Here is a 278,003-nt window from a genome sequence, read left to right on the forward strand (position 1 = left end):
ATTAACTTTGATAGGCGCTACACACGCGAACCACTAGTTTGAACTTAATTCGAACTAAAGGAGCACTTAATTCGAACTAGGTAAACCTCATTCTACGAGGACTAACGCCTAGCTTGAATTAACTAGTTTGAATTAAGGGCTGTGTAGCCACTTAATTCGAACTAGTGGGAGGCTAGCCCTCCCCAGCTTTCCCTGGTGGCCACTCTGGGCACCACCAGGGAAACTCTTCTGCCCCCCTCCCGGCCCCAGAGCCCTTAAAGAGGCACGGTCTGGCTACGGTGCCCATGCCAGGTGCAAGCCTGCCAGCACCCAGCCAGCAGACCCTGCACCTGGCACGGCTCGAACCAGCCACCCACTGCCACCCAGCCCTCCGCCTCTTCCCGGGACCAGGCTGGCGGCTCCTGGGAGCCTGCCCGGGTCCGCAAGAGGCGGGCACCCGCCTGGTCTAGTGCGGAGATCGTGGACCTCATCAACGACCTCTGCACTAGGCACAGGAAAGTGGCCGTCTAGGGCAGGATAGCTGCCAGCCTGGCCACCCAGGAGCAGGTTGGCATGAAAATCAAGGTGGTCCACTGAGCCCCCCGACCCTGAGCCCTGAGCTTAGAATGGCCGTCCTGGGTCAGACCAAAGGTCCATCTAGCCCAGTAGCCTGTCTGCCGACAGCGGCCAACACTAGGGACCCTGGAGGGGATGGACCGAAGACAATGACCACGCCATTTGTCTCGTGCCATCCATCTCCAGCCTTCTACAAACAGAGGTCAGGGACACCATTTCTACCCCCTGGCTAATACCACTCCCTGGACCCAACCTCCATGACTTTATCTAACTTCTCTTTAAACTCTGTTCTAGTTCTAGCTTTCACATCCTCCTGCAGCAAGGAGTTCCACAGGTTGACTCTTTGCTTTGTGAAGAACAACTTTCTGTTGTTAGTTTGAAGCCTGCTATCCATTCATTTCATTTGATGTCCTCTAGTCCTTCTATTCTGGGAACTAAAGAAGAACTTTTCTTTATGCACCCTCTCCACACCACTCATGCTTTTATAGACCTCTATCATATCCCCCCTCAGTCTCGTCTTTTGTAAGCTGAAAAGTCCCAGTCTCTTTAGCCTCTCTTCATATGGGACCTGTTCCAAACCCCTGATCATTTTAGTTGCCCTCCCCTCTCCCACCTCCTTTTCCCAGTCTCCCCAAGTTTTGTTCAATAAAGAGAGTTTCTATTTTTGAACACAATTGTCCTTTATTTTGTACATCAGGAAGGGGGGCAAGGGAGGGATAAGTGGAAGGAGGTGAGGGAGGAATGGGGTACGAGCCCCCGATGAGGAGGACTGGGCTGGCTCTGCGGGTTCCTCGGGGTGGAAGCTCTCCTGCAGCCCCCCGATTGACCTGCCCCCCGGATGGCAGCCTGCGGCAAATGCAGCCGGACTGATGGCCGAGTGCAGTGATGTGCCGAGTGTGGGCACTCAGGGCACTCCAAGCCAGGACTGCTTTGCAAGCTGGGAACCCCTGAGAACTGTCTGTCCGAGGTGGGGGTCGGGACCCTTTAAGCACAGCCCTCAGCTAGCCTGAGCAGCAGCTCCACGCTCTAAGTTCTAATCTGATGCCCTGCCGGCACTGCTTCCGGCCATCCTTAACCTCGGTTCAGGGTCCACTCAATGTGGACATGCTAGTTCGAATTAGCAAAATGCTAATTCGAACTAGTTTTTAGGTCTAGATGCGCTAGTTCGAATTAGCTTAGTACGAATTCCCACACGCCACATGCTGGGGAAGAGACCAGCAGTGGGGGGGCAGGGGGCTCTCTGTACTCCAGTGGGAGACAAAAGGGGAAGGGGGGAAATGGGGCCTCAGGCAGACGAGGAGGGTGGGACTAAGGGTTGGGATCTCCCCTAACTGCTGGTCCACCTGCCATCCATGGTTCTGTGCATTCCAGTTGGCAGGGCCTTATGAAATTCATCCTAGGGTACTTGAGGAACTAGCTGAGGCGATCTCGGAACAGGTAACAATTATTTTTGAGAAATCTTGGTGGATGAGCGAGGTTCCAAGAGAGTGGAGAAGGCCAAATATAGAACCTGCCTCTAAAAAGGGATCAGAGAGGAGCTGGGGAATTATGGACTGAGCGGTCTAATGTCAATACCTGGAAAGATACTGGAACAAATTATTAAACAATCACATTGTAAGCATCTGGAGGACAGTAAGGCACAGTCTCTTATGAGGTTCTCATAAGAAAACCAGAGAAATGTGGTCTAGATGAAATTACTATCAGGTGAGTGCACACCTACTTGAAAGACTGTACCCAAAAAGTCATTATCTCAAACTGGGAGAGTATATTTAGTCCTGCAGGGGTCAGTCCTGAGGTCTGTACTAGTCAATATTTTCATAAATGACTTGGACAATTGAGTGGAGCGTGTGATTATAAAATTGGCAGATGACACTGAGCTGGCAGGGTCCAAGCCCTTTGGAAAACATAAGAACGGCCATGCTGGGTTGGACCAATGGTCCATCTAGCCCAGTATCCTGTCTGCTGACAGTGGCCAATGCCAGAACACCCCAGAGGGAAGCAATACAACAGGTAATACCAAGCTGGCAGGGGTTGCGACTAATCTGGAGGATAGGGTCATAATTCAAAATGATCTGGACAAATTGGAGAAATGGTCTGAGGTAAACAGGATGAAGTTTAATAAAGAGAAATACAAAGTGCTCCACTTAGGAAGGAACAATCAGTTCCGCACATACAGAATGAGAAGTGACTGTCTAGGAAGGAGTACGGCAGAAAGGGATCTAGGGGTTATAGTGGACCACAAGCTGAATATGAGTCAGCAGTGTGATGCTGTTGCAAAAAAAAGCAAACATGATTCTGGGCTGCATTAATGGGTGTGTTGTGAGCAAGACACGAGAAGTCATTCTTCTGCTCTACTCTTCACTGGTTAGGCCTCAGTTGGATTATTGTGTTCATTTCTGGGCACTGCATTTCAAGAAGGATGTGGAGAAATTGGAGAGGGTCCAGAGAAGAGCAACAAGAATTATTAAAGGTCTAGAGAACATGAGCTATGAGGGAAGGCTGAAAGAATTGGGTTTGTTTAGTTTAGAAAAGAGAAGATTGAGAGGGGACATGATAGCAGTTTGCAGGTATCTAAAAGGGTGTCATAAGGAGGAGGAAAAGAACTTGTTCATCTTGGCCTCTGAGGATAGAACAAGAAGCAATGAGCTTAAACTGCAGCAAGGGAGGTTTAGGCTGGACATTAGGAAAAAGTTCCTAACTGTCAGGGTGGTCAAACACTGGAATAAATTGCCCAGGGAGGTTGTGGAATCTCCATCTCTGGAGATATTTAAGAGTATGTTAGATAAATGTCTATCAGGGATAGTTTAGACAGTACTGGGTCCTGCCATGAGGGCAGGGGACTGGACTCGATGACCTCTCGAGGTCCCTTCCAGTCCTAGTATTCTATGGTTCTATGAATCCTCATGTGATCTCTCCCCTGTCACCCACCTCCGGAGAAACAGAAGCTAAGGACAACATTCCTACCCATCCTGGCTAATAACCATTGATGGACCTAACCTCCATGAATCTATCTAGCTCTTTTTTGAACCCTGTTAAAGTCCTGGCCTTCACCACATCCTCTGGCAAGGAGTTCCACAGTTCCACTGTGCACTCAGTGAAGGAAAACTTCCTTTTATTTGTTTGAAACCTGCTGCCTATTAATTTCATTTGGTCTAGATTAATTTCATTTGGTCATTTGACCCCTAGTTCTTATTTTGTGGGAGTAAGTAAATAACTTTTCCTTATTCACTTTTGCCACACCAGTCGTGATTTTATAGACCACTATCATATCCCCCCTTAGTCTCCACTTTTCTAAGCTGAAAAGTCCAGCTCTTTTTAATCTCTCTTCATATGGAGGTCAGAATAAGAATTCAAAGCGACCTGGATAAATTGAAGAATTCGTCTGAAATCAACAACATGAAAATCCATAAAAACAAGTACAAAATAATTCAGGCAGGCAGGAAAAATCAAGTGTACAACTACAACATGGGAAATAACTGGTTAGGTAACAAAGGCTAGGTGGCTAGGTGGTTCAAAAGGTTGTAGCAGATCAAAAATTGAATGAGTCAACAATGACCAAGCTGTGAACAATTAATATTAGCTGTCTAGAGTGCACTAACAGCAACGTCATATGTAAGACACCAGAGGTAACTGTCTCCTCCTACTCAGCAGTGGTGAAGCCTCAACTGGAGAACTGTGTCCAGTTCTAGGGGCCACATTTTAAGGATGTGGATAAACTGGAGAGAATTGAGAGAAGAATAACAAAAATGATAAAAGGTTTAGAAAAGGTGATCTATGAGGAAAAGTTGAAAAAACTGGGCATGTCTAGTCTTAAGAAAAGAAGGCTGGCGGGGAAACCTCATGGCATTCTTCCAATATGTTAGGGGCTGTTAGAAAGAAGATGGCGATCAACATTCTCCATGTTCTCTAAAGGTCAGACAAGAAATATTCAGCTTAATGTGCAGCAAGGGAGATTTGGGCTAGGTATTAGGGAAAGATTTCTAACAATGAAAGCGGTTAAGCTCTGGACTAGCATGCAAGGGAGGCTGTGGAATCCCCGTCATTGGAGTTTTTTAAGAACAGGTTGGATAAACATCTGTTGTGAAAGGTCCCTTCCTGCTCTGCAGTACGTTTCTATGGCTAATCAGAAACATGGATCTCAACCTGTCTTGTGGCCGGTGAATTTACAAAATTCAGGGTCCCCGTCAAAGAGCAAGGCCTGTAAATCGATTGGCTCCTGCTTTAATCTGCCACCTGTGTTATTTGGACAGGGGAGTATCCTTGTGCATTAAGTTCCCTGGTGTAGGTTAATAAATGGACTGCAATGCTGCCACATTTTACTTTATTTCAGACAGCACTCTTTGCTTCCTCGTCACATCCAAATGACAGAGGCTGTTTTTACATTAGCTCTGATAGTAGTAGAAGGAGACTGCATTTGCTGCCCACCTCTTTGCAAATATTGTGGTTTGCCTTTGCATCCCAGAGCTGAACTTTGAGCAGGAGTGATAGCTTGGTGCTTTGAGCATTAGGCTGCTAAATCCAGAGTTATGAGTTCAGCCCTTGAGAAGGTCATTTAGGGATCTAGAGCAAATCTGTCAGGTATGATACTTGCTCTGTGAGGGCAGGGGACTGGTACTTGATGACCTCTCAGGTTCCTTCTAGTTCTATGTCACCCCAATGCCCAAGCACCTTAGAGTTAACTGCTTCATAAGTGAGAACATCTTAGCTAGTTCCCTACTGTCATGGACCTTGGTTGTAGCTCAGCTTTAGCTACATTGACTTCCTGATTTACTCCATCTGAGGATCTGGCCTATGTAATTTTCAAAATATTGGTAAAAGATTTGCTCATGATGAAACTCAGTTATTCTCTTGTAGCCATGAGCAAAATGGGCCAAGCCACAAAAATGTAGCTCAGCTCATGTGTAGCTAGGAAATTGCTCAGTACATTTAACTGGTAAATCTAAGAGAGATTTTGTGTTGGATCAATAGATATATAAGAAGGTTAAAAAAATCATTCCTTTTCAGCAATGATGGGACACTGTCACAAGACCGAGAATTGTCATATGAACAAAGTAGGAGTTGTCTCACCCAGTCCTTGCTGACAGCTGTTCTGCCTTTTATCATTGCTTTGCAACTGCAAAATAGGACCAAGATGATTCATTTTATTCAGCACAGTATTTCTGCTGAATGTTCACACCCTGAGACTTGCTGTCCCACTTCCTCTCTCTCTTGCACTAAAGATCAGTAATCCAGCGGAGCATGCAATGATGCACTCACTGCAGGCACACACCAGAAGACTCCTCAGTTCATTTATACTATTAAAAAAGGAGAAGAGTCCATCGCGCTGTCTGGCACAGAGAACATTTGAGAACACTTGAGATGTTTCTATGGGGAGGCAGGCCCCCAGCCCCACCTACAGCCCTGCCCCCTCCACTGAGGCCCTGCCCCAACTACGGGGAAAGGTGGTGGAGGAACAGCGTGCTGTGCACTTGCACGCCCCTCCCCACCACGGGAAGGGGAAGAACACACACGCCCCAGCAGATCCAGAGCAGTGGGGAAGGAGGAGGATGCTCTTTCACAAAAAGGCTTCTTCCTCATAGAATGAGGATTACCAATGCCGGACAAACCCCTCTGTTCTTTCGATTTTCTTACGGAAGAACGCAATTGCAGTGTGGACGTTTCTCAAATTTTGTCAGAAAAACGGTCGTTTCTCCGACAAAACTCTGTCAGGTAGATATACCCCAAATGAAATTAATAGGCAGCAGGTTTAAAACAAACAAACAAAAGAAAGTTTTTCTTCACTCAGCACACAGTCAACCTGTGGAACTCCTTGCCAGAGGATGCGGTGAAGGCTAGAACTTTAACAGGGTTCAAAAAAGAGCTAGATAGATTCATGGAGATTAGGTCTTTCAATGACTATTAGCCAGGATGGGTAGGAATGGTGTCCCTAGCCTCTGTTTGTCCAGAAATGGGTGACAGGGGAGAGATCACATGAGGAATACCTGATGTGTTCCCTCCCTCTGGGGCATCTGGTATTGGCCACTCTCGGCAGACAGGACACTGGGCTAGATGGACCGTCGATCTGACCTAGTACAGCTGCTCTTATGTTCTTATGATTTCTGGGGTAGGTCCCATGTAGATGTTGTGTAAAGCAAAATGGTAGAGACTTCCGCTGCTGGGAGAATGGTAGAAAGCAGAGCGCTATTCTGAATACATAGAACATAATCCCTGGCAAGTGTAAATGTGGACAGCTCATGTGTTGGTTTCAGCTGAATTGGGCACATTTAAGGTTTGCTACTGGGGATTTGGCCCTATATGTTTTGCAGACCCATCCCCGTCTTTTCTGAATATGACACCATTCTATAGTTGGCATGTCCTAGGCTTGCCAGGGATAAACGGAAAAAACCTAAAAAAAACCAACAAATAGACTGGTAGCACCTTAAAAACTAACAAAACATGAAGATAGTAACATGAGCTTTTGTGGGCACAGCCCACTTCTTCAGATGACTGGAGTGTTGGAAGTCCAGAACCAAGAATAAATAAGGGAAGGAGGGGAGGAAGGAAAAAAATGGAAGAAGGGGGAAAGAGGGCATAGGGTTGATAAGTTTCAAAGGGATAGCCGAGCCAGTCTGTAACAGGAAAAACTTAAAAAACAATAAATAGTCTATTTGCACCTTAAAAACTAAATAGTTAAAAGAGGCTGATAAGAACCATTAGTTTGCACTAGGAAAGGACGAGTACTAACACCAGATGCTACACAGACATCAAGAACCATTGGCACCTTCGTTGTTTGGTTGGTTGATTATGTGCGAGCCATCTGATATTGCCCGATTTAGACCATTTGCATGAGAGTTAAACTTGAGAATGAAGTGGAGTTCCAATCCTTCTCTGTGTATTTGGCTTGTGGAATTGTGCCAATTTGTTTGTGAAACAAAACAGCAATTTGGAGATCCCTTAATGAGTGTCCAGGGAGCTTAAAGTATTCCTCACCAGGTTTTTGTGTTGCTTTTGCAGATATCTGATTTGTGTCCATTAATTCTTTCCCATAGGGACTGTCCAGTTTGTCCAACATATATCGCAGTGGGGCGTTGCTGGCATAGATCACATTACTGGATGTGTAGTTAAATGAGCCTCGGATTTGGTGGCTGATGTGGTTGGATTCAGTGATGAAATTCCTTGTATAGATGTGTGAGTAGAATTGGCACCACAGTTGATTGCAGGGGTGGTTTCCTGGATGCTTATGATGTAGCTGTCTAATGTGGTTACCGGAAAGGATTTGTTTCAGATTAGAGGATTGTCTGCAAGTGAGAATAGGCCTTTCCCCCAAGGCCTCTGAGAGTGAGGGGTCATTTTCCAAGATAGGTTGCAGAATGTGGATAATGTGTTGGAGGGGTTTAAGTTGTGGATTGTAGGTAATGACAAGTGGAATTCTGTTGTTTTCTCTTTTGGGTCTGTCTTGAAGTAGTTCATGTCTGGGTACTTTTTTTGGCTCTGTCAATCTGTTTTTTCACTTCTCCAGGTGGGTATTTCAGTTTTAGGAATGCTCTATATAGATCCTGTAGGTGTTTGTCTCTGTCTGGGGGATTGGAGCAAATCCGGTTGTATCTTAGGTCGTGGCTGTATACAAAAGATTGAGAAATGTGTCTGGGATGGAAGCTAGAGGCATGAGGATAAGTGTCAAGGAAGTGGATTTCTTGTGTGGAGTGATCCAGGTTGATGGTGGAATGGAAGTTGTTAAAATCCTTGTGAAATTCTTCAAGGGTCTCTTTCCCGTGGGTCCATATGATGAAGATGTCATTGATGTAGCATAAATAAAGTAAGGGTGTTAGGGGGCAAGAGCTGAGGAAACGTTGTTCAAGGTCAGCCATAAAGATGTTGGCATATTGTGGTGCCATGTGGGTGCCCATGGCTTGAAGATTCAAATTGTCTCCAAATCAGAAGTAGTTGAGGGTGAGGACAAAGTTGCGGAGCTCTGTAACCAGGTGTACAGTGCTGTCTTTGGGGATGGTATTTCTGATGGCCTGTAATCCGTCTTCATGTGAAATGTTGGTATAAAGGGCTTCTACGTCCATAGTGGCCAGGATGGTATTTTCAGGTAGATTACTGATGTTTTGTAGTTTCCTCAGGAAGCCAGTGGTGTTGTGGAGGTAGCTTGGAGTGCTGGTAGCATACGATCTAAGGAGAGAGTCAATTTAGCCAGATAATCCTGTTGTAAGTGTGCCAATGCTTGAGATGATGAGTCATCCAGGATTTCCAGGTTTGTATATCTTGGGTAGCAGATAGAAAACTCCTGATCGGATATTGGGGGGGGTGTTCGTGTAAATTTGGTCCTGAGCAGTATCTGGGAGCTTCATGAGCAGTTGTTTCAGGTTTTTTTGGTATTCTTTAGGATCACAGGAAAGAGGCTTGTAGAATCTGGTATTGGTGAGTTGTCTGGTTGCCTCCTGTTATGTGCACACACGGCTAAATACTAATGGCCTTATCCAGCTTTTACTCAGTTTTTATGTAAGCCAAGCTCTCCCTGAAGAAAGACTTTCAATATCAGGCCCATTGTTTGTACTTAGGGCCTATCACAGTTTTTGGGAGGAAAAAAATCAAAAGAAATGTAAAGGTTTTTGTTTGTTTTGTTTTTCTCATTGGGGAAAAAATAAGAGAAAGTGTTTCCCCCCCCCCCCCCCCCCCCCCCCCCCCTCGCTTTCACTTTTTCCTTTTTCCAGTGGAAGAAGGAGAGAGGAGGGGAATGTTAAAAAAACAAGAGAAAGACTTTTTTTCCCAAGCAAACCAAACATATTTTAAAAATTGAAATTTTGCTTCTCCGGTTTTTGTGTTTAGAACTTTTAAAGCAAGGGGAAAGCTATTAATGGAAAATGTTGTCATGATTGATGAGGCAGAAATGTCATAACCAGCTCTATCTGTATTGCTGCAAAACACATGGGAACTTGCATATCGCCTAAACTGAACTTGATAACAAATTATATTCGGGAAGAAGAGCAATGGGAATTCTGATCTGACAAGCTCTTATTGCTCAAATGTAATGCAGAGGGATTTGGGGGCTGAGTCTGACCTCACACTGGTGTAAATCAGGCTAAAAAGCTGGCTGCTTCAGCAACAGCTAGTGCCACTGTGAGCTCACTAGTGAATACACAGCCTGGGTTTCCCTCAGTGCTCAGGATCTGAATATATCTGCTTTGACAAACAGGCTCTCATTTCCCATGAGAAACAGCAGAGGCTGGTTAAACATGTGAGAATTGTTAGCACAGAGAATTTTAAAAGGTTATTAAGGAGTGTGACTATGAGGTGTCTGATTTGTCTGTGCTGAAGATCACAGCCCTGTTCCTCTGATCCAGGGTCTGTCACCTGTGGTTTGCCCCAGTGTTTTATAATCCCCTTCTCTTCCCTACATAAAGGCTACGTCTACACTGCAGCCTTTCTCAGCAGAGACAATGCAAATGAAGTGCTCATTTGCATTTCTCGTGTTCTCATTTGCATAGTCTTGTCTAATCCCTTTTGCGGGAGAGGTTTTTGTGAAAAAAACCCACAGTGTAGATGGGGGGAAAAACGCTTTTGCGCAAGATCCTTTTTTGAGGAATAAGGGTTCTTGTGCAAAAGGGTTGTTTTTTTTGCGCAAAATGGCTCCGTTTACACTGCATTTTTTGAGCAAAAACCTCTTCCGCAAAACGGATCGGACTAGACTATGCAAATGAGAGTGTGAGAAATGCTAATGAGCGCTCCATTTGCATTGTCTCTGCTGACAAAAGCTGCAGTGTAGACGTAGCCTTTAAAGAGGAGTTCTGGATAAGGCAAACCAAGACAGAGTGTATTAGAGAATGATGCAAAATCAGGGGTTTGGGGATAGAGAGATAACATAGAAGCAAGTAAAATGACAAATAAAATAGTGATTCAGTGATTTGTTTAGTGGGCTTGAAGCCCAGCCCCAGCTTGGTAAATCCTGGCCACGTCAGGTAAGTCAAGGTAAGGAGACCCCTCTGCAAAGACCTGATCTAGTGACTGGTGGTGACTACTGCTTGAAAGGGGCTCAGGACCGTCAACCTGTGGGCTCCACAGAGCCTTTGGGGAGGACAGCTGAGGAGTCCCTCGCTGTTATTCGGGGAGAGAAGAGAGTTGCAGGCGGTTCAGGGATGCAGGTGAGTGTATGGTGCTTGGTGATGACTAAAGGACAGGATGTCTTTTCCTTTTCTCCTCACAGGCACTGATGAGAAGACCCATGCTCTTGCTGCCTCTGGGGCGGACAGCAGTGACTGGCGTCACTCACAGGCTTATATGGGCTTTGTGGCAGGAAACCTGAGGGGAGCGGAACTCTCAGAAAGGCGGGAAAATCTGGTTAGAACCAGTTCCCCAACGGTCTCTGAATGTTCCAGAGGGAGAGGGCAAAGCCCAAAATGGATCCCAGGGGTCAGAGGTGACCAACTCCATTTTGTTTTACATAAAAGCATTGCTTTAACATTAAAATCATTAACATATAGTGATACACATTCAACACATTTATATATATTCCACATTAACTACTAACAGAATGTGCAGGCCAGGAGACCTCTGAAGCCATTTTCACATATAGCCAAAGGATCTCAGCCAATCAGCTAACCTAGCACATTCCTGGAGTATCAGGGACCATTTGTTCAGACTATTGGGGTATGTCTACACTACAGCACTTATTCAAACTAACTTAATTCGAATTAGTTAATTCGAACTAAGCTAATTCGAACTAGTGCATCTAGACCTAAAAACTAGTTCGAATTAGCATTTTGCTAATTCGAACTAGCATGTCCACATTGAGTGGACCCTGAACCGAGGTTGAGGATGGCCGGAAGCAGTGCCGGCAGGGCATCAGGTTAGGACTTAGAGCGTGGAGCTGCTGTCTCAGGCTAGCCGAGGGCTGTGCTTAAAGGGACCCGACCCCCACCCTGGACAGATAGTTCTCAGGGTTCCCCGCTCGCTTGTCTAACTCGATGAGGAACAGCAAAGCAGTCCTGGCTTGGACTGCCCTGAGTGCCCACTTGGCACATCACAGCACTCGGCCATCAGCCCGGCTGCACTTGCCGCAGGCTGCCATCTGGGAGGGTCAATCGGGGGGCTGCAGGAGAGTTTCCACCCCGAGGAGCCCGCAGAGCCACCCCAGTCCTCCTCATCGGGGGCTCATACCCCATTCCTCCCTCACATCCTTCCACTTACCCCTCCCTAGCTCCCCTTCCTGATGTACAAAATAAAGGACACGTGTGGTCAAAAGTAGAAACTCTCTTTATTGAACAAAACTCGGGGAGACTGGGAAAAGGAGGTGGGAGAGGGGAAGAGAGAGGGTGGGAGAGGGGAGGGCAACTAAAATGATCAGAGGTTTGGAACAGGTCCCATATGAAGAGAGGCTAAAGAGACTGGGACTTTTCAGCTTAGAAAAGAGAAGACTGAGGGGGATATGATAGAGGTCTATAAAAGCAGGAGTGCTGTGGAGAGGGCGCATGAAGAAAAGTTCTTCATTAGTTCCCATAATAAAAGGACTAGAGGACACCAAATGAAATGAATGGGTAGCCGGCTTCAAAGAAATAACAGAAAGTTCTTCTTCACAAAGCAAATGATCAACCTGTGGAACTCCTTGCTGCAGGAGGCTGTGAAGGCTAGAACTAGAACAGACTTTAAAGAGAAGTGAGATAAAGTCATGGAGGTTGGGTCCATGGAGTGGTATTAGCCAGGGGGTACAAATGGTGTCCCTGGCCTCTGTTTGTGGAAGGCTGGAGATGGATGGCACGAGACAAATCGCTTGGTCATTGTCTTCGGTCCATCCCCTCCAGAGTCCCTAGTGTTGGCCACTGTCCGCAGACAGGCTACTCAGCTAGATGGACCTTTGATCTGACACAGTACGGCCATTCTAAGCTCAGGGCTCAGGGTCGGGGGTCTCACTGGACCACCTTGATTTTCATGCAAACCTGCTCCTGGATGGCCAGGCTGGCAGCTATCCTGCCCTAGACGGCCACTTTCCTGTGCCTAGTGCGGAGGTCGTGGACATTGGAAGCTTCCCCCCAAACCTCGATGAGGTCCACGATCTCCGCACTAGACCAGACGGGCGTCCGCCTCTTGTGGCCCCAGACAGGCTCCTGGGAGCCGCCAGCCTGGTCCCGAGAACAGGCGGAGGGCTGGGTGGCAGCAGGTGGCTGGTTTGTGCCGTGCTAGGTGCAGGGTCTGCTGGCTGGGTGCTGGCAGGCTTGCACCTGGCACGGGCACCGTAGCGAGACCGTGCCCCTTTAAGGGCTCCGGGGCTGGGAGGGAGGCAGAAGAGTTTCCCTGGTGGTGCCCAGAGTGGCCACCAGGGAAAGCTGGGGAGGGCTAGCCTCCCACTAGTTCGAATTAAGTGGATACACAGCCCTTAATTTGAACTACTTAATTCGAACTAGGCGTTAGTCCTTGTAGAATGAGGTTTACCTAGTTCGAATTAAGCGCTCCGCTAGTTTGAATTAAGTTCGAACTAGTGGTTTGTATGTGTAGCGCCTATCAAAGTTAATTTGAACTAACGTCTGTTAGTTCGAATTAACTTTGTAGTGTAGACATACCCTTGAGGACTAGGGGGAAACCTTGTCCTTTAGATTTCTGAATGGAATGTTTTTGTCAGTGTGGCGTGGTCTACTCTACTGTCTTTTGTCGGAAAAAGCTACGCAAATTGCATTCCACAATTTGCGTAGCTTTTTCCAATCGCTTTTCTGGAAGAGGCTTTTCCACCATTTGGCCCAGTCTAGATGGAGCCAAATGGCAGGAAAGCCTCCTCTTTTGGCGGAGCCCTTATCCCTCATAGAACAAGGTATACAGGGCTCCTCGAAACAGTGCATTTGCTCTTATGCAAAAAAAAAAAAAAAAAGTGGAAAAGCAAATGCATTAAGAGGAGCATTGCCAGCAGATCCAGAGATGTCATTATTCCCCTTTATTCAGCTTTGGTGAGGCCACATCTGGAGTATTGTGTCCAGTTCTGGGCCCCCCACTACAAAAAGGATGTGGACGCATTGGAGATGGTCCAGCAGAGGGCAACCAAAATGATTAGGGTGCTGGAGCATATGACTTATGAGGAGAGGCTGAGGGACTTGGGTCTGTTTAGTCTGCAAAAGCAAAGAGTGAGGGGGGATTTGATAGCAGCCTTCAACTTCCTGAAGGGAGGTTCCAAAGAGGATGGAGAGAGGCTGTTCTCAGTACTGACGGATGGCAGAACAAGGAGCAATGGTCTCAAGTTGTGGTAGGAGAGGTCCAGGTTGGATATTAGGAAAAACTATTTCATTAGGAGGGTGGTGAAGCACTGGAATGGGTTACCTAGGGAAGTAGTGGAGTCTCCATCCCTAGAGGTGTTTAAGTCTCGGCTTGACAAAGCCCTGGCCGGGTTGATTTAGTTGGGATTGGTCCTGCCTAGAGCAGGGGGCTGGACTTGATGACCTTCTGAGGTCTCTCCTAGTTCTATGGTTCTATGATTCTATGATTCTACTTTGACGTGGCAGAGAATTTTCTGGGATACCAGAGCTATCCTGGAAAACCCCCGCAGTGTAGACATAGCCTGTGAGTTCACAGACAGTTTATAGCCAGGCAAGCTATGCAGCCAGTGATTTTACAGCTAAAGGAAAATCTTTCTCACTTTAAGTATACTTCAGAGGTTACCTGGGGACATCATGGAGTGCCTGTCACTGGAGGTTTGTAAGAACGGATTAGACAAACCTCCACTGCGGAAGGCGTAGGTTTATTTAATCCTGCCTCAGCCCAGGCTTGGGTGATGGGGGCTGAACTAGCTGACCTCTTGAGGTCCCTTCCAGCCCTCCATTTCTAGGACTCTGTGATTCTAACCCTGTCCACCCCATTTTTTCTTTAGGGCTATTTCAAGATTCAGCTTGAGCTTCTGAATCACGCCAGATCCAGGGGAGGACAGCATCCGTGAATGGTCAGCTGGGGTCTTTACTCTTTAGCTGACCTTCGCAGAAAACCCATTTCCTGACGGGTAAATAAAATCACGTCTGTTTTTTCCTTGTCACCAACACAGGCAAAGGAAAGCGATTCCCCCTGTGCGCTTGAGCAGACATCCCTTGACAAGGCTGCCCTGTCCTCATCCCCCCTTTGTATTGCTAAAGCCAAGTTTGTGGAATAGCCCCGGCGCCCTCTGCTGTGCAGATGTGCAATAGCAGGACAACACATCTGCCTCCATGACTCCCATTTTAGCATCCTGGTGCTCATGGGCACCTGCTACTCCGCCATCCCTGGGATGAGCATTGTAAAGCTCCACTTTCCCCAGCCAACATGCAATGAAACCTGTTGGGATCAGCAGTGGGAATTAGCAGGGGCAGGGGAGAATTGCTACTCTCTTTGTAAGAGGGAGAGATCAATCTCATTTTCATTCTCTCTCCCCCCCAGCCCATTCCAGCCCCCTGCCTTCCAAGAAGCCCACTGCCAAGAAGGATGAGAGGGCACTACAGCACGGGAGCACCTGGCTAGAGGTGCTGGTGTCCATCCCTCTCCAAGTGCTGTGCTTCGGACCCAGAGCTGTCTGGCTATGCTTGACTGGGCAGGTGCTATGCCGGTAGGAGTGGGTGGGTGAGTGGAGGAGAGAGTCCTGCATTTGTAGTGACAAAGGGCAGCCCCTTGGAAGGAAATCAATGCCCAATGCTGCTCTGCTTAGCATGCCCCAGCCTGGGTGCTAAGCACTGCTCCTGCTACAAGATCCACAGCTGTGACATAATCTGAATGGAATTCAAGGGTTTGCTCTCTGTCTCATCAGCTGTTTCTCTCTCCTTTGTCCCTCCCCCCTCTCTTCCCTTTTTTTGGCAGTTTCCAGCATTGTTCTTCTCTCCGCTCCCCGTTCAATTCTTTACACATTCCCCTTCTCGTCGCTGCCCTCTTCCCAGCTTCCATCACCACCCCTTGGTGCTGTTCCCATCACCCCATCCCCAAAGTCCAGAAGGGAGGCCTCCGGAGTGGCAGACCTTACAGCAGTGTTTCTTAGGGTATGTCTAGACTACATGGCTCTGTCACCAGAGCCATGTAGATTAGTGTACTAGACATATCCAAATGAAGCAGTGATTTAAATAATCGCCGCTTCATTTAAATTAAAATGGCTGCCGCGCTGTGCCGATCAGCTGTTTGGCGGCACAGCGCTGTAGTCTGGATGCGCGGGTGTCGACATCAAAGGCATTTGTCGACCTCCCCGGTATACCTCGTGGGATGAGGTTTACTTGGGTGGTCGACAAATGCCTTTGATGTCGACACCCGCGCATCCAGACTACAGCGCTGTGCCGCCAAACAGCTGATCGGCACAGCGCGGCAGCCATTTTAATTTAAATAAAGCGGCGATTATTTAAATCGCTGCTTCATTTGGGTATGACTAGTAAACTAATCTACATGGCTCTGGCGACAGAGCCATGGGGTATGTCTAGACTACAGAGTTTTGTCGACAGAATTTTTGTCAACAGATACTGTCGACAAAGCTTCTGTCGACAAAGAGCATCTAGACTACATCCAGGTCTGTCGACAAAGCAAGCCACTTTCTCGACATAACAGTGTGGACGCAAAGGACAGTGTAGATGCAATAATGCCTTCTATCGACAGAACTCTGTCGACAAAAGGCGTTAATCCTCGTAGAATGAGGTTTACATACGTTGACAAAACTGCTGAGTTTTGTTGACGTTATGTCGACATAACTCAAAGGCAGTGTGGACGCAGGTATAGTTTTGTCAACAAAAGTCCACTTTTGTCGACAAAACCCTGTAGTCTAGACACACCCATGTAGTCTAGACATACCCTTAGATGTTCCGTGGAACAGTTGTGTTCCATGACCAACTCGCAGGTGTGCCGTGACTTCTTTGTTTTTGTTACTTTTTTGCTTTTGTGTGTGACAACAATTTTGTTTTTTGAAGAAAATTTTCATAGGTGTTCCACAAAAAGATATTATTGTTTGGTGTTCCGTGGTCTCAAAAAGTTTAAGAAACACAGCCTTGCAGCTGCAGCCCTGGGTGCAAAACAGGTCGAGAGACCACTTCCGCTGTTCTTTCCTTTCTCCATAAACACTGTGGTTTTAGAGGGCTGGTAACTAGCCCCAGCTGGAAACTGTCAGTGAAACCTCCTTGGAGGAATACTGCCAATTTATCAGAACCGAAATGGCCCACAGGCAAGGGTGAGTGTAGATGAATTGCCCAACTCCCTCCCCCCATAAAACTGTGTAATTGTCAAAATGCCCCATTCTGACATATCTGAAATGGGAAGTTTCATTTTTCAACCACAAATAATTTTTGTTTTAAGATTAAATTCCCACTGGAAACAAAAGGCTCAAGAAGAGTCCAAAATGAAATGCAACTGTCCCAGCTGGGGACAGTAAATCTTTTGAAAGCTTGAAAGTTCTCCCATGACAGCAAAATGGTTCCCACCCAGCCTTCCTTGTGTCTGGTGGGCTCTACCAAAAGAGCAGTGAGCGCATGAGCCCAGAAGAGTGATGCATCACAGAAGATCACTGCGGTCCCCGCACAGGTGTGTGGAGGAGAGCCCAACAGCTCTCCCCTGTTCCTTCACTGAGCCAGGGCCAGGGTTGCCAACCCACAGAAATTTCATTTACGGACAAAATGGGAAAGATTTACGGACAGACAAATTTTTTTACGGACATAATTTTTATACTATATTAAGATGACATAAATGAACAAAAATGAAAAGTAATCATTGTCATTCATATATCACAAGAACAATATGCTATTTAACTTCCTTTCATTTAGTTCGTCATGGTTCTGGAAGTTTTCCATTTTGTGATCGCACATCCAAACACTGACACTGTTAACCATAGCTGAAGTAATTGTCTCAGATCCATTTCTGACAGTTATTCATCCTTCAAGCATAGGAGTGGAGAGTTTATTTCTTATATTTGTTTTGATGAGATTAACAGCTGAGAAAATGCATTCCACTTCTGCAGTTCCATGTGGAAGTGCTAAGATTGTTTTTGCAAATCTTGTCAGACATGGAAATCAAGGTTGCTTGTCATGCCTAGTAATTTTACTAATTCAATGCCAATATTCATCATATACGTCTTGAATTACGGTCATAATATTGCTCAAATCTGCAACTTGGTAATCAATAAACTCATTTTCTAAGTGATCAGAATCTGTTGCAAGTACAATTTGTGGAAAACACTGAGCCAATTTACGGACACCTAAATTTTTTTACAGACTTTATGGACATGTCCAATTTCGGCTAATTTTTTTACAGACTGTTGGTAAATTTACTGATGGTTGGCAACGTTGGCCAGGGCACAACCGCAGTTTCCGAATTCAGGGGGTGGCTCCCTTCCTTCCTCCCAGGTGTGATACTATCTAGACACAGTCAGGTCTTTTTCCTCCCCTGACCGCAAGCTGTGGCAGTAGAAAGCATATTTGTCAGTAGTTTCTGACAAAGTTCCTCACCAAAGGCTCTTGTGTAAATTAGGTTGTCATGGGATAAGAGGGAAGATCCTTTCATGGATTGAGAACTGGTTAAAAGACAGGAAACAAAGGGTAAGAATAATTGGTAAATTTTCAGAATGGAGAGGTGTAACTAGTGGTGTCCCCCAAGGGTCAGTCCTAGGACCAATCCTATTCAACTTATTCATAAATGATCTAGAGAAAGGGGTGAGCAGGGAGGTGGCAAAGTTTGCAAACGATACTAAACTGTTCAAGATAATCAAGACCAAAGCAGACTGTGAAGAACTTCAAAAATATCTCACCAAACTGAGTGATTGGGCAACAAAATGGCAAATGAAATTTAATGTGGATGAGTGTAAAGCACATGGTACAGAGCTCCAGCAGAGATTTAAAGGGTCTCCAGCCTCCGCTGTTGCCATAGTAGCAGTGGTGGTGGCTGGAGTCCTGGGCCGCTTTGAATCGCTGGATCCCAGGGCAATTGCACCCTTTCCTCCCCACTTTCGGCAGGCCTGGCCGAGTCTGCATCCATGCTGCAGAATACAGGAATGGAGCGGGATCCCTTTCAGTAGCTGGTGAGCTCTCTAGTGGTGCTTTGTGTTCTGGTTGCTGGAAGCCAGGCAGATCAGCTGTGTGTATACGTAGCTAAACCTTGTGTGCTATTTGGATCCCACTGTGTCTGTTGGTTTCATAGATTGCAAGGCCAGGGGGACCACGGTCTAGGCTTATCTTCTGTAGAGCACCGGCCAGAGACATGCCCCAAATGCTGCCATGAGCAGATCCTTTAGATGAACGCCCAGTCTTGATTTGCAAATGGTGTGTAATGGAGAATTCCCTCTGGGTAGATTGCTCCAGTAGATGAGTGCTCTGGCTGGTAAAAACGTGCACCTGACTTCCAGTCTGAGTGTGTCTAGCTTCAGCTTCGAGTGGCTGGCTCGTGTTCCACCTTTCTCGGCTAGATTGGAGAGAGGTGTTGCCCTCAAGTTACCCATAGCCTGAGACTGAATTACCCCTCACCTGCCCTTTGTTAAGATACCTGGATGTTGCTCCTGGAGTTGTCAGTTATGGGCATGCTTTCTGAGCCTTTGGTCTCTCCCTTCCCCGAGCTCTCCCCCACTTATCAACATGCGTCGAGGACAGTGGACACCAGAACTGGACCCTGTTTCCAGCAGGGATCGCGGTACTAAGGGTGCAATGAGGTGGGGCACGAGTCTGCAGCTGGTCAGGTGTCTGGGCTAGAATGGGACCGGACAGCAGCAGCAGGGACATCAGAGCACACTGGGAGTTGCCAGTGGATAGAAGGGTTGGTTCTGCTCTGCACCGCCCCTGCCGACCCCAGGCTCCGCATGGCATGCAGCTTAGCATGGAGCCCGGGTCAGCAGGGGCTCCCCAGGCTCCCTGGCTTTGAAACGCACAAGAGCCTCTGCTGGGGATTCTTGTGCATTTCAAAGCAGGCACCCGCGTGCAGCCCGGAGTCAGCGGGACTTCCCCCTGCCCCCAGGCTGTATGCGGTGATCCTCATTCCTCCTTTGAAAGGAGCCCCAGTGGGGGCTCTTGTACATTTCAAAGGAGGAATGCGGAAGCAGCGGCAGATTTACGGCAGGGCGAGCAGGGCGGCTGCCCCCGGCCCCACGCTTCCCGAGGCCCCGCGCATGCACCTTGGCACCACGGTGCATGCACTGTGTCAAAGGGGGGGGGCCCCGCAAAATTTTGCTGCCCGGGGCCCCGTGGCACTCTCACCCGCCCCTGTGCGGAAGTGCCTCTCGATGGAAATTCCACTGACTAGCCGACTAGTCAGTTAACCGCATTTTAACATCCCTAGTTTGAACTGGGTAATGTTTGTGTTGCAGAGCCTAGACCAAGCCCTGTACACCCAGGGGAGTCGCAGCTCTGGGATCCCTGTGTATTCCACCCTGAAGCTGTCCCCAGAAATGTGAAAAAGGCCACAAAACCAGGGCAGCCACGATCTCCCCTAGCAAGGACAATGAGCGTTCAGTCAGCCTCGCGTTCCCACGGCTGGAGCGGGAGGGTGAAAGTTCTGAAACACAAGAAGATAAATTAGAGACATCAAGCGGATTTTGGCTTCTGCATTCCTCCATCTCTCCCTCGCGCCTTCCTTAAATAGACAGCTGGCTAGTGCCGAGCGCTTGGGTCTCCTTTAGTCTGATGCCCGGACAATCGCTCTAGGATGCCAGTGGGTGGGGCGGGGCCCACGCTGCTCTACATTTAAAAGCTGTTTTGCTGGAGTCTCTCTGCCCACGCTGTCAGGAGTTGCTGACAGGTTCCCAAAATCTCAGCTGTCTCTTGCCGAGGTCTGGCCAAGCAGCCTTTGTGTGAGGATCCACTGGTACTTGGAGACAGGGTTGGAATCGGGGTACAAAAGCACAGGGCCCCAGTGCATGAGGACTGCACGTTTGCATCATAGCACTAGTGGGTAGCTGGGCGTCTTTTGGAGCGTGAATCTTGGCACGAGGGCATTGGTGTGTACGTCCTGTCGGGCTTGGATGCTGAGAGGGAATCTTGGTGCACCTAGGGACTGGCCGTGTGAATTCTGACAGGACTAAAACTACAATCATACTCTCTATGTCATCATCTAAATTGCTGATGAAGGTCTTGAACAGAACCGGTTCCAAAACAGACCCCTGCAGAACCCCACTTGTTATGCCCTTCCAGCATGACTGTGAACTATTGGTAACTACTCTCTGAGAACAGTTATCCTCGGCGACCGCCCAGCTCGCCCACCCCTAAGACCGGCTCTGCTGAGGTGTGAGGCTACGGAGTCAAACAAGGCCTAGGAGGGCCCAGCTGGAGCTGCTTCAACTGCCCTATGGATGGGTCCCCAGGGGTTATGAGGCCTGGTGTGAGTCAGCAGCAGGGGTCGACCCTCCCCCCCCCCCACTCACCATGGTGGCGGGATCTAGAGTGGCCTGGCTACGCTCCACTTCTTTGCGGCAGCAGGAATTTGAGCGTTCCAGCCCTAGCACGCTCTGCTTCCAGGCACAGTGGAGAAGTGGGGTGCAGTGGGCTGGAGGATGGTGCGATGGGGCGGAACAGGCTGCTGAGGTCACTTTGCTTCCCCACTACCATGGTGAGTACAGGGAAGGGGTGACCTCTGGTGTGATGTCCCACGCCAGGCTCTGTAATCCCTCAGGCTACATTGCTCAGGAGGAGAGACAAGAGGGCAGAGTAGGCCCAGGGCATGGGCAGAGCAGGGGTGGGACTTGGAGGAAGGGGTGGAGTGGGGTGGGATGGGGTGGAGCAGAGATGGGGCAGGAGTGGGGCCATAGCAAGGAAGTGGCCCCAGGCCCCGTTTCCTCCTAGAGATGGCTCTGCCAGCTGGACCAGATAAAATGAACTGCAGACCAAGTCCAGAGCAGCAGTCAGTGGCTTCCTGGAGCTGGAGGAGAAAGGACAGTTGGGGTTGGTCCTGCCTTGGGCAGTGGGCTGGACTTGATGACCTCCTGAGGTCTCGTCCAGCCCTAGGATCTATGACAGTGTGGGCAGGGACACTGGGAGAAAAATAGGAGCCCAGGTTGGCTTCTGGATTGAGTAAGGATTAAGCCTGTGAAGAGCTGCAAGGAGAGTGCCTCCACGAAGTCCTGGGGGCATGGACCCATACCAGGCCTGGGACAAATTCAAGACAAATTACAGCCCAGAAGGGATTTGCTCCGTTCCACATATAGACGCTGGGTAAGTCAGCTGGATGGTTGAGTCACTGAAAAACTGCCCGAGAGATCACTGATAGGTCACCATAAACTGAGACTGCAGACACACCTGACCAGGAGCGGGTGCTTGCAAGAGGTGGGAACCAAGCCGCAGCACAGAGAGCATGCTTGGTGGGTAGGGTGGGGTGGCCTTAAGTGGAACCTATAGTGAAACAGGACATGATCTTGGTAGATTGAGTCAGTAGGGAGCATGTCCCCTTGAACCAACGGTCCTATATGTGGTGAAGGAGATGACACCTGATGAGACAGAAAACCAGGGTCCTGGCCATGGGAAATCCCATGCTAGAGCATAGATGTATTTGTACTGATGGTGTGGCCAAACTTCCACTCATGCAAACACCCAGGCTGTCCAACATCTGAATAAAGATCCAGATCTGAATTTGGCAAGTGTCCCAATTGAGATCTCTTGATGAAAAGCATTAGGCCAGAGCTAGGTGGCACTATTATTATTTATTTCGGGACCAAACCCGAACCCGGTGAGATGCACAGAAAAACTCGGGAGTGTTCAGCACGTGAACATTTGCCACAAACCACTCTGGGGCTTGCAGTTTTACAGGGGTGGGGTTTTGTGAATTCTTGGCCTCGTTCAGTTCTGTTGTACTGTGTTGTCTGGTTTCTGGGGGAATTGCTGCTACCCTCGGCCTGTTTTCAGTAGTATCTTGCTCAGCCACGAGCTGTCTGCCGATGCTGAGGTTAGGCTGCATACTAGGCGCTATGAGGGAGGTGACTGACCTGTCTCACAGAGCAAACCTGCCCGACGTGGCTGGGTCTTTGTGGCCCCCATTCCCGTGCTTTGATGCTCACGGGTGTCTGGCACGCCGTGCTGCCAGCGCTAATAGGATGCAGTGCCAAGCCCAGCACAGATTCCCCCCCCCCCCCCCCGAGCCCCCTGCAGTGAGCAGAGGCTGAGAAGCTGATCCAAGCTTTGTGCACATATTTCCATTCTTCTGCAGGACTGTTTTCCAAGTTAAGATCCCTCCCTTCCTAACGCTCCCAGCTCTCCGCCCCTGCTTGCCCTGGGGGACTGCTCATCCCTCCAACACCAGCCGGGCATGGGTGTGTAACTTGGGCCATTCCACGGCCCCTCTCTGACTGGGCTGTGCCAATCTTTTCCCACTTCCCCTCCCCCTCCCTCCCAGCCCTGTAACCAGCTGGGAGGAGGAAAAGGAGGGGACTAAGTTCTCTTATGCCTCTCCACTAGGTCACCACCGACAGCAATCGGATCTGTTTGGGCTGGCTGTGCAGACCCTGGTTTGTGTATGTTTGGCTTCCCCGCCAGCTCGGTCCCACTGCAAAGGAGGGTGAGCCAGACTCTCTGAAAGGAGGTGAGTGATGCATGGACCCAGAGGGAGTATTGGGGGGCTTCTTGGGACCCCCTCGCCTCTCTGGGACAGGGACAGTTGCTTCCTGTTGGCGGGCACCGTATTCGGGTAACAGCCTCGAATCCTGGCCGGGCCTTTGGGTGCTACAGCGCGACAAGCAACACTAAAGCCGGAACAACGTGTCTAGTGGGTGGGGGGGGGGGGGGGGGGGGCTGAGAGCCTTTGAACCGAACTGTAAACCCTGCCTATGGTGGAAACCGCTGCAAGGCGGGGGCCGCAGCCCCTCCTGCCAGCACCTCTGCCCGGCAGGCAGGGCCGGGGCCCTGGAAGGTCCCCCGGCGGGCACGTGGGGCAGGCTGGGGGGCAGAGCGGGCGCCCTTCCCGGCTGCAGAGTTCCCGCTGAACTTCGCCTGGTGCAGGCAGCAGAGTGCGGGGGGGGGCGGCCTGACGCGCCTGCAGCCGCGGGGCCCGCAGCCAGCTGGGGGCGACCCAGTTGCGTGGGGGCGGGGGCTGCGGTTCCCCCCGCGCGCGGGCCCGGGCCAGGGGCAGCGCGGAGGAATTCGAAGCGCTCCCAGCGGGACTTCACGCAGTCACCATGGTGAGCTGAGGATTGGCGAGCCCGGCTGGCCAATGGGGCAAGGGGAGGGGAGCGAACGCCACGCCGGCCAATGCGAGCGGGGCAGAGGCGGGGCTCCGGGGAGCTGACCAATCGGATCGCTGGCTGCTTTGTCCGGCTCCCATTCAAGCCAGTGGCGAGAAACTCATTCACTGCGAAGGGCGCGAGGCCGTGGCTTCCTGCATCAGGGCTGCGGGGGCGGGGCGAGGCGCTGCCTTGTCTCACGCTCACTCCACAACCTCCCCTCCCCCCGCTCTTCCCTGCGCGTGGGCCCTTTGCCAGCTGATCCACAGCTGGGCGGGCTGCGTCAGGGCAGGGCGTGGCGCTCTGGTGCCAGCCAGGGCAGCGTGTGGGGTCCCGGGGCGCCAGGCCAGGGGAGCGAGCGGATCCTGCTGGTCTCAGCCCCTAGGGCTGCCTGGCAGAGCCGCCCCCCACGCCGCCCCCTCAAAACGGAGCAACTGATTTGAATAAATAAATCAACTCAAGGGAACGCCCGGCTGTAGATCCTGCAAACTCCCCTAGACAGATCCACGGTTGCGTTTGCTTATACTCAGAGTTGATACTTTAATGCTGAGGAATCCCCACCTCTCTGTCCCTCCAGCCCTGCAGTCTCTCACACCATAGAAAAAAGAGAGCGGGCTTCCCTTGTCCCATCTGTAACATGAGGCTAATGAAACTGACCTGAGTAAAGCACTCTGGTAGGAATAGACAGCGGGGATATTCTGGGAATAGCTATTCCACATGGGTCTTTGAAGCAAGCCCGTTATTTCAAAATATAACAATGTCCCTTGTAAACGCTGTTCCACAAGGAGTAAGGGATGTTTTGGAATAGTGGTTTATTGTTAAAGCTGTGTAGAAATTGACTAGAAATAAGCTACGCAATTTGTGTAGCTCAAATTGCACCGCTTATTTCAGGCTAAGGGTGCAATGTAGAGGCACCTTCAGAGGTCTGTGGCTGAAAAGCACTGGGATAAGGAGCTAGGCACGATGAGGATCAATAGATAAAAAAGTATATTAAGCATATAAGAACATATTGTAGGTGAAAAAGGTAACACTGCCCATAGTTAAGGTTGCCTGCATGCTCCATTATAGTACCCTGTTTCCAATAGTCCTCAGCTTTCACCAGTCAGGCCACAATTTTCCATACTAGGTATCTGCCTGAGGCTGATTTTTTTTTTGAAAGTTTCAGCTTTTTCTTGGAAGGAGATTAGAGAAAAATGTACTGATAGCAAAACAATTATTGCTACTTTTTCTCTGAAAAGCTCTATACTTTCCCCAGGAAAACTGGCCCAAGTTATATGCCTCTGAAAAATCTCAGTTCACAATATACCCCATAGAGACTTGCTAGTTTGGCAGCTAAATTCACTGAGAATTCCATGTGCATTGAGTGGGTTCCAGCTCAGCGCTGGTGGGGGTAAACAGTTAATGGCAACTTTGTGCACACTCAAAACTCCCATTGCTAGCACCCAGGCAGTGGGGAGGTGAAAGAAGAAGCTGCCTGGCTGGAATGCAGAGGGATGAGGCACAAAGAGATTAAGGCGGGGTGGAGGGGGAGGCATGCTGTGGTGGGGAAGAAGGGAGCTGAGATGGCTGGGAGGTATATGCAATAGGGAGGGATAGGAATGCCGGGATAGGAAAACAGGGTCTATATAACCACAGAGCACATATTCCTCCAGAACCTGGAATTGAACCCTGGATTCCTGAGGCTTGCCATTCCTCTTCTGTCAGCAAACAGCTGTGACACCTGGCAGCAAAAGGTGTGGCTGATCCCGCTCTAGTGGTTCCTCCACTTAGGCTATGTCAACACACCAGCGTTATTTCAGAATAACTGAAGTTATTCTGAAATAACATAGTCCACATCTATGCACAAGCAGTTATTTTGGCATCATGTTGAAATAATGTTGAGCTGGAGGACTGCTTACTCCAACTCCCGTAACCCTCATTGTACGAGGAGTAAAGGGAGTCTGGGGAAGAGTCTCTGTCTCAAAATAACTACTGTTATGTAGACAGCGCCAAAAGTCAAAATAAGCTATTTCCACTTAAGCTGTGCAATTATAGGGTTGCCAGGTGTCTGGTTTTGAACTGGACAGTCTGGTTTTTGAGCTTTCTGTCCGGGAAACAAATTGAGAAAATACTGGATATATAAATGTCAGGTATTTTCTAATTAAATACGTTTTATTATTTTATTATCATGAGTATCAATACGTAGTTACGTACTTCCTGGCTGGTAGACGTGCTCACACTGCATGAGCGTGTCTACCAGCCAGGCAGTACACAACTACGCAGTGAGGGGCAGGGCATGACGGAATCCCCGGGGCCAGACTCGCCCGTGCTCTCCGCTGGGACTGTGCGCGAAACAGGCAGCACCCTGGGATCTGTGTGCACCCGGGCCAGCCCCGCTTTGGCCGGTTCCCCCGCCCTTCTCCCTGGCCAGCCCTGCTGCCCCTGACCTCCTCTCAGCCAACCCTGCTCCTCCCGACCCCCTCCTGGGCAGCCCTGTTCCCTGCCGACTGGTTCCCTCCCCTCCCATCTCCCCCGGCCAGCCCCGCTCCCCCTGATCCCCTCCCAACCGGCCCTGCTCCCCACTGGCCAGTTCCCCCCCATCTTCCACACCAGCCCCGCTCCTCCTGACCCCCTCCCAACCAGCCCCACTCCCCCCATGGCCGGTTCCTCCCCCCACCCCATCTGAGATCAAGTGTGTCCAGTATTTTTGTCAAAACCATCTGGCAACCCCTATGCAATTAGCGTAGCTCGAGTTGCACACCTTATTTTTAGTTTAGCCCTGCTGCATAGACGGGCCCTTGAAGAATAAAATCTGCTGGTTCTACTAGCACTGCTGCATTGGTTCAAGCAGTAGCAGGCCATACTGGGTCGTAAGCTGTGACTCCTGCTGATAGTTCCAGTGAGGGGATTTCTGCTTTTCTTTAGTTTTTTAGTAAACCTAGGAAATTACATGCACAAAACTACATTAAAAGAATGTTAGTGTTGTATCAGCAAGCTAATTAATCATTAAGAAATTAATAATTCTGTCTTGAGAGCAGGGTTTGGATGGGATGCACTGAACTGGTCTTGGGGCCACATTTTGAGTTAGGATGATGGAAAGAGATACTGACTAGCTACTAGGGATGACGAACCCCATTTACAATGTTAAAGGATTAAACGAGATGGTTAACTGGACCGTGGCATTGCACAGTGGGACCTGCGGGGCTGAAGCAGCCCCCCGCCCATCGCACAGCACAGGTAGGGAGATGTTCGGACCAAGACCGGGGAGGTCCACTGTACCACACTAGGCGCACAGGTCTGTCTACTCCAGCCCTACTGGGCACCGGTTAACCGGTTACTGGTAAGCATCACACAATAATGGTGATGCTTACTGGCCGGTTACCTGTTTACATCCCTAATAGTTACCCATACAATGAGCATCATCCACCCAGACCACTAAATGGGGAAGGGATCCTGTGGAAAAAGGAGTTTGGGATCTCGTAAAAGTTGTATCAAAATGCATGCGCACAGGGCTCTGGGCTTTGCATCACTAATATTCTTTCCATGTTGGGTTTGGTAGGTACTAACTAGACATAGGGATTAAATAAACTTAAAAAACAATGAGTGGTCCTGTAGCAAATTAGGGTGCATCTATACTGCGGGTTAAGATACACAACTTACCTTAATTGCAAAGCTGAAGTGGAAGTAACTTAACTCGGCGTTTGGCGCTGTCCGCACAGCAGGAAGTCAAAGGAAGAGCACTCTTCCTCCAACTTCCCCTACTCCTCATGAAACGTTACAGAAGTCGGGTTTCAGAAGTCGGAGTTAGAAGCCCGTTATTTTGAAATCATTTTGAAATAAAGGGCTTGTTATGTAGACATGCACTCAAGCATGCAGTGTAGACATAGCCCTAGGGACGAACAAAAATATATATGGTATCATGAGCTTTCGAAGGCACAACCCACTTAGTTATGCCTACACTACCGAGTTCTTTTGACATAAGTTATTGTGAAATAATAACTCCCGAAGTAACTATTTCAAAACTAATAAGCCCCTTATTTCGAAATAACAGGCTTGGCAGTGTGGATGCTCACCGTATTATTTCAAGGTAGTTGTGTGGACGTGCCCTTTGATAGTTGAGTGAGAAAGAACATGTTTCTCATGAAATATTTCCACTCTACTCTGCACTGATTAGACATCAGTTGGAGTACTATGTCCAGTTCTGGGCACCACATTTCAAGAAAGATGTGGAGAAATTGGAGAAGGTCCAGAGAAGAGCAACAAGAATGATTAAAGGTCTAGAGAACATGACCTATGAAGGAAGATTGAAAGAATTGGGCTTGTTTAGTTTAGAAAAGAGAAGATCGAGAAGGGACATGATAGCGGTTTTCAGGTATCTAAAAGGGTGTCATGAGGAAGAGGGAGAAAACTTGTTCATCTTGGCCTCTGAGGATAGAACAAGAAGCAATGAGCTTAAACTGCAGCAAGGGAGGTTTAGGTTGGACATTATGGAAAAAGTTCCTAACTGTCAGGGTAGTCAAACACTGGAATAAATTGCCCAGGGAGGTTGTGGAATCCCCATCTCTGGGAATATTTAAGAGTAGGTTAGATAAATGTCTATCAGGGATGGTCTAGACAGTATTTGGTCCTGCCATGAGGGCAGGGGACTGGACTCGATGACCTCTCGAGGTCCCTTCCAGTCCTACTATTCTATGATTCTATGATATGGGAGAAAGTCTGTGCTGCTCTCTGAGGGGTGTAGCAAAGAACTGATGGCGCAATGGGAGGGGGGTTAATGTAGTGATAACCCACCTGTGCACCCTCCTGATTCCAGGCTACTTCGGAGGTTAAAGGGGGCCTCTCAATTAACTTCCCCTGGAATCTCTGCCCATGCCCTTCACAGTTTGACGGGTGCCTTCCACCGTGGGAGAAGCCTCCCCTGGTGTTTTCAGCGCCCTCTTGCCCTTCCTCAGCCCTTTCCTGCGGCAGACAGAGTTCCTCGCGAGGCTGAGCGTCCGTCCCAGCTGTGGCACACTAGTCTGTCGGTCTGCATATTTCTCTTGCCAGGTTAAATTCATCTCATCTGGTTTTAGAGATGAGCGCAAACCTGAAGCCCATAACACACCTCCTGAACATTTGCAAAATGTGGGTGTGACGGTTCTAGTTCTGGGCGTGAGCCCGTGCCCCCTTTCTCGGGGTCACGGCCCAGCGAACCCTCCGTCCGTCCCTCTAGTTTACAGTGTTTTAATGGGTGCGAGCTCCCGCTGGCCCCTCCCTCCTAGGGGGGGCGAGGCGGGGCCCTGTGAGCCCGGTGTTCCTGGTCCCCTCTCCCGGGGGCCTCAGTCTGACCTCCCGGGCTGTGGGGTAGGGCTGTCTCTCGTCTCCATCACGCGCCTTCAACACCCGTTGGGGTTGTAATACGGAGTGAGCCAGCGGGGTTAGGGGGACCCGGGCCCACCCTCTCCACCGGGTCCCAGCCCGGGACCCTAAGGGTTTGGGTGCTGATCCCTCACCCGGCTGACGGGGTTCCAACCCGCAGGGCGTCAGCCCATGGGCGCCAAAAGGGCCCTGTCCCGGGCTGCTTCCTAGCCAGCCCTATGGCTGCAGCCCCCGCAGCCGAGCCGCCCGTTCTCACCTCCTCGTCCGTCGTACCGGGGCTCTGGTCCTGCGTCCCTCCGGAGTTCCGTCCGTCCGGTTCCACCGGGAGGGGAGGGATCGTCTCCTGGGCATCCCTCCTCTGGCCTTGGCTTGCGGCCTCCTTTTAAACCTCCCGCTGGAGGTCGCGTCGGCGTCCCCGCCCTCGCCCCCGCTGTCGCGGGTGTCCGTGCGTCGGGATGCAGGGGGCGGGGTTGCATCCCGGTGTCCTCCACCGGTACCCCGCACGCCCCGCCCGACCTGCCGGCAGCCCCGACTCCCCGCAGCCGCAGAGCTCCACTCCCTGTGGCATTCAGCGAGCGGGTCCTCCCGGCGATGCGCTGGCGAGGCCGCCCCTCCCAGGCGTTCTGCCGGGGCCGCTGCCCGCCCCGCTCTAGTGCAGGCCGCCGCCGGCCCATCACAGTGGGTCTTACCTCTGAAAATCAGCCCCTAGATCTGGGGTGGGCAATAATTTTGGCCGAGGGGCCACTTAAAAAATTTTGAAGTAGCCCCAGCCCACCCTGGAAGGGGTGGGGCTACCCCACCTGCAGACCATGATTGGTCTGGGGTTGGGGGAACCCCTTTGCCCTCCCTTCCCACTAAGCACCCATGCCCTGGAAGAGGCTTGGCACACTCCCCCATCCCCAGGCCAATTAGGGCCTGGGAATGGGGGGCACAGGAAGCCTCCTCCTGCCCTGCAAGGAACACATGGCACTTTGAAGTGCCCGCTGGGCTGGGGCAGGGCGAGGGAAGCTTCATGCAGCTCCTCTGCCCGTAGCCCCTAATTGGCCTGGGGGTAGAGGAGCTCCTGAAACCTCCTCCGCTCTTCCCGCCCCCCCCCCTCCCCACAGCCCTGCGAGCAGCCCTTTGGCCCGCCCCTGCCCTAGATAATTCCCTCTTTGGGTCTTGTGCCACATCTTCCTCTTGTCTTGGAAAGCACCCAGCAAATTGTGCGCTTAACACTGCAGTCTGTGTGATAAAAGCCCATGTTAGCAATGTCTAGTGCGGAAAAACCTCTAAGCTAAGAAAGAAAGAAAGAAAGAAAGAAAGGGTACGTCTACACTACAGTGCTAGTTCGAACTAACTTAGTTCGAATTAGTTAATTCGAACTAAGCTAGTTCGAACTAACGCGTCTAGAACTAAAAACTAGTTCGAACTAGCGTTTTGCTAGTTCGAACTAGTAAGTCCACATTGAGTGGACTCTGAACAGGGCTTAAGGATGGCCGGAAGCAGTGCCGGCAGGGCATAAAAGGAGGACTTAGAGCATGGAGATGCTGTCTCAGGCTAGCCGAGGGCTGCGCTTAAAGGGTCCCGACCCCCACCCCGGACACACAGTTCTAAGGGGTGCCCCGCTTCCAAAGAAGTTCTGGCTTGGAGTGCCCTGAGTGCCCACACTGGGCACATCACACCACTCGGCCATCAGCCCGGCTGCACTTGCCGCAGGCTGCCATCTGGGGAGAGGGAGTAATTGGGGGGCTGCAGGAGAGCTTCCACCCCCAGAAGCCCGCAGAGCCAGCCCAGTCCTCCCCATCGGGGGCTCGTACCCCATTCCTCCCTCACCTCCTTCCACTTACCCTTCCCTAGCCCCTCTTCTTATTGATGTACAAAATAAAGATAACGTTTCTTCCAACATTGACTCTGTCTTTATTGAACAAAACTGGGGGAGACTGGGAAAAGGAGGTGGGAGAGGGGAAGAGAAAGGCTGGGAGAGGGGAGGGCAACTAACATGATCAGGGGTTGGGAACAGGTCCCAGATGAAGAAAGGCTACAGAGACTGGGACTGTCCAGCTTAGAAAAGAGGAGACGGAGGGGGGACAGGATAGAGGTCTCTAAAAGCAGGGGTTGGGTGGAGAGGGTGCATTCAGAAAAGTTCTTCCTGAGTTCCCATAAAGAAGGACTAGAGGACACCAAAGGAAAGGAATGGGTAGCAGGCTTGAAACTAGTAAGAGAAAGTTGTTCGTCTTGACAAAGCAAATAGTTAACCTGCGGAACTCCTTGCTGCAGGAGGCTGTGAAGGCTACAACTAGAACAGAGTTGAAAGGGAAGTGAGATCAAGTCATGGAGGTTGGGTCCATGGAGTGGTATTAGCCAGGGGGTAGGAGTGGTGTCCCTGCCCAAAGTTTGTGGAAGGCTGGAGAGGGATGGCACGAGACAAATGGCTTGGTCACTGTCTTCGGTCCATCCCCTCCAGGGTCCCTAGGGTTGGCCGCTGTCGGCAGACAGGCTACTGGGCTAGATGGACCTTTGGTCTGACCCAGGACGGCCATTGTAAGCTCAGGGCTCAGGGTCGGGGGTCTCAGTGGACCCCCTTGATTTTCATGCACACCTGGTCCTGGGTGGCCAGGCTGGCAGCTCTCCTGCCCTAGACGGTCACTTTCCTGTGCCTAGTGCGGAGATCGTGGACGAGGTCCACGATGTCCGCACTAGCCCAGGAAGGTGCCCGCCTCTTGCGGTCCAGGGCAAGCTCCCGGGAGCCGCCAGCCTGGTCCCGGCAAGAGGGGGTGGGCTGGGGGGCATCGGGTGGGTGGCTCTGTGCCGTGCCAGGTGCAGGGTCTGCTGGCTGGGTGCTGGCAGGCTTGCACCTGGCACGGGCACCGTAGCCAGCCCGTGCCCCTTTAAGGGGTCCGGGGCCGGGAGGGGGGCATAGAGTTTCCCTGGTGTTGGCCAGAGTGGCCACCAGGGAAACCTGGGGAGGGCTAGCCTCCCACTAGTTCGAACTAAAGGGCTACACAGCCCTTAGTTCGAACTAGCTAGTTCGAACTAGGCGTTAGTCCTCGTAAAATGAGGTTTACCTAGTTCGAACTAAGCGCTCCGCTAGTTCGATTCAAATTCGAACTAGCGGAGCGCTAGTGTAGCACCTATTAAAGTTAGTTCGAACTAACGTCCGTTAGTTCGAACTAACTTTGTAGTGTAGACATACCCAAAGAAAGAAAGAAAGAAAGAAAGAAAGAAAGAAAGAAAGAAAGAAAGAAAGAAAGAAAGAAAGAAAGAACTGGAAACATGCCATGTTTATAACATCCAAATGGGCAGAAGCAGGAAGTCAGAACCAAGACTGGGCTCCATTTGGCAATGAATTGTATGGTATGCAGCAGTGCTGTGGAGCCGGGGAGGTTGCTTGGAGCAACTCCAAGCTAGCCCTACGGGTGGGCCAGGCGTGTGTCCTGCTCTGCACTCTGTGCAAATCTCCACGTGCTGTAACATGCTGAGTAAGCCTGTAAAATGCACTTTCTGGGGACCTGGGAGCTAGCCCAAGACCTGTCCGCTGCTAAGTGGAGGGAGTGGTGTTAAACTTGAGAGCCAGGTGGCTCTGTCTGCTCTTTTCTGTTCAGAAACTACAGAGATTGATATTTTCATAGAATCCTAGAACTGGAAGGAAACTCCAGGCCCCCTCACTCACGGCAGGACCAGCCACCATCTAGACCGTCCCTGACAGGCGTTTGTCGAACTTGCTCTTACGATGGAGATTCCACAACTTTCCTAGGCAATTTATTCCAGTGTTTAACCACCCTGACAGGTAGGAAGTTTTTCCTAATGTCCAGACTAAACCTCCCTTGCTGCAATTTAAGCCCATTGCTTCTTGTCTGACTCTCAGGCTGTGTCTACATTGGCACCCTTTTCCGGAAATGCTTAAAACAGAACAGTTTTCCGTTATAAGTATTTCCGGAAAAAGCGCGTCTACATTGGCAGGATGCTTTTCCGGAAAAGCACTTTTTCCGGAAAAGCGTCCGTGGCCAATGTAGACGTGCTTTTCCGGAAAAAAGCCCCGATTGTCATTTTCGCGATCGGGGCTTTTTTGCGGAAAAGACTACTGTGCTGTCTACACTGACCCTTTTCCGGAATAGTTTTTCCGGAAAAGGACTTTTGCCCGAACGGGAGCAGCATAGTTTTTCCGGAAAAACACTGACAATTTTACAGTAGATTGTCATTGCTTTTCCGGAAAAGCAAGCGGTCAGTGTAGACAGCTGGCAAGTTATTCCGGAAAAGCGGCTGCTTTTCCGGAATAAGTGGCCCAGTGTAGACACAGCCTCAGAGATTAACAAGAATAATTTTTCTCCCTCCTCCTTATAACAATCTTTTAGATACATGAAAGCTGGTACGTCCCTCCCAGTTCTTTTACTTTTCCCTCATAGCTCATGTTTTCTAGACATGTCATCATTTTTATCACTCTTCTCTGGACCGTCTCCAATTTCTCCACATTGTTCCTAAAATTTGGCACCCAGAAATGGACACCAAGAGTTGGCTCCAGTTGAGACTTAATCAGCGCAGAACGAGCGGAAGAATGACTTCTTGTATCTTGCTCACAACACTCCTCTTAATGCCTCCCAGAATGATGTTACCTTTTTTCTTTTTTGCAAGAGTGCCAGACTCTTGACTCATATTTTGCTCGTGGCCCGTTATGACCCCTAGATCCCTTTCAGCAGTGCTCCTTCCTAGACAGTTGCTTCCCGTTATGTGTGTTTGAAACTGATTGTTCCTCCCTAAGTGGACTTTGCATTTGTCCTGGTTGAATTTCATTCTGTTTACTTCAGACTATTTCTCCAGGTTGTCCAGAGCATTTTGAATTACCGTCCTGCCCTCCAAAGCACTTGCAACCCCTCCCAACTTGGTATCATCTGCAAACTTTTTCTGTCCATTAGCTGCAGAGAGTGGGAAAGGCTTGTCTCTGAGTTTGCGTTTCCAGCCCCCGTTTGTCTAGCAGGCGGGTTGCTAGTAGAATTTGGTGCTTGGCATCACGCTGGCCGGAATGACACATACTGTAGGAAGGTGGACAGGGAGCTTCTAGGCACCGCCCTCAGTGCGCCTCAGCTGATCTACAGCACGTGCTGAATCCTGGTCTGAATCCTGTTCAGTTCTGCCAATGCACCTGAATCCAGACCCTCGATCCCACCCACCTCAGCCAAAGCTCCTCGGCTCGGATCTGCTTTTGCCAGTTGTTGCTTCCCCTACTGTTCTGCCCCCAGATTGCAGGCCCCCTCTTTGCCCAGCACCCCACTATTCCAGTCCTAGAGCCCCTCACAACTCTTCCAGTGCATGTCCGCACTGGTCTGCAGCACCCCTCTCACACGGCTCAGTCCGTGCACCCGGCCCAGTTTGTCCAGTCACAGTCCTGCCAATTATCCGGCACTGACCCACAGCACTTCCTCCTGTTCCACTCCAGGACCCGCCTCACATGAGCCTGTATGGTGTCCTTAGAGAACACGTAGCTCTTTGAAGCCCTGTGCAGACAGTACCCAGTTATCATGGAAGCTCTGGGAAACCTTCCCCCCAAGTCACAAGTGAGGTGCCTGGAGGCAAAGTGACTTGCCAAAGGCGACACAGGGCATGATGCCAGAGCTGGATTTCGAGTTATCTCATGGCTCCTTGCTGGAAGGACTTATTCCCATCCACCTCTCATTTCCCCCCTGCTCGGAGTGATAGAGGGGTTGTGATGTGAATGGATGGGGGTAAGGTGAGCCTAACAAATTCATTTCATTTGTATCTCTTGACCCTGAGCGTCCATGGGTGTTGGATCTTGGATCTAGTCCTTTGTGGGATCTCCCATCCATTCGACCGGGTCCTTTCATTTCATGTTCATGTCCCGGGCCGGAGAGTCCTGAAGGAAGGAAAATTTCCTCCTGGGTTCAGCAGTGCACAATTGCTTGGGTGTGTTAAGATGTGGGATGTTTTCTCAGCTTCCTAACTAGCCCTCGTTCCAGATCCTGCTGGAGGCAGGGTGCCAGGCGGTCTGGACCAATGGTCTGACTTGGTACCGCTGGTCCTACATTGCCAGCCCTTCATTCACTCAGAGCTGTGGATGAAATCTGGGAGCAATCTCCCGTCTCCTCACTGACCACACATGGACCAGAGACTCCGTACCAATCCTGATTTCTCTCCTGCAGGGGTGGGGTTGTTGGAGGATGATGTGTTGACTTGTCTTAAGGGGAATGGGGGGGAGAGTGTTTCCTTTTTCATCTTCTGCCTCTACAGGCACACGGATTCAGGAAACAAAGGGCTAAGGACTTGACACCAACACAATTGAGGCTGCAAATAGTGTTGGATGCTGACGATCCTTGCTCGCATGCACAGGGCTAGACTGATCACCGGGGGCGAGATGCTGGTACCCTGACATGCTGAAGAACCAGCAGGACCAGTGCTCACACTGTGAGTCAGGGCTCCACACACTGGCCCCCTGTCAGCCGACGGTCAGGGCAGTGTGTGTGTGTATGCTTCTGAGAAAAGGTTTAACGTCCGTGTCTTTACTGCTAGGACCGGGGTCCCGTCGCAGAGGGTGGCCAGCAGGCCAACAGACGCCCCGTTATATAGAAAGAGCTTATTACACCTTAGATTTTAACTGCTAGAACACAGGGGTTCCTTCGCAGCGGGCAGCCTGGGAAAGGCTGGAAAGGTGCCCCAACGGATCTTGTCACCTGGGAGTGACACAGATCCAAACGCCCAAGCTCTCTCTATGTCTGTCCCTTTTATGACCGGCTGAAGTTCTTTTAAATTGTGCTTGGTTCTGTTACAGCAACTGAAGGAGTCAGGTTAAAGCTTAAACAGTTACAGGTTTATTAAAAGACTTATAAAAGCATATGGTTACAATGGCTATTGCTCTATTTCTTAAATGCTAACAAATACAGATTTTAAAAATGGTTACAAAGAAAATAAAGATAGAAAATAGAAATAATGGTACCAAGTGACAGCTTAATCTTTAAAGAGCTCTAAGTCTATGTATATATATACTTAAGCAAAGGACCACATCCAGGTACAATTTTTACCCCTTTCTGTGCCTCTCGACTCCAGCGTGTCAGGCCAGGGCCGGTCTCTCAATTCCTAGGAAAGACGAATACGAGGTGGGCGTCCCCTTGGAACCTCGGGAGATCAAACACCAAACCCGACCAGCAGATAGATGGTAGATTGACACTCAGAGAAAATGCGCTGCTGGACCTATCTTTATACCCTTGGGGGCCCGTATTCTCTTTCTTATCTAAGATGCCGAATTCTACTGGTCCGTTTTGTGGCGCCAGTTCTTACAAGCAAGTTTCAAGTTAATTTACACTTGCAAGAGAGATAACTAAATTGTGAGCACTAGACATTTTTTTACTGGGCGAGAGATTCCTCCCCCCGCGGATGGATGTGTGTTCGTATCAATATGGGTTTGAGTCAAGGGCACTCCTTGGCAGCCTCTTGGTCAGCAATTGGCGTATCTCTGTTTACAGCCATTCACGGTCACACAGCCTGGGCCTTCTGCTCTGTGTGCCCTGTATGCTCCAGGCAAGCAAAAATGGATGTTACAAGGGGGTTCCTGTCTGGCTACATTCCACCCCCTGATACGACACACCACATCCCAGGATACAAGATGGCGGTGATACCAGCACCTCTTGCCCACCTTGGGGGAATCTAGAAGTGCCCGATGGCCGGAATAGAAGGTTCAGGATCTAGGAATTGGCTAGGGTCCTTTCCTAGTGCTGTATATCGAATGTGCACAAAAAAGGTAGCTGCTTTAACTAGGCATTGCACAATACATAGAGCTATGCAGAAAATGATTACAAAAATTACAGTGGTTAGAGCAGTGGTTATAACAGAGTGTAAAAAAAAGGAGTTAGGGAAAATCTCAGCTGTTGGGCTAACCAATTTAGCCATGAGATGTTTACATTCTTAGTTACAGCATGTCTTACCCCATACCATCCATTGCCACTTCCTTTGCCTCCCCCCAAAGTTATTTTGAGGATTGCGGTGGTCGCTGTTATCGAACCATACCGGTCTCCATTGGAAGATGTCACTCTTGTTCCATCAGTTGTTTTGGGCTGAGAGGGACAAACTCGATTCTCAGTCCAGTAGAGGAGTTAAGTAAGGTGTTCTGGTACAGCAGTAGCAGTTGGGATGAGGAAGAAGACCATGGCGAGTTGGAGTACCATGTCTTGCTTCAGCTTAGGTTTCTTTTTCTATAGTTCAGTCTATAACAACAGCGATTGCAAGCACTGCAACAGCAAGCGGTATATATACAAAAAGTTCATGATGGTTTCCCGGATCCACACCAGCGCTGGGAGGGATACATCCCACTGGAGCACTGTTCAGGGCCATTGCCTCAGTTTCCTGTAATAAAACAAAAAAGTTCGCTGGTCTTGGATACAATCCAAGCCTCAGTAATGGTTATTGGTGTTAGCCCAGCGTCTGCAGTGGTCTAGACTCCTTTTCCTTTGTAGGAGTGCAGTACGTAGGTTTGCATTCTTAAACTGGGGTGTTTGATTACTACAGTGTCTTCAGGTGCATATTTAGAATCTTTGAGTGGCACAGTGTGGCTAGGAGAGGTTCTCCCTGTAGGGAAGAAATCTCTTACTGATCGGACTGCCTGTAGGGGTCTGCCGATTGTTTAATCTTTGCACCACAGTATCTAATCTGTTTTCCTATTTGCCATCTGTGGGCCTTTGGGTCCTCATGGATTCTTTACTTCCCCACTCCCATGGGTAGGCACGGGGGAGATGGGGACTCACCACCATAAGGGCTGGGTGGTCAAAGCTATCCTATTCTTCAATACTGGCTTCCTAATTTAATTTAGTTCCATTAATTAACAATCTAATCAGTCTCTGGTCTAAATATCTGGTTAGATCTAGTGAAGTGGACACAGAGCTGGACAGATCCTTCAAACTATCTAGGATCACTTGGTTGGCTTGGCTGGTGTGTAGGCCTTTACAGGCACTGGATATTACTGCATCTACCAGCCTGTATTCTATACAAACTTTAACTCAGAGGACTGTGTATTTGTTCTATGTATGTGACTTGAAGGAGGTTACGTTGACTAGAGTCACTGTTTCTTTTAAAGGACCAAGCATGGTTCACAGATATTTAATTGTTAACCCATGCAATTCTATAATTCTTGAGGCCTTTTAAGGCATCAGGCACCAGTAAGTAGCAGGGCAAGTAGCTGTTATTGCAATGGTGAGGTTACTAGTTTCCTCATTGTTGTGGGCATCTTTACTTAAATATGCTGATGTCCTACTTGCCTGTGTTGTTTCTTATAGATTTCTTATTATCTCTGGCACTTTAGAGCTATTAAAGCAAAACTAATCTGGTGGGGGAGAGGGCTGGTACCTCACTCCCAGTTTTTCTGTTCACGTGATGCACTCCTTGCTTCTTTCCAGTTTCTTCTTTATTCACCTGTGGAGACATTGTTAACATTCTCCTAGCCTAAACAATTACTAAACTATCATCCTTTCACTAAAGTTTAAAGTTGCCAATTGACTAAGTTTACAGTTGCCAATTGATTGGGCCCAATTATTAATTTTGTTGGTTTAAATTCATGCTTCTGCTTTACTCAGAGTATCCTTTCATTAAAACAATATCTTACACACAACAATATTTTTAATTCGTGTTACAATTAAGACACACAAGACAAACTTGGACAGAACACAAACTTATTGTGTCATGACACAGAACCATGGTTTTTTGTCGTTGTTGTTTGTTGTTTTTCTTCAGCTGGCACCAGCGCTTTCTGATGATCTGAAAGACAAGAAAACATTTCTACCCCCGTCGGGGTGGTCTATTATAACTTAAAATACTGCCTAAGATCTGCTAGGGGAATCGGTTACAGCTAGTTCCTTACCACTTCCATGGGCGAGTGAGCTATAACTTTACGAGAACAAGGGCGCTTCATCGGTACTCGTGACCTTCCACTCCCTCGAATTACCTCTAGAGTTGCTAGCCTTCCCCAACAGTGGCATGCCTCAGTTTCCCTCTTGTACCACAGATCAGGCTTAATGTGTAAAGCTATAGTGCTTTTCCTTAGCACAAGGTGTTGGTTGGCCAGTTACTGTTCCTGCAAGCAAAAAGCTTTTATTTTCCTGAAAAGAATCATATGTACAATGTTACAGGCTTACTTATGAGGGACAGTTGGTTTCAAACCTCTTCAGAACAGACAGGCAGTCTGCACCCACTTACAACCTTGGATCTGAGAGCAAGCTAAAAGTGTTATCAACTCAGCCTTGAACATAGACACAATGAAGTTTCAGAGTTTGAATTTCTTAAAACAATAACTTGGTTTTCTTAGAGAGCAAATTTAACCTTAAAAGTTGAATGCCTAACAGAAGCACTAACCAATTTGTGCATTGTCTGTTTGCAATTTTAAGCAAGAGGACATAATCCAAAACAAAATAAAACTAGTTCATTTGAAACCTACAAAATAAAGTGACAGTATATAGAGCTCATTCTTTGGACAGTCATTTTCCTTTGGGCTATTCCCGGTGGCAACTCCTTTCCTTCCAATATGGGCTTAATGATTGGGAGAGGAGTGTGAAGTGTTATGGCTTGAGCTTGGGTTAGCTCCTCTGTTTCCCTTAGTGCTGTGTAGGCTGTCAAAAGCACTTTTCATAAAGCGTGTAATTTAACTGTGACCTCTGCCATAACTTCGAGCCAAACTGTATGGGGCGGCGGGGTACAGTTTCTCCTTCTTGCCATAAGGCATAGGACATCTCTGTGTTTCCCACAGTAAGGTACAAATGAAATGGGGCATTCAGGTGAATCGGACCCATAGACTGATAAGTGCGTATCTCATTATCAGCTGTCTCTCAGAGCTTCCTCATGGGGGGGGGGGACTCATTTCCAGCGAGCATGCTTCCTGAGCAAATTATACGGGGAGTAGGTACAAATTAAGATTCCCCGTTTTTTCAGATCTTTAATTAGTTCACAGACCGGAGCCATAGCTTCGGCTGGAATGCTGTACTGTTTTATCTTGGTTACAGTGGAAGGCGGGAGAGCGGGGGTTTGAGCCAGCAAAGTTTTAAAGCCAGCTCCAAAAGCTCATTTTTCTCCATTAATTACTTTCTCCTTCCCCTCTCTAGCCTCAGGAGGAGCCGTTCCTGAAGGTGCTCTATGTCCTTATTTAGGGTTCACACCTGGGTATCCAGGTTCTGGCATTGCTCCTAGAGTTTGTATCTCTCTCTCTGCACCTTTATCAGCTCTGTTTCTAAGTTCCAGTAGCTAGAGCAGGCTGCTTGCCACACACCCTTTAACAGCCAGATGCAAGCGCCTTTCCTTAACATCTCTTTATCCCACTTAGGGTTGCCCCATCCCTCTCGGGCAAACTCTTTTTCTATACAGTTAAAATCCATGTCAATCGTGACTGGCTTCATGCTGCTGTATTTGAACCAATAGCACAATCCTGCCGACTACGCCAATTCTGTCAGCCGACGGTCAGGGCAGTGTGTGTGTGTATGCTTCTGAGAAAAGGTTTAACGTCCGTGTCTTTACTGCTAGGACCGGGGTCCCGTCGCAGAGGGTGGCCAGCAGGCCAACAGACGCCCCGTTATATAGAAAGAGCTTATTACACCTTAGATTTTAACTGCTAGAACACAGGGGTTCCTTCGCAGCGGGCAGCCTGGGAAAGGCTGGAAAGGTGCCCCAACGGATCTTGTCACCTGGGAGTGACACAGATCCAAACGCCCAAGCTCTCTCTATGTCTGTCCCTTTTATGACCGGCTGAAGTTCTTTTAAATTGTGCTTGGTTCTGTTACAGCAACTGAAGGAGTCAGGTTAAAGCTTAAACAGTTACAGGTTTATTAAAAGACTTATAAAAGCATATGGTTACAATGGCTATTGCTCTATTTCTTAAATGCTAACAAATACAGATTTTAAAAATGGTTACAAAGAAAATAAAGATAGAAAATAGAAATAATGGTACCAAGTGACAGCTTAATCTTTAAAGAGCTCTAAGTCTATGTATATATATACTTAAGCAAAGGACCACATCCAGGTACAATTTTTACCCCTTTCTGTGCCTCTCGACTCCAGCGTGTCAGGCCAGGGCCGGTCTCTCAATTCCTAGGAAAGACGAATACGAGGTGGGCGTCCCCTTGGAACCTCGGGAGATCAAACACCAAACCCGACCAGCAGATAGATGGTAGATTGACACTCAGAGAAAATGCGCTGCTGGACCTATCTTTATACCCTTGGGGGCCCGTATTCTCTTTCTTATCTAAGATGCCGAATTCTACTGGTCCGTTTTGTGGCGCCAGTTCTTACAAGCAAGTTTCAAGTTAATTTACACTTGCAAGAGAGATAACTAAATTGTGAGCACTAGACATTTTTTTACTGGGCGAGAGATTCCTCCCCCCGCGGATGGATGTGTGTTCGTATCAATATGGGTTTGAGTCAAGGGCACTCCTTGGCAGCCTCTTGGTCAGCAATTGGCGTATCTCTGTTTACAGCCATTCACGGTCACACAGCCTGGGCCTTCTGCTCTGTGTGCCCTGTATGCTCCAGGCAAGCAAAAATGGATGTTACAAGGGGGTTCCTGTCTGGCTACACCCCCAGTATGCAGCCAGGAGGGAATTCTGCCCTCCAGCCCCTCCGTGGGGTGTGTGGCAGAGCCCTTATTGAAGAGACTGGCTGCGGGTAGAGAAGGGCTGCTGGGCAGGGTGGACCCGTGCTCTCTGGTACAGAGAATCCTCTCTCACATGCCTGGTTAATCTCAGGGAAATTTTTTTTCTAGCTTAGATTGGCAGGTCCCAGGTGTGAGGAGGGTCACCTGCATTAGCAGGGTGGGGCATGATTCTCCTGCTAGGATCATCTGTGCATATCCAGCCTAATGAATCCCCTGCCAGTGCAGGCTCTCGGGCATTGCTGGTACCTTGGTTCTCGGCCTGAACTTCACAACAGCTTGGTCTGCCGAGGACTGAAATGCTGTTGTCTAACTGACGTCCTCGGGCTCAGCGTAGGGGCATCTGGGTGAATTGCGATGGCAGGAGGTCAGACTCGGTGATCGTACTCTCTGCGCAACACTGTCTTCTCCTGCAGGGTGGAGCAGGGCCCTGCGTCAGGTGCAGGCTGGTGTAAAGTGGGGGATGAGCATAGCTAGGTCTCCGTGCCCCATCCCCGCCCCTGGGGTTAGTACAGGAGGTCTGAGGCCTGCAACTGGCCGCTGTGTCCATCTGCTCTTGGGCTGCCCAGCGCAGTTAAGCAGCTTTCAGCGATTAGGCCTGTAACCACTGTGGGCTGACTGTCCTCTGGACCCTGTACTTATCCAGTTAAGACTCTCCAGCACCCTCCCATTGGGGTTTCCTGGAGCGGTTTCCTAGTTTGGCAGAGCCACCAGCCTCCTTCTTGGACTGAGAAATCAGCTCAGCTCCGAGGGCAGCTGGCATCCATCCGGAGCTGTTTCTGTCCAGCTCTGGGCCAGGCCTTGGCAGAGCAGGGCAGAGGCCGCAGAACAGGCACAGATGGGAGGGAGGCATCAAAGGGGTCGGAGCGCTGGGAGAGGCGCATGGCAGGTGACTTGTCTCCCGGCTCAGCTCTGTGATTAACTCTGTGTTAATATTTTGGTATTCTTCCACCTGTGCTGCAAAAATAGTCCCTCAAACTGGGGAAAATCCCATTGTGCTCAAGGGCTTTCTTTCCTTTGCCCTTGTGCTTTTGGGTCAGTCACAGGAACCACAATCGCAAACCCTGTCCATGATCCCAGAGTCGCTGGATGTGTCTGCTGGGTGTCAGGGAGATAGTTCAGATCTGTGTTTCTCACTCAGTGGTATGAGCGCCCTTAGGGATACTCGGGAGAAGTCCGGGGGGTACGTCAACCCAACTGAAATTTGGAGACAACAGAATTTTTAGGTTTTGCAGAGTTTTAGTATTTTTGTACTTTTTACACCCAAAAGTTTCATCGCCCGCCCGGCTGCGATTAAGTTGTTTAAACAAATGTGTTGCAATGGTAGGAAAAAAATGGGTGTGTCTGAAATCTGTAGGTACTGGGGGTACTTCTAATTTTTTTTAAAGGGGTACTTTATGAAAAAAGGTTGAGAAACACTGGTTTGGACGACTGATGGTTTGGTTGTGCTGGGTAGGTTTCAGGTCCACGTCACTGCGACAGTCCCACCTCTGGGAGCTGTTGTTTTGTGCGGCTTGTCCGCAGACTCAGGTGCATGGTCAGGCCACAGTGGGAAGGTTTCCTTGGTGTCCATAATGGCTGGGAATGTGACACCGAACCTGCCAGCTGGGCAGAAACCGGGGGGCCAGCAGGGCCGTGCTGGTGGGAGCTAAGCCCTGCGTGCCAGCTCCGTCTCCCTGTCTCCGCTCCGTTCGGAAGAACGCTCTCACACGCCGCCCTCCCAGCTGCTTTATGGGAGGGAGAGGAAGAGGAATGCGATCTCCCTCTTTCTGCTGTTTGCACAGGGGCGGGAGGAGGATCAGGCCAGGGGATGCGGCCTCCCTCTCATACCAACACTGGAGTGGAAGGAGAGGGACCCGGCGAGGAGAAGCCGTTTCCTGCGGGGGCGGCGGTGCTGGCTGGCTACAGGAGGCCTCGCTTGAGGAAGACAGGCCAGACAAAAGAATCTGTTCTTCGTGTCCGCTGGGCCTGGAGCTTCCTCACCGCCCCCTCCGATCAGCTTCTCAGCTAGTGCGGCGCTTTTCCAGTCCGCTCCGCCGGAGCACTGTGCTCTCGTCCGGCGCATAGGCCAGGGCCAGCGTCCCAGCCTGCAGCTCGGCTCTGCCAGGGAGCTGTGCTGTGCAGAAGAGGCTGGATAGCAGGCAGGCAGGAGCGAGCGAGGCCAGGCCTGTTCTCTCCCCTTCGCGCCCCTCCGGCAGGGCGTGGCAGGCAGCTTGTGTTGTGGCGTTTGGCTGCAGCAAAGTGGAAATGTCGGAACAGCCCAGTGGAAAATTGGCGCAACCCCCTTTCCCTTCCAAGCCAGCGCCCCCTCCCCCGTGTCTGCGTGCTGTCTGGCTGCTCGCGGCAGCCACCTTTCATGTGGGCAACGCGGCTTGGAAACGGGCAGGCCTGCAGCTCGTTAGCGAGAGCGGCGGGCCGCCTGCTTCCCCCTCCTCATCGGAGTGGGGCCCGGAGCCAGGAGGAAGAGCCAGAGCACGACCCGGCCTCCCTCTCCCAGCCCCGCGATGGGGCAGCTGCTCTCGTGGAAGCGCTGGGAGGGCGCCCGCTGCCCCAAGTCGCGTCTCAGGGAGGGAATGATTTTGCGGGTTGGACTTTCATCCATGGCAGAACCATCCCGGAGACGCTTCCAATAGGCTTCCCCGCTCTGCGCACATGCATGCCCCCTCCTCCCCACATCGGCCTCTGTCCCCTCGCTCCTCGCTCGCAGGTTGGCACAGCCATGCCCGGGGTGCCCGGCTCATTCCTTGCTGGTTCTTGCTGGGGCAGTGGGGAGGGAGCGGGCGTCGTTCCTGCTGGGGAGGAGCCAGGAAGCAAAGGCTGGAAGTTCGGGGCCAGTTCCCTCCTCCCCTGAAGGCGGTGGGGCTGCTCCAGGCGTCGCTTTGGCCCCGGTGGCTGCGTGCGAGTGTGGTTTTCTGCAGACTTGCGTCGTGGCGCGTGGGCCAAGGACTCTCCAGTTTCGTGCTTTTCAGAGTCGCTCTCTTGCTCTGCGCGGAGTCTTCCGAGGCCGGGGAGGGCAGAGGGGGAGATGGTTTTGACTAAGAATCCTGGGGAGCAGCTGCTCTGACCCCTAATTCATGGGTACCCCGGCCCGTTGGCCCCGGCAGCTTAAAGCAGCCTGAGGGGGCTGCCCTGACTTTACATCCCGGGGGCCCAAAGCAGCTGGGTGTAGTAGTCCTGGCGGTGGGAAAGAACCACGTGCAGCGGGGGACGTAGCCTCACCTCTGGGGGAGCACGTTCTGATCTGGGGCTGAGGGCTGGGAGCCTGACCCCATGGGGCCTATGTGTTGCGGACCCTGTGCAGTACAGGTCATGGCCAACTGCAACCCCCCCGCAGAATTCCTGAGGGTGGCCCCAAGCTCATGAGACTGGCTTTGAAAGCAGGAGATTGGTAAGTAACGTGTGGAGTGTGGGGGGGGGGACTGGTCCAGCTTGCTTCTGCAAGCACCAGGGTGAGAAACTTCCTCTCTTTTATAAATAGAAATCAGAGATTCCCACAGACTACAGGAGCCGGGGCTTCAAAACGAGCTCCCCGGGAGTTGTCATCACTGTCACTGTGTCCTGCCGGGGGTGCTGTCCGTTATTGCTGTTTCTTGTGGCTGTGCCAGCTGGCCTCAGGCAAGGATCCAGGCCCCACTGAACTAGGCACCTCCCTGGCATATAATGAAGAGACAACCCCTGCCCCAAAGAGCTTCCAATCAGAATATCCAGTAGGTGCCTGCCGTGGGTGTTAATTTCCAGCCGTGAAGTACATCTGTGGTGGGAATTCCGGCTCCGCTGATGTTCCTGCTAACTTTTGCTGTAACCTCTCTGTGGTAGCTGCAGCGTATCCCAGCATGCCCCTCTCTTTTCCTCGCCATCGAGCCAAAAAGTGGGTCTCCACCTGGCACTGGCAGATTGCCCAGAGAGCGTCACTTTCTGCCCGCACTGCACAAGGGGCTGTGGTAGAATAAAGAAGATTGTGTTGGGGAGATGCACGAATGGAAGCAGGGGCCTAATTCCCATTGGACTTTCAATCAGAGGGAGGCGCCTAACTTCCTTTGGCCTAAAGCGCCGCTGGCTCCAGTCTCGGCTTCACCATGAACTTCTACCTTGGACCTGCGCGGCTCCCTCCAGCACTGCTCACCTACCCTCCGCAAAGCATGTGTCTGTGCATGCCCTCATGAGACATGCTGTGTTATCAGGGCTGGGGCAGGGGATATGTCTATGGCCCAAGTTCAGGGCACCTAGGCTCTCTTCCTGACCCTGCCACTCTGTGCCTCAGTTTCCCCTGCCGTGCAATTAGGATAATGTGCCATAAGCACATGCATGTTTCTCCTGCACCCTCCATTGCCTGAGCACAACCATTACGCTGGAGACAGCGCCCCGGGGGTGGTGCATCTTGGGTCGTTATCATCTGTGACGGGCTTTGAGCCTCAGCGGGATGGGACTTTACATCTTTCCAGGGTCATTATTTCCTGTTCCATGATCACTCACAGAGCAGGGCCCCAGGAGACCCAACTTCTGGCTTCTTCTCCTAGCTTGGGGGAAGCGTGTGGCTCTTGGCCTTCCTCGTGCGAGGTGCTGCAGTGACAGGTGCCACGTGAAACTATGTGACATAGCTCCCGGCCCTTCCACTCACCCGCCGCGTCGTCTGGGGCAGATCCCCTCCTGCTCTGCTTCCCCAGCTGGAGAACCCGGGGACTGACGCAGCGGCAGCGCCAAGGGTGGCAGGCAAACCGGCGTGCAGATCATCTCCCTAGACCCAGGGTCTGCTGTCCTGAGCTGCCCCACAGGGCTGTGCAAAGCCTTTGATAGGCTTAGGTGCAAAGGCTAAAGCCAGGCAAGGTCGCCGTTATAAATAGGGAAAACCCTTACGCGTGTTCCCTGCCTTTGGGCTCCCGTCTCCCAGCAAACGCCCAGTTCCCAGTGGGAGCGGGAGTCCTGGGAGAAGCTGAGCAGAGAGCTGCCCGCGCTGTGCAGGAGACGGGCAGAGCGGTGGTAAGGGGCGGGTTGCTGTGGGCGTGGCCAGCTGCCCAGGTTTAATGGGGTGGGGAGAGCCGGGGTCAGAGGCTGGGAGAGTTTCTGGGGGTTTGCTCTCGGACAGTGCTGGGACCGGAGCTGGGGAGAGGGAGGAGTTGATGAATTAGTCACTGCCGGGAGCTGTGGCGTTTGGAGTGGCTGAGAAGGGGAGAGGGGCAGGATGTGGCCCAGCTCCTGCAGGTGCGGCGGTGCAGGGCCCTGTGGGTCCTCTGGGTGGCATCTTGCCCCTCAGACAGCTCTGCCTGGGCCCAGCCGGATGCTCAGCAGGTGCTCGGTGCACATGGCTGCTGGGCTGGGAGGCCCCTCGGGCCGGCAGGGAGCGAACACCTGCTCCGAGTGCCGCTGCGGAGCACCTCAGTGCCAGGAGGCTGGTTTGTAAATGTGGGGTGAGCACTCCGGCCACGGGAGCAGCAGTCTCCAGTGGCAGAGAGCAGGTGTGTCCGTCCCCTGGGCCACGAGGGCTGGGAGCGCCGCGCAGACGTGCCTGCTCAGCTGAGCCCTCTGGACCCGCTCAGAGCCTGGATCACAGGCCCCGCGTCCGAGCGCAAAGGTGCCACCTTGCCAGAAGTTGCTCTCCCGGCCTCTGAGCCCCTGGGCTAGTGCGCCCGGCCTGGCTCCCCTCTGAGCCCCTGGGCTAGTGCGCCTGGCCTGGCTCCCCTCTGAGCCCCTGGGCTAGTGCACCCGGCCTGGCTCCCCTCTGAGCCCCTGGGCTAGTGCACCCGGCCTGGCTCCCCTGTGAGCCCCTGGGCTAGTGCGCCCGGCCTGGCTCCCCTCTGAGCCACTGGGCTAGTGCGCCCAGCCTGGCTCCCCTGTGAGCCCCTGGGCTAGTGCGCCCGGCCTGGCTTCCCTTTGAACCCCTGGGCTAGTGCGCCCGGCCTGGCTTCCCTTTGAACCCCTGGGCTAGTGCGCCCGGTCTGACTCCCCTGTAAGCCCCTGGGCTAGTGCGCCCTGCCTGGCTTCCCTCTGAGCCCCTGGGCTGGTGCGCCCAGCCTGGCTTCCCTCTGAGCCCCTGGGCTAGTGCGCCCGGCCTGGCTCCCCTCTGAGCCCCTGGGCTAGTGCGCCTGGCCTGGCTCCCCTCTGAGCCCCTGGGCTAGTGCACCCGGCCTGGCTCCCCTGTGAGCCCCTGGGCTAGTGCACCCGGCCTGGCTCCCCTGTGAGCCCCTGGGCTAGTGCGCCCGGCCTGGCTTCCCTTTGAACCCCTGAGCTAGTGCGCCCGGCCTGGCTCCCCTCTGAGCCCCTGGGCTAGTGCGCCCGGCCTGGCTCCCCTGTGAGCCCCTGGGCTAGTGCGCCCGGCCTGGCTCCCCTGTGAGCCCCTGGGCTAGTGCGCCCGGCCTGGCTCCCCTGTGAGCCCCTGGGCTAGTGCGCCCGGCCTGGCTCCCCTGTGAGCCCTTTTCCAGCCCGGCCTGGCTCCCCTCAGCATTCGCTGCTCTTGGCCTTTGAGGTCTCCGGGCACATTCTGGTCAGCGAGAACGTTGCTGCATTTTCTGGTGGGTCCACGGCCATCTGCTGCTGCTGCCACACTCTGACGAGGCCTGTTCACCCTCCGGCTCCCCTTTCTGTTACCGCCCGTGATTTATGCCCCCAGACTGATCCCGCACCCCCTTCCCTCCCAGCCCTTCCCGTGGCGTTGTGGGGCGGGGAGTGAGCTGGGGCGGGGTGGACGCGCATCCGAGAGCCGAGCGGTGTAAAGACCTTTCTGGCCCAGGCGTGAGTAAAGTAGAAGGGGGCAGGGAAGAGGCTCCCACGCCAGGGTGGGGGGTGAGGGGGCCGTATGCAGAACAGCTGGAGGGCGAGAGCGAGGAGCACAGGGAGGGCTACTTAGAGTCTGGAGCCATCAGTGGATGCTGCAGGCAGGGGAGCACAGACCCTCCCTGGTGCGACTGTACTGACTTTGCTTCCCTCCGTAGACTTCCCCGGGGCCAAGCCAATGAACAGCAGCTCCGGCTCTGGCCCGGTATTGCTGGCCAGCCTGGCCGTGGAGCACGGGGGAAGGAGACGCCAGGAGCAGCAAGGAGCAGGCGCGGCGGGGGCGTAGGGAGCGGGCACGTACAAAGGGGGACAGAGCCGGCGCCCCGAAGCCTTTCCAAGGGGCAGAGCTGGACCTGCGTGAGGAGGAGGAGGGGAAGCCACGCTGGGGTCTGCTGAGGCAGGGCTTGGACAGATGGCCTGGAGCCAGGGATCCTTGTGCCAGAGGCGGGGAATTGCCGGGGCACGAAGACGAGTTGTGGAGGTGGGGCTGGAAAAGGAGCGAGCTAGGAAAGAGGAAAAAGCCGGGCAGCCCATTGCGGCCAATAGCAGGGTTCCCACTGGGTCAGCTGGGAGCAGGATTGAGGCCAGAGGGGCTGTAGGACAAGCTGGGCTCTGAGCTCCTGCGGCGATGGCCGGCCAGCGAGAGGGAGGCCGAGGAGCCAGGGTCCGGCAGAACTCCAACGGGCCGGGATGTGCTGGGGAGGCCGGGCTCCCGAGGGCAGCAGGATGCAGCTGTGGTTTCCCCAGCCCAGGGAAGTGGCCTCGAGCGCCGGGAGCTGCAGCCAAGTTGAATTGCGATGGGCGGGCTGGCGGAAGCGTTCCTTGTTTCCAGGTCTCTCCCCGGGGCTCCGGTCGGGTGCACGGCCTGGGGAGGGGGGCGGCTTGACGCCCACAAGGGGGTGAAGCTGCCCTAGGGGGCTGAGAGAGCCACATAAATCCTGTGTCAGGCACAGGACTTGGTGCCCAGCTCTCGTCAGCCAGGCAGAGGGGCAGTTAAGGGAAGGCCAGGGAGAGCGTGTCTCGGGGCCCCTGTGGACTCTGCTCCCCATAGAGGGTGAGCGGGGTGGGGTGGAGCGCTCCGGCCGCAGGGCACTGTGGTGGGGCAGTGCTTGGCAGTGGTTAGGGCTGCCCTCCAGGCTCCCCATCACAGCAGGGCACCCCGACAGGACGGGGAGGAGCAGATGCTGCAGGATCTCAGGCTCCTCACCTCTTTCTCCCGGCCGAGGAGGGACCCCGTGCACCAGCAGGGCAGAGGCAGACAGCTGGCCCCGGCCCCTGCCTGCGTCTTCCAGATCCCTGGCCCAGCGCAACCCTGGGGAGCCCTGCCAAGGCCGGGGGTGCAGCCCGAGCCACAGGGACGCTGTCGGGTTTCAGTCACTTTCGTCATGCAGCACGTGGAGAAAACGCTCTCGTCTGAGCCCAGCCCGGTCCAGGAGCCAAGCTGCCAAAGGGCAGTGGTTGCCCTCGGCCCGGCTGGGTGCAAGCGCTGTCGCTGCCCCACTGTGCCCCTGGCACGGCACATCCGTCTGGGGCATCTTACAGCGCCAGCCCCCAGGAAAAGGGGCAGCTTTCATCGGTTGCCTGGCTCGAGTGCAACGCAGCAGGCGCCGGCAGGGCTGGGCTTCTGGTGGTGCCTGGAGAGGGAGGAAGGCAAGAGGGCTCCTGATCAAAGCACGCCCTGAACCCCACCGCCCTGGCCTGCCTCCGTCAGGCGCGCTGCCCCGCGGCTTCCGCATGCGGCCGGGGAGTTCCCAGCATCTGGCTGGAGTGACGCTGCCAGGCTGGATCTTGAATCCAACCGCCCCACAACCTGTTCCAGAGCCCCTCAATTGTCAGGCACTCGCATCCGTGTTTAGCCTGACCCCTCCCCCCCACGTGCGTGTGCGTACACACACACACACACACACACACACACACACACACACACACACACACACACACACACACACACACCAGTCCTGGGGTCCAGCCACATTGAGGACCCCTTTGGTTTTGGTTGCTTCAGGTCAAATGTAGCGTGTGTGAAATGTGTGTGTGTGTGAAATGTGTGTGTGTGTGTGTGTGTGTGTGTGTGTGTGTGTGTGTGAAATGTGTGTGTGAAATGTGTGTGTGTGTGTGTGTGTGAAATGTAGTGTTTGCGTGTGTGTGTGTGTGTGTGAAATGTGTGTGTGTGTGTGTGTGTGTGTGTGAAATGTGTGTGTGTGTGTGTGTGTGTGTGAAATGTAGTGTTTGCGTGCGTGTGTGTGTGTGAAATGTTGTGTGGCTGTGTGTGTGTGAAATGTAGCATGTATCTCTGTGTGTCTGTGTGAGAAATGTAGTGTGTGTATCTGAAATGTGTGAGTGTGAAGTGTGTGTCTGTGTGTGTGTGTGTACGCACACGCACGTGGTGTGAAACGTAGTGTGTGTGTATGTCTCTGAGTGTGAAGTGTGTGTGTGTGTGAGAAATGTAGTATGTGCAATGTCCGTATTTTCTGTTTTTCCGGCTGGGTGCCGGATGGAAGCCTGTGGGGGGCTGTGGGTGGGGGCTGGGAGGCGGGCCGTAATCAGCACTGGGAGCCTGTGGTTGGGTGCAGAAGCTTGGCGGGACGGGGTGGGGGGTGGCTGGGAGGCGGGGCGCGATCGACGCTGGGAGCCTGTGGTTGGGTACAGAAGCTTGGCGGGACGGAGTGGGGGGTGGCTGTGAGGCGGGGCGCGATCGACGCTGGGAGCCTGTGGTTGGGTACAGAAGCTTGGCGGGACGGGGTGGGGGGTGGCTGTGAGGCGGGGCGCGATCGACGCTGGGAGCCTGTGGTTGGGTACAGAAGCTTGGCGGGACGGAGTGGGGGGGTGGCTGGGAGGTGGGGCGCGATCGACGCTGGGAGCCTGTGGTTGGGTGCAGAAGCTTGGCGGGACGGGGTGGGGGGTGGCTGGGAGGCGGGGCGCGATCGGCGCTGGGAGCCTGTGGTTGGGTGCAGAAGCTTGGCGGGACGGGGTGGGGGGGTGGCTGGGAGGCGGGGCGCGATCGGCGCTGGGAGCCTGTGGTTGGGTGCAGAAGCTTGGCGGGACGGGGTGGGGGGTGGCTGGGAGGCGGGGCGCGATCGGCGCTGGGAGCCTGTGGTTGGGTGCAGAAGCTTGGCGGGACGGGGTGGGGGGGGTGGCTGGGAGGCGGGGCGCGATCGACGCTGGGAGCCTGTGGTTGGGTGCAGAAGCTTGGCGGGACGGGGTGGGGGGTGGCCGGGAGGCGGCGCTGGGAGCCCTCAGCTGGTTGCGTGTGAGGAGGAGTGACGCCGTGGGGAGGAGGGGAAGCCCCGTCCCTGCCCCGAGCGCTGGTCACGCGCGTTGCGGCGCCGTCGTCCAGAAGAGACGCCCGCAGGCGCTTTGTGGTTGCGTTTAGGCGCCTCCCTTGGGCGCTCAGCCAAAACCGACTGGGGTGGAATTTCTGCCTCTTCCCACTGGGTCACCAAAGACCAGGCTGTGGGGGAGTCACCTTCCCACCCATGGTCCCCCCCCACCCCGCCCTGCCATTGTGTTGCCCGGGGTCTGCCTCTCTCCTTGGGGTAGCAGGCTCTGCTGCCTCCCCCTCTGTTCCCAGCTTGGTGGCTCTTGGCGGCAGCCGCAGGATGTGTGTTCGGTGCGGGTGGGTTTTTTTTTTTTGCTCGACAAATTTTTAGCCCGTGTGTTCGGTATTTTTTGGGAGACCATCTGGCAACCCTAGTAGCAATCACTCTCCAGAATGTGAGCTGGGGCTGAAGCCGGCCAGGCTGCCCGGCCCTCCAGAGTGCGTCCCAGCCGGCCAGCTGCTGCCACCTTGCCTCAGTGCCGGCTCTCTGGCCCTGCCTCACCCCTGCCAACAGAGAAGCTGGGTGGCTGCCTCTCATGATAGGCCCCTGGCTGGTTCCCCAGCCCCAAACTGCACCTTGGCACTGCCAGCTCCTCCCAGGTGCGTACGTCCCTCGCCTGCTCCGTGTCTCTCCCTCCGCACCTGACAACCTGCTTGTGGCGCGCGCTTCCTGTTCCCGTGCCGAGAATTCCCCGCGAGCGTTGCTTCCCCCCCCGGGGCGCTATCCAGCTCCCGGCCTGGGCCCCCTCGGCCTGGCGGCACCATGGAACCGGCACGGCCCCTCTGGAGCACTTGCCCCTGCCACATCTGCGAAGGTGTTTCCAAGGACCACTTGCTGCGAGCTGAGTGCAGCCTGGGAGGTCCTGGCGAGGGCCAGGGAAGGGGCTGTGCAGTGAAGACAAGTCCTTAGGTGGCAGCTTAGCAAAACAAAGGCCCAGAGGCAACTTGATGCTGGTCTATCGAATCTGTGTCCGGCGGGAGCTCTTTCATCTCGCGGATATGGGCAAAATAAGAGCCAGCGGCTGGAAGAGGGACAGATTTGAGCTGGAAAGGAGAGGCGATGGAATGAGCCACGGGGAGAGCTTGCCCAGGGATGGGGTGGATGCTCGGTCGCTTGACTTGTTCAATCAAGATGGGATGGGATGCTGTTTGACCCGACGCTTACGCACAAGTCACTGAAGAGAAGAAGAATTCCCTCCTCGTAGGAAGGGTGTGGGGGGGAATTCTCTGGCCTTCGGGGTGCAGGAAGTCGGCCTAGACCCATGGCAGTGGCCTCTCCCCACTTTGAAACCTGCACTGCAGTTTACCCTGCACCGCCTCGCCCGGCCGGCACAGCTGTGGGAAGGTGAGTTGGGTTCCGTTCCGGTTTGCACAGCAGTAGGGTTGCAGGCTCCGTTTGGACTGGAAGCTCTTCTCCGTGGATGGCGTAAGACAGGAGTTGTTCTTACCCCTCCCCTCCCCCCATGCTATAAAACCTCCATGGCTCACCTGGGCCACAATACCGGGTTTTCTGCATATAACAGCCAGGGCTGGCATTAGGGGTTAGCAAGCAGAGCAGTTCGCCCTGGGGCCACCGTGGGCCCCACAAAGTTCAGTTGCTCAAACCTGGGTGGCGGGGCGGGAGTCCCGGGCTTCAGCTTTCTGTCCCGTGCCTCAGTGAGTCTAATGCTGGCCTGTTTGGCAGACCCCCTGAAACCTGCTCATGGCCCCTAGATGGGCAAGGACGCTGGGTGGTAAGGGGGAGAAAGGACGTCGCTGATTTCTAGAGTCCGGACAGAGTGGGCAGGGCTGGCACATTTGAGCTTGTGCTCTGGAAATTCTTGAGAGGAAATGTTGATACATTGTCCTATATGGACTCATAGGCTACGTCTAGTCTATGGAGGTTTTCCAGGTTACCAGAGGTATCCCGGAAAAACTCTACCACGTCCAGGGAATGCGTCTGCGCTTCCGACATTTTTTGCGGAAGAGCAAACGTGCTCTTTCAGAAGCACAGTCTTCCTCGTGCCACAAGAAAGAAGGGCTCTTCTGAACGGAAGTTTTTCCAAAATTTGGCCCCGTGTAGACAGGACAAAACTATCGGAAAAAGGTACGCAAATTGTGGCACATAATTTGCGTACCTTTTTCCAATAAAAAGCGGCAGTGTAGACATAGCCATAGCGACGCTGGGCTGGAAGAGCCCTCGAGCGGTCAGCCCGCAGTGCGGAGGCAAGATACAATTTACCGGGACTCATGGTAAAATCTTTGTGGAAATCACCACAGGAGACTCAGTGTGAACAGTGAGACAAAGCCCAATTCCAGTCCATAACGTTGGCACCCAGGAGAGTTTGGATCAACCCGTTTTGGGTGCCCCTCTTGGGTGTCCAGCTGGAGACGCCGGGGGCTGATTGTTAGAGGCGCTGAGTTCCCACAACTCCCGCTGGCTTCCACCGACTTGTGGTTGCTCTGCGCCTCCTCACAGGGACGCCCTCAGTGTCATTTGGGGCGTCCAAATTTCGTGGCTGCTTGAAAACGTGACCAAGATTTTCCAACGTGTCCTGAAAGGGGCGTGATTTCAGGACGGGCCAAGCTGCTGCCCTCTGGAAACCCACTCCCTTCGCTGTGCCCCAAATTAGGCCTCCAAAATCTGCAGCAACCAGAATCCCTGGGGCCTTGCGGAACAGCCCGGCGGGATCAGAACAAAAGCAGCAGCCAGTTCCTGTCAGGAGCTGCAGCATTTCCCAGTGGTTCTCCACCGCGCGTCTCTTCCTGGTTGTCCTCTCTCCCATGATGTCTGCGGAGGGGTTAGGAGGCCTCTTGCCCCGGGCGGTGGGATGTCGCTACTGGACCCTGAGGCGGGAGAGAGAAGTGCAGACTTCCGGGCTGGCTTGAGGGACAAGCGGTGGTTTGTACAGCTCATCTTTCTCCTCCTTTCAGGGCTCCAGGATCATCTGCCCACGGGAGAAACCAGCCCGGTGGGAGAACGCAGGAAAGCAAGAACATGACAGGCCACAGCCTCCAGCTGTCTCCCAGTGAGGAGGTACCGGGGTGTGTCCCTTCCACTGGGGTGCCATCCGCGGTGCCCCTCAGGGGCTAGGCCACGGAAGACGGACCATGTCTGCCCTTCTTTGTCTCAGGCACCTTCTGGAGAGGGTCTGGCTGCTGAGCCCATCATGCCTGGCCTGTTTCTGACCTGGGATAGACGGGGCTCCTCTTGATCTCACCCTGTAACTGTCCGTGCAGGGCGAGTCTGGGTCCGGCGTTCCCTACCCTTCCCCGTGGCAGTAGACAAGAAAGAACTTGTGTCCCCAAATCTGAGCGTGGCCTTGTCCCGGAGCCGCCATGAGTCATAGCCCCAGCTCCCGCCTGGCCGACTCACCTCAGCTCTCCAAGACCAGCCTCCTCCACATCCTGGGTAGCCCCCAGCCCGAGGCGATGAGCCTGCCCGACTCCATGCCCCCCACCCCGCAGAGCGGGACCCCCTCGCCAGGCCCGCCCCAGCTCCCGCTGCTGGGCGCCGTGTGCCTGGACGGCGACTGGGAGAGCCGGGAGGAGCTCCGGCTGCGGGAGCTGGAGGAGGCCCGGGCCCGGGCGGCCCAGATGGAGAAGACCATGCGCTGGTGGTCGGACTGCACCGCCAACTGGCGGGAGAAGTGGAGCAAGGTGCGGGCGGAGCGCAACAAGGCCCGGGAGGAGGTGCGCCAGCTGCGGCAGAAGCTGGAGACCCTGACCAAGGAGCTGACCAGCCTGAAGCGGGAGCGGCAGGAGGTGCTGAGCGAGAAGGAGCAGCTGGGCCAGGAGGTGGCGCGGCTGAAAGGGGAGGACGAGGAGGAGAAGGAGAAGGAGAAGGAGCTGGACAACAGGCTGGCCTCGGAGAAGGAGGCCGAGGGCTCCCAGGAGCACGAACCCGTTCGGGATGTGGGCTCCGACAAGCTGAGCAAAACCAAGGTGAGATGGGAGTGGCCGGGGCTCGGGGGGTGGAAGGACATTCCAATACCCCCGCGCAGGCAGGGTGCACAAATGCATGTGCCTGCAGGTGGACATGGCATGGTCCCGTGAACACGGCCCTGGGCTGGGAACCAGCCAGCTGGCTGAGTAAGTCCCAGCCCTGCTCTGTGCCTCAGTTTCCCCATCCGTGATTTAGGAGGGTTCCGATGAACTTGGGGGCAAAGCAGGGTTTTACAGGCTGTAACATTTCCAGTCAAGGAGCAAATGTATTTGCCCCATGGTGGCTAGTGAATTGCCCTGTCCCTGCTAGAGGAGCCGGTGCAGTTTGGGGGCTGTGCCCCCAGTCCATGCGAAAGCTAGCTCCCAAAGACGCAGCTCAGATCCTCCTCTGCACCCAGATGATCAGAGAGACCAAAGTCAGAATCCTCGCTGGCTGGGGATTATCCCAAGTCCACTCACATGCGGCACACAGACTATACTGGGATAGTCTCCTGGTGGTTATGCCCAGAGCCCTGCACGGATACAAAATTTGTATCCATATCTGCATCCATAGCTACAGCTGTGCACGCAGATACCCACGGACATAAAGCGGATATCCGCGGATTTACAGGGCTGGAATTATACCCGGAGCCTGCTCCAGGTTCGTCTGCACCGAGGCAGGGGTAGCATTTTCCTAGCGCCAGGCAGTGTGATGTGTCAACCCTAAAACCAAAAGCCCACTCCGGATGGGGGGAAGAAATAAAGCTGTCGTGGAAGCAACACCGAGTCTCTAAGGGTATGTCTACACTACCCCGCTAGTTCGAACTAGCGGGGTAATGTAGGCATACCGCACTTGCAAATGAAGCCCGGGATTTGAATTTCCCGGGCTTCATTTGCATAAGCCAGGCGCCGCCATTTTTAAATCCCGGCTGGTTCGAACCCCGTGCCGCACGGTTACATGCGGCACGAACTAGGTAGTTCGAACTAGGCTTCCTATTCCGAACTACCGTTACTCCTCATTCCACGAGGAGTAATGGTAGTTCGAACTAGGAGGGTAGTGTAGACATAACCTGAGAGAGCTTCACTCCACTCCACTCCGGGTTCTCCTCCTTCCAGGTGCTGCATCCTGAGCCCGTTCCCAGGGTGCACAGACACCCATTGCAGACTATCCCCTTCACCCATGCAACCCACTAACTGTAAGGCCTCTCCCAGCTGTGGGGGGCTGGCTAACTCCCCCGGTGTCTGAGATCTGGAAGGGCAGCCAGAGGAGAAACCTCAGACTGGAGTTTTGTGACCCCTTGATCCTTCCTCCTCCAGGGTGCGTCTATACTTACTGGAAGATCGACCATCTGGAGGTGGATCTTCTGGCATTCCATTGAGGGGGTCTAGTATCGACCCGTCAATCGAACGCCGAGGGCCGCTCCTGCCGGTGTCCAATACTCCTCCTTTCGCAAGGAGTAAGGGAAGCTGACTCCAGCTGTGCATTTTGCCTAGCTGGTGTTGTGTGCCTTACGCCGACCTTCCTGGTCTAGTGTCGATCAGGCCCTAGAGACAAGGGAGCGACCTACAAACAAGCATCAGGTCAGCTGGCCAGCTGTGTCCTGCTTGTCAAATTGCTGCTTGCTAGAGGTGTGCTGATGTCTGGCGGTGAAACTCCGTCGCTGTCCACGGACGTGTGTTTGCCAGGCTTTGTTTGCCGACGTTTGGAAGTTACACGTAGTGGGAAAGGCATGGGGGGGGACACACAAAGTCATTACCACGCCCTGAAAGGCACACCATTGGGACTGTTTCCTGACGGAGCAGGGTGAACAATAATAGATACAATGGATTGGGATTGTGCCTCTTCAGAGGGCCGAGGGGCTGTACCGAAAGAAACTTGCGTGGTGCTGTGAATTAGAAGCAAAGGCCGGTCTGAATGGATCGGGGGCTGATGACGCACAGGCGCCAAAACCAGAACACTCAACGACAGTTCCCACAGGGACTGGGACTGGCCGTGTCGTTCCCCACCAATTCTGCCTGGCACGAGTTTCTGCGTGGCGCGTGCAGAGTGTCTGAGTGGTGTGTGGAGAGGGGCGGGGGCCATAACGAACCACCCGACACCCGGGGCTCTAAAAGCTCAGCCATGACATGGCGGTCACATAGGTTTTTGTATGTCATGTCCTTGTGCTCCTTAGTCAAACAGCACAGATGCCGTTTCAGGCAATGTGGCCTAGTGGCTAGAGCATTGGGCCTGGGTTCAGGACACCAGCGTTCTACCCTTGGCTTGGCCGCTTTGGGCAAGCACTTCCTGGTCCTCGGTTTTCCCATCTGTAAAATGGGGGTAAGGAAATTGCCCTCCTTAGTAAAGTGCTGGAAGCTCTACTGACAAAAGTTGGGGATTAGGCAGAGGCAGTGTTAATAAATAAATGTCCACGTTTGGGCACTTCCCATTCAGGTTTCCCGGGTGCAGGCCTGCGAGCGCAAAGAGCAGTGGTGCTGGGTAGGGGCGACAGTTCCTTGCCCCGTCTGTAGACCAGGGATGGGATTTCCCTGGCCAGGGTGGTTGGGAGGCTCCATGTGCTTGGAAGACAGCGGGTCAGACCCCCAGTGGGTGGGAAGTGGTGGAAGACCACTCCAAAGCACTATTTTACTCCCCTGCTAGTATAGGATCGGTGAAGCCCAGCTGTGACCTACCCAGAGCCCGCACCTCCCTCTGCAGCCTGGTGCCCAGCTGCCTTCGGCCTTGGGTTCCCTGCACTGCGGAAGCCCAGGGCCATTGAGCAAGGACTGCGGTGGGCTAGTTGTCTCAGAAGAGGGGCTGGCTGTGGCCGGGCGGTGCCCGAGGAGACAGACGGGCCGGCAGGTGGGAGGGAAGAGACGGGGACAACTGAAGAACCGAGTGGCTTGAGAGCGGGGCAGCGCTGAACGAGCCCCCTTCCTCCGTCTCACGCCAGGAGCTGGAGCTGATGGAAACCATCCTGAAGAGCAAACCGGAAGGGCCCGAGAGCTGGGACCAGCGGAGCTCCGTCAGCGTCCGGGCGTCCTTCGCCCGCACCGAGAGGAACCGGCTGCTCTGGGAGGACGTGAGCGTCATCGAGGAAGATGCCACCAAAGTGACCGCGCTGAAGCTGAGGCTGGATGAGTCCCAGAAGGTGTTGCTCAAGGAGCGGGAGTAAGTGCTTCCTGATATATCACTTCCTGCCCACGCGCGACACCCAGGGCAGGGCAGGGGCTCAGCGCTGGACTTGGACCCTGCCTCAGTTTCCCTGAGTCCAGCTTCAGCCCCTCCCCATGTGGCCTGGCCCAGGGCCGAGCCTGAAATCAGGGGAGGCTTGGTGCGTTCCAGGAGCTTGTGTAGCCGGTGCACCCACAACTGCGAGCGTGATTCTACCCGGCTCAACCCAAAGGGACGGTTTCTGCCAGCCAAACCCAGCCTGGCGGCAGGTCGCTGGGAAAGACATGAGACTGCAGTGCACTCGGTATCGGGGTGGAAAATCCCTAAAAGTGGGAGCGCTGGAACCATGGCCCTGCCTGCCGCCCCTTCCCCTAAGCCCTGTCCCCCCCTTTCCCCTCCCCTCCAGTCCCCACCCCCTGCTCACTCCTCTCTACCCCCTCCCACTGTCACTCCTCCTCCTGGCTCTCCCGCTTTTAAATGGGATGCTGGCCCGGTTTTGATAGTGGGGGTGCTGGGATCCCTGGAATCAAACTGTAAACCCTGTATAGGACAGGAGCCACTTCAAGCCAGTGGGTGCTGCAGCCCCCTCCTGCACCGCCTGCCCCCCTAAATCCAGAGCCTATGGAGGGCCTGGCCCCCCGTTCCGACAGGCCTGCTCAGTTTCAGGAGTGAGCCCTCAGCTGCTGGGAAGCAGCCTTGTTCCACTGCAGTCAATGGAGTTCAGCGGGTTTAGCCAGCTGGGGCGCTTACCGGAATGCTTTACTTGGCCCGTGTGGCTGGAGCCCACCCTAGGGAGCTCTGTGGCACCCACCCCCGCCCATCCTCCCAGACACAGAGCAGTGCTGGCTACGAGAGCCCGGAGGTGGGGGGTGCAGATGGCCTCCGAATGGTGCCTCCCCTCCTCCCCCTGTCTCCTGCCATGGCTGGAGTCCTCCCTGCCTCCACCCTGCCACACCCTGACCCCCGTGGTCTCTTCCAGGGACAAGCTTTCGCTCAGCAGGAGCATCGAGAAGCTGGAGGGCGAGCTCAGCCAGTGGAAGATCAAGTACGAGGAGCTGAGCAAAACCAAGCAGGAGGTGCTGAAGCAGGTGAGGAGCGGCGGGGCCGGACGGGGGCTCGTGAGCCACGATCCCGCTTGCACACCCCGAGGCCTGACGAGGGGAGGTAGAGGGGGGGGGGCTCTTTCCCTCCTGCTCTGCCTTCTGGCTTGCGGGCCCTGAGACTATTAGCGCGTAACCGCCACCGGGGGGCGCCCTGCTCCAGGAAACCCTCCCGGAGTGGTGCTGTTCCGCCCAGGGAAGTCTCAGCACCCGGTGGCCAGGTCTGTAGCTGCGAGGCTTGGAGGGCCGGGCAGGCCTGTGCAGGAGCCGTTCCCTGCTGCCATATGCAGTGACTGCAGCCTGCTCTGGGGTGCCCGGGGCCCGGCCCAGCATGCACGTTGTGCAGGGCCATAGCGCACCTGGCAGGTCCAGCTGAGAAGCAGATTTGAAGGCTCCTGGTTACATCAAACCCTCTGCCCCCTTCCGGGTCCAAATCAGTCCCCGGCTGCTTCCTGTTTCCAGTCCGGGGCCTGGTGCCCCACATGGGGGCTGCAGCGACCGGTCTCCGTCTCTGTCTCCTCCCAGCTGAACATCCTGAAGGAGCTGCACCAGGACGAGCTTGGGCGGATCTCGGAGGACCTGGAGGACGAGCTGGGGGCTCGCTCCAGCATGGACAAGAAGCTGGCGGAGCTGCGCACAGAGGTGAGAGGCAGCGGGGGGGGGGGGGGGGGCATCTCCTGCGTCTGGCTGAGATTTCACAGCCCACGGACAGAGTTCACAGGAAGGCTGATGAGCACCGGGCACTGTGGCTCGGCAAACCCCCTTGAGAGAGTCAAATGCCGCCCGGCTGATTAGCTGCGTGCCCGTAGCCAGCAGCATGTGCTCGTATTGGTGGTGCGTTCTGCACATCCCTTAGTGCACTGAACAAAATTTATTGCACACGGGTTGAAAAAATGAGCGGGAACATTGCCATGGCTCCCATCTGAGAGCTTTGCACAGGGCGCTCAGAGCTCATGCCTCAGGCAGATGCACAGGTCTGTTTCTACCCATACGCCCTAGGCAGCTGCATGCTGCATATGGGCTCCTGCGGCCAGCCCCAGCCCCCGACTAGGCCTTCCACATGGGCTCAGTGCCGGCTCCAGCAACCCCCAGTCTCCTTCCCCGGCTGGCCCGCCGGCTCTGCGCTGGCTCCGGCAGCTCCCAGCCCCACCCCCTGGCTGCCCCCTGCAGAATGTCCTCCCCCCCCCCCCCAGCCACGGTGAGCGACGGAGGTGCGGGCCGGAGGACTCAGGAGGAGCAGGGCGCGGATGGAGAGAAGAAGCAGTTTCCTCTCCAAAGCATTGCTTCTCTCCAGCTGGCAGCGTGGTCGGTCGCCTACGGCTCCTCCCAAGTCCCCCAGTCTCCCCTTGCCACCACCCTCCCCTTCCGCCTGCGGCTCCCTGCCCCGCTCCGGGGCTGCCTTCTCTCCCGGACCGGCTGGACCGGATGCCATCTGCTGGGGCTGTCATGGTATTTACAGTGTCGTCCAGCTCCTCTACCCCTTTCCAAAGGGGGGAGACAAGGTGTCTTTTCCCAGAGAACTCCCTTTTGCCAAGCCCTCCTCGCCGTGCCCTCTCGCCTGCTTCTCCACCCCTTGCGCTTCCTGCCGGGGCTCTTTTCATCCCGTCTGCTCGCTAGTGGGCTAATTAGCTCGCGAGCTACCCATTTGTTTGCGGCCCACGGTGCGGTTTGGTTTTCCACAGGGCTCAACACATGGCTGGCAAGTGGGAGCCAGAACAAAAAAGTAGTCAGTAGAATGGTCTTCTGCTGAGGTGCGTTAGGAGTTCAATTCCTGGACTGTCATTGCTCGTGAAAAGTGCTGTCCTGAGGGTGTAAATCAGGTCAATGTTGCATTTATTTGTATCAGCAGAGCTGACTTAAATGGGGCCTGCGTGTGGGGTAGTCTTGCCTTAATCTTTGTCGTCATGCCTGTCAGTGTGAGAGAAGCTATTTGCATATATTTGCATGTACCTGCAACCACACTTAAGCTGCGGCCCTGGGCATGTGCTGTATCGTTGTGGCCCCCGGGGCTTCCAAAGTGGAGTAGCTTTCGTCTAGACGGTGCTTGGCCCTGCCGTGAGGGCAGGGGGCCGGACTCGAGGACTCTCGAGGTCCCTTCGGGTCCTAGTGCGCTGTGATTCTACGGCGCCCGTGAACGGCGAGACAAGGGCGAGCCGCTCGGAGCGGAGTCTGGGCTTGAACACTGATGGTCCCTTCGAAGAGCCGGCGGGTGCTTCGCCTGCGGCAGGAAGGCTTCCGGCGTTTGAGGAGCGCGGAGAAAGGGAGGGAGACACACGGGGCAAGGAGGCTCAGAGCTTGGCTGAATTAGGGAACAAAAGGGGGTGTGGGAGGAGGGGAGGCCGCATCCCACCCTACTCTGCACATCACGAGGCCACTGAATAGAAACTTGGCCGTACGGAGGCAGAGCACGGGGCCAGCAGGGGGCGCTGCAGGCCAGGGCTGAGCTGCATTGGGTGGGTCCAGGCAGGCCAGGGCTCAGAGAAACGTGAGGGCCCCAGAGTGGAACAGCAGGGGGCGCTGCAGGCCAGGACGGGACCCATGGGCAGGGCTGTGGAGGGCCATTGGCAGAGGACTGGTCAGAAGTGGGGATCCCTGGCCCCAGGGGGGGGGGGCAGCCCTGGGGAGCAGGGGACTTGGCTTTGGTGTGGGTTCTCATGGCGACTGCCCGGGAGGAGCAGGGAGTATGGAACAGCTGTGTCCAAACCGGGATGCCTCGCGTCCCGCCTCCGGTTACAGACCCCAGTGTGCTGCAGACCCACAGCCAGACGGGCCCCCTCTCTCTTGTCCTGATACCCAATTCCGTGGGTCCTCAGTGAGCCTCCCCCAGGCCAACTCCCCCCGGGATCTGCTACTCCAGGTGGGATGCTACTGTAGCCCTGGCTAAGGTGGGATCCGGGCTCCCTCCACTGGCTGGCTCACCGGGAAGAGTCTACTACTGCTGCCGGCCCAGGGAGCGTGCTGCAGGCTCTGGTGGCCCAAGGCAGCAGGGAGGGACATACCTCTCAGGAGGGGGTCGCCACCGATTGGCAGCTCACAGGGGACACCCGCCCGGCTTGACACGGTGTGTGTCCCCTTCCCGCCACGCCCAGATGGAGCGGCTGCAGGCGGAGAACGCGGCCGAGTGGGGCCGCCGTGAGCGCCTGGAGACCGAGAAGCTGAACCTGGAGCGGGAGAACAAGAAGCTGCGGGCGCAGATTGAGGACCTGGAGGAGGTGCTGGCCCGGAAGCGCCGCCAGACGGCCAGCGCGCTGGACACCGACCTCAAAACCATCCAGGCTGAGCTCTTTGAGAGGAACAAGGTGAGGCTGCGGGGCACAGCGCACACCCAGCCTGGCCATGAGGATGGGAAGCCTTTGCTGGCAGCCTGGGGGGGTCCTGCTGGGAAAACCCCCAGGGATCAGGAACCGTCCCAGCTGGCTGTAGGCTCCTAAGTCCCCAAACCCATCTCCCTTCCCCCACCTCAGTGTCCTCCTTCAAGGCCTCAGGGTGGGGAGCCAGGGTCTGGCAAGAGCTCCACATGCCGAGTCATGCCTATGGGCTCCTCCACCCCCTTGGGATCTCACCCAGAGAGCAGTGGGGCTGGGGGAAAGGGGCTCGCTCTCCTAGGAGTTGGTGGGGAAGGACCACGATGCCCCCGGTCAGGCTAGCTGTCAACCCCGCATCCCTGGGACCATGGGCCGTTTTGCACCTTGGGGCAGCCTGGCACTCAGGCCCCCAACCCTGCCCTCCCCAGGTAAATACCCCTGTCCACTCAAGGGGCCACCCCGCCTCCTGAAGGTCCCTTCTGCTGTGCTTGCTGTCTGGTTGCTCCCAGGATGGGACGTGAACCCACCACCCTGTGCTCCCCATCAAATGCCCTAGCCCTTAAGCCACTCCAGAACCCAGTGTCATGGCAGGGGGAGGAGGAAAAGAGGCTGCTGCCTTGGACATAAAACCCACGTGGTTTGGGGGATGGGCAGAGCTAGACGCAATTCAACAACCCCCCACCCGGCGTTTGTCCTGCTGCGAGGGGTGACAGCTCCGATAACCCTTCCCCGGCTAGTGCCCATGTTCCAGGAGTCTCCGCCCAGCCTGGGCCCGGTCGCCTCCGGAGAGGCTCTGCTGAAACACAAGACGGTCCTGTCCTGAGGTCTCCAGCCAGGGCCACAGATACGCTCTGGATGCCCCTGTCGGGCTGCGCCTCGGAAGCAAAATCCCCTCGGGTGAGGGTCACCCGGCCTTTGGTGCGCCAGCCCCTGGCGAGTCAGTGATATTGCCGGAGCCTGGGGTCCCCGAGGAGTCGGCCCGATCCCGGCCCACGAGGCCGGTCGCTGACGAGGGAGGGGTGTGTGCCGGGCGGGTGGCGGGGCAAAGATGCCATGGGGGGGCCGGCTGCTCCGCTGTCCATCAGAGCAGCCCTTGCTGTGCCAGCACGCGGACAGAAGGATCCTGCCCCCCCGCCCCCTTTCCGCACGAGACTGGTGTGTGCCGGCAGGCAGGGGGCAGTGACGTGTTGCCTCTGCTGTCCGGCGTGCTCCCCCTCTCCCTGCTGTGCCCCTTCGCCCGCCCCAGCCCCACTGCTCCTCCGTGTCCCCCCGCCGGGGGACACCCCACTCCCAGCCCTGGGGGGAGAACCAGCGCCTGGTCGGAGCCCTCGGCTCACCTGGCTCGGGCTCCTTCCTGCCCTCGCTGCCTCTGGCTGGGCCAGCGCCCCAGGGAAAGCCCAGAGCCTCTGGCCCAGGGGGCTGGCCAGGAGGAGCCGAGCCCTGCCAGCGCCGTGGGGAGAAGAGCTGAGCTCTGGAAAGCCACAGGCCAGGCCCCCCTCCCCTGCTGCGTCCCCGTGGCTGGAAGCAGCTCCTGCCCCTTCGCTCTTGCACAGGGTCGCGAGCTGCTGCTGGCCACATTCGGGGGTGGGCCCGCGCAGAAATCGGGGGGTGTCCCCACGTGGCGCCCCCCTTGCGTGCTGCCTCAGCAGGATGTAGCGCCAGGTACCAGGAGAGGCGGGACCTGGGGGCCCAGCCCCAGACATGGAGGGCGGAGAGCCGGGGGCAGGCAGGTCGGTCTGTGACCCCTGCAGCTCCCTGGGAGAGAAGCATATAGAAGAGTGTCTCGTGTGTGAATGGGGGCAAGGCGGGGTCACCCTCCCCTGTGAGTGGGGGTCACCCTCCCTGGGAGTGGGGGCATGGGGGGGGTCACCCTCCCCATGAGTGGAGGTATGGGGGGTCACCCTCCCTGGGAGTGGGGGCATGTGGGGGTCACCCTCCCCTGTGAGTGGGAGCATGGGGGGTCACCCTCCCCATGAGTGGAGGTATGGGGGGTCACCCTCCCTGGGAGTGGGGGCATGTGGGGGTCACCCTCCCCTGTGAGTGGGAGCATGGGGGGTCACCCTCCCCATGAGTGGAGGTATGGGGGGTCACCCTCCCTGGGAGTGGGGGCATGGGGAGTGGGGGTCACCCCTAGAGCCTTAGCGACGGGAGGGCGGGCCGGAGAAGGCCGCTGCGCAGTCTTGCTTTCCACCGCTCGGGGGTGCTGTGATGTGCGGTGCCGTGTTCTCGTTGCCTGCTGCTGAACTTGCTTCAGTACCACAGACTGGACCAGGAGTCCCAGCTTCAGCGTAGGGAACTGTGGCTGCCCCGTCCCTAGTGCGTGTGACCCCCGGGAACTGACAGCCCCCCACTGAGGAAGTCTGGAGGAGGGGGCATGGCTTGGAGAGGGGCTGAGAGTCAGGCTATGAGGAAAAGCGATTTCCCTAGGCGGGTGGGAAGCGCAGGGACGGGGTCCCTGGGGAGGGGGTGGACTCTCCATCCCTAGAGGTGTTTAAGTCCCGGCTGGACACAGCCCTGGCTGGGCTGATGGAGCTGGGTTGGTCCTGCCTTGGGCAGGTGGCTGGACTCGGTGACTCTCGAGTCTCTCCCAGCCCTGGGGTTCTGTGAGCCTTGGCTAGAGGAGGGCAGAGTATTAATACCGGGGCTGCCCTGCCCATCCCAAGCGACCTGCCCCCTGGCACTGCCCGCCCCCTCACCACCCTGCCCCGCCAGGAGCTGGCCGACCTGAAGCACATCCACAGCAAGCTGAAGAAGCAGCACCAGGAGAAGACAGCCGAGCTGGCGCACGCCAACCGCCGGGTGGAGCAGCACGAGGGGGAGGTGAAGAAGCTGCGTCTGCGGGTGGAGGAGCTGAAGAAGGAGCTGGCCCAGGCGGAGGACGAGGTGAGTCGGGGGCCCGTGGCTCCGTGGCATAGGGGCGGGGAGGGTTTGCAGCCCCTCACTCGCTTGCCCACTGCAATGTCGCCATGGGCCAGCAGGCCCCAGGCGTGGCCGATGGCTCCTTGCTCCGAGCAGAAGGCAGGGAGGTGCCGTGGCGAGGCCGTGGCTGGAGCGTGGCCACTCACTCGTGCCAGCACCTGCAGCTAAACATCCGGAGCCACGCGACGGCCCCGACCAGGGTCTCAGCTGGGGCATCGCTTCCTAGAGGGCTGGGCCTGGAAGGACCCTACGGTCCGACCGCCTGCGAGTCAGGGGCCGTTAGGTTCCATTTCATCGCCCCTGTGCTGAGCCCACTGACTTGAGCCTGGCTACGCTGCCTCTTCCAGCACAGCAGCCAGTCTGGGTGGGGAGATGAGGGGCGGCCGCTTCCTCGGGGGCTGCTCCGGTGGAGATCTGGGCTCCTGGGTCACCTTGAGCATGTCCCTTCATTTCTTCCATCCCCCGCCCCGAGGCGACTGAGCGTCACAGCACAGAGGGGCTGGGCGAGGCTCAGCTGCCGCTGCAAGATGAGACCGTGGCTAGAAGAATCCCTAGTGCTTGACAAGGGAGGTGTCAGGATCCTTGTGCCCATATAACAGATAGGGAAATCAAGGCCCAGACAGGTGCCAGGGCCAGACCTGTGAATAGGATCCCAGGTCTCCTGAATCCCAATCTGGTGTTTTATCCATTAGGCCACACTGCCTCCCACCTAGCAAACTAGGGAAGCCCAATAACAAGAGCTTCGTGAGTGAGCAGCGTGGCCTTTTCCCAGCGAGATGGCCCCTGTACCATTTAACAGCAGCGCCCGGGCACGTAAGATATGGGGCACCTATGCTCACTGCAGGGGGGCCTGGGTTGTGGAGGAGGCCTCGCCCCCTGGCAGAGTTTCACTGGTGCTCAGGGGAAACCAGCAAAGGGGGGTTAGGTAGGAAGGCGATGGCGTGACGGGCTCAGGAGACAGGCTAACGAGCCTTTCCTGCCTCGGGTGCCAGCTCATCTCCTGCCGGCCCGACAGTACCTGCGCGGTGACAGCCCGTGCAAAAGGGGCTGGCTAGCGCTCAGCCCGGTTCCTGGGGATTCGCTGCCTGCCTCTGTCGCTCAGCAAAGGGCCGCGCGCTGGGCCTGTCCCTGAACCTCCGTGCTGGCCCGATGCGGCCACTGCAAGGCAACCAAAATGATTAGGGGTCTGGAGCATATGACCTACGAGGAGAGGCTGAGGGACTTGGGTCTGTTTAGTCTGCAGAAGCGAAGAGTGAGGGGGGACTTGATAGCAGCCTTCAACTTCCTGAAGGGAGGTTCCAAAGAGGATGGAGAGAGGCTGTTCTCAGTAGTGACAGATGGCAGAACAAGGAGCAATGGTCTCAAGTTGTGGTGGGAGAGGTCCAGGTTGGATATTAGGAAAAACTATTTTACTAGGAGGGTAGTGAAGCATTGGAATGAGTTACCTAGGGAAGTAGTGGAGTCTCCATCCCTAGAGGTGTTTAAGTCTCGGCTTGACAAAGCCCTGGCCGGGTTGATTTAGATGGGATTGGTCCTGCCTAGAGCGGAGGGCTGGACTTGACGACCTTCTGAGGTCTCTTCCAGTTCTGATTCTATGATAAGGGGATGGTTGGATGAAATAACATGATCTTGGTAACTAATTGACCATTCATTACCAGTTGGAAATAGGTCAATGGAGGGATGATAGGAGTTGCTATAGGGAACTTTCTGGGTGTCTGGCTGGTGAGTCTTGCCCCCATGCTCAGGGTTTAGCTGATCGCCATATTTGGGGTCAGGAAGGAATTTTCCTCCAGGGTAGATTGGCAGAGGCCTGGAGGTTTTTCGCCTTCCTCTGTAGCATTGGGCACAGATCACAGCTGAAGGACTCTCTGCATGTTGGGGCCTTCAAAGTATTTGAAGGCTTCAATATCTGAGATATAGGTGAGAGGATTATTCTAGGAGGGGTGGGCGAGAATCTGTGGCCTGCACTGTGCAGGGGGTCAGACTAGATGATCTAATGGTCCCTTCTGACCTTAAAGTCTATGAGTCTATGAGTCTATGAGGCTGTGTGGTTAGCTCGGGCACCTGCTGACTCGGGCAACGGCTGCTCTGCCGGCTGATCTGTCGGCGTCAGTCCAGGTCCTGGCAGCCATAGAGTCACGGCTTCAGGCCAGGGTCAGGCCTTGAGACAGTCTCTGTCCACGGCCGGTCTCGGCGCCGTGCCACTGTTACAGAGGGGAGAAAAGGAACGCCGGAATCCAGGACCTCCCATCCCATCCTAGATCCTCCCCTCTCGTCTCAGAGCGCTGGGCTGCCCGCGAGCCGTGTGTCTGGCAAGCGGCGGGGACGGTGGGTGAGAAGGACACGCCTGCCCGGGGCTGTGGCTGGCGGTGGCCCTCGGCCAATCCAGCCGTGTTTCTGTCCACCTTGCAGCTCGATGAAGCCCACAACCAGGCACGGAAACTGCAGAGGTCCCTGGATGAGCAGACAGAACAAAGCGAGAACCTCCAGGTGCAGGTGGAGCATCTGCAGTCCAGGTGAGGAGAGGCAGGGCCAGCGGGGGTGCTGAGCAGACCAGGGGCGGGACAGAGAAGAACAGAAGTGAACCAAAGGCGGAGTATGGAGGACGGGGTGGAGTGGGTGTGAGGCAGGGGCACAGCGCGGTGGGAAGAGGTGGGGCGTGGGCAGGGCAGGGGCTTGCTCTGAGCCCCACGTCCCTCTAGGAATGACCCTGCTTGTACCTGGTCTGCCAGCGTCACAGACATGAAGTGGGTGGCCAACTGGAAGGGCAGAACACAAGGCGCGAGAAGGGAGGAGGGGTCAGATACCCGGCTACAGAGAGGGAGCAGGAGTTATGTCTAAACGGCCGATTCAGGGCTGGCCTACACACAGACGTGCACCGGTTTTGTTAGGGCTCTGTTTACATACAGATGTGCCCCCAGGTTAGTGAAATCTCTCTGTGGACACTCTTATTTCAGTTCAAGAAGGGCTTATTTGGTCGAGCATAACCCTGTCCCCTTCATACAACCCTAGAACACTAGAACTGGAAGGGACCTCGAGAGCTCATCAGGTCCAGTCCCCTGCCGTCACGGCAGGACCAAGCACATAGATCATCCCTGGCAGGCGTCTGTCCAACCTGCTCTTAAATATCTCCAGAGATGGAGACTCCACAACCTCCCTGGGCAATTAATTCCAGTGTTTGACCACCCTGACAGGAAGTTTTTCCTAATATCCAACCTAAACCTCCCTTGCTGCAATTTAAGTCCATTGCTTCTTGTCCTATCCTCAGAGGCCATGGAGAACAAACAGTCTTTCTCCCTCCTCCTCCTGGTAACACCCTTTTAGATACTTGAAAACGGCTATCATGTCCCCTCTCAGTCTTCTCTTTTCTAAACTAAGCAAGCCCAGTTCCTTCAGCCTTCCCTCATAGCTCATGTACTCTAGATCTTTCATCATTTTTGTTGCTCTTCTCTGGACCTTCTCCAATTTCTCCACATCTTCCTTGGAAAGTAGTGCCCAGACCTGGACACAATATTCCAACTGAGGCCTGATCAGCACAGCGTAGAGCGGAAGAATGACTTCTCGTGTCTTGCTCACAACACTCCTGTTAATACATCCCAGAATCATGTTTGCTTTTTTTGCAACAGCATCACACTGCTGACTCATATTTAGCTTGTGGTCTACTATGACCCCTAGATCTCTTCCTGCCGTACTCCTTCCTAGACAGTCGCTTCCCATTCTGTGTGTGTGACATGGATTGTTCTTTCCCAAGTGGAGCACTTTGCATTTGTCCTTATTAAATTTCATCCTGTTTACCTCAGACCATTTCTCCAGTTTGTCCAGATCCTTTTGAATGTTGACCCTGCCCTCCAAAGCACTTGCAACCCCTCCCAGCTTGGTATCATCTGCAAACTTAATAAGCATCTTCTCTACGCCATCATCGAAATCTCTGATGAAGATTGAAATCAGTTGATGTAAATCAAACTGAAATAAGAGCGTCCATACAGCCTTTTGCACCAGTTTAAACTGTATTAAAGCCACTGCTCTAGTTACATTGGCAAAGCTGCTGAGCTTTGGGTTGGGTTTCCGATCACGCCACAGTCACTGTCTGTGATCCTGTACCTGCACCTAGGCCAGCAAGGTGCAGGATAAAAAGTGTGAAAAATGAGGCCATTGCTTTTTTTCAGAGGGGTGGGCCTAGTCGTGTACATAAGACAAAGCCCCGAATCGCAGGACACTCCTGATGCTAGCCCGTCATCTGGTCACCTGCTTGTACCCTCAGAAATGTCAAACTGGGCACCACGGCGGCTTATCCAGCTAAAATGTGTCATGCATGGGGAATGGGTCCTGAGCAGCAGCTGCCAAGCCAGGGCTTCTGCCTCTGTTTCCGGAGCGTTCCAGGGCTTCTGCCTCTGTTTCCGGAGCGTTCCAGGGCTTCTGCCTCTGTTTCCGGAGCTTTCTGGAGCTTCTGCCTCTGTTTCCGGAGCGTTCCGGAGCTTCTGCCTCTGTTTCCGGAGCTTTCTGGAGCTTCTGCCTCTGTTTCCGGAGCGTTCCGGAGCTTCTGCCTCTGTTTCCAGAGCTTTCTGGAGCTTCTGCCTCTGTTTCCGGAGCGTTCCAGAGCTTCTGCCTCTGTTTCCGGAGCATTGACTCCACCTGCCTCACGTTCAGGGCTGGCCCGAGCCATTCGCACGCCCTGGGCCCCGGCAGCGCGGTGCCGCCCCTGGGAGTGGGACACATGCGCAGCCCCTCCCCCTGGCGCCCGGCGCATGCGTGGCACCACCCCAGGTGCGTGGAGCATGTGTGGTGCTTCCCTCGCCCAGCCCGGCAGCCCCGCGCGGCGCCCCCTACAATGGGGAGCCCTGGGCAGTAGCCCGGCTGGCCCATACCTTGGGCCGGCTCTGCTCACGTTCCCCACAGTCACGTAGGGGAGCCTCTAGACCACAAAGGGCACAGACACCATAACCTAGTGCTGCTAAAGGAGGGTCTTTTGGGACCCTGGGCAAACTCCTGAGGGAGCGGTTCCCATCTCCCTGGGCTCACCTGAGGGCGAGCCCTTCTGCTGGACTGGAGGGAGGGAGGAGGAGGAGGGGAGGGGGTCGGGGGGGGGGGGCGGTGAATTATTTATCATGTGGAGCGGGAGAAGACTCTCCTGCCAGTGATGAATTACGGCCGAGCAGCAAGAGGACTTTCCAAAGTGGGCTAATCCATTCAGCCTCCCCCCAGGGGCTGCCTGTCAGCGCCTGACGGGAGGAGAGGGGAGGGCCACGGAGGGACTGCAGGGCCCGCAGCCCTCGCTCCATCTTGCTGTCACTTTCGTGCGAGGAAGGCCTGGAAGCGCAAGGCCGGGGAAGCCAAAGGCACCTTCCCGCTTCCGCCCTGGCCGTGTCGGCCGCTGCGGGGCTGGAGGACCCCTCCAGGGAAGTCTCATGGGGCGGGCGGCTCTGCTTGCATGTCCAAGGGACGCTGCTCCGGTCAGGGGCTGGCTCTCTAGGAGGCAGGCAGAGGGCAGCTGGGGTCAGAGCCCCGTGTCTCATTATGATCCTGGCCCCCCAAGATTTGCCGCCGCCCCGGGTGCAGAGTGAGGCGTGAGGCCTCACTTCTTCTGCTGGAGAAACAAGCCGGGGGAAGCAAGTTGAGGCTGACGGCGCCTCACAAGGAAGCCGAGCCTGCTGGCGGGTTTGGTTTTGCTCCGCCGTTCCCCGTTAAGCACGGCAGCAGGGCCGGAGCGGGCTCTCGTCCCCACCACAGACCGGGGGACACACCCCAGCCGCTGTCCCTTGCCGAGCTGTGCAGGACCGTGTCCGGCAGGCGAGGATCTGCCCCCAAGGAGATCAGGTGGCACCGTGTCACACTGCACGTGGACTGGCCTTGTGCATAGACCATCCACCTCTGTCGCCCAATGCCAGGTTATAGCGGCCAGGCAGGTGTAGGGACGTTCTCGGGAGTGCCCACGCTAGGGAAGGCCCTTGCTCACTGGCTTCAGGATTCCTCTAGCTGCAGCCACAGGAGACAGGTTGGCGGGATGAAAACACAGGAGCCCTGCCGCTGTATTGGGGGGGGTCAAGTCCCCCTCTGGCTTCCCCCCGCCTCAGTGGCTTGGCACCATCAAGAGCAGCATGGGAGCAGGAGTTGGGGCCAGCGAGGTGGACGTGACCCTCCCACGCGTCGGGCTGCCGGTTCGTGGCCCAGCCCCTCGCCACGCAGGCTGGGCCGTGGTGCTTCTGGGCGCCTCGGGCCCACCAGAGACAGAGCAAAGGAGCCTGATGGCCAGAAAGCGCTGAGCTCCTGCCTGCTGGGCACCCGGCTCCGTTCTCTCATGCCCGGGCAGGCCTGGTGCACCAGCATGGCGCTGGCTCCGAGAAGGCCCATCTAGCCCAGGATCCTGTCTGCCACCAGCCGGGCAGTAGGGTTGCCAGGTGTCTGATATTGACCCAGACAGTCTGGTATTTTCACCTCCTGGCTGTCTGGCCCGGAGCAGGAAAACAAGATGGCAGCTGGCCGCCGGCCGCAAAAAGTTTCAAAAGCATTTCTTAAAGGGGCCACGCTGGGGTTTTTGTTTGTTTTGTTCAACAACTTTGGTCTCTCCCCTTTTTTTTCCTCGACAGAATTTTTTCTCTTGTGTTTTTTTTTTTTTTTTTTTTTTGGCAGGGGGGCCATCTGGCAACCCTACCGAGCAGCCAGCCCCCAGCTTCTGGGACCCTTCACCCCGCCCCCATCCAAAGCTTTGGAGCTGCCCCCCGGCTCTGCACCAGGGAGAGGGTTCCACCCTTGGGCATGGAGCAGCCTGCTGAAAACAAACACGTCCAGAGAGGAGGGCGATGGGGGGCGAGAGAAGAGCAGTGTGTGTGGCGAGGCTGGGAGGAGAGGGAGGCAGAGCTGGAGAAATGCTCTGTCCTCAAGACGCTCTGGCTTTATTGCTCTTAAAACATGTGTTGCTGTTTGGTGCGCTCCTCCGGCTATAAAACGCTGCGACGGGCGCAGGGCAGATCGATTCCGCACCCGCCAAAGTGCCTCTCGCAGGCAGCCGGGCTTTTTTGAGCTGATTCGATGTTACTGGGACAGCGCCATTAAATCATCCCGGGATAATGGAGGCTGCATCTCCTCCCGCCTCGCCAGCCCCTCCGTGAATAATTCATGCTTTCCAGGAAATGCAGCGAAGCCGCGCTTTGCGCCCGGGCACGGCGGGGCTCCCGTCACGCTCCCAGGGCTGGGCTTTGCAGCCGGGCTCAGGGATGGAGCTGGCGAATTCTCATGCACCGCAGAGTGAGAAGCCTCAGCTACCCCGAGCCCTCCAATGCAAAGGCCCAATGCAAAGGCCCCCGAAGCCAACGGGCAGCCTGCCCTTGACCTCCGTGGCCATTGACGCCCCCCGTGAGGAGCAAGCCTGTCTCCTGGAGAGAGGCACCAGGGAGAGCAACCCTCTTCCGCTACCCGACTGATGTAGGGGGCCTGCCCGCTGCCGGAGTGGGGGAGGAGGGGCAATCCCAAGGGCTGTTCATCAGGAGAGCTCAAAGGTGGTCGGCAGCCTTATTCCCAGATGGGGAAACTGAGGCACGGAGCGGCACTATAATCACAGAGCTGCTGTGGAGTGCAGATTCCCCGGCCAGCGCCCTGCCCCCTGGGCCATGCGGTGCGAGGTCACACAGTGAGACTTGCCTGTGTGCAGTCAGCTGTGGGCCTGTGTCCTATCGCTCCAGGAACAAACCGTGGCCCTCACCCACCCTCTGCGCTGCCTCAGCCTCCCTGTGGAGGGACCGCAGTGGTGCCACGCGCTTCCCTGAAGCCTCTCCCGGTAGAGCCTGTTTATTTCCACGCCCCAGACCAGGCCGTTCAGGTTAAAGCCACAGAACCCTGGTTCTTGTCCACCTCTGGCTTCGTTGGGACACTGGGTGGGGCTGCTGGGACTCCCTCCGCTCCCCTCCCGCCTCTGACCCCCTGTGCCAGCACGCCTGCCCTGCCGCGCCCACCCAGACTCCCATTGCCCCGCCCCGCCCGCACACAGACCCTCCCCCCACGCTCGGGGCGCTTTTAGCCCCGGCTCACAGGCCCCAGAAGGAGCCCGGGGGCCACAGTCCCACAGGGCCTCCCACGACCCTTCTGTGTGTGCCAGAGAGAGTCCATCCCCCACCGTCCACCGGGGGAGACCCAGGCAGCTCCGCACTCAGACCCCAGGAAGCCCCGAGGGGGACCGTGGGCTGCTGCCGAGGGGGCTTGGGACAGTTCCTGCTGGCAGTGGCGGGGGCTGGGCTGGGACCAGCTGGCCTCACTGCCTGGCTTGGAGGGACGACTCCTCCCCTCCTCTTTGGTTAATGGTCCTGGGCCACGGTCGCTGCTCAGGCAGCTCAGAGGCGTGGAAAGCACCCAGTTCTCCCCAGCCAGCGATCCATCGCCCAGGCCTGGGAGAGCACAGTGGGATGGAGAGCCTGTTTAGATCCCTTCCCCTTCCAGCAGGGGACGAGGGAGGAGCCGGGGAGGCAGTCCCCAGCCAGCTGGGGGCAGTAGGCAGCTGCTAGAGCGTCTATCCGCCCGGAGCTGCTCCCCTCCAGTGGTGGCCACCTGGAGCCCCTGGGGTCCGGGGTGCGGCCTGCCAGCGCGTCCGTTACCCTCGCCCGCGCACAGGGTGGCCGGGTCCCGCTGCTGCCCGGCGGCGTGGTTTGCTCCTCGTGTTCCCCTCGTGCCAGGGCTTGTGACGCTCGGGGCAGGCCGCCGGCACACGGCACAGTCTGGGAGAGCCGGGCGCTCCTGCTGCAGCCCATCCCGGCACTGCTGCGGTTCCGTCGGCACCCTGCAGATCCCGGGTTCCCCGGCGCAGTAGCCTGGAGGGACCGGCTGGCTTGCCTGTGGCCCACGCAGAGGAAGGAGGGTCGCCCAGCGCTGCTCCGCTCCGGGCTGGCGCCTGCCTCGAACCGGCCCCAGAAGCCGGAGGCGGCTGAGAAGTGGGCCCTTGTGACCAGGGGGCCGGGGGAGGGGTTGGTTAATTTTAAAGAGAAACAACAATCCCAGAAAACAGCCGGACTGTGGGTGCGCCTGTAACGCTCAGCGCTGCCCAGCCAGTGTCAGGGAGCCAGGCCCCCCAGGAACGAGGCCCTAGAGATGGGCCCTGGACTTGTGGGGCTGGCAGCTGGATCTGAGCTCCCCCAAGGGTTGGGGGGCAGGGATCCGGAACAGCGCCTCCTAGCTGATCAGGGAAGCACAGGGCGACCCCTCTTCCCAGCCATGGGGGCTCCCCTTCCAGCTGTGACACCCCCCCCCCCCCGTGCTGCCCGGCTGGGGGATGCTGGTCTATCGTGGAGACAGGCGAAGGTCACGGCCACCTGGAGCTGGAGCTGAACCCGCTCTCTCCCCTCCCCTCCACCCGCCTGCTAAATGGCTCCAGCCGATAATGTGCGGCTGTTAAGTACCCGGCTCTGGAAGAGGCTTTGAGTGAACTCAGTTGCTTTAATCAAAAGTCCATTAAGTGTCGCTTGGAGCCGGTGAGGGACAGGCTGTTCCGATTTGGCTTTCTCAGCGGGTAACGCCCACTTAGCGCCGAGCGAAGGCAGCTGTCTGCTTCTGCCAGGCACAGCCTCCCTGGGAAGGGTCGGATCCCGGCTATGGCAGCCCGGCCAGCTGCAGATCCTCCCCCCTGTCAGCTGCAGGGGCAGGGTCAAGGTGCCAGGTCTTCCCCCAGGGGCTGTGCCTTGTGATCCATTCCGGATGGGCATCAACCTCCAAGGCCCTTGATTTTTCCGATTCCTAGTGCCCTGACTGCCGGGGAACGGGTTCACACGGGCGGCAGAAGGTTGCCTCTGGCAGGCCTTTGAGCCCAGGGGGACTTGCCTGTCCAGGGCCCCTCCTGCCCCCCTCTGCAGGGGAGACTGAAAGGCCGGCGGGACCCTAGTGTCACGCTCGTGGCGGGTGCAGTGCCAGAGGGGCAGGGTGTGGCGGTGGAGAGCTGTGCCCGTCGGGGGCTGGGTCGACACAGCGGGCAGCCGAGCTCGTGGGTGTGTCCCTGGCCCCTCTCCAACGCGGGCGCCTTCGCTCTGGTTTTTCTCGGCCCAGGCTGCGCCGGCAGCAGAACCCGCCGCTCTTCGGGAAGATCCGCAGCTCCCGCTTTGGCCCCGAGGACCCCGGGGACGGGACCAGCGACCTCGACGAAGATGAAGATCTACAGCTCCAGGTGGCTTAGTGCCTGCGCAGGGCCAGCGAGACGGTGGCTGGAGGAGAGCGCGGGACGTGCCTGGCAGGCTGGATCCTCAGGGAGGCTAATCCCTGCAGGAGCCGCTTCAGGGGCGGCTCAGCCCCCCGGGGCAGTCAAACCAGGAGCCAGCAGAGAGCGTGTCCAGATACAGCCTCAGGTCCTGCTGGCCTGGGCCAGCCCCAGTCTGGGGGGCCTGGAGAGGAGCCCCCCGCTGAAACGCCCATGCCAGGGGCGGGGTCTCTTCTACCCGAGGGGGCTTTGCATACGCAGGGGGATGAAGGTTATAACAAAATAAGCAGGAGGAGCCGGGAGGAGCCAGGCTGTCAGGCATGAATTAGCGACCCTGGCTGGACACCGGCATCGGTGCCACTATATAAACAATGCCAGCAGCGGTCTGTGCATTGGGTGGTGCACAGCGCAGCCTCCCCCCTTTCGGCCCCACCTCGCCATCCCTGCCTGGAACCCCCTCGGCAAATCTAGCCTCATGCCTCTGCCCTGCCTCCTAGCACCGGGCTTCCACCACCCAGGCCCCCAGCCACCGCCTTGGTTCCAGCCTCGCTTGGGAACAATGTGCCTCTCAGCATCCCATGACCTCCCTTTTACCGCTAGGGAAACTGAGGTACAGGGCGGGGCACCAGATCATGGCTCTCCAAGGCCTGCACCTCGGGCGCTAGGCCCGCCTTCCGCTCCGTGTGCCCTCCCTGTCGACGGCCTCTCCCACCTCACGTGCCCCTTGCCGCAGAAACAGGCCCTGCAGGGAGCGCGGGGAGTCCGAGGCTGAGCTCACCCGCCTGAGCCCGGCCCCTGGAGCACAGCGCACAAGCCGAGGCCATAGGAGCTGCCCCTGCTCTTCGCTGCCTGGATGTCACAGAGCTGGAGGGACGTGGGTACGTTTGATACAGAGCGACCTGGGCCCGGGCCAGCCGCTGGGCGGCACGGTGCAGCACGACCCCCCCCCCCCAGCTAGCCCCCTTCACCTGAGGGCTCTGCTCCGTTCCGCTCCGGGCCACCCCGGAAAGGGGGCAGGTGGCTCCTTGCGCAGGGAATGTTCAGACAGTCTGACCGCTGGTGGGGGGGGGGGGTAATAAATTACATTTCTGACAAACCCAAGTGTGTGGCTAGTTGTGTTGTCTGCCGGGGGAGCCCGATCCCCAGCCGGGGAGCCCAACCCTGGTCGATGGGGACCAGAGAGGCTACTGGCCCCATTCCGGAGCAGGCCCGGGGGGGCGGGCAGGCGGGTGCTTTCTACAAAGGAAGGGGATCAGGGCAGCTGGGGGTGCAGATCCTGAGCAGGCTGGGAGGAGGCAGGAGCTGGCCCCAGCCAGAAGAGGAAGCGGCAGCGCCCGGTGTCACTCCCCAGCTGGCTCCCAGGGAGGGGTGAGCAGAGACTGGCACCTCAGACCCCTGGGGGCTGGAGCAAGGGGCTGGCTTTGGGGGGGCAGGTGGGGGGAAGGTGCCTGGCCTAGAAGTGAGATGCTGGGTGGAGGAGTGGGGGGGGCCTGGAGGGATGCGTTGGGGGGCTGAGCCCCCCGCCCCCATGGCTGACTGCGCGGCGGCGAGGGTCAGCACAGCCCCTGTGGCGGGTGACCACAGCCGAGCCCTGGGTGTCTCTGGCGTGCGGGGGGACGGGGTTATTCCTCCACCCCAGAGCTGGCTCCTTCCAGGAATCCCGGGGGGCTGCTCCCAGTAGGGGGTGCTCTGCCGGGGTGCAGCAGCTCTGGCTGGGGGGCTCCTAGAAACGCTGCCCGCCCCGGTTTTCCGACAGGTCGCGCTGCCCTGCCCTGTTTTCCCTCACCTGCTGGGCGTGCCAAGCCCAGAGGATCCCGTCGCGTGTCCGCCGGGATTCATCCTCAAAGCCCCCCCGGACCGGCCATGGGCAGACGTCCAGCGCCACAGGGCATTTCGCTCCAGACTCCTTGGCACCTCGGCCAAGATAGCGTCTGGCAGGCGGGGGATCGCAGCGCCGCCCGCCCTGTCTGCGAAGGGCCAGCTCAGCCCTCAGGAATCCCCCGCTCCTCCCCTGGAGATGGGAGAGCAGAGCGGGGGAAGGGAGGCCAGAGGTGGAGGTCAGGGGGGCTGACTGAACCCACGGCCCTTCCAAGGAAACCACCCCGAGCTGAAGGGGCGGCCGAGGTCGGGCTGAGACTCCGTTGCCCTTTGAGGCCATGGCCAGAGCCAGGTGTCACTCCCCATTCCTGACCGGGGGTCCTAGCAACCTGCAGTGAGGGCCCCCTCTTGCGACCCCGTTCCGGGGCGAGCTCTGACAGGAAGCGGCGCCGATCCTGGCCTAGCGTTCCCGGGCGGCAGGTTCGGTCCCTGCCTCGCCAGCCTACTTCTGGAGGACATGGCACCCCACGGGCCCCTCTGTAACCTATGGGTGCCTCCGTGCACCTAAGGGTCCGACATTAACCTTAACTCTGCCCCCTCCCAAGCACTCCTCCCCTCGGGGGGGGGCGGGCCGGGGGAAACCCCCATGGGGTGCATCTGCCCCCTGGTCTTTGGCTGGGTGAGGGCAGCTTCAGAGGGGGCTGGTATTTGTGCCGCGCTGGGAGGGCCCCTGGTTTAGTCAGGGTCTGCACGCAGCGCAAACCGGGCCCTGCGGCGGGTCAGTGAGCAGGATGGAGAACGAACCGCCAGGCTCCAGGGCCACGTCGTCCCTCCCACCCCAGGCCCTGCTGGACGTGGCGTAGCCGTGACACACCCCCCCAGCCTGGCAGCACCCCGCCCTAGCTGCCTACAGCGCCTCCTGCTGGGAGAGGCTGGGGACGGAGAGGGAGGAGCTGCCCTTCCCGCAGGGCCCCTGAGCGGTCCCACTCGCTGCTGTGGTGGCCAGGGCCTGGCGCAGGAGACCCCACGGGAAGAAAGCCAGGGGCCTCTTTCTGCCCCCATGCTGTGGGGCAGGAACAGCTGGCTGGTGCCCCGCCAGCCGGAGGCACTGTGTATTTCTCAGACCACCTGGGCCATGGGGCCACCAGGTCACCCCCGAGGCAGGGAGGGAGCCAGGCCTGCTGCAGGGTTCGTTTCAGATGTCCCAGAGGGAGGGCAAGTTTGGTGGGGGTGGGAAGCCATGAAAAGCCTCTGCCTCCGCCGGCTCGGGCGCTGGGCTGGTGGGTGATCGCAGGATTGCTCAGGCCTGGCTTTCCTGCCCCAGCCCCCCGGGAAGTCACCCTCCCCACAGGACTGGCCCAGCCCCCCTGCCTGCCCACCAGAGGCCCAGCTTCCAGACCACTCGGCCCGTCTCCCCCAGAGCTTAGAGAGGGGCCAGACCCAGAACTGTGTTTCTGAGGCCCCATTAGCCCGGGCAGTGGGCCCACGGGGGATGGGGAGGCAGTTCCTACATGGCACTGCCCTGAGACATGTGACCCTGCAGCCGTGGGGACCAAATTGTTTTTCCACTCTCCAATTTGTGCTGCCAGGCTGATTTGCCCATGTGACTCTGTGAGCCCGAACCTGGCATTATATTCCCCTCGGGCCAATGAGGAAGGGGCCCGCTTGCATGGAGCCCACCCCTCACTCACAAGTACTTGACTTGTGTTCTTTCTTGCCCGATCGTTCCCGTGCATGTAAAATCCAAGTCACTCCAATATGTTTTCCGTGCGGCCACTTTCAATCTGCCACCACCTTTCCACACGGCACCAGCGTTCGCTGCTTCTTAACGCCGCGGGGGGCAGAGAGGATGCTCAGAAGATCTTTATGTCAGAAGGGAAGGGTGAGGACGGCTGAGGCCTGGCACGCCAGAGGAAAATGTTCACAACATTCTGAAAAAAAAAAGTTCTTTTTTGTGTGTCCGTGTGAATATTGTGCGGCCGTTGACAAGCAGGAGTTGTGCTGAGCCGGCAGAGCTCCCTGACCTCCTGTATATCACAAGGCAAAGAATCCAGCCTGACCATGGCCTGAGCCCAGTGATTTGTGTCTGGCTGCCACGTATCTTCCAGAGAGGCAGCCAGGCTGGATTTGAAGACCTCCGGAGATAGCGAGTGCACCCGTTCTCCTGGTGGTTTGTTCCTATGGTTCGCCAGCCCCCCTATGGGGGCCACGGTGATGCCAGTCCCAGCTGGACCCTGGCTGCACCTGGCATCAGAGTTCCGGGCCAGCTGGCCTGTGTCGCAGGGCACATATGCAGGCAGAGCATGGCAGAGCCGAGACGGGGAAGTTTAGAGGGACTCCGAGATGCAGTGTTATTAAAAATTGATATTTCAATGAGCTAATTCCTCTCTCTCCGGCTTTTAATTGATTGCCTAAAAAGCATTAGCTCCCCCCTTTTTTTATTTGCGGGGAACATTCTTTTTTTTTATGGCCAAACAAATCAGCGCAGCATGCAGAGATACCCACACAGCACTTTCAGCAGCCAGAAACAACCGGGCAAGCTGCAGCCCACCAGGGCAAGGTCGTGGGCTGGCAGAGCCGGGAGGGTCAGCACAAGGTCGGATTCTTTCTGGCCGGCTGGCCCGGCAGGGCGTCTGAGATCGGGGACTCGGTGCTCCATGCTGACTTCCGAAGGGACCCGCCTGGCTTTGACAGTGCGAGAAAGGCTGGTGGGATGCAAAAGGGTCCAGTCCTGCTAGGTGCTGAGTGCTGAGGCCTGGGCATTGCAGGCGAAAAGCAGCCTGAACATAGCCCTTTCAAGGTCGTCGTGCAGCTCTGCTGCGGTAACAGCAGTGTCACCTAGTAGTTGGAGGACTCTGGGCCAGTCACATTTGTGCCGGAGTTTTCCCATCTGTGAAATGGGTACAAAGCTGCCGGCCTCCTCGCAAAGTGCTTTACACTCTCCAGACGAGCCGTGCTCTATAGTCACCTGGGGCCGTGACAAAGCCACTGAGCTGTAGTGGGGGGCAGTTAGATCAGGGCAAGCAATGGGGTGTCCCAGGACTTCATGACCCCCTGTTGGAGGCTCTTTCGCTCGCCTCTGTGCCAGGCAACAGTGGCCTGAGACGGAGAGAGCAGCCAGTTTGGAAATGGGCGAGATGCGCCCCACAGGAGGGGCTGGAAACCAAGAAACGGCCTGTCGAGGCCCTGCAGGCACACAGCTCGGGCCACCCCCCATGGCCAGTCACCAGCTTTTCTCCATCATCTTCCCCCGGGGCAGGCTGGGAGAGGAGGGCCCGGCCTGTTTTCAGGGGTGGGCGCCGAGGTCCGTCTTCATGGCCACACGGGGGCAAACCTCCTTTGGTTCACCGCTCCGGGCAGCCCTCCCTCTGCGGGCCTGGGGCCGGGCGCTCAGAGGAGCATCTGCTCAGACCACCCCCCCCCCCAGGCCAAAGTGAAGCCAGAGCCCCTCGTAGTGGGTTAACGTACAGCCCCCCCCCACCCAGTTGGGGGCTGGAGCTCTCCCTGCCCTGGACCCCACACAGGAAGGCCAGAGTCCTCTCCTCCCGAGGCACGATGGGAGCTGGACTGATGGCGCGGACGCAGGGCCTGGCTGTGTTCCCCCCCAGGAGGAGCCGGATTCTCCTGCCCCCCAGAGGCACGGCCTGGAGACCTCCCTGGCCTCGGGAGGCAGAGCCCGGGGGCCTGGCCTGGCGGCTGGGCTGCAGCACACGCAGGGTTAAGGAGAGGAATGCGAGGCAGGGCTCTGGGCCCCACTGTCAGGCTGCCCAGGGAAAGAGCCAGGGGCTGCTTCTTTTCTCTCCGCCGCCTCATCCATCTCTATTAAAGTGACAGGGGGAACCGGGCTCCTGCGGGGGCTGACACGGCACCTCCCAGGCGGGCGAGAGGGAGCCCAGGCAGCCTGCTGCACTCTGCGTAACCCCCACTCAGCCCCCGGGCGTCTCCGCCCTCCCTTCCCCTGCCTCGCGGAGGGACCGGCAGCAGGGGAGGCCGGGCCGCGCGGCTCCCAGGTGCCAGCAGGGCGGCTGAGCCTGTGCCCGAGGCCTGGGCTGGGCCGGGCTGGACTCAGGGAGTTGGACAACCAAGCGCGCTGGACAACCCGCGGGCCGCCCGCCGCGTTTACCTGGTCCCACAGCTCCCATTTGCCGCGCACGGGAGCCAATGGGAGCTGCAGGCAGCAGTACCTGCGGGCACAAGGCAACCGATGCGTCTGGCGGCCCCGGACGGCTTTTCCTAATGAGCCGCATGCGGCCTGTGGGCCGGAGGTTGTCACCACGGCTCTCCGGTGAGGGGCTGTCCCGCTTCACCCCGCCCGCATGCCAGGCTGGGGCCTGATCCTGGGTCCTGCCTGGACGGGTGCCCAGCTGGGAACTGATCCTCAGTGCTGGTTGTACACCCGGCTAGGGACCGATCCTGGGCCCTGGTTACTCTCCTAGTCCCCAGGGGCCCTTCCAGTCCTACAGTTCTATGACTACCTGGCTGTCCCTCCATTTCCCACTGACCTTGCCCAGCCCAGAGAAGCCGGAAACGGCAGGAGCAGGAGGCTGTTGCGGGAGAGGCTGAGTAACCGGGGTGTCCGGCAGAGCAGCGGAGGGGTGGCCCCCGGTGCCGGCTGACGGGCCAGGGGCCGGGGGCAACTGAGGGCTGAGCGCTCGCCGGGTGTGGCGGCGTGGGGAGACTGGGACAGCCGAGCGCCAGACCCAGGGAGCCAGGAGCCAGCGTGTGGAGGAGCCCTGAGCGAAATGGAAACTGAGGCAGACGTGTGCATAGCCTGGCTCAACTAGCAGGGGCACCCCGGGGCCAGCATAGCCTCTGGCAGGCTGGCCCTGCGCGGCGGGCAGGAGGGTGGCCAGGGACGGGGCGTTCCAGTCAGCGCCTGGCGTATCCTGAGGGCGCCGGTGAGGCCTTTCGGAGCGGAGGGGCGAGGAGAGGCCTAGCTAGTCCCATCAGTGGCAAGGAGGCCAAAGGGGCAGCTGGCAGTCGCCAAGGGAGCCCAGCCGAGGAACAGGGTGCCGGGGGTGCTGCTGTCACAGACCCAGGGCGGGGCGACGGCATTGCTCCCTGCTCAGAGGTACCAGAACCAGCCTGCCGGCAGGGGAGGCAGCTGCCACTGCAGGGCATGGGGAGGCGTGAGGGGGTGGCAGCTCAGGGTGGGGGGGCTGCCCATGGTGCTGGCGGAGCTGTGCCAGCAGCGGGATGCTGCGTTCCAAGGGCTACAGGTGCCTGACTCTGTGTGAGGGGGAGGGGTGGGTTTGGGACCAGGGGCGGCCGGGGCGGGTGGGGAACCCGTCTCCGAGGGGGGTTACAGTGCCGGACGTTCCCCGGCGCGGGCGCAGAACGGAGGCGCCGGCTCTCCCACGCCCGGCTGCCCGGGGGATGAGTCAGAGGGAAGCGGCCGTGCTCTTGAGTCATTTCAGCCCCCAGGGCCAAGTTCAGTCCCGGTGGAAGAAGGCAGCGCAGCCGGAAACGTTCCTGCAGGTGGAGGGTTGTGCCTGGAATTTGGCCCCACCGCGGCAGGTTGTTATTTGTGCCACAGCTGGGACTCTGACAAGCCAGGCCCTGTGCAAACCGAGCGGGAGGGAGGGCCCTGTCGCAAGGGCTCCACTCCTCCAGAGGGGGGGGCGTGGCGGGAGAGGTGATTTGTCAAACGTCCGGGCCCCGCTGGGTGCAAACCCCAGCTCTCCTGAGTCCCGGCCCAGCGCGGCACTCGCTCCCCCGCCACCGGCAGCCCGCCGAGCTGCCCTTTAAGGCAAAACTAAAAGCACTTGACTTCAGGGGTTAGATTAACAGGAGGCCTTTTATTTCCCCATGTGACGTGGGGTTTCTGCGTGTGCCGCAGCGGTTCCCCTAGTAACATCAAACCATCAGTCCGTCGCTAACACAAAGACAAGTCTCTGGCGGATTATAGATTTGAAGGAGACACTCCCCCCTGCTGCTACATTACGTACCACTGGCCAGACCCGCTGATGCAAATCGGTGGAACTCTACAGAAGCCGAGGGAATGGGGGGAATAGATTTGCGCCGACTGTCCATTGTTCAGGCAAACAAAATAGGCAGCAGGTTTAAAACAAACAAAAGGAAGGTTTTTTTTATGTACACCTGTGGAACTCCTTGCCAGGGGATGTTGTGAAGAACAGGATTCAAAAAAGAGCTAGATAAATTCATGGAGGTTAGGTCCTTCGATGGCTGTTAGCCAGGATGGGCAGGAATCGGGCCCCTAGCTTCTGTTTGTCAGAGGCTGGGAATGGGCGACAGGGGAGGGATCACGTGAGGTTTCCCTGTTCTGTCACTCCCTCTGGGGCACCTGGCATTGGCCACTGTCGGCAGACAGGACTCTGGGCTAAATGGACCTTTGGTCGGACCTAGTCTGGCCGCTCTTATGTTCCTATGAAACAGGCTGAGAGTGTGAAACACAAATGCATCATCCCCCCCCCCCCCGTCTGCCCCCCGTCCGCCATTGCCTTCTCTCTCCTCCCCCAACAAACTAATTTCACATGTTTCATCTCTGGAGTATTTCTACATCCCCAGGAACGCCAGCGACGTTATTCACTATGGCTGCATCTAGACTGGCATGATTTTCCGGAAATGCTTTTAATGGAAAAGTTTTCCGTTAAAAGCATTTTCAGAACAGAGCGTCTAGATTGGCACGGATAATTTTCCGCAAAAGCACTTTTTGTGGAAAAGCGTCCGTGCCAATCTAGACGCGCTTTTCCACAAAAAAGCCCCAATCGCCATTTTCGCCATCGGGGCTTTTTTTGCGGAAAACAAATCTGAGCTGTCTAAGGGACTTTTGCCCGAACGGGAGCAGCGTAGTATTTCCGCAAGAAGCACTGATTTCTGACAGTAGGAAGTCAGTGCTTTTGCAGAAATTCAAGCGGCCAGTGTAGACAGCTGGCAAGTTTTTCCGGAAAAGCAGCTGATTTTCCGGAAAAACTGGCCAGTCTGGACACAGCCTATGTGTGCAGGAGAGACCACGTGTCATGAAACAGAGGCCCCTGCAAGCTGAGTTCCAACCTGGCTGTGGGGTTGATGGTTGTAGCTGCAATATGACCACTTACTAAAACAGCGACCACATGCTCAGCTGGTGGAAATCAGCAGAGTCCCACAGGCCAATGGGATTATGTGGCTGTCTGGGCCACAGTCGGTCAAGTCAGTGTGGACAAAGTCCCAGTGAGAGGAAGGACATTCCAGCATTTTCAGAGCTAGTCTAGGACTATGGAAACCCACAGGCTTGGCTCTGCCACAGATTTCCTGTGCGACCTTGGGTATACCACTTAATCTGTATCTCCATGCCCCCCGGATCTGTCAAATGACAATCGCACTGGGCTACATTGGAGGAAGGAGAGGTTAGATCTATTACATAGCAGCAGCAGGCACAGATAATGGGTGGCCTGAAAGGGATAGACACGGCAGTTTCCCTACTGGAGCAGACTTCCATCTCATGAGCTTCCCTGTGTGACAGGGCTAATGCAGGTATAAACCTACCTGGCCCTGCAAGCTAGGAAGCACTTTTCACCCTAGGCATGACAGCTGCTTGAGCTGGTGAATCAATCCACAGACGCTCTTCTAACTCCTGCCGATCTCTCCTCGGGGTCCGAGGAGTGAGCTAAATTGACGCTCGTCTCCTTCTGCAATCCCCTTCTTCCAGGGCCCAGTTTAACCAAAGGCTGTGGAACTATTTGCAATCTGCCTTCTCGTTTAATACTATGGGATGGGCTGAAGAGGAGTCATTGGAAGTGCCTGACACTTACTATAATCACTGCGCACAGTGGTCCCTGTATGCTGAGCACTTGCGCGGACTCCCAGGGGAGATTCAAATGCTGCCCCGCTGATTAGCAGAGCCCCCACATGTTTGTACGGGTGGTGCACACGCCTCGGTGCATGTAACAAAATGTACGCCCCACATGGATGCACAAGCGTAGCGGGAACATTGATTATAAATATCTTTCCTGTCTGACATGAGGAGCTCAAAATGTTTAACACCAGCTGCCTAAGCCGCACCGCACTGCTCTTACAGATGGGGAAACTGAGGCATGGAGCACCGAAAGGGCCTCAAGGAAAGTCACTCAGTGAAACAGTTCTTAGGTGCCCACAAGTCCTGGTGTCCAGAGGGAGCCACTCCTGATTCAGGGGCAAGGAGGGAAGTCACCTCACGAGGGGAGGGGTGGGATGGAGAGAACAGACACGTGGGAGGCTACGGCGCTAGGGCAGGACTCAGGAGTTTCACTGAAAACTCATCACAGCGGCCAGACTGAGTCAGACCAAAGGTCCATGGAGCCCAGGGTCCCGCCTGCCGACAGCGGATGATGCAGACCAGCCGACAGCGATTCCAGGCCCAGGGGCAGGTCAGCCAATGGGACCCCAGGCACGTACAAGCTGTGCCCGCGTGGATGTGTCCCCCCGCATCTGGGCGGTGCCGCACCTGTGGGCAGGGGTCTGCTGAGCTGCTGGCCACAAACTTCTAGCATGGCCAGGACTTCCGCATGCCCCCTCGGAGGCTGCCGACTGTCTAACGGCGCAACCCCCAACTCCTTCCTTGTCTGCCCCTTCCCTGCGGCCCTGCCCCCGGCCCACCCCTTCCCTGCGGCCCTGCCCCCGGCCCACCCCTACCCTGCTCACTCCATCCCCTCTCCTTCTCCCTCTCTTGCTCACTCTCCTCCACCCTGGCTCACTTGCATGAGGCTGGGGCAGGAGTTTGGGAGTGGGGGAGGGTACCGTGTGCGGGCTCTGGGTGGGAGGTTGGGTGCAGGAGGGGGTGCAGGGTTCAGGCACTGGGGAGGAGTTTGGTTGCAGGATGCAGGCTTGGGGGGAGGGAGTTTTGGTGCAGTAGCAGGTGTAGGGTGCAGGCTCTGGGTGGGAGTTTGGGTGCAGGCTCGGTGGGGAGTTTGGGTGCAACAGGGGGCACAGGGTGTGGGCTCTGGGGGGGAGTCTGGGTGCAGGTTCGGGGAGAGTTTGGATGCAGGAGGGGGTGCAGGGCACAGGCTCGGGGGGGAGTCTGGGTGCAGGTTCGGGGGGAGTTTGGATGCAGGAGGGGGTGCAGGGCACAGGCTCTGGGGGGGAGTCTGGGTGCAGGGTGAGGGCTGTGGGGGGGACTCTGGGTTGGGGTAGGTGAGGGGGGTCAGTGCTTACCTCAGGTGTTTCCTTAAAGTGACCCGCACACCTCTGGTGCAGTGGCTTGTAGGTGGTGGCAGATGAGGAGTCCCCTGCAGTCCCCATTGGCCACAGTTCCCAGCCAATAGGAGATGCAGAGTTGGTGCTTGGGGTGGGGACTGCGCGCAGAGACCCTTCACCCCCAGGAGCCCCAAGGATGTGCCATGCTGCCAGCTGCCTGCCTACCTACCTTAGCCGCATTGTGCTGCCAGCAGCCGCAGGGACTGGGGGGGGGGGCGGCGCTGGGCAATTACCCACTTTGCTCCTCCCTGTTGGCAGGTCTGGAGTAGAGAAATTATCGCTGCCCATCCTGGCAAATGGCCATTGACAGACAGATCCTCCGTGCACTTATCTAGCTCTTTTTGGAACCCTGTTAAAGTCCTAGTCTTCACAACATCCTCTGGCGAGGAGTTCCACAGGTGGACTGCGCTGTGAGAAATACTTCCTTTTGTTTGTTGTAAACGTGTTGCCTGTTAATTGCATTGTGTGCCCCCTAGTTCTGGTGTGCACCGCACCCCCAGCAGGGGGGCTATTAGCAGGAGTGTGTGTGTGCCCAGAGAGGGAGGGTGGTGACCCCAGGTGGGTGCCAGCCTGATCTCCAGGGGGCTCTCTGGGAATCATAATCAATGATCCGCATTCCCTTCCTGCCCCTGGGGGGGACTCGCTTAACCGCTCGGTGCCTCAGTTTCCCCTCTGGAGCAGGGGGACCAGGACTCCTGCTTTCTGGGAGAGCAGTGAGGCCAGGGACTGTCTAGTGGCCAGTGCCCGCAGCCCAGGGGCCTGTGATCTCCAGCCTAACGTGCCCCCGCGGAGGCAGCTCCCCAGGCGGGGGGAGCAGGAAGGGGAGGGCCCAGGGTGGAGCCGGGGAAGTGGCTGCCCCTCTCCTCGGAGGAATACGGCGGCGGAGGGGCCGGGCCGGGCTGGGCTGGGTCGCGCCCCGGACCCGGCGGAGCCAGCAGGGAAGCCGCGGCCGGAGCGCTCGGCGCGCAGCGGGGCCAGGGAGCCGGGCCGGGCAGGTAAGAGCCGCCGGGCTGGGGGCGCCTGAATCGGGGCACCCGGGGACACCCCCCCCCCGGGCACCCACCTGGGGTCACCCCGCCCCCCGGGCACCCACCCCGGGGTCACCCCGCCCCCCCGGGCACCCACCTGGGGTCACCCCGCCCCCCGGGCACCCACCTGGGGTCACCCCCCCCGGGCACCCACCGGGGGTCACCCCGCCCCCCGGGCACCCACCTGGGGTCACCCCCCCCCCCCCCGGGGACACCCCCCCCCCGGGCACCCACCTGGGGTCACCCCCCCCCCCACCCGGGCACCCCCCCCCCGGGCACCCACCTGGGGTCACCCCGCCCCCCCCCCCCGGCACCCACCTGGGGTCACCCCGCCCCCGGGCACCCACCTGGGGTCACCCCCCCCCCCCCGGGCACCCACCTGGGGTCACCCCGCCCCCCGGGCACCCACCTGGGGTCACCCCGCCCCCCCGGCACCCACCTGGGGTCACCCCGCCCCCGGGCACCCACCTGGGGTCACCCCGGCCCCCGGGCATCCACCTGCGGTCACCTCGCCCCCCCAGGCACCCGCCTGGGCTAACCTCGCCCCTCCCTCATACCACCCATGTGTAGGGAACCTGGGCCATGATACATGGTCACTGCCCCTACCCCTGCTATAGAGGGCCTGGGTCAGGACACCTCTCTGGGGTTAGCACCACGCTTGCCCTGCTATGGGACAAATGGCTCAGGGCACCCGCCTGCGATAGCCACGGCCCCAGCTCTGGGGGACCCAGCTCTGCGTACTCCTCTGGAGCAGTGTCCTGTCCCCTTCTCAGCAACCGGATTCTCTTGTGCACCCCGTGTGTCGCCTCCCTGCTTGCCGACAGCGTCCGACGCAGCCCCCCGGAAGTGTCCCAGCGCCGGGCTACGAGCAGGTGCTTTCTCCTGCTTGCCCGAGACACCTCTTGGCACAGAGCTGTGGTACTCACCCGTCCGTCCGCCCATGTGTAGCACGGACAGGCACTGTCAAACGGGAGCCTGCCCTGACCTAGAACACGGGAACAGCCAGCCTGGGATGGGCCAACGTCCCCTCTGGCCCAGGGCCTCCGACAGCCACTGCTGCCAGGGGGTTCCAAACTCCCTGGCGCTTCTGATGTAGCCTGTTGTGAAGCCTGGAGGAGTTGATGTGCCGCCCTCTGGGGTCACCACGACCCTGCCCCGGCTGTAGCCAGGGGACCGGGGCCAGGGTGTTCTTTTCCATCTCAGCCGCAGGGTGTTCTTTTCCATCTCAGCCACAGGGTAGAGAGGGGCTGGTATTAGAGGAGCCCAGAGCTGGATGGGCCCGGCTGAGAAAGGGTTGGGCTCCTGAACTGCCCTTGTGATGGCCCCAGACCTGAGGCTCTCTCCTCCATAGGGGTCTCCTTGCTCTAAAGCACCCCAGGAAAAAGACCTGCCTCTGGGGAGTTCTGGCCTTCACCCCTGGCCAAGGGTTCCCCAGCTTGGAGCAGCCCGTCCAGCCCAGCTGTGGGTGAAGCAGATGGGCCTGTGCTTGTGTGACCCGTCGGTGCCCGCGTGACCCTCGCCGCCCCGTGTTTCCTACTTCCCTTGGCCTCATTCACGCCTGTTTCGGGTGCTGACTCAGCCTTGTGCCAGGCCCGCTCTTGTGCTGGGAACCTGCATCTCCGCCCCTCGCCTGGTCAAAGCTCAGCTCCCGGCAGCCAGCCAGGGAGGGACAGGGCAGGGCAGGGCAGGAGCAGTCATTCTCTGCGTCTCCAGAGCAGCAGCCATGCGAGGATCTCAAAGCCCTCTGGACTCGGGAGGGTGAAGACTCCCAGCACATCTGGGTGGCATTATCCCCCTTGTGCAGGGAAACCGAGGCACAGAGCGGTTCCCGGTTTACCCAAGTGTTTGAGGCAGAGAGGGCCGGACATTAGGGTTGCCAGACACACTTGACATGACGTTCCAATCTACTTGCATCGTATTTAGAACATACTGGACAGTTCTATTTCCTCAGTTTGTTTCCTGACCAGAAAGCTGGACTGTCCCGTTCAAAACTGGACACCTGGCAACCCCACAGGGCATAACCAGCTGCCAGATTTGGCCTGCACTTTGCCCTGAGGCAGGGACACCCCCCACCACCCTCCCTTCAGCAGGTCCCTTATCCTGCCTTCCTGCCGCAGGAGCCAGCTCCATTCCCGGGGCAGCCTGCGTAGCCACTGCCTGGGTGGGTGGGTGGGACTATAACCCACCACCCTGTTCTCCCCAGGCAAATGCCCTGTCCCAGTCCAGAACCCAGCCTATCTCCAGCAGATGCTTTATCCTGCCTTCCTAATACGGGAGCCAGCTCCATCCCTGGGCAGCCTGTGTTGGCTGTCTGGCCTCTCCCAGGGTGGGTGGGACTTGAACCCACCACGCTGTGTGCCCCTGGCAAATGCCCAAATGCCTTGTCCACTCCACAGCCAATCCCACCCTTTATCCTGTGTTGGCTGGCTGGTCATTCCCAGGCTGGGGGGGAGGGGGGGGACTTGGGCTGCTGCGGAGCAGGGGGGAGATTGGAGCTCACTGCCCTGTGCTCCCCCAGGCGAATGCCCTGTCCCCATAGCCACTCCGGACACCATCCCACCTCCAGAGGGTCCCTTATCCTGCCTTCCTAATACGGGAGCCAGCTCCATCTCTGGGGCAGCTGGGGGTGGCTGCCCAGCCGCTGCGTGCGTGGTGGAGGCGGGTGGGATGGAGCCCACCACCCTGTGCTGCAGAGGCTGCCCTGTGCCCGCTGGAGATTCCGGGGACGAAGGCGGGTTCGTGGGCTGATGCGCAGCCCGGGACCCAGGGAAGTCGGCATTGCGGCTGTGAGCTGGGCCCCACCTGGGGGGGTCGCCTCTGGCCAGCTTGAGAGATTGGCCCCCCCCATGCACATGTAATTCCTGTATTCCCCTCCCCCTTGTTTCACACCCTAAGCTCCCATCCCCGCTGGAGGTCCCTGGTGGGCCCCTGGACCAGCTGAGCAGACAGCAGGGTGGGTGGCTTTTACTTTCCTGGGGCAGGAGAAAGGCTGATAAGATCCCTGTGCTGGGGGTGGGGGCCTCTCAGCAGAGACAGCCGGAGCCCTGCCCAGGCCTTTGCAAAGGTCTCTGATAAGATAAGATCATCCTGCTGCCGCCTCTTTTGTCTCCTGGGGTTATTTGTTAACCTGCAGAATTCCTTGGCAATAGCGTGGGGGTAGAAAGCCCCCAGGGAGAGGCGGGTCTCTGGGGTCAGACAGGAGTCGGGCAGGTCCAGCCTGGTAGCAGGGCGCTGACCAGTCTGGTGGCCCGGCCTGGAGTTCCAGCACCTGGAGTTCCTTTTGGTTCGCGGCCCGCCTTGCTCAGTGCAGAACTTTCCGCAGACCCGCCACGCGTGAGGACAAAATGGATGGTGGTGGTGGGGGGGGGCATCTAGGAGGGAGGGAGGGTGCAGGAGCGGGCGGGGAGTGGAGCGCCAGCACAGGCTCCTGGCTGCAGGAGTGGGGCAAGCCGTGGGGCCGTGGGCCACGTGCAGGATGGTCGCGGCCCACGGACCACACTTTGAGAACCAGTGCTCTGGCGAGAGCGCTTGACATCCTGCGGCAGTGTGGGCCGACCCATCCCCGCAGGGCAGGGGTTCCAGGTGGAGGCCTGGAAGAGACTAACCCTGTGGGACATAGATGTTAGAGACCGGAGTGGCCGGTCCAGTTCTCCAGGTCTGGATTATTCTCTGTGGACCAGACTCTGGAATTCCAGCAGGCAGAATGTTCTCTCGGAAATTCGTGAGCTCCTCGCCGAGCCGTTTCTGGAGAGCCCGGGTAGCTTCCTCCCCACTGAATCCAGCCGGGGCTTTCAGTGGGCGCTTGTGAGTTCATCCTCTGAGCCCGACTCATCCGCTGGGGCGTCACAACCGGTCTGAGAAGTTGACTCTGGAGTCCTACAACCAGATCGTCCCACGAGACCTTCTTTACATCACAGGCCACCAACACCCCCCATCAAACCCAGCAGCCAGCAAACTAGCCAGCCTCTGGCCCAGCCAGCCAGACTTGTCTTGTGCTTTGGAGACCCTCCTGCCTAATAGTTACAGCCAGCCCCCCCCCAGCCCCTCTTGCTCCATGAACACGCTGTAGGGGGAAATACCCTCTGCCATGGGCGCTCTGGGGCTGACGCACCTCTTGGAGTCAGTGGGTTAGAGCCTTCGTGAGGCAGCACCAACCCGCCCTCCCCCAGCTCAGGCCCTGCTCCAGCTTCCTGCATGGAGAGCTGAGGCCAGGGCAGAGCTTGTGGGGCGGCTTCCCTGGTTCCCCTCCCTGCAGAGCAGCAGCCTGGTGCCGAGGCCTTGGGAAGGAAGGGTGGCAAGCGAGTGACTTCAGACAGGCGGCTTCCTTCTGCCTCCCAGCACCCCTGCTGTCCCGAGGGCCTGGGCTTGTGTGGGAAGCTATTGCCCTCCTGTTCCTGGGGTGTGAGCGTTCTGGGTTTCTGAGCTGCGCTCGTTGCTGGGGGCTGCCAGAGGAGACGCTAGCGGCCCCGATGCACAGCCTAGCTGCTGGATAATGCCGGGGCCCTAGGGCAGAGGTGAGGAATCTTTTTTGGGTCAGGGGCCACTGACCCACAGACGCATCAGTTGGGGGAGAAGGAGAAAGATGCTCCCCACGTTCCGCTCCACTCCAGAGCCTGGGGGGGGGGGAAGGGAGGCTAGTGGATTTTGTGTGCTCCAGCCCTGGGGATGCGTGGCAGGGTTCGTGTGCAGCTGCCATGTGTCCTATTTGTGTGTAGCTACCATGCATCCGTGTGCATGCATCCTGGGAAAATCCCTGCTGTTTTAGGACTGCCGAGAATGGCTCAAAGACGTGCAAATGTGGCACCAGTGGCATGGGGGCTGTGCGCTGTGGGATGTTCCGCCACTTCATACCTTCCTGGGGTATTGGCAAGCTTCCATATTTGAGCACAGTTAGAGCCATTTTACAGTGTTGGGCATCTAGAGTTTTCTATGTGAGTGGCTTCCCTAGTGGCTAGAGCTCTGGATCTGTGCTCGGGGGGCGGGGAGAGAACCTATGTTCTATTTTTGTCTCTGCCACTGGCCTGCTGGGTGATCTTGGCCAAGTCACACTAGAGCTCTGTGCCTCAGTTTCCCAACATGTAAAAGGGGATTGATGCTGCCCTCTAGAAAAGCTTGATACGAATACCCAGTGTCATTTTGCATTACAGGTCATCCTCGCTATAAGTCCAAGATACATTCTAAAAAACTTGACTTACAGCGAAACAACTGAAAGTGGGGAATTTTTTTCCCGTGGCTGATTTCCATTTGCGCAATTGTTGGGTGTTTTTTTGGCGTGACTTAAGAGCGGGGAGTGGGAGGACTTACAGCGCATCAGTTCCTACAAGTGTCAACGATTGTAGTGCGGAACGGGGTGACTTATAGTGGGGAAGCCCTGTATAGATATTGTGCTGAACCCATTGACTGGAACCATGGGCCAGATGGGGGCCAGCCATGAAAACAGGTTGTTACCTACCATGGCTTTGAACTTATCATGACACCGAACCACACATACCACTGGCTGGTGATGTTCCTTTTTCCATCCATTCGTGGATTTTTTCCCACCCATGTGCGGAATAATTGATGTGCACCAAGGCACGTGTGAATGTGCACTACCAGTAGTAACACAAAAGTTAGCCGTGGGCGCTCTGCTAATCAGCTGGGCAGCCTTTGAATCTCCCCGGAACGGCTGCCCAAGTGCACAGCTCACAGGAAGCTCTGGGGCCGGCCATATGCTCTTTTCCCAGGTACACAACCAGGGTCTAGGTCTTTCCATCTTTGGTCCAGGGCGGCAATGGGATTCGCTTGCCTCGCACTCTGGCACGGAGGCGCGCACCACTACACCACTGCACCTCTCGCACGTAACACGTTTGGCTTCTGAGCAATTCTGGTGGTTTTTATTCTAGCTTTGAATTGCATGAATTATTTAACTCACAGCTCTGTGACTTACTGCGGGCGGCTCCAGCGGGGCTGGCGCAGTGGGGTGCTGCGGGCGGGAGACGCCAGTTGCCTTTAGGAAGAACGTGAGACGCTTGCTGCTGCCTTATGGCTACGGCCGTAGGCAGGCGGGCGGCAGGTCAGGGAGCCCAGCGTTGGGCACAGAGTGCAGTCCGGGAGAGACAGGCAGGCGAGGGAGTGTCTTTACCTGGACGGACTCCAGCTGGGAGCTACAGGGCAGGCCCAGCAGGAACTGGCCCAAGGAAAGTTGTTATCTCCTGCACCTTATCTCTCTAATAGTCGGGATCATCCTGGCTACAGCAACACTGCGTATAGTCCATAAGAGAGACTGTGTGGGGGGGCTAGTGCAGGCCTGGGTCAGGACCAGCTGCCAGGCGCTGCTCACACACAGGGGCTAGGGCCTAGGAGTGCCAGGCCTGGGTCAGGCTGCCAGGCGCTGCTCACACACAGGGGCTAGGGCCTAGGAATGCCAGGCCTGGGTCAGGCTGCCAGGCGCTGCTCACACACAGGGGCTAGGGCCTAGGAGTGCCAGGCCTGGGTCAGGCTGCCAGGCGCTGCTCACACACAGGGGCTAGGGCCTAGGAGTGCCAGGCCTGGGTCAGGCTGCCAGGCGCTGCTCACACACAGGGGCTAGGGCCTAGGAGTGCCAGGCCTAGGTCAGGCTGCCAGGCGCTGCTCACACACAGGGGCTAGGGCCTAGGAGTGCCAGGCCTGGGTCAGGCTGCCAGGCGCTGCTCACACACAGGGGCTAGGGCCTAGGAGTGCCAGGCCTGGGTCAGGCTGCCAGGCGCTGCTCACACACAGGGGCTAGGGCCTAGGAGTGCCAGGCCTGGGTCAGGCTGCCAGGCGCTGCTCACACACAGGGGCTAGGGCCTAGGAGTGCCAGGCCTGGGTCAGGCTGCCAGGCGCTGCTCACACACAGGGGCTAGGGCCTAGGAGTGCCAGGCCTGGGTCAGGCTGCCAGGCGCTGCTCACACACAGGCTGCATAGAGGCTCCATGGACTGGTGTGTTGTTGTAGGGACAGAGTTATTGTGTTCAGTGGGTTGCTGCAGTTTGCCTGTGTCAGAAAATAGTCATTAGAGCCTTTGGCCTGGGGATATAAAGCAGCTAGGGCGTTACAAGGGGGTAAAGAAAAAGGGAAATGGCTCCTACCCTTCCCTGCCTCCTTTGACCCTGCCCCTGAAAAAACAAAACAAACAAAAGCCACCCGCCCACCCATGCCTTTTATGTGTTCAATGCCACAGAAAGGCAGGTAAAACACGGTGTTCCACGAGGTAGCACAGCCTCTCTGGATTGGGCTGACGAGGACTCCTCCATCTCAAACTGCTCCTCTTGCCAAAGAGTGTACAGGTTCTGGTCAGATAGGTGAACTTCTCAGCGGTTCTGCAGATTTCCTTTTGAGATATTTCGAGACCCCAGAGTTTAGATCTGGATCTCAGCACTCCTGAAGTCTGACAGTTTTAGACCCAGTGTGGGATTGGGTAGCTGCTTGCTTCCTGTCTGAAATGGTTTCCTTTGTTTGATTGAGGAACAGCAGGGCAAAGAGAGAACAAAAGTAAAGTCTCCCTCGGAAAGACACTGGGAACCTCCCCAGGCTTCAGCAGCAACTCTGAGAGCGATGTGTCTTATTTGGGAGGATAACATCCGTCCCCCTTCTGGCTAAGTGGAAATCAGGTAGCACAAGAGTAGACAAATTATTTAAAATGGAATTACAGAGGTTTGGGATGAGTAATTTTGGGCTGGGCCTTGTGCTGTCCAGGCCAGTTGGCCCATCCCTACGATCGCTGGAGAACATGATGAGGTCGATGTGCAGAGATGCAGGGAGGGAGGGACAGACAGGAGGAAGATGCGCAGAGATGGAGGTAGGGACAGACGGACAGGAGGAAGATGCGCAGAGATGGAGGTAGGGACAGACGAACAGGAGGAAGGTGTGCAGAGATGGACGTAGGGACAGACGGACAGGAGGAAGATGTGCAGAGATGGAGCTAGGGACGGACGAACAGGAGGAAGATGCGCAGAGATGGAGGTAGGGACAGACGGACAGGAGGAAGATGCGCAGAGATGGAGGTAGGGACAGACGGACAGGAGGAAGGTGTGCAGAGATGGAGGTAGGGACAGACGGACAGCAGGAAGGTGTGCAGAGATGGAGCGAGGGATGGACGGACAGGAGGAAGATGCGCAGAGATGGAGGTAGGGATGGACGGACAGGAGGAAGATGTGCAGAGATGGAGGTAGGGATGGACGGACAGGAGGAAGATGCGCAGAGATGGAGCGAGGGATGGACGGACAGGAGGAAGATGCGCAGAGATGGAGCGAGGGACAGACGGACAGGAGGAAGATGCGCAGAGATGGAGCGAGGGACGGACGGACAGGAGGAAGGTGCGCAGAGATGGAGCGAGGGATGGACGGACAGGAGGAAGATGCGCAGAGATGGAGCGAGGGATGGACGGACAGGAGGAAGATGCGCAGAGATGGAGGTAGGGACGAACGGACAGGAGGAAGATGCGCAGAGATGGAGCGAGGGACAGACGGACAGGAGGAAGATGCGCAGAGATGGAGCGAGGGACAGACGGACAGGAGGAAGATGCGCAGAGATGGAGCGAGGGACAGACGGACAGGAGGAAGGTGCGCAGAGATGGAGCTAGGGATGGACGGACAGGAGGAAGATGCGCAGAGATGGAGCGAGGGATGAACGGACAAGAGGAAGATGCGCAGAGATGGAGCGAGGGACAGACGGATAGGAGGAAGATGCGCAGAGATGGAGCTAGGGATGGACGGACAGGAGGAAGATGCGCAGAGATGGAGCTAGGGATGGACGGACAGGAGGAAGGTGCGCAGAGATGGAGCTAGGGACAGACGGACAGGAGGAAGGTGCGCAGAGATGGAGCTAGGGACAGACGGACAGGAGGAAGGTGCGCAGAGATGGAGGTAGGGACGAACGGACAAGAGGAAGATGCGCAGAGATGGAGCTAGGGATGGACGGACAGGAGGAAGGTGCGCAGAGATGGAGCTAGGGATGGACAGACAGGAGGAAGGTGTGCAGAGATGGAGCTAGGGATGGACGGACAGGAGGAAGATGCGCAGAGATGGAGCTAGGGATGGACGGACAGGAGGAAGATGCGCAGAGATGGAGCTAGGGACGGACGGACAGGAGGAAGGTGTGCAGAGATGGAGCTAGGGACGGACGGACAGGAGGAAGGTGTGCAGAGATGGAGCTAGGGATGGACGGACAGGAGGAAGATGCGCAGAGATGGAGCTAGGGATGGACGGACAGGAGGAAGATGCGCAGAGATGGAGCGAGGGACAGACGGACAGGAGGAAGATGCGCAGAGATGGAGGTAGGGACGGACGGACAGGAGGAAGATGCGCAGAGATGGAGCTAGGGATGGACGGACAGGAGGAAGGTGCGCAGAGATGGAGCTAGGGACAGACGGACAGGAGGAAGGTGCGCAGAGATGGAGGTAGGGACAGACGGACAGGAGGAAGGTGTGCAGAGTTGGGGGAAGAGAGGAACGGACGGACAGATGTACAAGGTAGAAATCTGCAGAAGTGTGCTTGTACTCTTTGCATATCCACCCTCGTTGCGTGAATGTGCCGAGCAGGCCGTCCCATCTGTTCCTCATTAGGAACTCGAGGTCTCGGAGAGATTAATTAATGCGGCCCTGCTGTCGGATCTGGCAGAAGGAATCTCATGGGCCAGGCGCTGGCGTCCCCATCCCGGTTGCAGGAGCTTCCCCCCCTCCGCCCCACCTCGCTGGGCTGCCAGCCGCCTTGGTGTGAAAACCCTTTTTCTAGCTCTGCTGCTTCATGCCTGAGGCCAAGAGCTCCTCCCTCTGCTGTTCTCCAGCTCCTGGTGCTCTGGTAACCCAATTCGCATTCGCCTACGCAGTTTTGGTGCCAGGAAAACCACCCAGTTGCTGGCATGAATAACCCCGCCACCCGGGAGCTAGCCAGACCACGCTGGCGCCGGCAATGCACCCCAGGGCTAGTAACGTGAGACTGCTCTGTGCCGTTACTCCGCCCTGACCCTGGGAATGCACAGAGCGGCGTGGGGCAGGCCTGCCTGTCGGGCTCGGCTTCCCAGGGTCCCCAGCGGGAAGGAGCAGGGTGTGTCCGTGACGCCGGGAGATCTCTGCGCAGCAAACGTCCACGTCCGTCTTCCCTCCCCGACGATAGAGATCGGAATCCAAACAACCCCCCCCCCAGGGCTGCGGGACGATCATTTAGCCCCTGCTGGTGCGAGTCAGCCGAGTGCCGGGGGGCCCTGGGTGTGCACGAGATCCCCAAGGGCTGTGTGCCCTTAGCCACCCTGGCACCAGCATGGCAGCACTGGATTGAAGCGAGTCCCTCTCGGGGGGAGATCGGTTGCAGCGCCAGTAACTGTTCTGTGCCATCTGTCCATGTGTTGGTATCTCCTGGCCATGGGATTCTGGCATCGCCTGCTTGCTCCTGGGGTTGGTAATCCAGTGCTGGCGCTAGCCTCACTGGGCTTGTGCCTGTAACTCTGTCTCAGGGCAGCGTACCCTGTGTCGGTAACTCCATTAGCCTTCTGGATGGAACAGGAATGGGCGTTCCTATCGCTGGCCCCTTCTGGCCGTGAAATGCCCCATGATGCTTTTCCTAAAAGTCGAGGAGGGGGAGAGGGGAGTTAGCTCTTGTGCCCTGGCCGTATTCCAGACGGTGTAACTCAGTTGTGCTTTCCGAAGTCATCCCCCAGCACTTCCATTGTCCGCACTTCCTCTCCTTAAGTGTGGCGTGCAGCCGTTGGGTGTGCTCACACCACCCTGTCAGCCAGGTCGGTGAATCTGACTACGCCCCCCTTGTCTCCTGACATGACTCAAATAGTGTTGTGCCTAGAGGGGTAGATGGCTCCTGCTCTCCTGCAGCGCCGTGACTTGGGATCAGGTACGTTTGGGTTGGTATCTCAGAAATGCTGTCACTCGGTTTAATCCCCAAATGTTCCACATCCCCCTCTGGCTGGGAATTATTTGACAGACGTAAAGATCCATGCCCCAAGCTTCTGGAGCCTGACTGGTGCTAAAGGAAGGAAGCGCGCTGTTTGGCTTGCCTACGTGCACAGCGCTTAGGTGCCTGTCGCTTTAGGTGTTCATCAGGCAGCGTTTTCCGTCTTGGGGCCCTGGCAGACTGAGAGGCATACCTAGGGTTACCAGGTGGCTACCAGCCCGGCAGTTCGCAGCTACGTACTGATACTCCTAATAATAATAAAACTTACCTAATTAGAAAATAACGGACATTTAATATGTCTGGTATTTTCTCAATTTGTTTCCCAGACAACCCTCAAATACCGGACCATCTGGTTCAAAACTGGACACCTGGCAACCCTAGGCGTACTGTGGTCCTGGCCATGCTAGGAGGCAGCACAGTGTTGCAGGCCTGCCAAGGGGATTGCGGTGTTGTGTCGGGCAGTATAGACGGGCCTTTTGTGTACGCTGCCTGACAGCTCATGTGTGCCACCCTTGAGGGGGCTGCATTTCAACGCAAGGAGATTTGACTGGCATGCGAAACTAAACCGAGGTCAGTCAGCGAGGAGCAAGCTGTATGCTGTTTGGGGGTTGCCTGTCTCAGGAACATCACCTGGCTCCCAGAGTCAGTGCTGGGTGGATTGATTCGGGGTAGGTACAGTTGGCTTCTTTAGTTGGTGGGGTCGGAGTTCTGCGGGATCACTGCAGTAGGGATGTCAAAATCCGTTTATCAGTTAGCTGGTTAAACGTTATGGTTAACTGGTTAACCGCTTAAACAGAGGGAGGAGGGGCTGCTCCAGTCCCACTGGGCTGGAGTGTTCCTGCCCCCCAAGCAGGGGCTGATTTAGTGGGGCAGGAGTGCCCCCACCCACGGCACACTCTTCTCACCAGGCCAGGACCCCCACAGATGGGGGCTGCTGGAAAAAAAAGGGATAGAGAATAAGATGGAGAATATCTTATTGCCCTTATATAAATCCATGGTACGCCCACATCTTGAATACTGCGTACAGATGTGCTCTCCTCATCTCAAAAAAGATATACTGGCATTAGAAAAAATTCAGAAAAGGGCAACTAAAATGATTAGGGGCTTGGAACGTGTCCCATATGAAGAGAGATTAAAGAGACTAGGACTTTTCAGCTTAGAAAAGAGGAGACTAAGGGGTGATATGATAGAGGTCTATAAAATCATGAGTGGTCTGGAGACAGTGAATAAGGAAAGTTATTTACTTGTTATTTACTTGTTCCCATAGTATAAGAACTAAGGGCCACCAAATGAAATGAATGGGAAGCAGGTTTAAAACAAACCAAGGACGTTTTTCTTTGTGCGATGCACAATCAACCTGTGGAACTCCTTGCCTGAGGATGTTGTGAAGGCTAGGACTGTAACAGGGTTTAAAAAAGAGCTAGATAAATTCATAGAGGTTAAGTCCATCAATGGCTATTAGCCAGGATGGGTAAGGAATGGTGTTCCTAGCCTCCGTTTGTCAGAGGGTGGAGATGGATGGCAGGAGACAGATCGCTTGATCATTATCTGTTCTGTTCACTCCCTCTGGGCACCTGGCATTGGCCGCTGTCGGCAGACAGGCTACTGGGCTGGATGGACCTTTGGTCTGACCCACTATGACTGTTCTTATGTTTCCCATGGCGGGCTCCAGTCCCTGCCAGTTAATGGTAACAGGTTAGCATCCCCTGGTAAGGGTTAACCGTTCACATCCCTACCAGGAGATGCAAAGGGCTGTGGCTCTGTGAGCTGATGTCCTTATTTATCAGCTGGTACCTGCTGCTGCCCTATCTGCAACCCCTCTCCTGCTTCGATTTGCCTCTGTAGTGCATTAAAGCCCCAGTGATCAGAGCCTTCATCAGAGGCCTGCCCTGTTACCTCCCTGCTGTGAATTCCCATCCCCACAGCCCCATCTCGGTTCCCCTCTCGGACCCGCAGCTGATTCCCAGGCAGCACAAACGTGGTTCCTGGTGCGTCCGGGTGAAGAATCGAGGGGTTAACAACCGGACTGTTCCATTTCTCCTCTTCTGGATGGTGCACCTTGGTTTTTCCCAAATGGTTCAGTCAGAAAGGGAAGGGGGGCGGGGGGGAGGATCAAGGGGAAGATGTCACTATCTCTGATCTATCTGTCATTTTTATTTTACAGCCAGTGCCAGGGTGGCAGGCAGCATGAGGGCTGCTAGAACGGTGCTGGGGAGGCCCCCGACCTGCATCCTGGGGAGTGTCTGAGAGCAGGTGAACGCTGACGGAGGAGGGGGGAAGACAGACGGAAGGAAAGCGGGCGAGGGAAGAGCAGCGCTCCTTGGGAGTGGATCCCGGCTGCAGAGGGCTACGCCATGGCAACGAATTTTAACGACATCGTCAAACAGGGCTACGTGAAAATGAAGAGCAGGAAATTAGGGGTAAGTGGGGTGGGGCTCTTGGGGGTTCGGATGCGTGATTCGCTCTGATGAGCTTGGGAGATTTTTTTATCCTCCCTTCTCCTTCTTTTGAAACATGGGGGCAGCTGCAGAACGCAGAGAGACCTCCCTTCCGGCCCTCTTTTGTGTCGAGAGCATCCTCGCTGGAGATTCCAGCTCTGGCTTATGCCTGGGCACCCTTCCCAGCCACCGCGCCCTCCTGAGGGCTCTGAGCCCCCGTCTCCGGGGCGCGGGGCTGTGCGGAAAGGGCTGTCCCTGGTCATCCTGGGGCCAGTAAAGTTGCAGCCGTGCTGTTTCCGCCGAAAAGTCTGGGGGCTGGACGGGGTTTCATCCTTCTCATTCAGCTGCGGGAGTCTCCCGCCGAGAGCGAAGCGGCCGGGTTGGGTCGGCCCAGGAGAGAAGCGGTCGGTGTGTGCATTTTAAAACAAGGCGGCCGCAGCCCCCGGGGTTATTTCCAGGCGAAGGGGAGAGACGATGGTTTTGCACTTGTTGCTCCCTTGTAATCCGGCAGGAATTTGGCGCCCTGGTTTGTGCCGGCGCTGGCTGCGACACCGTGCGGGCCGGGGCTGATTTCAAGCCGCGATTCAGGCCTCGCAGCCCTGTGCGAGGCACCGCCAAAGCCAGCAGGATCCCTCCATCCTGGTCACCCCAGGTCCTTCCCATGCCACGGGGACGTCAGCGCAGGCCAGGGAAGAATTAAATCGCCCATTGTGCAGCTGGAGGAGTGGGGGGGGGAGGGTGCTGCACTCCCCTGTGGGGGATGGGAGGCGGGGGTGGTATCAGGTTGCTGATTTGGGGCTCAGTGCTGCAGTGTGGGGAGCACCCTCCGCTCCTCTGGATCTCAGTGGGCCTTGATGGCGTCCAAGGATTCGGTCCCTGGGGAGCGGGCCGGGGCCACTGCCCCTCTGCTTAGAAGAGTCGTGCAAGGCCCAAGGGCCCGGAGCTATGACCTGTGCTGGAGCCGGCGGTGGGCAGAGCTGCCCGACTCGGCGCAAGGATGGGGGAGGGAGGATCTGCTCCCCGAGGAGGCTCCAGTCCCACCGCCCAGGAGCAGTTGATTTTCTCACCTGCCGCCTGCCAGGTGCTGGCACGTGTCTGGGGCTCCCAGGCTGCCGGTTTGACCCATATTTTAGGCAGGGTTGCTGGAGAGCCGGCGCGCTTTGCATCTCAATGGGGAGGGCTCGGCCCGGGCGCGCTCTTAAAGGGGCCAAGCGGCAGCTGTCAGACAAAGAAGCCCCCAGCCTGGCACAGAAGAGATGCTGGGGGCTGGGGGGCGGCGCACGGGCCGCTCTCCTCTGCTTCGTGGCAAGGCCGCAGGCTGCCCCTGTGTGCTGGGATGGAGGGCCTGGGCGGCCACACCTCAGCCCTGGGGCTGGGCCCGGCTGGGCTGGGTGAGGGCAGAGCCAACACGCCTGGGCCAAGGAACAGGCTGCTGCTGGAATCCCTTGGCGCTCCTGGCCCTTTGCTGGTCTGTGGGACCCAAGGAGGGGCAGATCCAGCCAGTCCGGGATGAGGGGAGGGGTTCAGATCCAAGCAGTCTGGGATGGGGGGGCAAATCCAGCCAGTCCGGGATGGAGGGGGGGGGGCAAATCCAGCCTGTCCGGGATGAGGGGAGGGGTTCAGATCCAAGCAGTCTGGGATGGGGGGGCAAATCCAGCCAGTCCGGGATGGAGGGGGGGGGGGCAAATCCAGCCAGTCCGGGATGAGGGGAGGGGTTCAGATCCAAGCAGTCTGGGATGGGGGGGCAAATCCAGCCAGTCCGGGATGGAGGGGGGGGCAGATCCAGCCAGTCCGGGATGGAGGGGGGGGCAGATCCAGCCAGTCCGGGATGGAGGGGGGGGCAGATCCAGCCAGTCTGGGATGGAGGGGGGGGGGGCAGATCCAGCCAGTCTGGGATGGAGGGGGGGGGGCAGATCCAGCCAGTCCGGGATGGAGGGGGGGCAGATCCAGCCAGTCTGGGATGGAGGGGGGGGGCAGATCCAGCCAGTCTGGGATGGAGGGGGGGGGCAGATCCAGCCAGTCTGGGATGGAGGGGGGGGCAGATCCAGCCAGTCTGGGATGGAGGGGGGGGGCAGATCCAGCCAGTGCGGGATGGAGGGAGGGGGCACATCCAGCCAGTCTGGGATGGAGGGGGGGGGGCAGATCCAGCCAGTCTGGGATGGAGGGGGGGGGCAGATCCAGCCAGTCCGGGATGGGGGGGGGCAGATCCAGCCAGTCCGGGATGGAGGGGGGGGCAGATCCAGCCAGTCCGGGATGGAGGGGGGGCAGATCCAGCCAGTCTTTCGTGGCCAGAAGCGGGGATTCCCGGGGCTGCAGCGGTGGAGACTGGGAGCCCTTGGGCACCAGCAGCTACTTGAACGGCCCAGAGCTTCCGGTTGCCGTGGCAGCGGCCGGGAGGCCTGGGCCTTGTTCCATCCCCGGCCCCGGGGCCACGTCCCTTCTGCTCTCCCATCGTGGCGCGGTGGCGCTACTGGCCCTACCGGCCGGGCCCCGGATGGGGGAGCAAAGAGTCGTCCGTTTGTGGGCCGGTCGGGCAGCGGGTCCTCTGCGGAGCGCCGCCCCGGCCTTTGGGGCACGGCCGTCAAGCGGAGCGACTGCCGCTGGGCACCGGCCTGTCCCCGCCGTGAAGGCGTCCCTCCTGCACGCTGCCTCACGGCGTGAGGGAGGATTTCACCTCCCCACACGGTGCCCGGCGGCCGCGTGGCCTGTGGAAGTCTCCTGGGCACTTGGGGCTGATTTGCCCGGGTGAAAGGCCATGTGGGTCGTCCCCTGTGCCGGCTGGGCCCCGGGCCATTGCCAGCTGCGAGCCTCCCCTCTTGCTTTCCGGGGCCTTGCCCCGAGTGGGTGGGGCCCTCTGCCAAGCCCCCAGCAGGCCAGGTGCCCGTGGCGGAGCTGTGTGGATGTATTGGGCGTGGTAAAGTCAAGGGAGACGAGGTTTGTCGGCACAAAGAGCCCGGTTTGCTGTGTCCGTTGAGTATCTGGGCAGGAGGGGAAGCCAGGCTGCTGGCGTGGCAGGCCGAGAATCTGCCCCCACCTGCCAGTGGCTCCCTCGGGCGTGGCTCAGCGCTTCGCCCACATTCATGGCTTCGGCCTCCCAAGCTCTCCGCCGCGAGGGGCGTCTCTCGCCCCCGGTGCAGCTGGGAAATGGAGCCCAGAACTGCGAAGGCATCCGCTTGTGTCCCCCGAGGCCCCTGAAACCGAGGCACGCGTGGGAACTGACAGGGGAGGGAGAGAACCTGGCGTGCGCCTGAGGCGGCGAGACCCAGCTGCGGGGCCCGCAGGAGTCTGAGCAGGAAGGCCAAGTGTGGCTAATGTTGCTGCTGGATGGAGGGAGAGCTTACGACTGTCCTCCATGCACAGGCAGCCTCGGCCTCCTTCCCATCATCCCCTGCGCCAGGCGCCCCGTCCCTGTGTGCCAGGCTCCCCTGTGTGCCAGGGCCCCTCTGCATTCAAAGCCCTCCTTAAGTGGCATGGCTGCTGTGAAGCCAGCGAGCGTCAGCAGAGAGCTGCCTCCTGTGTAGTGTGCTAAAGCAAGTCAGGCTCCGTGGGGGAGGCCTGGGGCCAGCCTGGGAGAGGGTACAGTGTCCCTTGCCCTGTATGGTTGGCCGTGTGTGAGGCAGGGATACATGCCCTGTCCTTACACTGCCTCTTGTGCAAAGGCTGCCCTGTGCCCCGGCTGCCTCGTGTGAAGGCTGCTTTGTGCCCCGGCTGCCTCGTGCGAAGGCTGCCCTGTGCCCCGGCTGCCTCGTGCGAAGGCTGCCCTGTGCCCCGGCTGCCTCGTGCGAAGGCTGCCCTGTGCCTGTGCTGCCTCGTGCGAAGGCTGCCCTGTGCCCCTGCTGCCTCGTGCGAAGGCTGCCCTGTGCCCCTGCTGCCTCGTGCGAAGGCTGCCCTGTGCCCCTGCTGCCTCGTGCGAAGGCTGCCCTGTGCCCCTGCTGCCTCGTGCAAAGGCTGCCCTGTGCCCCGGCTGCCTCGTGCGAAGGCTGCCCTGTGCCCCGGCTGCCTCGTGCGAAGGCTGCCCTGTGCCCCTGCTGCCTCGTGCGAAGGCTGCCCTGTGCCCCTGCTGCCTCGTGCGAAGGCTGCCCTGTGCCCCTTGCTGCCCTCCACAGAAGGACTGGCAAGGGCTTGCCGGGTGGCAGAGCTGATGCGCAGAGCCGAGCCTGCGGCGCTCCCTTGCCGCATGGGGAGACACGGTGCTTCCTCCTCCGAAGGACCCTGTGGCTCTCTGGGTGGCATTATCCATCCCTTCCCATTGTGAGCTCCTCAGGCGGGGGCTGTGTCTCGTGTGGGGCTGGGGCAGCGCTTCGCCTGCTACTGCCACGTACGGACACGGGTGTTTTGGGGTTCAGCCCACTCCCGTCAGGGGGTTGTGTGCTCGCCTGCCCTGCCGTTCTCTTGTCTGCCATACAGTCAGTTCTCTCCCCGCTGCTCCACGCCGGGGGTCTCACAGCCCCGGCCCCCCAGCAAGGCTACATGCGTGCAGGTCACAAACTGGCTTCCACTGCCCCTTTACTGTTGGGAGAGCGACCGACGCCCTGGCCCCGGTCCCAGCTTTCCCCCATACGTCTGCCTGTGTGCTGGCCCATCCTCACATGCCCTGTCAGTTCATTGTCTTCAGAGCAGGGGTGGGGAACCCCCAAACCAAACCCTCACCGATGTGGCCCCACATTCCTCACTAGGAGGGCCCGGGCTAGTACATTTCGTGTGCTCCAGCCCACGGAGGGGGAGAGTTCTGAGAGGGAGGGGGAGGCTGGAGCACCAATGTGGGTTCCCGAATGCTGGGGGGGTGGGGACCCCAAGTCTTGAGGGCCAGATCCAGGCAAGCTGGGGGCTGCATCCAGCTCCCAGGCTTTAGTTTCCCCACCCCTTCTTTACGGGGTCAATACAGTGTGGCTCATTCATATACCTGGACTTTGATTGCTATCCCAGTGCTGGGCTGGATTGGATCCAATGTGAAACGAGTTTATTTACTCCAAAAGAGAAGAGTAAGTGATGCCGAGGGTGAGGAAGGATGGTGGGAGGGGTCACAAGGAACCACACGTGAAAATACCCTTCTGAGACCCAATAGAATTTCAGAAAGGTGCAGCCTTTGGTAGCCAGATTCTCACCTGCACGCTGCTCTGGAGGCTGCCGGTTTCCAGCTTCTCTTCCCTGCTTGTGGGCTTCCCATCCTCCCGCTCATTTGTATGCAAAGGAGCGTCCACTGTTTGGATTCCACACGGCTTAATTTACATTGGAGACAGGTAGGCTGCGGCCTCTCCTCCTGTCTGGGAGAAGACCGGTTTCTCCCTTTGTTTGGTCGCAGACTTTAAAGCAGAACATGAGTGGTTATCCATAAAACCTCCGGTAGCGTGAGTGCCTGCATTTTACAAGGATGTTAATCAGCAGGGAGTCACGGGCTTTTATAAAACACCTTGCTCGACACACCGCTCGCTATAACACAGTCAGTCGCTTCGGTTGCTTATCATTTCAGGTGCAACCCCTCTCCCCCGTCTTTATAACTGAGGCTGTCTCCCCTATTTGCTAGGCTGGTGGCTTTGTTCACTTTTTATGCAAATGGACTTTTGTTGCCGCTGGTCACGTTGCTTAATTTACATCAGAGATGCTTTCAGGCAGGTGGAATCGTGTTCTTTTGTCTGCAACGGGCGTGGCTTAGACCAAACACATTTTAAGGCCATCTTTGCAGTGAGTTTCTAGAAAGTCCTTTGCAGGCTCCCTGTAGGTAGATCCGGCAAGACTACTGATGATCAGCGAATTATTCGTTTCCCAGTGGTATGCTCCTGTGGGCGGGGGGGGCAGTAAACAGCCACGGGCTGGATGCAGTTCACTGGGGTTGGCCCCAGGAGGCCGCTGGACACTTGATTTACCTGCGTATCCACAGGTACGGGCCGCGTGTGGCTCCCATTGGCCGTGGATTGCTGTCCCCGGCCAATGGGAGCTGCGGGAAGCGGTGTCCCCATTTGCACTGCTTCCCATTGGCCAGGAACAGCGATTTGCAGCCATTGGGAGCAGCACGCGTCTGTACCTGCAGAGACACATGTCAATCAAGTCTCCAGGGGCCTGCCAGGCCCTGTGGAAGCCATCTGTGGTGTATGTAGCTGCAAAACTCCAGTGCTTTTCTTTTCTGAGATCTGCCCCTTTAAATTCCTCCCCGCTCTGACCACGGAGACCGCTGTGGCGTGACGCACAGACTCGGCTCTCTCTTACGGAGCCTGCACTGTACTTGGTTCCTCATTCCTCTCCCCCCCCCCTTTAAAATAAAAAGCTGGGTGGAGTGGGCTGCCCGGGGGGAGAGGCAGGACAATGTGGTTGCCTCCAGCCGAGAACAGGGAAAGTGACTGGCCTGGGACATCTAGGATCAGATCGTCGCTGGTCACTTCATCTGTGCCTTGGTTCCCCGCTGGTAAAATGGGCACAGTGCTGCAGATGCCCCCAGTTGGCACACCCACCCTGGAGGCCAGGAGCAGTCAGGCCCGGATCCTGCACGCCGGACTCTGTGCAGCAGGAGGGTGGGGGGGCGGTGGGAAGGCTGCGTTCCTTGGGCCAGTCTCCCCGGCCGACTGGAGCCCCGGGCATGGAAAGCTGCATCGGGGGCTAATTCTCCCAGACAGCTGGGTAAAGATGTTTTCTTAGGAGCAGCTGGAGATTCGCCGGAGGCGGGCCTGGGCGGCCGGGCGGGGAGGAAGTGCTACGTGCGGAACAGCCGCTGCGCTCCCCGGGGGCTTGTTATGTGTCTGCAAAGCTACAGTGCTGGCTCCCTGCGTCTGGGCTGTCCACACACCCGGCTCGTTCAGCTTTCATCCTTCCAGTGCAGGGCTGGCTCAACATGCACCCTCCCCGGGGGGGCAGAGCTAGCTGGATTCCAGGGGGCCACATGTGGGAGAGGATGTGCTCATGGCCTGCCTCTGGCTGGGCACTGCTGGGGGAAGCTCGCAGCGGGCTGGGCTCTGGCAGGGCACTGCTGGGGGAAGCTTGCAGCGGGCTGGGCTCTGGCTGGGCACTGCCGGGGGAAGCTCACTGCGGGCTGGGCTCTGGCAGGGCACTGCCGGGGGAAGCTCACTGCGGGCTGGGCTCTGGCAGGGCACTGCCGGGGGAAGCTCGCAGCGGGCTGGGCTCCGGCAGGACACTGCTGGGGGAAGCTCACGGTGGGCTGGGCTCCAGCAGGGCACTGCTGGGGGAAGCTCGCAGCGGGCTGGGCTCCGGCAGGGCACTGCTGGGGGAAGCTCGCAGCGGGCTGGGCTCCGGCAGGACACTGCTGGGGGAAGCTCGCGGCGGGCTGGGCTCTGGCAGGACACTTCTGGAGGAAGCTCGCGGCGGGCTGGGCTCTGGCAGGACACTGCTGGGGGAAGCTCGCGGCAGGCTGGGCTCCGGCAGGGCACTGCTGGGGGAAGCTCGCGGCGGGCTGGGCTCTGGCAGGACACTGCTGGGGGAAGCTCGCAGCGGGCTCGCCTGGCTCCGGCACAGCATCCGGCTCTGCCGTGGAGGGCCAGCAGTGGGTGCCGGTGCCAATCCCTGTGGTAGATGCAGCAGTGGACAGACAGAGGGACAGACTGTTTGGCTCTCTCCCCCCCCGCAGTTTCCCCATCTCTTCTCCTCCCTCTGCCAGGGAGCAAGCTGGTTAATTTCATGGGGGGGCCGAAGGGGGGGTGAAAGCCGGGAGGGAGGGAGACCAGATGAAGGGGGAGGGGGCAGAACACAACAGCGGGGAGGGAGGGAACGGGGAGGGGGGTGTTGAACTGCTGCGGGGGAGGTGCTGGGCGGGAGGGAGGAAGCCACCAAGGCGCCGGTGCTAGGGAGGGGGCAGGTGTGTGCCAGGGCCCGGGGGAGCAGGCGCAGTCAGGCAGACGTGGCCCTGCTCCCGCTGCCACTAATTAAGTGGGACTGCTCTGCAATTAACGCTGGCAGAGTGACAGGTGCGGGGCGGGGGAGGCGGCTGGAGCTCCCCAGGGGAGCGGGGGGAGGGGGCGGGGGGCAGGAGCAGCTGCAGACGGCTGCCAGGCTCCACTTCCCCCAAATCTAGCTTAGCCTGTGGGGTGAGTCCTGGGACTAGGGCAGATGCCGGTGCTGCCCATTTACCCCCCCCCCCCCCGAGAAGAACCACCCTGCCCACCCATGCTCGCTGGCGTCTGGGCTAACGGGACGTGCTGGCGCTCTGCCCTTCCTAGCGCCTTCTGCCAGGGAGCCTAGTGCTCGGCAGACAGAGTCCAGTCCTCCCCTCACCACCCCGTGGTAGTCCAATCCTCCCCCCCCCCCCCCCCGTGGTATTATCCCAGGGAAACTGAGGCACAGGAGGGCCAGGGTCTTCTGCCGTGCCCCATCGTGTGTCAGAGCAGGGGGTGCAGCTGGAGCATGGCTGGTTCCTTGGCCCCATGCCGAGATCACTGCCCCGCCGAGGGCAGGACGGGAAGTGAAGGAGGCGGGGCAGGGTCTGGCTGCCGCAGCAAGGCAAGGCGGGCTGGGCCGTCGGGGCGGGGGCTGGGAGCGGTCAGAGCAGCCCTGCCCGGTGAGAGGTGGGCCGGGGTGCGGGCAGGACAGGAGTGGAGTGGAGCAATGGCCGTGTCGAGCTGAGCTCTCCCTCCTTCCTGTGCATGGTGGCGAATGTGTCATGCCCCCCCACCCGCCTCCATGCTCTGGGGGATTCCTCTTTCCCTGGGTGGTCAGGACCCCGGGAGCTGTTCTTGACTTCTTGCGCGGCCTTCTCTACGTCTCTGCCTCGTGCCGTGACTCGGTTTCCCCTCAGGGGACGGAGGCCAGTGATGTCTGCTCGGTGGGAGGCTGGTTCGTACAGCCCGTCCGAGGCAGGGTGCCGGGGCCGCACCAGGCGCTGTTTGGCAGCAGGCCCCCTTTCTGGCTGGGAGCGACACTTTCCCAGTGGCAGCAGGTAACGAGAGCCTGGCCCAGTCCTCCCAATGAGCTGTGAATTCGCGGGGTGGCATTAGCCCTTTTGCTGCTGAGCCAGTGCCGCGGCTGGCGTGCTCCGCCCTCTCCTGTCTGCCGTTTGCCACGGGGCTTGGGGAGCGGGCGGGGCCAGTTCGGTGGCAGGGGGCGGGCGGCCCTGGCAGCCGGGGGAGGTACTTGTGGGGCGAGTTTTGTCCTGCCCGCCGGTGAGGAGATGCCCAAGCAACGGCCCTGGCATGTGTACGCACATCGGGAGCAGGCCAAAATAGCTTGGTCTCCTCACCTCAAAAAAGATATTTTGGCCTTGGAAAGGGTTCAGAAAAGGGCAACTACAATGATTAGGGGTTTGGAACAGGTCCCCTATGAGGAGAGGTTAAAACGACTGGGACTTTTCAGTTTGGAAAAGAGGAGACTGAGGGAGGATATGATAGAGGTCTATAAAATGATGAGTGGTGTGGCGAGGGTGGATAAAGAAAAGTTATTTATTAGTTCCCATAATAGAAGAACTAGAGGACACTAAATGAAATTAATGGGGAGCAGGTTTAAAACTAATAAAAGAAAGTTCTTCTTCACACAGCGCGTAGTCAACCTGTGGAACTCCTTGCCACAGGAGGCTGTGAAGGCTAGGACTATAACAGAGTTTAAAGAGAAGCTAGATAATTTCATGGAGGTTAGGTCCATAAAAGGCTATTAGCCAGGGGATAGAATTGGTGTCCTTGGCCTCTGTTTGTCAGAGGCTGGAGAGAGATGGCAGGAGACAAATCGCTTGATCATTGTCTTCGGTCCACCCTCTCTGGGGCACCTGGTGCTGGCCACTGTCGGCAGACAGGATACTGGGCTAGATGGACCTTTGGTCTGACCCAGTACGGCCGTTCTTATGTTCTTATGTTCACTGGCCGTGGCGTGGTGGGCTGGTCGGGCGCAGTGCTGCTGGTATTTTCACCCCCCTCCTGGCCCCAACCCAGATTACACTCTGGGCTAAAGCATAAGCTAAGCGCCCAGTGGGGAGATTCAACCCCTGCCCAGCGGGCACGGACTGCGCTTGCGCTGGCAGGGGGAAGGCAGCATTGACTTTCCGCTCACACGCCAGCTCTCACCCCCACGACCCCGGAGCCTAGAGAGGGTGGCCCCGTGTTCCTGACCATTCTGTGCAGGCTGGGGCAGAGCCTGGCTCGGGTAAGGCAGGTGTGGCCTCGTGCACGGGGAGGGCTGGGTTCTAGTCTGCTGCTTGGCTTCCCGTGCCTCAGTTTCCCCACCTAACGGGGCTGCTGATCCCGCCCTCCTTTGTGAGGTGCCGAGGGATTCGTCCTTCCTGTCTTTGAGAACAGGGTGAAGAGGGACGGGGCGGAGGATCTCCCTGGGGATTTTAAATTCTTTCCCCCTTCGCTCCCCATACAACATAAGCCACCGCAAGGGTGAAAAACGTGGCTCCTAGGGCTGAGTCCCACTCGGCTGGCCCAGGGGAGCCATTCCCCCAAAGGCAGGGAAGCAGCCCGACTTGGTGGCGTATTCCTGGGTGAGTCGGCACCTCTGCTTCCGCTGCGGCTGCAGATTCCTGGGCCGGGCACTCCAGGGCGAAGGCTCTCGGGGTACCAGGCAGAGAAATGCTTTGGAACGGCCCTGGCATGTGTACGCGCATCGGGAGCAGCTGTGGCCTTGCTGCTCTGGCTTCTGGGCCCCCTTCTGTGTGAGCTACCGACCCGGACTGCCGCTGGCCTCAGAGCTGCCGTGCACCCTGGCTGGGGAGCCGTTTGCACCTGGGCTGGCGGCACCGAGGGACGGGGCAGCGGAGAATCCGGCTCCTCACCCTGCTTCCCTCCCCTCCCCGTCCCGAGTGGCCTGCAGCCCAGCTCTGTGCCCCCGAACCGGCTGGTGGAAACCGCAGAGCTCCAGCTGAGCCTGGTGGACTTAGGGCCTGGTCCTGATCTTCAATTGGCCAGGGCAGTTACACTCTGGGGTGTAAATCAGGGGTAACTCCATAGGGGTCAGGGCCCGCCTGTATTGCACCCCAGTGTGGAGCACTATAGAGGCTGCAGCTTGATAATAACAGGTACAAGTTGATTAGTAAGCGACCTGATTCAGGCCTGTGGCCCCAGGCTCCCAGAGCCCCTGCTCTAACCACTTAGCCATGCTGCCTGAAGCTGGTGTTAGACTCTCAGGGTACGTCTAAACTACATGCCTCCGTTGACGGAGGCATGTAGATTAGACAGATCGGCAGAGGGAAATGAAGCTGCGATTAAAATAATCGCGGCTTCATTTAAATTTAAATGGCTGCCCCGCTCTGCCGATCAGCTGTTTGTCGGCAGATCGGGGCAGTCTGGACGCGCCGCGTCGACAAAGAAGCCTTTCTTGATCGGCACAGGTAAACCTGGTTTCACGAGGCATACCTGTGCCGATGAAGAAAGGCTTCTTTGTCGACGCGGCGCGTCCAGACTGCCCCGATCTGCCAACAAACAGCTGATCGGCAGAGCGGAGCACCCATTTAAATTTAAATGAAGCCGCGATTATTTTAATTGCAGCTTCATTTCCCTCTGCCGATCTGTCTAATCTACATGCCTCCGTCAACGGAGGCATGTAGTCTAGACACACCCTCAGTGTACAAGAGTGGCAGTTGCAGGCAGGAAAGGAGGGGGCTGGTGTTAGAGCCTAGGAGATCACCTCTGGGTGGGGGATCTAGGACCTGAAGTGTGCTCTGGATTGCAGTGGGCAGATGGCTCTTATCTCTCCTGAAAAAAGGTCTTTCACGGTGGGCTTCTGTTAGGGCCCTTCATGGCTGTAAAAAGCGGCCTCTCGGGCCGTGAAATCTGACCTCGCCTGTGAAGTCTGGCTAGTGTAGGGGAGGGGCAGGGCTGGGGCCTCTGAGCACGTGCCCCACATCAGAGGCTAGTCTCCGTTGGGCTGGGGAGGGAGCGGGCTGCTGCTTCCCCTGCGGGGACTGCTCCCACGTCTTCATCACACCTGTTTTCGGCAACTTCCCCAGGCTGCAAGGAGCTCCGTGGCTGCCGGCTGGGAGCCCAGCTCTGAAAGCGGCGCTGCTACCAGCAGCAGCTCAGAAGTGCGGGGGGGGGGCCTCTACAGTAGCCTTGCAACCCTCCCTCTCTTTTGGATCGAGACGCCCACCATTAAAGCTCTGTGAATGTGGCCGGCTTGTCTAGCTTCTGTCTCCCGCACGTTGGCCACGCTCTCCTAGCAAAGCAGCGCGCCCTGTCGAGTGACCCGAGACGCAGGGAACGCTGAGCCGGGGAACCTGCCGCTAATATTCGGCCGAGGTCGTTGCCCATTGAGACTCAGCCTGCTGGTTCCGTTGGTCCGTCTTGTCAGTGGCGCGGCGACTTTGGAAGGGTGGGGAAGGCTCCAGGCGTCAGGGGGCAGAACCCCGCGGAGTTTCGCGACTGTGCGACAGCCGGAAGAGGCTGATTTCTGTTGACGTGGGCGGGAGGCAAGTCAGGCGCAGGGCGGGCCCGGGTGCTGCTGCAGGCAGGGGAATGTGGCTGGTGCCTCCTGCTGCCGCCTGCTTCTGTCACTGGCAGCGGCTGCAGAGGTTTGCCCCGGGGGTTTGCCGTACAGGAGATTTGCTCCTGGCTCAAGTTTAGGGCTTAACCAGGCCCCAGTGCTGCCCCTTTCTTCAGGGGTGCAGCATTCCCGGGGCAGGGGCAGCAAAGGCCCAGCTGGGAGTGCGGGGGGTGACAGCGCATGCGCAGTCGGGGAGATGTGGCCGGGCGATTGCAGGGTGCTCGGTGCCCACGGCAGCCTCTGCGTTGGTGTCTCTCCGGCAGATCTATCGGCGGTGCTGGCTGGTGTTCAGGAAATCCTCCAGTAAAGGGCCCCAGCGGCTAGAGAAGTATCCGGACGAGAAGTCAGTGTGCCTGCGCGGATGCCCGAAGGTTGGGACACAGCTGAATAAACCCCCGTACCCTCCTTTCACAGCGACCCCTGCTGGGCGGGGCAGGAATGGCGGGGTGCTCCCCCAGCCAGCCAGTGCCCTCCCGTGCCCCACAGCGACCCCTGCTGGGTAGGACAGGAACAGTGGGGTGCTCCCCCAGCCAGCCAGTGCCCTCCCCTGTCCCACAGTGACCCCTGCTGGGTAGGACAGGAACAGTGGGGTGCTCCCCCAGCCAGCCAGTGCCCTCCCCTGCCCCACAGTGACCCCTGCTGGGTAGGACAGGAACAGCGAGGTGCTCCCCCAGCTAGCCAGCACCCTCCCCTGTCCCACAGCGACCCCTGCTGGGTAGGACAGGAACAGCGAGGTGCTCCCCCAGCCAGCGCCCTCCCCTGCCCCACAGCAACCCCTGCTGGGTAGGACAGGAACAGTGGGGTGCTCCCCCAGCCAGCACCCTCCCCTGCCCCACAGCAACCCCTGCTGGGCGGGACAAGAACAGCGGGGTGCTCCCCCAGCCAGCCAGCGACCTCCTCTATCCCACAGTGACCCCTGCTGGGCAGGACAGGAACAGCGGGGTCTCCCCCAGCCAGCGCCCTCCCCTGCCCCACAGCTACTCCTGCTGGGCGGGGCAGGAACGGCAGGGTGCTCCCCCAGCTAGTGCCCTATCCTGCCCTACAGCGACCCCTGCTGGGTGGGGCAGGAACAGCGGGGTGCTCCCCCAGCTAGTGCCCTTCCCTGCCCCACAGCGACCCCTGTGGGGAGGGGCTGGGAGTTGTTCCACATTCAGTGCTCCCGCCCCACTGGTTACAGCAGAACTAGGGCCTGGCCAAAGGTGTGCTGCAGTGAAGAGTTCCTTGGGCAGGGTGCCTGCTGCCCGCTGGGGAAGGCAGGGGCTGCCCCAGACTATCTCCTGCCAAGTGAGGTGGCAGAAGCCCGGAGGGAGACTCGCGGGGGCAGCGGCTCAGGAAGGCCTCTCCCCGGGCAGGTCACGGAGATCAGCAATGTGAAGTGCATCACACGGCTGCCCAAGGAGACCAAGAGGCAGGCCGTGGCCATCATCTTCACCGACGACTCGGCCAGGACTTTCACCTGCGACTCGGGTAGGAGGGCGTCTGCGGCGCCGGTCGCGAGCCACTGGGCCGGGGCAGCCTGCTTGGAGACAGGGCCTGGCAGCCCAGAGGCCTGGGTACCGCCCCGCTCTGCCCCTGGGGTCCCTCTGGCATGGTGGGCGGGCAGTTCCCTCTAGCAGGACCTGGCTGGGCGGGCGGGAGGGCGGGCGGTTCCCTCTGGCAGGGCCAGGCCGGGCGAGCGGGCGCTTCCCTCTGGCAGGGCCAGGCCGGGCGGGCGGTTCCCTCTGGCAGGGCCAGGCCGGGCGGGCGGGCGCTTCCCTCTGGCAGGGCCAGGCCGGGCGGGCGGTTCCCTCTGGCAGGGCCAGGCCGGGCGGGCGGGCGCTTCCCTCTGGCAGGGCCGGGCCGGGCGGGCGGGCGCTTCCCTCTGGCAGGGCCAGGCCGGGCGGGCGGGCGCTTCCCTCTGGCAGGGCCGGGCCGGGCGGGCGGGCGCTTCCCTTTGGCAGGGCCGGGCCGGGCGGGCGGGCGCTTCCCTCTGGCAGGGCCAGGCCAGGCGGGCGGGCGGTTCCCTCTGGCAGGGACGGGCGGGCGGGCGGGCGGGCGCTTCCCTCTGGCAGGGCCGGGCCGGGCGGGCGGGCGCTTCCCTCTGGCAGGGCCGGGCGGGCGGGCGGGCGCTTCCCTCTGGCAGGGCCGGGCGGGCGGGCGGGCGCTTCCCTCTGGCAGGGCCGGGCCGGGCGGGCGGGCGCTTCCCTCTGGCAGGGCCAGGCGGGCGGGCGGGCGGTTCCCTCTGGCAGGGCCGGGCCGGGCGGGCGGGCGGTTCCCTCTGGCAGGGCCGGGCCGGGCGGGCGGGCGGTTCCCTCTGGCAGGGCCAGGCCGGGCGGGCGGGCGCTTCCCTCTGGCAGGGCCGGGCCGGGCGGGCGGGCGGTTCCCTCTGGCAGGGCCGGGCCGGGCGGGCGGGCGCTTCCCTCTGGCAGGGCCGGGCGGGCGGGCGGGCGCTTCCCTCTGGCAGGGCCGGGCCGGGCGGGCGGGCGGTTCCCTCTGGCAGGGCCGGGCCGGGCGGGCGGGCGGTTCCCTCTGGCAGGGCCAGGCCGGGCGGGCGGGCGGTTCCCTCTGGCAGGGCCGGGCCGGGCGGGCGGGCGGGCGGTTCCCTCTGGCAGGGCCGGGCCGGGCGGGCGGGCGGTTCCCTCTGGCAGGGCCAGGCCGGGCGGGCGGGCGCTTCCCTCTGGCAGGGCCGGGCCGGGCGGGCGGGCGGTTCCCTCTGGCAGGGCCGGGCCGGGCGGGCGGGCGGTTCCCTCTGGCAGGGCCGGGCCGGGCGGGCGGGCGCTTCCCTCTGGCAGGGCCAGGCCGGGCGGGCGGGCGGTTCCCTCTGGCAGGGCCGGGCCGGGCGGGCGGGCGGGCGGTTCCCTCTGGCAGGGCCGGGCCGGGCGGGCGGGCGCTTCCCTCTGGCAGGGCCGGGCCGGGCGGGCGGGCGCTTCCCTCTGGCAGGGCCAGGCTGGGCGGGCGGGCGCTTCCCTCTGGCAGGGCCAGGCCGGGCGGGCGGGCGCTTCCCTCTGGCAGGGCCGGGCCGGGCGGGCGGGCGCTTCCCTCTGGCAGGGCCGGGCCGGGCGGGCGGGCGCTTCCCTCTGGCAGGGCCGGGCCGGGCGGGCGGGCGCTTCCCTCTGGCAGGGCCGGGCCGGGCGGGCGGGCGCTTCCCTCTGGCAGGGCCAGGCTGGGCGGGCGGTTCCTTCTGGCGATGCCTCCGTCCCCCTGTCTGCAGCTAGGCTGCTAATTGAGGCCCCCGGACAGCCAGGGCAGCGTCGCTGAGGAATGTTCCCAGTCCTCGTGGCTGCACAGCCAGCTTGGAAACAGGCCAGACTGGCCGGGGTCTGCAGAGAGCCTGAGCTCCCATCTGGCTGCCAGACCCCTCCCCTCCCGTCCTTAGGTCTCAGCCACCTGCCCAGTTAAATAGCTCTGCTCTTAGCAGCAACAGCTGCCTCATGCATTGATTCCCCCAGACCCACTCCGCTCCCTCGCCTTCCGGGGTGCCCCGCCGTCCCTGTCCGGCTGCCAAAATCTGCCCCCCCCCCCCCCCCGGAGAGTTTCTCCAGCGCAGCCGATCCAAACTCACAGACAGCGCGAACGTGGGGGCAGCAGGCGGACAGAATGAGAGCTCAGCAGAAATGACCCGGGGCGAGTGCTGACTACAGGAGGAATCCTCCTTCCGTACTGAAAGCCCTTGGTTTGAGGGCCGGGGAAGCTGGCTCAGCGCTCCAGCCTGCCACGCGGGGAAGCTGCAGCCTGCCGGAGAGCCGGCGTGCGAGGGGGCTTGGTGGGCGGGCAGTTCCCTCTAGCAGGGCCAGGCTGGGCGGGCGGGAAAGGGCCTGGGGGAAAGGGCCTGTGGCTGGAGCGATTTGTATTCAGCCCATCCTGGCTCGCAGGGCCTCGCCCCGGCCTGGCGGGCGGGGGAAAAGCTTCCGTGGCTTGGTGGGTTCTTGGGCTCGCAGCTCCATCGCCGGCGCTGGGAGAGTCTTGGCTCCCCAGGCCAGGCAGGAACAGGCCTGGGCCGAGCCGGGTGGGAGACGCCCGGAGGTGCTGCTTTTCCCTCGGAGTGGGTGCGGAACCCTCGCCCCGCCCGGTGTCGCTGGCCAGGCGAACATTCAGGCCCTGTCTTGGAGCGCTGTGGTGGCAGCTGCGTGGCTCCCCCGCAGGACAAGGAGCTGGGTTTTCCACTCCCCTTGCTAAACTCTGCTCTGTACTATTGCTGCTGCAGGGGCTCTGCGCTGCGCCACCCCAGAGGTGGCTGCATTTCGTGGGTTGGGGGCATGAGCTCTCTCCTGTATGAATCAGGCCAAAATCCCGACTCCCTCACTTGGCTGTTAGCCCTGCCTCATGGGTACCCAGGGCCTGGGAGAGCAGGGGACAATTCTCCTAAACCTCCAGGATCTGGCCTGTCATCCGGCGCTCGGGGCCTTTGTGACGAATGGGCACGAGGACAGGCCAGCTCGGTCTGTAGCGCCTGGGGCTGGTCGTCTCAGTGGGGCGGGTTGAGCGCTGGGCCGGGGGTGCCCCGGTGCGAACAGGCTGGCGCAGATAAAGGTACCACGAGAGCCAGGGGGTGGGAAAGGGGTCACTAGGATGGGGGCTGGCGTGTCCCCATGGGGCTAGCCCTGTACAGGCTGGATGCGAGTGCTGGGCGCTGCGTGGGCGGGCCAGGGGCAGCTCGCCAGGGCGGTGGCGGATTCCAGTGCTGGCGATTCGGAAATCATGGTGAGCTGCTTTTCCAGCAGGTGCCCGAGAGCGACCGGGAATGAACTTGGGGTCCTGGCTGGAGGGGCCGGGCGCTCGCGCTGAGTGAAGGGCCAGCGCCGGGCGCGCGGGACGTGTTGTGCGCGGGGAGCGTGGTGTCCCCAGCTGGCCGGGGCGGGTGCTGACGGGGGCTCTCGGCTCCCTGCAGAGCTGGAGGCGGAGGAGTGGTACAAGACCCTGTCCGTGGAGTGCCTTGGAGCGCGTCTCAACGACATCAGCCTGGGGGAGCCCGACCTCCTCGCTCCCGGGGTGCAGTGCGAGCAGACGGGTGAGAGCCGGCAGCGCCCAGGGGACGGGGAGCGCCCTGCAAGAAGGCTGGGGGGGGGGGCTGAGCATGTCCCCCTGTGGGGATGGCAGGGGCCACTGGGCTGGGGGGCTGGGCGTGTTTCCCTGTGGATAACTGGATGTGTCTCCCCGTGGGGCTAGCATGGGGCACCAGAATGGGGGCTGGTGGGGAATACTGGGGTGGGGGTTGGGCACGTCTCCCCATAGGGATAGCGGGGGCACTGGGATGGGAGCAGGGCGTGTCCCCCCGTGGGGCTAGCAGGGGATACTGGTGGGATGGGGGTTGGTTTGTCCCCGCTTGGGACTAGGAGGGGCCACCGGGCTAGCAGGGCGCACTGGTATGGGGGCTGGGCGTGTCCCCCACGGGGCTAGCAGGGGGCGCTGGGATGGGGGCTGGGCGTGTCCCCCACGGGGCTAGCAGGGGGCGCTGGGATGGGGGCTGGGCGTGTCCCCCACGGGGCTAGCAGGGGGCGCTGGGGTGGGGGCGGGCTGGGCGTGTCCCCCACGGGGCTAGCAGGGGGCGCTGGGGTGGGGGCTGGGCGTGCCCCCCACGGGGCTAGCAGGGGGCGCTGGGCTGGGGGCTGGGCGTGCCCCCCACGGGGCTAGCAGGGGGCGCTGGGGTGGGGGCTGGGCGTCTCCCCCACGGGGCTAGCAGGGGGCGCTGGGGTGGGGGCTGGGCGTGCCCCCCACGGGGCTAGCAGGGGGCGCTGGGCTGGGGGCTGGGCGTGCCCCCCACGGGGCTAGCAGGGGGCGCTGGGCTGGGGGCTGGGCGTGCCCCCCACGGGGCTAGCAGGGGGCGCTGGGCTGGGGGCTGGGCGTGCCCCCCACGGGGCTAGCAGGCACCTTCCTTCACATCAGTGCCTGTCTCCCCCCACAGATCGGTTCAACGTGTTCCTGCTGCCCTGCCCGAACCTGGATGTGTACGGGGAGTGCAAGCTGCAGATCACCCATGAGAACATCTACCTCTGGGACATGCACAACCCCCGAGTCAAGCTCATCTCATGGCCCCTGTGCTCGCTGCGCCGCTACGGGCGCGATGCCACCAGGTTCACCTTCGAGGCCGGCCGGTAGGACGCTCCTCGCTCTGGCCGCACGTCTGCCCGGGGCGTGGGCGGGGACCTGCGGCGCTCAGGCTGTGCCGGGCAGCGCAGTGAGTGTGGACGGGGCCAGGACCCCCCTCCAGCCGTGCTGGCTGACTGAGCGCTTGGGTGCAAGCCGGGACGCGGGTCAGGATCCCCTCCCACCGCTCTGCCAAACCCCCACCGCTCCGCAACAGCCCCCTCTGACAGTTACAGCTCGGGACTGCGGCTCGCGCCGGCGGCGCTGGGAAAGCTTGGCTCAGCCAGGCCTGGGTCGATTAGGGACTGTCCCCCAGCTGGAGAGGCGAGAAACCTGATCTTCCCTTTCATGCTGGACCTTCCCATCCATGACTCATCACTCGGAGCGTTTATAGAGTGAGAGGAACCCTCCTCCTCGTCCATCTGTCCTGGCGCCTGCAAGAAACACGCTGCTGGTGCTTTGGCAACAGAACCTGGCTTGGTGACTAGGAACGTGCTATTCCAGCGTGTACCCTAGGTGCCAAGGGAATCTTGCAAGGGGCTGTGACCATGGGGAAGGCTCACTTGAGAAGCCAGAGAGCAGAGGCCCCCCACTTGTGGGGCAGCCCCACCACAGGGGCACAGAGGAATGTTTGGGGAGGGGTGCAACGGGGCGGGGGGGAAGGGCGGGGGCAGGGAGGGATGTGCTCTTGGCCACAGCCGCAGGCTCTGCCTCCACCCACCTTTCCATATTCCCCCCTCCCCTCTCCCACCGAGGGCAGATGGACAGCAGTAAGGGAGGGCATAAAGTGAGCAGTCTGGGGAGCACTGCCCTAAAAGGGCCTGATTTTCAGAAAAGGCTGATCCTTCCTTCCCTGAAAACCAGGCCCCTTTAAAGTGCCTCAAACTGGGAACCCCAAATCATTCGCTCAGGGGTGGGCAAGAATTTTTGGCCGGGGGCCACTTCAGACGGGGCCTCAGGGGAAGGGGAAGGGGAAGGGGTCAGGACACTTCCCTGCCCACAGACCCTGATTGGTCTGGGGGTGGGGGAACGTGTTCTGAACAGCTGGCGGTTCCCTCCAGGTCACTGTTTCTTAAACTGTATCAGTCGGCGCTGTGCTGCGGAGAACAACAGAGTTCAAAATGGCCACCCTTAAAGGGGCAGGTGACACTTTTTTTTTTTTGCTCAACAAAAAATCCTTGGTGTTCTTCATGAAAAAAAATTATTGCTTGGTGTTCCTCGGTCTTAAAAAGTTTAAGACACATTGCTCTAGGTGCCTGCGTCCCTGGCGGTGGGAGATTTCGCACGCTCCCCCCACTTGTCTCCAGGTCAATCAGGGCTTGAGGGCAGGGGAGCACGTGAAGTCTCCTTCCGCCTGCCCCTGCCCTGCAAGATGCGGTGCAGTCCTGGCAGGGCGGGAGGAGATTTGCATGCGCCCCTATCCGTAGGCCCCGATTGGCTAGGGGCTGGGGGAGCGGCAGATCCTCCATGGGCCAGATCAACCCGCTTGGCAGCCAGATCCAGCCCACAGAGGCCCTTTTGCCCACCCCTGTATTAGCCACTGGTGGAAGCGTAGGTCTGGCTTCCACTAGCACGCGGCATCTACGCCCTTAGCTGAACAAGAGCTTGTAGGCTGAGGCCCTCTGGAAATCAGACCCTGGTGCAGCATCAGTATCCAGTGGGGCCCAACAGCTTGGAGTGGGACGGGAAGCATGCTCCTGCTGGCCTCTCCTGGGTCCCTCTGGAGGCCGAAATGTGAATGAACAATGGGCAGAACCAACTGATCTGAACTTGGCCTTGATGGTCGTAAATCGAGGTGCCTCTCGTGACCCTCTGTGGTCCGCTCCCAGGGCCACGTTGTGACCAAGTGGGGATAGCCTGGTGTAGGAATAGTGTGACGGAGGGCACACGGGGGTGGCTGTAAGCGTGGCGATACCGTGCGTGCGTGTGGCACAAGCAGGACGGCTGTGCCCCCGGGTGACGCTGTACATCGATGTCCTCTTGCTCAGCAGGATGTGTGACGCGGGGGAAGGGCTCTACACCTTCCAGACGCAGGAGGGCGAGCAGATTTACCAGCGGGTGCACAGCGCCACCCTGGCGATCGCGGAACAGCACAGGCGGGTCCTGCTGGAGATGGAGAAGAACGTCCGGGTGAGTCCCTGGGCATAGCAGGTTCGGGGAGGAGACCAGGGCAGGGGATGGAGCTCACGCCGGGAGAGCTGATGGTTGGCAGATGTGCACACCGCTGCCGGCGGTCTCGCGCACCACACGCTGACCTGAAAGGGACCGTGTCGGCGTGAGGAGCCCCCTTGGGATGATCACTAGGGCTGGGGATCCATACGGTGGTGGAGGGAACCGATAAGCTACCCGCACTCAGCATGTCAGACCCTCTGCTGAGTGCTTCTGGCTCTGCGTCTCTGCCCACTTAGCTCATGCCCACTTCCTTGTGCAGGCCCACGCCGCGCATGTCCACGCACGAGTGTCACCCCCTTGTTTGCACATCCCCGCGCCAGGAACGCCGGGCGCGCCGTTCCTCAGAGGCTACCCACTTCGTTCCCTTCGCATTCACGTCTAGCTTAGTGTGTTACCATAGCAACGTGCGGTTACTGCAGAATGGCCGGAGATGCTGCCGCTGGGCTTTGTGCCGCGTTCCACGGTACCCCGCGGCCGGCTTTCCAGAACGCCAGCACCCTCACCGCTCCTGCTGTAACCCAACACTTTCCTGGTGCAGGGCTCTCCCGGGCGCGGCTAGTGGCGTCAGCCTGTTCCAGGCCCGAGGCGTCTGCGAAGCGCTTGCAAGCTTGTTTGGGTTTCATTTTTCAATAAGAAAAACAGAATCTGTCCCCCCCCTGCAGTGTGGTCGGTACGTCCCATGCGCTATTTCCCTAGTTGAGGGGACATCTCCATTCAGAAAAGCAAGTGGCTATGAATGCTTAACCACGCCATCTCTCTTACAGACCCATAGTCTGCAGGCCTGGCGTTCCAGCCTTATCTTACTGATCTAGCTGATGTGCACTCATAGGCTACGTCTAGACTGCAAGCCTCTTTCGAAAGAGGCTTTTTCGAAAGATACTTTCGAAAAAGCCTCATTTGAAAAGGAGTGTCTAGACCGCTGGGGACCCCCCTGTAATTTTACCTTACCTGGCACGCAGTCTGGATGCTCTCTTTCGAAAAAGCCCTGTTTGCATTCAAGAACGCCTTTTTTCGAAAGAGCACTTTTGAAAAAAGGCGTTCTTCCTCGTGAAATGAGGTTTTCCGCCGTCGAAAGAAAAGCCGCGTTCTTTCGATTTAATTTCGAAAGAACGCGGCTGTAGTCTAGATGCAGGTGAAGTTTTTTTGAAAAAAGGCTACTTTTTTTGAAAAAACCCTTGAGTCTGGACACAGCCGTAGTGATCCACACTTGTCAGGTCTCTGCCCACGGGGAACTTCCAACCTAATCTAGCACCCGTCCACGAGTTACCTGGGTGCGTGATTCTACAGGAGTGCGTGATTCTACAAACTCAGTGCCCAGGCTCAGATGGTAAAGAAGCTGGGGACCCCCCTGTAATTTTACCTTACCTGGCACGTGCTGTATGGATCATTACACATGATCAGAAGCTTCAGTGGGTAGCTGAATTAGTCTGTACAGGATACATTGAAAAATCATAAAAAACAACAACTGGTCTGGAAGAACTTTAAAGACTAACAAACCATGTCGATGGATTATGAGCTTTCATGGGCACAGCCCACTTCTTCAGATGACCGGAGTTTTGAGTTTAGGATGTGCAGACCCAAAATAAATAGGGGAGAAGGGAGAGAGGGGAAGGAAAAAAAATGGAAGGGGGCAGGAAACAAGGAACAGAGGGTATGAAAATATCAAAGGGAAAACCAAATAGGCAGAACTGGTAATCTGTAAGCACCTAAAGATTGGATAGTTAAAGGAAGCAGATAAGGATCATAGGATAGCAATTAGAGAGGAAGGGTACTAACCCAAGAACCTCCAGACAAAGAACCTCCATTGAAGGTTTGCTTGATAATGTCCCAGCCATCCCTTAGCTCGTTAACTCGATTGAGGAGCATCAGTGTGAGATTGAATTTGTGGATGAATTGTAATTCCAACGCTTCTCAGTGTACTTGTAGTAGAATTGGTTTGTGACAAGGCAGCCACTTGGAGAGCTTTTAAACAGTGATTAGTGCATCTTGTGATCACAGCTACATGGGGGTAAATGAATATTATAGGCCCCAGGGGCCTGGTCCCTGGGGGTAAAACAAAGGCTCGACTTGTTTACTCACACGCTCCGGTGTAGCGGGACTCCGGAGAGGACTCTCGTTTTCCTGATGTGCATGTTTAAATTCCCAACCTCAGTGTACCACTTACTCCCCCCCCCCCCCCTCCGTCCAGGGACACGCCCCTGCCTCCTCTGCTCGGACCCATAAAGAACGCTAACTGGCTAATCCCTCGCACTGTTCCGCAGCCGCGGATAAAACCCAGCCAGTGGGCAAACCCACTTCTAGCACCGGGCATGAGCAGCCTTGTCAGGGAGCAAAGGGGCAAGGGCTGCCGAAAGGCCTAGCAAGGAAGAGGAAGCCCCATGAACGGGTTATAAAGCGCTAGTTTTATTCATTTTTCAATAAAGAAAAACAGCCCATCCCCCCATAATGAGGTTGGTACATTCCACGAGCGATTCCCCGACGGGAGGGGACATCTCCATTCATAAATACGGGTGGCTATGAATGCTTAAGCAGAAGGAGGGACTGGATTGGCTGGCCAGGTTTAGCTGCCAAGTAGGCGCTGGGCCCTAAGAAAGGAACCCTGGCCCCAAGAGCCTGGCTGTGCATTTGTAATCCGATGCATTTCGGGTCTCTGCTACCGTTCGGAATACTGCCCCCAGACCTGCAGTGCTCCCGTGCTGAGTCCCTCGGTCTCGGTTACAGCACAAGGAAGAGAGCGGCGACTAATTGTCTGCAAGCGATTCGAGTTCCCCCGGCCTTGGGGTGTCTGAGAGCATTGCGGCATGACTGGCCATTTGCAGCCCCCCTGTGCGCTCCCACTGGGCCGTTGTGTGGATTCCCAAAGCTTTCGGGCCTGCCCCGTAGAGCAGCAAGGGAGACCCAGCCTGTCCCTGTGATGCCACTTTCTCCCAGGAGAATTGGGACGCGCAGCTGCTCCCGTTCCAGTTCTCGGCTCGCGTCTCAGGGGGCTGTGTGCGTTCCTTTGCCTCGCCCACGGTGTCTGATCCCCCGGACGCTCAGAGACACTGATCTTTCCTGAGCCCCGACACAATCGAGGTAACAAAAGACGATGCCCCGCGACATGCCAGAGTTCAGGCTCCGCCCACTCCAGCGGCTACTTTTAGAGGAGTCTCGGGCCCCTACTGCTCAGGCCACGTTGGCCCGACAATTGGTTTTAACTCAGGTGCCCAGTGCAACAGGCTGATGTTTAAAATAGTCCCCGCCCCCTTCTGTCTCTTTGCAACAGTTGCTGAACAAGGGCACAGAACACTACTCCTATCCCTGCACGCCCACCACCATGCTGCCCCGGAGCGCCTACTGGCACCACATCACCGGGTCGCAAAACATCGCCGAGTCCTCCAACTATGCTGGTGAGTGTCCCCGCAGCTCCCCTGACTGTCCCGCTCCGTGGGCTCCCCCTTCCCCATCTCCCAGAGTGTCTCCGACCGCCTCTGCCGCAGGTGCTGTTTTGTGTGGGAAGCTTTCCGTGCTCCCAATCCCAGCATCCACCCAAAGACACGGTTGGGGGAATGCAGCCAGAGCGCTGGCAGTCACTCCAGCCCCCGATTCTCCTAGTGGGCTGTGGGGCAACACTGGCCAGGCAGGAGCGTCCTGCTACTCCAGCCCCTTCCAGCAGGTGGCGATGTAGAGATTACTGCAAGGACACTGGTGGGGAAGGTGCTCCCCAGGCCTGCAGTCCTAGCCGCTCCCTGCAGGAGGCGCCAAAGAGCACAATTGAGTTTTCTTACTGGGCTACAAGGACAACATAGTACAAATACGAACTAAGGCCGTCAAATATCGGTTAAGTGAATAGTCGAGTAATTCTTATCGGTTAGTTGACTATTCTGTAGTCCCCAGGGGCAGGGCTGGCAGCCAGCGCGCTCGGTCCCACTCCCACGGAGCCCCCTTCTCCCCCGCGCTGCTGCCTCTCTACCAGGCGGGAGCTGGTCCGCAAGGGGAGCCAGTTTAAAAACCAGCTCCCCGTCACCCTGTGCTGCTGCCTCTGATAGAGAGGCAGCAGCGTAAGGTGCCAGCAGCCCGTCTAGGGGGGTCTGAGCTCCCGGTCCCGGTGCGAGCCAGGCTGCCTGCCCGCCCGGCTCCTAATACGCTTTCAGTGCAGAGCCGCAGCGGGGGTAGGTCCTGGACCCGGCGCGAGCCAGGACTGAGTCGGGCTGCTGGCCAGCCTGCTAAAAAATGTCCTGGCAAGGTGCGGGGAGGAATATGCACGTCGTCTATAGCACTAACCCATGAGCATTTGCTTATCGGTTAGCCGACTACGCTACTCCATCCCTAGTACAAACCTCTGCTTTGTCTGCAGGGGAAGTGTACTCCGGGGCCCAGGCCAGCTCGGACACAGACCTCCTGAACAGGTTCATCTTATTGAAGCCAAAGCCTGCAAAAAGTGGCAAGAGTGACAACAAAGAATCCAAGTCTGCTTCTCAGTGACCGTGCTCTGGAGTGGAGAGCCCCGCCCCGGGGCCAGGCCGTGCTGGAGAAAGGGGGCGCGAAGTGCAGGAGAGATTTGTTTTCCAGCGCTCCCTCCCCTCCTTTCCTGAGAGTGCAGAAGTTCTGGGAAGCCTCCCCGCTCTTCGGAGAAGTTATCAGCGCTCCTGCCTGCAGGGAAACAGAGCGAGACTGCGTCCTGTGTGCCGGGCAGGAGACTGGAGGTCGAGGGGATGGCCCCGGGGGCCCTGGCCGTGCCGTTTCACCAGACTGAGCAAGAGGAGCTAAGGAAAGGGAAGACGGCGACTAGCTCGATGTTGTTAAATGATTTTAAACATATATTGCTACTACGTATTCTATATTACGAGATTTTCCTTCTCACGCGAATGCAGATTTCTTAGACATTGGGACGAGGAGACACCGGAGACCTTTAATTCTTGGGTGGATGGATCTTTCTTTTATTTCTTCTTTAGGGCGGCGTCACAGGGGAACCGCAGCCACATTGGAGTAGACTCCCCCACCCCCCGCTGGGAAGGGACGATCCCCAGCAAGGCTCACAGCGGAAGGACCGAGTTTTCTCAGGTGGCCGGGGGGGTGGAGGTTACCGCTGGCTGCCGGTGGGAACAGTGAAGCGTCACTCGAAGCGGAGCAGCTGACGTGAACGTTTTGGAGAGTCTGCAGCTAATCCGGCTTGTTCTGTTGGGACCAGACCGGCCCCCAGGAGTCCCAGTTGCTGGCCAGGCTGAGACTGAATCCGCTGGAGAGGAGGAACGGGGACTCGCCCGCCTGCGCTCGCTTGGCACCGCTCGGCGCACAGAACACACGCACAGTCCAACTGTTTGACATCTCAGGAGAAACTGGTTTTCCTTGCGACCTGCAACTTCGGCACAAACGCCCCCAGCTTCCGGAGGGGGCGCCTTCGATGGGCTGGGGAGCGGGTTTCCGCTGCATTGGCTCCGTCTCGCCGCGGGGCTGCAGTGAGGATCACCCCCCAAACCAAGGCCTTCTCTCGAGAGCGAGCCAAAGCACAGCAGTTTACTCATGAAGGAGAGGGTGTATATACGAAGCCGCCCCGTTTTAGCACTGGCTGGCAGGGCTACCCCTCCCACCTGTCAAACACAGCCATTCCTTACTTTGCTACCCAGCCCCTGCCCAATCGACCTGTTTGGAAGAGCCGGCCCGGCTGGGATGTGTTCAGGCTGAGACGTTCCCTTCGTACCTCCCCAGGAGGGCCAATGGCAAAAGCTGAAATCCCATTGATAGACCAATCAGAGACACAGTTGGTCATGTGACTTCCTCCCCACTGCCTCCTCATAAGGGGGACTGCTTTTAGCCGACGGCGTGGGACCCTTCAGTCCCAGGTGGGGCCCCAGGGTTTCAAGGTGGGGTTGCTATCAAGGCCCATGTCAATCTTCCTTCTAGCTCCTCCCTCCCTCGCCATGAAAGTTGGTTTCACTATGCCGAAATCCAATCAAAGCAATTGATTTTCTAGTTCTATTTACTGAATACCTTTCAGAAGGGCTATCTTTTTATTGTCGTACCCACGCTGGGGTTTCCTCCGCTGGGGTGGGGGGCAGGTACTGTCTCTGGCTGGGGGAGACCCTGCGGCTATCACCTGTACATACTTGTGTTCTGGTTGTGCGTGTAGATGGTGTGTAAGACAGCGAAGGCCTTTCAGGCAGATCTGCTGGAACAGCCCCTGGCACGCAAGAGCAGCGACTGCCCGAGCTGCCTTGGTGCGAGCCCCACCACATTTGGGCTGTGTCTACACTCGTGGCTTCTTGTGCGAGAAACATGCAAATGAGGCTAAGCGTGGAATATCGCCGAGCCTCATTTGCATACCTGATGAGCCTCCATTTTTGCAGAAAAGGCCTTTGCGCCAGAAGGAGCTGTCTACACTGCCCCTTGTGCAAGAAAACCCCTCTTGCGCAATGCCGCTATTCCTGAAAATAATCAGTCACGGCATTGTGCAAGAGGGGTTTCTTGTGCAAGGGGCAGCGTAGACGGCTCCTTCTGGCACAGGAGCCTTTTCTGCAAAAATGGTGGCTCATTAAGTATGCAAATGAGGCGTGGCAATATTCCATGCTTAGCCTCATTTGCATATTTTGCACACAAGAAGCCACGAGTGTAGACATAGCCTTGGTGTCCTTTTTCCTGCGACCCTTGTCTGGAGTGACAGGAACCAGCCAGCGTCAAGCCTGGAGCCCCTACCCTGAGGACTAGTGGGTCAGATGAGTTCAGTGGAGGGAGGGCCTCACAGATGAGGTGCAGCTGGGTGTCAGCTCCTCCCCTAAACCCCCACCTGGTGCCCTGGCTATTAGCTCTCTGTTTAGGCACTAGGGTAAAATGCTTTTTGTTCAGGCTGCGGCAGCCCCCGCCCTCCGCTGCTCTAGTCAGTGCTGGCCCATGGGAACTATAGAGTTGCCCCAGGCGAGGCTCTGGCCCCGTCCGTGCCTTCGAAACACAGCTGCAGAGACTTTGAAACGTGTCTGTCAGGCTAGAGCCCGAAGGCCGGGCTCTCCCAGGGGGTCAGAGGCAGGGCCAGGGAAAGCGTGGGGCCGCGAAGCACCGGAACGGGGGAAGGAGCTGGTTGAAACCAGGCTGCCTCAGGAATTGGATGCAAAGGTGGGTTAAGCCAGGCCGAAGGGACCTAGCAGGAATTGCCAAAAATGGTTTTTTTTAAAGGAACTGCTTGGTCAATAAACAAACTTTACTCACCCTCCCTGGTTGTCTTGATGTGTCCACTAACTCCAGCCACGTTAGCGGGTGCAAGGAGGGACACGTAGGAATAACGGGGCAGTAAAGACAAACGTACTAAGCAGCAGAGAGGGCAGCCTAATTTGTCACATGCTACAAGGCTACACTGTGGAAAGGGCCATTACACAGACTAGTTCAAATAAAGCCTCAAAGCAAGGGGAGGGGGAGGAAAAATGAGGCAGAGGTTGGCTTTTCCAGATTGAGTGCCCCAGGGTTAAGGGTCTATGTAATCATAGGGCTAGAAGGGACCTCTAGAGATCAAATCCAGGCCCCTGCCCTCAGGACGGGTCCCCACACCACCGGCTTTAAAAAAATCTCTACTTGGGGAGATTCCACAACCTCCCTAGGCAATTTATTCTAGTGCTTAACCACCCTGACAGACAGGACGTTTTTCCTAATACCCAATGTAAACCTTCCTTCCTGCCACTTAAGTTCACTGCTTCTTAGCCCATCCCCAGAAGTTAAGGTGAATAATCTTTCTCCCTTTTCTTTGTAACAGCCTTTTAGCTATTCGAAAGTCTCTTTTCCAGACTAAACCGACCTTTCAGTCTTCCTAGGTCATGATTTCTAGACCATTAATCATTTTTGTTGCTCTTCTCTGGACTTCCGTGTTTCCTGAAATGTAGCTCTCAGACCTGGGCCCAATACTCCAGAGCTGTGTCTACATTGGCAATATTTTGCACAAAAGTGACTGCTCTTGCGCAAAAACTTGCTGCCTGTCTACACTGGCCGCGAGTTCTTGCGCAAGGACACTGACGTTTTGTTATATGAAATCAGGGCTTCTTGCACAAGAACTATGATGCTCCCGCTCAGGAATAAGCCCGTTTGCGCAACTGTTCTTGCTCAAGAGGCCAGTGTAGACAGGCAACATGAATTTCTTGCACAAGAAAGCCTGATGGTTAAAATGGCCATCGGAGCTTTCTTGCACAAGAGAGCGTCTACACTGGCATGGATGTTCTTGTGCAAAGGCACATGCCCGTGGAGATGCTCACTTCTGGAAGCGTTTTTGCACAAGAACGCTTCTGCAAAGGAGTTCTTGTGCAAAATCATGTCAATGTCGACAGCCCAGTTGAGCTGAATCAGCGAAGAAGGACTTCTCATGCGTTACTTAGAGACACTTCTGTTCTGCAGCCAGTGAAATGCTCCAAGAGCAGCTGAGGCCTAGTGGCTCTTGGGCCACGAAGAGGGAATTTTCAGAAGTACATGAGCGACTTGAAAGACACTGGAACTTGTGGGCCTGAGCCCTTTAGAGGCTGCTGAACGTTACCTGCTTCCAGAGGGCTGAGTGGCCAGAGCTCCTCCCGCTCTCCTGGGCAAAGATGCGACCTCCTCTTTTCAGAGGCCGAGAAGCTGAGTATCCCCTGCCAAAGCCCAGTTACCCGCAGAGCCCGCCACGATTTGCAGGGCTCTGGCGACCCAGCGTGTGTCATGGCAGCTCAGAAGTAGCACAAGCTTCAGGGGAAAGCTCAATTTCAACCCCGGCCAGAGGCAGTGGGGCCCAGCCCAGACCCACGGGTTCCACTCGGCCCCACACGTTTAAGTGGCTCTCGGCCCATTTCCATCTCCGTTTATCGTGGCCACTGCACTAGGAAAGCCCCCGTCCACGCCTGGACTCATTACAAAGTGCCGCTTACGTCTCTCCTCTGCTGCCCACAGGCTGCAAAGGACACTGCTTCGGGGCCTCTAACGGCCAGCAGGGTTACAGTGGTGGGGGGAGACCAGGAGGTGGCTGCTGCTGACCGAATCAGAAGACAGATGCCCAGCGACCCCCCTCTCTGCTGTAGAATGCATTGTCCTACATACCCCCGGGGAGTCTCAATCCAGCCCTGCCTCCTGTAGCAGCGTAGTACGGGGCGGTCTCCTGAGATCCTGTCGAGAGCAGCCCCCCTGCACAGCAGGCCTCAGGCAAGTGTGTGGGACCTCTCAACCCTAGCAGCCCCAGATCAGCTGTCCAGGATGGCTGAACACAGGGAAAGGCCTTTATTCAACATGGTAACAAACTAGATACAGGGGTGCAACTGACCCTTCCCAGCCCCATCCGGCAGAGCGCGCCAGCAAGAGCTGGGGTCATTCAGATTCCCTCCCCTCCATGCATTGCCATCAAAATTACCACAGCCAGGTCTTGCGGGGGCCAGCTGGGCCTGTCACCGCCCTACAGAAGCCTCACCCCAAAACCAGCGACTGCTTGGCTAGGGGGGCGTGGCCGGGAGGCTGTTTCAATACACATCACAGCCCCATCTGTTCAGTGCCAGGAAGACTCCGCACAGAAGGAGCAGGGCCTGGCCCCAGGCAGCGCCAGGAACCCTGCAGTACATGGGGGAGACTTGGCTGCAACGGGAGGGGCTTGGGGAAAGGGGCAGGGCTCAGTTGATAGTCAGGACGTCGCTCTGGATCTCGTGACTCAGCTGGGTCTGCAGGTCGCTCAGTTTCTTCTTCAAGCCAGAGAGCGCAGACAGAACGATGGTCTCCGGCCGCAGGGAGCCGCAGGACTCCACGTTGTAATAAAACCTGCGGGCACGAGAGGAAACGGAGATTCTCTGCATCAGGGCCGTGTACCGGAGGGGAGAGTCTCTGCAAAGTGTTTCCACCCTCTTACGTGTCGTGGCAGGGCGATCTCACTGGGAGTCAGAGCTGGCCCAGGCACACGCAAGCATACAGGCGCTCAGAGCGCTTTCCCTAGGAACGCCTGTGTCTGCGCACGGTCGCCACGCAGCTCGCTCACCCAGCGCCTGGCGCACCAGGGCTCACGTCTGCCTGGGACCACGGCGACTTTGGCCTCACAAATCGCTCCCTGTCATTTCAGCAGTGACAATGGGGATCGCAGCGTGTCGCCGGCCCTCTGCACTGATGGGTCCTACACACCTCGGCCTGGCCTGAGAAGGGTTAATGAGCCTCTGGGGGCTTAATCCGCCCCGTCAGCCGAGAGGAGGCTGGGACAGATCACAGACCCCGTGCGCTCGCTCCTGAGGGCCAGGCCAGGCCAGGGGAAAGCAGGCCTGGCGCAGGACTCCTGGGTTGATGTGGGTACCTGTGGCAGTTGTGTCTATTGTCCTGCCTGGGAGCAGCTCGGGGTCTGAGGCAGATCACTGTGGTTGGGGGATCGCGGCAGCGGATACTCCTCCTGCGCCTCGTCCCTCCCCACCCCCTCAGGAGAGGAGGCCACCCACAATGGTCCCGCCCAGCTGCAGCGTGGAAGGCCTCCTGAGACAGGCTCACCGGATCCCAGTGCTGATAGCTCATAGGCAGGCCTGCTGGCCGGGGGAGGGTGGCAAAGGGGACAACTGCCCTGGGGCTCCCAGGTGCTGATGTGCTCTTGGTGCAGCAGCAGCAGCCCAGCCCCTTTAAATACTCCATGGAGCACCACGTGGCGCGCTCCGGGCAGCCCGGCACGTCTGTTGGCCACGCTCTCTGGAGGGAGAGGTCAGCCAGTCCTGGCTGCTGTTTGGCTACTCCACCAACTGGCCCCAACCCAGGAAACAGCAGCTCCCAAGTCAGGCGACTTGTCTGCAAATCAATGAACCCCTCCCAAGGGCCAGACTGGATACGGAGGCACTGCCAGGTGACCTCTGGAAACGCCCCCTGCTCCTAGCACTGCAGCAGCCAGCTGGCTTCTTACCGCTCTGGCTTTCCATTGGGGTCATACGGCGCCTGGGCCTCGTCTTCGTCAATTTCAGAGTATTCGCTCTTGGGCCTAGAATCAAGCACAGCAATTAAGGTCAGTGCGAGAACCCGCCACTGCATTTTGGGTGGCAGTTTGGCCCCCAAACCTGTACGCAAGTGGTCACATTCACATTCTGGAGTCTGGTTTGTCCTGCGGACCCCCAGGTTTAACCTCACTTCCAAACGACTTGCTTACAAAACCAGACAAATATACAAAGGTGTCCTAGCACAGTATTACCAAAAAACTGCTTCCTTGTATTTTTACCATCATTGGAAAATCAGTTGGAACACACACTGAGATGTAGGTGCACGGTGTCTCTCACAGAGCAGTATAAACACGTCACTGTAGGAAATTGTAGCTTGTACTGACTCTGCTAGAGGTTCTTCTGTAGCCTGTTTGTCAGACTGAGCAATTATCTAGATAAACGGATGAAGATCTCTGCTTACTCCCCCGGCTAAGAACCACTGCCGTGCGTCTTTCCCGACCTGGGGGACACGCCTGCCCGTAGAGAAGGCAGTGGTCCCTAGAAGCCATGCATTTGAATCTATCCTGATCAGCCGCACAAACGCCGCCCAGCTGATTAGCAGAGTGCCCAGGGCTGGGTTTTAGTTCTACTGGTGGTGCACATTCACACACGCCTTGAGGCACATAAAATGTATTCTGCACCTGGATGAAAAAGACTAGAGGACATCTTAGCACAGGAGAGGACTCAGACTCATAGACTTTAAGGTCAGAAGGGACCATTATGATCATCTAGTCTGACCCCCTGCACAGTGCAAGCCACAGAATCTCGCCCACCCCTCTTAGAATAATCCTCTCACCTATGTCTCAGATATTGAAGCCTTCAAATACTTTGAAAGCCCCAACATGCAGAGAGTCCTTCAGCTGTGATCTGTGCCCAATGCTACAGAGGAAGGCGAAAAACCTCCAGGGCCTCTGCCAATCTACCCTGGAGGAAAATTCCTTCCTGACCCCAAATATGGCGATCAGCTAAACCCTGAGCATGTGACTCAAGAGAACAGGGAAAGGACCCAGCTCCTATTGCGCTCAGGCGAAGTCTACACTGTGAAAAAACACCCTCCCAAGCTCAACAAGTTACCCAAGCTCCCAAGCTTTAGTGTCAGCGTGAACCAAGCTACGGTGGCAAAAGCCACACTCATGGCGCTGTTAGCTACTCCCCTTGCAGAGGTGGCTGACTAGAGCGCTCTCCCTCTGCTTGTGCCAGGGCCACACTTGCAGGTTAAAGCGCTGGCGTGGCTGCACACTCCACTGTTAAACGCAGACAGAATCTCAGCCTGCAAACAAACTACCAAGTACCCGACAGCTGTCGCATTAAGAGCCACTCCTCTGTGGGAGCAGCTCACAAGCACAGGGCAGCTGCCTGCCAACCCACGTGCCTCTTGTCCGCTCTGCTGCCACTCAGCTGGGCCTTTGACTGGCACCAGTGGTTAGTCCTGCCCTGCAGGAGCACGCAGCCTTGGCTGGGTGTGTGGGGCATGAGGCTGTCAGGAAAGGGAGCCGGGGAGAGTGTCCATTCAGAAAAACAGAAGTACTAAGATAAAAGGGACAGGAAAATGCCGACAGCAGCAGCTGTGCCAACACGAGGTTGGGTGGGAAGGGTGCCCACTGGCCAATCCACACCATGGGCAGCTCCAAAAAAATAACTGGGAAACACGACTCGGTAAATACAGACCTATTCTAGCATCGCGTGGGAGTCACTCTGCCTGGGGGAGAAGGCGTTTTCATTCCAATCCCCTTTTCAGTTGCTTACCAAATTCTCACACATTACATCGGGGACTCAAACTTGACCAGCTTTGGAAATGACGAGAAAGCAAGTTCCATCTCCAGGGCATCCCCGCTGTAAGTCGCACCGATATACAACCGTTCCACACTAAAGTCATTGATGCTTGTAGGAACAGACGTGTTCTAAGTCCTCCTATTCACCACTTTTAAGTTGTGCAAAAACCCCCCTCATTGCCCAACTGTGGGAAAAAAATCCCCACTTTAAGTTGTTTCGCTATAAGTCCAAGTTTTTTGGAACGTATCTTGGACATGTAGCGAGGACAGCCTGTAGTCTGCAGTGAATGCATGTGTTTGACTAAGAACACTCAGAACTGGTGACGCTAACGCTGTCAAATGGGGAGCACCCGGAGCAAATACTGTGGGAATGTCTCAAGCTTAATGCAGCATCGACCGCTAAAACGACCACCTTTACTGAAGGAGTGGTACAAATTCTGTGGGAATCCTAACTGTAAGCAAACCCAAGACTCATGGTTTTAATTTCTCAGCCACAGTGCTGTATTAATGGAACATTTCCCCTTGGATGCAACCATTCATGCCACTCCACCGACACGATTCTCAAACCAGAACGTACCATTCTTCCGGCTTGGGGTAGACCGTGTGTCTCAGCGCATTGTCTGGGTCGTACTCAAAGGCTACTCCTGCCGTAGGGTTCCACTTGGCATGTTCCTTGCCAAACCCCTTCTTGGCATAGGCTCGCAACCGCAGCTCCTGGCCTTTCCGTAACTTGACAATGAGGATGTCTGGGAAGCACAAACACTGCGTCAATGGGCGTGGGAGCGCAGCTGCGGAGGAGAAGTCAGCGCTCGGCTGCAGGCTTGCATGTGAGTTACGAGTGATTGGGGAACTAGCAGTGCCCAGGGAAATCTCCTCAACTGGAACTTATTTACCGTCTTAGCAGGGTTCATTCGCTCCCTGCAACTCCCGCTTAGGGATGTTAAATTTAGAGTAATAGACTAATCCAATAGTCAATGTAATTTGCATGAACTAGTCAATCAGTTGATAAGGGCACCTCTGCCTTTGCAGTATAGCAATAGCTCCAGGGCTCAAGCAGTCCCCTGCTGGCCCCATGATTTCTGTGGTGTTTCAAAGTGGCAGCGCCACATGGAGCCCCAGCTCTGAGCCCCCAGCTGACCCCGGGCTTCATGTGGCACTGCCGCTTTGAAACGCCGTGGCGAGCGTAGGCTAGGAATCCCCAGGCTGCATGCAGCGTTTCAAAGCACCAGACTCAGGGCTCCATGTGGCGCTGCTGCTTTGAAACGCCGCGTACAGCTCAGGCCAGCTGCTGCTTTGAAACACGCCCTCTTCTGCCCCTATGCTTTCTGCCGCTTTCTGATCGAGGCAGCAAGAAGGGGTGGGGGAAGCGACTAATGTCTCGACTACCGGTAAGCATCTGTTTACTGGATAGTCGACTCGTTCACATCCCTGCTCCCACCAATGGAAAGTGGAAGTTGCATGCGTGGTCGAGGGCATGATTTGGCCCTTAGATCACAGCAGATGGGGAGAAGCTGTTTTTGGATCTTCGCTGTAATACAGAGAAGAGAAAATCTCCTTTACCCCCAGGCAAACACTAACCCAAAGTTGCAGTCAATGCTGGATTCACACCTGTCTCCCTGCAACACTGGCATTTCCATATTGCCACCACTGGCTGTCTGTGCCACATCTGTAACAGCACCAGGGTTAAATGACTAGTAACTAGGGGCAAGGAGCCCAAGAGAAAAATCGGTTTCTCTCTGCAGCTCCTCTGTACCGTGTCTCACTCACCATCCTGCTCCACATAGTCATTGGGGTCGTTGTCTCTGCTCCGGGACGTCACCTGCAAAGAGCAAGACACAGATGATGTCACTCGGAGACCAACCCCTGCTCCCCACTTCCAATCCTGGGTTACCCACTAAACTGTTGCAAACAGTGTCTGCAGCAAGGGAAAGGGAGGTTACCTGTTTGGCAAAACTTTCTAATGACGAAGATCGTTAAACCTGTGAATTGGCTTCCAAATAAGACTGTGAAATTCTGTTCATTGGAGCATTTTTCAGAATAGGTTGCACAAAAACCAATCTAAGCTTCCTCAGTCGTGCTGCAGCACAGGAGGAGGGATTAGAGGACTTCTCCTGGTCCCTTCCAGCCCAACACATCTATGATTACAAACACTGGCCATCTACTGAATTTTAGTGGATCAGTTCACGACCAAGGATGTGAATTTTTAACCGGTAAACCTCACTCAAGCCTGGCCAAAGCAGCCCCTGCCTGTGGCCAGTAGTGGGAGGAGGAGCGCGCTCCAGCCCCCCTGCTTGCCTGTTTAATTGGTTAACTGGTTAAACAGCATTTAACCTGCTAACTAATTAAACTGGATTTTACATCCCTATCCTGGACCACACCTAAGCTGGTGGTTTACAGTGAGGATACAGAGCCAAGTCTTTCCAATCAGTGTTCTCATATTATAAGATGACCAAGCGGGTCAGTTTGTGAGCCAAACGTGACCCCTGTGGTACCACAACATATCACAGAGAACATAAGAACGGCCAGACTGGGTCAGACCAAAGGTCCATTCAGCCCAGTATCCTGTCTGCTGACAATGGCCAATGCCAGATGCCCCAGAGGGAGAGAACACAACAGGTAATCCTCACGTGATCCCCCCGTCACCCACCTCCACAGAAACAGAGGCCGCAGACACCATCCCTACCCATCCTAGCTAATAGCCATTGATGGACCATGAATCTATCTCGCTCCTTTTCAAACCCTGTTAAAGTCGTAGTCGTCACCACATCCTCTGGCAAGGAGTTCCACAGGTTGACTGTGCACTGAGGGAAGAAAAACTTCCTTTTGTTTCTTTTAAACCTGCTGCCCATTTAAGAGCTGCTCTATCTAATATGGAGGTTCAGCCTGCAGGCGATAGATGCAGCATGCAGTGCCTCAACACAATCAAAATAGCATGGATGCTCAGAGAACAATTCAGCACGGTATTTTTGAAGAGGAAAACATCTGTAATCTACTCCATTTTGTGAAAACCGGGGCAGCCGTCACGCTTCTCAGCTGCGGCTAGGTAGCACGGATTTATTGGTATTTTAAAGACTAGCCCCCACCAAACCCCTCTGAGCGCCTTGGACTCTCTTAGCTTCCTTCTCAGGGGCCTGACGAGCCATGGGGCAATGATGCCTCATCTGAGATACCGCTGCCACCTAGCACTGCGCAGGGCCAACAATCAAACCTGCAGGCAGCTGATTTCCTGCCAGGGTGTGGAAGGTTTTCAGACGGCCCTTCCAGTGGAACCCAATGGTGAGATGGCCGAGGAAGAACTTGGCAGTGGCTGACCAGTATCTTATACTAACCGGTATAACCCGGGGGTTGTTGGAGATGAGATCCCGGGATGTCACGTGACGAGTCTGGTCTTCATTACACCGGACATCCAGGGTAAACTCCACAGAACACTCTGGGCAGAACTCATCACATGTACAATCCTAGGGAGAGGGGTAAGAAACAGGCCCAGTCAACCAAAGCTCTGCCAATGATCCCATGTCAGATCCGACCATTCTACCGCCCTTCCCCCTGCCCTCTCAATGAGTGCTTGGCGTATCTCTTAACTCACCCTGGAATACTGCAGCTTATCCACAATGTCATCGCTGGTGAGTGGGATCAGGCCTGTGGGGACAGAACGGTTCGTTTGGGAAGGGGCGACAGGACATTTAAGCGATACCAACCTCCAGCATCTCACCATCACAAAAGGTCCCATCAACAATTAGAGACTGAAAAAACCATCTGGGTCAGTGTAACAGCATGTGCCGGTATAAGAGGGTAAAATACAGTCTGTAAGGTGGATGCACTGTTGGCTGAAATACTCCACGGAGAATAGTTAGTTGTGGTTTGATGTCAAACTAGGAAGATCTATGGGGGGGGGGGGGGGGAGGGAGGGAGATGGGGGTGTGTCCATCCGGTGTCCACCTGGGTCTGGTACTAATCAATATTTTCATGTATTGCTTCCACGGAGCAGAGAGCATCCTTCTAAAATCTGCTTGTTGCAAGCACTTTGGAAGAGAGGCTTACAATTCAGAAAGATCTTCATAAACTGGAGATTTGGGCTGAAGTCAACAAGAGAAACTCAGACTAGTGTAGCGCTCTGCACGCAGGAGGAAAAGAAATCTAACGGCCAAACATAAAATGAAGGCTCAGAGGCTGGCCAGTAGTACTACTGAAAAGGACCTGGGAATTATAGTACATCACAAATCAGCCAGCAGTGTGTTGTTGCTGCTGCGGCAAAAAAGTGACTGTCATACGGGGCTGTATTAACCAAGTGTCATATGTAAAACACGGGAGGTAACTGCGTCGCTCTGCAGCGACTGTGTCCAGTTCTGGGCCCCATGCTGGAAGAGAGTTGTGGACAAATTGGAGGGGGCCGGGAGGACAGCAACAATGCTGAAGAAAGGTTCTAGAAAACCTGACCTATGAGGAAAGGTTGAAAGAACTGGTCATGAGTAGTAGGGATGTAAAATGCCACCTAATTGGTTAACCAGTTAATATTTAACCTGTTAACTGATTAAAATGGGGGCAGGGTTAGGGTGCTCCCCTGCCATGCCTCCACCGATTAACGATTAAGGAGGAGGCTCAGCAGGTAACCATCCACATCCCTAACGATTAGTCAAGAGAAGACTGGAGGAAGGGGAAGGAAACTGACACAAATCTTCAAATGCATGAAGTTCAGTTAAGTCGGCAGCTCATAACTCCCCAGAATAGGGTAAGAGGTAATCTGCTTAGTCTGCAGCCAGGGAGATTTAGGTGAAATATTAACTTTCCTTCTAGTTAGGGCCCCTGTAATTCCAGGGTGGTTCCCTCCTGTACATTGTAGACATATGCAGGGGCCAGAATGATTTTCCTTCTTTCTTCAAGATGTTGGCTACTCACCCAATCTGTGCGCAATGAACTCGTCGTGCAGCACAGACGAGTTGGCATCTATTTGGACCCAGTCTATTGCTGTGAACAGAACAGAAACAAGTCATCAGAGCAGCAGAAAGACACCAAGTTCGTGGTGCACGTACCCCCATGATGACGCATTGTTTCCCAGAGACTGAAAAGCGCGGATGGTCTTCGCTCCCATGCACTAAACCCAATGAAAGTGCCTAACCCAGGGGTCGGCAGGCAACCTATGGCACTCGTGCCATAAGTGGCACACAAGCCAATTTAGAGTGTAACACAGCAGGTGCTCAGCCCCCCCCACAATGCATACAGAGGTTGTGTGTCGGGTGGCCGCGGCTCTGGTGGCCCCAGCTGGGGCTACAGTCAAAGGCCGCGTGTCGGGTGGCAGTAGCCCCTGCCAGGATGTGGGCTGATCCTGCCACGTTGGAGCAATCCTGCCTGTGGTGCACCAGGCCCCACAGAGCTGGAGCAGCTGCTGAGTATAAGTAGTAAATATCACCCAGCAAGGGCGATGTTCACCATTCACATCCCGATTTGGAACAGGAGTCTCATAGTTGGGCTTTACTGTTTTATATTGGGGTGCGCGCGCGCTAAGCTGGCTTTTGTTTTTAAGCCACCCACCTGGGGGCCTTTTTGTAACTTTTACAAGATTTTAAGTATGAAGTGTTATTTTTTGTACTGTATAGGAGATATAGAATATTTTTATGATATTATTTTATAATTATTTTATGATTTTTTTATTGTTTTAGTTGCTGTATTATTGAGAAAGGGATTCAGGGGGGTTATTTTCGGTTTCTCTTTTTATCTTTACTTATTTTATGTTTAAAAAAAAAGGAACTGTGAAAGCATCACAGGAGAAGCCGGAGCCAGAGCGGAGCCCAGGGCAGGAGACCAAGCAGGATGCGAGGTGGAAAGGGCCCCTCCCAAGACAGGGGTGTGGCCCAGAGCAGGAGGGTTAAATCTCTGCACACCACTTAGGCTGCCGACCTCTGGACTAAACGTTCGAGGCGCAGGTAGGTGAGCAGCCCCCCGCCCTCAGATATGAAGAGCACGGGCAGCCTGGCGCAGGTGAGACTAGCTGGGAGCGCAAGGAACAGTGCTAAGGGCAGCAGATGGAGGCTAAGGACCTGCCTGCAGGCCACTTAGGCGAGTGAGTCCCAGCTCAAGTAGCACGTGCGCTAAAAGCCACAGTGTGGCCACGGCAGCACAGCTGACAACGGTCTTAGTCCAAGCGAGCGGTTGGGACTGCACTCAGCTGGCTGAGCCACAGCCTCTGCCACGGCGTCCACGCTGCTATTTTCAGCGTGGTCACTCAAGCAGAGCTGCCCACCCGAGGGGGATCCTCCTCCTAACTGCTGTACAGATGTTCCCCTACGGGATTTTCTTCATACACAGACAGCAAAAGCCAAAGTGAGGGGAAAATACCTATTATGGGAACTTCAGCTATAAACACTCTTCGGATGGAGTTTGCGACCCTGGAACAGAGGAGAAAAGGCAGCATTGAGACACTGAGACACACAAGCAGTGAACTTCCAAACGCTTTTAATCCCATGCAAGAGCGAGCGAGCCCTGAGCAGGTACCCTGAGCTCAGCTAACACAAGCTATACTCAAAGCAGAGCTTACTGCGAGGACAGGGAGTCTCTTCCTCTCTACTCTGATATCACAGCCACCATCATAGTATCTGAGGGTGTGTCTACACCAGGCCTGAGCGCCTTAAGATGCGAGGTTTCCTCTAACTAGACATGGCCAAAGTGTAACCTGCCATGCCCAATACCTGCTGCCAGGGCCGTCTTCATTCCCCAATCCACTACAACTAGATTTGTTTGCTCCTGCTTTATTGATCGAGCAAACCTGCGCCTAATGCTACTGCCCTTCACGAATAGCTGGCAGCCTATGAACACAGCCCCGAGCCTGACCACTCATGATAAGCGGTTCAATTGTATGGTCTCCAGTGCCCCCACGACGAGCCACCCCAGGTTACCGTGACTGCTGAATTCTCACACCAGCCTAGACTGAGCATGCGCTGTCACAACAGCGCAGCCCCTTGCACTTGGCAATTCTGTACCAGGCCTTGGGAGCGTGTCGGACTCTAGTGGGGCAGGCTGAACATTGGCCGAAATTAAAAATGGAGAGTATTAAATGAAATATGAAAATGTCTGTTCCCTCGCTCTCACCATAGAGAGGCCATTTATTTTACCTTTCCCTGATATTGTCACCATACCGATAATGAAAAATGCATCACAGATTTTTCTTTGTCTGGAGGGGGAAGATGCTAGAGGTTTTGGCAGCCAGGAAGGGATAGCTGGTGTTTTTGGCACTTCGGAAGGCATGGGAGGCCGTCTGGGTTTGCTGGATAAGCTAACTGTTTTTGCTAAAACAAATCAGCTAAACGTGGCTACACAACACCGTTTTCAAATTCTGAAATGTGGGGTAACAGCCTCCCGAAATAAACGGGGCAGTTCACGCCTCTCAGAGTAGGATTTCAAACTCTGCGAATTAGCACAGACAGCAACAGCTTAGATTAGGGATGTTAAATTTAGTTTAATCAACTACTCGACTAGTCGATAAAGGAGGCAGCCACAGCGGGGTTAGCTCCCAACCCCAGGAACGAACCCCGCTGTGGCGCTGCCTTTTAAATATATTCAGAGCTAGCGGGCTCTCAATACGTTTAAAAGGCTGGAGCGCAGTGGGAGGACCTGGCATGAGCCGGCAATCAGCTGCCCGAGCTCACGTGGGTCCCCCCTGCTGCGCTTCTGATTTTTAAATGTATTTAGAAAGCAGAGGCGCAGCGTATGGGACCTGGGGCGAGCTGATTCCCAGTCCCCACTACGCCCCTGCCTCCCGCGGAAATGCTGCTAAGGGAAGCGGCTTTTAAGCTGGCTCCCCCCAGCACCGGTTCCCCCTCCTTGCTGCCTTTTGCTTACCAGATAGTCGGCTCGTTGCTTACATCCCTAGGTTGGATCACATTTGTGTCCCGTATTTAAGTGGCAGGGGCAACAGGTTTGTAGAAATGTTGGTGGTGTGCAGAATGCCTAAAGCCCGCACTCCCTCCCCTCTCCAAACCTGCCTAAGGGAGGGTGTGGGTGAGAAGAGGTGCAGGCTCTGGGCTGTCAGTCTGGGTGCAAGAGGGGGTGAGGGTGCTCTGGGAGCCAGTTCGGGGTAGGAGAGGGTCTGGGGTGCTGGCTCTGGGACGGAGTCTGTATCCTGTAAGGGTTCAGGACGGGTGCAGGCTCTGGGAGTGAAGGGGTGTGTGTGGGTGCAAGCTCTGAAGGGAGTTTGGGTTTTGAAGTGGGTTCAGGAGGAGGGGAGGGGGACACAGTTCTTTCCTGGGGCACCCCCCTCTGAAGGCAGGGGTAGGAGTGGAGATTTCCATGTGCTGCTGCCCACAGACACGGCCCTGCAGATTCCATTGACTGCTGGGGAGCTTGGGGCAGTGCACGGAGTACCCTCACCTACGGGCTGCAGGGACATGCCAGCACCCAGGCAGAGCAAGCAGGTAGGAAGCTGCTCCAGCCTCACAGCGTTGTGGGTGGTGGGGGCTTCCGGGCCCTTTAAATTGTCCTGGTGCAGCAGGCAGGGGGTCAGGGAACACTCCAGGGTGGAAGGTGGGGCTGGGCAAGAGACCTGGCCCCGAACTTCACTGGAGCAGGGCCCTTGGGCAAGGAATATTCCCGGAGCCCAGGCCCCTGTTAAGGGTCCTTCCCAAACCAGGAAGCTGCTGTATTTTTCAGACAGGAAACAGACTCTGGAGTACAACTCTGGGGCCAACGCGGCAATGGCAAAATGAGGAGCGCACGGAGCCCTGAGCCCAGGATCCTGGGAAAGATGTGAAACATACTTGTGAACCAGCCCTTCAAGCCAGGGCAGAGCCCCTGGGCCAGGGCGGGATTAAGGGGAATTTCCGTGTCTCTCCCCAGGCAAGGAAATAAAACTAAAACACCAAGACCCCAAGTAGCAGGCCCAATCTATGGCCCTGCACGGGGGGACTGCGGCCTGACACCCCCCCCAGCGTGGGAGGCTTCCTCTTCCCCCCCCCAGGCATCCTGCAGCTGATCGCCCGCCCCAGCATCACCCTACCACAGCACTGGGGGGAGCGGGCACCATGCCCCGGGGGGGGGAGGGAAGGGGGCACCGTGCCCCCGGGGGGGGGAGGGGAGCGGGCACCATGCCCCGGGGGGGGGGAGGGAAGGGGGCACCGTGCCCCGGGGGGGGGGGGAGGGAAGGGGGCACCGTGCCCCGGGGGGGGGGGGAGGGAAGGGGGCACCGTGCCCCGGGGGGGGGGGGGAGGGAAGGGGGCACCGTGCCCCGGGGGGGTAACGCCCCTCTGCGAGGGGAAGGGAGGATCCCCGGCAGCTTAGAGCGGGGGACAGGACCTCAAGGGGCGGGGCAGCCCATTGCCAGGTCCTGGGGGGAGCGCCCAGAGCCCCTTTCAGCTCCGGGGCACAGGGTCGGGCCTCCCCCCCGGCTGCTCCATGAGGCGCGGCCCCCCCCACAACCCTCCCGCCGTCCCCAGCGCCCCCGCAGCCCCCCCCCGCTCACGCCAGGTCCGTGTTCTCGATGATGAACTTGACGTTCTCGTCCGTGAGCTCGGTGATGCGCACCGTGGGCTGGTTGGCGTACGGCATGGCGGGCCCGGGCCGCCTCAGCCCCGCCCCCTCCGAGCGCCGCTTCGCCCCGCCCCTCCTCACAGCCACCGCCCCGCCCCCTTCCCCGAGCGCCGCTTCGCCCCGCCCTCACAGCCACCGCCCCGCCCCCTTCTCCGAGCGCCGCTTCGCCCCGCCCCGCCCCCTCCTCAGAGCCACCGCTCTGCCCCTCCCAACGTCACTTCCTCAGAGCGCCGCCCCGCGTGCAGAGCCGAGCCGCAGCGAGGCCCGGCACGTTCCCCTCCGCCGGCTGCGCTCTCGCCTCTGGTCCCGGCCCTGGGGCTGAGCGCCGCCCGCTTGGCCCAGGCCGGGCCCCTGGTGCACCGCACCGGGCCCAGTGCGGACAGGACTCCAGTTCTGCACCGAATCGCTTCTAACTGCCCCAGCCCCGCAGGGCAGAGCGCTGCCGGCTCCCATCGCACCCGGGCAGGGCCCCCCGGACAGCGCACCGGGCCCCCCCAGCCTTCCACCAGCACCACGGGCCCGGCCTGTCGGGGGGGGGGGGGGGCACTTCCTGGAAACGTTATTTCCACCAGTGGTGTGAAAACGCGATGGCGGGCGGGGGAGGCGCACATGGCCCATAGGTGTTGGGGGGGGGGTGCAAGTGAAAAATGCCCAGAGGCACTGGGTTAATTCAGTTCAATCAACCTTTAGTCACAATTGTCTAATGAGCTAATCAATCAGTGTTATTACATGGGGGGGTCATAGGAAAGTCTAATCGGAGGGGAGCACACACAGGAAGCCTAGAGAGGCCTGCGCTATGCTGCCCAACCAGCTTCTGCACAGGGGGCATTTCTAACAGTGCTGCAGTGGGTCACTGCTGTGAATGGCTCTGTGTTCTTGGGCCCACTGGGATTTTGCCTTCCATCTTCTTACAGGCAAAAGGCATCGCCCAGCCTCTCAGCTACCTCCCATCCTCTTCATCGCCTCTGGTTTAATCCTGCCAGGTTCTTTACCTGTAGCACATCAAGAGAACAGAGCAGAAATCAGAGAATGATTAGAGTAATTAATACCAGTTGTAGATGGCTGTTCAGTGTGGCTGTTCCTTCTAGATGATTGGAAATCTGTCTCCCTAGAAAGGGACTATGCAGATATCAGGCGGACTGGGATTACAGAAAGGACTCCTAGACATTGTGTGCTCACCATCACACCTATCTAATGGCTGTTCTCTGGAATTACATCTATTCTCTCCTCTCTTGCAATGGTGTCAGCCTTCTCTCCAGACAATGAGGGCAGCAGGTGGCTCCCGCTAGAGCACAATCAACATCACTTCTTGAATTGGCTACAGGTGCCCCTGGAAAGCAATACAAACTAGGGATGTGAAGGACTAGTTGACTAGTTGCCCGCGCCTCTATCAGAGACAGCAATCAAGGGGAGGGAGAAGAGGCGAGTACTTCAAAGCAGCAGCGCTGCATGGAGCCCAGGGTCAGCTGCTCCATGCAGTGCTGCTCCTTTGAAATGCCACAAGGAGCCCGGTGTCGGGCTCCTCACGACATTTCAAAGTGGCAGCACCGCTTGGAGCCTGGGATCAGCAAAAATGCATCAACTATTTGATTAGTAAATTACCTGATACTTACCATCCTTAATACAAACCCCTTTTATTTAACTCCTTTGACTAGCTCTCTGGGATCTGAGGCCTTGTCTACACTGCAGCCATTGATCCACTGGCCATCCATTTATCACATCTGCTGTTGACATGATAAATAGATCTCCGAGCAGGCTCCACTGATACTGGTACTTCTGTGTTGACATGAGAGCAGCCCCTCTGACCTTACCACAGGCAAGACGCCTCTGTGAGCATGTCAATTTCAGCTATGCTGTGTGCATGGCTGAAGTAGATCATGGGAGCCATGGAGTCTAGACAAGGCCTTAGTGCCCCTGTGTAGGAGTTCCAACCTTGGACTTGGAAGGAACAATTTCAACCCTTGGACTCCTCCCATCATTAACGTTCTGCTTTTGAACTACTGAACTAAAATGACCCCTTTAAACTCCTTTAATTTTGCTCACTTTGTAAGTAACGTAACAGATGCTCAGATACGTTAAATCTCCAATAGGATGTGCCCCAATCCCTGGTGCAAGCGGAATAAATCTATAGTGATGAGATTGGCAGCAGCTCTAACACAGACGCAGATTTTCTGTGGCAAAGGAGCCTAGAGTCCTTTCAACAAATGGCAGGAAAAACCCTCCCAGTCTGCGGCGAAGGATAAGTGACCTATCCAGGGTTGTGAATTTAATCCTTAAGACCTGCGACAGGCAGCACCAACTGTTCCAATTCATGAAAAAAAGCTTATTTCTGTTAGTGGAAAGTTTGTTTTGTTGCACGTGTGATCTGTGCTGTAGAGAAACGCATTATAGGAGCACAGTGCCGACAGGCTTGCTTGCTAAAATAACAGTGTGATATAATCTATTTGCTTAGCACCCTTTCATCCCAAAGGAACTCAAAGCACTTTATCAGTTATAAACCCAGAGGAATCACTTTGTGTCACAGCCATGCTACCAACTCTGCAGAGGCACACAGCAGTTTTTAGTGACAGAAGAGAACACCATATTCAAATGAAATTGTAGAAGTCATTTAATCCAGAACATAATCCCAGGCTAGCAGTTTGGCCAGGACACTGGTACAAGCACCCCTGCCTCTCGTAAGATGTGTCCAGGGGGTATTTAGCCATCACAAGTGGTCAAGAACTTGGTCTTACATCTTACCTGAGCAGAGATCTCTTCTGCAGCACTGTATCGCCTAACCAAAGAACTGGAGCAGGATTTCAGGACTGACTCAAGGGAAATGCACTCCTAACTCTTTAACCAAACACTATTACAGGAAATACCCTTGTTTTCCTTAAAGTCCCTAATTTAGTCACTGACCAGGAAAGATATTACAAGGAGAAAAGACTGATAAAGTATTTCTTGTGACCGCTCCTCCTCCCTTTCCATCCTCCCTCACCCAATCCTCTAACATCCAACCTGCAGCTACATTTTTTGTTGGGGTTTTTTTTTGCACTGTGTTGTGGATAGGGAAATCAGCAGACCATTTAAATCGGGTGGGTAATAATTTTTGAAGTGGGGTCACGTTACACATTTCTGAAGTGGCCCCAGGCTGCCTGGGAAGGTGTGGGGCCAAAACACTACCTGTGCTTCCCCACCCACAGACCCTGATTGGCATGGGGGTGAGGGAGCACGTGAAGTCTTAGCTCCACTTCCTTCCCTCCCCACCCCCCAGTGTCGAGAGAGAACCAGCAGCTATTTTGAACAGCTGGTGGTTCCCTCTATGTGCCACGGGCCCCTGGCAGTGGAAGGAGACTTTGCACATTCCCAGGCCAATTAAGGCCTGAAGGCAGGGGATCGCATGACGTTTTTGCCTCCCTGCCCCCTCCCTGCAAGGGGTGTGTGGCAGTTCTCACAAAACAGCTGGTGGTTCCCTCTGGTGCTGCGCACCCCTGGAGAGGGGGGGAAACTTCATGCACTCCCGCATCCCCAGGTCTTGAATGTTTGGGGGCGGGGGAGTGGCAGAGCAGCCGCAGGCTAGATCAACTGGCTTGAAGGGCCAGAATCGGCCCGTGGAAGCTCTTTTGCCCACCCTGATTTAAATACTTTCCACCCCAGAAAAACAATCTCCAGATGCTGGTGACTTGAAGCTCCAGCAGCAAAGCAGCTGACACTTAGCTACTCCCCCCCCACCCCCATAGAAAGACTCTCTCAGCTGGATTTTAAACTTGGGATGAAGAGCAAACCAACACCAAGTCTGCTCTTTAGACGCTCTGCTTTCAACACTACTTACAGTGACTGCAGCTCCCATTAGGCCCTGGACGAGTGCTTCTCCTGTTGACTGTACCTAGGCAAGACAAGAACACGTTGTAGCTTTCTGCTGATTTTACACTTGTACAGGCTCATAGGACAGGGTTACGCACGTGCGGTTGATTGTCAATATGTGTTGCTGTGATGGAGGGGTGTATACACTCAGTGATACAATACTGAAGCTAGGTAGCTTCGCTAGGTCTGCTCAAGCGGAAACAAACCCTGGGAATGCAGTGTAGTCATGGCCTATGTATTACCTGCTTAGCTGTATGGCCCATCGTCATGGCATCAGCTATTCTGTTTTCTAGGAAATGCCAAGTCTCTTCAAAGTCAGATGACGAGTCCTGCATCATCACCAGCTCCGTGGTGTTGTAGATGCCGGCCAGCACTGCCCGACGAGTGTACCAATTAATCTGCAAGGACATGAACCATGAAACGGAAGATTAAGTCCTGTCCAGTAAGAAAGCAGATCTCATAACACCATGTTTCCTCTAATCTGTAACAGCCATGTATGGATTTTTCCCATCCACGTGCGGAATTCAGTTTTATGTGCAGCAAGGCATGTGTGAATGTGCACCACCGATAGAAACAAACAGCCCAGCTGTTGGAGCTCTGCAAATCAGCTGGGCAGGATTTGAATTTCTCCTGAGCAGCCAAACAAGCGCACAGCTTGCAAGGAACATTACTCATAAATTGACCTGGGAAGGGGAGTGAGAAAATAGAAATAATCTCCCCCTCCAGATATCAACGGTGTAGTTACTGACCCAGGGATGAAGGGACACCTCAGCAGACAAGACAGTACGGCTCAGATATACAAAGAAATTTAGGCTTCTAACTTCTATTGAAATCTATTGCATCCAATAGATTTGGGCCCCCGTTATAGAAAGGATGTGGATGCATTGGAGAAAGTCCAGAGGAGGGCAACCAAAATGATTAGGGGGCTGGAGCATTTTACTTATGAGGAGAGGCTGAGGGATTTGGGCTTGTTTAATCTGCAGAAGCGAAGAGTGAGGGGGGATTTGATAGCAGGGGAGTTCCAAAGAGGATGGAGAGAGGCTGTTCTCAGTAGTGACAGATGAGAGCATGAGGAGCAATGGTCTTAAGTTGCAGTGGGGGAGGTCTAGGTTAGATATTAGGCAAAGCACTGGAATGGATTCCCTAGGGAGGTGGTGGACTCTCCATCCCTGGAGGTTTTTAAGTCCCAGGGAGAAAAAGCAGCACGTAGAACATTCCTGACCAAAAGTTAACCCCAGCACTGCCTGATTCAGAGTGCAAATAGGTTTGCTGCAGAGGTCAAGACGGAATCCAACCGTATCCTCTTCTGCACTGTCCTGTCGGTCAGGGGCATTGTGGGAGAGCAGACATTTCTTCACAGTATTTGTATCAGCCAATATACAGCTATAATACTGGACATGAAGACAAATGGCCTGCTACAGTATAATAAATCCTACATTCAGAACCAACCCCCATCTGTGATTTGCCAGGGATTCAAGCCTTTGTAAAGGGTAGTAGCTCAGAGAGAACCAGTTACCCCACAAGCTTGCAAACTTTTACTCCCCTTCACCCTCCACATAGCCAGTTGTAGACCAGATGCATCCCATTCTTTGCCTTTGCTCCCTTGTTGCTTGAAAGCACGCACCACAGGTGCACAAGTACGGGGCGGAGAGCTCCATCTGAGTTCCAGACTGTCCTAGTGCACGTGACTGAGCTAACTCCCTCCTGGGGAAACTGCTTCACAGCTCCCCACCGACAACTTGGTGGCTCCCTCCGAAGTAGTGAGGCTGTGAAAGACAGGTTCTTCCACTTCAAAGGTTCCAGGGAGACTTTCAGAAACAGCTGTTTAGGCCCAGCCTCTGAAGCGTCATCACTGGCTTTCAGAATCCATCAGGAACTTGAATGTCCTGGGGTGATCATCTCCTTTCAGCTGCTTTCTGGTTTTATTTCTTTCATTGTTCTGTCACCTCATTTATTTTTCCACTGCAGTAGCTATTTTATACTCCATGAAGTTTATTAAAGTAGTTTGTTAAGATGGCTTATTTGGCTTTCCTTATTCCCTACTGATGTTTACATGAATTAAAATAATTTATTATTTGCCTTAATTAAAGTTATCATTTATTCGGCTTTTATTTCCTGCCAGAAAGATGAAGGCTTTAATAAGCTGCTGTTATTTTTAGGTAGCTGTTTTGAGAACTGCACATACTATCCTCAGTGGTGGAGACAGTAGCCCTAACAGAAACGTTTGGACCAACTTTTCTGTTACTGAGTTATACTCATATAAAATTGCAAAATGAGTTTGGGTCTTAAAAAAAAGAACATTGTTATCACCATGGCTGGGACAAAGAGTGGAACCTTTTATAACTGGCTGTAATTAGGCAGGACTAAAGACACAGGCACAATTTTCAAAAGCACATAAGTTACTTGAGAGACAACGGTCACAAAGTCCCCTTGGGGCTGGCTCCCGGTGTGCTGATCATGCTTGATTTCCTGTCCTCCGGGGCTTCTCACCACCCTATCCTGCTGGGCCAGACTCCACCCATGGCACAGAGTTGGGGTTATTAATGATGAATCTACAGACATTGCCAAATGTTTGATCACTTTTGAAAAACTGTGCACCATCCATTCGATTCCTGACAATCAGAAAATGACTACTCTGGTTGTGAAGCTGAAAGGGACATATTCAATAGGATGTCTCCTGCTGATGCCGCCAGCTATGGTAAATTCAAGGATTTGGTTTTAAAACAGTTTCAGATTTCACCCTGTCAGTTTCAGGTGTAATACAGAGCCCTTTAAAGGATGGGCTGGGCATAGTAAGGTGGCTTATGTGAACCAACTGAAAGATCTGCTAAATAAGTGGGTGGGTGGGAAAGGAATCAAGCTTTGAAGGCATGTGTGATTTGGTTGTTCAGGAAGAATTCCTGGACATGGTTCATGATGATGTAAAGCAATGCAACTAATTGTTCCCTCCGGGTGTGGGAGCAACCACTGTACATCTCTCTTTCACTGAGAAAGTGGACAGACCTTATAAGCTTTCTGTGCATAACACTTTTAAACTGAGTACTTTTATACAGAGTAAGGCAGATTTATTTGGGGCTTTGGACTCCTTTAGGGGTTGGTTTCCTGGGTACTGGAACCCTCCTGGAGCTGAACTGGCTCAGGGGGCAGTAACCCCAACTCTGTACCTGATCTAGGGGAGACCAGGGGATCTGTCTAGCGGGACAGGTGGTGGGGAGCCCCGGAGAGCAGGAAGGCAGGCGTCAGTGGCGTGATCAGCCCACCAGGGGGCAACCCTGAGGGGATTCTGCCATTCACCCTCTCACAATAACATTCTGTTTTCAATAGTGACTTAAGAGCCTATATTTCAATGAAAGTCAATGGGAAGGAGAGACAATGTTGAAGGTATTTAGGAACTTAGACATGCAGCTAGGCTTTTGAAAATCCTACAAGGTGTCTACGTCCCACAGACTTTGAAAGGACTTTTTCTAGGTGTCTGCTGAAAATGGGAACTTAATCTTCTGAAAACATTGTCCTTACTCACTGCTCCACCGGGGATAAAGGCCTTGCTCAGAAGCCAATGCGATTTACAGTGCACATGTGAGTCCTTCGCATGGTGACGCAGTGCTAAAAGGTACAACTAGTGTGTCTGCAAGGCACCAGGACTTACATCAGTGGACTGGTCTCCTGCATAGTGCCACATATCATCTACCATACTAGTGAGGAGGTTTAGGCTGGCAGGGATGTTGTGTGGAAGCAGCAGAATGCTTACAGCCTGAGAAGGAGGGAGACAGACAAGTGGAAAGAAGCATTAAAACAAATCAACCAACACGTTATCTTTTGCGCACACACACACCCCACCCATATCGCCAGGGCTTGACAAATTAGTCAATCTACTCATCCGGGGCAAGTACATTTTAGGCCGGCACAGCGCCACAGCACAATCAGCATGCGCAGCGTGCCAAACCGCGAGGCTGGCGAGCAGGGCTCGGCGCCGCTTGCCAAGACCTGCATATCGCTACCGTTCTGCCTCCACCCTGAGCAGACAGCATGCCCAATCCCGTGCAGCTAACTTTAGGCTCTTTCCTGGGGCTTCTCCCTGAGTGGCAGGGCCATTCTGAATTCTATTGGTGCCTCTTTCTTGCAATAAGGAGCACACCCATCCTCCACGGGGAGGCCTCTGTACTCCTTCACAGTACAACTAAGAGAGTAATGCAGGGGATCTCAAACTGTGATACTGCAACCCTCCTCTAAGTTGCTCGTAACACCCCGGGGAGGGGGGGGGTTAGGAGCCACAGTTTTAGAAAGGCAGGAGTAATGCTATCTCTCCTCTCTCTGTTGGGAAAATGGGATGAAGCTATCCAACCCAGGCATGACGCTTCTCGATTAGCTGGTAGTTACTAACACTATACCAACCCCCACAGGAACTGAGCACTTCACCTGCACAAGTCTCCTAATCTTCTGGCCCAAGAAAGGAGGCAGCTAAATCAAAGTTCCCACAAGTTGCCTTAGTGGTTTTAAGAGTTGATTGTTAGACTGCAGAAGCAAATAAGCACCACTTTTCCATCTGCAAGCATCAGATGAGCAGAATGCAGCAGACCTCAGACCTCAGGACCAATGCTACAAGGAACCTGACTTGCAATTTGAGTGCAGGAGCTATCCAGCAAAGAAGCTGAACTCCCTTTGGAGCACCTGACTGGAAAGGAAGCATCATGAGATGTTGGCCATTGTAGAATGACAAAGCCCTGGCTGGGTTATTTAGTTGGGATTGGTCCTGCCTTGGGCAGGGGGCTGGACTTGATGACCTCCTGAGGTCCCTTCCAGCTCTATAATTCTATGAAAGGACACCCTGCTGACAGCTGTTACCCTCCAAGGACAGCCCCTTACATCTGGAAGGAACTATCCAGTATGGATTTCACACCCAGCTTTGGACTGGTCTGATGGAGAGATTAAAACATGCGTGCTAGGGGATTAAGCAGCTTCAGTGACATATTTAAAAAAAAAAAAACAATCTGCAGGTTTTGTACCTGGGGCCATTTCTCAATGTACGGAATCAGCATCCTCAGTCTGGCTTCCACAGCATCTCTCAGGAACTGATCTGTCTTCTTCTTCCTGGAAAAGGACAAACAACGTTTCTAGCTGCCAAAAATGCAACTGTGAATTTTCATTTTTAAGGTTTTGAATCTCTGTGATGAAGTGGGAGGTTTGTGGAGGTTTCAAGGGATTTGCATGCGGCATGTTGCTGGGTGTTACTGGTTTAACACGGTGAGGGGAGAGGGAGTTTGTTGTTACAGGAATCAGCATGGCACTGGGGACTCCAGCTAGTAGCCTGGAGAACGGAGCTGGAGACCCAGATCAGATGGCACAGCCAGTTCTGGCCAGTGGAAGGACAAAGGGCTGTGGAGAGAGGACTCCGGTAACCAGATAGCAAGTTCCAGGCGGTATGGGGCAGGGGACACGGACAAAGGATGGAGGAGAAGAGAGGCAAAAAACAGAGGGGCTCAGGGAGGAGCTGCTGGAGAGGGATTTCAGAGCCTCAACTGGAAGGACAGGGCTTCTGGACTGGGCAAAGGGAGAAGGCACGCAGAGGGTAGTGTCTGCACTTGCTCCCTCTGTCGAGAGAGGGATGCAAATGAAGACATTCAAAATTGCAAATGAAGCTGGGATTTAAATATCCCGCGCTTCTTTTGCATAATGGCATTGTGGAGGCGGGAATAAGGGAATTTATGTGCAGCCATCTTGGTCTTGTTAACAAGACAGCAAGAGTCAGGCTAAGTCTGAGGCCTACAACGCGAGATCTGTGATTAGACGCTGCCTTCGCCTCTCGCCTCCATACGGAGATAAGGGTAGAACGCTGACTCTGGCAGGGACCTTGAGATAAGGAGCATCTGGGTGGAACTAAATAACTGTTAGCCATTGGTGTTTGGAATGGGAAGGAGACTAATTGTTATTGTTATTATATCTAATGGACAGTATATAAACTGCTTCATAATTGCTTGTATTCGAAGATCTGCCTCGGGGGGGGGCTTCCCCCCTGTCCGAACCAGTTTTTCCCTTGCTGCAGCTCGTAATAAAACTGCCTCTGGCTATTTGTTGCTTAAACACAACGCAGAGTGAGGACAATGTTTTCTTCCACAGCATTATGGCACTATTCCGAAATAACATGCTGTTAAGACACGGTTACTTTGAGAGGGTACGTCTACACTACAGCACTAATTCGAACTAACTTAATTCGAATTAGTTAATTCGAACTAAGCTAATTCGAACTAGTGCATCTAGACTTAAAAACTAGTTCGACTTAGCATTTTGCTAATTCGAACTAGCATGTCCACATTGAGTGGACCCTGAACCTAGGTTAAGGATGGCCGGAAGCAGTGCCGGCAGGGCATCAGAGTGTGGAGATGCTGTCTTAGGCTAGCCGAGGGCTGTGCTTAAAGGGACCCGACCCCCATTCCGGACAGACAGTTCTCAGGGGTTCCCCGCTTGCAAAGCAGTCCTGGCTTGGAGTGCCCTGATTGCCCACACTCGGCACATCACAGCACTCGGCCATCAGCCCGGCTGCACTTGCCGCAAGCTGCCATCCGGAGGGGAAGGGGGGGGGGGTCAATCAAGGGGCTTCAGGAGAGTTTCCACCCTGAGGAGCCCGCAGAGCCAGCCCAGTCCTCCCCATCGGGGGCTCGTACCCCATTCCTCCCTCACCTCCTTCCACTTACCCCTCCCTAACCCCCCTTCCTGATGTACAAAATAAAGGACACGTGTGTTCAAAAATAGAAACTCTCTTAATTGAACAAAACTCGGGGAGACTGGGAAAAGAGGTGGGAGAGGGGAGGGCAACTAAAATGATCAGGGGTTTGGAACAGGTCCCATATGAAGAGAGGCTAAAAAGACTGGGACTTCTCAGCTTAGAAAAGAGGAGACTGAGAGGGGATATGATAGAGGTCTATAAAAGCATGAATGGTGTGGAGAGGGTGCATAAAGAAAAGTTCTCCATTAGTTCCCATAATAGAAGGACTAGAGGACACCAAATGAAATGAATGGGTAGCAGGCTTCAAACTAACAACAGAAAGTTGTTCTTCACAAAGCAAATAGTCAACCTGTGGAACTCCTTGCTGCAGAAGGCTGTGAAGGCTACAACTACCACAGAGTTTAAAGAGAAGTGAGATAAAGTCATGAAGGTTGGCTATTAGCTAGGGGATAGGAATGGTGTCCCTGGCCTCTGTTTGTGGAAGGCTGGAGATGGATGGCACGAGACAAATGGCTTGATCATTGTCTTCGGTCCATCCCCTCCAGGGTATCTAGTGTTGGCCGCTGTCGGCAGACAGGCTACTGGGCTAGATGGACCTTTGGTCTGACCCAGTACGGCCATTCTAAGCTCAGGGCTCAGGGTCGGGGGTCTCAGTGGACCACCTTGATTTTCATGCCAACCTGCTCCTGGGTGGCCAGGCTGGCAGCTCTCCTGCCCTAGATGGCCACTTTCCTGTGCCTAGTGCGGAGGTCGTGGATGAGGTCCACGATGTCTGCACTAGACCAGGCGGGCGCCCGCCTCTTGCGGACCTGGGCAGGCTCCCGGGAGCCGCCAGCCTGGTCCCGGGAAGAGGCGGAGGGCTGGGTGGCAGCGGGTGGCCGGCTCGAGCCGTGCCAGGTGCAGGGTCTGCTGGCTGGGTGCTGGCAGGCTTGCACCTGGCACGGGCACCGTAGCCAGACCGTGCCCCTTTAAGGGCTCCGGGGCCAGGAGGGGGGCAGAAGAGTTTCTCTGGTGGTGCCCAGAGTGGCCACCAGGGAAAGCTGGGGAGGGCTAGCCTCCCACTAGTTCGAATTAAGTGGCTACACAGCCCTTAATTCGAACTAGTTAATTCGAACTAGGCGTTAGTCCTCGTAGAATGAGGTTTACCTAGTTCGAATTAAGCGCACCGCTAGTTCGAATTAAGTTCGAACTAGCGGTTTGCATGTGTAGCGCCTATCAAAGTTAATTCGAACTAACGTCTGTTAGTTTGAATTAACTTTGTAGTGTAGACATACCCAGAGAAAACCCTTCTCTCAAAATAACCCTTATTCCTCATACAATGAGATTTACCAGTTAATTCGAGAGAAGGGTTTTCTCTCAAAATAACCATGTCTTAACAGCGTCTGTTATTTCGAAATAGCGCAATTTCAAAATAGCGCCATAATGCGATTATGCAAATGAAGCACGGGATATTTAAATCCCGGCCTCATTTGCAATTTCCAATGTCTTCATTTGCATCCCTCTCTCGAAAGAGGGTGTAAGTGTAGACATACCCAGAGACATGCTGTGCTGAGGGAGGCCAACCCTACAGGCCCTGAGAGTTCCTATGCTGTACTGATATGCTCAGTAAGCCCTCCTGTTTTATGCTGGCTGAGAGACGCTTCAGTCTAGAGAACAGAGTTGCATTATTCCCGCTGGGAGTAGAGCCCCAGAGTCCAGAGCAATTGAACCCCGCGAGGAGGCCCAAGGTGAGAGAGAGGCGTGCTGGAGGTTCAGAGAGGTGCCATTCCAGGAGGTGGAGGGGCTCACACCCAAGAGAGAGTGAACCTCTGAGAAGGAGCTAATGCAGTGAAGGAGGTTCCCTCCAGGGACCATACAGGCCAAATGTGGGCACGACCTATGAGTCTGTGACAACCTCTGTCCAAACTTAACAGAGGAGGTGCATCCTTCCCGTCTCTCAACTCTGGCCCACCTATGCAAGCACGTGTCTGTATGGATGGGTTCATTTCTACAGGAGTAAGTTTTCTAGTTTGACATGCAACACAGGCTACTCACTCTGCCTGGCCCAGCTGCACCAGTTTTTGCTGTTGTTCCAGCAGATTAGAGAGCTCAGAGTTGCACTGGGACACAAAATGCAGGATCAGCTCACTGCCATCAGTGTGAAACATCCCTGCTGCAGCAACAGAGAGGCCCAGTGACTGTGGGAAGGAAGGAGAATCCGAGTAGGTCACCAACTACCAAACAGGTATCAAGCAGGGAATGCAGTTCGGTATTTGATTTGGTAAAAGCCATCACACAAATTCAAAGCAGAATGAAGTTACTTTATAAAGCGCAACCCTACCAACCTCTTTTCCCAGATCTTTCAGTGCCCTTGCTGTGCTATGCTGTGTCAACAGTTCTGCCCCGTTTTTACAGGCATGCTCAACACTACTGATTTTCCCTGAAGTTGTTCCAGGGTAAGGGAAGAATTTGGCCCTGGGTCTCTTTGAAGTGCATCTCCCTCTAATTTCTTACATCCTCTCTGTCCCTCCAGCCACATACCTTTGCTCCCTCTGCAATGGCATCTGCTGTCCAACCGTGAGCAGGCACAAACTTCAGCGCTGCTGTCAGGATTCGCTGCTGCAGCTGTTCTTCACTTTCATAGTCCTCCGATTCCTCACCACCCTGGTCAGTGTAACTACAAGAAGGGAGAATTCCCTCACTATAACAACAACATCAGATATCAAAACCCAGGACTCTACATCCTTTTTTTCTGTCACCACTGGCAGATACCAATACGCACAGAGTTCGTATTTCAACCAGAAAGGACATTGTCTCAACGACTTGATTACCAGCATCCTGCTTCAAGGGCCTTTTAAGACTACACTTGAAAGAGAATCCTCTGAACTGTCATTCATGCTTAAATTTGACACCTTACGCCCAAGTTTGAATAAAGACTCTAATTATCTTACCCATTACAAAGATAGCTTCCCCAATTATCACCTCTAATATCATTAACTCACAGACATTTACCTCCCCCTCTCTCATCCCCCTTCTGTTCTGAAATTTGATTTGTCCTTTTCATATGTGTTAATTTTTTTTGATTGTATCCTTTGGTATATATGGTTGTGCCAATTTTCTTCCACTGTTTGATCTGAGGAAGTGGGTCTGGCCCATGAAAGCTCATCACCTAATAAACCATCTTGTTAGTTTTTAAAGTGCTACATAGTCCTGTTTTTTGTTTCCTAACTGTCATGTTACCAAAAATCTAAAACTGCAGCACCTGCTATGCATCCTGCCAAGGATGGCTCAGAGAATAGAGCAGAACTGAACAGCACACACAGATACACGAATAATAAATATATTGAGTCCTGGATTGAATCTGGAATCCATGATTTCCCATGGGCTCAAACTGCTACCTCCAATCCCTTTCTCAGCAGGAGAGTCTTGGGCCTGGCTACGTAGGTACCTGTGGTGGGAGCGCTGGGGCTCCTGGTCAGGCCGGTCACCTGGTGGGTGTGATTCATAACGTTGCTGCGAGGAAGATGGTGGCAGCTCCTGTTTCTGTTCATCTGAGGCTCTCCTCAGCAGAGCTGAGGCATAGAAGGCACGCTGAGCCGGGCACCTGAGCACTGAAATGGAAACCATGCGAGTCAGCTGGTCTACTTTAAAGGCATAAGGGGTGAATGAGAAAGGAAACCGACTGAAGGAACTAGTCTGCGCCCCAGAAAAATGTCCATTCACCTGCAGCTAATATTTGTGTGCTTAACATATAGGGAAGGGGTTTTGTTTTTGGTAGGAAAAAATCCTGCAGTTTGTGATCTTATCCCAAACAGCAGAGGATTTCACAATTTTTGTCATGGCAGGTACTCAACAATTGCCCATTAGCGCTTTGGCAACAGACATACATGGCTCTGGGTACCTGAATACTGATTACACACCTAGTTCACTCTCACGTACTATAGAGTATCCCCTTGTCAACTGGGCATCTGCTTTTCCTTAGCACCCAGTGTCTCGGTGCCATTTGAGCCCCTGCTATGCTCTGACAACCAGAGTTTACCAAAGCCAGGGGAGCGTCTGGTTCACGACCCAGTACCCAAAGGATGCAAACACCAGCAGTAGGATGCCATTGGCACTCAAATAGCCAGTTAGACACAAACACGGCAGAGCGTGCACCTAGACCGACAATGTGTGTGAACTCTACCGCCAGCGTGTGATTCTGTTTGCAAGTTCCTTGGGGCACAAGTCATCTCTTTCCATCTGTGCAGTGTCTGGGGCCACCTTGGTGCTCAGTAAATATATATCGGTTTAGTTAAATGGTCAACTCCTACATCTCCTTAACCGCAGAGCTGGCCACATGCCCCTGGGGCACCATTACAGGGCACCAAGGCCAGCCAGGGGTGTCTGTAAATGGTGCTTCACAGCACCACCCCATTGGCACCCCACTCTTTGCAGGGCCACCCCGCTGGCCCCAGTCCCTAGCCCTGCCCTCTGCAGCGCCACCCCCTGCAGCGCCCCCCCGCACCCAGCCCCCACCCTGCCCTCTGCAGCGCCCCCCCGCCCCCCCTGCCCTCTGCAACGCCCCCCCACCCACCCACCCCGCCACCCCGCCCTCTGCAACGCCCCCCCCACCCACCCCGCCACCCCGCCCTCTGCAACGCCCCACCCCGCCCCGCCCCCTGCAGCGCCCCCCGCAAGGACACGGCGCTGGTGCCCCGAGCGCGCCCCGGGCCCTCACCCGGCGGGCAGCGCAGCAGCCCCCAGCCCGCCCTCCGCAGGCTCCCCGCCGCCGCCATCTTGGAAGCGGGCAGGGCCGGGCCGGAGCCGTCAGCGCGGCGCGCCGGGGGCGGGGGCGGAGCGCGCGGGCGGATGACGGGGCGGGAGCGCGGCCGCGGCGGCAGGTGAGTGGGGCGGGGGGGCCGTTGTCCTCATCCCCCCCGCCCTGCCCGGGCAGCAGCGCCCCGCCCCTCGGGGGGGCCCTTTATCCTCATCCCCCCCCCGCCCCTCGGGGGGGCCCTTTATCCTCATCCCCCCCGCCCTGCCTGGGCAGCATCGCCCCGCCTCTCGGGGGGGCCCTTTATCCTCATCCCCCCCGCCCTGCCTGGGCAGCATCGCCCCGCCTCTCGGGGGGGCCCTTTATCCTCATCCCCCCCGCCCTGCCTGGGCAGCATCGCCCCGCCCCTCGGGGGGGCCCTTTATCCTCATCCCCCCCGCCCTGCCTGGGCAGCATCGCCCCGCCCCTCGGGGGGGCCCTTTATCCTCATCCCCCCTGCCCTGCCTGGGCAGCATCGCCCCGCCCCTCGGGGGGGCCCTTTATCCTCATCCCCCCCGCCCTGCCCGGGCAGCATCGCCCCGCCTCTCGGGGGGGGGCCCTTTATCCTCATCCCCCCCCCCGCCCTGCCTGGGCAGCATCGCCCCGCCCCTCGGGGGCAAGGTCTGCCCTGAGGGTGCAGGTTCGTAGCCCTTGCCCCCCCCCCCCCGAGCCCGGGGACCAGGGCCCGTCCCTACCCCCCCTTCCCAGTCTCCCCACCGCCCTCCGACGGGAGCAGGGAGGCCCCTGACCATTCCCCTGGTAACTCTCCCCCACACACCAGGCTGGGCATGTGCCCAGGGCTTGCCCTGGCAGGTCTCCCCTCCGGGGCTGCCTCTGCGAGCCAGAGCCAGGCCAGCCCTGGGCAGGAGAAGCCAATGGGTCCTGCCCCCCATGTACAGAAACATCTGCCTGCTGGCCCTTCGGTGCATGGGTCGGGGGGGGGGGGGTCTCTTCTGACTTTTCATTTAGTCTGATCCTCATTTTGTGATTGCTTCCCTCGGATCCGCTGGGCTTTGATCCTTGGCCTGCTCCTGGGAGGGGAGAGGGGCCGTGCCACGTGCTAACAACCGGCTCTCGACTTTGCTAACGAGGCCCTGGCAAGAGCTTTTCGACTGGCTACCTCGGCTGCCCTTGGCTGTCTGGTCTGACTTGCTCTGAAACACAAGTCAAGACCTTGGTATTTGGCATAATGGATGGTTCGAATAGGAGAGGGAGACCCCACAGAGAATGGGGAGATGGTACAGTAGATTGGTGTGGAGCTAGTCTACAGAAACTAAGCCACTCCGCACTGGACAGGGAAAGAGGGAAGGAAATCGTGAGAGAGGCATCAGACACCAACTGGTGTTGATGATGATGATGACCAGGAATGTTCTTTTGATTTACCAGCATGCTTCCTCCATTGCCAAATATCAGGAAGCCTTATTAAAAGCCTCCTCCACTCTGTTTTTGTATTAAGAAGTGTGGCTCAGGCAATTTAATTGTCGGGGAGGGTATTTTATTGTGGGAAGGAGGGTTTTTTTTGTTTGTTTGAACCTTTCCAAGTGCCAGATTTATTACCAACTCAAGAAACCAGTTTGTGTGGTGAACTTTGGGTGTGTCCCAATTTCTCAAGTGCGGTATTAAAATCTTTAAGGAATCATCTCTCTCTCCATGAGCATAATGTAGCGTCCTTGGTTTTGAAGAGAGAGCCCAGTCATGTGAGATGTTTTGGTTACCTCTCAATTGCTGACATGACCGGGCATTCACATAATAAAACTTTGCTTAAAACGTAAAACGTTGATAGTAAAAAGAAAGCTTCAAAGAAAACTGTGTTGGTCCCAGTGAATTCATGTCAGTGGTCTTTCTGAAGTGTAGCCAGGCGATAAGCATTAGGTTGGTAAAAAAAGGTAGCTTAAGATCAAAGGTTTTATACCTCTGTTTGAAGACCTGTTCTTTCCCAAGACCCATTCGTGGCATGGAACTTCTGTGGCTGATGCCACAAAATCCAGTTTGTCTCTCTGGTGTCTGTCATGGTGAGGTGCATATATCACTCCTGTAAATATTATGTACTTATCAGATAAGCGATAAAACCAATGATTTTTCCACTGATCAGAGTGAACTGGATCTTTTCCAGCATCCCTCAAGAAAATGGTTTTATTTCCAATTATGCTAATACCCACTTTGGCATCCCATCTGTGAAACTCCTCCATGTGGCTATTTCCTAATCCCTGTTAAGCACTTGCCTGGCTCTGCTGCTCCAAGGGGATTAATCCTCCCTTTCCTATGTTCTCCTTAACAAGATCTGCATGAGGAAATGTGTTTAAAATGCTCACCAATGGCAGTAACAGCCCTCCAAGCTTTGCTCCCTCATAGCTGTTAACAATGCATGTGAAGGCATACCCAACAAAGTATACAGGGAAACACCCACAAATCCCCAGCCTTTTACCCCAGAAACATGCCCCTTATACTGCTCAAGACTGCCTTGGACAGCACAATGTCACAGGTCCATTTTAGCAAAGAAAATGAATATGCACCAGCCCTTGTTAACCTGAGCAGATCCCCCAGAAATGGCAATCAAAGGTCACTAGTTTAGATAAAACATTAAAACAATTTTATTAACTATAGGAAGATAGCTTGTGCGTGACGATACAAATGTAAAAAGGTCAGAATTGGTTATAAAAAAGGAAATAAAATGATAAAATTGCAGTTTAATTGCCAATCAACAACAAAAGTTGATCCACGCTGCCAGTAGAACAAGAAAAGTTTTGTTTTTCAGACATGTTGCCCGGCCCCTCTCAAATAGATAAGTGCGGTTGTGAACAGTGTGTTGTCAACAGGAGTGCTCTCCTGCCCAAACAGCAGCTACACTGCCTGACTTTTAGTGTTGCTAAAAGCTGTGTAGTGTAAACAAAGCCTAACTTTTAAACCTTACCGAGCTAAGTACAATTCCAAGCCCACCAAGTGCTGCAAGTAGTTCATAAAAACTTTAAAAACAACAAAGAGTCTTGCAGCGCCTTAGCGTAGTTCATAGTTCAATTCTTAGTTCCCAGGCTAGATTCCCCCTACAGCCTGGGACCATTCCTCTAGTTCAGTGATGTTTCTTTGTGTGTGGATACAAAACTATATGCATCTGGCCCATGATCCACAAACATGATTCACAGACATCTGCAGATATAAAGTGGAATTGCAGAACTCCGCTTCTTTACCATTATTGGACCTAACCAAGTGAGTTATAAGATCAAGAACACATATTCCTGCGCATCCAGAAATATAATCTATGCTATCATGTGCCGAAAGTGTCCGTCTGCTATGTACATTGGACAAACATCTCAGACACTTCGCCAAAGGATTAATGCCCACAAAACAGATATCAGACAAGATCACAAAGAGAAAACAGTTTCTTGCCACTTTAACCAGAAAGGACACTCTCTAAATGACTTAGCCACCTGCATTCTGCTACAAAGACCTTTTACATCTGCACTTGAAAGGGAATCCTCTGAACTGTCATTCATGTTAAAATTCGACACTTGCCAACAAGGACTTAACAAGAATTTGAATTATCTCACCCATTACCAAGACAGTTTCCCCAATTATCACCTGTAATACCATTAACTCACAAACATCCCACTCTCCCTACCTTTTATATCATCAATTCACAGACACTTACCTTCCTTCCTCCCCCTCCCCTCCCCCCCGCATCCCCCTTCTGTTCTGAAATGTGATTTGTCCTTTTCATTTTTGTTCATTTTTTTTAATTGTATCCTTTGGTATATATGGTTGTGACTACTTTCTTCCACTATTTGATCTGAGGAAGTGGGTCTGGCCCACGAAAGCTCATCATCTAATAAACCATCTTGTTAGTCTTTAAAGTGCTACATTGTCCTGCATTTTGCTTCAACTACCCCAGACTAACACGGCTACATTTCTATCACTATTCCGCTGCTTTGTCTTTCAAAGTGAGTGGCTCTGTGAGTAGAGATTGGTTTCCTCTTTACCTCTCCACCCCAGTGTGTGGGTGTCTTTTTCTTAATGAATCCTCTTCCTCCTGGGGTGCAGGTGACCAGTAGTCTGTTGTGTACTTGTGATTTGAATTGTCCCTCTCTGCAATGCAAATTTCTTATTTCCTTTCTCTCTCTTCCAGTGGTTCTTTAACACCTGAAGATTGATCTCTGGAGCATTGAACTCCCGGTAAGTATAGAAAAGGCCTGAGTGTAGTAAACCAGTGGCGTAGGGAGTAGGGGAGCGGGGGAACAGTTGCCCCCGGGCGCTATGCTAGTCAATGTAGTCCCCTTCTGCTCCCCCTATCATCCCTCAGCTCGCCTGCTCCTCCTCTGCCCACCTCTGTGCTTCAGCCTGCTCCTCCTCCATCTCCACTGGCAGGTTAGTGCATGTGGAGGCCTGGCCCCAAACTGGAGGGGGCAGGGGAAGACGAAGTACAAGTCCTCTAGGTTCGGGGCCCCACCACATGGCAGCAGCAGGATGGGGGGGAGGGAGGAGGTGTGCGCTAATTTTCTCTTTATCCCTAGGCACGTAACACCATCTAGTAAACTGGTCCCTTAGTAATCGTTTCACCTGATGAAACAACTAGAGCTTGTCTACATAACATTTTAATTCCATCTGTGTAATTGCTGCAGTCGCTGATGGCCACACTCCCCTCCTATTGGTGATGTGCATCCTCACCAGGAGCCCTTCCACTGACTGACGTGGGGTGAGAACCAGGACTTCCAGGAGCCTTGACGCTATCTGGCTTCTCACCTGTCAGGAGCAAGGGGGAAGCTTCTTGAGGCAGGGAGATCAACACCCAAAGCCACTCTGCTTCCATACTCCTGGGGAGGATCTGAGAGTTGGGCGGGGGAATGCAGCTGGGCTCCCCGAGGAAGATCTGGGCTGAGTTCAGTTGACTCAGCTCCAAGTAGGGAGCCCAGAGCTCACTGAGCAGCCGGGGAGATGGGCTTTTTTGCCAGTTTCATAGTTTCAGTTGCCATAGCTTGACTGGGCCGTAGAGGGGGTGTCTAGTTTATTCCCTCGGATGTATGACCTTCTATTGCATGATCTGTCCATTTTTCCTAGCCATTGTTTTAATGTGGGGAAGGAGTTTGTTACATTATTTCTTTGAGGACTGCAATGGTTTCCTGTTCTAGTTACAATTCAGTGTGTTGATACTGTGTTGTTAAAAAAGGCTAGGTATCTTGGGGCCTGATTATTTACCACCACTTCTCTTATGTGCTGCCCTGGTAGTAGAGACCAGCTGTGTCACTCTTGCTTACAATCCTGAGACCTGAAAGGCTGACACAGGTGTGACGTAGTGGGGGTAACTTGCTAGGGCTGTGGCGACCTCTGCTGTCTGTAGCAAGACCCAGGAGGGAAAAGGGTAAGTCATTATGCAAAGGGGGCTCCAAACCTGTCTGACCAGCTAACCCCCATGGGGAGAAACAAAGGAAGGTGGAATGCCGCCCCTGGCTGGGGAGCAGGGCTGGAAGAGAGTTAGTTTTCTGGCTGGGATCGTGGAGGAGACAGCCTAGGGAAGAGGGCTGGAATTTAGGGGCCCAGTATCCCCCATATCAAGGGGGGCTGAGGCATCCTAGGCCTGCCCTGTAACCAAATTACATCTGTGCTGTGCTGTATCCTGGAGAGGCAATAAACTCCCTCTATTCTACTGGCTGGTGGAATCTGTTCGTGCCATTACGGGGGGCAGGAGTCGGGGGAACCCCAACGCGCCGTCACAACAGGATATTCTCAAAGTAGGGGCTGGAACTTGTGTTTTCTCCATTGGCCCATCGGAACCCACGTATATTAAGCTCTTGGGCACACCAAATCTTTCATCTGTGAATGGGTTGGTTTTGTTTTTCATCCTTTTGGTTAAGTTTTAAAGTGGATTAATATATAGGATGAGTGTACTTAATTTCATATGGATCAATATAGTTGTTTAGCCTCAGAGGGGTAGCCATGTTAGTCTGTTTCCACAAAAACGAGGAATAACTAGCATAGATCTGTCAAGAACAAATCATGCTGAACCAAATTATTTTCCTCCATTGATAAGATCATTGATGTATTGGAGATGGGGGAAACAGTTGACATGACTTTAGTAAGGCTTTTGCCATGACACTTCCATAAGTAAACTAGGGATATAAGGTCTAGATAAAATTATTGTCAAGTTACTCTGAGTACATCTGATTGAAACGTTGTACTCAGAGTGGTTATCAGTGGTTTGCTGTCAAATTGTGAGTGTTTATCTAATTGGGTATTACAGGGGTCCAGTACTAGTCAATATTTTCATTACTGACTTGGTTAATGGAGGAAAGAGTGTGCTTATAAAATTTGCAGATGACCCCAATCTGGGAGAGGTTTCAAGCACTTTGGAGGATCCATTTAAAATTCCAAGTGATCTTGACAAATTGAAGAATTGGTCTGAATTCAACAAGATTAAATTCAATAAGGACAAGAGCAAAGTACTATACTTAAGAAGGAAAAATCAAATGTGCAGCTACACAACAGAATAATTGTCTAGGTGGTGGTACTGATGAGAAGGGTTATAGTGTGCCACCAACTGAGTGAGTAGCTGCAAAAAAGGCAAATATAATTCTGGAATATATTAACAAGAGCGTTGTTACCTCCTGTGTCTTGCATCTTTATCAGGAGGCAAGAAAATGGCCTTAATTTGGATGATTGGGGATGCTGAAATTCAAATGTATGTTCCCCTTCTCTGCTGGGGATATATATTAATTCATTTGCTGGGTCACTGTCACAAGTAGAAGCAGAAATGGCTGCTGAACCCTTAGTATTGCATATGCATTTCTAGCTTGAGATGGTATGAAAAAAAATTCCCCTTCCCTTGAACTTGGTTGGCACAGACTCCTTGAGGAAGCAACTCTCAGACTTTGAGAGAAACTGAATTATGCTTAGAGAGGTGTAATTTCTTTATTCTCTGGTTAACATGCAGATATGGGAGCTCTCTGATTCCAGTACCAATGGAATTATCCTAGTTCTTAAAAGAAGGTAGCCCTCTGGATTAAGCAAAAATCCACATTTGTCATGGTGATTTTGGCTCTGATGTCTTCCTTTCTCAATCTGATGCTATCAGGTTCCGGGTTCCGGTGACATGGCAGAGTATGGAATCTCAGCTGGCCAGCGGGTGGCCGTGGTGTGGGATCGCTCCTCCCCTGTTGAAGGACTGAAGAATCTGGTGGATAAGATTCAAGCATTGGTGGGACCTGGGAGCCGTGTATGCGTGGAAAATATTGACCAACTGTCCCATTGTAAGAATGGGGCTCTGATTTCAAGCCGCGGTTGGGTTTAAGGGCAGTGTCGTGCTCTGTGGGTGTGTTAATGCAGTGTTTCTCAACACTCTGGGGGGGTACATCAATACAACTGACATTTGGAGAAAACTGAATTTTTGTTTTAAGTTTTACAGCATTTTATTATTTTTGTACTTTTTACACCCAAAAACTTCATCGCCCGCTCGGCTACGATTAAGTTGTTTAAACAAATGTGTTGCAATTTTTCTCACAATGATAGAAAAAACATTTGTGTGTCTGAAAACGAGTTACTGGGGGTATTTACAATTTTTTTTTTTTTTTTGAAAAAGGGATACTTTATTAAAAAAAGGTTGAGAAACACAGTGTTAATGAATATGAGCTACCATTTTCCATGATTTGTCACCCAAGGCATCTTTAAATATAAAAGTAGAAAATTATTTTGGGACTTACACTGCTAGTAGTATACAAGAAAGCTATTTGCCATAGTTAGGGTTCTACCAAATTCACCATCCATTTTGGAGAAGTTTATAGTCATGGGCTTTTAACAGTCATACATTTCATGATTTCAGTTATTTAAATCTGAAATGTCATGGTGTTGCAGTTGTAGGGTTGAGAGCCAAAAAGGAGTTTGGGGGGGGGGGATGGTGGTGGTGGTGGAAGGTCCCAAAGTTATTGTAGAGGGGGTTGTGGTACTACTACCAATACTTCTGTGCTGGCAGTGGCTTTGCCTGAGCAGCTGGAGAGCGGAAGCTGCTGGGATCCCAGCTCTGATGAGATGCAGAAGTAAGGGTGGCAGGGTATGGTACTGCTGCTGTTGGTGGTGCTGCCTCCAGAGATGGGTGCCTGGCCAATAGCCATTGCCCTGCAGCTGCCCAACTCTGAAGGCTGTGCAGAAGTAAGAGTGGCAATCTCACAACGCCCTTAAAATAACCTCGTGATCCACCCTGCAACACCCTTTTGTGTCAGGATCCCAATCTAAGAAACGCTGTTCTCCCCCACGAAATCTGAATGGCATAGGGTAAAAGCACTTACAGACCATTTCATAGTCATGGTATGTTTTTCATAGCCGTGGATTTGGTAAGGTCCCAACCATAATCATGCTTGTTTCATCACTGATGATTGTTCATGGATGCCATGTGGTGTGATTGTTACATGCATGTGTGAGAAGATCAGAGAGGGGATCGCTGGGAGGATAGACAAGTGTATTTTTTCTGTCCTTTCCTTCGCAGCAGCTCATACGGAGTCCAGCTTCGATGTGGTTCTGTCAGGCCTGGTACCAGGCAGTGTGACGTTGCACAGTGCAGAGGTACTGGCAGAAATAGCTCGAATACTCAAGCCAGGGGGTCGTGTCCTTCTGAAAGAACCAGTGGCTATGCAAACAGGTAAGAGCGAGTCCCTGTTCTTGCCCTGGATCTGAGGCAAGCTGAACACCTAAAAGCTTAGAATGTCAGTCAGTGTAAACTTAGTGTGTGACTCACTAACACATGCAGCAAGATGTGACCGTGTAGCTAAGGTTACACGCTCAGGTTAGAATCTGTGCTGATGACCACCTTGCAGCGAGCAGTGAGAGACTACTTTAGGCCTGTCAAGCGATTTAAAAACTGGGCAATAAACAATAAGAGAATAGCATTGATTTACATATTTTTGGATGTTTTCTACTTTTCAAATGTATTTCAGTTAGAACACAGAATACAAAGTGGACAGTGCTCACTTTATTTTTGATTACAAATGTTTGCACTGTAAAAAACCAAGTAATTTTTCAGTTCACCTGCTACCAGTCCTGTAGTGCAATCTCAGAAAGTTGAAGTTACACATGTAGAATTATGTACCAAAAAACCTGAATTCAAAAATAAAAAATGTAGAGCAGGTGTGGGGAACCTCAGGCCCAGGCCCTGGCTTGCCTGGATCTGGTCCCCAAGGCTCAGGGCTCCCCTCCAGGATTGGAGACCCCGTGCTGGCACTCCAGTCCCCCCACTGACCCACCGTGGGGCTGAAGCGCACAAAATCTACTAGGCTGAGTCCCCTTATGTTCTGCTGAATATGGGTTTCTCAGTTGGGGACCACGTTGGTGTTTGTTTTTGTTTTGCTGCTTGCTTGTCTGCAGTCCTCCAACTGATCTTTCTGTGGGTCAGTGGCTGCTGACCCAAAAAAGGTTCCCCACCCTTGTTTTAGAGCCTACAGGTCCAGTCAGTCCTATTTCTTGTTCAGCCAATCACTCAGACAAACAAGTTTGGTTATGATTTGCAAGAGATAATGCTGCTCATTTCTTGATTACAATATCATCTGAAGATGAGAACAGGCATTCACACAAGAACATGAGAATGGCCGTACTGGGTCAGATCAAAGATCTATCTAGCCTAGTATCCTGTCTCTGACAGTGGCCAATGTCAGGTGCCCCAGAGTGAATGAACAGAAGAGGTAATCATCAAGTGATCCATGCCCAGCTTCTGACAAACAGACTACGGACACCATTCCTGCCCACCCTAGCTAATAGCCACTAATGGACCTATTCTCCGTGAATTTATCTAGTTCTTTTTTGAATCTTGTTAAAGCCCTGGCCTTCACAACCTCTTCTGGCAAGGAGTTCCACAGATTGACTAGGCATTGTATGAAATACTTCCTTTTGTATTTCAAGACTGCCACACCCCTGGCGTTGTTCAGATTCCACCACCTAGCCCAGGTGTCAGCTGGCTGGGCCATGCCTCCACGCCTTCCCTCAGGGACCATCCCCCACTGGGCCCTGCAGACAATCACACACTGAGTCTCTGCAGACCAGCATAGGGCAGTAGGGGTCACACACAGCACAATACAGAAACCAGTGAATGCCAAACCAGAGTGGATCCAGAGCCACAAGCATGTACAGCATACCCCCTACGTCACAAGGGGACCTTCCCTCATGTCCCATGACAGCAAGGCACTGTTGTAGCTGGCGGCACAAGATATTTGTGTCAGATCCACTAAAGATGCATGTATCCCTTCAAGCTTCAGCCACTTCCAGAGGACATGCCGATGACGGGTACTGGCTGATACATGTACATTTTCATCAGCTGAGTCAGATGCCACCAACCGAAGGTTATAATTTTCTTTTTGGGTGGTCTGATTCTTTAGTTTCCACATCAGAGTGTTGCTCTTTGAATACGTCTGAAAGCACGCTACATTTCTTATCTCCTCCGATTTTGGATGGCACTTCTCATTCTTAATCCTTGGATCAAGTGCTATAGCTATTTTTAGAAATCCCAGCTTGGTACCATCTTTGCATTTTGTCAGATCTGCTGTAAAAATGTTCTTAAAACAAATACGTGCTGGGTCATCATCCAAGACTGCTGTCTCATGAAATTCATGGCTGAATGCAAGTAAAACAGAGCAGGAGTCATACAGTTCTCCCCCAAGGATTTCAGTCAAAAATTAACTTACTTGTTTTAATGAGCATCATCAGCATGGAAGTGTGTCCTCTAGACTGATGACTGGAGCATGAAGGGGCATATGAATGTTTAATATACTTGGCACATAAGTACCTTGCAGCGCTGGCTACAAAAGTGCCCTGTGAACCTATTCTCATTTCAGGTGATATTGCAGACAAGAAGGCGGCAGTATTATCTTCCATAAGCATAAAGCAACTTGTTTGTCTTAGTGCAGGGGTGGCCAACCTGTGGCTCCCGAGCCACACGTGGCTCTTCACAAGTTAATAGGCGGCTCCTTACATAAGTACCAAATCCAGCGCCGGAGCTACAGGTGCCAACTTTCCACTGCGGAGGAGGGTGCTCACTGTTCAACTCCCAGCTCTGCCCTAGGTGCTATCCCCTTCCACTCTTTCCCCCTAAGATCCTTCCACTTCCTACCCTCTCCACTGCGCCTGTCACACACATGCTTCCCCCTTCCAGAGTCTCCCACTGAGAGAGCTGATCACAGTGGGCAGGAGGAAAAGGAGAAGAGGCACTGACCGGTGGGGCTGCCAGTGCATGGGATGTGCCGAGTGAGATTTAGTTGGGATTGGTCCAGCCTTGCGGAGGGGGATGGACTTGATGACCTCCTGAAGTCTCTTCCAGCTCTTATGATTCTATGGTGGTAGGAGATGATCAGGGCTGGTGACATATAACTGCTGCTCTTTGGCAATGTGCACTGGTAAATTCTGACTCCTCAGGTTTAGGTTGGCAACCTCTGCCTTAGTAATAAGCTGACCAGGAAGTAGGACTGAGTAGACTTGTCTGCTCTAAAGTTTTACATTTTGTTTTAATTTTTGAGTGAACTTACGTAACATTTTTCTACATTTGTAAATTGCACTTTCAGGATAAAGAGTTTTCATTATGTATGAGGTGAATTGAAAGATACTAAATCTATTATTTTTACAGTGCAAATATTTGTAATAAAATACTAAGTGAGCACGGTACACTTGGTATTCTGTATAGTAGTAAAATCAGTATATTTCAAAATGTATAAACACTCAAAATAGTTAATAAATTTCAGTTAGCATTTTATTGCTTCACTGTGCAGTTAATTGCAATTCATTTTTTGAGTTAATCATGTGAGTTAACTTCAGTTAACAGCTCTGTTCTTGTGAGTTTACTGAGAGCTATGCTTAGTGGGTGCACAGAGCTGATTAGTTTGTAATGACTTGTGTTTTTGGGGCCTCTGTGAAAGTAAAATTAGGTCTTGAACTCTTAGTGTCTGGGATCACCTTTTACTCTGTAGTGTCTCGCAGTGGGGCTTTGATCTTTAAGCAAATATTGAAAGGTTCCAATCATCTAAATAAGGAGGGAGACAGTACAGGTGCTCTATCACAATTTACAAAAGACATGAATGGAGTCGTCTTAGTAGGTAATGTCAGGTACCCAAAGGAAAACACGGGGCCCGCACATGCTAATTAAATTAGTCGGTGTAAGACCTTCTGCCTTCTGGAATGAGCTCTTTAATGTATATTTTTAAACTTTAGCCATCTTAGGACTTCGTATTTTTGAAGACTTCCGTGAGCCTGTTTGAAGTGGGAGTGCCCATTTTTCTTGGCTATTGGGGAAGCTTTCATGGCCTTAATGTATTTGTCAAGAGCATAGTTTTGAACTACTTAACAATCTGAGTTGCAGAGCCTGCTTGAATGAACCTCTGATTTCCACAATGCACCTGGAGTGCTTAGGAAAGAAGCATGTAAACAGAGGGATTAGCTGGAATGCCACTTTCTAAAGCACAGTCAGTCCTTTCACGTTCTAAACACCACATCTGGCTCTTAACAACGAGCTTTGTTGTGTGTTCCTTGTCACAATTCCCAGGTGACAACAGCCGGATCAAGACCGCAGCCAGACTCCCCACAGCTCTGACACTCTCTGGGCTGGTGGACGTGAAGGAGGTATGTGTAGATGTGCCCTAACCACCTCGAGGGAGCCCCCGTTTCAGGACTGTTTTAAGTGGAGTCCAGGCTTCCAAAAGGGTTGCTGGTTCTTCGCTACCCTGCCGTGTTTCGGGTAATGCAGCAGCACAACCAGGACTCTTAGTACGGCATGAATAAGAGTTTATTCCATGCACCTTCAAATGACCAGTGGCAGTGAGCCATGCAGTATCACCGCTGTCCAACAGCCGGCTCTGGGATCCACTGTGTGCAGGCGGGGAGAATGAGCCGGTGTGAAGCTCAACGCAGTGTCCTGAGACAGAGGCAAATCCTTTGCTATCTGCGATGATGTTGCCACACAGGGCACTGAAATAAGGGTTAACACGCACTGTGTCTTGCCTTCCAGCTGCAGAAGCAGCCGTTAAGCCCTGAGGAGGCCCACTCAGCCCAAGAGCATCTGGGTTACCAAGGCAATGACCTTGTGTCTGTTCAAATGGAAGGCAAGAAACCCAGCTTTGAAGTGGGCTCCTCACATCAGCTCAAACTTTCCTTTGCTAAGAAGTCTGCTCCGTCAGGTAAGGGAAAGGGTTGGCTGGTGTATGTGCGGGGGGTATGGGAAGAGAGGAGACTAAGGGGGGATACGATAGAGGTCTATGAAATCATGAGTGGTGTGGAGAAAGTGAATAAGGAAAAGTTATTTACTTGTTCCCATAATAGAAGAACTAGGAGCCACTGAATGAAACTAATGGGCAGCAGGTTTAAAATAAATAAAAGGAAGTTCTTCTTCACACAGCGCATAGTCAATCTGTGGAACTCCTTGCCTGAGGAGGCTGTGAAGGCTAGGACTATACCAGGGTTTAAAAGAGAACTAGATAAATTCATGGAGGTTAAGTCCATAAATGGCTATTAGCCAGGATGGGTAAGGAATGGTGTCCCCAGCCTCTGTTTGTCAGAGGGTGGAGATGGATGGCAGGAGAGAGATCGCTTGATCATTACCTGTTGGATTCACTCCCTCTGGGGCACCTGGCATTGGCCACTGTCGGCAGACAAGGTACTGGGCTAGATGGACCTTTGGTCTGACCCAGTGTGGCCATTCTTATGTTCTTATGATGTATAAACTCCCACCGCTTTTCAGTGGAGAGCATAATAATTGTGAATGCTTAATAAGAACGTCTGTGTTAACAGCCACTCTATCTATTGGCGACTTCCAGTACTGTTTCAAAGGTTCACAACAAAGCCCAGGATGAGGGAAGCCTGTGTCCTTTCCTGTTATGCGGTAATGCACACCGAGAGCTGCAAAAGGATTTTCAGAGTGTTTTTTATTTTTTTTAACCTTTATTAGAAACACCAGGCAATCCAGTTGTTTGTTCTTCCTATGTGCCAGGGTGCTATGCAAGATCTTTGAAGGATATAAATGGTTCCAGAGTGTCCACGCTATATATCCAGTATATGTTCCAAAAAAGTGAACATTTAGGGTGTGTCTAGACCAGGGGTTCCCAAACTTTTTGACACGGGGACCAGTAAATCCATTCACGAATTTTTGGAGGACCGGTAATGTTCATTTGCATATTTGCATATTCATTAATCAAATGATGAATATTCAAATAAGTTGTTTCTGGTCCTCCCAAAACCCCCAGTGCCAGCTTTAGCAAAGCTTTTGATATGGTCACCCACAATATTCTTGCCAGCAAGTTAAGAAATATGGATTGGATAAATGGACTAAGACAGACAGAAATCTGGTTAGACCAGGGTTTCCCAAACTTTTTACTTTAGTTGGAACCCTTTTTTTCCAATACTGCTTTTTGCAGCCCAAAAATATAAACACATAAAAAACAAACTGAGAAAATACCAGACATAGAACATGTCTGGTATTTTCTCAGGAGGTAAGTTGTATTATTACTAGATGTATCAGTTTGTAGTTTCGAACTGCCTGGCTGGTAAATGTGCTCAGGCTGCACGAGTGTGTCTACCAGCCAGACAGTTCGCGACTACTCGAGGGGTTTGTGTGTGTGTGGGGGGTGGGAGGGACAATAGAATCCCCAGGCTGGACTAACTCATGTGGGGGGTAAGAGGGGAACAGGGGCAGCGTCCCAAGATCTACATATGGCCAGGTCAGTCCCACTCCCCGCAGGCAGATTCCTTCCTCCCCCCTGCTCTCCCCGCTGTGCCACTGGCCAGCCCCACTTCCCTTAACCCCCTCCCAGGCAGCCAGGTCCACTTCTCCTCCCAATCTCCCTTGGCCAGCCCCACTGCCTGCATCCAGCCCTCCTTCCAGAGGCCGCTTCTTCTCCCCGCCCCCATCTTCCCCGGCCAGCTCCCTGCCCCCAACCTCGCACCCCCCAGCAGCCCTGCTTCCACCGGCCTCCCAGTCTCCCCAGCCTGCCCCGATTCCCCCATCCAGTGCTGCTTCCAGTGGCCAGCTCTCCCCTCCTCCTCACCCCAGAATCCCCTGGCACCTGCACCTTCCCTTAGCCCTGCACTCTCCTGGTGCCTCCCCCTTCCCTTACTGCCCCTGCCCCCTTTGCCCTCTCTTTCCCTGATACCCACCCCCTCAGCACTCTCTGCCCCATCCTCTCCTGCCCCTCTGTGCCCTCACACATCACTTGCTCCATCCCCACCCCTTCTTTCAAGCTTTCTCCCAGCACCTCCTCCTCCAGCCCCCAATGCACTTTCCCTCTCCTCTCCCAGTATCACCCTGTCCCCCCTCCCACTGACATCTCCCTTCCTGCCCTTTCCCTCATTGTCTGCACTTGGCCCCCTGGCATTTGTCTGTCTCTCCTGCACCCTGTCCCTTGGGGCCTTCCCCTCCCAAGCCCCTTCTCCTTCCACTCCTCCCCCTCTGCGCAAGCCCGCCACCACCGCCTCCTCCTCCTCGCCTCCGCCCAAGCCTGTTCCCTACCTTCTGCCTTCCACATTGCGGGGCCGGAAGCCGCCCGAGCCAGCGTGGCCCCGCCACGTGCCTCCGAAGACTTTTAAAATCTCGGGGCGTGACGTCACGTCACATCAAGCCCGGGCGTCCTCCCCACCCACATGAAACACCGCACATGGGTAGCAGCAGGTGGTGAGGAGGAGCCGCGCATGGCGGGGACACTCTGGGGGCGGGGTGGGAGGACACGCGGGGGGGGGGGGGGGGGCGCGCCAGGCTGAACCTGGGGAGAGACCCACCTGGCACTTCCGGGTTCAGGGGCGCGGGGCCCGAATCAGCCTGAGGCCGGCCCTGCCGGCAGTCACCAGCCATGCTGAGGTCCGGTATTTTTTTCCCACGGCCCGGTACCGGGCCGCGGCCTATAGTTTGGGAAACGCTGGTCTAGACTACAGGGTTTTTTGAAAAAAGTGGCCTTTTTTCGAAAAAACTTCCCCTGCGTCTAGACTGCTGCTGCGTTCTTTTGAAAGTACATCAAAAGAACACGGCAGTTTTTTTGACCGTGGAAAACCTCGTTTTACGAGGAATACTGCCTTTTTTCAAAGTGCTCTTTTGAAAAAAGGCACTATGTCATGCAAACTGTGCTTTTTTGAGAGCATCCAGACTGTCTGGGTGCTCTCTCTTGAAAAAGTGGCTTGTTTTTTTTTAAAGTACTGGCTGTAGTCTAGACGCTCTTTTTTGAAAGAGACTTTTTTGAAAGTATCTTTCGAAAGAGGCTTGTAGTCTAGACATACCCATAGTGAAAGGACATAAAGCAGGGAATTTTTTCCCCGCGGATGACTTCCGTTTGTACGAATGGGCCCCTTTTTTTTTGTGCGACAGAAGAGTGAGGAATGAGAGGACTTGAAATGGAACAGTTCCCACAAGTGTCAACGATGCTAGTGTGCAACCAGTGTATAGGGGCAACTTACAGTGGGGATGCCCTGTATTAAATTACAGCTGGAAATACGGCAGTCTTGGCTCTCAGCATCAGTGCCCGCTCGGCTATGACTGCATTTCAAAGAAAGCGAGAAATGAAAGAGGTGAACATATTATGAAGATATGCAGTTTCCATAAATGACATCTCATTCTGGTGTTAAAAACGGCTAAGCTGGGAAGGATATTGTCACTTCTTTTTTTCATAGCTGATCTTTGCTGAAAGAGGAGGTGGCATGAACAGAGGATTCCATGCACAGATTTAAAGATGGATTTGAGTGAGCGAGCAGGTGCTTGGTTTCTGAGAGCAGTAACTTTTTTCCATAGGGAGGGTGCAGGGTGATAAAAGGCACCACAGTACAAGGTGATGATGGAACCGTTTCCTTGCAAGGTTAGGCGTGGTTCATACTGTGTGTGATCATTTGGTTCCAGGCAAACCTGCTGTGGACCCCACTGCTGCAAAACTCTGGACGCTCTCTGCCAATGATATGGATGATGAGGGAATGGTAAGTTGTGTTTTTGTTTTCCACGCAAAACTTAGAAGTTTTCTGAACTTTCACTCATGGTACTTTACTGATGAGCTGGTGGAGAGAGAACCACGTGGAAAAATTCCTCTAATACTACGGGGGTTGATTGCATGGAGCATAATTCTAACATGATACCAGAGATTGTCCTTTCTTTGACTTTCACGCTGCTCATGTCTCTATTCCCTGTTGAGCCAGATTCCTACTTTTGTTGTTTTCTTCCTCCATGTTGTCTCTTTCAGGATCTCCTGGACTCAGATGAGCTGCTAGACTCTGAGGATCTGAGGAAGCCAGATCCATCTTCCCTCAGAGCTCCATCCTGTAAGGAAGCGGGTAAAAAGAGAGCCTGCAAGAACTGGTGAGTACGAGACTTGATGTACTGGTGAATGCGCAGATTTCACATCAGATTTAACCGTTGCTCTTTGGAAAGCACCCGGCTATGGTGCTGCTTCACCAAAGAATTATTCGTTTTGCTTGTTTTTATCCTTAGTGCATGTAGGTCCATATCTCAGTACTTAGTTCTAAAAATACATTCAGAAATTTGTAAGCCAGATGAATATTTGTGGGGGGAATTTTTAAAAACGGAATTCTAGTGTGTAAACCTTTCTTTTAAATTTTGTCAAGGGCTTGTGTGTATTAATAAAAATTGGAGTCCAGCAACTAGAGAATCAGTTTAGCTTAATTTTAATTTTTTTTAAGGCAGCCTTAAATGGCATTTAAGTGAATCTATATTAAGAGTGTATCCTGGTGTAACTAGACTGGGTTCACCTCAGGTTTACTTACATCCCAGGCATAAATGTTCCCGCTATTAGATGATTAGTCTTCCCCCAATACACAGATTCACTTGAGGCTCACCCTTGATTTCTCTTTAAAACTGTGGCTCTTCCTCACATTTCTTCCAGAGCATTATGGCATGCAGGTTTTAAAATGAGAGTTTGGTATTTGATAGCATTTCCCCATGTGCTTAATTGGGACATATTACATGGTCCTAAAGGCTATGGGGAAAATAAAGGTGTGAGAGAGGGTAGGGTGTCCATGTGTATGAGTGCACGTGCACTAAAGTCCATTGTGTGGAATGATCTTTTGGGCTGAGATCGTATCTGGTGGAGGCCTGAGAGAGAAATGATAGAGGGTGGAATGGGTAGAGTCAATGGCTAAGTCCATTGCAAACAGGTTTAGGACAAGTCCAGTTTCTTCCGCAGCACGTGTGGTCTCGCAGAGGAGCTGGCTCAGGAGAAGAAGGAGAGCTTGCAGCCCAAATCTGCTTGTGGAAATGTAAATATCCTTCAGTCTATCCTGGGAAACACGGTATTCTTATCTGTGAACTAATTTGAAAAAATACAGTAATTTCTTGTGCATTATTGATTGCTACCGTTTATGGGCTGACTGTATTAAATAGTATTTTTGTCCGAGAAGCAATCATGCTATCTTTGCAGGGCTATCCGATTTTGTCATAATTGGTTTCGGTGGGTGTAATTCTTGCTCTGCGCACATTCCCCCCTCTCTAATGAGAGCTAGACCAAAGCCTCCCACTTTCCTATACTTTTGATTCCCATTCATGACCTCCCTGAGCTGAATTTGAATCCATTAAGCTGCTCAGTATTTGCTAGAATGTCTCCTCTGCCCAAAGCCATCTTTGTTCATTCAGAAAATCCCATTCTGCTTTGGTTTGGAGAAACTGAAGGCCCTCAGAGTTGGATGTTAGAACAGCTAAGTGTTAGCCCTCCTGTGGGGACGCTGCGGGAAAACTCCTTCCTTGTTCATTCAGTTCTGGGCTACTTCAGACTCAGTCAAGACATAACTAAGTTTGCACTGATTGCGGGAGGCTGAATGTAGATTCTTTCTGTGCTGGTTTCATCTCTGGGGGGCAGATCGGTTTGCCCTGGCAGAGTTACATTTCCTGTTGGAAAGAGAACTGAACTCATGAAGCTTTGCCTTTTGTTTGTGTCTGACCTTGGGAGCAAGCTGATGTTTTTGTGATTCTCTCTTTTGCAGTGTTACCTGGGTGATGCATTCCGCTGTGCCAGCTGCCCCTACATGGGGATGCCAGCCTTTAAACCTGGAGAGAAGATACTCCTGGCGGAGAGCAATCTTCATGATGCCTAAGAGGGGACGTTACGGAGACCCCACTGAAGCACAGCAGTTCCATAGCTCACTGGCTTCAGTGCTTACGTGCCCCATCTCCTTAAATTCTCTCTCCAGGAAATGCTTCCATATGGGAAGGGGAGGAGGAGTGGGGTGGGGTGGGGTGGGCTGGGATATTGAGGGTCCATGGTGCTGCAGTGAACTAAAAATGTGAGTTCATCAGACTTGATTAACTTTTGGGTAACTGATAATCTTCCGTGAGGATTGGTCTCCTATCATGTACATAGTACAGACTCTGCTAGTGCTAGGGTTTTCAAATGTATGTGGCTATATGCTGGCAGGTCCTGGCTGTCATAGCACATGCTAGTGGGAATGTGAGAGTTTGCTTAGTCATTTCTCAAGTCTCTTGAGGCGACACTTCTCTCCTGCTCTCTTCTGGAGGCTTGAATCGAGAGCGGGTTTGTCAGCCCATACCATGTACACCAAGGCCTCCATTGGAACTCTTCACAAAGAGAATCCAATGAAAATCCCTTGCAGAGTTGAGCAAACACGATAGGTTTCCAAGTGTCTCGGAAAGCTGCTAGTGGTAAAACTTGCTCTCTTCCCCTGCCCCCTTCCCTGTTCCCTCTGCTTCCAGGAAAAGGGGGAAAAAGTTTTGTTCAAGCAGCTTGAAACTATATGTCATCTCTTCTTTGCCTCCCCTTCTTCCATCCAATATGCTTTGGAAACGTAAGGGTTAATCCTAGTGAATATCTTAGTCTAGCTAAAGAGAGGAGAGTTAGCTATAATTAAGGCTTAGCAATAACTATTGAATTATGCTAATGTTGGGGTGCTATGTGCCACCACCTCCTTCCCCTACCCCCTGAAAGAATGACCTTTGACAAGTGCTTGAGTATTTATTTATCTGCCCAGTGTTACAGTGGAAAATGTTTTCAGGGTTGTGACTGACCTCCCCACCCTGCAGCTTCCGAACCTTTCCTGAAAAGTTTCCTGTTCACCAGGTTTATTTCCCTTGGTTTCCCACCTCACAGTCCGTTTCAACACTTTCATGTATAAAAATGGAATCATCCTATTTAGAGCCACCTTGGTATGGAATTCAGCTTCCCATTTGTCATCACCCTGCACTGATGTGAAATAAGCTCATGTAGTGGGTTAGGGTTAAGGGATCTTCTGGTTTTAAAGGCTGGGACCAGTAATAAAGCTTTTGTTCAAAATTAGTCGTCTTGGAGTTCTAAGTGAGGTTTAAATCTCTTCCTTGATTCTCGGCTGATTCTTGTTGGCTTGACTTTGATCTGCCTAGAGACAGCACACGCTAGCCTTCCCCCGACAGTAACTGTTCCAGCAAAAACTATGCCCACACATGTTTCATGATATTCAGCGTAGGAAAGAACACAATGCAGATTTCCACAAGAAATACTAAACTTCCTCCACTGGATTTCTTGAGGTAAATACAAAACATAGAAAAACCTTCCAGGTGAGTGTAAAAGCTGTGACAGTTGCCTAGGATGCCAGCTGGCAACGGGCTGTGGATGCTGAAGGGTTTCCTGGAACAGCTTCCTAGCTCTACTGGTGGAAACGGTTCTGTCGAGTTTTGTAATAACTCCAAAGGAAACACTGTTCTCTTGGGGTTTTCCCTGGGCTTATCTAACTTGCCAACAGCCTAAATGCTCCTACGTCTTCAGAGTCTGGGAAAAGGAGAGGAACCCCCCCCCCCCCCATTTTCTAAAGGGTATTTTCTTTCAAAGTGACAGCGCTTGATAGTTGTCTTGGGTTAGAGCCTGTGAGGCTAAGGTGCACGCGGTGGTTTCAACCAGCCCTGAGCGTATTTCCCTGTGGTGACTGTGGGACAGCTGGTGTCGTTATTCGCATTCAAGCAAGTTCAATGGCAGTGGATCAGAACTAGGCTGTGCAAATGTTCAAATCCACATCAAGCAGCCTGAGCCATGTTAGGAAGAAATTCTGTGTCGCTGGATTCTTTTTCTTTACCCTTTCCTTAGGGCTCACCGGGGGAGAGGCGAAACACACGCACACGCCTGTACCTTCTCTCGCACTGACCCAACCTTCCCTGCTCCTTTCTGGCCAGCACTCTCACTGTCGTCTTGGGCTTTCCCGATGGCTGTGGGGGAAGGAAGGAGCCTGCTGGGTAGGCTGTTGATGAGCTCAGTGTATGGGTGGGGGAGCAGGAAGAGGACAGCAAGAGGGAGAACATGCATATGGCCATTGGCTGGCACCTCCCCGCCCCACCCCCCTCCCAGCTCAGTGCGCAGCCAGTGCTGGCTGGAACGGGGCTGGGGTGTGGGGGCCTGCAGGTTGGCAGCCAGCACAGTGGGGGCTGCATTGATGGACCAGCAGGGGGAGTGGCCAGTCCTGTGGGTTGCAGCTTTGCCCTTCCACCTACCCCCAAATATCAGCCACAGTTTCTCTCCACGTTTGCGCCCTGAAATCAAACCAATTCCATGTGAGCGGGAACCTGCGCTCCATCACCGGCTCTGTCCCCACAGCTGCAGAGATGCAGGGGACTGAGATGCTCCCGGGGCAGTGGCCTCTGCAGGGCCTAGAAGAGGAAGAGCAAATCGACGTTTAAAATACAGCGCAGAAGCAGCTCCAGGCCTGCTTACTCTGTGGTCATGAGCAGGACCCCTGCGGGGCGGGGCGTGGCAGCTGGTTTTGGCGGGGAATGAGTTTGTTCTGGTGCTGTGGCAGGGGGAGAAGGTTGTGCCCATGAAAGCTCATGAGCCCATCTACATGTTTTGTTAGTCTTTAAGGTGCTACCAGTCTCCAGGCGACCCCTGCGCTTTTGACCTAATTGGTTCCTGGAGAACTGCTGTAACTCGAACCCTTATTGCCCACAGGGGGCAATGTTATGAACGTGGTTCCGATCCTGGCCCGCTTTGCCTCCTGGGAGTTGTAGTCTCCTGGAGCTAGGGGGCTCAGCTGGGCAGTAGGCAGCCTTGCAGCACGGCACGAGTGGCACCATGAGCTGGCCAGGGGCCAGCACGAACAGCACCCTGACCGGAATGGTGCCAGGGGCTGGGCTGGGCGACAGGCAGCCCTGCCGAACCCAGAGCAGGGTGGCTGTAAATGCAGGGGAGTCGCAGGCCGGGCGTTGCAAGTCGGGGGTCCCCTGTACGTGTTGTTTTTTAAGTTTTTCCTGTTACAGACTAACTCGGCTCCCCCTCTGACGGGCTAGAGAAAGGCAGAGATCTCTGGTCTAGCTGGGCTTTTCATAGCGCATGGAGCCGGGTGCTCCAGGAGCTGGGCTTGTTTTGGGGCTAGGGGAAGGGAAACCCCGGGCACACAGACCGAAATGCAAGAGGCAACTGCCTCCGTGCTGTGCTGCGGGGGAAGGGAGCCACACAGTGTCAAAGCCCCTCCTGCGGCAGGAGCAGTGGGCCCACGTTTGCCCAGCGTGCGGCACTGACACCGTTCGCGTGCACGGAGCATCCCCTGGCGCGGGCAGGTCAGCAGGCAGAGACTCGCCCCCAGAGCGGTGCCTGTGCGCCATGCCAGGCTGGGAACACTGCAGGATCCTTCCACAGTTAGGAAACTGAGGGCTGAGAGCTAAGGGTGATGGAGGACCACGGGCCGGGTGGGGAAACGAACCCTTCGGGAGCCCTGGGCTGGCCAGCGTGCGCCAGGTTCCTTGTGCGGCACCGCGCTGGAACGTTCTGAGGTGGCTTCCTCGGGCCCCACTGCACAGCGCACTCCACCCCCCCCCCCGTAAGCCAAGCCCCCCGCCACCGCCTTCAAACGAGACCCTCAGCCTGCCTCAGTCAAGTTTTCCTGGCTCGGCCAGCCACTGGCCTGCCCCTTCGAGGTAGGGTCATGGGGCTGATGCCCATGTCTCACTGGGGTGCTCACCAAAGCCCAGCGACCCCTGGGCTGTGCTCCCAGCCCCCCGGGAAGCGGAGATCTGCACACAATGGCAACCTGATGGGTCAAGCCAGGCAGTGGGCGCACGCAGGAGGAAGAGACGCCCTCGTTTCTCGGCACAGGGAAGGAGCCCGGTCCGGCTCTGACGAGCACTGGTGGGACGGGGTTTGCGGTGCGGCTCAGACCGTGCCGAGGGTGCACACCGTTAGCTCAGCGCGGGGCTGGGGCGCGCACTGCGCAGAGAGCAATCTGGGCAGCAGTAACCACGGCAACCGGTGAAGATTCATGTCACGTGACTGGCCAGGGATGAAGGACCAGTCCCGCATGGCTCTCCGTCATCCTGTGGTGCGAGGGGAAAGCCCCGCTCGGAGCAAACGTGGAACCAGTGAGGCTGCGGTAGCCCGGTCCAGAAGGGAACAGGGCAGAGAGCCGGGGGTGGGAGAGGCTGCTGTGCCCCAGATTCCCTTGGAGGCCAGGGTCATGGCAGAGAAAACCAAAGGGGGCATTCATCCACAGCACTCCCTGCAGGAGGCCTAGGATCACCAGGGATCTGCAGCGCACCTCGTGGGGAGCAAGGGGGCTGCAAATGGCTGGCTGGCTATTCAGGAGTGCCTGACCCTCAGCAAAGGCCCGTCCTTCCAAGGAACCAGCCACGGTGCCGGGTGAGACCAGTCGGAGACCCATGAAGGAGAGAGGCGCCTGGCGCTACTGGATACGGTCATGGGCTACTGCCCTTTTGTAACCCTGGCCCATGTCAGGCGGGGGGGACACCCTTCCCCAGCACTCCTGTGCCTTGCCCCTTTATCACCTACCCCTAGGCGCTGACTTGGTAGGGAGGCCACTGAGCTAATGGCTGCAGGGCAAGTACCTGATGGAACCAGACACTGGAGCCTGGCGCTCCACAGACAGCACAGGCTGAGGGCAAGCAAGAGCTATGAGAGATGCATTGGCTACATGCTGGAGTTGGCTCAAACCCTGCTCTCTAGACTCCTTGGCTACGTCTAGATTCACTGCGTTTCCGGGCTACCATGGGCATTTTCCAAGGAATGCGTCCGCTTGTGTGGAAATCTTTTGAAAAAGTGGACGTGCTCTTTTGCCATCCCTGTAAACCTCGTGTTACAAGGATTAAGGGATGTGTCAAAAAAGCACTTTCCCCCCAAATCTGGCTCAGTATAGATGTGCCACATTTCAGAAAAGCCTCTTTCGACAGGAAAGCGGAAAAAGCGCAAATTGCTTCCTCACCCTATAGCTCAGCAATCCAGCGTAGCCCCTGCCACCGCCTCTTTGGAATGACTGGGCCTAGGGGTGAGTAAAACCTCACAGAAGCCTAGAGCTGGAAGAGACCTCAAGAGGTCATCAAGTCCAGCCCCCTGCTCTAGGCAGGACCAGCCCCTCCTCATGAGCGCCCTGCATGTAACTGAGCGTGTGACTGCTCCAGTCCCTGGGCGACATGCTGTTTATCCCATTAAGGCAGCGGAGCTGGGATGGGATTTCCTCGTTTCCCTGGGAAGGCAGGAGGATTTCTGCTGTTTGCTTCAAGCACAGGCAAAGAACAGGGCCAGTAAACTGCCTATGGGGCCATTAAAATCCTGTCCACATCAAAAAATGGCCGGTCCAGGCTCAGCATCCTCCCACGTTTTGCTCAAGGCCTGTGATGTTCTGTGGCAGTAACTCCACAGCAGCGACCTAATTGTGACCACACACAGTGTTTGTAGAGCTAACGTCTGTTTCTCATTACCCAGCTGTCTTCCAGCTTCTCTTCTCCCCCAGAGCCTTCCTTTGTGACCCCGAGGGATCGCAGGACATGTACCGCAGGGAGAAAGCCCTGAGAAGTGCCGCTTGTTTGCTCTTGGTGGGTGGGCTGGGCATCTCCAAAGAACGCTGGGTTGGAACAATGTCTGGCAGATCAGGGAGGTAGATTGGGGGGCAAATAACAGACAGGGGACCCTGAGGCACAGAGCTGAACTATCTTGTCCGTGATTAAGCGGTTTAGCGGCAATGGAACTTTATGGGGCTCAGTTTGCCTGTTTAACCTGGCCCGAATACACAGAAAAGCGTTCTTGCTAATTGAGCAAAGGATCACTAGGTGGAGAACTTTGATCACATGGCAAAGGGGCATTATAAAAGGGGAGGGGTTCCCCAGCAGCTCTAACCACTACACCACACATTTCCCAAGCTCTGTGGCGGAACACACATCACTTGTACCTCCATCGCAAGTTTGGTTTAGGCTCAGTGTCTTCTTGGTTAGACTCTGAGCCATACAGCAAAGGCGACTTGGCTCATTCCGAAGCTGCCTCTGTGATTTATTTATCAGGCAAGATCTTCAGTCTGAAAGCTAGTCACTCTGTGTATTTATAGTTAACATAACCCTTCTGCGCCGTTAACATGCATTATTGATGGGGCTCTATTAATATTCGCGCTCTACGTACTGTGACCAAAATGATATTTTAATATCAACTAATTACTGAGTTAAGCAGACAGAATTTAGTGTCGGCCTTTAATCATTACAGTTACTAACTTGTTTCACCGACTCTGTGCTCCTGTGGCTTAATTCCTTGTGTTAAATCTTATTCCTTTGTCACTCTTTGAAAAAAAAACACCCAACCCATTGCTCCTTAGAACAAATTCTTCTTTACAGCCAGCATTTTCCTGGGCCCTGGCAGATATGTACGAGCACGAGAGAGTGTCTGCATGAAAACCTGCATCAGGTTGCTTCTGAGAGTAGTCCAGCCAGTGCCACTGAAGTTAGTGGAAGGTTTCAGCTCCCAAAGCATCTAGGATCAGGCCTAGCATGGGTTATGTATCCAACTGCTCCACCAGGGCTGGCTTTCGGGCCAGGCAAACTGGGTCCCTGCCCCAGGCACCATAGGCAAAGGATGAGGGGCAACGGGGCAGGAGTGCTGTTGCTAGGCAAAGGGGGATGCAGGGTACTGGGCAGTGGGGCAGGATACGCCGGAAGCACAGGGCTGGGGTTGGGAGCACAGGTGGGAGGAAAGTGCAGGAGATGGGATGAAGGGGACACTGCAGAGTTTGGGGGCAAAGGGGCATCGTTCGGGGGCTAGTGGTCAAGAGAGCACAGGATGGGGGTGCAGAGGTTGGGGAGTCCATGGGTGCCAGGAGAAATGGGTGGTGCCATCCATACCCACACGTGTAAGGGGCACCAACCAGGGCACCATTTTCCCTAAGGCTGGCCCTGCGCGCCATCAAGGGAGCAATTGTGCATGCAAGGATTTGAAGCTTTTACCTCTGAAAATGTAACCCACCCTCTGTTTCCCCCCCTGCACTGGTTGGACTTGGTGGTCGTCTGCCTCTCCTCTGGGGCAGGAGCATTGCTCTCCTTGACCGCCCTCAACAGGCCTGTTGCTCTTCTTGGCTGCTTGTTCAGCTTCCCTTTAAGTGCAAGAAGGAGGGCTGAGGCTGGAACCTGGCCTACGAGATGGGCAGAGAGCTGGTCGGTCGTTTGAGCCTTAGCATTAAGCTTAAAGTTACTTTGGATTCAATTTTCAAACACACCAGGGTCCCTCCAGTGCTGTGTAGATCAGGGGGTTGAATCAGGTTCACTATGAAGAGAGGGGACAGAGTCACCTGCATGAGATGGAGTTGTGCATCTGGGTTTAGATTTTTAACGCACGTGCTTAGCACACTTCTCTCTCCCACGATGTGAGAGTGTTGGGGATCCAGGGTGTTGGTTCACACCCACCTCAGTTTGATTTCCTGGTAGCGATTTCTAGCTTCTATCCATAGAAGAGCACACCTGATGGTAAAATCGGGGATTTTTCCCAAATACTGATTCTTCAGCCTTCGTGACAGATCTTCTCACTCTCATGCATGCTACCAAGTAGTGATTTTAATAATACGGAGCCGCTAAAGGGGTTGTCTCCTGACTGACATGGGGCCTCTTTTACTTCGCTCTTGTTTCTTTCCCTAACACATTGCAAAACTTTCTCTTCCTGCTTAAGCTAGGTCTACACTAGGTCCTCACAGCCACCTGGCTGTACTGCTGCGGCTGCGCCCATGTCCCGGGTAGCTGCTCTGTTCTGCTAATATAGCGCTTGTCCAGACCAGCACTTTTTGGGAGGGGGGGTGTCATTGTGTGTTGTTTGGCTGAGAAAAGTGCCAGGGCAGGGGCAGAGACAAAGCCAAAATGTTTACTGCACTGTTTCTGCTGCGTGGACTCCCTCTAGTGGCTATGGCTGGGCAGGTATAGTTCTCATTTTCTTCACCAGGATGGCTGACCGGATTTCAAATCCACTGGAATTTTGTTTGTAGGAGTCTATTAAGCCCCTGCTCCGTTTCCTGCAATTTCACAGGAGGAAATGCATTCTGAACACCCACCTGTAGCTGATCACGTGCATCCTGATGCACACCATGGGACTGGACGGAAGGAGAATCGGGGGTGCTATGGTAAAACGAAGAGTTAATCCAGACACAGGTGGGGCTGACTAATCTGAACCTTCCCCAGCACTGCCCAGCAAGGGGATATGGAGGAGCAGCAGTACTGGGGGGTGCGGAGGAGTTAAAAGGCAAGGCAGGGAGAGGAGTCAGAGGACTGTGTGTGTGGGGGGGGACATAAAGGGCCGATGGGTGGGCAGCAGAGATGGCACGTAACCAGCTTCTGCAAGGCACCTGGCCCTATTCGCCCATCACTGCAGTGCACAACCAGTGTTGCCCCGAAATGGGGACCTGCTGGCTGAGCCCCGCCATGCAGCTGGGACTGCACTGACCGACAAGCAGGTGAAGCAGCCAGCTCCACATGTGGCATCTTTGCCCACTGCCAGCCAGCCTGGCACACCCACCTCCATCATCAGCCTTCCACTGCACCTCTCCCCCATTTACCACTGGTGGGCAAGTGTCTGCCATGCAGGGATCGAGCCAACACTGATTGGGGGGGTGGAGGGAGGGAGACAAAAAATGTGGTATTATTTTCCTGTTTTTAAGATAAAGTCGGGAGACCCGCGGGAGGGCTTATATACGGGACTGTCCCTTTAAAAATGGGACATCTGGTCACCCCACATCTGACCAATCTGGACCTTGTGTACAGTCCTGGTGAGGACCCACAGTCTCATATGGAGGATTCCAGGTAGGAAGCTGAGTCTCTCGCTGCACTTTCCCCTTGCCGCTGACAGAGGGTGGCAGAGCCCTTTTCTGGGGAGTGTCTGGACTTCTGGGGGAATCGTTCCTGGAGCAGCTGTTGGCTGCTCGTTCCCCTCTTGGCCAGCAGGTGACGGTACAGAGCTGCACAATGCCATAGCCTCAGGCCCCAGGTATACACAGAGCCTGGGCTGGTAGCCACAGGGGCCCAGGGACCATGATGACTGACACCCCTAGACCAGAGACAGGGGGTGTGAGGCAGGGGATTTTTTCCAGAACTGGCTGGTGCTGGCTTTCTGGCTCCACAGAGCTCCTCTCCCAGTCCTAAGAAGCTGGAAAGTGAGTGTTTCCAGGGAAGGAGGGTGAATGGGAGCAAATATTTCTGTGGAATCAAAGGGGCTTTGAAAGGTAAAAGCTGTGTGAGCGGCTTTGGTCTCAGCACCATTAAAAATCAACATTCAGCATTTTCTTCTTCAGGCTGACACCAGACACCTCGCCAGCAGGGCACTGTCAATGACAGGTGAGATTTTTATGAAAACATTTGGTATCTGCAAAGGCCCTAGTGCAGCTGCTATACCAGCCAGAAAGTGCTTTGACCAGTGTAGCGTGTTTTGCTTAAGGACCTGGCAGAAGCTGCACTTCTCTTCCTGGCATGAGATTTGTCTCCTCTGGGATGAGATTTGTCTCCACCTCTGCAAGGATGGTTAGAGTAGCAAGGGTTTCCTAGCACAGACCTGGGTGTGGTGTAAAAAGAAAAATGCACTGAGCTGAATTCGCTGCTGGCAGGACTCCACTGACGTCTCTGGAAACAAATCGGAGAAGGTGTGGGCCTCTGTGTCAACACAGCTATAAAGGCGATGTTTTATGCATGTCCCCCAACTTTTTCTGTCGCATTCCCCTTTACCCATCATGGAGTGTGCCTGCATTCTCTCTGGGAGCTGCTGCAGCTGGGAGCAGAGAGCTGGAAATGAGGCCAGGATCAGGCCTGTGGGGACCATGAAAGTGAGTGAGGGTGGGGGAGAGCAAGCCACATAAGGAAGGGGAAATGTTGTGGCAGGGGCAGTGCATGAAACATGCGTCTTCAGGAACACTGGCCTGTACAGAAAGCTGCTGGTGCGGACTTTCTGTCCAGACCAAAGATTACAGTGGAGGATGCGGAAATGCCCATAGTAATCCTGGGAGATCCATCTTACCTCTTACAGCCCTGCCTTATGAAACTTTACATAAGGCACCTGGACAGCAGTAAGAAACATCTTAACAGCAGCACGAGCAGATGCTGCATGGTACTAGAATGTGTCTTTGACAGATTGCAGGGGAGATGGAGGTATCTCTATGCCAGGCTAAACTTTATATAGAATATCCCCATGGTCATAGCCATGTGCTGCACTTTGCACAATGCGTGTGACTCTAAGGGTGAAATGTTTGCTCATGGATGGGGCACTGAGGCACAGCACTTGGCTGCAGAGTTTGAGGAGTTGAACACTATGGCTGCCAGAAGAATCCAGAGGGCTGCTATTAACATCAGGGAGGCTTTGAGGAAGCGCGTTGACAATGAGGAGCACTGAAATCTGCCTCTCTTGTGGTTGCTTCCCTGCTGCATCCCATGTTAAGGATCTGTGTAAGAAAATGCTTGAACAGGTTGTATGTGGGACTGAAGTGATTGCTGTGTGAATTTGTGGGACAGAAAATAATAACACTGTACCATTAATAGTTTGCCTTTGTTGATCAAGACAAAGTCCAGTGAAAAGCATCAAAGCACCCATGTTTGCTGGTAAGGGAGGGGCTTAGAAAGAATAAAACCTCACAACTGTGTGTAGAGCCAGCTATTGTAGTCAATGTTGTGAGTAAAGGGGAAACTGAGGATACCCAGACAGTGAAAAAAATGTGTAGGTGTAGATGGGGGTGGGGTTGCTGGGCAAATAATTGTGCATGTGTTGCAGGGGATGTCAAGCCCAGATCTGCTTACTCTGAAGCTTGATTAAAGACTTGAGCAGCTATCCTGTCTCTCCACTTCTCCATGTGTCTCCTTTACTTTATGGAGGAGTGCTGGATCGCCTCCCGAACCAAATCCTCTCTCTTGCATTTTGGCCTCTTTCTTATCCGCTATAGCCTGCCTGCTGGGTTGCATCTCTCCAGCCTCAAGATGTCCACAGTAAAGGAGGGATTGTTAAATTCCTGCTCCACATGGAAAACATTTAACTTGCAAGCACCTTTTGCAACATAGTCAATCACTTTTTCACTGCTCCTTGCAAGGCACACACATCTCGGCAAGCACCCAGAGCACGGTGAGGGTGAGGATTGGGGTGGGCGGGTGTAATGTGGAGAGAGGAAAATACAGTCATGGCTTGTGGAGCAGCTTTGCAGGGAAATTGCTCTAATTATGCCACACTTCTCTCCAGGCAGGTGTCGCTCTAGCACACAGCTCACTGCTGCGGGTAAAGAGGAAACCAGGGCTCAGCTATTGGATGCTAGCGGCTTTTGCCCTGCTCTATATGTAGCCCACTGTTGTGCTACTTTGGTCCCTGCACACGGGATTGCAGACAGGTACGGGCCTGTGTCCTGCCATGGGGAAAGGAACACAGCTGCACTGCCATGTACCTGTGGCAGCAGATTAGCAGGGACCTCAGGGAAACTTCCCAGGGCATCTCTGCTGGATTCCATTGAAGTCTTGCTGTGCATCTCCAGAGGGCTCAGGTTCAAATCTGCTCACTTTCACATCAATAGGTGGTCTGGTCACAGTGATTAGCTACACAGAGCCATGTGCAGCTCATAGAACACAGCCAGCCTCCCACTTTGCACATCCACCCCTGCACGCCATAGCCAATTACCCTGCCTCCTGCTTCCCATGGTACAGCTGCTGCGAGTGGCCACCTCAGGAATGGAGAGTAGTGGAGAATGCCAAGACCCATCGCCTCACCTAGCTCACTCCCTTCATCTATTATTTCATCCTCCAGGCTAGGTCTTGTGTCTGATGCCTCCATGCTTCCCAAGTATCCAGGGGTATCCTGCTGCCAGCCCTTTTCACACAACTATCAAGAAATCTGCCTGTGTGCGTCCCAATCCAATGGCTCCCTCGCAGCTGGGACTGAACAGACTCCTCTCCCCTACACCGATCAGCTCCAACAGCTCCACGGTGGTTCAGGTGGGAGGGTGTTTGGTGCAATAGCCAGTCATGGACACGTGAGAAGATGCCATGAAATCACTCCACACTGAACAAGCCTGCAGGAAATGGAATTTAAAATTCCTGGGGCATGCAAGTGGGAGAAGTGGATAGCTGTTTGCCTGGCTGCAGAACATTGGAGTTCAAAGAACTGTCCAGACTGGTGGCATGGAGCTTGTGGGAAATTTCCCAGCAGGAAATAAAAGTGAGATAACACCTCATGTTATTCACGCTGCAAGTTGACAGTAAAGGGAGGGATCATGAAAAAAGTTCCTTATGAGGATGGAAGTTTTTTTTCTTCCAAAACTGGAGTTTTTCACAACAAAAGTCACATTTCAGTGTATATGCACACACTGTTTTGTCACCAAAAGAAAGTTTTTTGTGACAAAGCTTGAGAGTGTAGACAAAGCCTTAGCAAGCCAACTGGTCTCAATTGACAGATTTCCAGTGATGGAAACTATACCAAGTCCCTAGAAAAGTTACCCAGCGAATAAGAAATATCACTAAGTGTTGCGCTTTTCTGCATGTCTTAAGCTACGTGGCTTCCATTTCTAATCATTGGATCTCATTAAGCCTTTTACTGTCAGAAATCTCTTCTCCACATTAGTTCTCCAAATCACATCTTAACATGTCTTCACCAGCTGAGAGAGAATACGTTCCAAGAACATCAGAGCCTCAAGAAGAAAGAGCTTGAAATGGGACCATAAGCTTCCCGTGGCTATGGAGGGAAGTTTGGTGTAGAACAAGACTGTAGAGATAAATCAACTTTTGGCCACGAATATCAATATAAGCTTTCTAAACATTGCTCCCGAGTGGACTTAGTAAGAGGTTCTGGAGGCAAGTTTGGCCTGCAAGTGGATAGAGTTGACCAGTCTGCTGTGGTTTTGAATACCAAGGGAAAACAGATAAACATGAATCTCAGAAAGATTATTCGAAAGGCTTTGGTGGTAAATATGGAGTTGACAGGACAAAGTGGACAAAAATGCAGTTGGCTTTGAATATCAAGGAAAAACAGAAAAAACACGGATTGCAGAAAGATTATGTGAAAGGATTTGGAGGCAAATTTGGTGTACAGAAAGACAGACAGGACAAATGTGCACTTGGTTGGGGTCATCAGGAGAAAGTGCAACTACATTTCCCAAAACGATTATTCAAAAGCATTTTGCGGAAAGTATGGTATACAAAAGGTTTGAATGGATAAGAATGCATCAACTTTTGAAGATATTGAGAAACTGTCATCAACTTATCTAAAAAGACAATGTTCCTATTTTTTGGGGGGTGCGGGGAGAAGGGGTGTGCTGGACTCAATGACCTCCTGAGGTCTCTTCCAGCCCTATGATTCTTTGATTCTTTTGGGAAAATTCAATAGACTGAATTTTTGAAATCTCTCACGATTAGGCATATTTTCCTCACACTCGAGGTCCCTTCTATTTGTATACGCTGCATCGATTAAAAAAATAACACCACTAAAAATCACAATATCTTGGAGGACTATATCAGTTGCCTTACAGGCATCTGATGCTGCTCTGTGATTCAACAGTCACCAGCCCTGGAGGCTGCCCAACACGTCAGCTGCTTCTGAGCTGTGCGGGAGGCCGGGCACTGGCTCAGCCGTGCCAAGTGCCACCTTAAGGTGCCCTAGCGCAGTTCCCAGGCGCGGGACCAGGGGAAAAAGGGCTCAGATTGCCTTGCACAGGGGCAGAGGTGCAGGGGGGTGAGGTGGGGGTATCTGGCTGGGAGCCAGGATTCCTCAGTCTTGTCTCACCTCTGCCAGGGGAGTGGCTCTAGGTCTTAGGGGTATGTGATTAGAGCTGGGGGCCTGGGAGCTATGATCCCTGGGTTCTATGGGTCGGGGTCCAGGCCCTTAGCCTGTTGGACTCATGGTTTCCCCTCCAAAAAACTGGAGCACATGCTGCTGAGCTGCTTGTGCCAAGTGCTACACAAACCAAGAGGACAAGGCAGTGACTGATGCTTCTTGCGAAAGAAGGTTTAATAAACTAAAATGCATTAAGAACAACCTTCACGCATCCAGGGGTCAGGAGAGATTATCAAACACGTCCTTCTTATCAATAGAACATGAAGCAACAAATAAAATTAATTTCAATGCAATTATTGATGAGTTTGCCTAATTAAAAGCACAAAAAGTATAATTATAAACAAATACCTAATAGTACGTGACATGGTGATATTTTATAATTATATGTATATATGTATTAATTGATTGTTTACGCAGATTTCATAACTATAATAAATAAACATTATTATTATTATTTATTATTGTTATTTATTATTTATTTTCCCTTTTTCTATGAAATAACTACTATGAATATATACATGAGGGGGCACAATTTTATAGTCTTGCCTCAGGTGCAAAATTAGCTAGTTACGGCACTGCTTGAGGGTCACTTAGTGAGAGGCCCATGGAGCTGGTGTGGTTGGCTGGAGCCAGGCTGGCAGGCCAGGTAATGGTAACCATAGGGCAGTCCTGTGCCCACTTGCCAGCCTGAGCCCTCCCCATTCACTGCTCTGGACTTCATCTCGGGACGTTGAGCAGAGAGTTTGTGCTCATGCGCTTTCAGGGACCTGGAAACCTTTGGCAGTGGCTCATTGGCAAACCATTTGCTTGATTCCATTCTTCCTCCTGTTGCAACAATTTCCAATAGTGTCTCTGAACTTTGTGTTGCAGGAGCCACCCAAAGTTCCACGGCTGAATCAGACACCCCCATATATCCGCACAGTGGAAGGGTCAGAGCTCACAATCAGGTGTACAGTCAACATTGACCCTCTAATCAAGTGGTTTGGTGCATGGCATAAAACCAGGAACAGTGTAACCGAAAGCCTGTCCAATGGAACCGATCGAATCATACTGGCAGATAAAGAAAAGATTATTGTTTCCCTCACTGTGAAGAAAGCCGATGTCACTGACTCTGGAAGCTACGTGTGTTGGATTGTAACCAGAAAGGGGCTATTTCCTGGGAATGGAACCCAAGTGACCATTGATGGTAAGTACCCGCATTTCCCTGCCTGGTCTACAAATCCCAGAGCTGTGGCAAAACTGGGGAAAAGGTTGTGACACATGCAGTAGTCCTCATCCTGCGTTCCTCTGACTTCTATGGGACTTTTGGCTGCACCAGGAATGCAGGATCAAGCCCCATATATACAAAAACTTCTTTGAGATGGAAGGTTTCTAACTGGCTGAGTCTGAGAAACCTTCATCCAGTTTGCATCGTGGTGCACCCTGAGAATCTTATCCTCTTTTCCTGCCCTTAGCATCATAATCTCTGTGGCCCAGGTTTGCACTGGAAGGCCTAAGAGCAGAAGAAGGGCAAGACTGGTCAGACCAAAGGTCCATCTAGCCCAGTATCCTGTCTGCCAACAGTGGCCAATGCCAGATGCCCCAGAGGCAGGGAACACAGCAGATAATCCTCACGTGATCCCGCCCCTGCTTTCCAGACAAAAGGCCTAAGTCACTTAGGCGCTTCTCCCATTGGATGTCATTGGGGGCAGCTAAGTCACTTTTGAAAATGAAGGGACTTTTGAAACGTAGGCAGCTCAGTCACAGGCTTTGCTACACTTGGCACCCGCCTTTACACGTCTGTGCTGAGCCCCTTTCCGGTGAGCATCCCGCCTGGGACTGGTGCCTGCTGCGGCGGTTCCTTCTCTCTCGGCCTCTCCCAAGATGGGGAACTGGGTGCGCAGCAGGGCTGTTAATGCACTTAACTGGACCTGAGGCTGGTGTAAACTCAGCCACTCAGCAGTGGCCAACGGAATGACTGGTTTGTGGATGAGGACAATTCTAGTTGGAGCTGGCACCAGATTTCAGCACCAAGTGTCAGGACGTCCCATGGCACCTTCTGCCTGTGCTGATTGGGAGGGAAAGGGTGATGTTGTCATGACAACCACAGGCAAAGAGCTGTAGCTATTTTGCATAGGCAGCGCCCCTGTTGTTCTGTTAGGGTATGTCTAAACTACATGGCTCTGTCGACGGAGCCATGTAGATTTGTTTGTTCGGCAAAGGGAAATGAAGCCACGATTTAAATAATCGCGGCTTCATTTAAATTTAAATGGCTGCCATGCTGAGCCGACAAACAGCTGATCAGCTGTTTGTCAGCTCAGCGCGCTAGTCTGGACGCTCCCCTGCCGACATGAAAGCCCTTTATCGACCTCCCCGGTAAACCTCATCCTATGAGGTATAACGGGGAAGTCGATAAAGGGCTTTCAGGTGGGCGCAGGTTTGGACGTAGAACAACTCTCGCTGGGGGACTGAGGGGAACGGGGTTCACTGCACTGTGGTGGGGGTGGGGTTGGAGGGCCATCTCGAGGGTGGGGTGGGGGAATCTGTCCCTCGGGAATGGGAGGGGGTGGGTGGGAGATTGGCTGGCTCTAGGAACTGTGAATACCCTTTGTTGCCATGGCTGGCCGAGTCTGACTGACCCTGGCCCCCTTGCAGCAGGATGTAACACCTAAGGTCCTGGCGCCCCTCTTCTCCACCCGCTGCTTGCGCCAGGTGCCCAAGGCACTGCAGGGGCTGTGCGCCGTGGGTCACCCTGGATGGGCCCCCCCTTCATGTGGCCAGCAGCTCCCACGCTCTGCTGCAGGTACTGCTCGGTCTCATTGTCCATGGGGAGAAGGGTTGGGGGGACGGAGAGAGATCCCTCAGAACTGAAAGAAAGCCTCTTCCTCGGGAGGGGGTCGGGTCTTCCCTCTGCTCCCAAATCCCCTTTAGCTTCCCCTCCTGCTCGGGATGCTCTGGCTGTGGATTGAAGAGTGCCTAGCACAGAGCGTGTACCTAGACTAGCCGTGGCCTGGATCCCAGCCCAGGCCCAGAGGTATCTGTCATCCCACTCTCCTTCCATTCCTAGGCAGAGAGGCCACTGATGACCTGCTGCAGCCTGGCCTCCTCCTCCCCACCAAGCCCTTGGATTTGACTTCCTGGTTTTGACTTTCCCCGCGTGCTTCTGGACTGTGGCTTCACTTCAATTTGGCCGATGTTTGATCTGACCACCCAGCTTCGACCTCTGGCCTGCACTCGGACTCTGGCTTTGATTCTGGACTCTGATCTTGGTTTTGACCGTGGCATATACCTGGATTCTGGCACCACGCTTAGCCCAGGTGCAATCCTGCACCTTGCTGCGACTTACTCTCCAGCCACTAGGCCCGATTATCAGACACAGCATGTAACAGGAGGTGGTGAAACCTTTTGCAGAGAAGCAGGCTCTTCGCCTGTCAGGGGACATCACGCCAGCTGGGAGCCATGGCCTCACCACTGGAGCAAAATCAAGATGACTGAAAGTGTCTGGGTTTCCGGAACCAGCCTCCCTCCCTGGAATGACTCCACCATTTTTGGCTTGGACACCGGGTATTCCCGATCAATTCCCACATTCTGTGGACACACGAGACATGCAGACTCTGTGCCTCCGCCCCAGTACGATGACTGGCCCCTGAGCTGAAGCCTTCTGAAAGTTGCCTTTGGCTGTATTTCTGAACCAGAAATAGTGGCTCTACCTGCACTGATCTTGGACACCGACTCACCAGTAAAGGGAAGTGGGGGACCCTACTCGGCCTCTGTTCAGGGCTGGCTGTCCACACAAAGTGCAAGTTTGGAACCATTATGTCCCGCTCTCACTCCCACCACTGTTGGCTCATGTGAAATCGGGGCAGGTATTCGTAAACCTGAGCCCGCAAGGACTTCAGTCCAACACTCATTCAGGCAGGGGACCAATGGAAGACGGATATTAACACACATTATGGACATTTTAACTGTCACTAACTTGGGTTCAGTATCGGCCCCCGAATCCACAACACTTCCTCCGTGATGTGTCTGGGGACATGCCAGAGCCACACATTGCTATCCAGTATGTCATCTATCTTGGAGACGCCAGAGCAGCACATGGAGAGGCTGCAGCAGCATGGTCTCTAGACAAAACTGGACGCACGTACCTCCAGCCAACTCTCCACAGAGGTGTTAGGGACTTCCTCTCCCCAGCAGGGGTGAAGACTGATCCAACAAGGTGGAAGCCATTCACAACTGGGGGAAGTTGGCAGTAGTCAAGAAGAGCAATTCTTCCTAGGCTTCTCCGGTTTACTGCTGTTTCGGCTCAGGGTTCTCAGAATAAAGAGCCCCACAAGAGCTCCCCTCCACAGGGCTGCCACCTTTGTCCGGTTGTCCAAGGCCCAACAAGCCCTCTCACAGCTCAGAAGTGCCTCCACTGCTGCATCGGTTCTGAAGGGCCACGTTCCAGCTGCAGCATTCACCATGCACTAGACACATCAATACGGCCTATGCCTCCCAGGCCTGGCCCCCAGCACCCCCTGAACGCCTCTGCAAACCATTCTGGAAGCACACCCCACAGACCAAAACTAGGGGACCCTTGAGAACTAGTGGGTTCTGATTAAATCCCCATTTGAAGACTGTCTGTTCTGCTAGGATGTCCCCGGTTGAAGCTACAGCATCTGAACAAGGACAACTCCCCCGCAGGACAGGGCACTTCGGGGGCCTCAGAACCTCCTGCCTAAGCTCCTGCTTCATTTGGTGGTGCCGGGTGTGAGCTGAAATTCAGACGTGAGTTGTCTCATGACTTCTGCCCTTGCATCAAGGCAGCAAGCTTCTCACCTTATGCTTTGAGACCCTGCCCTGGCCAGGGGCAGCCATTACCAGGGATTTCACTGTAGAATTTCCTGAATCAAATGGCCACACTATGGAACTGACACTCTCAGACTACCTGACCAAGATGGTGGGCTTCATCTCCCTGTGAACGTTTATCCTCAGCCAAGAGCACATCCACTCCAAGTCCCCAAACCGCAATGCCAACGACACCTTCCTTTTGCTAACTCCAGAGCTCCCCGACTTCATCCCAACGGCCTCGCTGAACTTCCCAGCTCGCTGACTGGTGCAGGGCTCTGCTGCATTCCAGAGAACTAAGGGGGACCCCAAGGACACGGAGAAGGGCTCTGAGAGGATGTGGACTGCTGATGACAGGAGGGACCAGTCTGTTCAGTAGGGAAGCAGTTTTCTGAAGGGAGGTTCTGAACCCCTGGTCCCTACGCCTTGTCTGTGGCAGCAGGCCATGGCCCATCCCCCTCCACCGACCTATCCCACCTTCCTTCCTCGCCTCCAGGGAGCAAACTTTGGGCCCCTTCCTTCTCTCCAGCACAATCCATGCCCAGAATGGCCAAGGCCCTCAGACATTGGAACTGTCCTCCCCTGTCCTCTCTGGGGGGTGCAGAGAAAACTGGCCACATGTTACAGAGAGGGAATGACGGGGATGCAGGGGCATTTCCAGGCCACCCCTAGAAACGTGAGGGGAGGGAATCTGGGGATCAGCCTGGCTTCTACTCTTGTGCTCTCCCCACAGGGGCAACTTCACTGCCAGCCCTTCATTCTCCCCTCCCCTCTCGGCTCTTTCAATGAGGCCTCTGAATGGGAAATGAGCCGGGGCTCCCTCCCCCTCTGTTGCCTACAGCAGTGCAACCTGCAGCCGGCCCAGCTTGGGGAGCAATGATTCTGTCCTGTGAGAGTGAGAAGTGCTGGCTCGCGTGACACTTGGCTGGAAAACCCATCCCTCTCCTGGAGGTAGGGCCCATCCATTGTCCGGAGGAGCCATGATTCCTGCAGGAGCTGGGAAGGACACGAGGGTCAGTTGGTGACAGGCCGGGGCGGCGGGTGCAAGGAGGGATCGGGGAGGATAGTGAGCGAGGCTCTGTATGATGAGGGGGCAGGGCTCAGGGATCAAGAGGAGGGACAGGGAGTGGGGAGGAGGCTGTGTGAGGTAAAAGTGGCATCGGAGACGGGGCCAGGCCTGAGGAAGTTCCAGCTGATCTAAAGTAGCGGGTCAGGGAACCACTGGTTGAGAAGACAAAGTTCTGAACTGGAACCAGGCCCAAATCCCCCTCGGCTGGGAATTCTCCAGGTGCCTGCAGAAGCTCTGCCTCTGAGGGACACGCTGTGGCCCAAACCTCTGCTCAGAGTCTCCCTCTACAGGGGCCAGCTGCTCCAATGCAGGATGAAAAAGATACCATGGAGCCCCATAGCACCTGGGCCAGGGCAGTTCCCCTTAAGCCCCTGTGGTGCTCAGGCCTGCCCTGGCTGCCTCCCCAGGCTGCATGTCCCCCATTCAGAGGGTAAGGAAATGAGGGGCCGAAGGCCCTTTTCTTTGGCGAGTCTCTCTAGCAGGAAGAGCTATGGAGATTTCAACCTGTATCGCACCTGGGACTGGTGTGTCAAGGGTGCAAGTGCGGCTGCAGGGCTTGGTCCTGCCATGACGGCAGGGGAGTGGACTCAATGACCTCTCAAGGTCCCTTCCAGTTCTACGATGGGCAAAAATGAACCATTTTTATCTACTCTTTGCCCCTTTTAGCCTATAGAAGAGGGGCCCACAGTGCTTCACGTGGGCATTCTTGGGTGTGGAGATTGCACTTGAATAAATAGGGAATGAAATATGCAGCCACTACAGTTCTGCAGCCAAAGTCTCAAAAACTGCCCTTCCGTACAGGATCAGGGATTTGGTTTTAAGTGCTATTTGTAATGTGCTAAGCAGGTGCTAGTATGATCGGATGAAGTCACTGGATTTCAAAACAGATTTGAAAAACCCAACTTCACACACACATGTAATTTCATCTATTAACACCATTCATAACATCAGAATAAAAATCTATTTTGTGATACGAGACAATTTGAGGTTTCTGGAGTGCTAAACCCAGTCGCATTTCACCAGAGCAGTGGTGACAGCCAATACCCATCTAATTCACTCCAAGAACAGGGCAGCTCAACTCAATCAACTATCAATACCCTCACCCAGACAACTAGTATCTCAGGGTAGCGTACACAATAGCCCAACAAAATGCACTTTCTTAGAAGAGCTGGGATAGTCTCATTCCGGATAGAAGATTAGCTGCATTTCTGGCCCAGTTATAATTGGGACAGTGCACCGTGATCAGAAGTTAGCAAATCCCATGCCATTAATGGTGCACTTGTAATGCTCCCTCTCCCCTTCCTCTGCCCTGACTCCACCCTTCACCTACAGTCTGTCTCCTCACCTCTGCTCCATTTGGCTCATGCCATCATCTCCTTTCCCTCATTCCCCTGTTCCTGACGACAAAGCTCTTCAGAGTGACTAGTGGAACTTGCCATCTAGATAGTAACTTGTAGCAGCTCAGGGTTCCAGTGCAGAAAGAAACCTACTGAAAAGAACCAGGATTCTAAAAGAAGCTGAAAGAAGGTGCTGCTGGCACAGAGCAGAGAGCAGAACCTCATTCTCTCCCCCATATCCATCAGGAAATAGATGGTCTTGGTGGCTAAAGACTAGGACAGGTGGGTTCTGATCCTGGTTCTGAGATGAGCATGTGGGATAGTGGATCAGACGTGCTGGGAAGAAGATTTCTGGGTTCCATTTCCAGCTCTGCCACTGAACTGCTGTGTTAGTTGGGTAATTTCTCTTAACCTCCGTATGCTTCAGTTTGTCGTGTAAAAGAGGGGATCGAGAATCTGACCCACCTCTCAGCAGATTATGCTGCCTAATTCAAGAATGTTCATAACGTGCTCAGAAATACTCTGATTGGGAGACGTTTAGAAAGGGTAAATTGTTAGGATTATTATTAATTTGGTAAGAAGTGTGTTGGGGCAGGGCAGAAACGTTGGTTCCTACAAACATGAAGGGTACGTCCAGGGGCCAGATGTAGCCCACCTAACACTTCAATCCGGCCTGTGGACTGCATCTGGCTGCTTTCTATTTATATCCTGCTGCAGCTGCCCCCGAGTTTCCAGGCAGTGGCTCAGGCAGCAGGATCCTTTTTAAAAGGCTTGTGGCTCACGGCTATAGGGCTAAACCAGCAGGAGTCAGAGCTGCGATGCCTTTAAATAGCGGCAGAAATCGTGGGCAGCTGCCAGGCACTGCAGTAGCAGTAAGGCCATGAGCCCTTTGCTGTGTTTTCATTCAAAGCCTCTGGCCCCAGACAACTCTGGGGAGAGACAAGTCTCCAGCCCTGCCCATTCTGCCCAAAGCCCCAGCCCTTCATGAGGTGGAGCCAGCCACGACCCCATCCCAAAATTTGTAAAGTGCCCCCCTGCAAAAGTTACTGGTCCCCCCCAATAGACCAGCACCCTATTGTGAACAGCCTCATCTCTACAAGATGCCATATAAGAGTCACCAACTTCTGAAAGCTTGTTCCTAAATGAAAGTAAACCCTGCCTGTCCCCACTCACTAACACTGCGGTCTAGTGTTAAAGGGCCAGCCGGCTCTGCATGATAGAAATCCTCTTCTTTCTTAGGGTACAGCCGCACTGCAAGCTTATTTTGGGAAAAGCTATTCCAGGAGATCTAGAAAGAGAGCTTCAAACAGTTCTGAAGTGGCCTGACTCAGGGCAGACTCGTCACCATGATGCCTCCAGTCTTGGGAATTAGCTTGCTTGGCTCTCCGGACACTTCCCTCTAGCTGGGGGCTCCCCATGTTTCTCTTTGTTCCTGGCATCCTCCCCAGGACACTGCCCTCCAGCAGGGCCCACTCCAGTGTCTGAGCCCCCTTCCAGAGGTTGGTGTTTATCCTGCTTGCACTTCAGGGTTCTCCCTTCCCAGGGCACCCCAATCCCTTCACCCAGGTCCCCTGCACCCACCTTGCCTCAGTGACCCACTGCCAGTCTGCATCTAGCACTGAGGGGCAAACTACAGTCTGGAATGGCCACTCAGCGCTGGCAAAGCAGTGTGGACCTGCTGCCCCTGCCTACCATGGCTGCCTCACAAGTAGCCTAAGGCCTTGCTTCAGGCTCTTCAGCCTGGGACCTTGCTTGGCCACCGCTTCCCCAGATCTGCCCTACCTCCAGGAAGCCACCTGCTTCCCTGGCAGTCAGGCCCCTACTACTCTCCACACCACCACTGAGTTCTCCCTCTGCCTCCTGGAGTCCTCCTTTATATGGCCACCAGCTGGGCCCTGGTTAGCTAGAACTGCCTCAGCTGGGGCTTTGCTCGCAGCCCTTGCACAAGGCTGGGGTTTTGCCCTTAAAGGGCAAGTGCACGGCAAATGCCTCGTCACAGGCCCACAGCAAAAAATTATTATCCACCCCGTATTAATGCATCTCAGAATCATGTTTGCTTTTTTTGCAGCAGTGTCACATAGTTGACTCGTGTTTAACTTGTGGTTCACTATGACCCCTAGATCCCTTTCAGCAGTACTCCTTCCTAGATCCCTTTCAGCAGTACTCCTTCCCAGACAGTCACTTCCCGTTCTGTATGGCTATGTCTACACTGCACTGGTTTTGCGCAAGAAATATGAAAATGAGGCTAAGCGTGGAATATTGCTGAGCTTCATTTGCATGCCTAATGAGCAGCCACTTTTTGCGCAAGAGGCTTTTGTGCAAGAAGGAGCTGTCTACACTGCTCCTTCCTGTGCAAGAAAACCCTCTTGCGCAGAGCCGTTAAACTGCTTATTTTCAGGAAGAACGTCTCAGTGCAAGAGGGGTTTTTCTGCACAAGAAGGAGCCGTGTAGACAGCACTTTCTTGTGCAAAAGCCCTTTCTGCAAAAATGGTGGCCCATTGGGTATGCAAATGAGGCACGGTGATATTCATCCCTGCGCCTCATTGGCATATCTTATTGCGCAACAATGCTCAGTGTAGACATAGCCTATGTGTGAAATGGATTGTTCCTTCTTAAGTGTAGCATTTCACAATTGTCCTTATTAAACTTCATCCTATTTACCTCAGACCATTTTGAATTATGACCCTATCCTCCAAAGCAGTTGAGACCCCTCTCAGCTTAGTATCATCTGCAAACATAATAAGTGTACGTTCTATGCCGATATCTAAATTGTTGATGAAGCTATTGAACAGAGCCAGTCCCAAGAACAGACCCTGTGGAATCCCACTTGTTCTGCCCTTCGGACGTGATAACTATTCTCTGGGAACGTTATCCAGCTAGTTAGGCACCCACCTTATAGAAGCCCCATCTAAGTTATATTTGCCTAGTTTACTGATAAGAAGATCATGCAAGACCATATCAAATGCCTTACAAAATTCTAGATATACCATGTCCACCACTCTCCCTTATCCAACAAATTCCTGCAGTCTAGAAGTAGCTTCAGTGCCCGCTGGTCACCCACCACCCTGTGCCAGGCATCACACACTCTGGGGGCCAAAGACACGTCCGAGGGGTGGGCAGCATTTGGGAGCCAGCAGGAAGAGGGAAATGAGGACACACTTGTCATGCAGTTTGCCCTCTGATCCAGTTGGTAGCTGTGCTGAAGACAGGAACGTAACCTCAGCCACAGCCCTGGCACTGGGGGCCCCACGCTGGCCTCACGTCTTGTTGAGCTGTGGGGTGCCGACCAGCGCTATGCTGGAGAGCCCCTTCGCATCACACTGCACCCAGCACCTGTCCTGGTCCCGGTGGCTCTGTCCGGCTGTGGAGCGGTGGAGCTTAGATCAGGCTCAGCATCCTTGTGGTGGCCAGGCCCGACTCCATGTGGCCTGTTGGCAGCTGCCTTCCAGAGTAACATCCTGGTCCTGCTTTAGCTGGCGGAGCTGCAGCTGGGCTTTGCCTGGGCTAGGGCCTGACAGGTGCAAACCAAGCTCCAGAGGCGACTCGGGCGGCTCCGTCCCTCCCAGCAGGGGAAAGTTTCAGGTTGGGCTTCGCTGGCTCCGCCCCGGAGCCTGAATGGAACCTTCTGGCCAGACAGAGCCTGGGGGCCGGGCGGCGCCCGAGAGCGACAGCCGCTCTCTGGGGGGGCGTGCGCTGGGCGGTGCGCTTGGAACCCGGCGCTGGCTGGCGCTGGGGGTGAGCCAGCGGGTGGGTGAGCCACTGGCACCCAGCCGAGCACCGTGTGTTGGGCTGGACGGGGCGCGTCGGTCTCTGCTAAATGCCCCCCCACATTCACGCAGGCTGCAAACTGCGCAGGATCAGCATCCTCCCAACCTCCCCTCTCCGCCCCATGGCCGGCGGGTCCAGCAGCCTTCCTGCTTGTGGGGATTTGGCCCCACCCCATGGCCAGCCATGGACCCGGGGCCCATTTACCGCGTGAGGCTGCTCCCCGAAAAGCAGAGCGCCCTGAGCCCACCGCAGCCAGCTCCTCAACAGTCACAGCCCCCGCCCCTGGGAATTTCTGTTGTCCCTCAGTGGGACCCACCGTGCATGGAGGGGAGGGGGCAGGGCTAGGCCAAGGGAAGGTTCTGCCTCCTGCCTTCCTTCCCAGTAGCTTTCCAGTACAAGCCAGCTGTGGGTGTCCGCGCTGCCCCGGGCCTGGCTGTGGGATGGGAGAAGAGTTACCTGGGCGGGGGGGCTGGTCTCTGGATGGAGGCCTGAGTGTATTGTGATGTCATGTGTGACAGCAACAAAGACTGTGGCTGCAGCGTTCTTGTCCTGCCTCCAGTCCAACTGGCTGGCAACGGCCGGCGCCCAAGGATCCGAGAGACGAGAACTGAGCCTCTGTCAAGAACCTCAGGCAGCCGCTGTCCCCGCGGGCGCTAGAGAGAGGATGAGTCTGCACAGAAGGTAATTCCCGGAGCCTTTCCCAGCCCACCGCAGAGATTGGTGCCTCCTCGGCCTAGGGACGGGTGGGGGCTGGGGCTGCAACAGGCGCTTCCCAACACTCCGTTTTGATTTGACTCAGAGCATCTTCCCCTCTCCTCCTGCCTCAGCCTTTCCCGCGCTCCTGAGGCAGATGGGGATGATTTTCTCTCACTGCTGACTCGTGGGGGCGAATTTCCATGTTTCTTACCTAAAGGGAACATCACAAAACTTGAGTAGAATTTGGGTTTATGTCTCCATGACGCTTATTCCTCTTGGAGGTGCCCCTAATGCATCCCCGGCCCTCAGGGTGGGCAGAGAAATGTTTGGTCTCAAGTAATGATTGTCCAATATCCGTGTGTTCGGACAACATCCAGCTCAGAATGTGCAGACTTGAAATAACAAAGTGCCATTTGAATGAAAGTGAAAATGATACCGCTCTACTGCCAGGGCCAGGCTCTCATGTGGGTAGTTCTCTCAGAAATGCAAAACTCCATACAAATTCCTCTCTACCCCCTCCAGACTATAGAATATCTCTGTAAATAACCAGTGAGGTTCCATTCTAGGCAACGGATTGAAATAAACTGCTACCTCATTTTGTCATGAGTCTTGGCTGTGATTTCTTTATCATTTTTTTGGTGACCTACGTTCTGATTTGATGTTCTAAGTAGTGTGTAAAGCTCTTCATTGCATGTTCTCTGGTTCTTTCCCCCATGCTAATAGGTTCCAGATTTTGAAATACTTGACAGGAATGAAATGTCTTTTCAGCTGATAATCCGTCCTTCCGGTGCTTCAGAGCTGCTACTTAACAAGCTTTTATTTCTCTTGCTGGCTTTGATGGGAGCAGAGGGTTACTCATTCTCAACTGGGCCCCTGTCTGTAGCCAGAGTCCCAACGTTCTGAGCACAAAGCTGTGGGGTTTAAGAGCAGGCCCCGCTAAGAAGCATAGAAAATAGATGGTGACCAGTGTTTCTGCTAAGACAGTCCTGGGCAAAATACAGCCTGTGCACTGGATCTGGCCCACGGAGGCAGCAGGGAGCCCCAGCCAGGCTCCCCAGTTAGCCACGCGAACCAGGCAGAAACACGGAGGGGAAGGGGGGATGTTTTAGGAGCCTCCCCGCCCTCAGCATATTCCCATTTGCCACTTTCTGGCAGAAACTAGCCAAGGCAAACTGCTTGTTGGAATATCATGCAGCTAATAATAACCACCCCCCCTCTCCTGGCTCAGTTATTCATGGAACACGTGGCCAGGTAGGCAGGCTAGTCTCTTGGCCACAGCCTTCTTCTGGCACCACAGCCCTTTCCTGCCCCAACTCTCTGCCCCTTCCTCTCAACATACCCAAACTCCCTATCCCCCTTTGCATCCATCCCCCCTCCCAATCTCCTGCCCCAGATCACAATCCCCTCCTACCCAGGTCACATCCCAAAGCCCTGCACTCCAGTCCCCTGCCCTAGGTCACAATTTTTTGGTAACCTAACTTCTGATTCAATGATAGCGTGTCAAACTTCTCATTGAATGGTCACTGGTTCTTTTCCCCATGCTAATGAGGTCCAGATTTTGAAATGCTTGACAGGAATTACATGGATTTTCATCTGATAATCCGTCCTTCCGGTGCTTCAAACCTGCTACTTAACAATCTTTTATATCTTTTACTTGGTTTGATGGGAACAAAGAATTACTCACTTTGACCTTGGCCCCTCGCTGGCTGTGGGGTTTGAGGTCAATATTTAGGTCATGGGCACTTGTTCAGATGTGTGGCACCCACAGGTTACTAACAAATATCTTAGATATATTTAAAATATTACGGAAGAAAGAATACTACAGGAAGGGAAAATTGACAAGGTGCCTGAATTTAAATGTTTCTTGAATATGAAATTAAAACTAAAGAAAATAAATATTGCAAAATGTTCAGTAACCATTTGGTATCTTAGAAGTTTCTCTTCCTTTGAGACATAACTCAAAATTAACCTTTTTCGTGACATACCAAACAAATTCTGTTATCATTCCTATTAACACGTGAAAAGAAATAGTTGTTACAGTTTATGCTTGAAATTAAAGATGATGTCTCTTGGCTTTACACATGTGAAAAAAAACATGAGCATCTTTCTATGGGCAAAAAGTGCATCGAGAGTCTGTTGTTGTTGTGACTTGTGAAACATAAAATTAAACTTTTGGTTTTGACACAGAAAATTCCTTCTTTTCTTTGCTCTATTTAGAAGACCACTAATCACAGCTTCTAGCTGATGATGGGAAGTTAGTTGCTGCTAGTCATCATGGCGAACCTTTTCTTTTCTGCCGTTCCAATTCTTCCAGTGTTGCTACACAGCGTCAGGGTTTCCATCTCCCTCAGGGTATGTCTACACTACAGCGTTATTTCGAATTAACTTAATTCAATTAGTTCATGAGAATTAAGGTAATTCGAAATAACGCATCTAGACACAAAAACTAATTCGAATTGGAATTTTTCTAATTTGAAATAGCACGTCCACATTGAGTGGACCCTGAATCGAAGGTAAGGCTGGCTGGAACCAGTGCCAGCAGGGCATCAGGGTCGGACTTAGTGTGTGGGGCTGCTGCCTCAGGTTAGCCGAGGGCTGTGCTTAAAGGGACCCGACCCCCCATCTTGGACAGACAGTTCTCAGGTTTCTCTGCTTGCTGGTCTACCTCGCTGAGGGACAGCAAAGCATTTGTGTCTCGGAGTGCTCTGCCTGCCCTCACTCGGGACACCACGGCACTCTGCAACATGGAACCAGACCTGCCCCCGGGGACTCTGCTGCGTCTCGCGGACACGTTGACAGCAGACTGGCTGCACTGTCTGCAGGCTGCCATCCGGGAGGACCATCGAGGGGCTGTCAGGATCCAGGGGGCCCTGCGGGAGAGCTTCCACCCTGAGGAGCGCTAACAGTCTCCCCTGTCTGCCCCACCGGGGGCTTGTGCACATTCCCCCCTCTCGTCCTTCCACTTACCCTTCCCTAGCCCGCCCTTCCTGATGTCAAATAAAAGACACGTATTTTCAAAAATAACAACTCTCTTTATTGAACAAAACTGAGGAGGGGGAATGAAACTGTGGGGAGACGGGGGAAAGGAGGCGGGAGAGGACAGGAGAGAGGGTAGGAGAGGGGAGGGAGAAAACTGGGAGGAGGGAACTGGAAGGGGGAAGCAAGGGGAAGAAGGGGGAGGGGAAGCTCAGGGATCAGGGGTGGGGGTCTCACTGGGCCAACCGCCTCCCAGCATGGCGAGGGAGGGGGCCTCGGCATCCCCGGGGTGATGGGGAGGAGGGTGCAGAGGTTGAGGTGGGGGGTGTGGATATTGAGGAGGAGGGTGTAGAGGTTGAGGAGGTAGAGGTGGGAGGGGGGCAGGAGTGGGAGAAGGGGCAGTAGTTGGGGGTGCAGCAGGCGCAGGACCGGCACGGGGCACCATGCTCTGCAGCAGGACCTGCAGGTGACAGTTCCTCGCTCAGTCCTCTGCAAGCTGCTCCCGGTGGAGCTTCAGGTCCTTCAGCATCCAGGCCTGGACGGTGCGGTGCAGGGCTCGCAGGGCCCCCAGGGGCTGGTCCCTGTACTCCTGCCGTGTGGTGGTGGCCCAGAGCAGGCTGCAGGTGCGGGAGCATGTCCCGGGCGGAGTGGTACGAGCAGCTGGTGCAGCTGTAGAGAAAGAAAAGAAGTGGTCAGTTCTCCCTGGGGACACAGTGGATGATGTGACCGTGCCCTGCACCGTCAGAGCCGCTGTGCTTGCACAGAGGCCATGGTCAGGATGTCTGGCTCTCCCCGGGACTGGGAGCTGCCCCAAGACGGCACCCAGGCCCCTGTGCCGTGTATAGTGTGGCCGGGGTGGGGGGGAGATGTCCCCTGCTTCTGTGTAGAGGGGGCGTGTGAAGGGAGAGCGTCCTGCTGGGTCCCACCCCGGGGTTGGGAGCGTGTCAGGTCTCTTCACACACGCATGTGCATATTGGGCCATGGCCCTTGGGTGTCATGCAGCTGGAGCCACCTGCCCAAGGGTGGCATGGCGCGTGCTTGCACCTGCACAGGTGGCTGTGTGATCCGTGGGAGGCATGGCCCACATGCGCCGTCCCTGGTCTCCCCCCCGCCTGCCGTCCCCCCCGGGCAGGGGACAGTGCTAGCACTTACGTGGTATGGCCTCCCTGGACGACCCTGCCGACTGCGGTGCCGGAACAGCTGGTGGTGGCCCCTCCAGTGTGCCCGGGTCAGGGCCCTCCAGCCCCGGCTCGCTGCCTCCTGGGCTGGCGTGGACTGCCCCGCCCCCACGAGTTGGTCGAGGGTGGGGAAATAGCGGCAGGTGGCAGCCCCTGCTGCGGCACCGCCCCTGGTGGCCCTCGCGTACCCTGCTGCAGCTCTTTGACTTTCAGGCGCACCTGCTCCTGGGTGCGCCTGTGTCCCTTTCGGGCCAGGGTGGCCGCTATGTGGCCATAGATGGCCGCGTTCCTCTGCCTAGTGCAGAGATCATGGACGTTGGGGGCCTGCCCCAAACCTCAATGAGGTCCATGACCTCTGCACTAGTCCAGGAGGGCGCACACCGTCTACGGCCCCTGGCTGGCCCCTGGGTGCTGGGGGACTGGGCCTGGGAGAGCTGGCTGGCACTGGCTGCCTGGCTCATCCTGGGGCCACTGGGTCAGGGGCAGAGACTGCTGGCAGGCCTGGCTCTGGTAAGTGCCATCTGGCAAGAGTCTACCTCTTTAAGGGCCCCGGGGCCGGGGGAGAGGAGAGGAGTTTTCCTGGTTTGGCCCAGAGTGGCCACCAGGGGGAACTGGGAAGGGCTGGAGGCCCTGTAACTCAAAATAAGTGTCTACACAGCACTTATTTTGAGTTAGCTATTTCGAATTAGGCATTATTCCCCATAGAATGAGGTTTACCAAGTTCGAATTAAGCAGTTTGTATGTATAGATGCTATGAAAGTTAATTCGAACTAACGGCCATTCGTTCGAATTAACTTTGTAGTGTAGACATATCCTCACTGGCAGAGAGAAAATTGATCCTCGTTAGCATACCCAGGTGATCTTTCTATCTGGTTCCACTCAAACTTCGGTTCCTTAGCACCCCGTCTTTTGTCTGTGAAAGCCTTATACTTTGCTTGCTTCTGTTCAACTGTTTTTCTCATAGCATCCTCATTTGGTGCATCAGGCCTTGCCTTTAATAATTCAGCAGTGTTCAATTTAGTATTCATCTGTTTTCCATGCAGTAACTCTGCAGGTGACTTTGCGTTGTGGCACGTTGTGTGGCCCTGTAAGTTTGCAAGAAATCAGTAGTGAAGGTTACCCATGAGCGCCCTTCCAGTTTAGCTGTTTGCAAACTCTCTTTCAAACTTCTGTTAAACCTTTTGATTTCCTCATTGGCTTGAGGGCAATACAGGGACGATCTTCTATGTAAAATGTTTCTCTCTGCTAGAAAAGTTTCAAATTCCATGGAAGTAAATTAACTACCGTTATCTGAAACCAGTTCTTTGGGGTTACCTTCCCTGCTAAAAACTGTAGAGAGGAACTTAATTACTGTAGCAGAAGAAACTTGCGATGTAAACGCTACCTCAGGCCATTTACTGAAATAGTCTATTAAAGTGATGGCATAATGACAGTCAATGAGAGCAGTTTCAAAGGGTCATACGATGTCAATCGCAACTTTTCCCCATGCAGAATCAGGAAGAGGAACAGGCTGTAATGGTGGGGTACATGTCACTGCTGTCTTATCATGCATTTGGCAAGTGACAGAGGATTTTAGGATTGCTTCAGTTTGGGAGTCCATCCCTGGCCACCAATACAGATCTCCTAGTCGGTGTTTCGTTCTGACAATACCTTGATGAGTATCGTGTGCCAGGTGTATGAGTTTTGGCTGTAATTCTTCTGGCACAAGTAGCCAGTGTGTACCTTGTAGCACACAGCCATCAAGCAAAGAAAGTTCATCCCGAATTCTAAGATAAGGCAGCAAAACTGGGTCAAGGCTTTTAGGGTTACTGGGCCATTTCTTTGTCAGAAATTCCTGTAGCTTTTGTTGAATTGGACATGCTGAACAAGCAGCCTGGAATTGCTCTCTTGTAACTGCAGTAAGAGTGCTTGTAATAAGCGCAACTGCTTCATCCTCATCCTCCGGTGGACCATCTGTAAAGACAAAGGCAGGCAAGAAAGGCAATAAGCTCCCACATTTTGGTTTCCAGGCTTATATTCCAGTTCATCATTGAAAGAGAGTAGTCTTGCCGACCCTGCTCTTCGCAGTCCTTTTGTGGTTAGCAATGTTGTCAAAGGGCTGTGGTCTGTGCACAACTTGAACGTGCGGCCCCACAAGTAAGTTCTCCATTTTTCACTAGCCCAGACACAGGCAAGTGCTTCTTTTTCAACTGTAGAATATTTTCTCTCAGCATCACTCAGTGTCCTTGAAGCAAATGCAACAGTCCTCTGTGTTGTCCTCATGAAGTTGTGTGAGGACAGCCCCAAGTCCATAATCAGAAGCATCAGTAGTCACAATTGTGGGCAACGCAGGACTGAATAGTGCAAGTACTGGACTATGTACAATCAAGTTGTCCACACCAAGGTTGAACTTCTCCGTAGTAATTCCTGTAAGGGTTCAATGACAGAAGCATAATTGGGAATGAATTTTGCATACCAGGAGGTTGCACCCAAGAAGGAACGTAAGGTTTGCAAATCAGTTGGAGGAGGAGCATTTGAAATTGCTAGGATATGATCTGGATCAGGTTTTAGTCCAGCCGGTGAAATTGTATGCCCCAGAAAGGAGAGTTCTGTTTGTCTAAATTTAAATTTAGACATATTGAGCTTGAGGCCTGCTGTGCTGATGCAGTTTAGTTCAGATTGCAGATTATTGTCATGCTCCTCAGAAGTATTGCCAAACACGATAATATCATCCAGATAGCACTGAACTCCATGTTGATTCTTCAGAATCAATTACATCATTTTTGGAAGGCCCTTGGGGCAAATGCAAGACCGTATGGAACCTGTTTAAAACGAAATAGTCCCTCATGTTTAATAAATGCTCTGAGGTCTCTGCTATCTTCATGCAAGATAACCTGGTGGTACGCGCTCTGCAAATCAAAAGTAGAAAACATCTTTGCTCCATGGAGTTCTGCAAATACTTCTTCAAGGTGAGGTATTCAATGTCAATCACAATAGCTTTATTTGGCTCCCTGAAGTCCACACAAAGGCGAATGCCTCCATCCTTCTTCTGTGTCACTACTACAGGTGAAATCCATTCCGAGGAGTCAATCTCTTCAATAATGTCTTTTTGAACAAGCTTTTTAAGTTCCTCTGAAACGGCTTCCCTGACTGGAAATGGTAAGCACCGTACCTTCTGTCGTACAGGCATCACACTCTGTCGCATTTTAACTTTATGCACAAACCCATAAGCACAGCCAAATTTCTCCCCAACCTGGTCTAGGGGCCCAGCTGAAACTGGTGTGTGTACTGCAAGAGTGCTTTGCTTAGAAAGATCCATTAACTACCCTGAAGTTTAAAGCAGCCAATAAATCTCTGCCAAGGATAGGAGTGCCTTTGTGGACAATGTAGAGCTCTGCATTTACACAGCAATCACCAAAAGTCACTGTTGTGACCGGCAGCCATGCACTGGAATTTGATTTTTCAAATCGCACACCAAGTGAAGTTTGGATTCAGTAAGAGGCACATCTTTAAAGTAATGCAAATAGATGGAATCAGGTAGCATAAATACTGCTGAACCAGTGTCCAGCATAGCTGAATAGGATGTGATTTGCCTGAAGGTGCAACGGAAACATTTACAGTGCACCTTATCTGTTCTGGAATATGTGCAATAGTGACTTTGTCCACACTCAGCACAGTAACATCTGGTATTGTAACTACATGCACCTGTTGATTGGACTGGCTACTGTGGCAGACCTTAGCAAAATGGTCACCCCTGCGGAGAGTGTCGAATTTTAGCTTGAATGACAGTTCGGAGGATTCCCTTTCAAGTGCAGATTTGGGGGGCTGAAGAAAGACTCCATCTACCTTACCCATTACAAAGATAGCTTCCCCAATTATCACCTCTAATACCATTAGCTCACAGACATTTACCTTCCCCCCCCCCTCCCCCGCATCCCCTGTTCTGCCCTTGTGCCTCCTTTATCTCTGCTATTGCAGCCCATGCTCCCTCCCATTTCCGACCCATCTCCCAGGTCTCCATGTTTTTCACTTACCTATGGGCTTTGGTCACCTGCCCCCATCAAACCTAGTTTAAAGCCCTTCTCACTAGGCTAGCTAGTCTGTGCCCAAATACTCTCTTCCCCTGCCTCCAAAGGTGAACCCGTCCCTGCTTAGCAGTCCTTCTTCTTGGAACAGCATCCTGTGGTCAAGGAAGCCAAAGTCCTCCTGGCAACACCATCTTCACCCCTCCAGATGCACCTGCCTCTGCCTGGGCCCCGACCTTTGACAGGAAGGAATGAAGAGAACACCACCGGCTCTCCAAACTCCTCCACCCGGGCTCCCAGAGCCCTGTAGTCACTCTTGGTCACTCAGGGTCACACCTTGCAGGATCATTAGTGCCCACATGGAGGAGTAGCATGGGGTAGTGTTGCAAGAGGTTGTGGATTGCAACTGCTTGAAACACTAAGGAGAGGGGATCACCGCACAGCAGTGTAAAGGGTTTGTTTATTCAGTTAAAACTGGGGAGGGAGGGGAATCTCACTCACACACTCAACCACACTGGCAGTCCCCGGCAGGATGATAAGGCGAGCAGAAGGCAGTTCATGTTGTTTGATCTTCCCAAGTTGGCTCCCAAGCAGGTCCACTGGCCAGGCGATCCGAGCGCAGGGCGTTCTGGGAGGCTCCGCTTGATGGTCAACCCACTGTGTGTCTGTCCCTCTCTCCTTTTAGGATCAGCCACATGCAGCTTCTGTGTCTCTGGGCCTCAAAGCCCCTCCTATCGTATGAACAGCAACCTTCTCACCAGCACTTCAAGACAACTTTAGGGTCATCAGCTCCTAGAGTCCCAGGCTGTAAGGCCGGAAGGCACAGCCCTGCTCCCCGAGTTTCACCTCCTGCACAACACAGGCCCTAGAAATTCCCCACAAGAATCCCTGTGTCACTCCCGGCCCCATGTGTCTTCACCTTTGGCTGGGTCCTATGGACGAGCTCTGGCTCTTACAGGAGCGGATGGGTTCAGGAGACCGCTCTTATGTGTGACTCCTGGGCAGACTATTTCCCTGCCTTTCCGGAAGGACAGAAAAACCCCACTGGCTCCTTCTTTTTCTTCCAGGCTGCGTTGCCTCTTGCGAAGACTCACCTCAAGGGAGCACAGACACAGCCAGGTGCTCAGGGTGGTGGTCCAACCTGCAGCAGCCGAGGCATGCTCCGGCCTCAGCCAGGAGGAGCAGGCCTTGCCAGAGGAGCCCAAGAAAACCAGAGGCTCCTGGAAGCTCCTATCTGGCCTGAAAAAACTCTGTGTCTGTGGCCAGTGTGGCAGCTCCCTGGCAGAGGCCGAGGAGGAGACAACAGCTTCCTCGCCCACAAGATGGACACACTTCTCCCTGAAGAAGACCAGGAAGACGAAGAACTCGGTGGAGGACCAGGAAGAGCGAGAGGAGGAGAAGCTGCAGGAGAGCCCAGACAACAGCCAGGAAGATCTCACAGGTGAGTCTACAACCCGCCCGGTGACTGGGGAGCATGTGAGAGACACTCCCACCAGTCACTCTACAGGCCTGGAGCGTTAGGGCTTCTCCTGGGGCAGCCATGGGCTCCTCAGACGCTGGAATCCAGCGAGTGCCTGATGCTCTGGCAGAGAGGGGCTGGCCCCCTTGCACACCCTCCCTCCCAGCTGTCTCCTGCACCCTCTCGCCTGGTCAGACCTCACCCAAACTCGCAGCCCGCTCCAGCACTCTACCTCCCACGCCCGCCCGCCTGCACCACTGTCCTCATCCCATGCCCTGGCAGCCACCTCCCACTCACTGAACCCCTCATTTTGGCCTCACCCAAAGCCTAGGGAGCACAAAATCTACTATCCCCGGTCAAAAGAGTTAATCTGCCCCATGGGAAGCCTTGACTCTTGCTCCTCTCTTCTCTCCCCTGCTCCCTTTGGGGCTGGAGCGGCAGAGGAGTGAAGTGTTGCAGTGGTGGCCACAGCAGTGGGGGATGTTTTATTGCTTTTGTTGTTTGGAGGGTTTTTCCCTCTCACTTTTTTCTGGTCCCCGACTGATTTTTCTGGGGATCAATGGCCCCCAACCCAGAAAAGTTTCCCCACCCCTGCCATAAATAAAGAGAATATTGAAGCCACTTGTTTTGGACATAAATTAATATTGTAGTTATATAAATTGATGTTTGGTGAACTAACATGATAAAGTTAAAGCTCCTGATTTAGTTAATTATTTTGATTTTCATTAATAAAGTCTCCTTTCTTACCGGTTATACACCCCCCAACCCTCCCCCCCATATTATAGCTCCAGTCGTTTAATATGAATAATTGAGTATTTAAGGTTTTTAGAGCGAAGCGAAGGCATTTTGTTCCCCTGGGGGGGTGGCTGGTGATCCAGGGAAAGTTGTGCGTTGAGGGGGATGGGTCCAGGGTCAAAACCTTTGAGAACCAATTGCCCTGTGGGGAGAGCGGGACACCTGGTAAAATCGCTCAAATTCAAGCGAGTTGAAGGAAATTAATAAAAATGATGCGGGTTCTTCCCCCTCACCCCACCCCGTGTGCTGTAAAAACTGCCAGGCCCAGCGGGAGAAAGGGGGTCGTGGGGGCCTGGCTAAGGGGGTCCCCTCAGGTACAGGCGTAATCAGGGTGACCAGTGAGGGTGACACGGGGGCCACCAGCCACGTGACCTTTCCCCCAGCCTGTAAAAGGGACAGAAACGCCCTCTGCCCCAGGCCCCACCTCCTCCGTGACCTTGCCCTGCCCTTGCCCCACCGCTTTCTCCATCCGATGGGGCCTGGGGAACTAGTGGGGCAGGGTCCGGGGCTGGCAGCAGGGCCATGGCCCCCCACACTCACTGGCAGCGGCATCCCCAGCTCGGGCCCTTGGCCTCCCTGCCCACGCTTGGGGGACATGACGGCGCGTTGGGGTCCCCCGTCTCCTGCACCCCGAAATGGCACAAACAGACTGCACCAGCCAGTAGAATTGAGGAAGTTTATTGCCTCTCCAGGATACAGTACAGCACAGATGGAATCTGGTCACAGAGCTGGGTTAGGATGCCTCAGGCCCCCTTGAGTTGGGGGGAGACTGGGCCCCTAAACTCCAGCTCCTCTCCTTAGGCTGTCTCATCCATCCTCACAGACAGCCACCAACCAACTAACCAACTTCCAGCCCTGCCCCCAGTCAGGGCAGCATCCACCTTCCTTTGTTCCTCTCCATGGGGGGTGTCTGGCCACTGGTTCAACAAGTTTGGCATTACCTCTGCCTAGCGAGGTTTTCCCTGCTGGGTGTTGCTCCAGACAGCAGGGGTCACCACAGCCCAGCAAGTACCCCCACTACGTCACACATGGCCCCCCACACTCACTGGCAGCGGCATCCCCAGCTCGGGCCCTTGGCCTCCCTGCCCAGGGTGCTTAGGGGACATGTGCTTCTCTTGCCACCCCATGCGGCACTTGTCAGGGGCTGCAGGTTGGATCGTGAGGGGCTCAGAGAGCAGAAAAGGGATTCGCGCCCGCGCAGGGACGCGACTTCCAGGGAACCTTGCATGGGAGCTGAGGGGCAGCTCCAACCCCTGCACCAGCAGCAGCTGCTGGAGAGGAGGGAACAGCCAGGCTGCCTGCACCATGGCACCAGACAGAGGAGAAGCCGCCCTGCCCTGCCCGGCTCTGGCTTCCCGGCTCCAAACTGCCAGGGGCAGGGAGAGAGGAGGGTGGGTCTGTCCCTACGACTGCCCTGCACTTCCACTGACGTTCGGGGGCACCAGCCCCAGGTCTGCCCAGGGGCTCAGGCGGCTTCTGCTGCACGGTGAGCACTGGGGATTCGGGATCCAGCCCTGCCAATCCCAGCTCCCCTTTGGCTTCAGCCCCTCAACCTCTGCTTTGAGCCCCGACGGGTTCCCAGGCCTTGGGACTTCAGCCCGTGCTGGGGATCGAGGCTTCAGCCTGGGGGTGCTGGGTATTGAGTGTGGACACCAGCAACTGAGCTTAGATAATGAACAAAACCATTACAAAGGAGCCAGAGGGTCACCCCATCCCACAGTCTCAGCAGCTCACAGCTGGGAACTGGGCTGGGCTGGGCCATCACTTCCTGGGGCTCTCAGGCGAAATGAGGCCTGTTCCCGTCCCTGCCAGGAAGGGGGCGAGACCGGGGAGAGCAGAACACGCCATGGGAGAGACGCTGCCCCTAGGTTAGAGGAAGCCCAGTGGGGAGAGCACCCAGCTCAGAGTCATGAGAGCGGCGCTCTCTGCTCGGCCCTGCAAGCACCTTGTGTGTGACCCTGGGCAAGTCACGTCAGGGCTCTGGGCCCAGTTCCCTTCCCTGTCGCCCAGGGATACCACATTCAAACCAGTGTTTCCTTCTGCTCCAGGGATGCAGACGGAGCTCTCCGAGACGACGAGGAGCCAGGCAGACCAGAGCGAAGAGGAGGAACCAGCCCCCCAGCCCATCCCATTAGAAAGGAGCAGCTCCCACATGTCTATGGTAAAAACTTAAAAAACAACAGAGTCCGGTAGCACGTTATAGACTCACAAACCATGTAGATGGGATCATGGGCTTTCGGGGCACAGCCCACTTGTTCAGATGACCAGCGTGTGGGAAGTACAGAACCAAGAACAAATAAGGGACGGAGCGGAGGAAAAAAATTGAGGGGTGGGGGGAAGAGGACATTGGGTAGATAAGTCTCAAAGGGATAGCCGAGCCAGTCTGTAACAGGAAACACTTACAAATGAGGCTTGTGGCTGAGCCAGTGGAAAGCGTCCCCTGCGGGGCGTGTGACTATCTCCCCAGCCGGTGTCTCTCAGAGGAGAATGACCTGCCCCCCTCCGGCCCAGGGACCGAAAGGAAACACTCACCCTTGTGACCAGCTCCCCTGAATAAAGCCTTGTAACACGGGGGATTTCTGGGGGCACCACACGGAGGGGCCAGTCAGGGCACTTTGCTCAGAGACAGGGCTACTGAGAGCCCAGAACGGGGGGTTCTCCACTGCAAGGATCCAAACCAGCCCCAAACGGCACTTCTGTTCCCCACCCTGGCTAGCAAGAAGCCCTGCAAGCAACCCCCTTAGACACTCCTGCCCTCTGGGCCACCACCCGCACCGCCCCTTCTGCAGCGTCGTATCTGCCAGGGCTCGTACTGCCAGCATTCAGTGTCGTCTGGTCAGGGTTGTCCCGGGGCGCTCCTGACAGGTCCCCTTCTCCATCGGTGATGACAAACTTTTGGCTGCGTGTGTGGGTGCCTCTGCTCCCGTCATCTAGACGTGAGTTCCCAAACTGCGGGGGCATGCCCTCCTGGGGGGGGTGAAGAAATTCCAGGGGGGGCACGAGGCGACCCAGCCCCCCATCAACCTCTGCCCCCATAAGTTTTTCTGCTATTTGGGGGGACGCATGAGGGTTTCTCAAAAATCAAAAAGAGGGCGTGATGCTGAAAAGTTTGGGAACCACTAATCTAGAGCGTTAGACCCCGTGCACTTGGGTCAACACAGGAGATCTCCAAGAGAGCCCAGAAACGACAGATGCAGGCAAGGTTTGCAATCAGACCAGCAGGTTTATTGTCAAATGCGACGCCCTCACAGTTAGTAGCCCTCACGTCACTTCTTTATGTACCAGGCTGCCACCCTTAAAGGTATTAGGTTGACACCTCCAGACGAACCTACTAGACACAACCAATTACCTTGTACCTGGTGGTTTGATCCAAACATCCCTATCCATAGTGCTGTCATCCCGACCCTGTGCTGAACCTGGGTCGGTAAGTCCCTTGTCTACGGGGAGTGTGCTGGGACTGAGCTGTTTCTGCAGGGAAATGTTCTGTTACCATCCTCCTGGAATGTTTGCGGGCATGGCCTGTGCCTCGGACCTCTGCAATATCGGCAGCCCTGTCCTTCCCAAGCTTCTGTCTGCAGGACCTGCCTTTTGCTCACTGCTTAGCTTTGCTTTATGTTAGCAAAGCATTGACGGTTGCTCAGGTCTTAGGCCTCACACGGTCAGGCCCTTTTGTTACTACATACAGGTGAGAGGTTATGAAAACAAATCCCATCAAATCCAAACAGGTTCCTCTGATCCTTAAGAGCCAGTCACCCGCCCAGGTCAATTGAAACCTCAGAGCTTACCGAAAAGAGGTTGCAGTGCCCATCCCATAGAATTGAAAATAGGAAGGTTTATTAATAAAAGAAAGAAAAAAAAGGTTGAGCCTAATATTGTTAAAGGACTCAAATTACATTCACCGACTGCAAAGCTCTTTGTGCCGGCGTGTAGGAGATGAAATGAACGGCTGTCTTAGGGCAAGTTTCAGGAATACGTCCTCTCCTAGGCTGGATGTATTTCTGAAGCGCCCTCTGCCTTCCCCATCCGGCAGCGTGTGGCGCTACCACCGAACTGGCAGGAATCACGGGCAGGACAGGAAGTAGTTGAGACTGAAGGAGCGAGTCTCCCTGCCGACGACTCTGGGGCCACTTCAGGCTTCAGTTTGTGGCCGAGATCCTTCATCGTGGATTTGCCATAGTGAAGACAGGAATGAAGACAAAAATGGAGGACCGGGCCGGGTCTGGTCACCACTGAGAGCGTCGGCTGAGGGCGAATTGCTCAGAACAAGAGCAAATTAGAATCATAGAATCATAGAATCATAGGACTGGAAGGGACCTCGAGAGGTCATCGAGTCCAGCCCCCCGCCCTCAAGGCAGGACCAAGCTCCGTCTACACCATCCCTGACAGATGTCTGTCTAACCTGTTCTTAAATATCTCCAGAGAGGGAGATTCCATCACCTCCCTTGGCAATTTATTCCAATATTTGACCACCCTGACAGTTAGGAATTTTTTCCTAATGTCCAATCTAAACCTCCCCTGCTGCACTTTAAGCCCATTACTCCTTGTCCTGTCCTCAGAAACCAAGAGGAACAAATTTTCTCCTTCCTTCTTGTGGCACCCTTTTAGATATTTGAAAACCGCTATCATGTCCCCCCTTAATCTTCTTTTTTCCAAACTAAACAAGCCCAGTTCATGAAGCCTGGCTTCATAGGTCATGTTCTCTAGACCTTTAATCATTCTTGTCGCTCTTCTCTGTACCCTTTCCAATTTCTCCACATCTTTCTTGAAATGTGGCGCCCAGAACTGGACACAGTACTCCAGCTGAGGCCTAACTAGTGCAGAGTAGAGCGGCAGAATGACTTCACGAGTTTTGCTTACAACACACCTGTTGATACAGCCTAGAATCATATTTGCTTTTCTTGCAACAGCATCACACTGTTGACTCATATTCAACTTGTGGTCCACTATGACCCCTAGATCCCTTTCCGCCATGCTCCTTCCTAGACAGTCGCTTCCCATCTTGTATGTATGGAACTGACTGTTCCTTCCTAAGTGGAGCACTTTGCATTTCTCTTTATTAAACCTCATCCTGTTTACCTCTGACCATTTCTCTAACTTGCTAAGGTCATTTTGAATTATGTCCCTATCCTCCAAAGAAGTCGCAACCCCACCCAGTTTGGTATCATCTGCAAACTTAATAAGTGTACTCTCTATCCCAATATCTACATCATTGATGAAGATATTGAACAGTACGGGTCCCAAAACAGACCCTTGAGGAACTCCACTTGTTATCCCTTTCCAGCAGGATTTAGAACCGTTAACAACAACTCTCTGACTACGGTTATCCAGCCAATTATGCACCCACCTTATCGTGGCCCTATCTAAGTTATATTTGCCTAGTTTATTAGTTAGTCGAAACAATAGTTAAGAATAAAATTGGGAGGCATGTAGAAGAACATAATTTGTTGGACAAATGTCAACGTGGCTTTCTGTAAAGGGAAATCCTGTCTTACTAATCTATTAGGGTATGTCTACACTACAGCACTAATTCAAACTAACTTAATTCGAATTAGTTAATTCGAACTAAGCTAATTCGAATTAGTGCATCTAGACCTAAAAACTAATTCGAATTAGCGTTTTGCTAATCGAAATAGCACGTCCACATTGAGTGGACCCTGAACCGAAGTTAAGGCTGGCCGGAACCAGTGCTGGCAGGGCATCAAGTTAGGACTTAGAGTGTGGAGCTGCTGCTTAAAGGGACCTGACCCCCACCCCGGACAGACTGTTCTCAGGGTTCCCCATTTGCTTGTCTAACTCGATGAGGGACAGTAAATCAGTCCTGTCTTGGAGTGCCCTGTCTTGGAGTGCCCTGAGTGCCCACACTCGGCACCTCACAGCACTCGGCCATCAACCCAGCTGCACTTGCTGCAGGCTGCCATTCGGGGGAGGGTCAATCGGGGGGCTGTCAGGATCCAGGATGCCCTGCAGGAGAGCTTCCACACCGAGGAGCCTTCAGAGCCACCCCAGTCCTCCTCATCGGGGGCTCATGCCACCTTCCTCTCTCACCTCCTTCCTCTTACTGATGTAAAAAATAAAGGACACGTGTGTTCAAAAATAGAAACTCTTTATTTAACAAAACTGGCGGGAGGGGATTAACCTCTGGGGAGACTGGGAAAAGGAGGTGGGAGAAGGGAGGGGGAAACCTGGGAGGAGGGAGCAGGAAGGGGGAAGCCAGGGGAAGAAGGAGGAGGAGAAGTATAAAACTATGGTATGCCATATCTTCAGTACTGTATACAGATGTGGTCTCCTCACCTCAAAAGAGATGTTTTGGCCTTGGAAAGGGTTCAGAAAAGGGCAATTAAAATGATTAGGGGTTTGGAACAGGTCTCATATGAAGAGAGGCTAAAGATACTGGGACTTTTCAGCTTAGAAAAGAGGAGACTGAGGGAGGATATGATAGAGGTCTATAAAATAATGAGCGGTGTGGAGAGGGTGAATAAAGAAAAGTTCTTCATTAGTTCCCATAATATAAGGACTAGAGCACACCAAATGAAATGAATGGGTAGCAGGCTTCAAACTAATAAAAGAAAGTTCTTCTTCACAAAGTTCATAGTCGACCTGTGGAACTCACAGGAGGCTGTGAAGGCTAGAACTATAACAGAGTTTAAAGAGAAGTTAGATAAAGTCATGGAGGTTGGGTCCATGGAGTGCTATTAGCCAGGGGGTAGGAACCGTGTCCCTGGCCTCTGTTTGGGGAAGGCTGGAGATGGATGGCGCGAGACAAATGGCTTGGTCATTGTCTTCGGTCCATCCCCTCCGGGGTACCTGGTGCTGGCCACTGTCGGCAGACAGGCTACTGGGCTAGATGGACCTTTGGTCTGACCCAGTACGGCCGTTCTTATGTTCTTAGCTCAGGGTCAGGGGTCTCACTGGACCAACTTGATTTTCATGCAAGCCTGCTCCTGGGTTTGCATGTGGCATCTGGTGGCCAGGCTGGCAGCTATGTGGCTGTAGACGGCCGCGTTCCTGTGGCTAGTGCGGAGATCGTGGATGTTGGAGGCCTCCCCCCAAACCTCGATGAGGTCCACGACCTCCACACTAGACCAGGCAGGTGCCCACCTCTTGCGACTCTGGGCAGGCTCCTGGGAGCCAAAAGCCTGGTCCTGGGAAGAGGTGGAGGGCTGGGTGGCAGTGGGTGGCTGGCTCGTGCCGTGCCAGGTGTAGGGTCTGCTGGCTGGGTGCTGGCAGGCTTGCAACTGGCACAAGCACTGTAGCCAGACCGGGGGCCTTTAAGGGCTCCGGGGCTGGGAGGGAGGCTAAAGAGTTTCCCTGGTTTCACCCAGAGTGGCCACCAGGGCAACCTGGGAGGAGCTAGCCTCCAACTAGTTCAAGTTAAGTGGCTACACAGCCCTTAATTCAAACTACTTAATTCGAACTAGGCGTTACTCCCCGTAGAATGAGGTATACCTAGTTCGAAGTAAGCGCTCCAGTAGTTCAATTTAAATTTGGACTAGCGGTTTGTATGTGTAGCCGCTATTAAAGTTAATTCGAACTAACGGCTGTTAATTCGAATTAACTTTGTAGTGTAGACATACCCTTCGAGTTCTTTGAAGGGGTTAACAAACATGCAGACAAGGGGGATCCAGTAGCTATAGTATACTTAGATTTTCAGAAAGCCTTTGACAAGGTCCCTCACCAAAGGCTCTTGTGTAAATTACAAGGCCATGGGATAAGAGGGAAGCGCCTTTCTTGGATTGCGAACTGGTTAAAAGACAGGAAACAAAGGGTAGGAATAAATGGTAAATTTTCAGAATGGAGAAGGGTAACTAGTGGTGTCCCCCAAGGGTCAATCCTGAGACCAATCCCTTTCAACTTATTCATAAATGATCTGGAGAAAGGGGTAAGCAGTGAGGTGGTAAAGTTTGTGGATGATACAAAAATAACCCCAACTATAGGTACAGTATGATGGGGGCTAATTTGGCTATGACAAATCAGGAAAGAGATCTTGGAGTTATCGTGGACAGTTCTCTGAAAACTTCCACACAGTGTGCAGCGGCGGTCAAAAAGGCAAATAGGATGCTAGGAATTATGAAGAAAGGGATAGAAAATAAGACACAGAATATCTTACTGCCCCTGTATAAAGCTATGGTACGCCCACATCTTGAATACTGTGTACAGATGTGGTCTCCTCACCTCAAAAAAGATATTTTGGCCTTGGAAAGGGTTCAGAAAAGGGCAACTAAAATGATTAGGGGTTTGGAACAGGTCCCATATGAGGAGAGGTTAAAGCGACTGGGACTTTTCAGTTTGGAAAAGAGGAGACTGAGGGAGGATATGATAGAGGTCTATAAAATCATGAGTGGTGTGGAGAGGGCCGATAAAGGAAAATTATTTATTAGTTCCCATAATAGAAGAACTAGAGGACACCAAATGAAATTAATGGGTAGCAGGTTTAAAACTAATAAAAGAAAGTTCTTCACACAGCACGTAGTCAACCTGTGGAACTCCTTGCCAGAGGAGGCTGTGAAGGCTAGGACTATAACAGAGTTTAAAGAGAAGCTAGATAATTTCATGGAGGTTAGATCCATAAAAGGCTATTATCCAGGAGATAGAATTGGTGTCCCTGGCCTCTATTTGTCAGAGGCTGGAGAAGGATGGCATGAGACAAATCGCTTGATCATTATCTTCGGTCCACCCTGTCTGGGGCATCCGGTGCTGGCCCCTGTTGGCAGACAGGATACAGGGCCAGATGGACCTTTGGTCTGACCCAGTACGGCCTGTGACGGACCGGGCCGTGTCTGGGCACAGCTGAGGGCGTCCGCTCAGGGCGAATTGCTCAAATCCGGGGCTCCTTACAGCCCCCAGACTGGTGACCTCTCCAAACAGGCCACAAACCCGTCCCACAGAGCGCTTCACCTACCTGCCTGAAGCCTCATGAGCAAAACCCCTCTGACACCCCAGCATTATCCGTGCCCCAGATGGCCCCGGGCCTCATACACAGGTGGGGGTCCTAGCACCCAATCCCACCTACCCCGAACAAGTTCTGTCCGGTTCCAAGAAACCGGCCACAGATCCCTGGTCAATTTACCCTCTGGATCTTACCCACAAATCACGCTGGGCCAATCCTTTAGAATCTATATCTAAAGGTTTATTATTACAAGAAAGAAAAGCCTGAGAGTAAGGTTGTTAAAGGATATTACATTACATGCACCGAATCTCCCAGTCCTCGATGCAGGCTCTAGCAGAGGTGTTACAGCTGCTGGTTTAAAAGTTCTTGTTGCACATCCTAGCATCAGGATGGGTTCACAGGTCTTCCTGGCTCTTCGATCCCTGCAATGCTGCCTCTGGGATGAAGTGCTGAGCTGAGAACAAAATGGCATCGACCACATGGCCTCTTTATACCTCCTTCCTGGCCTCTTCTAGTATGTAGCAGGTCACCTGGTCAGAGGCCAATCTCTGTGTTCCCTGCTGGCTGCTCTCAGGTGACAGCCCCGCATTCTTTGGGTGTGTCCTGGGCCCATTGAGAGCCATTGTTCCACAGGGCCTCAGTAATTAGCATGTCCACAGGCTCGGCCCTGCCTAATGCTTAACCACATGCAGGGAAATCTTCAGTGTCCATACAAGTACATGCTAATAACTGCACACACAGACATTATACAAACACAAGAACAGCATACATAGGATTATCAGATAATAAGCTTCTATTCAATACCTCACATGGCCCCCTCCTATACCATTTTTGGGGCCAACACACCCACGTATGGGCCAGACTCCAGTAGAGCAACCTGGAGTTGGTGCCGTTGGCCTTCTGCAGGCAAGCCAGCGAGGCATGGCTGCTCAGCACAGTGAACCTCCTGTTGTCCAGATAGGGTTTGAGCTGCTTGACAGCCCACACGATGGCATAACTCTCCTTCTCAATTGTAGCATAATGCTTCTCCGGGGGGCACAGCTTTTTGCTGAGGAAGGTCACGAGGTGCCTTTTGTCACCTACCCCATCCTGCATCAGCACCGCCCCCAGCCCGATGTCGGATGTTGAAATCCGGGCTGGCCAGCACAGGTTCCTTGGCCAAGACATTCTTTATGCTTTGGAACCCCTGTTCACAGGCCTCCGACCACACCACCCGGTCCGGCCTCTCCTGCTTTGTGTGGTCTGTGATCGGAGCTATGACGTCTCTGACCCCTCTCACAAACCTCCTGTAGTAGCTGGCCAGGCTCACAAATGACTGGAGCTGCGTTTTCATTTGGGGGATAGGCCAGTTCTTAATGGCCTCCACCCTCAGGGGTTCAGGGCGCACCAACTCACTGCCCACCCTGTGCCCTAGACAGTCACTTCGGCAGCCCCCATCCTGCATTTGGACACCTTGACAATCAGGTTGGCTTTCCCGAGCCGCCGCAGCACCACCCCTGTGTGACTGAGGTGATCCCGCCAGGAGTTACTAAAGATGGCCAGGTCATCAAAATAAGTGCTGGAATGGGCTCTGCAGGACCTCCGTGATCAGCCCCAGGAAGGTGGCCCTGGAATTCCGCATGCCAAAGGGCAGCACCTTGAACTCACACAGGCCCAACTCCACTATGAGCGAAGATTTGTCCCATGCATCAGCATCTAGGGGACTCTGCCAGTACCCCCTAGTCAGGACCAGAGTACTTATAAACACAGACCCCTCCCCCCAGCGTATCCAACAGATCCTCTATTCTGAGTGTGGGGAAGGGGTCAGGCTGCGTGACAGCATTCAGCTTCCTCTCGTCCATGCAGAGCCTCATGGTCCTGTCCTTTTTAGGCACCATCACAATAGGGGATGCCCATGGCCAGCATGCTCTCCACAGCCTCCTGAATCTGCCTCTGCATCTCCCCCTTGGCCCCATAGGCTCTGCTAGGCGCTGGGCGAGGCAGGGCCTAGTGAGGATGGAATGCGATGTCCTGTCAGCGAGCCCTGGCCTCCTTCACCTTTCGCTCCCTCTCAGCATCTGCCTCCTTCACCTTTCGCTCCACTTCGGCATCCGCCTCCCTCGCCTTTCGACGCACGTCGGCAAGGGCCTTCCCATGTTCCAGCTCGATTCCTTCAGTGCCTGCTGCTTTCTAATTTCATCTGCAACAGCATCCCTGGCACCGGGTGGGCACTGCTCCCTTCCCTGCTGGTCATTTCGTATTAGCAAAGACCTCAGTTCCGGCTTAAAAGCTTTCTCTCTGAATTCAGTGATTGGCTCCAATCACAAATCTTCTAGAGCCTCTCGGTCAAGACTCTCATGTAGTTGCTGACTCATTGCAGCTGCTCTTTAACCAATCAAACTCTCTACACCCAAAAATAAAATTTAGAACCACTTGAGGTCCTGATCCAAAGCTTAATTGACCAAGATCTGAGGATCCTGCCGACTATACCACTGTGACGGACCGGGCCAGGTCTGTGCACTGCTAAGGGTGTTGGCTCAGGGTGAATTGCTCAACACAAGGACGCTTTACAGCCCCAGACCAGAGACCTTCCCAAACAGGTCACAAACCAGTCAGACCGCGCAAAACCCCTCAGACACCACAGTTCCCTCTGTGCCCCAATCAGCCCTGGGCCTAACACACAGGTGAGGGGATCTAGAACCCAATCCCACCTACCCCGAACGGGTCTTTCCGGTCCCAAAGAACCAGCCACAAATCCCTGGTCACTTAGGGGAGAAACCTGCCTAGGACAAGGGGCTCTATGGAGGGGGATGCAGGGAATGGAGGAAGTGGGGTGGCCCTTGGGGTCCCTGCCCCGGATGAGAGGCTCCCATCTCTCCTCAGGCAGAGGGGACCAGGGAAGGGCTGAGAGATGGGAGAACCCTCGGCACCGGGTGAGGCTGCTCCACAAAAGGTCTCAGGTGGCTCCTCCGTGCTCACTAGGCCCTGCCAGCCCCCAGGGAGCGAGTGTCCCAGGGCAGCTGCCCAGTGGAAATGCTCAGTCCCAACAGGCTCTGTCCCTGTTCATTGCAGACCCTCGGGGAGCCGCCTGCCTCAGCCCAGCCCACAGCCCTGCTGCTGGAAGCCTTGAAGGCTCTGACGGCCCCCGCCCTGGAGAGCTTTCAGGCGGCAGAGGCGCCGCCGAGAGCCACCGTGTCCCAGCACAGCGCCCGCATGGAGCGAGTAAGAGACGCCCGGCGAGGGGCAGGGCGTGTGGAGACAGGGGCTGGGAGAACTGGCTCTGAGGAAACCGGCTCTGGGGCACAGGGTCAGGGTGCGGGGCAGGTCGGCTCAGCCCCTTTCTAGAAGGCTCTGAGCATCAGTCGCTCCCCTGCTCAATTAAGCCCCATCGCCCGCCGGGGAGGCAGGAATTCGACCCACGAGACACCCGGGAACTGGAGCCCAGAGCGGCTTGTTGACTTCCCAAGGCTGCGCTGGGGGCAGCGGCAGGGTCAGCAAATGACCCCAGGAGAAGGCCTTGTCCAGGACCCCTAGAACCAACCTGCCTCGTGGGGCGTGCGGCCGCGTTGCTGCAGTTGGCTCTGCTGGGAATCCTCAGCCAGGCAGAGCCCTGGGCCCTTCGCCAGGCAGGTCTCTTGGGGAAAAGACTCGGGGGTCACGTTCCCGACAGGCCTCTCAACGGGGCCTTTTCTCCCTCGGCCCCACGCCGGTGACGCTCCTGCCCTTCCCCCAGCGCCGTCTGCCGGGGGGCGGCCTGGCAGGAGGCCACTCTCGATCAATCCCCCCTCAGCTGTGTGGCTCCCTCCAGATTGGATACGTCGTGGGAAAGATTTTCAGCTGGCTGCGCGACGTCGGGGATCCCAGAGCCAGAGGAGCCGCGCTGGGGACCATCGCCCTGCTGGCTCGCGCCCACCCCCGGGACGTGGTTCCCGCCTGTGTGGCCCACGCGCTGCCATGGGACAGGTAGGGAGAGGCTGTTAGCACCTCAGTCCCTGATTTCCCTTCCCCCCCCTCCTGCCAGGGCAGAGCGCAGGAAGGGCCTGGCCGGAGACAGGGATGGATCCAGCTCCCTGCTGGGCACAGGGCTGCCCCGGCCTCCTAAGAGAAGATGCCCAGGCCCAGCTCCTGAGGGGACGGCTGCTAAGGGAAGGGAATAAATGCAGAGCTTGTGGAAGGAACTCTCCTGCCTCAGCTTCCCTGCCCCCCAGGGTCTCTTTTGAGAGCCCCTTTCCCGCCACCTTCCCAGCCTCTCCCTGGGGAGGCAGGAGGAGGCCAAGCAGGGAGGCTCTGATTTTGGTTTCTGACCTTGCAGAGGTGCCAGGGAGCTGTGGAAGGCCGTGGGGGAAGAACCACAGCTCCCCCGGCAGGTGCTGCAGCAGCTGCTGGACGCGCTCCGGAAGAGCCACCGGGAGGAGAGGAGCCGCAGCGTGTCTCTGGCTGTAAGTGACACTGGAGCTGTCCCGTAGGGAACTCACCACTACAGGGAGGATGCTGCATCTGTGGGAGGGAAGGGGGCTTCAACCCCTCTTAGTGTCAGGCCACGGCCCCACTGCCCACTGGGCACACAGCCGTGTCACGGGGAGAGCCCCCCTGCTCCCCTCCGGAGGGGGTGTCCGGCCTCTGAGGCCCCTCACTTCGTGGTCAACCCCGCATGCACCACGATGCTCCAAGTCAGCACTGCAGCTCCCTTCACACAGGGCAGTGCGGCCTAGCAGCCGGAGGCAATAACTCCTAGTGGGATTGGTGCGGAGGGGTAGGGGACCCAGGGCGCCCTCTCCACCGGGTCCCAGTCCAGCGCCCTGTCAGCATTGGAGGGGGCACCACTAGTTCTGGGGGAATCAAGTAGAAACTCGCCGAGCACCTGGGGTTCAACTCCCCGCCTGAGCTGCTTACTGCCAGCTCCTCTCTTGTTGTCTGCGCCGTCTCTTTCCTCCAAACTGGGGCATCTGCTGCGGTTCCCTGCTGACTGGCGATGGCGTCTGGGTGCCCCTGAGCTGCTAATCAGGAGCCCCAGCAGCACCTCCGTCCCCGTCCGTCAGCCCTGACTGAGCTCGCCACCGGCCTTTCTAGCCACCTCCAGCTGGCGCCTGCCCAGCAGGCCTGTGGGGTAGGACTGTCTCAGCCAGGTAGCCAGGCTGCACCTCTGCAGCTCTAGTGCAGAGATGGGACACTCCGTGTCAGGGGCTGATCCCCGCTCTGAGTGCAGAATTATTTACTAGCAAGTGTTGTGTGAACAATTGTGACCTGGGGAGCAATCAGTGTGTCCATCCTCCTTTCACTGTTAAAGGGGGCTCACGGGAACAATTTATTTGGGGGTTGGGTTCCCAGAAGCTGTGCCTGAAACTGCACTCTCCTCAGACCCGCAGGGATTCAGTGTCTGTATTGCTCTTGGGTGGATGGGAGGGAGGGCTCCTGTGCCTTTGCTGGGCGAGACCAGGAGATCTGGCCCAGAGGACAGGGTGGTGAGAAACCCCATAGAGCCAAGAGGAAAGTGTCAGTGGCTTTGCCAGCACTCTGGGAAGCACCCCAAGGAGTCCTCTGTCATAGAGGGATAAGGGATCTTTCGGAAAAGCCTTTATTTTCCACAAGATCAGCGTCTAGACTGACGCTTTTTTCCGAAAAAGCTCCGTGCGGAAAAAAAGCGGCAGCCATTTTTATGCTAATGAAACGGGGGAGAGTTAAATCCCCACTTCATTAGCAATTGCGATACGTCTAATTTACATCCCTTTTACGAAAAAGGGATGTAGTCTAGACGTAGCCAAACTGTCTCCCTACTGAGGACTACATGGTGGCAGAGGAGCCAGGGAAGCCAGACCCGAAGCCGGAGCATCCGAGAGAGTGACACAAGCAGCACGGCCGGGGTCCCTACAACTGGGTCACGAGGATCGGAACTGACCCGACAGAAGTTCCCATTGACCCAGGTCAAGTAGTTTGGGATCTTGGGGGGATTTCGTGGAAGAGCAAAGGAGTGATCCAACCTTCGGAAGGCCTGGGAGCAAGTGACAGGCACGAGCCAGACAGATGGTCAACCCCAGAGCCGGACCCAGGGATCCCGGTTTCAGATCAGCAAGGACCTTCCTCATGAGCATTAGCCCAGACGCACAAGCAGCCCAGTACGACGGGGGAGCGAAAACGAGGACCTGAAACCCGGGATGTGATGGAAAGCCAGTCGCTGGTAGCAACGTGGGGTCTGCACCGACACCGCTTCGACCTCCCGGCATCGCCCCGGCTCCCTGCTGCTTGTGGCGCTGGAGTTACTCAGGCGGCAGAGGGGCAGTGGTGCCCCCCGGTCACGTCTGGCAAGCTGAAGGGCGGGGCTAGGCCATGAAGACAGAGAACGGGAAATAACGTCACCCGGACTCTTCCGCCCTTTCCAGGAGGTTCCCATCTGCGTCCATTCTAGGAACAGGAGACGGTTCAGGGGCCATCACATCTCCCTTCCCCCCAGAGGATCTCACCCTCCTTCCTCATAAGCCGCAAGGAAATGGAAAATGGAAGCAGGATGACAGCCAAAGCCATGGGAGCGGATGGGCAGGTGGGGACAGCTCAGTGACATTTCTGTCTCCTGTCTCCAGGCAATGGACACGCTGTACGAGATCCTTTTCCTCTGGGGATACCGAGAAGCCATCCTCGACATGTTTCCCCAGCTCCTCCTCGTCTGCGTCAGGCAGGTGCAGTACGTGCTGGACCTGTGCCTGCCAGGGACTTGGAGAGCCCAGAAGACATCCAGCCCGGATGGATCCAGCCGCCTCAGCCCCTTGAGGTAACGGCGGAAAGGAAGGGGAAGAACAGATTTGTTCTGCTCAGCCCCTGTGGGACCTGCCTGGCCCTCTGCTGTGCGTGTCCCTACAGCCCAGGAGCAGTTCTGGGCAGGTCTGTGTGGAGGGAGCAGTGCTGGGCGCCCGTGTGCGTGTGAGCCACACTTGCTCCTCTGACTCCGACCACAGGCCAGGGGCCACGTCGGCACGTCCCCATGTGCTCCCGGCCGAGGGGTCAGGGCTTTTCTCCATGCCTGTTGAGCCCGCTGGGCCTCTGTCCCACAAGACCCCACCCCAGGACAGCGTGGCCAGAGCACACACAGAGTGCACAAGACCGGCGGGGGGGGCCGTGTCACAGGCAGGCAGGACGAGGAGGGGCCCGTGACACTGATTCTACAGGGACAACCAGGGAACCACCTGGCTAGAAACTCGATGAGTCTGTGGCATGGCCAGGGCCCGTTGGGCAGGGCCGTGCCCTCACACGGTGCTGGGGCCATCCCGGGGGAGGCCGGCTGCTGCTGACCACGCCGGGTGTCCCAGGCCTTGTGTGGTTTGCGCTGCGTGGGGCTGGGGTCGAGTTCTGACACCCGGACTTTTTATTGCCTCTAGCACCTCCTTGGAGACCGTGAAGACCCTTTTCTCCATGCCCAGATACTGGAAGGAATTTGCCAGTATCCAGTTGCAGCAGGGCTGGGACATGATGGCCTCCCGCCAGCGCTTCTCCCAAGGGGTGGGCTTGATCGCAAGGTAGAGTCTGGGCAATGGGAGCTCAGTGGGAGACCCTCCTCTGTCCCCGCCGGCCCTCTCAGCCCCGCCATGGGAGAGCGACGCTCTCTCCCCTTGGTAACTCCGGGCATTTTCTCTGTCCTGTTCCAGGGCCATGGTGGAGCACCAGACCCCACAGCTCCCTGCGGTGCTCAGAGAGGCCATCGCCGTCATGCAGAGTCAGGAGGAGCAGCCCCAGAGAAATATCGCCCTGACTTTCTGCACCGAGGTGAGATTCCGGAGCTGCCAGGCACATGTGGGCTTGTGCAGAGCAGCTCGGTCCCGTCCCAGGCAGGCAGGCAGGCAGGCACCGGGGCCCATCGCCAGCAGCTCGGCAACACCACAGCCAGCCGGCTCCTCTGCCCACGTGGATCCTAGTTGGGCCGGGCAGAGTGGTGGGGGGCAGGGTGAGATTGCTCCTGGCTGGATGTGCCTCCGTGGGACCATGTGACAAGAGAAGATGTTTCTCCAGCGCCCTGAGGCCGGGCCTCTCTCCTCGCCTTTGCCTGGGGTTTCATTTTCTCCTGCCACGGCTCGCTCCGGGACACGCTGCGATGCCCAGAGATTCCCCTTTCCCTGGGCTTCATTAGGGGCTTGTGCATTAGTCGCCCCTCTGGGAATGGACCATCTCAAACACCAGCCGCTGGCTCCTTACCCCCAGGGATTTTGTGTGGCAGGAAGTGACCAGCTGGCAAAGATGCTGGCGCACGAACAGACCGAGAGGCAGATTTCTGCTCCTGCAGCTGATGTTGATTTTCTCTTTCCAGTTTCTCCGGAGTCCTTCCATCCTCACCACAGTCACCAGATCGGAGCTCCAGGAACAGCTGATGGAATGGACCAAAGATCCCAATCCGGAGATACGGAGGCTCTGTCTGCAGGGCCTGGGCAGTATCATCTTCCAGCCAGAGAAGGTGAGGGGCAGGCTTGCCCAGGTGAGACGTTGCTGCACTGGGAGATAACAGAGACATCACTGTTGCAACCCCTGTTCTATGCCGTTACTGAGCAAGCCAGGGGTGTTGTGTCCCTGCTCCCTGGTGCGGGCAGAGCATGGTCGGTGGAGGCAGTAGGGGAGGGGAAGGAGACTCAGGGCGTCGCTCAGGGCAATGGGGGGAGAGTGTCGGCTGACAACAAGCCCAAGCTCGGAAAGGACAGATGAGTCGGGGGGCGGGGTCAGAGCTCGGGGGGCGGGGCCAGGGGTGCAAAGCACCTGCCAGAGCGGCAGGAGAACGACTTTCTCCCCCGCTGGGGGCTGGCCGATGGGGGGATGGTCCAGCCCCTGCCCAGGCTCTGTCCCAGGCCAGGCGTGAGCTGCTTTCTGCCTTCCTGCAGGGGCAGTTGTTACGGGCCCAGCTGCCAGGGACCATCGCCATGTTCTGCGCCAGGAACGCATGGACTGTCCTGGAGGCCCTGAAGGACGCGGCAGACGCCAGCTACCTGCTCGCCGGGGAGGGGCTTGGCTCCATCTCCCAGGACATGGCAGTCAGCCTGCGCCCGCTCATTGACCACGTAAGGCCGGGACCCCGGAGAAGCACATTCCCCCTCCCCTGATGTCCTGGTATGACCCTTCCCAGCCCCTCCCCGCCCCCCAGGCCAGCCACACAGCACCCAAGGGGGCCCCTGCCAAGGGTGGGGAGTCTCCTACTCAGCCCCCTCCTTGGCAGAGCCCTTCTGGGAAATGGGGGCACCAAGCTCCCAGCCCTGCTGCAGCCTCCCCTCCCACCCTCCTGTGCCCAGCCCCTCCCTGAGCCCCAAGGAGGCAGGCGGGAGCCTCAGGTCCCAGTGCCCTGGGAGGGGAGGCCAGAGCAGCCTCTGTGGCCAGGGACCTGGGCCTTCCTTCAGCCCCCTCAGGCCTTGCTGGGGAAGGAAGCAGGGAAGGGGCGATGGGAGGGGAGGGGAGGGGAGGGGAGGGGAGGGGAGGGATGGGGAAGAGGGACGGGAGGAGGGACCCGGGAAGTGCAGCAGGAATGAGGTGAGGATGGAGATTCCTCGTAACTTGCCCCTTTCCACCCTTCACCCCCCCCCCCCCCGTGCTCAGTGGCTCCCCTGCCTGGCACTGCACAGGGGTGGGCTGGGTCTCTCCAGGCCGGGCGGACGGGGGAGAAGAACATGGAGAGATTGGCCCCTCTCTGGACTCCAGGCGGCTGGGGGGCTGGGTGCAGGAAGCTCTCCACACACATTGCACCATGGACCTCTGGGTCTCAGCCCTGGCCAGCGCACAGTGTCTGTGGGACTGCCTGGTGGTTGCGGCTTCCGCGGGCCAGGGCGGGTCCCGGTCGGGGTGCTGGAGCCGTGTGCGATTTGCGGCCGTCAGGCCCCTGACCCTGGGACACGGCCTGGCTCTCACGGGCTTCCCCGCCCCGCGTGTCCTTACCAGGAGAGGGGCAATGTCCGCTCAGCAGCCATCTCACTGCTGGGCACCATGCTGGGCGGGGTGAAGGGCCCGGACAGACCCCGCGTGCGGCAGGAACTCACCCGCTGCCTGCTCCCGCTGCTGCTCCACCTGGCAGACGAGGAGCAGAGAGTGATCCTGGTAAGTGCCCCCTCGGTATGTCCCGGAGAGCAAAGCGCCAGAGTCCCCCGGGCCCCACCCCTCTCCAGAGCCCCTGCCCAGCCAGGGCCATTGGGGACGTGCAGGGAGGCCTGAGGGGGGCCCCTTGGCTCTGACTCTCTGGGATCCCGGAGCCCCGGCGCTGCCGTCTCTGCGCAGAAGGGCCGAGCTGTGGAGATCCCATCTGGCTCTTGCCAGCCAATGCTCAGCTCCCCCCTGAGCAGCGTCCCCTGCAGAACAAGGGGCAGGAGGCTCCCCAGGCAGGGAGAGCAGGATCCCAAGGGGCAGGGAGGAGGGGACGTGCCCCAGACACTCCCTCTCTCAGCGAGGCCCCTATCGCTCTCCCCTCGTGTTGCAGAGCTGCAAAGCGACGCTCTTCCGCTGCGCCGTGTTCCTCGGCTGGGCCCATCTCAAGAGTCTCTTCTGCAGCCTGGCCTGGGATGGCTCCTCGCGGCTCTTGCCCGGCGTCGGGAAGTGCCTGGTAGGTGAATTCTGTGGGCCCGGGGAGCGGTGACCGGGGAGCTCAGGGAGACCTTTCTACCCCCACCCCGAGTGCCCAGGGGGATTCTCCCCCGCTCGTCACGCAGGGAGCAGAGGCAGCCCCCCCAGAGGGGCTCGGCGTTTCCTCAGTTGTTTTCCAATCCCACCCTTTCCACTGCCCCCATCTCCCGAACTTAGCGCTGCCCCTGCCTCCTGCCCGTGGACTCCTGCCCCTCTGCCTGTGCCCAGCTTAGAAATGCTCTTCCCCAAGGGCCCGACTCCGGACATCTGGGCTCCTACTGGCTCTTGCCCTGGCTTCCCTCTGTGCTTCAGCGACCCTGGCCTGTCAGCTGTAGGTCGATCACTTTGTCTGGTCTGAGCATGTCTCCTGCTCTGCTCCTAGATGAAGAATTACAAGAGGAACTTCCCCAGGTTCCTGTTCCAGGCCTTAGAGTATCTGGAAAGCTCCCAGGCATCCATCAGACATTCTGCAGCCCTCTTCATCGGTAAGCAAAGCAGCCCCCGGGAGCTGTTCCAGGGCTGTTAGAGTTGTTAAAATCTGCAAATGAACAAAAAGGGGTTTCAGGACAAGCATCAGCCAGCACCTCAGGCGCCTGCTGCAACTGCAGCTGTGAAACATGGAGGGAACATAGACGAGTTAGTTGAATAAAATATCAGTGCTATTGTGTTTGGGTGTGTGATTTCGTTCCTCCCGTCCCTGGCGTACTGCTGCTCGGTCTGCAGCTTGCCCAGGTAACGAGTATCACGTGCTCTTTCCTAAATGACTAGAAGTCAAGTTGTCTAAAAGAATTGCACCCGGTGTGCCCTCTGGGACGGCGTGAAATGCTGCTCCGAGCTCTCAATGAACATTACGGGGGAGGGAGAGCTCAGTGCTTCGAGCATTGTCTTACTGAACCCAGGGTTATGAGTCAGTCTTTGAGGGGACCGTTTAGGAATCTGGGGCAAATCTGTCAGGGATGGTGCTTGGTCCTGCTGCGCGGGCAGGGGGCCGGACCTGATGGCGTCTCAAGGTCCCTTTGAATCCCAAAGTTCTCTGTTTTACTGCTCAGATTTGCACTCTTGTTTGAAGAAATATGGGAACGATTAAAAAATTCAAAGGCGATTAATCGCAGGCTTAACCGTGTGCACCTCCCTTTTGAGTTCAATCTCCTTCCCCAATCGGCCTTTCAGTGATTCCTGGGGTCGGATGCTTTCTCCATTGTGTTTTGCATCACACTGAAGGACTGTCTTGAATTTCCCAAGGGCTGTCTTACGGGAATGGCTGACTCTTTAGTAATTTGCAGGGATGACACTGAAACAGTGTGAGCTCCATTCTATTCCTTGTCTGTATAGGAGAAACCATCCACCATTACTGTGACCTGTTGTCGAAAAGAGTGACTGCAGCTGGTGTCACCCGCCTGTGTGAAGGTAAGGAAATACCTCTGGGCGTTTGGGCATCTGTGGGCAGTATGAGGCCTGAACACAGATGTCACAGTGTCCCTCTGGGTCTGAGGACAGTGCTGAAGGGAGAAGAGTGGTCTTGCTGGTAGGACATAAGAATGGGAGTCGGGAGCTTTGAGCCACCAGGAGCAACTCTGTGCCTCACCTTCCCCATCCGTGAAATGGGGGTAAGAACAGAAAGGCTCTCAAGGACAGCTGGCCAGAACGGAAAAGGACCCTCGCTATGACGAGGCATTAGTAGGAGGAGAGGGATTCTTACCCTGTGTCAGAAAAGTTTGCATTGTCTCCTCCCCAAGGACCTTCACCCAGAGATTGATTCTTAGCTCCTACGGTATCCTGCCAGGCCCCCTGGGAACTCCTTTCCCTGCCACCTCTGGAGCACTGAAGGCGGCACAAATGCACAAAGGGTTCAGTAGAAGTGAGGAGCCTAAACCCTTTCTGCGGATCGGCGCCTGAATGTCAGAGTCACGGTTGTTGTCGTGTTCCCGGGGCAAAGGCCATTGGGAAGCAGAGGTTTCCCAGGCATCAGTTACAGCAGCTCTGTGGGGTTTCCAACCTGTTTCCTCTTTGTTTCAGCTTTTCAGCAACAGCCTTTAAAATCGGACAGGGACACGTGGCTCATCCTGAACGAACATCGGCAATGGCTGCAGAAGCTTGCGAGCCGCGTGTTGGGTGCTTCTTACGACTTGGGAGCGGCACCGACACAGAAGGACTCTTCCTCCTGCCACGGTAGGTACCACAGACGGGAGCAGCTCTTTGGAGCAGGGAGGCAGGTTCCGTGGGGCGAGAGGGGCCGTGAGGGGCGACAGGAGCAACGCGGCGTCCTGGAGTCACTGGGAGCCACTCGCGTGGGGGCTGGAGCTGAGGGAAATTGTTCCTACCACGGCCCTGCCCCAAACGACCCCCCCCCGCCTTTGGGCTCCATGCGCGATGGCCCAGCCCCCCAACCACAGCTTCTCCATGGGATCCCCTCCGTCAGCAGCGCGCGGAGAGAGGGGGATTCTCCAGGACTCCCTTCGGCCATCGCCAGCCCCAGGGGAGCAGCGGCCGGGGGAGGGGCTGGGCTCTCTCAGGGATGCCGGCTCTCAGGGAAATGGCAAAGGGGGAGGAAGGGGAACCTGCCCTGGTTCTCCCCCTTGACAATTGTGTCCTTCTCATCTGTGCTCCTGCCCTGTCTCCTCTGACAGACACCGGCTGAGCCCACCGCTCCCCGGCCTGGCCGGGAGACCAAGCAGCTGGGACACCACAAGGATCCGGAAGGGGCAGAGCTGCACGTGACGGGGAACCAGCCACGACCGGGACCAGGAGCCGTTCAACCCACAGGCCAGAGGACGCCAAGCCCCTCCCCGGCCCTGTGGCGCGTCCACAAGAACCGAGGATCCGCTCCTGGCCCAGAGACTTGCAGCTGTCGTGGACTTTTGCTTGTTCCCCAACATTTGTCCTGCCCGACACCCCAGGACATGGCTTGTGAGTCACCATCAGACCCACCCATCTCCGGGCCCTTCCCACCGGCCTCTGCCCATCTGGGTGGGTCTCTCTCGTCGTCCGTCTGCCTTCCCACAAAGACCAGCGTGGGACCACTCTCCTTGGGGGCACTGGGACTGCGCGCGTTCTGGGGTCCGCGGTGGGGGAGGGGTTGGGGTTTCGCGTTCTGGGGTCCGCGGTGGGGGAGGGGTTGGGGTTGCGCGTTCTGGGGTCTGCGGTGGGGGAGCGGTTGGGGTTGCGCGTTGTGGGGTCCGCCGTGGGGGATGGGTTGGGGTTGCGCGTTCTGGGGTCCGTGGTGGGGGAGGGGCTGGGGCTGCCCAGCATTCTGGGACTGGGGTGGGAAGCTGAGGCTGCCCGGCTGCTCTGGGGCTTGCGGGGATGCCAGGGCACCGGGCAGCCTGAGGGCTGGTGTGGGAGGGTAGAAATCTGGGGCTGGGCAGCCACCAGTGTGGGGAGGAGAGGGCAGGGCAGGGCAGGGTAGGGGCAGCAGCCTGGGGGGTTGAGGGGGTGGAGCCTTAGGAAGAAGGGGCGTGGCTGAGGTTTGCCTTCCCTCGTCAGCCGTTCGCCCGCTGCCCATGCCTCCCACTGCTCTCTGCCAGTCGGGTAGAGGCCCTGGAGAGAGGGGACGTGCCCAGGCACAGAAGTGCTGTGGTCAGGTGCCCCGGCCACAAGAGACTCCTCTGACCCCCAAGAAACCCCACAGAGCCCTCTGCCAACTGGGGCGGGTTTCACCCCTCCCCCATCTCAGAAGGCCACGTGGGGAATTCTTGGAGGGGTCTTGGACCCTCTTGTGGTTTTATCCCCGTGGATCTGCCTCGGGAATGGATTTCACCGATTGGTGACGGGTGCCGGGCAGGGACCCATCTGGAAGTGGGTCAGGGGACCCCTCTGAGGACTCCTCTCCCGCCCTCCACCAGTCACTGTGGCCCCTGCCCTTAGGACCAGCGAGGGAGGGGACTGCACCACATGGGGGAAGTGCCGCGGTCTGGGGCCCTGCCCGCAAGAGGGTCCTGTGACCCCTCCAAGGAGTCTCTCCACCGTCCCCTCCCTACCAGTGAGGGTCACCCCCTCCCCCCCGCCTCAGGCCAGCTCAGAAGGGAAACGTGCACCAGTCAGAGCAGCCAGTGCCCGACAGCCTAGGCCAGAAGCCTCCATCTCTGGAGCTGAGCAGCCGGCCGGCACCATCGCCCTGGACGCCCCAGCGCAACAGTGCGAGGAAGAGCCCGTCTCGCTCCCTGGACGTCTTTCCAGAACTCAGCACCTGGCCCTTCGGGCTGCCCCTCTGACTGGTGCACGTTTCCCTTCCGAGCTGGCCTGGGGGAGGGGGTGACCCTCACTGGTAGGGAGGGGACGGTGGAGAGACTCCTTGGAGGGGTCACAGGATCCTCTTGCAGGCAGGGCCCCAGACCGTGGCACTTCCCCCATGTGGTGCAGTCCCCTCCCTTGCTGGTCCTACGGGCAGGGGCCACAGTGACTGGTGGAGGGTGGAGAGGAGTCCTCAGAGGGGTCCTGTGACCCACTTCCCAATGGGACACTCTGCCCCCCGTCGGAGGGACAACTCCCAGCCTGGCTGCGTTACACCAGTCACTGGGGACAGACCCGCAGTCACGGCGCGCTCCACTTAGACAGGGCTGACTCCCACGCACGACGCCGCAAAGGGGTTAGGGTGGGAGCCAGTTAGGATCCGGCCCATCGGTCAAACCCACTCTCGGGGCGGCGCTACGGGGCCACGTTCCCTCTCAGGTGCAGAATGACCTTTGTTAGGTGCGGCAGGGGGCACAGGGCAGGGGCAGCGGTACTTGTTCTGGCTGGGGGCAGCCTCGGGGGCGCGGCCGGGGATGGAGGATATGCGGCGCGGGGGAATTATCTGAACTCCTGGACTAATAAATGTATCTCTGCTGTAGACCCTGCGTTGCTGTGAATTCCTCTGTCGCGACAAAGATTGTGTTTGATGTTTGTTTGTCGTGTGGGGTTTGTCTTATTGCTGCCTTGTGCTGTGTTGTGTTAAACACAAATCCCGCGTTAGGCAGAAACGGATTAATAGGCATTGCTGACTGTATCTGCAGAAGCTATTGTCTCAGCAGGGCAGAGGCCCAGCAATGCCAGGCACAGCAGCTCCTGCGCGACGTGGGGACGCTTCTGCCCCAGGGAGGTGGGGGGGGGGCAGCTCTCTGCCTGGGGACCCGCCCGGCCTGTCTCCTCAGGAACCTCTCAGCAGCTGTATCCTGCCACAAGCCGTGAGCAGCCGTGAGCGTGGGCAACGCAGCCTCTGGCCATAGGACAGGCAGCTCCCTCCTGCAGCCCCTGGCCAACTCCCTCCCAGCCTGAGCCACACAAGAACCCAGGCGTCCTGGGCCAGACAGCTGACCATGTGTGTGGGGGGGGGGGTGACATCTCCCAGCTCATGATCCCCCAGCACTTCACAGACGTTCCTGAAGCCTCCCCCCCCCCCGGGCCGTGGGGACTGGAGAGCACCCAGCTCCCCCCAGGAACACCCAGTTCCCTTGCACTCTCCAGACCTCAGCTGGCCGCTGCCAGTCCCTCTCTCTAACCAGTTTCTGGGCTGACTGCAGTCCCTCCTGGCCACTCCTCCCTGGCAAAGGGTGCGGACCTGCTACCTCTGCAACCCTGCCTTCAGGCCTTACGGCCTGGGGCTTCCCCGGCCCAAGCCCTCCCAGCCTGCCATGTCTGCTGTCGTATCTCGGTGTTTTGTACCTCGGTACCTTCGGTGGTCTGGACTGTCAGTGTCAGCGTCGTCTGGTCAGGGTCGTCCTGGCGCGCTCCTGACAGGACCTCTACTCCGTCGGTGATAATAAACTCTCGGCTGCGTGTGTAACAATCGGTCCTCCCTTTATCTAGCGTGTTAGACCCCGTGCACTTGGGTCAACACAAGAGATCTCTGAGAGGCCCCGGAAACGACAGATGCAGGCAAGGTTTGAAATCAATCGAGCAGGTTTATTGTCAAATGCGAAGCTCTACCAGTTGGTAACACAGATCAGTACAATGTGACACCACTGGGCACTATGGCCCGCGTTGACACGGTACCAACACCGGGCAGGCCTATTGCCATATAACAGATATTAACAGCACTTAGTCAAAGTTAAGTTACTGCGCACTCTGTATGTTTAGGCAATGACACCTGCCGTTCAGACGCCTAGTGCGCCCCCCCCCCCCACCTCTAATATCATTAACTCACAGGCATTCACCTTCCTTCCCCCCCACCCTCTCCGCATCTCCTTTCTGTTCTGAAATGTGATTTGTCCTTTTCATATGTGTTCCTTTTTTTTTTAGTTGTATCCTTTGGTATATATGGCTGTGACTATTTTCTTCCACTATTTGATCTGAGGAAGTGGGTCTGGCCCACGAAAGCTCATCACCTAATAAACCATCTTGTTAGTCTTTAAAGTGCTACATAGTCCTGTGTTTTGTTTCAGCTACACCAGACTAACACAGCTACATTTCTATCACTATTCTGCTAATTCATGTGAGACCTCATTTAATACAGCTGCAGTGACGTGGCAATTAGTGTCATGGAACTTAGTCAGGCAGCACTTTGCTATTGGGTCATTATTTTTTGAGATTTCCTGTTCCAAATAGTTAAGAAGGGGCTCCTAATTACACAGCAAAGCACTTCCAGCAAAATGTCTAGGTGGCCACCTCACTTCAGTTAGAGGTTTCAATGATACAGTCTCATTTTCTGTGACATTTGCTATTTCCTCCAATTGCCCTTTTCGGACTGAGGATCTGCAAAAGATTCTATAAACGGTCTTCAAAAGGGTCTCTCCTGTCTTCAACACTGGCACTTGGTTCCACACATCAGCTAAACCCAGGTCTTCTCCATGGGCCAGGCAGTGTTGTGCTGTTAAATGTGGGATGCTCTGCTTGAGTTGTCTGGCAACACCATTGTTTTTCCCCCAGCACGACTGAAGCACCATCTGAAGTGAACATCACTGTTTTCATCAGATCCCGCTTATTCAGGGTGTCAAAGGCTTTGAGAGCAGCTGTAGCAGCTTGTGCATTACAAGCAGATAACTGAATCGTTCCACCAAACACAGTCTTCTGCCCTGCACATGCTGCAGCTCTCAACTTGAAGTCAATGAAAAGCAAGTTGGTGACAGAAATACCTGTGCTCTCATCAGTAATAAGTGTATGGTAGGAAGACAGGCTAATAGCTGACTTGATTTCTGCACAGACAACACTGATGACTCCAAAACCGCAAAAGCAGAGTTTTTCTATGCCAGCTTGTACATACTGGTGCTTTCCCATGTGGTCATTTATATTTTGCGCGTTTCTATTCTGGAGCTGTTCATTTGTACGGGAAGCAGAAAGTTATCTGTGAGAATTTTTATTTTTTCTGGCTTTAAATGTTTTCTGTCCTTCAGTTCCAGCCTCTTCTGTTTCTTTTTTGTGTTTCTAAGAGCATCCTTCACAACTCGTATCCCAGGGGAGGAGAATTCCTGCTCCTAAGAATATGTGCAGCAGATTCACGACTTTTGCTTGATGAATCCTCTTCATGTTGTCCAAGGGCTTCCCCCGTCCCACTTGTGGCCTGCGGAGAAGTGGCTGCATATTCTAGTCTGAGTCCAAATTTAGCAGGTCAAGCCCACATCAGCACTGTACTGGAATATGTCCCCCCTCTGTACACAGATCTGGCCTTGAGATTGTTGAGATTCTGCTTCAACTCTTTCATTCAGCCATTCTCCTTTGACCGTGGGGCAGCATTTCTTCTTAGGGTTTGCTCCTGTGTTGGTTGATGCTCTTTGCCTTCATGAACACATGACTGTTAAAAGGTGCAGAAGGGCTGGGGGTCATGTAATATCACGTATTGTGCTCTTAATTAAAAATCCTGTAGTCCATGAGATATGTACAGCTTGTATTAAAAAGAGTCTGCCCGAGAGTGCTGCTGTGATAACTAACTCTGTTGCAGGCAATGATTAGAGTCATTGAACACTAGAACTGGAAGTGACTCAGGAGATCAAGTCCCTCCCCTGCACTCACGGCAGGACCAAGCACTGTCTAGATCATCCCTGAAAGCTGTATGTCCAACCTGCTCTTCGGTATCTCCAGTGATGGAGACTCCACAACCTCCCTTTGCAATTTCGAAGTGTCTAATTTACATCCCTTTTTTGAGAAAAAGGATGTAGTTTAGACACTGCCTTAGTCATTTTTGTTGCTCTTCTATGGACCTTCTTCAATTTCTCTGCATTTTTCTTGAAATGTGGTGCCCAGAATTAGACACAATACTCCAATTGAGGCCTGATCAGTGCCTTGCAGAGTAGAAGAATGACTTCTGGTCTCCTGCTCACAACACTCCTGTTAATGCATTCCAGAAGCATGTTTGCTTTTCTTCCCCAACAGCATCACACTGTTTAGCTTCTGATCCAGTATGACCCCCTAGATCCCTTTCTGCAGTGCTCCTTCCTACACAGTCGCTTCCCATTCTGTATGTATGAAACTGAGTGTTCCTTTCAAAGTGGAGCACTTTGCATTTGCCCTTATCAAACTTCATCCTGTTTACCTCAGACCAGTTCTCGTTTATCCAGATCATTCTGAATTCTGATTCTGTCATCCAAAGCACTTGCAACCTCTCCCAGCTTGGTATAATGTGCAAACATAATACGCGTACTCTCTATGCCATTATCTACATTGATGATGAAGATATTGAACAGAATTGGTCCCAAAACAGACCCCTGAAGAACCTCACTTGTTATGCCCTTCCAATATGACAAGTGAACCATTAGTAATTACTTTCTGAGAACAGTTATCCAGCCAGTTTTGCACCCACTTACGTTGTATTTCATCTTTTTGGTAGTTGCCCCATCTAGGTTGTATTTCCCTAGTTTATTGATAAGCAGGTCATGCGATACCGTATCAAATGCCCACCTCCTTCCCATACTGCATTGCCTAATGCAGTAGTCTGGGAGCAGAATTTGTTTGTGAAGACAGAGGCAAAATAAGCATTGAGTACTTCAGCTTTCTCCACATCATGTGTCACTAGTTCACCTCCCTCATTCAGTAAGGGCCCAACCCTCTCTGATAACCTTCTTATTGCTAATATGCCTGGAGGAACCTTTACCACCAGTCACATCCCTTGCTAGCTGCAAACCAGTTGTGCTTTTGAATTCCTGACTGCTCCCCTGCATTCTTGATCCTATCATTCCAGAGCAAGCTGTACCCTTCTCTATCAATATTCCAATCACGTGTATTATCTCACCAAGTCTCTGTGATACCGACTGTGTCATAGTTGTGTTTATTTACTAGCACTTCAAGTTCTTCCTGCCTATTCCCAGCCCTCCTTGCATTTGGCAGCCACCATGTGATCCTGGCCCCAACACCAGCATTGGGGACAGCAGAGAGCTGCCCAGATCAGCACCCACTCCCCCACCAAACCCAGCACCACCAGCAGCTTCCTTGCCACCGGTAGGATGGCGAGTGCAGGCTAGGTCTACACTACAGAGTTTTTGCTCAAAAACGGCCGTCCACATCTCAAGTGCTTTTTTGCGCAAGTAAAACCAAAGAACAGAGGGGTTTTCCCGGTGTAGGTATTCCTCAGTCTACGAAGAATAATTCCTTTTTCAAAACAGTTTTTCGCAAAAAGGTGTATGTGGACGGGCAAAAGGGGTTTTTTTGCACAAGAAAAGGGAAGAGGAAAAAGCACAGGTGCCCTGGTGGCCATTCTAGCCATAGCAATCACTGCTCACTTCAAGAAAGCATCCAGGCAGTCTGGACGCTCTCTTTCGCAAAAGTGCATCCCTTTTTTGATGCGCTTTTGCAGTGTGAAAAGCTTCTTGTGCAAGAAGCCTGTAGTCTACACTTAGCTTTAAGAGAAAATGTAGGATGAACTTCAGCCACTTCTATAACAGCATTTCTGTAGAAAATCCCCTTTTTATAAACAAACAAATAGACCTCAGACAAAGCCTCTCCTATCATAAGAACAGCAACCTTCTCATTAGCACTTTAAGCCAACTTTAGGGTCATCGGCTCCCACAGTCCCAGGCTGTAAGGCCAGAAGGGACAGCCTTGCTCCCCGAGTTTCACCTCCTGCGCAACACAGGCCTGAGATATTCCTCACAACAGTTCCTGTGTCACTCCCAGCCCCATGTGTCTTCACCTTTGCCTGGGTTCTGTGGACAAGCTCTGGCTCTTACAGGAGCGGATGGTTTCAAGAGACCGCTCGTGTGTGTGAATCCTGGGCAGACTATTCCCCTGACTTTCCAGAAGGACAGAAAATCCCATTGGCTCCTTCTTTTTATTCTAGGCTGCATTTCTTCTTCCGAAGACACACCTCAAGTGAGCACAGACACAGCCAGGTGCTCAGGGTGGTGGTCCAACCTGCAGCAGCCGAGGTATGCTCTGGCCTCAGCCAGGAGGAGCAGGCCTTGCCAGAGGAGCCCAAGAAAACCAGAGGCTCTTGAAAGCTCCTATCAGGGATAAGAAGACTCTGTCTGTAGCCAGTGTGGCAGCTCCATGGCAGAGGCTGATGAGGAGACAACAGCTTCCTCGCCCACAAGCTAGTTTTACTTGCTAGGAGCTTACAAATTAGAAAGGGAAAGAAGCTGCAGTATTAGATACGCCAGAGCACAACACATCTTCAGGGAAAGGGAACAGAGCCAAGAGCCCAGACACTGCTGCATGCAGAGAGAAAGGAAATGGAATTGAGAGCCCAGAAGCCCAACAGAACACATCTACGCACACTGTGGGCTAGCAAACACCTACGCTGAACAGTGGAGTGTCTGACTGGGACATGCTTGGGAATCTCTTCTTTTCTGGTCTCAATAAACCTACTGTGACTAGCACATCTCATGCCCTGTTCTCATCCTGCTAGTGTTCCCTCCTTCCAGGCCATTGGACAAGACAGTTTCCAGCGCGGGAGCTTAAAGAGGTCATGGACTATAGGCATTGGGTAGGTGTTTGAGGATATATTAAGAATCTTTAAGATTCATAAACTGTCAGTCTGGAATGTAACCCTTTGCTTTCCAGAACCAGAGCGATTATTCCCACAAGCCCAAAATGAAAAAATCAGACCGGGGAGCCTGAGAAACATGCTGCAGTCAGCACCAGCCAGTGACCTATTGGCAGCAAGGGCAAATGAGAAGGAAGCGGAAGGATCCGCTCCACCAAGAATATCAAAGCGTAATGTCTATGAAAAGTTATAAGGAGCTGAGATTAGAAACTGACAAGATCTCAGTAGTAGGCTGGAATTCTGGTTTCAGTCACCCCTGTGTAAATCCGCCTCCCCCGCCACACGGATACTCCTCACGTCAGTGTTTTTAAGATCAGATTCTGATCAGTCACACCACAGTAAATCCCTGGTTATACAGGAGACGTGACCCTGGATTCACAAGGGTGTCAATGAGCAGGCTTTGAACCTAAAAATCCACATGCTCTGTCAGCACCAATTATATAGCCCCATCCATGCACAAGTTCTTATATAGCCAAGTCCTCTGATCTGAGAGCGCCAGAGAGGGTCCGCCACTCTGAGCAGGTGTAGTGCCATTGTGCTGGATGGGGAGAAGATGTGGTAAAATCATTCCAACGGCGGCGTTTGTCCCCACTTGCTATGTATTGGTGCTCCATGGGCAAGGATAGAGGTGGTGGATGCTGAGCACCAGAGATCTGCCACATTGGACAGGGGGATGCAGCTACTCTGGGGTCTCTGGGTACAAATAACTGATAGCAAAATCAATACCACTCTCCAGAAAACCCACTGACTGCTACACTTACCTACACGCCTCCACCTTCCATCCAGCACACACCATTCCATCCATTGTCTATAGTCAAGCCCTTAGATACAATCACATCTGCTCCAACCCCACTGACAGACCAAAAACTTTAAGATCTCCACCAAGCATTCGTAAAACTCAATTACCCACCGGTGGAATAGAAATAAATTGAAAGGGCCAGGCAAACTTGCAGAAACCATGTACTTCAAGATAGGCCCAAGAAAAGCTAGTTAAACTCCAACACATCAACCACCTACAACCTACACTGGAACAGGATACTACACTCCGAAAGGCCCTGGGTGACAGACCTATACTCTCTAATAGACAACCACCTAACCTCAGGAAGATACTTACTAACAACCACAAGGCACACCACATCAATACTAACTCTGGAACTTTCCCTTGTGACAAACCCCATTGCCAACTTTGTCCACATATCTACTCTGGTGACACCATCACTGGACCTAACTATGTCAGTTATACGATCAAGGACTCATATTCCTGTTCATCCAGCAATGTGACTTATGCCATCATGTGTCAGCAGTGTCCCTCTGCAATGTAAATTGACAGACTGCTCAGTCACTTTGCCAAAGAATCAATGCCCACATCTTCCAAGAGAAAATCCTATTAGTCTACATTTCAGTCTACCTGGGCATTCCCTTAGAGACCTGACAACATGCATCTTACTTCAGAAAGACTTTAACACTAAATTACAGAGAGAAACTTCAGAACTTCCATTCATGCTTAAATTTGACAAATGGGCCTTAAGAAAGATGCTAGTTACCTACACATTACAAAGACAGCTTCCCCACCTATTGATAGTCCTAGTAACTGCTGATTAGCCACACTGACTTAAAATAAGCTATTTCCTCCTTCCCTCTCCCCCGCCCCACCTTTTGTTCTACAATCTGATTTGTTAGTTTATAATGTGCTCACCCTCTTCATTGTATTCCGTTGTTATATATGGTCATGCCAATTCTCTTTCAGAATAGGATTTGGAGAAGTGGGTCTGGCCCACGAAAGCTCACCACCTAACAACTATCTTGTTAGTCTTTAAAGTACTATATATTTTTCCTTTTGTTTTACCATGCTACCACAGTGCATTTGCTAGACTTGTGCCTAAGGGAAAAGAATTGACCCATAGTGATTCAAAAGTGACTTTGATTCCATTTCGCTTCCTGTACAAGTCAGTCACACTTTGTTTGGCTCCAGTAACCCTATGTCAAATATTTACTAGGCTGTCATCAGAATCAATATTACAGCTGGGCAAACCTCTCCATGCAAACCCTGTTTTTCACTTGCTTACAAGTTGTATGAAACATCCCGGGTTCAGCCAGGCATAGGAACAAGCCTCTATTGCCGTCTGCCTCTTGTCTACACTTTTGTAGCTTCCTCAACAACGGCTGGTCTGAGTCCCATGCTGGCCACAATCTCCTGTCCCTCAGGATACTGATGCCCCCTCTATGGCCTCCTTGAGACCCCATCATTGAGATTCCGATCTAGATGTAGAGGCTGAAGGAGATGGACAATTACAGGGCTCTCTACTAATCTCCCCTTTCCAGACTCCAGTATATAGTACGCTCAAGGCTCCAGCTGACTTCTCAATTGTACACAGATCTACATCCAATGTATACCCATCCCCAGACAGAACCTGAAAAGGCCAGGTGCCAGGAGAGCTATTTCAGAGTCATCACCTGTGTGTTTCAAACCTCTGACTTCCTCTGCATCCCTTTGTACCTCTAGCAGTAACCATAATCGCAACACAGTTCTGCAAGAGCCTCTCTCGCTATCTTCTGTTTCTTTTTGTAACCTCTGTAGTTTATTACAGAATGTTAGTCTAATGCATACAGAATCATTTCTGATATAAAATAAAGTTACTTGTTTCCAACAGAGTATATGCTCAGTGCTGTATAATATCCAAAAAATAAACTGAAAGCTCTTTAACTTGGGGATTCTCTACAAAATAGATATCCTGTGGATCATTGGCTTTCAAATTTAAAACAGTTTTGATGCTGTAATGCAAGCCCCAAACACAAGGTAGAGCAGCTAGCACAGAAATATTCTGTTCAAAATAGCAGGTTGAAATGAACATGTTGCACTGTGGTGGAAAGAGAACAGCAAAAGATTTTTAGCATTTTAAGTTTTTCCATGAATCTGTTAGTTTTGCTTTATTCTACTTTACTATTGTTAAATTAGCACTCAACAAAAGTGGGAGAAAAGTAAAGTAAATTGTACTTCCCCATGATTTCAAAGTAACAAATTTCAAAAATTAACATTTGTTTTCAAACTTCAAGAGGAGGAAAACGGCAATGAAAATAGCACTTTTGATTCAGATGAGAATAAATAAAATATACTTATTCTCCATCTCAGATTGTTTAATTTGCAGATTATTGTGCAAATTACTAAATTTCTAATTATGCTACACAACTAAAAACATTAGCATTAAGTGTGGCTGCTTCATATACCCTGTTTCTTGTTGCTTATCTTAGTCTCATCTTTTCTGTCCTAGGACTCATGAATTAGAAAAAAAAAAATCAGCTGGTGAAAAACCCTCAGAGATTATCATCTGCAAAAGAAGTTAATAGAAATTCTTCCAAAAGACCTAGAAATTATCTTGGATGAATCAGTCTCCCAATCCAGTTTCATAGAGGAGGAATATGATCTCTTGGATAAAACAGAGGAGGACCCCAAGAGGAAACACTGTTGATTCTGATGCAGGAAGTTTTATTTCCAGTGAGTGAACAAGGCATCCAAATAGATGATGACAGCATGGAATGTCAGATTGCAAGCAACTGCATTAAAAAAATTGCCTCAGAGAAAGAAATGCTAAAGCTCTTCAGGGATTTATGGAAAATCCTGGCTAATGTGGAAAAAGAACTGTGTCGAATGAGAGGTCAGGGAAGATATCCCTGCTGAGAAATATAAATCTCAGCTGAAAGATAAGATTTTGCAATTACACAGACAGAATAAATGTGATCTTATTAATGGTTTGACTAGACTCAAATGCTGTACAACATCTACTTGCATTAGAGAAACACTATTTTCTGAAATGGATCAAATTTCAGCTGGATCACACTGATAGAAGGAATTGTTCTGAACCTACAGGCTGAATACAAAGAGAAATGCAAGTCTCTCAGATTAGTTCTGCCACTTCATTACAGGTTGAGCATTCCATGTGAAAGTTGGGGAAGTCTCAGGAGGCTGTGCACCCCATGGTTAAAGGCTGCAATACCCTAAAAAGTGGAAGGCAACTCACCCACCTCTCAGGCATCGCAATTGACCTCATGCTAAAAGAGCTTCCCGTTCACCTGATGAACGGACATGTCTGCAACCTCCCACTGCAATGGGTGACCGACATTCTGAACTCTGGGCCAAGCTGAGGCGAAGGACCAAAATGCTGGTTGTGATGATGCTGGGAGTGCAGAGCACTGGGAAATCCACCTTCCTGAACGCCACATTCCAGCGGCAGTTTGCAGTGAGTAGCGGCTGAGGTACGCAGGGAGCCTTCATGTTGCTCCTTCAAGCTAGAGCAATCTTAGAAAAGGAACAGAGCTGTGATTTCATCCTGGTGATGGACACAAAGTATGAAAGCCCCTGAACAGGCCAAGGTGGAAGAGAGTTATCAACATGACAACGAGTTGGCTATCCTGGTGACTGGACTGAACAACAGAACCATTGTTAACATGGTCATGGAGAATGCCACTGAAATGAAAGATTTTGAAAGCTGTGCTCCATGGATTTCTCAGAAAGCAAAGAGCGGGGCATAAATCCCACTGCTAATTTGCGCATCAGAACGTCAGTGATCTTTCTGCATGTGAACAAAACACGAGACACAGGAAACGCCTCCAGGAGCTACTGGATTAAGTCATCAAAACTGCAGCAAAGATGAAAAATCTAAATGAAAAAATAAACTTTTCTGATATCATGGAGGATGATCTGGAAAAAACACAGTTGGTACAAGTGTTGCCGGACTGCAATTAAGAATCTCTCTCTCCTGATGAATAGAAGCTAACAATCTGAAATGCAACAGAGACTACTGTGTGGACAACAGAAAATTCGGGAGCTCTTACAATTTTCCCTGTACTATTCTACCAGATTCAGATTTGCTGCCCCACTTTCCAAATATTGTTGTATCAGAAGTGCAAAGAGCCTGAAGAAAAAACTGGAAAGTTGCTCACTCATTTAAGAAATGTAAGGAAGCCACTCACATTAAAGAGGGTCGCCACCGCAATATAGCCAATATTCAAGATGACAACATGAAAGGAATTGGAAGGACAGTGGACATGTTTTTCGAAGAAGGCTGGAGAAAAGAAAGTAAACTGGAAAACCATGAATTGGATATGCAATTTGAAAAAATTTGGAAAGAAAATTTCAGAATTGGTGCCCCTTTTTTAGAGAACCATGAAATTCATGAAAAAATTGAGTTCTATCTGCAAAAAGACTTGGATAACAAAGGGAGTTCAGTCAGAAGATACGAGCAGCAAAAAGCCTGAGGAATTCTAGAATTAACTCTGTCAACATGAGAACCAAACATTTAGACTTTTGATTGACCAACCAGTGAAACATTGGTTTACAAAAAAACCAAAAACGGTTATAGAAAACAGAAAAAACTGCGGAAACGCTGATGGCCAAATGTAATAGTTACATTGAAGAGGGTCTATTTCAAGGTAGACTGATGAACATTTTGCAGGAAATTGTTACATATGTTCAATGAGAAACTTCAATAGGAGGAATTGAAAACACTTCAGACTCCAGTTTGCTCTGAAGTTGATCTGAAGCTTCACATTTTGGGGGAAGCCGCTCACACATTTCCGAAGATGCATGATGATTTTCCCCAAAGAAAATGATCCTCAGCAATGGCTGGAACAACTAATGCTTCAATATTTCTCTATATTTAAGAGCCATTATTTGAAAAAAGATGCCCAACAACATAGAGCCAAGGACTTCTAGTGATCAGTGTCTCCAGCTTGCCTTAATGGCTTATGTTAGCAAAAAACTCGGGCTAGAAATAGCGAATGACTCAGCAGTGGACAGTCGATTGAATGTGCCAGCTGGACTTTTTCTTCAGTTCACTGTGCAGAAGAAGCTGTTTGAACATGAGAACTTCAACTATGTGAAGTTTGTCAAAGCTTGAATACAAAGGCACAGATTAGATTAGTACCAACAGGCTGAGGATTTGGAAGAGCCTGAGGAAGAAGTCAAAGCACATGCTTTGGAGAGGATACAGGAAACATTTGCTATGAAATAAACACACAGATATACTCCTAAATGAGATACCGATATGATCGGATGAAGTCACTGGATGGGCAAAAATGAACCATTTTCATCTACTCTTTGCCCCTTTTATCAATACCCTCACCCAGACAACTAGTATCTCAGGGTAGCGAACACAATAGCCCAACAAAATGCACTTTATTAGAAGAGCTGGGATAGTCTCATTCTGGATAGAAGATTAGCTGCATTTCTGGCCCAGTTATAATTGGGACAGTGCACCATGATCAGAAGTTAGCAAATCCCATGCCATTAATGGTGCACTTGTAATGCTCCCTCTCCCCTTCCTCTGTCCTGACTCCACCCTTCACCTACAGTCTGTCTCCTCAGCTCTGCTCCACTTGGCTCATGCCATCATCTCCTTTCCCTGACGACAAAGCTCTTCAGAGTGACTGGTGGGACTTGCCATCTAGACAGTAACTTGTAGCAGCTCAGGGTTCCAGTGCAGAAAGAAACCTACTGAAAAGAACCAGGATTCTAAAAGAAGCTGAAAGAAGGTGCTGCTGGCACAGAGCAGACAGCAGTACCTCATTCTCTCCCCCATATCCATCAGGAAATAGATGGTCTTGGTGGCTAAAGACTAGGTCAGGTGGGTTCTGTTCCTGGTTCTGAGATGAGCATGTGGGATAGTGGAACAGACGTGCTGGGACTAAGATTTCTGGGTTCCATTTCCAGCTCTGCCACTCAACTGCTGTGTTAGTTGGGTAATTTCTCTTAACCTCCATATGCTTCAGTTTGTCGTGTAAAAGAGGGGATCGAGAATCTGACCCACCTCTCAGCAGATTATGCTGCCTAATTCAAGAATGTTCATAACTTGCTCAGAAATACTCTGATTGGAAGACGTTTAGAAAGGGTAAGTTGTTAGGATTATTATTAATTTGGTAAGAAGTGTGTTGGGGCAGGGCAGAAACGTTGGTTCCTACAAACATGAAGGGTACGTCCAGGGGCCAGATGTAGCCCACCTAACACTTCAATCTGGCCTGTGGACTGCATCTGGCTGCTTTCTGTTTATATCCTGCTGCCTCTGCCCCCGAGTTTCCAGGCAGTGGCTCAGGCAGCAGGATCCTTTTTAAAGGCTTGTGGCTCACGGCTATAGTGCTAAACCAGCAGGAGTCGGAGCTGCGATGCCTTTAAATAGCGGCAGAAATCGTGGGCAGCTGCCAGGCACTGCAGTAGCAGTAAGGCCATGAGCCCCTTGCTGTGTTTTCATTCAAAGCCTCTGGCCCCAGACAACTCTGGGGAGAGACAAGTCTCCAGCCCTGCCCATTCTACCCAAAGCCCCAGCCCTTCATGAGGTGGAGCCAGCCATGACCCCATCCCAAAATTTGTAAAGTGCCCCCCTGCAAAAATTACTGGTCCCCCCAATAGACCACCACCCTATTGTGAACAGCCTCATCTCTACAAGATGCCATATAAGAGTCACCAACGTCTGAAAGCTTGTTCCTAAATGAAAGTAAACCCTGCCTCTCCCCACTCACTAACACTGCGGTCTAGTGTTAAAGGGCCAGCCGGCTCTGCATGATAGAAATCCTCTTCTTTCTTAGGGTACAGCCGCACTGCAAGCTTATTTTGGGAAAAGCTATTCCAGAAGATCTAGAAAGAGAGCTTCAAACAGTTCTGAAGTGGCCTGACACAGGGCAGACTCGTCACCATGATGCCTCCAGTCTTGGGAATTAGCTTGCTTGGCTCTCCGGACACTTCCCTCTAGCTGGGTCTCCCCATGTTTCTCTTTGTTCCTGGCATCCTCCCCAGGACACTGCCCTCCAGCAGGGCCCACTCCAGTGTCTGAGCCCCCTTCCAGAGGTTGGTGTTTATCCTGCTTGCACTTCAGGGTTCTCCCTTCCCAGGGCACCCCAATCCCTTCACCCAGGTCCCCTGCACCCACCTTGCCTCAGTGACCCACTGCCAGTCTGCATCTAGCCCTGAGGGGCAAACTACAGTCTGGAATGGCCACTCAGCGCTGGCAAAGCAGTGTGGACCTGCTGCCCCTGCCTAGCATGGCTGCCTCACAAGTAGCCTAAGGCCTTGCTTCAGGCTCTGCAGCCTGGGGCCTTGCTTGGCCACCGCTTCCCCAGATCTGCCCTACCTCCAGGAAGCCACCTGCTTCCCTGGCAGTCAGGCCCCTACTTCTCTCTCTCCACACCACCACTCAGTTCTCCCTCTGCCACCTGGAGTCCTCCTTTATATAGCCACCAGCTGGGCCCTGGTTAGCTAGAACTGCCTCAGCTGGGGCTTTGCTCGCAGCCCTTGCTCAAGGCTGGGGTTTTGCCCTTAAAGGGCAAGTGCACGGCAAATGCCCTGTCACAGGCCCACAGCAAAAAATTATTATCCACCCCGTATTAATGCATCCCAGAATCATGTTTGCTTTTTTGGCAGCAGTGTCACATAGTTGACTCATGTTTAACTTGTGGTTCACTATGACCCCTAGATCCCTTTCAGCAGTACTCATTCCCAGACAGTCACTTCTCGTTCTGTATGGCTATGTCTACACTGCACTGGTTTTGCGCAAGAAATATGCAAATGAGGCTAAGCGTGGAATATTGCTGAGCTTCATTTGCATGCCTAATGAGCGGCCAATTTTGCGCAAGAGGCTTTTGTGCAAGAAGGAGCTGTCTACACTGCTCCTTCCTGTGCAAAAAAACCCTCTTGCGCAGAGCCATTACACTGCTTATTTTCAGAAAAAACATCTTTGTGCAAGAGGGTTTTTTTTGCACAAGAAGTAGCCGTGTAGACAGCACTTTCTTGTGGAAAAGACCTTTCTGCAAAATGGCGGCTCATTGGGTATGCAAATGAGGCACGGTGATATACATCCCTGCGCCTCATTGGCATATCTTATTGCGCAACAATGCTCAGTGTAGACATAGCCTATGTGTGAAATGGATTGTTCCTTCTTAAGTGTAGCACTTCCCAATTGTCCTTATTACACTTCATCCTATTTACCTCAGACCATTTTGAATTATGACCCTATCCTCCAAAGCAGTTGAGACCCCTCTCAGCTTAGTATCATCTGCAAACTTAATAAGCGTATGTCCTATGCCGATATCTAAATTGTTGATGAAGCTATTGAACAGAGCCAGTCCCAAGAACAGACCCTGCGGAATCCCACTTGTTCTGTCCTTCGGGCGTGATTGTGAACCATTAATAACTATTCTCTGGGAACGTTATCCAGCCAGTTAGGCACCCACCTTATAGAAGCCCCATCTAAGTTATATTTGCCTACTTTACTGATAAGAAGATCATGCAAGACCACATCAAATGCCTTACAAAATTCTAGATATACCATGTCCACCACTCTCCCTTAGCCACAAGAATTGTTATGCTATCCAAAAAGGTAGATGTTTGCAGATGAATCCCCCAATTACTTTCTCCATTATCTTCCCTGGCATAGAAATTAAATTGACTGCTCTGTAGTTTCCTGAATTGTTCTTGTTTCCCTTTTTATGGATGGGCCCTGGATTTGCCCTTTCAAAGTCTTCTGGAATCTCTCTTGTCTTCCATATTTTTACCCACACTCCCTCCCACCCCTCAAACCCCTCCTGCACTCCAGTTCCTGGCACTCAGCTTCCCCACACAGGCAAACTCCCTTCCACACTCCTTGCTGCCCCCCCCCACTCCTTCATGTGCCCCAAACCCAGCCTTGAGCCTCCCCACACCCAAGCTTGCTCCCGTGTGTCTGCCCACGCCCCAAATCCCTCCTGAACCTCAGACCCCTCCTGTACACCACCCCCTTTGCCCGCGTGGGACCAGGCTGTTTGGGTTTGTGTGATTAGACAGTTGCCAACCCTACCAGACATCCCCACTGTTAGCGCCCCCCCAGCTCTCCTCAGCCCATTGACTCCCCCAGATTCTCCTCTACCCAGCTGGTCCCTGCTACCAAGCTCCTCTCTCCCTTCATCCCTGGCCCCATCACAATGCGTCTAAACAGCATTTTTTTAATTTCTAAATAAGGTACAGGCAGTCCCCGAGTTACGCGGATACGAACGGGGATTTTCTCGCCCCTCCTCCAGGGCGAGAAAAGCTGATCCCCATCTCCCTGGTCTGCTGCGGGATCCAGCAGACCAGGGAGACGGGGACCAAAGCGGCGCAGGACCCGGGGCCGGACCCACAGCCGCTTCCAGATTAGCTGGAAGCGCCGCGGGTCTAGTCCGGGTCCTGCGCTGCTTTGCTCAGCGTCTCTCTGGTCTGCTGGGGGGGACGCAGCTAGTGCCCCCCCTCAGCAGACCAGGGAGATGTGGAGCAAAGCCTGGGGCCTGTGGTAGAGCAGGTGGGGCGCTGCCGGTTGGTCCCACAGCACCGCTCCTTGGCACTACTGGACCAACCCGGCAGCACCCCAGCTACTCTGCCCCAGGAGTCCTGATTCAGCCGCTGCTGATTTTTCTGGGGATCAATGGCCCCCAACCCAGAAAAGTTTCCCCACCCCTGCCATAAATAAAGAGAATATTGAAGCCACTTGTTTTGGACATAAATTAATATTTTAGTTATATACAGGGAGTCCCCGACTTACGTCGGATCCGCAGATACGAACGGGGCTGCCCCAGAGTACACGGACTGCGGGACCTCCCGGTCCTGCCGCCCGTGTACTCTGGGGCTTTCTCCACTGCCGGCTTCCCCGTGGCTTTCTCTGCGTCTCCCTGGTCTGCCGTGGCTCTCTGGACGCCTGTGACAGAGCAGCTGGGGTGCTGCCGGTTGGTCCTGCAGCGCCGCTCTGGGCGCTACTGGTCCAACCCAGGAGCACCCCAGCTGCTCTGGTCCTGATTCAGCCGCTGCTGGTTAGTTTCAGCAGCGGCTGAATCAGGACGCCTGGGGCAGAGCAGATGGGGTGCTGCTGGGTTGGTCCAGTAGTGCCGAGGAGCCGCGCTACTGGAGCAACCCAGCAGCACCCCAGCTGCTCTGCCCCAGGCGTCCTGATTTAGCCGCTGCTGAAACTGACCAGCGCTGACTACAGGAAGCCCGAGGCAGAGTTGCTCTGCCCCGGGCTTCCTGGAATCAGCTGCTGATCAGTTTCAGCAGCAGCTGACTTGGGGACGCCTGGGGTTCTTAAGTTGAATCTGTATGTAAGTCAGAACTGGCGTCCAGACTCAGCCGCTGTTGAAACTGATCAGTTTCAGCAGTGGCTGAATCTGGACGCCAGTTCCGACTTACATACAGATTCAACTTAAGAACAAACCTACAGTCCCTATCTTGTACGTAACCCGGGGACTACCTGTATTTCAAAATAGCAGCCGGACGCGATTATGCAAATGTTGCGCGGGATATTTAAATCCCCACTACATTGTAATTTTGGGTGTCTACATTTGCATTCCTTTCTCAAAAGAGGAATGAAGTGAAGACGTACCCCATGACTCCCAGCTCTGTGAGGACACCGGCTTCTATGTTTGCCTGTTAGCGGAGCTGTAGTGGGATTGTCAGTTGTGCCCGAGATCTGACAGGGAATTTCCCCTGAGTTGCTGGAGCTGCTGAGCTGTGGCTGCGTCGCAGGGTGTGGCTGTCCTGGGCTCCCTCAGGCTATGCCTAGACTGCAGGAATTTGTTGGGGAGACAATGCAAATGAAGTGCTCCTTACTCCTGCTGTAATTCGCAGTGTAGACAGGGTCATTTTGCACAAAAAAATCCCTTTTGCACAAGATCCCATATGCCTCAAAAAAGGTGGTACAGTATAGGGGATCTTGCATAAAAGGGGTTTTGCGCTGAATGGCCCTGTCTACACAGCCTTTTTTCAGCAAAGACTTCTTCCACAAAAAGGATCAGAAGAGACTCTGCAAATGACAGCGGGAGAAATGCTAATGAACGCTTCATTTGCATTGCCTCTCCAACAAATTCCTGCAGTCTAGAAGTAGCTTCAGTGCCCGCTGGACACCCACTGCCCTGTGCCAGGCATCACACACTCTGGGGGCCAAAGACACGTCCGAGGGGTGGGCAGCATTTGGGAGCCAGCAGGAAGAGGGAAATGAGGACACACTTGTCATGCAGTTTGCCCTCTGATCCAGTTGGTAGCTGTGCTGCAGACAGGAACGTAACCTCAGCCACAGCCCTGGCACTGGGGGCCCCACGCTGGCCTCACGTCTTGTTGAGCTGTGGGGTGCCGACCAGCGCTATGCTGGAGAGCCCCTTCGCATCACACTGCACCCAGCACCGTCCTGGTCCCGGTGGCTCTGTCCGGCTGTGGAGCGGTGGAGCTTAGATCAGGCTCAGCATCCTTGTGCTGGCCAGGCCCGGCTCCATGTGGCCTGTTGGCAGCTGCCTTACAGAGTAACATCCTGTTCCTGCTTTAGCTGGCGGAGCTGCAGCTGGGCTTTGCCTGGGCTAGGGCCTGACAGGTGCAAACCAAGCTCCAGAGGCGACTCGGGCGGCTCCGTCCCTCCCAGCAGGGGAAAGTTTCAGGTTGGGCTTCGCTGGCTCCGCCCCGGAGCCTGAATGGAACCTTCTGGCCAGACAGAGCCTGGGGGCCGGGCGGCGCCCGAGAGCGACAGCCGCTCTCTGGGGGGGGCGTGCGCTGGGCGGTGCGCTTGGAACCCGGCGCTGGCTGGCGCTGGGGGTGAGCCAGCGGGTGGGTGAGCCACTGGCACCCAGCCGAGCACCGTGTGTTGGGCTGGACGGGGCGCGTCGGTCTCTGCTAAATGCCCCCCCACATTCACGCAGGCTGCAAACTGCGCAGGATCAGCATCCTCCCAACCTCCCCTCTCCGCCCCATGGCCGGCGGGTCCAGCAGCCTTCCTGCTTGTGGGGATTTGGCCCCACCCCATGGCCACCCAGCTGGGATCTGGTCCCCTGTCTCCAGTTGAGCCCCAGGTGCTTGGCACTGCCTGATTGCTGCTCCTCATTCCAGGGTGTGGGGGGAGCTGCAAAGTGCCCCAGTCACCTTTGTACTGCATTGCCGCTGACACACGTCTCCAGCAAGTACCAGATCCCCCCACGAACTGACAGAGCAGCTGGGTCTTGCTTAGTGGAGGTTGGTCAGAAAGGGCTTAGGCCCTGCAATGGGGTTCACTCCCCAGGGCAGCGCCACCTGCTGGTTGCGCCAGGAATTAGTTTTCAGAGCTCAGATGCCCTCTTCTGAGGGTGCCTTGTCTGTCAGGAGATCCCCGCCCCCACTCTACAGGTGCTGCAGGGTCTTCTTTATGACTCAGCCATGCCACACACTGGGTGCCCCCTTTCGAGGGGAGGGGCACATATCTCACAATACTGCAAGACCCAGAACCCACCATTCTGGGTCCCAGCCCAGGGCTATCAGATTTTGCTGCCTCGTCCTAACTCCCTCCACCATTATTAAGGGCAAAGCAGTAAACACAATAACAGTAGCTCAGCTGCCGAGTGGTGGACTCAGCAAGTTACCCCTGGGTGTCTGGTTCAACTCCTGCTCGAAGGAGAGTGTCTTTTTCCTCCCCTGCTCAGGCAGAGCGAGAGAAGAAAGGCAGCTTTTGTCTGCGTGAGGCTGCTCCCCGAAAAGCAGAGCGCCCTGAGCCCACCGCAGCCAGCTCCTCAACAGTCACAGCCCCCACCCCTGGGAATTTCTGTTGTCCCTCAGTGGGACCCACCGTGCATGGAGGGGAGGGGGCAGGGCTAGGCCAAGGGAAGGTTCTGCCTCCTGCCTTCCTTCCCAGTAGCTTTCCAGTCCAAGCCAGCTGTGGGTGTCCGCGCTGCCCCGGGCCTGGCTGTGGGATGGGAGAAGAGTTACCTGGGTGGGGGGGCTGGTCTCTGCATGGAGGCCTGAGTGTATTGTGATGTCATGTGTGACAGCAACAAAGACTGTGGCTGCAGCGTTCTTGTCCTGCCTCCAGTCCAACTGGCTGGCAACGGCCGGCGCCCAAGGATCCGAGAGACGAGAACTGAGCCTCTGTCAAGAACCTCAGGCAGCCGCTGTCCCCGCGGGCGCTGGAGAGAGGATGAGTCTGTACAGAAGGTAATTCCCGGAGCCTTTCCCAGCCCACCGCAGAGATTGGTGCCTCCTCGGCCTAGGGACGGGTGGGGGCTGGGGCTGCAACAGGCGCTTCCCAACACTCCGTTTTGATTTGACTCAGAGCATCTTCCCCTCTCCTCCTGCTTCAGCCTTTCCCGCGCTCCTGAGGCAGATGGGGATGATTTTCTCTCCCTGCTGACTCGTGGGGGCGAATTTCCATGTTTCTTACCTAACGGGAACATCACAAAACTTGAGTAGAATTTGGGTTTATGTCTCCATGACGCTTATTCCTCTTGGAGGTGCCCCTAATGCATCCCCGGCCTTCAGGGTGGGCAGAGAAATGTTTGGTCTCAAGTAATGATTGTCCAATATCCGTGTGTTCGGACAACATCCAGCTCAGAATGTGCAGACTTGAAAAAACAAAGTGCCATTTGAATTATAGTGAAAATGAAACCGCTCTACTGCCAGGGCCAGGCTCTCATGTGGGTAGTTCTCTCAGAAATGCAAAACTCCATACAAATTCCTCTCTACCCCCTCCAGACTATAAAATATCTCTGTAAATATCCAGTGAGGTTCCATTCTAGGCAACGGATTGAAATAAACTGCTACCTCATTTTGTCATGAGTCTTGGCTGTGATTTCTTTATCATTTTTTTGGTGACCTACGTTCTGATTTGATGTTCTAAGTAGCGTATAAGCTCTTCATTGAATGTTCTCTGGTTCCTTCCCCCATGCTAAGAGGTTCCAGATTTTGAAATATGTGAAATGTCTTTTAAGCTGATAATCCGTCCTTCCGGTGCTTCAAAGCTGCTACTTAACAAGCTTTTATTTCTCTTCCTGGCTTTGATGGGAGCAGAGGGTTACTCATTCTCAACTGGGCCCCTGTCTGTAGCCAGAGTCCCAACGTTCTGAGCACAAAGCTGTGGGGTTTAAGAGCAGGCCCCGCTAAGAAGCATAGAAAATAGATGGTGACCAGTGTTTCTGCTAAGACAGTCCTGGGCAAAATACGGCCTGTGCACTGGGTCTGGCCCACGGAGGCAGCAGGGAGCCCCAGCCAGGCTCCCCAGTTAGCCACGCGAACCAGGCAGAAACACGGAGGGGAGGGGGGATGTTTTAGGAGCCTCCCCGCCCTCAGCATATTCCCATTTGCCAGTTTCTGGCAGAAACTAGCCAATGCAAACTGCTTGTTGGAATATCATGCAGCTAATAATAACCACCCCCCCTTCCTCCCTCCTGGCTCAGTTATTCATGAAGCACATGGCCAGGTAGGCACGCTAGTCTCTTGGCCACAGCCTGCTTCTGGCACCACAGCCCTTTCCTGCCCCAACTCTCTGCCCCTTCCTCTCAACATACCCAAACTCCCTGTCCCCCTTTGCATCCATCCCCCCTCCCAATCTCCTGCCCCAGATCACAATCCCCTCCTACCCAGGTCACATCCCAAAGCCCTGCACTCCAGTCCCCTGCCCTAGGTCACAATTTTTTGGGAACCTAACTTCTGATTCAATGATAGCGTGTCAAACTTCTCATTGAATGGTCACTGGTTCTTTTCCCCATGCTAATGAGGTCCAGATTTTGAAATGCTTGACAGGAATTACATGGATTTTCATCTGATAATCCGTCCTTCCGGTGCTTCAAACCTGCTACTTAACAAGCTTTTATTTCTCTTACTGGGTTTGATGGGAACAAAGAGTTACTCACTTTGACCTTGGCCCCTCGCTGGCTGTGGGGTTTAAGGTTAATATTGAGGTCATGGGCACTTGAGGTCATGGGACAACTGCCTCAGGTTAGCTGAGGGCTGTGCTTAAAGGGACCCGACCCCCCATCTTGGACAGACAGTTCTCAGGTTTCTCTGCTTGCTGGTCTACCTCGCTGAGGGACAGCAAAGAGGACAGGAGAGAGGGTAGGAGAGGGGAGGGAGAAAACTGGGAGGAGGGAACTGGAAGGGGGAAGCAAGGGGAAGAAGGGGGAGGGGAAGCTCAGGGATCAGGGTTGGGGGTCTCACTGGGCCAACCGCCTCCCAGCATGGCGAGGGAGGGGGCCTCGGCATCCCTGGGGAGATGGGAAGAAGGGTGCAGAGGTTGAGGTGGGGGGTGTGGATATTGAGGAGGAGGGTGTAGAGGTTGAGGAGGAAGAGGTGGGAGGGGGGCAGGAGTGGGAGAAGGGACAGTAGTTGGGGGGCAGCAGGCGCAGGACCGGCATGGGGCACCATGCTCTGCAGCAGGGCCTGCAGGTTAGCATTTCTGGCTCAGTCCTCTGCAAGCTGCTCCCGGTGGAGCTTCAGGTCCTTCAGCATCCAGGCCTGGACGGTGCGGTGCAGGGCTCGCAGGGCCCCCAGGTGCTGGTCCCAGTACTCCTGCCGTGTGGTGGTGGCCCAGAGCAGGCTGCAGGTGCGGGAGCATGTCCCGGGCGGAGTGGTAGGAGCAGCTGGTGCAGCTGCAGAGAAAGAAAAGAAGTGGTCAGTTCTCCCTGGGGACACAGTGGATGATGTGACCGTGCCCTGCACCGTCAGAGCCGCTGTGCTTGCACAGAGGCCATGGTCAGGATGTCTGGCTCTCCCCGGGACTGGGAGCTGCCCCAAGACGGCACCCAGGCCCCTGTGCCGTGTATAGTGTGGCCGGGGTGGGGGGGAGATGTCCCCTGCTTCTGTGTAGAGGGGGCGTGTGAAGGGAGAGCGTCCTGCTGGGTCCCACCCCGGGGTTGGGAGCGTGTCAGGTCTCTTCACACACGCATGTGCCTATTGGGCCATGGCCCCTGGGTGTCATGCAGCTGGAGCCACCTGCCCAAGGGTGGCATGGCGTGTGCTTGCACATGCACAGGTGGCTGTGTGATCCGTGGGAGGCATGGCCCACATGCGCCGTCCCTGGTCTCCCCCCCGCCTGCCGTCCCCCCCCGGGCAGGGGACAGTGCTAGCACTTACGTGGTATGGCCTCCCTGGACGACCCTGCCGACTGCGGTGCTGGAACAGCTGGTGGTGGCCCCTCCGGTGTGCCCGGGTCAGGGCGCTCCAGTCCCAGGTCGCTGCCTCCTGGGCTGGCGTGGACTGCCCCGCCCCCCACGAGTTGGTCGAGGGTGGGGAAATAGGGGCAGGTGGCAGCCCCTGCTGCGGCGCCGCCCCTGGTGGCCCTAGCGTACGCCTTCTGCAGCTCTTTGACTTTCAGACGCACCTGCTCCTGGGTGCGCCTGTGTCCCTTTCGGGCCAGGGTGGCCGCTATGTGGCCATAGATGGCCGCGTTCCTCTGCCTAGTGCAGAGATCGTGGACGTCGGGGGCCTGCCCCAAACCTCAATGAGGTCCATGACCTCTGCACTAGTCCAGGAGGGCGCACACCGTCTACGGCCCCTGGCTGGCCCCTGGGTGCTGGGGGACTGGGCCTGGGAGAGCTGGCTGGCACTGGCTGCCTGGCTCATCCTGGGGCCACTGGGTCAGGGGCAGAGACTGCTGGCAGGCCTGGCTCTGGTAAGTGCCATCTGGCAAGAGTCTACCTCTTTAAGGGCCCCGGGGCCGGGGGAGAGGAGAGGAGTTTTCCTGGTTTGGCCCAGAGTGGCCACCAGGGGGAACAGGGAAGGGCTGGAGGCCCTGTAATTCAAAATAAGTGTCTACACAGCACTTATTTTGAGTTAGGGTATGTCTACACTACAGCGCTAGTTCGAACTAACTTAGTTCGAATTAGTTAATTCGAACTAAGCTAATTCGAACTAACGCGTCTAGAACTAAAAACTAGTTCGAATTAGCGTTTTGCTAATTCGAACTAGCAAGTCCACATTGAGTGGACTCTGAACAGGGCTTAAGGATGGCCGGAAGCAGTGCCGGCAGGGCATCAGAGGAGGACTTAGAGCATGGAGATGCTGTCTCAGGCTAGCTGAGGGCTGCGCTTAAAGGGTCCCGACCCCCACCCCGGACAGACAGTTCTAAGGGGTACCCCACTTGCAAAGCAGTCCTGGCTTGGAGTGCCCGGAGTACCCACACTGGGCACATCACACCACTCGGCCATCAGCCCGGCTGCACTTGCCGCAGGCTGCCATCTGGGGAGAGGGGGCAATTGGGGGGCTGCAGGAGAGCTTCCACCCCCAGAAGCCCGCAGAGCCAGCCCAGTCCTCCCCATCGGGGGCTCATTACCCCATTCCTCCCTCACCTCCTTCCACTTACCCTTCCCTAGCCCCCCTTCTTATTGATGTACAAAATAAAGATACCGTTTCTTCCAACATTGACTCTGTCTTTATTGAATAAAACTGGGGGAGACTGGGAAAAGGAGGTGGGAGAGGGGAAGAGAAAGGCTGGGACAAGGGAGGGCAACTAACATGATCAGGGGTTGGGAACAGGTCCCAGATGAAGAGAGGCTACAGAGACTGGGACTGTTCAGCTTAGAAAAGAGGAGACGGAGCGGGGACAGGATAGAGGTCTCTAAAAGCAGGGGTTGGGTGGAGAGGGTGCATTCAGAAAAGTTCTTCCTGAGTTCCCATAAAGAAGGACTAGAGGACACCAAAGGAAAGGAATGGGTAGCAGGCTTGAAACTAGTAAGAGAAAGTTGTTCTTCACAAAGCAAATAGTTAACCTGCAGAACTCCTTGCTGCAGGAGGCTGTGAAGGCTAGAACTAGAACAGAGTTTAAAGGGACGTGAGATCAAGTCATGGAGGTTGGGTCCATGGAGTGGTATTAGCCAGGGGGTAGGAGTGGTGTCCCTGCCCAAAGTTTGTGGAAGGCTGGAGAGGGATGGCACGAGACAAATGGCTTGGTCACTGTCTTCGGTCCATCCCCTCCAGGGTCCCTAGGGTTGGCCGCTGTTGGCAGACAGGCTACTGGGCTAGATGGACCTTTGGTCTGACCCAGGACGGCCATTGTAAGTTCAGGGCTCAGTGCCGGGGGTCTCAGTGGACCCCCTTGATTTTCATGCACACCTGCTCCTGGGTGGCCAGACTGGCAGCTCTCCTGCCCTAGACGGCCACTTTCCTGTGCCTAGTGCGGAGATCGTGGACGAGGTCCACGATGTCCGCACTAGCCCAGGAAGGTGCCCGCCTCTTGCGGTCCAGGGCAAGCTCCCAGGAGCCGCCAGCCTGGTCCCGGCAAGAGGGGGTGGGCTGGGGGACATCGGGTGGGTGGCTCTGTGCCGTGCCAGGTGCAGAGTCTGCTAGCTGGGTGCTGGCAGGCTTGCACCTGGCACGGGCACCGTAGCCAGCCCGTGCCCCTTTAAGGGGTCCGAGGCCGGGAGGGGGGCATAGAGTTTCCCTGGTGTTGGCCAGAGTGGCCACCAGGGAAACCTGGGGAGGGCTAGCCTCCCACTAGTTCGAACTAAAGGGCTACACAGCCCTTAGTTCGAACTAGCTAGTTCGAACTAGGCGTTAGTCCTCGTAAAATGAGGTTTACCTAGTTCGAACTAAGCGCTCCGCTAGTTCGATTCAAATTCGAACTAGCGGAGCGCTAGTGTAGCACCTATTAAAGTTAGTTCGAACTAACGTCCGTTAGTTCGAACTAACTTTGTAGTGTAGACATACCCTGAGCTATTTCGAATTAGGCATTATTCCCCATAGAATGAGGTTTACCAAGTTCGAATTAAGCAGTTTGTATGTATAGATGCTATGAAAGTTAATTCGAACTAACGGCCATTAGTTCGAATTAACTTTGTAGTGTAGACATATCCTCACTGGCAGAGAGAAAATTGATCCTCGTTAGTATACCCAGGTGATCTTTCTATCTGGTTCCTTTCTTCTCTATGATTTTAAGAGGAGATGTGAATTTATGGTCCCCTTTGCGTAAAATTCCAGGTTTTCTTACTCTAACAAAGGAACCACGCTCCAACTTCGGTTCCTTAGCACCCCGTCGTTTGTCTGTGAAAGCCTTATACTTTGCTTGCTTCTGTTCAACTGTTTTTCTCATAGCATCCTCATTTGGTGCATCAGGCCTTGCCTTTAATAATTCAGCAATGTTCAATTTAGTATTCATCTGTTTTCCATGCAGTAACTCTGCAGGTGATCTTTGCGTTGTGGCACGTCGTGTGGCCCTGTAAGCTTGCAAGAAATCAGTAGTGAAGGTTACCCATGAGCGCCCTTCCAGTTTAGCTGTTTGCAAACTCTCTTTCAAACTTCTGTTAAACCTTTTGATTTCCTCATTGGCTTGAGGGTAATACAGGGACGATCTTCTATGTAAAATGTTTCTCTCTGCTAGAAAAGTTTCAAATTCCATGGAAATAAATTGACTACCGTTATCTGAAACGAGTTCTTTGGGGTTACCTTCCCTGCTAAAAACTGTAGAGAGGAACTTAATTACTGTAGCAGAAGAAACTTGCGATGTAAACGCTACCTCAGGCCATTTACTGAAATAGTCTATTAAAGTGATGGCATAATGACAGTCAATGAGAGAAGTTTCAAAGGGTCATACGATGTCAATCACAACTTTTTCCCATGCAGAATCAGGAAGAGGAACAGGCTGTAACGGTGGGGTACATGTCACTGCTGTCTTATCATGCATTTGGCAAGTGACAGAGGATTTTAGGATTGCTTCAGTTTGGGAGTCCATCCCTGGCCACCAATACAGATCTCCTAGTCGGTGTTTCGTTCTGACAATACCTTGATGAGTATCGTGTGCCAGGTGTATGAGTTTTGGCTGTAATTCTTCTGGCACAAGTAGCCAGTATGTACCTCGTAGCACACAGCCATCAAGCAAAGAAAGTTCATCCCGAATTCTAAGATAAGGCAGCAAAACTGGGTCAAGGCTTTTAGGGTTACTGGGCCATTTCTTTGTCAGAAATTCCTGTAGCTTTTGTTGAATTGGACATGCTGAACAAGCAGCTTGGAATTGCTCTCTTGTAACTGCAGTAAGAGTGCTTGTAATAAGCGCAACTGCTTCATCCTCATCCTCCGGTGGACCATCTGCTAAAGACAAAGGCAGGCAAGAAAGGCAATAAGCTCCCACATTTTGGTTTCCAGGCTTATATTCCAGTTCATCATTGAAAGAGAGTAGTCTTGCCGACCCTGCTCTTCCCAGTCCTTTTGTGGTTAGCAATGTTGTCAAAGGGCTGTGGTCTGTGCACAACTTGAACGTGCGGCCCCACAAGTAAGTTCTCCATTTTTCAGTAGCCCAGACACAGGCAAGTGCTTCTTTTTCAACTGTAGAATATTTTCTCTCAGTATCACTCAGTGTCCTTGAAGCAAATGCAACAGTCCTCTGTGTTGTCCTCATGAAGTTGTGTGAGGACAGCCCCAAGTCCATAATCAGAAGCATCAGTAGTCACAATTGTGGGCAACACAGGACTGAATAGTGCAAGTACTGGACTATGTACAATCAAGTTGTCCACACCAAGGTTGAACTTCTCCGTAGTAATTCTTGTAAGGGTTCAATGACAGAAGCATAATTGGGAATGAATTTTGCATACCAGGAGGTTGCACCCAAGAAGGAACGTAAGGTTTGCAAATCAGTTGGAGGAGGAGCATTTGAAATTGCTAGGATATGATCTGGATCAGGTTTTAGTCCAGCCGGTGAAATTGTATGCCCCAGAAAGGAGAGTTCTGTTTGTCTAAATTTGCATTTAGACATATTGAGCTTGAGGCCTGCTGTGCTGATGCAGTTTAGTACAGATTGCAGATTATTGTCATGATCCTCAGAAGTATTGCCAAACACGATAATATCATCCACATAGCACTGAGCTCCATGTTGATTCTTCAGAATCAATTACATCATTTTTGGAAGGCCCTTGGGGCAGATGCAAGACCGTATGGAACCTGTTTAAAACGAAATAGTCCCTCATGTTTAATAAATGCTGTGAGGTCTCTGCTATCTTCATGCAACATAACCTGGTGGTACGCGCTCTGCAAATCAAAAGTAGAAAATATCTTTTGGAGTTCTGCAATTCTCCATGGAGTTCTGCAAATACTTCTTCAATGTGAGGTATTCAATGTCAATCACAATAGCTTTATTTGGCTCCCTGAAGTCCACACAAAGGCGAATGCCTCCATCCTTCTTCTGTGTCACTACTATCGGTGAAATCCATTCCGAGGAGTCAATCTCTTCAATAATGTCTTTTTGAACAAGCTTTTTAAGTTCCTCTGAAACGGCTTCCCTGACTGAAAATGGTAAGCACCGTACCTTCTGTCGTACAGGCATCATACTCTGTCGCATTTTAACTTTATGCACAAACCCATAAGCACAGCCAAGTTTCTCCCCAACCTGGTCTTGGGGCCCAGCTGAAACTGGTGTGTGTACTGCAAGAGTGCTTTGCTGAGAAAGATCCATTAACTACCCTGAGGTTTAAAGCAGCCAATAAATCTCTGCCAAGGATAGGAATGCCTTTGTGGACAATGTAGAGCTCTGCATTTCCACAGCAATCACCAAAAGTCACGGTTGTGACGGGCAGCCATGCACTGGAATTTGATTTTTCAAATAGCACACCAAGTGAAGTTTGGGTTCAGTAAGAGGCACATCTTTAAAGTAATGCAAATAGATGGAATCAGGTAGCATAAATACTGCTGAACCAGTGTCCAACATAGCTGAATAGGATGTGATTTGCCTGAAGGTGCGACACAAACATTTACAGTGCACCTTATCTGTTCTGGAATATGTGCAATAGTGACTTTGTCCACACTCAGCACAGTAACATCTGGTATTGTAACTACATGCACCTGCTTAGCAGTCCTTCTTCTTGGAACAGCATCCTGTGGTCAAGGAAGCCAAAGTCCTCCTGGCAACACCATCTTCTCCCCTCCAGATGCACCTGCCTCTGCCTGGGCCCCGACCTTTGACAGGAAGGAATGAAGAGAACACCACCGGCTCTCCAAACTCCTCCACCCGGGCTCCCAGAGCCCTGTAGTCACTCTTGGTCCACTCAGGGTCACACCTTGCAGGATCATTAGTGCCCACATGGAGGAGTAGCATGGGGTAGTGTTGCAAGAGGTTGTGGATTGCAACTGCTTGAAACACTAAGGAGAGGGGATCACCACACAGCAGTGTAAAGGGTTTGTTTATTCAGTTAAAAGTGGGGAGGGCGGGGAATCTCACTCACACACTCAACCTCACTGGCAGTCCCCGGCAGGATGATAAGGCGAGCAGAAGGCAGTTCATGTTGTTTGATCTTCCCAAGTTGGCTCCCAAGCAGGTCCACTGGCCAGGCGATCCGAGCGCAGGGCGTTCTGGGAGGCTCCGCTTGATGGTCAACCCACTGTGTGTCTGTCCCTTTCTCCTTTTAGGATCAGCCACATGCAGCTTCTGTGTCTCTGGGCCTCAAAGCCCCTCCTATCGTATGAACAGCAACCTTCTCACCAGCACTTCAAGACAACTTTAGGGTCATCAGCTCCTAGAGTCCCAGGCTGTAAGGCCGGAAGGCACAGCCCTGCTCCCCGAGTTTCACCTCCTGCACAACACAGGCCCTAGAAATTCCCCACAAGAATCCCTGTGTCACTCCCAGCCCCATGTGTCTTCACCTTTGGCTGGGTTCTATGGACGAGCTCTGGCTCTTACAGGAGCGGATGGGTTCAGGAGACGGCTCTTATGTGTGACTCCTGGGCAGAATATTTCCCTGCCTTTCCGGAAGGACAGAAAAACCCCACTGGCTCCTTCTTTTTCTTCCAGGCTGCGTTGCCTCTTGCGAAGACTCACCTCAAGGGAGCACAGACACAGCCAGGTGCTCAGGGTGGTGGTCCAACCTGCAGCAGCCGAGGCATGCTCCGGCCTCAGCCAGGAGGAGCAGGCCTTGCCAGAGGAGCCCAAGAAAACCAGAGGCTCCTGGAAGCTCCTATCTGGCCTGAAAAAACTCTGTGTCTGTGGCCAGTGTGGCAGCTCCCTGGCAGAGGCTGAGGAGGAGACAACAGCTTCCTCACCCACAAGATGGACACACTTCTCCCTGAAGAAGACCAGGAAGACGAAGAACTCAGTGGAGGACCAGGAAGAGCGAGAGGAGGAGAAGCTGCAGGAGAGCCCAGACAACAGCCAGGAAGATCTCACAGGTGAGTCTACAACCCGCCCGGTGACTGGGGAGCATGTGAGGGACACTCCCACCAGTCACTCTACAAGCCTGGAGCGTTAGGGCTTCTCATGGGGCAGCCATGGGCTCCTCAGACGCTGGAATCCAGCGAGTGCCTGATGCTCTGGCAGAGAGGGGCTGGCCCCCTTGCACACCCTCCCTCACAGCTGTCTCCTGCACCCTCTCGCCTGGTCAGACCTCACCCAAACTCCCAGCCCGCTCCAGCACTCTACCTCCCACGCACGCCTGCACCTCTGTCCTTATCCCATGCCCTGGCAGCCACCTCCCACTCACTGAACCCCTCATTTTGGCCTCACCCAAAGCCTAGGGAGCACAAAATCTACTATCCCCGGTCAAAAGAGTTAATCTGCCCCATGGGCAGCCTTGACTCTTGCTCCTCTCTTCTCTCCCCTGCTCCCCTTGGGGCTGGAGCGGCAGAGGAGTGAAGTGTTGCAGTGGTGGCCACAGCAGTGGGGGATGTTTTATTGCTTTTGTTGTTTGGAGAGTTTTTCCCTCTCACTTTTTTCTGGTCCCCGACTGATTTTTCTGGGGATCAATGGCCCTCAACCCAGAGAAGTTTCCCCACCCCTGCCATAAATAAAGAGAATATTGAAGCCACTTGATTTGGACATAAATTAATATTTTAGTTATAGAAATTGATGTTTGGTGAACTAACATGATAAAGTTAAAGCTCCTGATTTGGTTTCTTTTTTTGATTTTCATTAATAAAGTCTCCTTTCTTACCGGTTATACACTCCCCAACACTCCCCCCCATATTATAGCTCCAGTCGTTTAATATGAATAATTGAGTAGTTAAGGTTTTTAGAGCGAAGCGAAGGCATTTTGTTCCCCTGGGGGGGTGGCTGGTGATCCAGGGAAAGTTGTGCGTTGAGGGGGATGGGTCCAGGGTCAAAACCTTTGAGAACCAATTGCCCTGTGGGGAGAGCGGGACACCTGGTAAAATCGCTCAAATTCAAGCGAGTTGAAGGAAATTAATAAAAATGATGCGGGTTCTTCCCCCTCCCCCCACCCCGTGTGCTGTAAAAACTGCCAGGCCCAGCGGGAGAAAGGGGGTTGTGGGGGCCTGGCTAAGGGGGTCCCTCAGGTACAGGCGTAATCAGGGTTGACCAGTGAGGGTGACACGGGGGCCACCAGCCACGTGACCTTCCCCCAGCCTGTAAAAGGGACAGAACCGCCCTCTGCCCCAGGCCCCACCTCCTCCGTGACCTTGCCCTGCCCTTGCCCCACCGCTTTCTCCATCCGATGGGGCCTGGGGAACTAGTGGGGCAGGGTCCGGGGCTGGCAGCAGGGCCATGGCCCCCCACACTCACTGGCAGCGGCATCCCCAGCTCGGGCCCTTGGCCTCCCTGCCCAGAGTGCTTGGGGGACATGTGCTTCTCTTGCCACCCCATGCGGCACTTGTCAGGGGCTGCAGGTTGGATCGTGAGGGGCTCAGAGAGCAGAAAAGGGATTCGCACCCGCGCAGGGACGCGACTTCCAGGGAACCTTGCATGGGAGCTGAGGGGCAGCTCCAACCCCTGCACCAGCAGCAGCTGCTGGAGAGGAGGGAACAGCCAGGCTGCCTGCACCAGGGCACCAGACAGAGGAGAAGCCGCCCTGCCCTGCCCGGCTCTGGCTTCCCGGCTCCAAACTGCCAGGGGCAGGGAGAGAGGAGGGTGGGTCTGTCCCTGCGACTGCCCTGCACTTCCACTGACGTTCGGGGGCACCATCCCCAGGTCTGCCCAGGGGCTCAGGCGGCTTCTGCTGCACGGTGAGCACTGGGGATTCGGGATCCAGCCCTGCCAATCCCAGCTCCCGTTTGGCTTCAGCCCCTCAACCTCTGCTTTGAGCCCCGAGGGGTTCCCAGGCCTTGGGACTTCAGCCAGTGCTGGGGATCGAGGCTTCAGCCTGGGGGTGCTGGGTATTGAGTGTGGACACCAGCAACTGAGCTTAGATAATGAACAAAACCATTACAAAGGAGCCAGAGGGTCACCCCATCCCACAGTCTCAGCAGCTCACAGCTGGGAACTGGGCTGGGCTGGGCCATCACTTCCTGGGGGCTCACAGGCGAAATGAGGCCTGTTCCCGTCCCTGCCAGGAAGGGGGTGAGACCGGGGAGAGCAGAACAAGCCATGGGAGAGACGCTGCCCCTAGGTCAGAGGAAGCCCAGTGGGGAGAGCACCCAGCTCAGAGTCATGAGAGCGGCGCTCTCTGCTCGGCCCTGCAAGCACCTTGTGTGTGACCCTGGGCAAGTCACGTCAGGGCTCTGGGCCCAGTTCCCTTCCCTGTCGCCCAGGGGTACCACATTCAAACCAGTGTTTCCTTCTGCTCCAGGGATGCAGACGGAGCTCTCCGAGACGACGAGGAGCCAGGCAGACCAGAGCGAAGAGGAGGAACCAGCCCCCCAGCCCATCCCATTAGAAAGGAGCAGCTCCCACATGTCTATGGTAAAAACTTAAAAAACAACAGAGTCCGGTAGCACGTTATAGACTCACAAACCACGTAGATGGGATCATGGGCTTTCGGGGCACAGCCCACTTGTTCAGATGACCAGCCTGTGGGAAGTCCAGAGCCAAGAACAAATAAGGGACGGAGCGGAGGAAAAAAATTGAGGGGTTGGGGGAAGAGGACACTGGGTAGATAAGTCTCAAAGGGATAGCCGAGCCAGTCTGTAACAGGAAACACTTACAAATGAGGCTTGTGGCTGAGCCAGTGGAAAGCGTCCCCTGCGGGGCGTGTGACTATCTCCCCAGCCGGTGTCTCTCAGAGGAGAATGACCTGCCCCCCTCCGGCCCAGGGACCGAAAGGAAACACTCACCCTTGAGACCAGCTCCCCTGAATAAATCCTTGTAACACGGGGGATTATGGGGGCACCGCACCGAGGGGCCAGTCAGGGCACTTTGCTCAGAGACAGGGCTACTGAGAGCCCAGAACGGGGGGTTCTCCACTGCAAGGATCCAAACCAGCCCCAAACGGCACTTCTGTTCCCCACCCTGGCTAGCAAGAAGCCCTGCAAGCAACCCCCTTAGACACTCCTGCCCTCTGGGCCACCACCCGCACCGCCCCTTCTGCAGCGTCGTATCTGCCAGGGCTCGTACTGCCAGCGTTCAGTGTCGTCTGGTCAGGGTTGTCCCGGGGTGCTCCTGACAGGTCCCCTTCTCCGTTGGTGATGTCAAACTTTCGGCTGCGTGTGTGGGTGCCTGTGCTCCCGTCATCTAGATGTGAGTTCCCAAACTGCGGGGGCATGCCCTCCTGGGGGGGGGGGGTGAAGAAATTCCAGAGGGGGCACGAGGTGACCCAGCCCCCCATCAACCACTGCCCCCATAAGTTTTTCTGCTATTGGGGGGACGCATGAGGGTTTCTCAAAAATCAAAAAGAGGGCGTGATGCTGAAAAGTTTGGGAACCACTAATCTAGAGCGTTAGACCCCGTGCACTTGGGTCAACACAGGAGATCTCCACGAGCCCCCAGAAACGACAGATGCAGGCAAGGTTTGCAATCAGACCAGCAGGTTTATTGTCAAATGCGACGCCCTCACAGTTAGTAGCCCTCACGTCACTTCTTTATGTACCAGGCTGCCACCCTTAAACGTATTAGGTTGACACCTCCAGACGAACCTACTAGACACAACCAATTACCTTGTACCTGGTGGTTTGATCCAAACATCCCTATCCATAGTGCTGTCATCCCGACCCTGAGCTGAACCTGGGTCGGTAAGTCCCTTGTCTACGGGGAGTGTGCTGGGACCGAGCTGTTTCTGCAGGGAAATGTTCTGTTACCATCCTCCCGGAATGTTTGCGGGCATGGCCTGTGCCTCGGACCTCTGCAATGTCGGCAGCCCTGTCCTTCCCAAGCTTCTGTCTGCAGGACCTGCCTTTTCCTCACTGCTTAGCTTTGCTTTATGTTAGCAAAGCATTGACGGTTGCTCAGGTCTTAGGCCTCACACTGGGCCTCCACAGTCAGGCCCTTTTGTTACTACATACAGGTGAGAGGTTATGAAAACAAATCCCATCAAATCCAAACAGGTTCCTCTGATCCTTAAGAGCCAGTCACCCGCCCAGGTCAATTGAAACCTCAGAGCTTACCCCTCAGTCAGAGGCCTGCAGGTCCACAGAGACAGACCTTCCAGGTCACAAAAATCAACCAATACCGGTTAATTAGAAAACAGAACAAACTCTTACTGTGAAAACAAAGCTACAGTTGCAAGCATAGTAATTTGGCTAGCTGGAAAGAGCCACCATTTGACACAGGTACTCAGGGAAAGTCCCTGGTCTGAAGACTTAGTTAGAAAAGTGGGAGGAAAAAGCACTAAGAAGCTCAGACATTATTTCCGTATCCCCAAACAAGGAAAACAAGAAATCCTGACAGACTAGCTAAACTCTTCCCTGCTTACACATTGTAAGAAGTCGCTTTTTGGACAGCGGAGCGTTTCCTGTCTCTCTTGATACTTGGAAGAAACTGGTCGGTACTTGGAAGAAACTTGGAAGAAAATTCCTACCTGCGTTGTTATTGGCTGACCACCCCATACCGGGCTAGGAACAGGAGACATTAGTTCACGTCTTAGTCACCGGATGTTCCTGTCCTGATTATGACAGACCCTGTCACGGGGCTTGGCCAAGCCTCCAGCTGAGCTCTCCCAGTAGCCCATGTTTGAAATACAAGCACAGCACCCGGGTGGTAACTTCCAGCACCAACATCACACCTACCTGTGAGCAGCAGAAGCAGAATCGGCCTGGCACTGGGGACTGGCCCGGAGCCCTCGGTCTGGGGTTCTCGTCGGCAGGGAGACTCACTCCTTCAGTCTCAGCTACTTCCTGCCCTGCGCGTGGTTCCTGCCAGTGGGGAGGCGGCGCCACACGCTGCCGGGTGGGGAAGGCAGAGGGGGTTTCCGGGTGGGCCCCGCTCTCAGTCCTTTCCGCGCAGACATCGTGGGTGCTAGAGCCGCTGGACCCATCTGCTCAGGCCCGGGTGGGGGATGGAACATGGGGCATGTTCTCCAGTGGCCCCTCTGCTCACCCCACAAGTGCTGGAATGGGCTCTGCAGGGTTCCAAGAAACCAGCCACAGATCCCTGGTCAATGCCCCCCAGCCCTACCCCTCTTCCCAGGACCAGGCTGGAGGCTCCCGGGAGCTTGCCCGGGACCGCAAGAGGCGGGCACCCGCCTGGTCTAGTGCGGACATCATGGACCTCGTCCACGATCTCCGCACTAGACACAGGAAAGTGGCCGGCTTTGGCAGGAGAGCTGCCAGCCTGGCCACCCAGAAGCAGGTGTGCAAGAGAATCAAGGGGGTCCACTGAGACCCCCGACCCTGAGCCCTGAGTTTACAATGGCTGTCCTGGGTCAGACCAAAGGTCCATCTAGCCCAGTAGCCTGTCTGCCGACAGCGGCCAACCCTAGGGACCCTGGAGGGGATGGACCGAAGACATGACCAAGCCTTTTGTTTCGTGCCATCCCTCTCCAGCCTTCCACAAACCTTGGGCAGGGACACCACTCCTACCCCCTGGTTAATAGCTCTCCATGGACCCAAGCTTCATGACTTGATCTCACTTCCCTTTAAACTCTGTTCCAGTTCTAGCCTTCACAGCCTCCTGCAGCATGGAGTTCCACAGGTTGACTCTTTGCTTTGTGAAGAACAACTTTCTGTTACTAGTTTGAAGCCTGCTACCCATTCCTTTCCTTTGGTGTCCTTTAGTCCTTCTTTATGGGAACTAATGAAGAACTTTTCTGTATGCACCCTCTCCACCCAAGTCCTGCTTTTAGAGACCTCTATCCTGTCCCTTCTCCGTCTCCTCTTTTCTAAGCTGAAAAGTCCCAGTCTCTTTAGCCTCTCTTCATATGGGACCTGTTCCCAACCCCTGATCATTTTAGTTGCCCTCCCCTCTCCCACCCCCTTTTCCCTGTCTCCCCCAGTTTTGTTCAATAAAGACAGATTCCATTTTTTAACACAATTGTCCTTTATTTTGTACATCAAGAAGAGGGGCTAGGGAAGGGTAAGTGGACGGAGGTGAGGGAGGAATGGGGTACGCGCCCCCGATGGAGAGGACTGGGCTGGCTCTGCGGGCTTCTGGGGGTGGAAGCTCTCCTGCAGTCCCCCAATTGCCCCCTCTCCCCAGATGGCAGCCTGTGTCAAGTGCAGCCGGTCTGATGGCCGAGTGCTGTGCTGTGCCCAGTTTGGGTACTCCAGGCAATCCAAGCCAGGACTGCTTTGCAAGGGGGGCACCCCTGAGAACTGTCGGTCCGGGCTGGGGGTCGGGACCCTTTAAGCACAGCCCTCGGCTAGCCTGAGACAGCATCTCCATGCTCTAAGTCCTCCTCTCATGCCCTGCCGACACTGTCTACACTACAACGCTAATTCGAACTAGTTATTTAGTCCGCATTCATTAGTTCGAATTAACATAGTAGTGTAGACGTACCCAGAGAGCCTTATCCCTGGAGACTTGCTAATTAGCATAGTCACTGACTGACCATTTCTGGCCCACTGTTCTTTCTCAGAGAATCTTCCAGCATCAACACAGGTTACATATTTATAAATCCACTTACAGATATCACACAAGTAGATGAATAACATAAACACAATCAGTAGAGCACAAGCTTTCATTTGACATCTCACATGGCCTCCTTGGTACAGACTTTGGGACAACCCCTCCCTCCTACACTTGGGTGCAACAGTGACCTGTCTGATCCCCTTAAAATCCAGTAACGTGACACCCCCAACACAAAACTGATGCAGGAAGTGATGCCAGTAACATCAGTGAGGGCATCACATGGGTCCCCCCACCTTAGACAAGGCATCTGCCACAGTATTCTTCTTCCCGTTTATGTGGACTATGTCCGTGTCGTACTCCTGAAGGGCCAGACTCCAGTGGAGCAACCTGGAGTTGGTGCCGTTGGCCTTCTGCAGGCAAGCCAGCGAGGCATGGCTGCTCAGCACAGTGAACCTCCTGTTGTCCAGATAGGGTTTGAGCTGCTTGACAGCCCACACGATGGCATAACTCTCTGTGACGTAGTGGGGGTACTTGCTGGGCTGTGGTGACCTCTGCTGTCTGGAGCAAGACCCAGCAGGGAAAACCTCACTAGGCAGAGGTAATGCCAAACTTGTTGAACCAGTGGCCAGACACCCCCCATGGAGAGGAACAAAGGAAGGTGGAGGCTGCCCTGGCTGGGGGGCAGGGCTGGAAGTTAGGGAGTTGGTTGCTGGCTGTCGGAGGGCATGGAGGAGAGCCTAGGGGAAGGGGCTGGAGTTTAGGGGCCCAGTCTCCCCCATCTCAAGGGGGCCTGAGGCATCCTAGCCCAGTTCCTATAACCAGATTACATCTGTGCTGCGCTGTGCTGGAGGAGCAATAAACCACCCTCAATTCCACTGGCTGGTGCAGTCTGTTTGTGCCATTTCGGGGTGCAGGAGACGGGGAACCCCCAACGCGCCGTCACACTCTCCTTCTCAATTGTAGCATAATGCTTCTCCGGGGGGCACAGCTTTTTGCTGAGGAAGGTCACGAGGTGCCTTTTGTCACCTACCCCATCCTGAATCAGCACCGCCCCCAGCCCAATGTCGAATGTTGAAATCCGGGCTGGCCAGCACAGGTTCCTTGGCCAAGACATTCTTTATGCTTTGGAACCCCTGTTCACAGGCCTCCGACCACACCACCCGGTCTGGCCTCTCCTGCTTTGTGAGGTCTGTGATCGGAGCTATGACGTCTCTGACCCCTCTCACAATCCTCCTGTAGTAGCTGTCCAGGCTCACAAATGACTGGACCTGCGTTTTCATTTGGGGGATAGGCCAGTTCTTAATGGCCTCCACCCTCAGGGGTTCAGGGTGCACCAACCCACTGCCCACCCTGTGCCCTAGACAGTCACTTCGGCAGCCCCCATCCTGCATTTGGACACCTTGACAACCAGGTTGGCTTCCCCGAGCCGCCGCAGCACCGCCCCTGTGTGACTGAGGTGATCCCGCCAGGAGTTACTAAAGATGGCCAGATCATCAAAATAAGTGCTGGAATGGGCTCTGCAGGACCTCCGTGATCAGCCCCAGGAAGGTGGCCCTGGAATTCCGCATGCCAAAGGGCAGCACCTTGAACTCACACAGGCCCGACTCCACTATGAGCGAAGATTTGTCCCATGCATCAGCATCTAGGGGACTCTGCCAGTACCCCCTAGTCAGGACCAGAGTACTTATAAACCCAGGCCCCTCCCCCAGCGTGTCCAACAGATCCTCTATTCTGAGTGTGGGGAAGGGGTCAGGCTGCGTGACAGCATTCAGCTTCCTCTAGTCCATGCAGAGCCTCGTGGTCCTGTCCTTTTTAGGCACCATCACAATAGGGGATGCCCATGGCCAGCATGCTCCCCACAGCCTCCTGAATCTGCCTCTGCATCTCCCCCTTGGCCCCATAGGCTCTGCTAGGCGCTGGGCGAGGCAGGGCCTAGTGAGGATGGAATGCGATGTCCTGTCAGCGAGCCCTGGCCTCCTTCACCTTTCGCTCCCTCTCAGCATCTGCCTCCTTCACCTTTCGCTCCACTTCGGCATCCGCCTCCCTCGCCTTTCGACGCACGTCGGCAAGGGCCTTCCCATGTTCCAGCTCGATTCCTTCAATGCCTGCTGCTTTCTAATTTCATCTGCAACAGCATCCCTGGCACCGGGTGGGCACTGCTCCCTTCCCTGCTGGTCATTTCGTATTAGCAAAGACCTCAGTTCCGGCTTAAAAGCTTTCTCTCTGAATTCAGTGATTGGCTCCAATCACAAATCTTCTAGAGCCTCTCGGTCAAGACTCTCATGTAGTTGCTGACTCATTGCAGCTGCTCTTTAACCAATCAAACTCTCTACACCCAAAAATAAAATTTAGAACCGCTTGAGGGTCTGATCCAAAGCTTAATTGACCAAGCTCTGAGGATCCTGCCGACTATACCACTGTGACGAACCGGGCCAGGTCTGTGCACTGCTAAGGGTGTTGGCTCAGGGTGAATTGCTCAACACAAGGACGCTTTACAGCCCCAGACCAGAGACCTTCCCAAACAGGTCACAAACCAGTCAGACCGCGCAAATCCCCTCAGACA

At 54.7% G+C, this 278,003-nt stretch overlaps 7 protein-coding genes and 1 long non-coding RNA gene across 11 annotated transcripts; 5 read left to right on the top strand and 3 right to left on the bottom strand.

The window, feature by feature from the left end:
- Positions 1-22,618: 22,618 nt before the first annotated feature.
- On the top strand, positions 22,619-77,302 carry CCDC102A (coiled-coil domain containing 102A). Of its 2 annotated transcripts, XM_075940426.2 has the most exons (11): positions 22,619-22,720; positions 22,866-22,989; positions 32,575-32,732; positions 54,571-55,581; positions 58,494-58,711; positions 59,694-59,802; positions 60,340-60,456; positions 62,904-63,113; positions 65,832-66,002; positions 68,451-68,554; positions 76,059-77,302. In XM_075940426.2, the coding sequence occupies exons 4-11, from the start codon at positions 54,976-54,978 to the stop codon at positions 76,183-76,185; spliced, it is 1,662 nt and encodes a 553-aa protein (XP_075796541.2). In that variant the 5' UTR covers positions 22,619-22,720; positions 22,866-22,989; positions 32,575-32,732; positions 54,571-54,975; the 3' UTR covers positions 76,186-77,302. The 2 variants fall into 2 exon arrangements, with proteins under 2 accessions (XP_075796541.2, XP_075796540.2); XM_075940425.2 differs by lacking the exon at positions 32,575-32,732.
- Positions 35,741-41,503, bottom strand: LOC149523685 (uncharacterized). Its single transcript, XR_016350487.1, has 2 exons — positions 40,957-41,503; positions 35,741-37,291 (listed from the first exon to the last, which is right to left on the bottom strand). It is a non-coding gene; the product is annotated as an uncharacterized LOC149523685 (long non-coding RNA).
- Positions 77,303-88,033: 10,731 nt separating the features above from the next.
- On the top strand, positions 88,034-129,384 carry DOK4 (docking protein 4). 2 transcript variants are annotated; one of them, XM_075940422.2, is made up of 9 exons: positions 88,034-88,190; positions 101,288-101,543; positions 114,233-114,340; positions 115,322-115,436; positions 118,837-118,956; positions 119,851-120,040; positions 122,021-122,162; positions 125,470-125,593; positions 126,541-129,384. In XM_075940422.2, the coding sequence occupies exons 2-9, from the start codon at positions 101,478-101,480 to the stop codon at positions 126,666-126,668; spliced, it is 993 nt and encodes a 330-aa protein (XP_075796537.1). In that variant the 5' UTR covers positions 88,034-88,190; positions 101,288-101,477; the 3' UTR covers positions 126,669-129,384. The 2 variants fall into 2 exon arrangements, with proteins under 2 accessions (XP_075796537.1, XP_075796538.1); XM_075940423.2 differs by having other exon boundaries at positions 122,024-122,162.
- Positions 129,385-131,387: 2,003 nt separating this feature from the next.
- Positions 131,388-144,487, bottom strand: POLR2C (RNA polymerase II subunit C). The gene is made up of 9 exons (XM_075940424.2): positions 144,329-144,487; positions 141,214-141,263; positions 139,777-139,845; positions 138,467-138,519; positions 138,210-138,338; positions 136,648-136,699; positions 135,458-135,626; positions 133,039-133,113; positions 131,388-131,930 (listed from the first exon to the last, which is right to left on the bottom strand). The coding sequence occupies exons 1-9, from the start codon at positions 144,412-144,414 to the stop codon at positions 131,786-131,788; spliced, it is 828 nt and encodes a 275-aa protein (XP_075796539.1). The 5' UTR covers positions 144,415-144,487; the 3' UTR covers positions 131,388-131,785.
- Positions 144,488-145,065: 578 nt separating this feature from the next.
- Positions 145,066-159,796, bottom strand: COQ9 (coenzyme Q9). The gene is made up of 9 exons (XM_089781425.1): positions 159,657-159,796; positions 158,388-158,550; positions 157,481-157,616; positions 156,995-157,137; positions 153,243-153,327; positions 151,886-151,990; positions 148,482-148,637; positions 148,208-148,261; positions 145,066-145,388 (listed from the first exon to the last, which is right to left on the bottom strand). The coding sequence occupies exons 1-9, from the start codon at positions 159,712-159,714 to the stop codon at positions 145,353-145,355; spliced, it is 936 nt and encodes a 311-aa protein (XP_089637551.1). The 5' UTR covers positions 159,715-159,796; the 3' UTR covers positions 145,066-145,352.
- CIAPIN1 (cytokine induced apoptosis inhibitor 1) lies at positions 159,729-179,944 on the top strand. Of its 2 annotated transcripts, XM_089781426.1 has the most exons (10): positions 159,729-159,819; positions 163,852-163,898; positions 166,792-166,966; positions 168,196-168,348; positions 172,228-172,304; positions 172,690-172,858; positions 176,554-176,627; positions 176,888-177,003; positions 177,848-177,920; positions 178,641-179,944. In XM_089781426.1, exons 3-10 carry the CDS (start codon positions 166,810-166,812, stop codon positions 178,749-178,751), a joined length of 930 nt encoding a protein of 309 aa, XP_089637552.1. In that variant the 5' UTR covers positions 159,729-159,819; positions 163,852-163,898; positions 166,792-166,809; the 3' UTR covers positions 178,752-179,944. The 2 variants fall into 2 exon arrangements, with proteins under 2 accessions (XP_089637552.1, XP_006117247.3); XM_006117185.5 differs by lacking the exons at positions 159,729-159,819; positions 163,852-163,898 and adding an exon at positions 164,395-164,418.
- Positions 179,945-226,496: 46,552 nt separating this feature from the next.
- LOC149523686 (maestro heat-like repeat-containing protein family member 6) lies at positions 226,497-230,391 on the top strand. The gene is made up of 4 exons (XM_089781609.1): positions 226,497-226,846; positions 227,433-227,587; positions 227,937-228,063; positions 230,200-230,391. The coding sequence occupies exons 1-4, from the start codon at positions 226,658-226,660 to the stop codon at positions 230,389-230,391; spliced, it is 663 nt and encodes a 220-aa protein (XP_089637735.1). The 5' UTR covers positions 226,497-226,657.
- A 434-nt stretch (positions 230,392-230,825) lies between these two features.
- Positions 230,826-237,205, top strand: LOC149523687 (maestro heat-like repeat family member 5). Its single transcript, XM_089781605.1, has 10 exons — positions 230,826-231,129; positions 231,259-231,376; positions 231,915-232,058; positions 232,477-232,653; positions 233,522-233,677; positions 234,054-234,176; positions 234,579-234,681; positions 235,529-235,603; positions 236,213-236,365; positions 236,824-237,205. Exons 1-10 carry the CDS (start codon positions 230,828-230,830, stop codon positions 236,832-236,834), a joined length of 1,362 nt encoding a protein of 453 aa, XP_089637731.1. The 5' UTR covers positions 230,826-230,827; the 3' UTR covers positions 236,835-237,205.
- The last annotated feature ends 40,798 nt before the right edge of the window (positions 237,206-278,003 follow it).

This window comes from Pelodiscus sinensis, chromosome 12 (genome assembly GCF_052426305.1).
Source record: "Pelodiscus sinensis isolate ZL-2025 chromosome 12, ASM5242630v1, whole genome shotgun sequence".
Classification (NCBI taxonomy): Eukaryota; Metazoa; Chordata; order Testudines; family Trionychidae; genus Pelodiscus; species Pelodiscus sinensis.

Excerpts from the sequence above, each read along its gene's own strand:
- CIAPIN1 (XM_089781426.1), top strand. The coding sequence starts at position 166,810 with ATGGCAGAGTATGGAATCTCAGCTGGCCAGCGGGTGGCCGTGGTGTGG. Across the intron at positions 177,004-177,847 it reads AAGAGAGCCTGCAAGAACTG|CACGTGTGGTCTCGCAGAGG; the intron begins GTGAGTACGAGA and ends TTTCTTCCGCAG. Across the intron at positions 177,921-178,640 it reads CCAAATCTGCTTGTGGAAAT|TGTTACCTGGGTGATGCATT; the intron begins GTAAATATCCTT and ends TCTCTTTTGCAG.
- LOC149523686 (XM_089781609.1), top strand. The coding sequence starts at position 226,658 with ATGCTCAGTCCCAACAGGCTCTGTCCCTGTTCATTGCAGACCCTCGGG. Across the intron at positions 227,588-227,936 it reads CACGCGCTGCCATGGGACAG|AGGTGCCAGGGAGCTGTGGA; the intron begins GTAGGGAGAGGC and ends CTGACCTTGCAG. Across the intron at positions 228,064-230,199 it reads GCCGCAGCGTGTCTCTGGCT|GCAATGGACACGCTGTACGA; the intron begins GTAAGTGACACT and ends TCCTGTCTCCAG.
- CCDC102A (XM_075940426.2), top strand. The coding sequence starts at position 54,976 with ATGAGTCATAGCCCCAGCTCCCGCCTGGCCGACTCACCTCAGCTCTCC. Across the intron at positions 58,712-59,693 it reads GTGTTGCTCAAGGAGCGGGA|GGACAAGCTTTCGCTCAGCA; the intron begins GTAAGTGCTTCC and ends GGTCTCTTCCAG. Across the intron at positions 68,555-76,058 it reads GTGGAGCATCTGCAGTCCAG|GCTGCGCCGGCAGCAGAACC; the intron begins GTGAGGAGAGGC and ends TTCTCGGCCCAG.
- LOC149523687 (XM_089781605.1), top strand. The coding sequence starts at position 230,828 with ATGGCCAGGGCCCGTTGGGCAGGGCCGTGCCCTCACACGGTGCTGGGG. Across the intron at positions 232,059-232,476 it reads TCATCTTCCAGCCAGAGAAG|GGGCAGTTGTTACGGGCCCA; the intron begins GTGAGGGGCAGG and ends GCCTTCCTGCAG. Across the intron at positions 234,682-235,528 it reads TTCTGCAGCCCTCTTCATCG|GAGAAACCATCCACCATTAC; the intron begins GTAAGCAAAGCA and ends TTGTCTGTATAG.
- COQ9 (XM_089781425.1), bottom strand. The coding sequence starts at position 159,714 with ATGGCGGCGGCGGGGAGCCTGCGGAGGGCGGGCTGGGGGCTGCTGCGC. Across the intron at positions 153,328-156,994 it reads GTGCAGCTGGGCCAGGCAGA|GAAGAAGAAGACAGATCAGT; the intron begins GTGAGTAGCCTG and ends GTCCTTTTCCAG. Across the intron at positions 148,638-151,885 it reads CAGGAGACCAGTCCACTGAT|ATTAATTGGTACACTCGTCG; the intron begins GTAAGTCCTGGT and ends ATGTCCTTGCAG.
- POLR2C (XM_075940424.2), bottom strand. The coding sequence starts at position 144,414 with ATGCCGTACGCCAACCAGCCCACGGTGCGCATCACCGAGCTCACGGAC. Across the intron at positions 141,264-144,328 it reads ATCGAGAACACGGACCTGGC|GGTCGCAAACTCCATCCGAA; the intron begins GTGAGCGGGGGG and ends CCTCTGTTCCAG. Across the intron at positions 138,520-139,776 it reads GTTCATTGCGCACAGATTGG|GCCTGATCCCACTCACCAGC; the intron begins GTGAGTAGCCAA and ends CTGTCCCCACAG.
- DOK4 (XM_075940422.2), top strand. The coding sequence starts at position 101,478 with ATGGCAACGAATTTTAACGACATCGTCAAACAGGGCTACGTGAAAATG. Across the intron at positions 118,957-119,850 it reads GGTGCAGTGCGAGCAGACGG|ATCGGTTCAACGTGTTCCTG; the intron begins GTGAGAGCCGGC and ends CTCCCCCCACAG. Across the intron at positions 122,163-125,469 it reads AGATGGAGAAGAACGTCCGG|TTGCTGAACAAGGGCACAGA; the intron begins GTGAGTCCCTGG and ends TCTTTGCAACAG.